Below are 288,358 nucleotides of genomic sequence, written 5' to 3'. Positions count from 1 at the left end.
GGAAGATGAAGAATACATGCTCAAAATAGTTGAAGAAGCAGAAGAAGTAGTTGATGAATACTTGAATTGAAGACTGAAGTGACAGTGACACTAATGAGCTTCCAAGGGACACTATAGTGGCTTTGGTGACCCTTCATATCAAGCATACCTCTTGGAAAGGGTATCCACAACCAAGAGAGGATTATTGAGAGTTGTTCTTTTTTATTCCAATGTCCTATTATGAGAATGCATATGTGAGAGAGAGTGTATGAGAGATAGCCAATTCTCTATAAAAACCATTGTATATACATGAGAAAAAGACTATGAAGATGATCAAATATGAATATTATGTGATGAATTCCATTCAAAGTTGATTATTCCTTTGTGTTCTTTTGGTTCTTTGATGGTTTCTATGAAGAATATGTTGAAGATTTGTTGTAATAAATCCGCGGGAGATTTTCTATGTGATGCTATGTGAAGATTTATGCTCATCTTTCTTCTTATGGTTGATTAAAGTATGAAGAATATGCTTGTTGGTGTGACAAGATAGATTTTCTTGTAGTAGTTTCCCTACTTTCTTGGTTTTCCTCCTGGGGATCCAATAGAGTAGTGAGGGGAGAACAAATAAGAGATAAATACCTCAAATACACATTGCTCCACTTGATGTGACCTACAAATCTCATCACTTCTTGAAATTTTATTGTAGCTTTAGTCTTTGGCATAGAATATATCTTCCTTAGGTCATAATCATTCCCTCTTTTGATAAAATATAACCCAACAATACTCCCCTCTTAGCTACAAAGATTGACTTGAATGGGCTTAAGGACATGCCAAATTTCTTGCACCTCTCAAAACATAGCCTTAAATTTTAGGTGCTCAATCCTGCTTCCAAAGACACAAAAGTCATCGATTAACACTCTCATAAAGGTTGCTAATTATGGATCAAAGGTCTTGTGAGCAGCTTCTTGAGAGTCTGAAGGTTCATTCGTCAATCCAAAATTCATCACAGTATTGACATAAGCTCCCCATTCCATAATAAATACAATCTTATCCATATCATCTAGATGCATATTCTGATCTAGTTATAACTAGAGAACCCATCTAAAAAACTATACATCTCATGTCCTACTACGTCATCAAGAAGGAAATGAGTAGAAATGGCATTGGGAAGGGGTCCCATATTATTGTTGCATTTAAATTTTTGTAGTCAAAACAAACCCTGATCTTCCCATTCTTTTTAGGCACCACCATTATAGGGGACAACCATGTCACCTCCTTTACTAGTTTTATAATACCAAGTCTCGATAGAGTTGATAAATTTCTTTCTTCATCTCCTTAGAATAGTTAGGATGCACTTTTGTATAATCGATTTGGCATCCTTCTTCAAGTTAATCTTGTGCTGACACACTACTCGATCAAAGCCCCTCATATCAATGTAGTTTGAAGCAAATATGTCTTGAAAGTCATTGCACAACTTTACAATATCTTCCTTGAAATCTTCCTATATATAAATGCTTACTTTAATGGGTTTATCCTCTCCAACTTCATTCAAATTGAATTTTTGAACTTCATCCTCCACAACTCTTGTAGACTTTCTCATAGTATATTCATATATTTGCTCAGCCTAAATGATAGTCTTCTATGTTTCTTTATATTGAACATTTGCATTGTCAATATGTTGAAATTCTTCAATATCTTGATCCTAAAGCTTTTCCTACTGCTTAGGATCAAGTTGCATAGATCTTGAATCCTAAACTAATTGATCCACTTTAGTCCTTGCATTTTTTTGAACTTCAAATTGCTCTTGACTTGCCAAAATCCCTTCAACGTACTATCTTGAATTGTCCAAAATTGCAAAAAGAACAAATTGTTGTTTAGAAATAGATTTCTTGCATTACTAAGTTGTTCTTGATACCTTTGGATGATGCTATCCACACTTATTTCAAACAAAAGTACCATTGAAGGGTTTGCCTAAAGAAATAACTCCTCCTCATTGTCTTCAACTTCATCCACTAAGTTGATAGTTTGAGCCACTACAGGTCAAAAAGTATTCTTTAGGATCACTTTATTTATGGTTGACACCTTGATCTCCTTACTACCTAACATTCACGGATTTCCTGCACTTGCAAAGGTTTTCCAACAAGCACCTCCTCTTGTTTTTGCCTAATTTTTAGAACAAATTTTTCTTCTAGGTAATAGCTAATACTAGAGGTTCTTCCCTACAATCTTCAACTTTAATATAATTTAAACCACCATACTAAACTTACAACATTCAAGTTTCCTAAGAAACTTGAAAGGCAGTGTAGTTACATGTGTTTGCTATGGTATGCTATAATAGTGGGTTACATTTACTAACACTATACATGACATACAAATAGTAGGAAGTCCACCTCTGGCTATGTCTTTATCTTTGCTGGAGGTACTATTTCTGGGATGTTCAAGATATAGAAATGCACGGCCTTATCTACTATTGAGGCAAAGTATATTGCAACCATTGAGGCTTGCAAGGAGACCCTATGGTTAGGTCGTTTTGTGCCGATCTTACTATCATTGCTACTCTTATATTGCATTCAGAATCTATGAGTGTTATTTAGTTGACTAAGAATTTGTTCTTTCATACAAAGACAAAGCACATTGAGGTGCAATATCACTTCATTAGCAAAGTAGTAGAGGACAAGTCTATTGAGCTTGTCAAGATCTCGACTAACGAGAATCTTGCAGATCTACTCATTAAAAGTCTCTTAGTGGAATGTTTTACCTTTCTTAGGAAGATGATGGGCGTAAGATAATATGAGCTTATTCCTCATCCTATTTTACTTTATATATATTTTTACTTTGTCACATTTTTGTTATTCTCTCCTCACTCACAACACATTTGCCTTTAAGTGCAAGGTTATTGGGAGTAAAGGTGCATGTGCCTATGTTTCCATGTATTTATTATACACACAGTGATCGCACATATGTACACTACAGGGAGTAGCCACCCATCATTGTCACTTTATTCTTTATTCTTTTAGTGACTATTGAATAAGGAAAGGTTGATTACACATTGTGACTATCGGAGTTCCCACATACTCTCTCTCTCTCTCTCTCTCTCTCTCTCTCTCTCTCTCTCTCTCTCTCTCTCTCTCTCTCTCTCTCTCTCTCTCTCTCTCTCTCTCTCTCTCTCTCTCTCTCTCTCTCTCTCTCTCTCTCCATGCATGATAGCTCTTGCTTTACTCTTGCTTCTAGTTGTGTGCTTTCACTCAGGGGCAATAGAATGCTATGGATGCTCAAGAATTATGGCATACTAATTGGAGATGTGATAGTTGGAAAGGGGATAGAGAAGCGGATGGATGAAACGATGGAGGAGAAGATGAATCATTTTTATATGTTGTACCATGCATCCATGGAGGAGTGGCTGAATAGGTATGAGGTCACTAAAAGATAATGAGGGGCAATCTAATTGGAGTCTCGATGCAATACACATCAATGACTTATTCAATACCCCAAGGTCCTAGAGGACTTACTACGGCGCTCATGCATGCAAGTTGGTTGTATGATACACACAAAGGAAGTCATTGGAGAGGAGTGGGAGTTCTCTAGGAAATGTGGTCCAAAGGTAAACATATGATTTCTTCATTGTTGCAAATGTAAGTAACAACTGACCCAAAAGTTTCAATGTATAGTACAAAATTTTTAATATATAGTACAAAGTCTATAGCGCAATGGTCACATAGGTAACATTTTTTAGTAGAGTGCATTGATAAATTATGCTTGATGATGGATTGTGGTGCCATGGCAAAGTTTGAGTAAGAAAATTAATGGTGAGCCATAGATCTAAATATTATAGTGGATGAGATGGAGTACTTTGGCAACTTGCAAAGTGTGATTTCAATAGATTATCGTAGCTTCTCATTAATCATATTTTATGTGCAATGGTTTAAAGTGGTATTAGAGAAAGTGAGGGCAACTATTTAACAAGGGCTATTTGGGTTCTTGGAGATAGATTCCAAGAAAAGATGGAACAATTTGTGAGACATTTTTGTCTTCTCGAGTCATTGTGAGTAGATACATGGCCTTTTTTCAATTTCAATTAGCAAAATAAAGACCACAAATACTTTTTATTTTGCAACAAGTTCTTAACTAATTTTATATAGGTAATCTTCTATCCTAACCCACAGCAACCTCATTGGTTGTATGTTGTGCTTGTAATGCCTTACATGGCTGGAGTATATGATGGAAGAAATGTTCCTAGTATGGAGGTGGAGAGCATGTAGGTAGAAAGAATGACTTGCAAGAAGTGGAAGATGAGAAGGGCTTGTGCCATGTGGAGGAGATAAGCACAAGGAATCTAGTGGAGGAGACAAGCGTATAGGAATTCTTCAAGAGCAAATTAGACTCTTCTTTTTGCAGAGACCTCTATATAGATCTTTCAATGTATATCGAGCTATGCCAAGATAAAGCTATGGAGCTGTAGAATTAATCATATTTACATGTGCTTATTGACAGTCATTGACTACTTGCTTATGTTGATTGCATTATACATAAGTTGTGCTAGTAGGTTTTTAGACAGAATGTATTGGATCATTAGAAAAATGTACCAAAGAAGAGTAGCAAGGACTCTATAATAGCGTCTTTGCATCACAAATGGTTGGATGTATAGAAGGAAATAAAGAGTGGTGCATCAAAGCTTGAGTGGCTAGATCAGGAGGATTGAAGAAGGCTCAGAGAGGAGACCATGGACTCTCCAAGGCAATGGTGGCGGTATTGAGGCCACGATTGGAGGTAAAAGTTATGCATCACCTTGGGAGAGGTAGCCATAGGACCTACTTGGAGGATTTTGTAAGTTCTCTATTAGTTATATTGACTTTTTTATTTTATGTGTTGCTCTTAGTAATAACCTAATTCCAACAATACTACTTTGTCCTTTTTGTTGTAGCACTCCATTACAAATCATGATCCTATAGGCTTGGAGATACTACATGCAGAAAGACATGGTCTATGATTTCACTTACCAACAAGCTATATACATCTAGTGGTCGTGTATGTCATGTCCATTTAATGCAACAATTTTTTAGTTCTTGTGATGCATTCTCTACTCTAGATTGATCTTTTGATAATATTGCATGCTTATTTTGATGTTCCTTGCATCAACGGGATGAGTTATCAAATGGTGACCATTTGACCTTCATGGAGCACCCTTCTCTTTTTTGGCCTTATATTCCATACCTACTTTTTTTTATTGATTGTATACACATTTGTCCTTCGTTGTATGCATCTCACATTGAGGGACTTTTATAGATAGTTTTTCCTATTGTTATTCTTATTCCCATCATTTGATGTAGTACTATGGATATGATATTATCATTGTACTTGTTCATACATTCAATCAATGGATTCCATGTTTTTGGCAAACCATGATGCATCAGGTATATCAATAGCAATAATGGAAGTATATGGATTCTAGGTTGAAGTGGAAGAACAAGGTGAGTAGAAGAGGGAGGTGCTATAGGAGCTAAATATGCAGACCATGGTTGGGGGGGACGTGATGATAGATGGGTTGTCCTATTGCAAGCAATGGTTTGAGTATACTCCCCAAAATAGGTTGTGAGACCAAGACACCTAGATGTATGCGTAACACATGAGATGCGAGTAGCCATTGGTGGCTAGTTTAGTGTATCCTATGAATAACTTGAGATTGAGACCAAGAAGACAACCCACTTCCCCAATATTTAGTAGATCTGTAAACTATGCAAAAAGGTAGTGGAAAGCAAGGAGCACTATATCTATTGACGTAGACCCTTTTAGCACCTCACACTTGGATGTCTAATGACGATCAACCGTGTACATGATTTTATCTCATGGGCCAATTTTAGCCTCAAAAGACAAGTGGGGATAGATCTCAAGCCGATAAGGTTGTTGTCTTGCAGAGCTAGTTGCCCAATGGGGTCCACACTTCCCTTTTGACGTGGCATCATTATTAGACAAACGGGTTTCATTGTTGAAAGTCCATCAAATCGAGGTTGTTTTATTATAAAATTTAATGTGGGAACATTCAATCACATTGAGAGATGTGGTGTAATGGAACTTCCCTTACCTAAGAGAGCTAAGCTTGTGGGTTTAGAACCAAGAAACTATGGGTCTTAAATAATCTTTTCATTTTATGTCAAACATGGTAACAATTCAAACATATTTAAAAATCTCCTCATTTAACTCTAATCACAACCAATGACAATTTCATATGTAGCATTCCATCAACTTTTATTCCTTTTTTCTTCCTACTCCAATTAGAACTAGTGGCAATTTCATATGTAGTGCTCCATAAATTTTTATTCCATATTTTTAAAAAATTTATACCCCTTTAACAAGATTGATTTAAAAGAATGAGATTGTATATTCAATACATTATGTTACATGGATAGCAGATATTGTTATATCGCATGTAAATACAAGAATTTAAGTTAAGGAAAGTTAAATGAGAATATAAATTTCATGATGACCATTTGTGACAATTGAACCCATGTAGTGGCAATAGAAAAGTAACCAATCTTACCACTATTCCAACACACAATTTGGGATTAGAAAGGGGCACAAAACATTAACATTTTTAAGAACTTTAAGACAAGGGTAAAGCCCGTCTCAAAACATTACAACCTCAATAAGCTGCCCATTTTTTGGACAATGATGCCACATCAAAAGGTAAAGGTGAACCTCATCACATGACCAGCTCCGCAAGACACACTTAGGGCTGAGAGGCGGCAACAAGAAAGCACTACAACCACACACAAGTAACAACTTGTGTGGACCATGCAAATCCAACGATGAGAAATGCTTTATCAAAAGGAGAGAGAGAGAGAGAGAGAGAGAGAGAGAGTGTGTGTGTGTGTGTGTGTGTGTGTGTGTGTGTGATCTTGCTGCCACATCAAAAAACCCACTTGAGATCTATCCCCACCCTCAGAAGACATTAATATGTCTTCCTTTCTTTCTTACAGCGTGCATTCTTTGCCTAGTAGGCCCACTACCTCTCTGTCTCCCCTACATTCATAGCCCTGGCCCTCACGACGGCAATAAGGAGGACGAGGAGAAAATGTGGACTTGTTGGAGATTGGCAGGTGGGCTTACAACAACTACTGACGTGATGTCGAAGAGGTCCATATGATGTTGGGTGCACCAGGCCGAGACAGGAGAAGCGCACGTTGCAGGGGGAAGTGACGAGATCCTTTTCAGTGTCCGTCGGCCGAGGGTGCACGGCGGCAAGGACAAGTAACTCTCGAACGCCAATGGAGGAGTACTGATTCTAGTGACTGCTAGATTGTGAGCTATTGGCTGCCTTCAGCGCAAGCGAGTCACGCCTGCCTAGATGGCGTCGTGGCATTGTCGAAAGAAGAGGACTTCGACCAAGGTCGGGTTGGGGCGTCGTAGAGGGTGACGGGGGCAGGACCGTGGGTTGGAGGGGCTCCCACGTTGTTGATCGAGTGGCAATCCATATAGGCATGGAGGCGGCAAGGGTGCTGACAGTCCGGTCCTTCCTGCCGCATGCCTCCTTGCTCCGTCTTTGGCTTCTTGGACGCAATGCATCTGGTGATTCAGGTCAAGCGGTTCATGCAGAATATCGTTGACAAGCATAGACAAATCCTCGCTACCAAGAGGCTAAACGTGTGGACTGAGTCGGAGAAGCTACGCGATGCGAAGTACCTGCTTGCGATGCCTTGGGTGGGTAGCGTCATGAGGCCCCATCACACTGTATAACAGAGTGCTGATCTTGATACTAATAGCCATCTTACTTTAGCGATAAGTGCGATTCCCTGTCTCACAAGGATGCCAACTTCTAACATCAATGTAGAAAATTATCTTTTGTGGCATGGACACATTGGACATCAAGCCATCCTCATGGAATGAATAGGGTAGGATGGTATTGCACCTAGAGGTAGAGCCCACATGCCACAAGAGATCGAGTCTATGGCTTTCGCTATCACAAAGCTAGACTTGGCCACACTTCATTACTTGTAAGTCACGATCAAGGAGACCTTGCAAATTCACTTGTCAAGTGTGCTACTCTCTAGGGCATGACTAGCAATTGAAGACATATGAGGCATCTAGTGCTCATGGATGACACTAATGATGAACATGCGACAAGGCATCAAGGCAAGAAAGGGTATGGCCTAAAACCACATTGCAATGCAGCTTTAGGCAGCTCTCACAATACACTTCATTAGGGCAGCCCATTGGGACCACTCAATGGACACCACTTGTGACAAAGCACCCCCTCTAAGCCCATGCCATCCAATGTCAACCCTCCACCTAGCTAGCCAATTATTAACAACCACCCACCTTACTAGCTAATCAATATCCACCACCTAGCTAGACTCATAATTAACCAAACCAAGAACACCCTACCATCTCAAAATGTTTCTTCCCCTCATTTGGAAAAATGTGCAAACCAATTTTTTTGCTTGTCCAACCATTTTTTATAGAATCTATTTTCACCTTCTCTCCCTCCTTAAATAATTTCATTTACTCCAAAAAATCCTCTCATAGTATAAATCCTTGCTTCATCTCCTCTCCTCCATGCAAACTTATGGTTCCATGTTATCTCATATCTACTAACTCAAGGAAGATGCATCACGCTTACATGCAAGCTCTAAGACACTATTTTCACCTTCTCTCCCTCTTTAAATCATTTCATTTACTCCAAAAAATCCTCTCATAGTATAAATCCTTGCTTCATCTCCTCTCCTCCATGCAAACTTATGGTTCCATGTTATCTCATATCTACTAACACAAGGAAGATGCATCATGTTTACATGCAAGCTCTAAGACACTATTTTCACCTTCTCTCCCTCTTTAAATCATTTCATTTACTCCAAAAAAATCCTCTCATAGTATAAATCCTTGCTTCATCTCCTCTCCTCCATGCAAAACTTATGGTTCCATGTTCTCTCATATTTGCTGACACAAGGAAGATGCATCATGCTTACATGCAAGCTCTAAGGAATATAGTCACCGCCCTTATTAGGACAATAAAGGCATAAAATGCCAATAAAAGTAAATAAATGCCACATTGTAGTTCCTTAATAAGAGTTTGAGCTAAGTGAATTGTTTACCACCTAATATCATTAGTAATATGAATTCCCACTCATGACAATGTAAGACTATGCACCCTCAAAAACATGGAAGGCAAAATCCCCCAAGATGTCATGCTCCACTGATTTTGTTGCAAGAAAGCTACACTTGAAATTATCTCAACCAACTTTTAATCTCAAGAATCATGTTATGATATTTTCAATTGGATCACATTTGATTCATTGCCAATGTTAGAGAAATATTTGTGAGGGCTCTAACAAAGTGTCTTTATTTATGAAAGAAAACAACTTTGTATGGTGTTACTTCCATATTTTGGAAGAATGAAAATTACATTTGAGATGGCACAAGCAACCCATCATGGTGAAGCCAATCGATAGTATGACTTTTAGATTGTGGCAAAGCATGTATTCTAATCTCCACTTCAATGATAAGGATGTTAATTTCCAATGTGCATTTACCAAATTCACAAACTTATCTTATAATCAAACTAAATTGATAACCAAATTGTAGGATGTCCATGATCACAACAATCCATGCTTTATGATAACTATCTTAAGTTGCAGCTTTCTCTTAAAATGTGCATATTATGTAAGCTCAAGTTTTGATTGAAATCAATTTGTTTGATAAAGAATCAAAGATCTCTTAATAGCTTTAATAGTTTTCTTCTCCAAGTACAAAAATAATACTATTCAATGAGTATATTTATACTAACAAGGAAAGATAGAATGAGATAAGCTATGATACTCTTGAGGACTTACAAAAACTTCTAAAAGCCATTCTGAATAAAATCCTCAATGTAAGAAACCCACCCTACTATTGATATTTCAACTCACACCTCTCCCTTGTCTTGAGCCTACAAATTAATGCTTCCATAGAACTCATAAGACATTGTAACATATTTGAGTGTTCAAAACATTGTAGGGTCAAAACATTGAGTGTTCAGAACATTGAATTCTCATATTTGAATGCTCGCATTGTAACTTAGCCATAACTCATATTGTTAAGATGAATAGGATTCCCTTTGTAACATATTTGAGTGTTCAGATGTCATCTAAGCATTTACACTTAAGTTCATGTATGTCCTACAAATTGCAACAATTCCTTTGGAACAGTTTGTGTAATGTTATTTGTATGTTTTATGTGGGTGAGTTACAAAGATTTATAACATAAGTTTAAACACTTAAATGATTGGGAATATAAGTCCTTTGTATTGTAATGCTAGATATGCATGGGGTGTTAAAACATAACCATTCTTTCAACCTATGCTCTTACGACTTGAAAAGCATGTCTAACTTCATGTCAATCTTTCATTTTCAAAAGTTGATAGTAAAAGCAATAAAGTAGACGACCTTCCTAACTAGAGCGCAACATGCAAAGTACCAATTTTACATATCTTAAATAGCAAAAAAATGTAGTAGTACTAACCATGAGCGCAAAATCGAGGGGCACATGAATTGCAAACTATCCAACATACAAGTATAAACACTTTGGAGCCATTAGACACACCACACAATACAAATCATTTAACATGTACACATTCTAGGCACACACATATCACTTCTTTTTGGGAAACTTCAAGACACCCAAGAACATAAAAACATATGCATGTATCTACCTAAAATTGTATATCTAACCTACACAACAAAGGCTAGAGCATTCTTGAAACTATGAACAAGCAACAAGAAAGAAAATGAATGATAGGGCATGCCTTAATTTGTCAATTATGTTTATATTTCACAAATTTGAGCATCATTACACATCATACACATTGTTTGTTCCACACATATTGTTTGGTACACACTTAGCACATGGGGGAGTCAACTAGTGATAACTTCTCTGCATAAATTATTTTTTTCAAAAAAAATACATTCATTATTCCCTCCATACTTCATCTAGCTTCTACAAGCAAGTCACTCGTATTCACATCAATTTAATCAAACGTCTCATCATATGCAAGATTTAAACACCCAATTGAAAGGCAAAAATTTTGTCTACTCAGAAGTTTTGATAAATCCTTTTCAATAATTACATCTAATGCTTTTGATATATTCTCCCAACTTCTAAAAACAAATCACATTTCATGCATCCAACTAAATTGGCATTATCTTACTTCATTCTTTGATATTAATAAGGGAGACGTTCATGTGGGGATCACTCTCTCTAATAGAAACCCAAATGTCAAACCAAACTTCATCATGAAAAAGGACACAAAACAAGTTGCTTGAAAAGGTGGAAGGATGGAAGCATGTATCACTTCATGGCATCAAACTAAATTGATATTTTCTGATCTCTTCAACATTATAAAGACTAATGTGGAAATCAAATTTCCTCCTGGAGATCCAAATGTAACGCCTTGATACAACCTATGCACAATGAAGACAACCATAGCCAGATGGAACAAGAAGAAGGCAAGGGATGCACTGCGTTGAACATTGTGTAGCAATCCCGGCATCCCAAAGTTCCAATTACAGGGGAAATTGTAAAGTACAGCATGTTTCAGTCTGCCTGCTTCTGAGAAACGACCATTTTAGCCTGTTTTGAGACTTTTGGGTCTTCAGCCTAGGATATCTTATGTGCTTATTTTGCAACATCAATTGGTGTACAATTCATTTTCCTTTTCGTTTCCAGGATATGATATGATGATTAGAGTGTCCTTTTAGAGTCTCTTTGAATACTTCTGGAGTTGTCTTACTTCTGAATTCTAAAAAGTCTCATAACCTTGTAACTATGGTAAGGAAGCACAATCAGCTCTCTATAGACCAGTAATAGACATGCGCGCGCACACGCAAGTGCACACACATATCTTTTACTAAGCCCATATTTGTGATCAAACCTTATTTTATGTCTAGCCTTAACTTTTCAATGAGTTAAGGCATTAGATTTTTAATGTTTAGAAGGGTTATCATTTACCAAAAGTGTAATTTGTTTCTTTCAGCATGAAAGCTAAAGGGGTTTAGTTTTGTAGTATTGTTTATTTCTTAGAAATGTGAAAGCTGAAGGATTAATGCATATTAGCTAGCCAACTTGGAGCACATTAAATGATTTGATGGGCTTACTACATGTGCAGGCTTATCAAACAAAATGCAACGGTATTACCCATGATAGCATGGTTTCCTCATTTGTGCAACTTTTACACCTGTGATTCAGTTAGCAGTTTTCCAAATCCATAAAGCCAATTACTGCAGCCTCCCTACTTCAGCAACTTGACGTCATTCTCATGACAATCTGCTGTAAGGACAACAGCTGGCTAAAACCTAAAGAACAGAAAGTCTGCTTGAACATGCAAGCTGTGTAATAAGGCTTTTCCTCATCAATCAACTGTAGATAACATTTTGCTTCATTCTACAGAATCCACTGTCTGAAAAACAACCAAATAATAGCCTACAAGGTGCCAGAAATCCCAATGCAAGGCATATTACTCCATGATACAATATTTTACCACTCTACAACCTAAGAGATTAGACAATGCAGTTACAGAATGGGTGCAGAGAAATTTGTTCTTCGTTGGAGAACAGAAGTTCAATGCCATCAGGAGCACAGTTCCTGATAACAATGAGACCATGTAGAGACTCCTCTCAAGTGTCTGTGAGACATAGCCCTGCACTATATCAGAGCACCATCTTTTGATACAGATCCAAAGCATCAACCAACTGAATGGCCATTGTCCATGATGTTTGCATCTACTTACCAGGCCAAGTGTTTACTGTAATCCTGGCACCCTGCAAAATTTGTTTCGCCATTTATCATTTTCTCAAGTATCAGCAATACCCTAACATTCTTTTCAAGTCCTCCTCACAGGGCCACTTGGACATGGTTGGGTGGCAATAAGCTAAACAAAGACAGCAAACTGCTCAGTCCATGTATTGCACCCACACCCCCTTCAATAGACACTTCTCAGGCTAAACATTCTATATGACTAGTTGGCAAAACTCAATTTGTACCAGAGCTTCCACCCATTGCTCAAAAGCTCACTTTCAAAAAGTCACGGACATGAAAATGCAAGCAGGTATAATTACACATAACCAACAAAAAAAAAGTACAACTCTCCAAATCAGAAAACAAAACTCTCGAAAGGCCTTCCTCTAATATAATCCCTGTCTGTGGCCTGTATATTGAATTCTGCTAGATACTGGTTAGCCATATGACCATGGCAACGATTCGCACAGAACCATGCTCTAGCTTCACACACCACACCAAGTTGCTGCAATCCTGCTAGCAAAGACAACAATTTCTGTCAAAGCTGGTAAATAGGCGTAAAACCAACAGTTAATAATCACAACTTTGGGATACATATTGTGAATTTACTTCTTCAAGAGTTGAGAGTTTGAAGTCTCCAGCCAAAATTGAGCTTTAGCCCTCTTGCACTATATCCATAAATTTGCTCAATGACTGCAGCAACAAATTTCCAAGTAAGGGCATATGAGATTCTCAAAGTAACTCCCTTTTAAAGAAGTATACAGCTGCAGCATCATTAAGGCCCATGCAATAAGGATACAAATGTCATCCTATCTACAACACTTAAATGGTATCACAACAAGCTCTACAGAAACACAAACCTAGACGAGAACTTCCAATCATAAGTTGTCAGCATGTGACACAATGCAGCCAGGCCAACTTACAACAGAAACAAAACAAAAGACACTCCACAAAATGCTCACAATACCTGGCAATCATCGACGGCCACGAAACATAGCTCGGCACAGACTTTAACAGATGAGTTATGATATGTCACATGTGGCTGTACAATTATCCTTGTTGGGCAGATTCTCTGCCTATTCAGACCCTCAACAGACTGCACGCACTTCTGCCCCCACTTCACGAGAACAACACGAATAATATCCAGGAAACAAGACAGTACACCCACGGTAACACGTTGCTGGATAGCCCACAATAACTTGGACAAACTTCAGAAACCACAGCCACATTAAGCTTGATACAAATCCACATAAACACAGCATTCCTCAACAAGGCTTAATGATAACAAACAAACAACAAAAACTGGAATTTTATAGGACAAATACTTAAAACTGACAAATCGGTACATGACAGGGAAATTTCCGGATGCAAGGTAGCTAAGCAATTAAAAGAACTGGTGATTGCCGCATACATAATTATATGGAAATGCGCCAGCATTTGACATCATCATGTTACCAGTAAAGCACCTAATTGTACATCAAAAGGAGCTACTGCCCCACACCTTCATGGAAGTTGGCATCCACTAATCTGCGATGTCCCTTCTGGAAAACAGGTCATCTAAACTTCCACCAAAGAGGCAGACGGTATCCGATAACAAATTTGGGCATATTCAACCGCAAGATCATCTTTAAAATTCCTCAATACGGTCTGCTTTGCCGACTGTCCTTTTTCAGTTGCACTTTCAACCTCTTCCCACCAAGCTGAGTACCGTTCATTGCATTTATAGCAATTTGAGAAGCTTCGGGAGAATCATAACTCACGAAACCTAAGCAAACACATCATTTTTGACACTCATAAGAATACGCTTCACACCATGTGAGAAGTTAACATCAAGAATCAAATATAAACTTACCAAAACACTTGCTCAAACCAGTATTTTTGTCCACAAAAACCTTGGCACTTATTACATTTCCAAATGGCTGAAATGCAGAGCTCAAATCATGATCCCCAAAATTTGAAGGAAGATGGTAGATAAAAAGATTGGCACCCGGAGGACCTATAAGGCATTAGTTAAAACAGCAGCTTTAAAAAACAAAAGTCAAAGGATGTGTAAGTGTTCCTTGCTTGAGTAAGGTTACCTTCGACCTGTGGTGTTACTGCACTCTTTACTAGAGGAGCCATGCTCGGATTGGACATTGCATTTGTTTGGTATGGTGTAACAGCTCCTTGTGGCAAAAGATTAGGCTGATATACTCCTGCATACTGAGGAGTAGGAATAGTAGGATAGCTGTATCCAGTAGACTGGGGTGTTCCATAGCTTGTAGCTAAAAGAGAACTGCCCCCAGTTGTTAAATCATAGCCAGCTGCTGGTACAGAAACTGTAGGATTTGCAGCACCAACCATCGCTCCAGCTACAACGGACTGACCTGCCAGAGGTGTTGAATACTGAGGCAAACTATAAGGATTTTGAGCCTGAAATAGTCCAAAACAATGCATCAGAAGGGACAGTTATGAGACAAGAAAGAAGCTTGCTTCATACATAACTCGTTCAGTTCCAGACACCTTCAACACTCTACACAGCAAGAATCAACAGCCTCAAAGGTGGCATAAGCTGATGTTCAGAGCTTGAAAAAAAGTCACCGTAAGACAACTACAAAGTTCTGGAAAACTTAACACTAAACATGAATTCAGCACTCATTCAATCAGGTCAGAGTGAGCCAGCCTCAAAGATAGGACATACAGTCATAATGTTTTGCAATTAAATTTCTATTTGAGAAATTTTGAATGAGCCAAGGAAATCAAACTGTAGAATAAAACTGTGCTGCAAAGCAGTATGCTCAAGAGTATTTCAACACAGCCATAAAAGAACAATGGGAGCTTTTAAACACAATTAAGCATATGTTTGCACCCAGTTGCCCTGGGTTGCATTGCCCTACACAAATCCATTTTCTGCCTGAAAATTTCGGTGCAAGCTGACCCTCTTATGAACTAAATCTCACTACCACTTAAACCTAAAGTATTGGATGCAGCAAACACAGCCTGTAACAGTATTATATACTGTAGTGAAGACATTAATAATCTTACTTAACATTCAGGAAATTCGGCATACACAAGCACATTGAATAAGCTCAGTTAATGGCTACAGATACTAGAAGCTGGTACCTGATATCCATATCCATTAACATGACTGCTGACTCCATATGCCAAAGGGAGATTTCCATATGCTGCAGGCTGTTGCTGTTGTGCCTGGAATGATCCAGGGCCACTAGTTTGTGTCTTCTGTTGCCTGCGTGCTTGCCTTTCCTTTTCTGTATCTGCCCATTTCACCACCAAAGCAGTTGCCGAGCCCTACACATTACAAAAACAAGCTTACATGAAATGCCAAAACAGAAATTCACCTCCTAAGAGTAGAAGTGTCTTTGACTTAAATAAATGCACACATAGACTGCACATCTAAATTAAAACAGCCTGCACTTGCACAGCTTAAAAAACCAACTCTCCAACCCTCTCCCAACAAAGATACAAATAAATGAGACTTTCTTCGAGGGATTTCTATATTTCTCGAAAGGAATGTCAAATTTCACAGTTCAAAATGTAGCACCGAGAAGACACAGTTCATGTAGATCCACATGCTTGGAAGAACATACTGAGCATCTGATACAGCTCACCTCCATTTTGTAAGTTCCATTTAAGGCTTTGATAGCTGCTGCTGCTTGATCCTTTGTTTCATATTTGAGAAAGGCACATCCTGTAAACCAAAGATAATCCGACTAGACTATAAATACAGATACTATTTTTCGAAGAACTTTTGGCAGATGTTCACTGTTACCACTACATTCAGAACAATGAGAAGATGATTCCAGATATCAAACTAGCGCTAATGGAGCATTTACAATCTTTGTTCTCCTGCTCCTGCTTAACATAAGCATAGTTGGCTTCAACATTTACACTCAAAGAGATCAACCGGAGTTTAAAAACACGCAACTCAAGATCACCAAATTCTACATTTAAGGATATGCAAGTTTGGACATACACTCAAGTATTGATAAGTGCACAGCATCACTAAATGGGAGGGTGGGATGAGATGAAAGATGTTTATGGTCAACATGAACATTTGGAACTTGAAGGGTTCAAATCTTGGCTACAGTAGATGGCACTGAACATGGTGCATGTGAGGTGAACCTGATTAGTTTGGAAGCTTATTGTCAACCACCAAAGGCATGGTTTGCTGCTGAATGGAGATCAGCTCTTGGTAGGCAACTTGAAGTGGAGACTAACAGCAGCCAGATGATTAAACAAACAATTATGAATTGCCTCCATGTGTGAATGGATCTGTGATTCGAGAAGGAATTCAATTTTTAGTGGCTTCAATCAAGTGATCTCCCAAGATGGCCAGCTATAGAAAAGTGTGGTTGAAAAGACCACCATGTGGATTATATGCAAGTATCTGCTCAGGCTCCAAACTTATTATTTGAAGCAAGGCACTGTGGCCTCAACAAATAGACCACTGGTAGTGACAAATTTGCAAGAACAATAGTTAAATGAAGTTCAATCTTTGGTGACTTTGATGAAGTTATTCCCCAGATGGCAGGCACACAGTTAACTCAACCGCAAAAAAGTGTGCTCCAAAGTGATTCTTTGAAGCAAGGCACTGATCTTAACAAATAGACTAATGGTAGTGACAAATTTGCAAAATACAGTTATATTTAAGTCCTTTGTTGAGAAACTTTATATGATTCCTAGAATGTAGAGAGAAAGGCAGACCTTTGCTTGCTTGTGAGCCTTTAATGATAGTCAGCTCTTTGATAACCCCAAACGGTGAGAAAACAGCTGCGAGTTCAGCTTCTGAGACCAGCTTTGGTAGCATCCCAATAAAAAGTTTATGTTCTGCAATTAGGACACTTGATTCATCAATATGACAAGATGCAAGCATCAAACTTGATGTTGATCATAATGCAGACATGCAAAAGTTTTTGCAGTAGCAAGCCGCCAATGTATAAGCTCAAACTACAAGCTAGTAGCATAGAGCAATTATTTTGCTTCTGAATTAGTCCAACTTCTAGCTTTACATAGGTTGAAATAGAATTCTAGTGACTTGTAATAACTAAAGAAACATAGTACACATATCAGTGAGTCAGAGATGTACAACATGAGCAATGATTAAATATTAAAAATGTCTCAAGTTTAAAAATGGTTGGGCTCACAAGTGGAGCCATATACTAAATGGAAGTAACCTGGGGGGTTACCTGCCTGCATCCTCCACCTGTAAAGAAACAGTATGGCAAACAAAAACACACAAGTGTATGCCAACACAGAGAACACAATCTGATCAACGTGGAATGCTAATCAATGTAGAAGCAATGATAATACAACCGATGGGATCTCAAACCTCCATGTCTCTAGGATTGGGGCAAAGGTGAATGAGTGTGTCATATCGTTGGCTACTCAAAGATCCAAAATGGTCAGCAAGCAGTCTCTCTAACAATCAGCTCCTGAAAACACAGGCCAGTATGGTATCACATTTCCAGATCAGGCTGAGGCAAAGGGCGGCATTTGGGCAGCCTGCTGACTGCAAAAACACATTGTCCAGCAATCAGAACCACATCATGGCTTAGAAACACAAACCCAGCTGATTGGCAACAGCTCCTGAAGGTGAATAGAGGGCTGGCAGCAGAAAATGCAACCAGATCTCATGTGGGTAGGGAGTCAGAACCTCCAGGCAGGCAGGGAGCAGCTGAAACAGGTGAATGTGAACTGTAAAATTGACCAACAGCTCTGGAAAGTATCCAAACAGGCATGTGACAGCTCTAATCAGGTTGCCCAGCAACAGCAAGTCCAAGATCAGCAAGGGGTAGCACTCTGATGTCTCCACGAACTGAGGTATCCATTGGAAGGCACGTAGACAGCAGTGGAAATGAGAAGGGCAGGTGGGCACCAGCTGAATAATGATGAGGGATAGGATGCACAAACACAAAACCCCTATTTATAGAGAATCATGGTGGCTTGAAGTGAAATGTCTAGATCATCATGGTGGTAGTGCATGCAAGTTGGTATCTCAATTTCACCTAACTATGGTAATAAGTGTGTAATCTTTCCTTGTATTTGTTGTTTGTGCATCTTCCGACTTCTAATAGACAACTCAAGACTTAGCATTCAAGCTCTCCCAATCAACCTTTTGTTGCCTTGAACGGGTTACTTAACTACTAATCATGATGAGCATCTCCTCCCAAGGATATGTAAGTTTGCAACCAACAAAAAAAGCATTCCTCTTCCGGGCTTACCACAATGCATCCTAAGAGCACTATTTGTATCGAAAAGAGCTTGTTCCTATGTCGAGCCTTTATCCAAATTAAATTGTATCAGCAACGTCAACAAACAATGTCAGGTTCAAGAAAAGATATAAGAATGATGATGACCTACCAAGTCTCTCTAGTTCACCTTCAGCATACTTCACTTGCATAGGTGTCGAGAGCTGCAAATGAAAAACGTCAGCAAACCAGAATACCTTTATGAATATTTTCAGCACAAAATAACATAAATGACAACATACTGGAGGCAGTTTGCGCTTGTTGTGAAACATTGCTATAGCATTGTCAGCCTCCTGCTTCGTTTGGTAAATCAAAAAGCAGCACCCTGAAAGATGGCCAGGTGTTAGTAAAGCCCTTCCTAGAAAGAGTATAACAGGCAACTAAGAAATGAAAATGCTCTTAACAAATAAGAGCAAATTACAGCTGAGAAACTCTCCTTACAAAGGAGCACATAAAACATTAGTCTCAGCTAGATACGTAAGCACTTATCACCTTCGAAAAACAACTATAAATCATACACCAGAAAGAGAAAATCCTTGATTCATCCAGTTGAATGCTTTTCTTATGCTATAATGCGAGTTTGTTTTCACCCAAGTATAAGAGACTGAGTAACTCACAATTGAGGATGCATGACGCTGACATTGAAGCATCAACCTCAACCAAGATGAGAAACTATATTTATTCATACCATAAACAGAACTTTTCAATAGGGCTGAGTAATTAATTTATAGTAACAAGGTCCTTGACAAGACCCCCAAACACTTCTGTTTTAGATTTTAAAAGTAGTTGTGCAGACTTCAGAATATATTTCATAAATCAAATCTATGGAAAAACAAAGATAAAAGCGATCAAATAATAGCATTGGATTAATGATAAGGAGGATGAAAACACCAAATCTTGCATAATTTTTGAGGATTAAGTCTGAAGGTTCATAATTACATACAAGACCTTGACTGAAGAAGCTAAGACAGACCCTACTTGTGGATATGTCTCACACCAATTCCCATCCATGGTATTCCACTGTAGACAAAATTGAAGATTTGCATGGAACTGAGTCTCAACTTAAAGACTCAGAACAGAAAAGGGTGATAAGGAGGGTCCTAAGAAGAAAAACTCAAAAACCAAAGAAGAGTCAACAAAGAAAAATGAAATTCATCTTATCTGTTGAATACTAAAAAAGAACAGAATCTACAAGTGGATATGTCTCAGACTTATTCCCATCTATGATATTCCACTGGAGACTAAATTAAAGATTTGCACAAAATCAACTCTCAATCCTCAAAACAGAAAATGAAGGTTAACGAGAGTCCTAAGAAGAAAATGAGAAGGGATACAGCTAGGAAACTCTCTAGAAGAATCAATAAAGAAAAATGAAATTTCAGCTTGAATGCTGAATATTTCAGAGAAGGAAAATGTTTCTATGGTAGAAAGTTGAAACCGTCATATGCAACAGTTCATAAGCTTGACCCACCCTCTTCCTTGTTAAGGTCCATTTACAAAGCATGTTGGTCAAGTATAAAACAAGGGTAAATTAAACTGAATGAAGCTCTTTGCTGACAGAAGGTTGAGCCCGAAGCAACAAGTGTGCAATTATCGAAACATAGGGCACATGAAAATATTCAATAAGACAGAAACTTACAAAACTATCACTAAGCAAGCTGAAGCAAGAAACATCAACTTCTAACAAAACAAGGCTACAACAGCCCTGTTGGAGGAGAAATTTTGCCTTGATTTGTGAGACACGTAGAGCAATGAAACTGAGACAATGAAGATGTTGTATACAATGAGTTGAACAAAGGAAGATGATCAAATCAACTCAAGGAATAAAATCCACATACCAAACATGAGAGCATGCATAATCCACACAAGCTGTGGGCACCCAGCCGAGTGCTCTCAAACCTCCTCTCTTTGACATACACCATGCCAAGATGAGACATATGGAGGAGATGAAGCCTATACATAGGCTGCAATGGAGTAATGTGTAAGCAAATCAGCCAACTGAAAAAAAGACAGGTCGACCAAACTAAAAATGGTACCCCATGTAGTGAGAAGTGTGTGTGAAGTTATGCTAGGTTTAGCATGGAGAATACATAGGATGTACAAAAATGACTCAAGAACAATAACTTTAACTAGGTTGACATATGCAGCTCAATAAAGGAGTTTGAAGTTCTACATGCAGTTCTTGCATGTTTGTTATGTAGCAGTTTCACTGATGGTGTTTAGACATGCATCGTGTTTCGAAACGATGTACATTTGTAGATAAGTTTCTACGTTGTTTAAATACATGGAGAATGTCGAAAGGAGAATATGTATGCATACGTAGTTTGAGTCGTGATTTTGAACGTTCACATTTCTTTTGGTTGTAGGCACCATGGCCAAGTGGGAATAAGAATGGAAACATTGCATTTTCCAAGGTGATATCCAAGCAAGGTGAGGTTATTGTAGGCAAGCCGTCCGCCCTAAACATCATTGTTCTTTCATCGAGACGGTTATTATTTTGTAATATGATGCATGCGAACTCATGTTGGTCGGCTCTTTGGAATGCTTGTCATCGACTTGGCTCGACTACATTTTCAAGTAAACCGTAACATCTTTCATTCTCGTGATCTGCTTGGAACATTGGGTCGAATGGAAAGCTTTCACGATTGAGCTCTATAATCCTTTCAATAGATTGCCTGCTAAAGATGCAAAGACCTGTCCTTGGATGTGGATGTTCTACTATAGCCATGTACTTATGGATCAATGGATTATATAGCATGTTGAAAGCAAACACATCCGCAATATCGGATGTAGTCAAGTCACTTCTAGCAGATGGCTGCAAAAGCGATCCATCATTCCAAGAGACTAGAGGGTTATCAAGAATAGATCAACAGTCCAAGGTTCTCGTTGTTGGCATGCAAGGATGAGAATAGTGCTTGACAAAGCGTTGTAACTTGTATTTCTTCTATAGATAGATCGTTCTTTTACAAGTTGATAGCATGAAGTTACATTGTGACTATACCACACGATGCGTACATTGTTAGTCTTCCAATGATGCTTTCACATTCTATCGCCCAAGATGATTCGAATTTTTCTATGTCGTACCAAGTTGTGACAAACAGTTTTAGTGATGTTTTTCTAGAAGCCATAGTTTTTCTTTTTCTAGAAGTCTTGAAGGATACCTTGTGACTTTGTTTCTTTGTAGCATCCATTGATGCTGATGAGAACAATATGTTTTTATATAAAACTACAGTATACTTGTTCACAAAAAAACATGCTATACTTCGTAATTTCTTTTTTTTTTAAGATAGTTTATTTTTTCAAAGTGCAAGGATGATGATTATTTTCTTCTTAATAGTAATTCTAATAAAATCAATAAACAACAACAATACTTCAAAAACTAAGAAAAAACTAAATGAAATGAAAAAACATGCTATATAGTAAATAATTATGGGAGAAGGTGTCATTCCCTCGTCCATTCAAAATATCATGTTTATTGAAATTTTACGTTTTTGTTTTTTTCAATATGTTCAAAAGTTCATTACACTTTCATTTCACCATATGTTCAAAAGATCGTTTTCTTTCATTTTTGTTTCACTACTACTAGTATTTACTAATCCTAAAAAGAACGCATGACAAAGATTTGAATCTAACCTTGATAAACTAAAAAGACGAAGGACAAAATTATTTAAACTAATCCTAAAAAGAACGAATGACAAAGATTTGAATCTAACCTTTTTGCTTGCAAACGCGATGACCAAGGAACTAATGTACGTGTCTCCACACACTTGTGTATGACCTTCCTCTCTCCTCAGATAAGAGACGAATTTCGTAATGAAGAGAATGGCCCGTACCACTTAACTCTCCCCCCTTCATATCAACTTAAGGCTTCCCAACGTTCAAAGCTTTCCTTTAATCTTTTTAAAGCTTTTGTAGTTTACAAACTTGAAAAGCCTAAAAGCTTTCAAACATTTAAGCTTTTCTTAAAAAGCTTTTCTTCAATTTTTGGTGTGCGCTTATGTTTTCCTTCTTTAACCCAAAAAATAACAAAAATATAATTACAAAACGTCACATAGCTGCACCTGTAAAAAAAACACGAAAAGACAAAAACACAAATAAAGAAGAAAGATAACTCTAGAGTAAATGAATGAATGCTGTAAATGAAAGAAAGAGTGTAAAAGATGCTCCAGACAACGTAGCAACTGATCACTCTCATGAAAGCAAAGTGAGGAAGCAGTTGAAGAGTTACATCTACTGGAGACAAATCCCAACGGCTTTAAACATCAGTCGATGATGATGAGGCTAGAAGGATACCAAGCTAGAAACCAAAACGCAGTAGTCTTGAAGGGTAGAAATAGTAAATGCAACAATGTCCCACCTGAAAAGAGTATAGCATGTCACATGCAACAACAAAGAGCTGGGCAACAATTAAGGCAGGTGAACCTGATGTAGAGGTGGTCTGCACTACTGTAAACACAGGCAAACACAGCAGTCTAGGGCTCCAAAATGCATCACCAACTGGTAGCAACCAACAGCTGTAGACAGGTCGTCAACTAATGTGCTAGGCATGGTAGCAATCAATGAAGAGATGGATGACTGCTCGATGACGAGAGTTGATGGATGAAATTTGCAAAATGCTAATGGAGGCAAGTGGCTAGGCAACCTCCTAATTATAGATGTGGACCCTCCCACTGTTTGCATATTTGCATGTGAGACACAAATTTTGGTCTTTTTGAGATTTGGGATTACTTTACTATGCTAATTAAGGTTTCATGAGTAACTTGCCCTTTTAGCTTAACACTCCTCTTAGGCCCAGAACTAAAACCAAAAAGGTACTGAAAGCATAGCTTATCCCATGTTTAACCCCGAGACATCCCACCCCAAAGCAGCCAAGGTATTAGTCAATGGGTGTACATCGATTGCCCAAGAACCTAAAAAGACTACAAAGGCAATGGTTATCTTATCTCAAGAGTCCAAAGGGCCACCCTAGAGAAGCCAAGGCATCGGACAAAGCGTGCTTATAACTTACAAAGACGATGTTAACACAATTTGAACTTTTTTTTTGAATATGGAGTGATTGTGCCCATGGTAGGGGAGGGAAGGAATAAAGGGAACGGTCAAATCCAGTATCACAAAACAAAACTCTCCCAACCACCCATCCAAGTTGTCAGTGACAAAGTAAACTGGTAAAGAGGTATGAAGGTATAGTAGTGACAAAACCATCAATAGAGATAGCTCAAGTTCTGCTCAAGGTGCTCTACACAATGAGACACATAGAGAAATGATCCATGATGAGCAAGCACATGTAGCAAGATGCCACTTAGATAGTGTCCCTCATGGGAGAAATTATTCACTTGCCCAAACAACTATTTACAAAGATCAAGATAATCATGCAAAGAGCGTAAGTACACAGGGAAGGGAGGCTAATGTCAAGATCAAATGTCAAAACCTATAGGTACCAAGTGAAGGGTAGGAATCCCCTCTCAAAAAATGGATGTCAATGCTGAAGGAGGAGAAACCGGATGTTAGTCTTCATGTGGTGCCAAGAACCATGCAGAAGGATGAAGATGAAGTACCCCAATTGGAGAAGGGAGAAGTAATCGCCTTGGGAGCATCAAGAAAGGTCACAAAGATCCATCTCCACAAGGAAAGCCTCCATGCTAGTAGAAGAGTAGTCTCCAATAAAGATGGAACCACACAAGAACAATGAGCTTTCCATGTCTCCAATCCACAAAGGACCAATGCACACCTACATGTTAGTCCTAGACTAAACTACAAAAGATATTAGAGCCTATGCACGAAAGTTTTATAGTGGGATACTCTAGTGCAAAATAATACAAAAGTAAAGCTTACATGCATGGCGAATAGAGTAAAGAAGGTGTGTGAATGTTGGAAAAGACAAAGGAAAAAGAGTCCCACTCGTAGCCTAAGGACAAATTAGCCTATGGGCCAAACTCATTATCTTAAGAACTAAGGTAACTAGAAAAAGCTAGTCTAGCCTAGAGTACTCTAAGGGCGCTAGCCTAATTGTGTGGCCACCACCATGCATATCCATCAACAAGTCTACCATTGGGACTCATGGTGAGGTAGAGGAGTGATGCTAGGTGGGGGTATCGCAATAGACCCCAAAAGGGTGGCTAGAAGTGTCTCTAGTGAAAAATCTAATGAGTGGGTTTAGCAAACCATTCACCCAGGCCTTCAAGAGCCCAATAAGGCTAGGGTAAAAGAGGTTGTCCATATGCCACATATCCAACCAAGCAACTTGAGGTAATTGTGTACTAGAAGGAGCTAGAGTAGGTGGTGCAACAATTGCAAGTGTAACCCCAGGCCCCACTTAACTGTCTAATGGGAGCATCACCCATGGATGCAATCACAACCTGTTGTGATTTCTTAGCTAAAAGACCTTGGACCTCAACACAAGTCAATAGCATGGCCAAGCACTAGTAGTGTATGCAAAACCTACTCTTGTTAGAAATTTGCTACTAAGGAGGTTTAGTTTATTTTGTTTCGTTGGTTTCATCAAAGGAAGGAGTCTTGCCTTTGGATTTCCCCTTTCAAGAATTGGTTACTGGAACCTCTTGAATATGAAAATAGAAAAGAGACCTTTACGTGGACTTGATCATGCAAACTTGCATAACACAAACCTAACATTCAAATTCATAAAAGGTAGACAAACGTGTTAGCAAAATGGTATGCTGCATAAAATGGGAGTATTTAAAAGGTAGCTTGTTTATGAAAAATGTTGTCAGAAGTGGAGCAGCGGTGGAAGCATAAACATGTGCTGAAATAAACTGCTGAAACAGAAGACAAAAAGAGAAAAGAAAAGAACATGATACAGATGAGAACTCAGATGTATGCACGGGAAATGGAATCCATATATCTGAACACGAGACAGTCGCATACAACAGTGAGTCACTGGCTGCGTGGGCACTGGCACTAGCACTGGCTTTGGCTCCTCTCTCCACAGAGTCTGCAGATGGTGAAGATGATGATACTGACTAAGGAGAAGCCACTGAGTATAAATAGGCTGAAAAAGTGGGGAGCAATAATGCTGGTCGGATAGCATTAATGCTGGCCGACTGGTGCATAAAATGCTCCACTGGCATAAAATGCCACACCAAAAAATACCTAAAATACCTAATAAAAATGCCCAACCCAGATCAAGCTCAGACTCACACATGAGCTGACAAATACTCTGCTAACACCCTCTCTCAGATCATGAGTGATCTGATACAATACAATAGTACAATGAAAAGGAATCAGAAACTATACAAGATAGAACCACCAAGTAGAACCATGGATACCCAAGCAGTGGGTGATCAAGCCACCACCAAGGTGTCTCGGAGAGAACCTGATGTCGATGTCGATCATACCAAACACCTGAAAATAGAGAAGTTCATAGCATGTCTCTGTGTCCATCATCAATGTCTCGCAGGAGCATACAAGACCATGCTGTCAAAAATGCCCCTGAACATAGGTGACCATGGATTCCCGCCTTTGGCCAAACCGCCAAAGTGTCCCCTCATGTGAGCTCCAGACGAAAGCCTCCTGCTATCTGTCAGATAACCAGCTCATCATGAATCTGGATGTCAATCCCAGCTCTAGGATTTGATTCCGCCAGACTGAAGTCGATGCGTCAAGGACATCCCTCTCTGGAACCTGTGCACCTGTATAAAAGTATAGATGAGGCGCGGCTGCCCCATCTGAACACCCGCGCACACTCCCTCTCTGGCACAAGAGAGTCGTGAGGGATGACCTCATCACCACCACTAGAAAGCAGCCGAGGAAGGGGCCACCAAGCCCTTCCCACGATCCAAAGAAGAGGATCCCTTCCACGCCTTGGACGTCACCTTGGTCGGAGGATCGGAGTCGAAGTCTGATGAAGGAGAGGACTCATCAGTAGAGTCAACATCCCGCTTCGTCTTCTGCTCCTTCTTCCTGCAAGCCGCTCAATTCTTGCAGTCCCTCCGCAAATGTCCCTTCTTGCCACAGTGGTAACACTAGGCCCTCTATTTCTCTTCTTATCCTCTCCATATGGCTTCTCCGTGCACTTCCACTGATGATAAGTTACATGGACCTGATTATCTCACATGGAGTGATGTCATGAAAGCTTGGTTTGTGCAGAAGCGGTTATGGTACATCGTCTGTGGAGCTATTGCTCGACCTCTCCGCCCTTTTCCTCTTCCTGAAGACTATGAGAACAACCATGAGGAAGCGGTGCTCACATGGGACTCAGACGATGCCCGTGCTTACTCGGCGTTGCTTCGGTGTATTTCTAAAGCGGTCTTACCGGCGTTACCTCCTATAGGACCTCTCCTGAAGTATGGCAGAAGTTGCAGCAGATGTACAGGACCAGCTTCGGCACATGCAATCTGCCCTTTCCGAGGCGCATCTCGTCGGGACGGTCCTATGACACACAATGTTATAGGGCTGACTGAGCGCAGAACCAACCTGAAGAGGAGTTTCTATCGCGACACAAGGTTGCGTTTTCAGCGTTTGAGGGCAGGCAAGAGGGCTGCGCCTCGGAAAAAGGCTAAAGTAAACGTGGTCGCGCACGAAAGGAGTCCAGGTGGTGGATTTGATGCTGTTTACTGCTGTTTGACGAGGAGGAAGTTTGAGTTTTCAGCTTTCAAGTGCAGGTTTTGTTAGCAGAGTATTTGTCAGCTCATATGTGAGTCTGAGCTTGATCTCGGCTGGGCATTTTTATTAGGTATTTTAGGTATTTTTCTGGTGTGGCATTTTATGCCAGTGGAGCATTTTATGCACCAGTCGGCCAGCATTAATGCTGGCCGGCCAGTATTATTGCTCCCCACTTTTTCAGCCTATTTATACTCAGTGGTTCCTCCTCAGTCAGTCACATCATCACCTTTACCATCTGCAGACTCTGTGGAGAGAGGAGCCAGAGCCAGTGCTAGTGCCCACGCAGCCAGTGACTCACTGTTGTATGCGACTGTCTCATGTTCAGATAATTGGATTCCATTTCCCGTGCATACATCTGAGTTCTCATCTGTATCGTGTTCTTTCTTTCTTTTCTTTTTGTCTTGTGTTTCAGCAGTTTATTTCAGCACATGTTTATGCTTCCACCGCTGCTCCACTTCTGACATGGTATCAAATTTCAGGATCTGTGCTTCTGCTGTGTTTTCTTGCTGATTTCAGGACTGTCTTCTACCCCTGCTGATCAGACGACTGCTGTCGCAGCCAGGCGACCTGTTTTGGGGCTGTTTTCAGCCTGCGTTTTTTGCAGTTTTGCCATCGCCTGCTGCCTACGCACCCTCTGCTACCTGCGTTTTTCATCTGCAGCTGCTGGCGACAGTTTTCTACCTGTTTTTCTCCAGTTTACAGCCTGCGTTTTGCTGATTCAGCATCTCTCGTGGCTGGGTGACTGTTACTTCAGGCCGTTTTTGCTGTTTTTGGCAGTTTTTGACTGATTTTTTGACTTTCTGCAGCAGATTTTGTCTTCTATTGATCGGATTTTGGGTTTTATTGCATGTGAACTCTCATTTTCTGCAGTCTGTGCTTGTGTTTTGGCTGTGTTTCCTCTCTACCTTCCATATGGCTCCTCCGTGCACTTCCACTGATGATAAGTTACATGGCCCTGATTATCTCACATGGAGTGCTGTCATGAAAGCTTGGTTTGTACATAAGTGGTTATGGTACATCGTCTGTGGAGCTATTCCTCAACCTCTACGTCCTTTTCCTCTCCCTGAAGACTTTGATGAGGACAACCATGAGGAAGCGGTGCTCACATGGGACTCGGACAATGCCCGTGCTTACTCGGCGTTGCTTCGGTGTATTTCTAAAGCGGTCTTACCGGCGGTTACCTCTTGTAGGAGGTCTCTTGAAGTATGGCAGAAGTTGCAGCAGATGTATGAGGCCCCTTCCACCATGCGGGCAGTCACACTTTATGGCCAGCTCCAGCAGATGAAGTTTGAGCCGAAAGATACTATTCAGTTTTTTCTTCTTCGTGTTACGCAGGTACAAGACCCGCTTCGGCACATGCAATCTGCTCTTCCCGAGGCGCATCTCGTCGGGACGGTCCTCTACAAGCTCCCCTCGGAGTTTGATGGAGTGGCCAATGCTTTGCGGGCGCAGACATCATCGACTCCTGTCAGTTTTACACATATGACCTCGATGCTTCTTGAGCATGGGACATCCTTGAGATTACAGGGGCGGCTTCCGGTACATTATGGAGGCGAGGCTTATGTAGCTTCAGAGAGGGGTGACGGGAAGAAGAAGTCGAAGGCCCAATGTTACCACTGTGGCAAGAAGGGACATTTGCGGAAGGACTGCAAGACGTTAGCGGCTTCCAGGAAGAAGGAGCAGAAGAAGAAGCGGGATGTTGACTCTACCCATGAGTCCTCTCCTTCATCAGACTTCGACTCAAATCCTCCGCCCAAGGTGAAGTCCAAGGCGCGGAAGGGATCCTCTTCTTCGGATCGCGGGAAGGGCTTGGTGGCCCCTTCCTCAACTGCTTTCTAGTAGTGGTGATGAGATCATCCCTCATGACTCTCTTGTGCCAAAGAGGGAGTGTGAGCGGGTGTTCAGATGGGGCAGCCGCGCCTCATCTATACTTTTATACAGGTGCACAGGTTCCCGAGAGGGAGGTCCCTGACGCATCGACTTCAGTCTGGCAGAATCAAATCCTGGAGCTAGGATTGACATCCAGGTTCATGATGAGCTGGTTATCTGACAGAGAGCGGGAGGCTTTCGTCTGGAGCACACACGAGGGGACACTTTGGCGGTCTGGCCAAAGGCGGGGAATCCATGGTCACCTATGTTCAGGGGCATTTTTGACAGGATGGTCTTGTATGCTACTGCGAGATATTGGTGATGGACGCAGTGACATGCTATGATCTTCTCTATTTTCAGGTGTTTGGTACGATCAACATCGACATCAGGTTCTCTCCGAGGCACCTTGGTGGTGGCTTAATCTGGTGTGGCATTTTATGCCAGTGGAGCATTTTATGCACCAGTCGGCCAGCATTAATGCTGGCCGACCAGCATTATTGCTCCCCACTTTTTCAGCCTATTTATACTCAATGGTTCCTCCTCAGTCAGGTGTTTGGTACGATCGACATCGACATCAGGTTCTCTCCGAGGCACCTTGGTGGTCGCTTAATCACCCACTGCTTGGGTATCCATGGTTCTACTTGGTGGTTCTATGTTGTATAGTTTCAGATCCCTTTTCCTTATACTATTGTATTGTATCAGATCACCCATGATCTGAGAGAGGGTGTTAGTAGAGTATTTGTCAGCTCATGTGTGAGTCTGAGCTTGATCTGGGCTGGGTATTTTTATTAGGTATTTTAGGTATTTTTCTGGTGTGGCATTTTATGCCAATGGAGCATTTTATGCACCAGTCAGCCAGCATTAATGCTGGTCGACCAGCATTAATGCTGGTCGACCAGCATTAATGCTGGTCGACCAGCATTAATGCTGGTCGACCAGCATTATTGCTCCCCACTTTTTCAGCCTATTTATACTCAGTGGTTCCTCCTCGGTCAATCACATCATCACCTTCACCATCTGCAAACTCTGTGGAGAGAGGAGCCAGTGCCAGTCCAGCATTATTGCTCCCCACTTTTTCAGCCTATTTATACTCAGTGGTTCCTCCTTGGTCAATCACATCATCACCTTCACCATCTGCAAACTCTGTGGAGAGAGGAGCCAGTGCCAGTGCCCACGCAACCAGTGACTCACTGTTGTATGCGATTGTCTCGTGTTCAGATATATGGATTCCATTTCCCATGCATACATCTGAGTTCTCATCTGTATCGTGTTCTTTCTTTCTTTTCTTTTTGTCTTGTGTTTCAACAGTTTATTTCAGCACATGTTTATGCTTCCACCGCTGCTCCACTTCTGACAGGTTTTGCTTTTTTCATCGCCTCCGGCGGGTGAAGAAGTTTCAGGACGCGGAAGAGCCCTAGCAAGCTGAGTTTTCACAGTAAGAGGGGGCTGCTTTTGCGTTTGTGAAGGCATTACAGGTGAAGATGTCTACAAAGATTGACTTGGAGTTCCAGACGATTATGGACCGGAAGGTGCCTGTCTTACCGGCTCTTCCCGCAGATCAAAAGCTCGATGGCGACAACTACCGCATCTGGCTCGTCATGATGTTGGCCATCCTATGATTTGGCGGAGGTTGTATAGGAGGAGATCGACCGACCCTCGGTAAGAGATGAGTCCAAACTCTCTTCCGATGCTCGTGCGGAGTTGGCCAAGGCTCAGTCTCACTGGGACAAACTGAATGCCAAGATTCGTTCCTTTCTTTTTTTCGTGTACTACAGCCGTGATAGCTCACATCGAGCACTTGACGGTGGCTTGGGAGATATGGCTGGAGCTTGATCAGATGTACAACCGGATGACCCTTATGAAGTGGGTTTCTTTGGAGGTTCAGATGCGGATCTTGTCCGTAAACAAGTCTTCTTCGCTGCGAGACCACATCAACAAGCTAAGACAGCTTCAGATGCAGGTTCAGAATGCGGAGAGCCGATTTCCTCCGAAGACATGGCAATCACACTCTTGTCCCAGTTGCCGCCACGATTCGATACATTCTACTCCACCCTTATTGCTTTGGGGCGGGAGTCTACTCTTCAGTGGGAAGAGTTGGTTCCTATGGTCTTGGACCAAGAGAAACAACTAAAGGGACAGAATGCTTCCAAGTCGGAGGCATTGACAGGTCAAGCCTCTCAGAAGAAGGGGAAGGACCAAAAGAAGAAGAAGGGGGATAACAAGTCAAAGAAGGACAAGGACAAGGACAAAGAATCCACATGCCATATTTGTGGAAAGACTGGCCATTGGAAGAAGGATTGCCCTGACAAAGACAAGGACACCAACAAGAAGGACACGAAGGATTCTGGAGCGGTGGCTGCACCCTCATCAACTGCATTTCTTCATCTAGCTGTCATTGCGGACTCTTCATCGAATGCTTCTGATGCTGCAATGACGGCTCCCCAGGCTCGAGAGTGGATCGTTGATAGTGGTGCCTTCCGACACATGACTCCTTCATCAGATGGTGTTGCCCAATTGCAACCCTCGCGTGGGCAGATTCTCATTGGAGATAGCTCTTCCGTGTCTATTGCAAGACGGGGTAAGATGCAGCTTATTCCAGATGAACGTGGTGGTACCCATACCTCTAAGGTCTTGCATGTACCAGGTTTAGGGTATCATCTCCTGTCAATTCATAAGATTTGCTCCCTTGGACTTTTGGTGGAGTTTGGCAGTAACTCGGTGCGAGTCCTTGATCGTGGGTCAAGGAAGGTTCTATCATCCGGCTATGAGGAGAACCGCATCTATAAATTGAAGTCTTTCACCGCTCTCTCTACTCTTCTTCTTACCTCTCAGACACAGTCAGAGTTATGGCATGCTCGGTTTGGTCACCTCAACTATGATTATCTTCAGAGGGCGTCACGTGGACAACTTATTGGAGGGTTGCCAAATATAGTGGTGAGCCAGCAGCCATGTGTCTCCTGCATTCGTGGGAAGCAGCATAGGGATGCCATTCCCCACACAGCTTTGCGGCGGTCTACTACACCGATGGAGCTTGTATCTACGGATCTATGTGGCCCTATGAGGAACGAGTCCTTGCGTGGGAGCTCCTACTTCATGCTGATCGTAGATGACTACAGCAGGATGACATGGGCCTATTTCTTAGCATTGAAGTCAGAAGCTTTCTCCCACTTCAAGGATTGGCTTCTCTTTGAGGAGAACCGATCAGGCAGAAAATTGAAGACCTTGCGATCCGACAAGGGTGGTGAATTTGTTTCTAATGAGTTTGCTCGTTTTTGTGCAGATAAAGGTATTCACCAGGAGTTTGCTAATACCAACACTCCTCAAGAAAATGGCATTGTTGAACGGAAAAACCGTAATGTGATCGAGATGGCGCGCACTATGATGGAGCACCGATAGACCCCTCAGGTTCTGTGGGCCGAGGCTGTGGCTACTACAATCCACATTCTTAATCGATCCCCCACTTCGGCCGTTGACGGGATGACACCTTTTGAGGCTTACTTTGGGACTAAGCCCGATGTTTCTTACTTTAGGGTCTTTGGGTGTGATGCCTATGTTCACATTCCCAAGGCTCACCGTGATAAATTTGAAGCAACTTCCCGAAGACAGGTATTTGTTGGTAGCTCCCAGTCCCAAGGCTATCGATTGTATGATCCCGTCAAGCGGGATGTGTACACTAGTCTAGGTGCGGTTTGTGGAAGTTCCGGCCATATCAACGGGTACGGAGCATCCCATTCTTGGAGATCCAGGGGAGAGTTGGGCTCCTGCTACAGTTCCATTGGAGCCCGTGCCTCTTGATTATGATTCTGTTTCTGACACAGAGTCTACTGTTCCACCGGTCACCCCTGAGGAGTTACCACCGGTGGATCTTCCAGAGTCTTCCACTGATGGAGAGAGACGAGGGAAGGTTCGGCCTCCTCCTCGATGGGCACATGACACACTCCGTGATTCTGGGATCGAGGGTTTTCCTGAGGATTGGGGACCGCAGGATGGTCCGCTGCGGTCACGGAGACACCAAGCACATTCTACGAAGCTTGTTTGCTCTAACTATTGTTTGATGACCCGTGTTATGCAGGATCGAGAGCCCACCTCCGTGAAGAAGGCTTTACAGTCCGTACCATGGAAGAAAGCTATGGAAGCCGAGTTGGAGGCTATTGAGAGAAATGGCACTTGGTCACTCGTGCCACGCCCCCCGAATAAGAAGGTGATTGGCGTCAAATGGGTCTTCAAGACCAAGTACCTTAGCGATGGTTCTTTGGACAAGCACAAGGCTCGCCTTGTTGCTAAAGGTTTTGCACAGCGCCCAGGGATTGATTGTCATGATACTTTTGCCCCCACTACTCGTATGGCAACTATTCGAGCTGTTCTTGCATTGGCTGGCCATAGGAGATGGCTTGTTTACCAGTTGGATGTCAAGTCGGCCTTCCTCAATGGTGATTTGAAGGAGGAGATCTATGTTGAGCAGCCTCCTGGCTTTGGATCTTCAAATGGGAAAGTCTACAGGTTGAAGAAGGCCTTATATAGCCTCAAGCAGGCTCCGCGTGCATGGAACAAGAAGATTGATTCGTTCCTTCAGTCTCAGTTGGGATATCGGCGTTCTCAGGCCAATCCGCAGCTTTATGTTTACACTTCCGAGGATGGTTGTGTGCTTTTTGTGTTGTATGTAAATGATTTGATTGTCATAGGTGATCATGCACAGCAGGTCCAAGAGACGAAGTCAGCTTTATATCGGACGTTCGAGATGACGGACTTGGGTCTACTCCATTTCTTTTTGGGCCATGAGATTTATCAGTCTCAGAGGGGGATCTTCATCTCTCAGCAGAGATATGTACAGGAGCTCTTGGTGTCTTTTGCGATGGAGGATTGTCGGACCCTTTCTACTCCTATGGATCCGAACTGGAAGGCCACTTCCCATTCAACTTCTCCCATGGCGGATGCTTCCCGCTATCGTCAGTCGATTGGCTCCTTGATTTGGCTTCTCAACACTCGTGTTGATCTTTGTTTTGTTGTTGGGCTCTTGGCAGGGTTTATGAGTGAACCTTAGACGGTGCATTGGCAGGCTGCTCAGAGGATACTTCGGTATTTGAGGGGGACGTCTGATTTAGGGATTCATTATCCCGCAGGGACAGATGGTTCCGATCTTGTACTTGCAGGTTGGAGCGACTCGGATTGGGCCGGTGATGTGGACCACTGGCGGTCTACTACAGGTTACTGTTTTACCTTGGGTGCAGGTGTTATCTCATGGAGTAGCAAGAAGCAGCCCACGATAGCCCTTTCGTCTACTGAGGCGGAGTATCGGGCCGCGTCTTTCACCACATGTGAGGCTGTGTGGCTTCGGAGATTGTTGGAGGAGCTTGGCTGCCCCCAGACTCGTCCTACTTTGCTGCAATGTGACAATGAGAGTTGCATTGTCTTGGCACGGAATCCTGTTTTTCATGCCCGGACGAAGCACATAGAGATCTAGTACCACTTCATCAAAGAGAAGTTTTTGGATGAAACCATCACTGTGGAGTACTGCAAGACGGAGGACAATCTTGCAGATTTGTTTACGAAGGCACTTCCCCAGGCTCTACTTCGGAGACATTCGAGATCCCTCAGGCTTCTGCCCTACCCAGGCTCTGAAAGGGGGTGTTAGAGATCACAGCCTGACCAGGTGCAGTCGGACAGTTTCTGTCCATGTGCAGTCGGACTGCCACGTGGCAGTCCGACCGGTCCGGGCAGTCGGCTGCATTTAAAGCAGCCGACAGGTCTTTTTTTGGCGCCCTGTTTTTCTAGCTATAAATAGCCAAAAATCTGATCAATAGAAGACAAAAGCCGCTGCAGAAAGTCAAAAAATCAGTCGAAAACTACCAAAAACAGCAAAAACAGCATGAATTAACAGTCACCCAGCCACGAGAGACGCTGAATCAGCAAAACGCAGGCTGTAAACTGCAGGAAAACAGGTAGAAAACTGTTGCCAGCAGCTGCAGATGAAAAACGCAGGCAGCAGAGGGTGCATAAGCAGCAGACGATAGCAAAACTGCAAAAAACGCAGGCTGAAAACAGCCCCAAAACAGGTCGCCTGGCTGCTACAGCAGTCATCTGATCAGCAGGGGTACAAAACAGTCCTGAAATCAGCAATAAAACACAGCAAGAACACACATCCTGAAAACTGATACCATGTCAGAAGTGGAGCAACGATGGAAGCATAAACATGTGCTGAAATAAACTGCTGAAACACAAGACAAAAAGAGAAAAGAAAAGAACACAATACAGATGAGAACTCAGATGTATGCACGGGAAATGGAATCCATATATCTGAACACGAGACAGTTGCATACAACAGTGAGTCACTGGCTGCGTGGGCACTGGCACTGGCACTGGCACTGGCACTGGCTCTGGCTCTGGCTCCTCTCTCCACAAAGTCTGCAGATGGTGAAGATGATGATACTGACTGAGGAGGAGCCACTGAGTATAAATAGGCTAAAAAAGTGGGGAGCAATAATGCTGGTCGGACAGCATTAATGCTGGTCGGACAGCATTAATGCTGGCCGACTGGTGCATAAAATGCTCCACTGGCATAAAATGCCACACCAAAAAATACCTAAAATACCTAATAAAAATGCCCAGCCCAGATCAAGCTCAGACTCACACATGAGCCGACAAATACTCTGCTAACAAATGTAGCCCGATCATCATTTGACTTTGTTCCTCTGACATGACTGTCAAATCGTCCCCTCCCTTGTTAGAAAACTCCTACCCTACAACACGAAATTAAGATTAGCACGTTGGGGTTCAATCTCTCCCTGCACAACAATCAAAGAGAGAACTTCAAAAATCTAATGCTAGGGAAAAGTTTGTAACTATGAGTGAAACTCACGAAGTAACCTTAGCATTAACAGGATGGATATCATTGCATTTTAGAGACCGATGGAATTGGTGATACATGTCCAAGGGAAGGGAGGGAAAGTATCTCACACAACCATCCCAAGATACATAGGTGTAATCATTTGCAAACATATGTAAGGTATAATGTTAGTGGGTAGTATCTCCGAAAACATTGCATCAAGGTGTAAAGTGAAATTTACTTGTGGATAGCTACAATGTGGTACTAAAGAAAAAAATGTGCTAGGAAAGAAAACAAATGATCATGATCCTATTGTCCTTGATGCAAATGTGGAATTTAAACCTATACCTACAGATGTGCATCTGCATCAAGAGCCTCCTCTATTGAAGTTAGCATAATGATGTTAGCCTGCTCTATTTCATTCTCAGTCTGTCGTCTCCTGGTTGTGAGCTCCTGTTATAGTCTGGCAAGAGACAGAGGAGCTCTGTCAGTTTATGTGTTGCTGATTTTTGTGTGTATTCCCTTCTCGGGTGGCAGTCAACCTTTATTGGCTGCTTTTTGTGCCAGTCGGCCAGATTAGGGCCAATCGGCCAGATTTTTGGCCAATCGGCCAGTTTTAGGGCTGTCGGCCAGTTTTAGGGCTGGGGGGGCTATTTAAAGCAGCCCCCCCAATCAGTCCTATAGTCTGTCTTTCAGATTCAGCGCACTCTCTCTCCTCTCCCACTCCGGCATCAGTTCTGCCCTTGTTTCCAACCTGATCTGGTGCCCTCACTGACGCTCCGGGCTGCGTGCAGGGACTGATCAGTCCATTTCAGAGTATTCAGCATCCATTTCAGTCAGTGCAGATCTTCTTCCTTCATTCTCTGCTTTCTCTCTGTCTCTCCTCCGTGTTCGTGTTTTCTTCTTCCGTTGCACACTCTCACAAATGAAACCTTTCATGGTCCAAATTGAGCACAACAGACAAAGAAATAGATAAGGGTTTTATTTCATGACTCAAACAAATTGCACAAACCTAACACCAAATTTGGCCGTAATGAAGAAGATGGGTCATTATCATCCCAAATGCAACATGTCTTTCTTGAGTGGAGAGGTAACTAACCTCTCCACTTGATCCTGGTTGATACGCAAGTCTCTCAAGAGGTCTAGATTGTGGCAAGAATATCTAATACACATGAATTTATTGAACTCCACTTCCGTCATGAGACCTACAACTAGCCAAGAAGGTAAATAAGAAGATGATGCATACCCCTCGTTGAGGCCATAATGTTTCCTCAAGGCCTCTAAAAATGGAGAACCAGAAAAAGGCATCATAGCTTCCCAAGAGGAAGGACTTTGAAACATTATGAATTGGTTATGTGTCATTTGTGTTTCTTGCATAAACCAAACCTCCACGATAGCTGCAAGATATTCTTTAAAAGAGCACTCGCTCTGAGACATTGTGGAGACATGCAAGGGTTTACATAGAGAAAACATATAATGTACAAACACGACTAAAACACAATAACTGAGATAAAAACACAAAAATGCAAATAGAGAAGAAAGATACCTCTAAAGTAAACCAATGAATATTGTAAATGAAAGGAGTATACAAGATGCTCAAAGGCAAAGCTGTCCAACAGTGGATGACTCTCATGGAAGCGGGCTAAGATAGTAGTCGAAGAGTGTATTCCACCAAAGATGGATCTCAAGAGCTAGGCAATCGCTGAGGAAGACATCTAAATAGAGGCAGCCTGCACTACAACAAATGGATGCTAAAAACAAGCAAATGCAACAATCTAGGGCTCCAAAGTAAGTCACTATTTAATGTGGGCAGCAGGCAGTAGTTAGAGACAAGTCATTGATTCATGTGGAAGGCACGGCGATTGTAGACAAGTCGCCGATTAATGTGAAAGGTGTGGCAACAAATGGTGAAGAGATAGTTGACTACCTAGTGAGGAGAGGGGCTGAAATCAACATATCAATAACAAAGGAAAGTGGCTCTACAGCCTCCTATTTATAGATATAGATCCTTTCAAAGTTTGGGTATTTCCATATGGGACACACAAACTTTGGTAAATTTTGAGTTTCAAGGCTGTTTTAATGAGTGAGTAAAGGTCCAATGTGTAATGTGTCTTTTTCAACTTAACATTGTGCCAAAAAGTGGCCCCTTGAATACCCATACAATGCAAGAAATGTGCAATACTAGCATTCTCTCTCAAATCATGGTTGACAAGTACAATGAACAAACAATGGTTGCCTAGGTCCAATGGATGGAACCTTTGTGTCCTATCCTATCCAATTAGTCCAATCCCATCCAATCTAGTCCGATAACATCCAATGACCATTGACACCAAGGGATCAAAAAAGTGACTAGTGAAGTAGATGTTTGGGTGACTATTTTAAGTTGCTTGCCAATGGTTTTTGGACCATTTTAGTAACAAGTTGGGGGATTCCTCTCCCACAATACACACACCCTCTCTCCATGCCATAATGCACTCTCTCTCCCCTACAATAGATTCTCTCCTCTTTTCTTAGTTAAAAATCTCAAATGTCAAGCTCTCTCTTTTTTTTTCGTAAAAGGTAATTGTATTAATTACGAAGAAAGTACAAGATTACATGATTACACGAGTACAAGAGGCACGAGGGCCATAGGCCAACGTGCGGGAAATCCCCGGACTAGGGTACTAAAAAGTTACACCAATCATGGCAAGGACCCAGAGGCAATTGCCAAATGCCAGGAATACAAATCCTCCCGAGGGAGCAAGTCAGAGTGCCTGATGAGATCTAGCTGCCAATGCAAGAGCCCTTTAAGCCTTGCAATATGTCGCGGTACATTAGAAGCCGAATCAAAGAGAAAAGCATTTCGGGTGGTCCAAATGTGCCAGCATCCCCAGTATCTGAAAAAATGGAATAAGATCTTCATATGTAACGGTGGTGGTGTGGGATACTTCGGGCGCACAAAAATCCAATCGAAGGGAGTCAGTGAAGACCCCACCACCCCGTGCCAGATTCGTGACAAGAGTGACCAGATATTCTTGGCGAGCGGGCAAGAAAGAAAACGATGTCGGGCCGATTCCGCCGAAGTGGTGCAGAAGAAGCAAGTGCCATTCGAGATTCGACGCTTGGAAAGGGCCGAGGCAAGAGGAAGAACACCAATCATTACCCGCCACAGAAAGACCTTGCATTTGAAAGGTGTCTTGTTCTGCCATCCCTCCATCAGCGTTGCCTGCCACCATGACAGTGATTTCCGCAGGCCCCAAACAGCATTAACTTTCACGCCCAACCATTGGTGATCTTTAATGAGAAGATGATATACCTGATTAGTAGAGGCATTTTCCAGACTCAACCGGCCTGCAAGGTCCCAGTCCTGCCAAGGGCGATCCATAGCCAGGGCAGGAAAGGGTTGCCTACCCTGAAGTTCCAAGGAAAGCTTCCCCCACAAATCACGGTATCCGCGCGGGATCCTGAAAAGTCTCCTAGCAGTCCGAAATGATGCAAGGACATTGCGAGTGGCAAGGGTAGCATCCGCAATCGAAGTCACACCCAAACGGGCCATGCGGTTAAATCTTGGTCTGAGCTGATGTTTATCTTCCCATGAAAGCAATGTGGATACCGCCAACAATTCCAGCTGAAAAGAATTTGTCTGCACGCGGTCCCCTACAGGATGCCAACGGGCCTTTTGGAGCACCACTTTCCAAGAGCCGACCAAATGCACTAACAAAGAGGAAGAGGGACTGGAGAAACGAGTGTCAGCATTAAGGACATGCCACCATGAGGCTCGAAGCTGTGTGTTACCCTGGCGGAGGCCGCTGTCAAGCTCTCTCTCTCTCTCTCTCTCTCTCTCTCTCTCTCTCTCTCTCTCTCTCTCTCTCTCTCTCTCTCTCTCTCTCTCTCTCTCATATTACTGAACACTCAATGCAATAGTCCCCAAGCCCTCAAGAGTGAAGCTCTTTCTCTACCTCAAAACTCTCAAGCTCTCTTCCCTTAACTTCAGGCTCTACTCTCAAGCCCTCTTCTACTTCTTCAAGCACTAAATGTTTGATGTATAGCCTCCAAATGTTTGAAACTTATTGCATTTAAGTCTCAACATTAAGTACGTGCTTCAAAATTAGATGTATACTATATTTGCATTGGATATATATCCAAGATGTTTTAGCTCGACTAGTATTGTGCTAACATTAGGCAATATTAACCAAATGCCATCGAACCTAACAACTGTATCCACCATGGAACATACAACAATGAAAATCAAAGAGGATCATGGATACCCAAGTAATGAGTAATCAAGCAACCAACAAGGTGCCTCAAAAGGAAATTGATGTCAATAAAAATATTTATCATACCAATCCCTAACCACAAAGAGAAAAAAAAGATAAATTTCCATGCTTGTCACGAATCAACCTTGCGGAAAGCACATCGTGAGCATGGATTCCCTTTCATCTAAACCACCAAAGTGTCTCTTCATGTGGGAAGGGATGAGAGGCAAAGACCACTCTCTATCTCACCTCACATTATGAATCTAAAAGGTAAACCAACTCCAAGGTTGGAATTTGCCAAGCTTCATCAATGCATACAAAAAGCCACACTCAAGGTCCACCACACTACATATGAATGAGGCTAGCATGCTACACCTTCACCACTTGCCCAGTGCCCATACACCCTCTAGCACACGAGTCGAGAGGTGATAGCAAGTAAATCCCCCCATCTCACTAACTACTAAGTTGCTCACCATAACAAAGAAATCTATTACAATCTACCCTATGCGTTATGTTCACTCATTCCATTCCTCAATATATAAAGTGATTGTGAGTCAAATTCAAAGCTATCAAGCTTTAACTTTTTGCATTCCATTATTCTTATAATTCATGTTTCACAAACAAATGCATAAACATCATCACTAAAATATTCCATACCATTATTCTTACAATTTATGTATATCACAAACAGCATGAACACCACCAATGCTAGAATATTGCATTTTATTTACAAATGAAAATACAATGCTCTCTTAAACTATGTATATCACTAAATGACTGATTTGAAAAGGTCAAAAAAAAAGATGAAAAACTTAGAATGATTCACTACTAATGTAAAGACTACCGAGTATATGGAGCCCACACTAAAATACCATCAACCTAACAGGCTCAAAAAACCCACCCTCAAAATACTGCTATCCATTTCATGCATGGACCATTATTGTAAAAGTGAGAAGCCATTGGCCTAGTCATGATGTTTTTCATAAATCATACAAATCAAACATCAGCCTAATGGTACCCAACCCAAATAAAATTCACCAACTCCAAGGAAGGCCTTATTACTGTCAATCTATCACAAATCTTTTGCTGATGTCAATGATGGTGATAACCTTTAGTCCGCAAATAGAACAATTCTACATGAACCAGATTCCCAAAAGACCAAAAAATCAGGGCTTCCTATGCAGATCATTAAGAAATTAAGCTCAATGGCCTTCACAACAAGAATCCACAGAAAAAATAGGATGGATCAGCAGTAAAAAGGTCTCGTTTCAGACAGTTTAAAGCATAGCCTCAAATTGCTGCATCTCTTGTATTTACTGTCTTTCTCATTTGAGACCTTACTTAAAAAACAACCAAAAAGATATTGTTGTGCCTCCTAAATCTCCCTTAAAAGAAAGTGACCGTGTGCTTGCATTTACAAAACATGCTATCCTGAACCAACACACGGTGACTTCTTTTTCCCATTGTTATGAGAGACGCAAAAACATGGAAGCAGAAAGAGAAATGAAAACAGAACAAAAACAAAAACGTCAAAAATTGGAGTTTCAATGAAGTTTCTATAACCTTAAGAATGAGAAAGGCAGAAACAGAATGGCATTGAAACAAAAAAGAGTGCAGTTTCGGGGCACTTCCAGTACTTATGCTTTTCCCTTGGAAGCTAGAAAACTCGAACTAAGATAAAGTCCCATGACACCCTAAAATCTCATAAATTGGTAGCTAGAAACGTGACAGTGGTATTTCAAATGTGTCCTATGTATGACCATGTGGCGTGCCATATGTCGCAAGCCTATCATGTACTGCATGCTAGTGTTAGGTACCGGTGATACCCTTTTAAGCTTCTATACCAATTTTCTGCATCTATATCATCCGTAAAGTCTTGCCGTTTCTAAGCATCAGCCTCAGCCATACAGAGGCAAAAGCCAAGGCATGAGACACATTTTGATTCGTACCTTATACAAGATTACTGCCAGAATCAAACTCGGCCGAAATAACACCTACCGCGGCACAAGCAGGGAAACATCATCGCAGGTTGCACGGGGCACAACATGTGGCGCCATTGTGGCTACCGAAACAATTAGAGGCGAAGTAAACAAGACCTTACCTCGAGAAGCTTTAGTAGCTTTGTCTTTAATGATGCTGATTTCGTGGACCGTACCAGCTTCTTGGAAAAGAGGAAGAAGCTGCTCCTCTGTCATGTGGCGTGGAATCTGACCAACAAAAAGCTTGACAGTGTCGAGGCCAGCGACTCCATTGAAACCATCCATGCCTGCGTGCAGAGAAACCCTAGGCCTCGCCAATTTCAAGTTTACTTCTGATCGGCTCTCCCGCTTCGCCAAGAAACAAGCTACTTGCAATTGCAAGGGGGCGCCCGGAAGCTAGGGCCGCAACGTTGTTGTGCAAATTTTATCCAGCTGAGGTGCCAACTTCCAAGACCCCGGTCCCCAACCTCTCCTCCAAAAATACGGGTGAGGGAAAAAAAAATTAAATTTTTATCTATCTAGGTAGTCCTTTGGCCTGCCCCTCACTAAGAAGTTTGAAAACGTTGGAATTTCCATATTGTAAGGAAAAGAGAACTATGTAGTAGTTACAAATGACTAAATTCATAAAGGTTTACAAAAATCTTGACGTTATGTTAAACTTTGTGAGAACAAAGATTTGTACTAATAGAGTAAAGGGGCGAGCTATAAAACACCTAAGGAAAAATATGTATTTATGGGGGGATTTCACATTTTGCATCTTTCTTGATATTTTAATATATATGTGTGAAGAGGACATCAAGAGGAATGGAATGAGTCTAATACTTAATATTTTATTTTAAAATATGCATTTATGGGGGGATTTCACATTTTGCATCTTTCTTGATATTTCAATATATATGTGTGAAGAGGACATCAAGAGGAATGGAATGAGTCTAATATTGAATATTTTATTTTAAAAATATATTACATAATGCAAAAAATATGCTTTTGGGAAGTAGTGGTACATTTGAGAGCTAGTAATGTGACACTTTTTAGCAAATGAATGAGTAACACCTAAGCAAGATTCTCAACATATTCCCTTTTTCTTTGTCCCATTACTAGCCTCAAGGTGGTTGATTTTTAACACCTATTTTACAATTGACCCCTTATCTTAGGGAGGAGGTTATTAACAAAAGGTCCAAGAAAGCTAGTTTCCCAGTTTGGTGAGAATAACTAGATGTTGGGGTGGGAAGTAAGCCATATGGCACACTCGCACATACAGCATCACCCCTTAATATGCCATCCTGTCGACATTGACATCAACGGGGCAACGCCCCAATGTCACAGGTCTTATCCTTGCTTTAGGTCCCAACCATCACCCCCCTGCAACATTGAATACTATTGCTTTCTCGGCCCCTATCATATGTGTGAGTTCTTTGTCTACTCTACATTGATAGTGACTCCCATTTCAAAGTTCCATCCTCCAAATTGCATCTTTTTGGGTGGACTAACTTTGCAATCATATTGGATCTGGAAACCCTAGCTCTCACACAATGTCCTTGACAATGGTGTATCTTCTAGTGCATGTTGGTTAATCGTGTGCTCCACCATGATGTGCTTTCTTGATCTTTCTCCTCTATACGAGGCAATCCTCTCTTCCATCACAGCCCTTTTGCAATACATGGTCTCCCAAATGGAATTGCCTTTGGATCTCTTGCCACACCCACCCCCAAACTATACTGTGACAACTTAGCATCCTGCAATCCGCTGAAGCTACATGCTCAAAGAAAGGAGGCCACTAAAACTAACAAGGTGCCAAAGGAAGGCATGCTAAAGGAGGATAAACAATATGCAATCAAGAATCAACATGCACTTTACCCCCCATAAACCAAGATAACAAAATACCCATTAATGAAGAGGGTGTGTGATCAATCTTTCTATTTGATAAGAGTCTGAAAAAGATGTCTTTAAATTATCATGCATGTGCCTTAATCAAGCTCTATCATGGTGCTCGACCATCGATTGAGATCCTATGAGCATGCATCCATGGACATTAGTTTCCCTTAGTCTACCTCTTTGAACCCAATGATATGGATGTCAATGTATTGGCCTATGGTGAATGGATGTTAAGAAATTCCGCTCTCACATTATTTAAGTGGCATCAGCACTTTAACCCTCACAATCCTAAACCAATGAACGTCCCAATAGCGTGGGTGAAATTCTTGGACTTGCATAATCCTTTCTACCATTTCTTAGGTGCCATAGTTGCCTCGCTCAAGAAGGTACTAGGACAAAGATGGTAGTTAGACTAATCCATGATGACACCCACAAGTGTTGGTAGAATTAGATATTAGCAACAAGCTCAATGACTATATATTGATTATGAATGCTTGAGGCCAATCAATCAATACGCAATAGATAGTTTCTAAAAATTTACCAAATGCATGTTTTAAATGCATGAACCAAGATGTTTTATGAAATATTTCCCCAAATGGAGGATAGTTGACAAAAAAGGAAGAATAGAAATGTAATGGTCCAAAACTATCAAGGATTTCAAAAGGTCCAAAATAAGAAAGCAAAAGCCCAAAAACAGCAAACAATCTAAGGCCCTCGAGCTAGAGGTAAAAATTCCAACATGTATGCAACTTTACTAGTTAATCTTGAAGATAAAGTTTACAATCCATAAAGTAAGAACAAAGTGATATTGATGTTAGTGAGTTTGATGATTTGGAAGAAGAAGAATTCATTAATGATACACAATTTTTCCAAGATACTCAAATGGTACACAATTTGGAAGAATAAGATTTCATTAATGGTACATGATTTTTCTAGGATACTTGAATGAGGGAAGAAGCTTTCAAGAAGGAAGTCAACGATTATGACCTGAATCGACCATTGGAAGAGCCGTATAAGGAGATGAAGGACATGAAAAAGTATTAGGCAAAGGAGGAATCATTGTCAATAGCCACAAACCTACCTTCTCAAATGAAGTTATTGGTCAATTTGTTTTAACTCCCACTTACAAGTAGCAAGCTCTTTAGGAGGTAACAAGAGATAATTGGCCAAAGTTGGTGTAAGTTCTAAAAGCCCTTTAGCCACATGCAAGGGTACAAGAGATAAGAACAACAACTCTAAATCTAGTCAAAAATAATTTTATTTTAAAAAACAATAGAAAAAACTTAGAGATTTTGTCTTACAATATTGACCTTGATAGGCCTAAAGTAATTTGTAATTGGCTCTATCGAGAACCTTTTGTTCTAAATTTATACGTTTGCAAGCAATTAAGGTAGTGGATGCAACCTTAGATAAAACTAAAATCCATCTCTAAATATTTTGAGTGGCAAGCCATAGATCATGAGGGTGGAGGTGAAGGAGCAATAATATGGTAAATAGGAGGCATGCCAACATAATTAGAATATGTAAAAGATCTTGAGCACCATTGGGTGGCCATATTAGTCAAAGATGAGGAAGAGATAGCAGTAATGTTAGTATATGCCCTAAGGTCAAAAGGGAACATGTCAATATGGCATTCCCCTACATTGCTCGATTATCCTTGCATGGGACTTCAACATGGTAGAGAACAAACAAGATTGCCTAGACGGTAGGGGGGTCATACTTTATGGCCAAGAACGAGAGACTTGGTATTTTGCAAAGAGCTTTCCTAAGCTAGTGGATGCTAATACACTTGGATTTCACTTGGTTTGATATCCAAAAACCCTATTGCCTACGTAAAGCAAGGCTAGACAAATGATACGTCTTATCCACTCTACTGGCATCATATGTAGGCCATATGCAAAAAATCTATAATGCTTTTGTCATGTTTGAGTATAAACTTATACTCACCATCCTCCCATAGGACCATAATTCCATCATAAAAGTAGGATGCTTTCATGCTAATCCCGCTTTATTCTGCTTCAATCATGTAGTTGAAGGTAGTAAGTGTAAATGGGATAGGCATTTTTGCCTCAATTGGTAACCTTGTCAAATCAAAGACCACAACAATTAGGGAGTCCCAAAACTTTCTCACACCCTACAAGAATACAATTGGTAACCTTGTAAAATCAAAGATCATGTCAATTAGGGAGTCCCATATCTTTCTCATGTAGTTGAAGGCATTAAGCTTATATGGGATAGGCATTTTCGCCTCAATTGGTAACCTTGTCAAATCAAAGACTAGGGAGTCCCAAATCTTTCTCATATCCTACAAGAATATGACAAAGATAGAAGAGTCAAAGCCTATTGAGATGTGATTTTATCGAAGGCATACATAGATCAAGGCAAGAGCTTTGTTCATGAAAAAATAATTCAAGAACTGACAAAAGCTAAAAACCTCCGACTATACTTTAGGTAGTGGTGGCTTGTTAAGGCAGATAAGCACTCCAAGGAAACCCTCCACCTCCTCAAACAAATGTTGAATAAGAAAAAGGATGGAACTTTAGCTACTTTCCAAGAGAAAAACTTAGCACTTACCCATGAATACCTTTTTGACATCTTCAATGGGGTCAACTTGATTAGTGACTAGCAAACAACGACCAAAGCTAGAGTCTCACAATTCAAGAAAAACGTAGTGCCTATAAAAACAGCTCATCTATTTGGCGTTGATCTCATTAATATGAAACTTGCATACCATAGAATCCTTAGCCAAAAGAAAACCCTCAAAGCTAGATGGGTTTCCAATTGCATTCTTCCAACAATACAATGAGTTCCTTCTCATTCCCCTAGACTCACTTTGGAAAGAAGCAATGCACTTTGGGATTGTCCCCACAATTATCAGTGGGGAATAGTAAAACTAATCCACAAAAATAAAAATAAAAAAATTGGTGGGGGTAAAGGCACCTATGCCTATGCCACCCTATATCTACTTCACACATCGTGATCCCACACCTATACACTGTAGGTGGTGTGCACCTATCACTATTACTTTATTCTTTATTTTTTCAATGACTATTGGATAAGGGAAGGCCGGTCACACATTGTGACTATTTTGGAGTTCCCACATACGATGTCTCTCTCCCTTGCCATCTTGCTCCATCCACCATAGCTCTTGCTTTGCTCATGCTTTTGCTTGTGTGCTTCCACTCAGGCTCTACCTTGCAATTGGTATCAGAGCAGGCATTTGAGGAGCTTCTTCATATTGTGCTTTAGCTCAAATTCAAAGCTTGAGCTTAAGGTTTTATGGCAGCCATTGTTTCTTCCTCCCTAAGGTATGCACTGAGTCTTTCCTTCTCCCAGGTTCTTGTTTTCAACTTGCTCCCGGCTTGTTGAGGAACTTCCTAACACTTAACTGGGCCTTATTGAGTGATTATTGAGTTGAGGAGCAACCATTCTGTCTATTTTGAGTGGATACAGAGCATACTATAGAAGTCATAGACAACTATGGTAGCTTGACAACACATTCATATTTTGGCCATAACTTTTGCATATGACATCGAATTCAGGTGTTCTATAGCTAGAAATGAAGAACCTAACGAGAGTTATAGATATGAGCACTCATATAGTTCATTTTGTGCAGTTTTTCAATTCTTTGTTTCATATAGAACAAAACAATTCTAGTTTGGAAATAAACAATGAGCCTCATTATGCATATTTAATGCCTAGATGATGCTATTTTGATGTCCAAATGTTATGATTATACTTTGGGATGTTAGTTGGATTGGTTAGATCTTGACTAGCTCAGTTTTATAGAATTTGATTGTTATAATAATAGTTTGGGTAGCAAGCTATCAGTATTAACTTTATGCTTATTGAGGCTTGATACTATTTGGGTGTGCCACTTACATGCATTGATGTCTATCATTGATACTTGGACCTGAATATGATTATGGATGTCTTTACCACTTGGAGTTGAGCTACATTGGATGCTTTGGAGCTTCAACTTTATGCTTTAGTTGCTTTAGTCTTTGGCATTACAAGTTTGAAGACTTACTTAGGTTTCATGCTCCCGGATGTATCTTGGATTCCTATTGGTCATGTACTTGATGTCTTAAGCTTGTATCACTTATTTGGCATCCAAATTTGCTTTAGTGGGGGACTACTTTCTATTAGCATTAGAGATTTATGTAGTTGAGCTTGGCTCTTTAAGATAGCGGGTCTCTTGATTCATGTATATGCTCGTGGGTCTCTTGGTTTATGTATATGCTCTTTTGTATGCTATTGGATAGAGTTACCTCTGCTTGTGGATTGATTTTATTTTGTATGATTTGGATACCAACACTTATCTCTATCAATAGTTTGTGAGTGATGTATATGCTTATGGGATGTATGGGTTGCTGACACTTTGAGTTCGTGGTAGTCTTTGGTACCAATGGTCTATGCTTAGTCACTACTAGTTGCATTCTTTTTATCTCAGTTGCTACTTAGATATCCCTAGCAGTGGGAGCTTACTTTCTTAGCTGTTTGCCCATAGTTGGATTGCCATATACTATTATCTTTATTTCAGTATTGTTGTAATTATAGTTTTCAACATTGTTTTGGAGACCAAACTTTATACTTTGGTAGGCTATTGCTTAGAGTTAGTGGGTAGCTCTATACTCTAGTATTCCCTCTTGTTGTGCCCTTGTTTTGGTTGAGTTTTGGGGAGTGATTTGCAATCATTTATAGCTGCCCATTCTCTTGGATTCTACATTGGTATACTATCATTATGGCTAGTTTTTGAATGATAGTGATATATTTAATCTTGAAAAGCTTGATGGTACAAATTTCACACGCCAAAATGAATTGGAGCCAAACTTTGCGTCAAAATGACGAGCTATAAAAAGAAAAAAGGTCGGAGAGAAGGGAAGGATTCACATAAAATTCTTTAAAATTTAATAATTGAGGAACCATTGCTCAAAAGAAAGAGAAAGTGTTAGGTTTGAAGGGACAAATAGCGTTGTTTCGGTGAACATAGGATGTGTTCACATAAAAGAACAATAAAATAAGAAAAATAGCTAAATGGGTAAGGAAAGACCTTGGGGATGGGGTGGACTAGGATGTTTGGGTGGGGAAGAGACCTCAACAAGGCATAACGAAGACATTACATGGTTTAAAGATCATATAGTGGCATGTTCATGAGTGTATGTAGACAAGATGCATAGGGACATGTTCCCACACTTAAAACCTTAATTGATCGGCTTGTCTAATCAACAAGGGCCTAGCACATGACGTACATACATACATACATACATACATACATACATACATACATACATACATACATATATGGCCTGTTCAAATGGTTGCGGTGGACCATCATCAATGCACCGAGTATCAAAGTTGTCTACAGGAGGTACCACAACTTGCCACATCACGTATCTAGCATGGCAAGGACCATGCAATAGCACCCAAGGGGATAGCTTTTTTATGAAGTCCCAATAAGTCGTTGATAATGAAAAATATAGTACTCATGTGGGAATAACCACCCATGTGGGAATAATAGAGCAATCTCTCACCCCATAGCTCATGTCACTAAAAGAGAAATGAAAGGAACTCTTATCTCACACCTCGTTAAGAAATTGAAAGAATGGAGGGGCTCAAAGGGAGTATGCCAATGTGCATAACTGATGGTGTATCAATGCGTCCCAACCCATCTGGCATAGGTATAAGAAGGAAGACATAGAAGCCTTGCAGTGCAGTGCACAAATCAAAGTAATGTGTCCTATGGTGATGGTAAAGACCCACCCCATATGTGCATAGGAAAATGGAAACGTACTTGGCACCAATGTTGTAATGTCTCTCAATCCCCACCTCTCAAATTTGATCGAAGGAAAAACCGGTCACACTCAACCCCCCTTTGTTGCACTGCTCTGTTTGATAGCAATGCACAAAGCAAAGTAATGTGTTCTATGGTGATGGAAGAGGCCCACCTTGTATGTGCATAGGAAAATGGAAACATACTTGGTTCTAGTGTCCTAATGTCTCTCAATCCTCACCTTTCATATTTGTTTTAAGGAAAAATCAGTCACACTTAGTCCCCCCTCTGTTGCACGCTATGCTGATAGATATAGGAAGACAACCCATACTTACATCCTCATCTGGTTAGGATAAAAGCTAGCATTACTAAAAAATTGTCAGTGAAGAGTGGTTTCATCTTGTCAATGATGTCAAATATTATTGGCTGATGAAGAGGCGTACCAAGGAAGGTAGCCAACAAATCACGAACTTGAATTGAATGGAGGAGATTTCGTCTACTATAGGAGTTAGATGCAACTGTTGAAGCATAGGACATAGTGCACTAAGGGAGGTGGCTTTGAAAGTGCATCCTGGGGATTCTAACTGAGAAGTTAGTTGTTTCAGAATGCAGGGTTTTGTCACCTTTTCCATAGTGAACTTCACGTCCAAGGGTGCTTGCCACCTTTTCTTAGAGTGAGGCTTATCATGACATGAAATTTTTTTCTTTTCTTTTATAACAACTTTTTATTTTTTATGTTATATATTTTTTCTCTCTTTTTTATTTTTTTATTTTTTTATTTTTTTATTTCTCTCGAGGATGTTTTCACATTTTCTCGAAGAGCAGGTCGATATGATAGGAACCAAAGTCTTTTTTCCCATGATCCTTTTTTTAAATGTAAATGGTAGAAACACCATATATCAGAAGCATCTACACCACATTTGCTAGATTGAATAGGAAGGTATCAAAACAGCGGTGAGAATGATGAATATTAGCAACATCATGAGTAGTAAGGAGCGATGCCCAAGAGAGAGAGGGATTGTTGGTTGTGAGGGGGAGTGTTGAGATATCAAGCTCCACTCGTGATATGCCAGGGTGACCGTTGTGCATTTATGTCACCGACTTGTTAGCTGCAGATGCGGTTGGTACACCGCCCATGAATAATAGCTAGATGACAGCTATCCTTATCTACTCTAATTCGTGGCTCAGTTAGTATGCCACCTTAGTTAGTTGAGTTTGGTTTGAGACTCCATATATAGGGTTCTTCTATTGCTCTATACTAGACTTCTTTTGGCTTACACAACTAAGGAGAGGAAAATTGTTTTCAACCTCCACCTTTGTGTGTATTCCCCCATTGTGTAAGTGAGAAAGCTACAAGTGAGACTCCTTCCTTCTCTCCCACAATCTTGACATTATGGTCTTTATTTCCGTCGTGTATGCTTGAATGCTCAAGGATCCTGAGGGACAAAATACTTCTTTAGGCGGTAACCATTAATCAAGAAGGGATCATTAGAGGCATCAACGGCTTGCACTTGGACAAAGCCATTAAGGTTGACTGCAAGTACCTTGTAAGGGCCCATCCAGTGTTGTTGGAGCTTCCCTAGGAACTTGCCAAAGAGCGAATCAAAGGTAAGGACTAGGTCACCTTCCTTGAATTCTTTGTGTTTGATGAAGTTGTTATGGTAAATCTTTCGTCAAGCTTGCATGGTTTCTATACTCTATAAGACCACTCTGCGAATCTCATCCAAAAATTCCAAGTGCAATAGGTAGCGCTATAAAGACTCAGCATCTCCTAGTTGCTCTTTGATGGCCACTTGCAAAGAGGATCATCCTAGCTCAACAGGGAAGATGACCTATGTGTTGTACACTAGCTGGAAAGATATCTGTCCTGTAGCAGCCTTATGGGAGGTTCTATACACCTAGAGAGCCTCTATAAGCCGATCATCCTAGTCGTGACAATGTGCAATAATCATCCTCGTCAAGATCAAACAAAGGATGTGATTGATAACTTCGACTTGGCCATTGGCTCTAAGGTAATAGGATATGGACTTGCGATGGCAGATCGTGTAAACCTCTATCAACTCTTCCATGATCTTATTCAGAAAATGAGTGCCTCTATCACTTACTAGCTCCAAGGGACTACCAAAGTGGATGATGATATTCTCGTACAGGTGAGCAAGGCGACATTGTTATCATCATCTCGTTTAAAAGCTTTGGCTTCTCATCACTTTGTAACATAATCAGTATATACTCGAATGTATTTGTTATGTTTCCTTTCGATTAGAGGATTGATGGGGCCAATGAAGTTGATGCCCCACTTCTCGAATGGCTTTAGAGGAAGGATGGGTTGTTGTGGCATGGCACTAGATCTGGTAGCCTTTCCCATTTGTTGACAAGCATTACAATGCTTACAGTAATCATAAGCATCCTTGTGGAGGGTTGGCCACTAGTATTTTGTGAGTAGAGCTCATTATGGCATGCTTTTAGCACTGTTGTGATCTCATCTCCCACAACATATCTTTGTAGCACATCAACGTTACCTTTCTTGTACAAAACGTTGCCTAGCAAAGTTTAGGGGGCTGATTCTAACATAAGCTTCTTCTTCTCTCTCTGCTCGAGATGCCAGGAGCATATTGCTGTGTAGCCAGGAGTTTGGCCATGGCTGCATAGCATGAGGTTACTATTTCAACTATAAATATGAAAGCATCTGGAAGGTCTAGATCACCCTACTCCTCTTCTTCAGTCTGAGGGATTCGTGATAGATGATCAGCCCCAAGACATGGGAGCAACCACGCTTGGTAACCACTTCAAAGTCAAACTCCTAGAATAGGAGTAATCATTGCATCATTCTACCTTTCACATCAGCTTTATTCATTGAAAAGGATAGAGCTTCATGATCCACATAAAACTTGAAGTGCCTCGATAGTAAAGTAGTGTCAAAACTTCTCCAAGGCAAATACCTTTGTAGGCACTCTAACTCAATCAATGTGTAGTTCCTCTCGCGATCATTGACCTTACGACTTGCATAGTAGATGGGCTAATTCAACTTTAAAAAGCCTTTTTGGCATAAGATTATGGCTAAACCTTCTATAGATGCATCAATATGCACATAAGACTCCTTCATTCAACCAGGAGGTTGCAAGATGGATGCTTCAATCAAACACTGCTTTAGAGTGTTGAAAGTTTCTTCACAATCATCTGTCCAAATGAACTCTATATCTTTCCTCAGGAGCTTATACATGCAGACCACATTTGTTGCAAAATGTGCAATGAACTACCTATAATAGTCCACATGGTTGAGGAATTCTCTCAATTGTTTGAGGTTGGATGGTGCAGTTAGAGCTGAAATCTTCTCAATCTTGGCAAGGACTATTACTATCCCCTAAGTAGAGACAATGTGACCCAGAAGAACTCTTGAAGAGACTCCAAAGATGCATTTGTTAGGGTTGAGGGAGATCCTATAGTCTCAAAATTGATCAAAGCATTGCTCTAGGTGTCCATAATGCTTATAAAGCGGATTGAAGACACAAAAATCATCTAAATATACCTCAATGAAATCATGTAGATGATTTTGGAATGCGGTCATCATCACTCTCTGAAATGTAGCAAGGGCATTACATCGCCCAAACAAATCACTCTGTAAGCATAAGTAACTTGTTCTATAGTGAAAGTTATCTTGGATTGGTCCTCTTCTGCTATCTGGACTTGGTTGTACCCATTAAATCCATCCAAGAGAGAGTATAGCTCATGTCCAATCATTGTATCCAATAGTTGGTTTGTGAAAGGGATAGGGAAATGATCCTTCTTTGTCTTGAAATTCAACTTGCAAAAGTCCACACATATTCACAAATTTTCATTTTTCTTGGGTACTGCCACAATGGGTGAGACCCATTCACTGTTGGCCAATGGATAGATGAACTCTACTTCTAATAGCTTCAACAACTTTGCTTTTACCAAGGATGAGTAATTTGGATTCATAAGTCTCTGTCATTGCCTTACCAGGCTTGGCATGAGGCTCTAAGTCAATGTGATATTGACATACAATGGGATCAATCCCCTTTAGGTGTTTATAAGACCATGCAAACATGTCCTAAGTTCTCCTTTAGTAGATCATACATGACCAACTCTTCTTATGGAAGGCTGCTACTCACCTTCACGTGATGTTCAGCGCTATATACATCCACAAAAGCAAATTGCTCTTCACTTTCCACTTCGTGGATAAAGATCCCATGGACTGCTTTTAGGTATAGATCTGACTTCTTTAAGGGAGTGGCCTCCTCATGTGATGCTCCACTGGAGGTAGCTTCTTCCTTCAATGGTGGCTCATTTGGCTCTTTGGGATGCTAAATTGATATTAGGGTTGTTTTTGATTTTGTTTGCGAGTTAGTTACCTCTTGACTTGAGAACTCATCTTCTAAGAACGCATTTAGGAACGACACATAACAAGAATCATCTGAGTTTTGTTCAGGTTGTGAAACTGGTGCTTGTTAGCAAAGTGTATCATCCTTGTCCTTTCTTGTTGAGAAGGGTAAATTAGGGTTACAAGAGTCACTACTAAAGGAAGGCTTATTTTAATTAATCTACTTTTTATAAATGTTTTGCCTATGATGACATCCATTTATCAATCCGAAGGGTACTATAGTCATTCTATCCCACAACATGGGATCTTCAACTTTGAAAGCCTCAAGGACTTCTTCCTCATTTCTATCCTCTTCTCGTTGGATAGATTTCTCCACCTCGTTTTCATAATCTTCATTTTTTACTTTCATCATTGTTCTCTTCAGACTCTGCCTCTTCCTTTAGCACGAGCTTTGTAAGAGAAGAACAAGTTCTCTGCTTCATCTTCTACTTCTGTATCTAGCTCTACTATGGCCATGTAACAAGGAGAGCAGTACATACATGCTTCTATCTCACAGTTAGAGTTAATTTCAGAAGTCATTTCTAGTTTCAGCATAAGGTATTCACCCATTGACAAGGATTTTTCTTCTTTTGGGAGTTAGTCTGTGCCCACTGTCAAGGACTGTGCCTTTATTTTCTTGGAAACGATTTGTTTCATAGCCTCTTTATTTGATAATGTACCATCTATAACTTCATTGGAGGAGTTTGTTAAGACTTTGATAGAGGTGGGTCCATTACCTTTTTGCGAGCCATATAGCTTCACTACCACTTTGTTAAGCCCTCTGCCCCAGGGTCAGGGTTCCCTTGAACCAATCCGTCCATGCTCTTACTTTAAAAATCCATGGTCTTCCTAATAGCAAAGGATATGAGGTCTTGTAGAAATTTGGTTTCACCACCAAATATGTCAACCAATAGTCTCTTCCAACCAGGATTGTCTTCACATATGGGAGAATGCACAAAGGCTTACTTTTGCTTTGGTTTATTAGCTTGATAAGCCATTGTGTAGGATGCATGCCTTGTAGGTCTAGATTCTTCATTATCACATATGTTATTATGTTCACTGATGAGCTCCCAACAATCAATGCATTTACAATAAAACACCCTTCAATCCAAATGCCAATCTTTGGGGTGTCGGGATCTAGGAAGATGTTAGCGACATCCACATCTTTTACTGGCTCTATGACCTTATTGGACTTAGTGGTAGCTATGGGAGTGATCCTTAGGCCACGTCTTCTTTTTAGTATGATTTTACATTTCTTTTGGAAACTAGGGGATAGCATCAACATAACGTCTATCTAAATGTTAGGTTTGGTTTGAAGGTGTCTAGATCTTTGACCAAGTCATACTAATTGATAGGATCCATGGGCTTCTCTAGCCAGCCCTAGGGAATGGGTCAACACTCACTTTCATATTTCCCCTTCCTTCAAGCAAGGGTTGCATCACCACTTCTTCTATCACAAGAGGTACATCCACCTCTTCTGTCTCTTGGACCTCTGGTCCTACTTCTGTAACTGTCTTTGTATCCTTTTGTGGTATTGGACTACTATGTATTTTACTACTCTATGGATTTTTTGGGAGCTTGAACTTCACAGCTTTGGCAAGGGGAATGTTCTCTTTTGGAACTGTTGGTTCTCTTTTACTTGGTGTGCATTACTATAGCAACTTCTAGTTCTACCAGGTTGGAGGTAGGTTCTTGGGCCTTGGTCTATCGACTTTCAGTAGCACTGGCCTTCACACGGGCTGGAATGGGATAGTCTTTTGCATTGTGGCCTTCTCCTTTACATCAACTGCATAAGGGATTGTAGTCCATGTACTGTCTAGGGTTTGGGATAATTTGGTGAGATATGTCCCTTTTCTCCGCATCTGCAAATCTCCACTTTTGATCTCTAGCCATCACCAAGCTATCTTCCTTTATAGATTTGGGAGGGAAACCTCCTTGGGCTAAAATTATGACCAAACTCTCTAGGCTTTGGTCTGATATTTTGGGTTGTCATCTTGGATTCTAGTAGATTGAATCTTGCTTATTCTTCTTTCTTCCTTCTATCATGTATCTTCTTCAAAGAACATATATCTTTAGTATGATTCTTCTGTAGACAATATGAACATAAGTCTCCTGGTATGGTTGACTTTTGGATACATTTAGTGGCTAAATGTCCTACTTAATGGCACTTCCTGCATCATGTGTTTGATCGCATCACATCTCTTTCATCTCCTACAATACTGGATATGCTAGTAGTATTCACCTTCAATGTCTGCAATTGTTTTGTAATCACATCCATTAGCTCTTTCTTGATGATCACAACTAAATTGGACAAATAGTCCTTCAAATTTTCTCCTCTTGGAGTACTCGCAGTAGGGTTTTGGGAAGTCTTTGTAATCGCTACATAGACTGGTTGGGTTGTGGTCCAGAGGGCTCTCTATTTTGATTCTGGTTCAGCTCCCTTGCTCAAGAAGGTTGTAGATCTTCATATGAAGGAAGGAACTACTATGTCTACTCATTTGAATGAGTTTCATTCTATTTGTATAGCTAGCTTATATCACAAAAGATTGTATTTGATGACAATATTAAGTTTATGTTCTTGCTTGTCACTCTTCTTGAGTTATGGGATACATTCCATATTGTCATAAGCATTAATGCTTCTAAGGGGGGGCTTTACATGCTTAGATGTATATGGAGCTTTACTCTCACTGAAGAGGTTAACAATAAGCAGCTGTATCCCACACTTCTCATACTCTTACAACTTGAGGCCGACATGATGCTAGGGGCAGTAATGATTGTCGTGGTAGAGACTCATAACAAAATAGGTCTAAGTCTAGATCTTATGGGTAGGCTCATAGCAAATCCTACAATCTTAAGTCTTCACTTACATGCCATTATTATAGGCAACATGGATACATATGGCCATAGTGCCATAAGATACACTAGGATAGGCGTGATAAAGGCAAAGGGAATATGAATGATAATGCTAGATTGTGGGCATCAGAGACACAACAAGGGACCTTGTCATGGGTGAGGGTGGAGCTATCTATGCACTTCCAACACGACGCAACACCGTGGGATGAGGGAGCTACAAAGAGAGAGAGAGACACAAGATGTGGAAACTCCAATAGTCACAATGTGTGATCGGCCTTCCCTTTATTCCAGTGTCACTGAAAGAATAAATAATGAAGTAATAGTGATAGGCACTCGCCACCTACAATGTACAAGTGTGTAGATATTGTCAGTGTAGTAATACACAGGTGGCTAGGCATAGGCGCCTTTATCCCCAATAGTTTATATGTAATATTTAGTCTTATAATTTTAAGGCATAAGGCTTATAGAGCCTAACTTGAAGAAAAGCGATTGAGATATAGTGGGGCGCCACTAATTTGGCACAAGTCAAGATAATGTGATCAACTCCTTTGATCCGAGGGAAGAAAGATAAGATTTAATCTCTTTTTGCTCTCTGCTACAAATGTAAGTTGTCCCCTTGTTTTAAAGCATCTTGAGCTTGAGTGGACCCCTTGCCTATTTTCAATAAACTTGTGCTTACAAGCAACCTCCTATACACAAGTTGACTCCCCACTTATGAAGAACAAGTTGCCCTTGCTTAAGCAGGCCTTGTGCTTGCATACTTTGAACATATAGAACAAAACCTCTTCTTGAGTATTCCAAAACCAAATTGTTTTGCCTCAAATACCACTATTGAATGTCAAAATGCTTCCAAATCGAGCTAACAACCTCCAAATAGAGCTTTGATGGCTCAAAAAAAGAAACACATATTTGCCTTAAATGGATAGTGAGATTTATATTTCTTTCCAATCCAAATAATGAGCACATATATCACAAATGAAGCTTGAATCATCAACCTCATGATGAAGTTTGACTTTTACGCTCCTTGCTTTAGTGTAACAAGCTCCCATGATTACAACTTTGATACCAATTGAGAGAGGAGTAATGGTGAAATGCTGAGCCAATGCAATGAGAGTGCAAGAGGATGAGAGAGAAATGAAGAATATGAGAGCTTTGCTAGGAATTGTGATACCTTTATTCTTCATTATTTTCACTAATATATGATTGTACAATGTATACTTATACATGGGGTGCTTGCCTAACCTTTGCCCATTGGCCTTTATACCAACAACCTCCTACTTGAAGGCAAATGTGCCTTCAATATAATGAGTGAATATATTATCCAATGCCCATCAACACTTTGTAGAGTGCTCGAAAGATACTCTTTGAGAAGATATGCAAAGTTATGATTTGTATGGACCTCAATAAGCTTTATCCGCTGTCCTCACAAAAATTGAAATCAGATCCTAGCGTTTTTGGATTTTCCATTTCCATTAAACCTTGCCCTAGTTCACCACTTCCTAAACTAGCTGTAGTGGATTTGTAGATGGAAACTAAAGTTTTGGAAAATAGTTCAACATACACTAGAATTAGAAGTGTGATGGAAAGTAGGCTATGCAATTTCTTATTTTCTATGTTAATTATTCAAGAAATCATGATAGTTTGAGAGAGAGTATTCATTGCCTCCTAATGTTAAAGAATTTAAGAATTCCCATGAGACAATGGGTTTTCTGTAGGCACCATTGTAAAGTGAGACTATTGTTGAGATGTCGAGCTCCATATGAGCTAGTATCCATAACATGCCTTGGTAATGTGGTAGGACTTTACTCACTAGTGCATTAGATGATTGACGTGGAGGATATGCCAATGATTCTACAAAGTGATGTGCTCACCATGTTGAAGAGAAAACTCAATTCAACACTTACAATAATGGCACATCCTATTCCACCAAGATGGTAAGGATATCAAGCTTACCAATAAATGCATAAAGCCCCATCATGTCCCACCAATGGAATGAAAGTTGAGGTACTCAAGCCCAACATTGGGAACCACATTTTGTGATTCTAGTAGTTTCATACACTCATTGGCTCACCTATCTCCCTTATAAGTTGTTGAATATCCAAGCTCTTCACTCCCTCTCCTCCACTTCTATCCCAAGAATCCAAGCTAGAAGCTACACAAGTACTCACTAATGCTTATTGTGGAAGGATGGTTTGATAGTCTCTCATCTGTGATCCACACAGTAGCCACCACATATGACCAAGAGGAGAGGACACTCAAAGAGAAAGAGGGGAGAAGCCTCACACCTTCAAGCTTAAGTAGCTCTCACAAGCTCACTTTCTCACCCTCACTCAAGCTCAACCTAGAAGAAAAGAGAAGATCCATACATTAGTTCGCATACACAAGACTAAACTTTTTTTCTCTTTTGGACTTTTATATATAAAGAGTAATCATGGTTTTAACATTCTCACATTAATTGCTTGGTCTATTTCATTGAGTACAATGTTCAGCTCTTGATATTTATCCACAAGATTTGACAAGTTGCACGAGAGAGCAAAATGCTTACAATGGATTCCACTATAGCTCTTTGAGAGTAGAAACTGAAAATTATTTCCAATTGAAATAAATTGACAAAAATTAACCTCCACGTTCCATGCTTGATGCTTGCACTCCAACTTAAGGGTGCGTTCCATGCTTGATGCGTGCGCTCCAACTAAGGGAGGGTTCAGAGTGAGGCAAATGAAGTGTGGAAAATCCATGTCCATTGCTTATGCATTCATGCATGATTGAAATCTTTTATTCGCACATTTTTATTTCAACAACCATGTCTATGCTACTTGGGAAGGTATAATGGTTAGCTTACATGTGATGGGCGTTCAAGGCCCACCAACACAATTTTAATTATGTTGTAAGTGATGCCCAGCCTTCAAATTGTGAACATTTTTCCTTGAACTATCAATAAATTGGTACGCACGTAATGAAACTTGAAGATGGTCGAACTATCAGTAAATTGGTAGCCAGCAGCCAGCAGGCCAATGAGGCAGCAGTGGGTGGATCATGCTGCAGGCCCATCAGCTCCACCAGTCTGACAAACTGCCGAGTTGGCTCATGCAGTAACAGCTCCATTTTCACATGCATTTGCCTGGCCACATAAACCTCGGTCCTCTACCGTCAGTACTATTTAGGACTGATGGTAGAACATATTTGGATCACTAGGCTGTCAGATGATTGATTATTGGTGTAGCAATGCAAACCTAGTCCTCCAGCGTAAGTCTCATTTCAAACTCACGATAGAATTACCAGTGCAAAAGGCACAAATCCTCTCAGTTCTACAATCTAAGGGTTATCAATGTTTCTACGTCATGCGAGAACAAAACATAATATGAGAAGGGTGGGCATGGGGAGTGAAGTGTTGTCATGATTCTGGTTACTTGCCGACTTGGCAACTATGACTACTAGTGCTGCAGCAGAGTGTCGGAACGAGAAATTATGTTGGGCCAAAGAAAAAGCCCAGTCACAGCACCCTGTGATTAAACACGCAAATACAATCTCGTACACTCTTTTTTCCATCTCTATGGGCAAAGGCTGTTCTGTCTGATATGTAACTCTGAAAAAAGAAAGAGCCTCATGATACACTTCCATTTCCCCCCTTGCTGATGATAAACAATGGAAAGCATTAACTTAAATATCCAGCAAGAAAAGAAAACACAATATTTTCAAGTTGGACCAATCCTTTGAGACACTTCTATACACACACACAATTACTGTCACAGCAGTGCGGTTGTAATCATGTTCAGTTTTGCCTCAGCCAGGCAGGATCAACTTTGTTTTGACCATTCAATTGAGTAGTACAGAGAGTTAACTATAAAAGTAGCTGAAACACAATAGGAGGACCAGAAATACCAGTGGACCTGTGTGCTGGAGATGGGTTATGCGCTTGAATCACTCACTAAGGATTTGAATCCAAGGAATGAAAATGGGAAAGCTAGCATTCATAGAAGCGAGGAAAGGGTGTATTTGCAAGTGTTACCAGGGATAATATCTGCTAGATGAATGGTAGAAACCAAATGATGCAATTATGAAGATGCCTTACGATTGTCAATATTTGTCGCTGTGAGAATACAATAATACAAATTTGCCTTTTGATGTGATCGGACATGCTGCCTCATTGATGAAATACAGATCCATTAAGGTGTTGCTCACCATGCCTAGCAGCTGAAACAAGCTCCACACCATCTAACACCACTCTTTTCCCTTCACATATTTGAAATTTGCTTTAGTCAACTTGATGACGAAGTATTATGGTACACACTGGTTTCCGAGGTAAAAAGCACTTCCGATTATGGTATAGTACAGTCCCTTGCATATCTGAGTTGATGCTTCACTGCCTCTTCATCAGTGCATATTCTGGAAATCAGGAGCAAGCATGCATCTGCTGAGTGACAAAAATATCTCAGGTAAAACCTCGTGAGCATTTAAATCCCATGATTTGATCTGTTCAGTTGCCGTTTTCTATATCTCCATGCCACTTGTATACACAAAGCCGCGCGTGTTCTCCAGTAAAGGGATGCATATCTGTGTAGTTACGATGTCATTTGCAAGCATTTACACCTGCAGTATAAAGACTTCTACCGAACAATCTCTTCTGGTATTATAACATACCTTATTGCTCCTTGTACTTTGGGATTTCGCAAAACATGGCTATACAGTCTTGTGACTTCCTGCAAATCTTCTGCACTGAGGGAAAACGCCTCCACATTTCCAAGACAGGTAACTGTTCTGCTGGACAGTGCATGTTGCCCGATGATAGGTCGATTCTTCCCTTCTGCATATGATGCTATCGAAATCAATATAGCACTATAAAATAGCACGTAACAAATCTGAAACCTATCAAAATATTCACTCCATATTACGTAAAGAACGGGTGGGTAAAAGACCTAGTGCATCCATGTTCTCTCACTTTGACATTCAGTTGGGTTGAAACTGAAGAAAAAAAATGACTTGGGAGCAGATGGTCCTAATTATCCACATAAAACTAAAAGTATACATCCAAGATGTCATAATTGTCCAATAAAACTAAAAGTATACATCCAAGACCAGCCAGCTATACACTTAAATTATGGAACTAGCCTTGCAACTACTCCCAAAAGCATCTGAGCTACCAGTGAGAGAAAGTCACAGCACTATGTTAGAACCTTGTCTCTGCGACAGGTTAAACAACATCACAGTACAGATGCACACGGGTCTAGCTTTTGTAGATGCAGATATCGACAGAAAATATGAGGCCACACTTGTTTCTTTTTGGAGGCTAACAGCGGGACATCTAAAGTTACTAAAGGACTCAAACCTTAATATATCTGAGGTTCCAGATTTGCAGAGCTGTGATTCATGCATTCCGTCAATTGAAGCATTTCAAGCATTCACAAGAAACCTTGCAGTTTTCTATTACAGCAACTCAAGTTCCGATTCAAAGCTTTTTGGTCCAATTCTTCATGTTGCATTAATATAAAAAACACAACCAACAAAGGCAAAGAAGCCAGTTATCTCCATAAATCTGGCAAGTATGCTAATGAAGCCAGGCAGACACATTTAGCCTATTCCAAGCATTAGGAACAACACACATTTCTTGCTACTTTGAAATCATTGCATTGGAAAAGCATATTACTTAGCTGTCTGGAGTCATTTTCAAGGCACCAGGTGATAAGTTCATCCCCACAAAAGTCTCCACTTGAGAGTGTTTCAGGAGTTTCATTCTCTCCAATACTGGAAAGTTTTCCTCTGATGAAAAAGTGCATCTTATCGATTGGATAATTTCTTCTCAGGATTACATTTCCTTCAATATACAGTCTTTGGCGCAGGCGTTGACATATGACATCTAAAACCTGTTGTTCCATAAGAGTAAACAGTTGCACCTGGCAAGACACAGTCTTTCTTAAATCAGGATTCACCAATATCTTCAGTTACAGCAGCAAAGTATGGGTGACTAAGAACTGAGTAAGAATGAACAGTCCTGTGCTTTTTTTAAAGTGTTTAGAAAATGGAAACTTCAAACGTATGAAAGCATGTAGGCACACATGCTAAGAGTCTAAAGCTTTATCGAATGTTGGTTGAGCTTGCTTTGCATGAAATCTTTTTTGCAAAACTACAAACGTTGCAACCCAAATGATTCTTAGGTGTGCCAGTGGGCATTTAAACTGTGCCAATACTAAAGGAGACATTTAACTCTATAAAACCGGATCGTGCAGAAGCCTAAAATTTATCTACAGTGAAAGAAACACCCTGCTTAAGAATCTCTTTGTAATTGGCCAGTGCATTGGACAAGATAAGCACATGGTGAATACCTCCTATAAGACTCTAGATGTTTATTTCTATGCCCTTTACTCACGACACCAGATAAGCAAGGCATATGGCTGCTGAATGCTACCATGGGGAAGGCAGTTGTCACAGCATTGGTACTCAAGATTTGGTACTTCTCCATTTTGTGTGCGCTGCCCATGATGGGAGTTTCAATTTATAATGAAGATAAATTAGTTTCCTTTTTGGGTTATATGTTGAATAGGAAAGAAGGATGCTAAAAAATGTCCTCTTGCTTCATAGGGCATGCTTATTATCGTTGAGAGAGAGATGTCAGATATACAAGGAGTCTAGCTTCATCATCCCCTAGGCACTTCCTTGAGGCCTCCATGAGCTCCTCCTTCGAAAAGGGTTCTCATACTCTTTTTGACCACTCTCTTGGTACTCTTCCACACAATCTCTCATCAAGCCCAACAAAGCAATATAAAATTTGTGGCCACTTGTCCAACCTCATGCGGCCCCTCGGCTAGAGATCCATTTGCTCCCCTAAGTCTCCTAACAGCTTGTCTAGAGTGTCTAGGACTTCTAGTGCAAAAAATCCTGGTTCATCTTGTCCCCGACCCTCTTGAGTCTCCTAGCACCTAGTTTGGAGTGTGTAGGACTTGTAGTGCAATTTTTTTTTTGTTCACCCTGTCCCCTATTTGTGTCCAAAAAGAAGCTCTTGCATGGTACTTATACTCTAATCCGGCCTCCTTCAAGTTCTATTCGATCTCCTCATCAAAGCTTTAGGTTTAGACCCTTTCTTTCATGGCAGCTCATGTACATCTCCTTCCATAGGTTCTTTTTCTTTCCCTTAGGCTAGCTCAGATTTGTTTGTTAGTTTTAGGTCAGCTTACACTTCTCACATGAGAACCACCTTATGGTGCTTCATTGCTTGGTGTGCCACCCATGCACCATGTACCTCTCATCTACCTGCAAGTAAATAACACTTCCATGCTTGGTGCTACCATGTTGGGAATCCCACTCATGCAATCTACACCTTACATCTTAGTTGCTCAAATGCAAGGATTTCCATCTAGTGCTTACATTGCACCTCTCTCATATCCTTGGGCTACTCAAGTAATTTTCATACATTTGTAAGTCAACCCCATTACACCACCAATAGATCCACTTAGCATGGTAGGCACTTTGGGGCAAATCCCCATGTTTACTCCACTCCCCTAGCCTATCATTCACACACTAACACTCGAGATGTTGCAATAGCCAAGAATGCTTTTAGTAGTAAGACTTGCTTCGATTGGTTGTAAGTACCTCACAACTTGCTCCAATGTCATGGAACAAGTGCTTTGGTCTCAAGGCCTTTGGGTGGATTTGGGCTTCCATCTCCTCTCAGTCTATGGCCTTACCCAGCGTGGGACATTTGTTGTCTCTATAGAGCAGGTGGTCTATGTAGAGGGTACTACCTCAGAAGCTGTTCTTTGGACAGGTTGTCAAGAGCATAGGCTTCATTGGTTCCATTCCTCTTCTTTTGTGCAAGTTCCTGGCGGGCAGGGCCTAGAATCCACTTAATCTTGCATGATCATGTATCCCAATTTGAGCCATGGAGCTTGTCTTTCTCTAGGAGTTGGGGAAGGATGGGCACTTGAACAAGTGGTGCCATGATGGCCACCCATGGAATGGAGGATGTGTTTGATGAAGAAAAATGGGAATTGTGAAGGGATAGTAGATGGGAGGGAAGGTGGTCATGGGCATCTCAATTTGCATAACGATGTCTCGGGTCTTCATGTTGATCCTCACTACATGATCACGTGCTCGTATTGATCATTGCATACTCATTTGGTCTTTGCGATGATCCTCATGGCCATGACAATCGAAATGTTGGTCTTCAAAGTTCATGGTCTTGGTCATCGCTTTGGTGGCTCTCATGATCTGTTTAGTAGGCTCTCTCCATCTGATCGTCTCCTTCAAAAAACTTGAAAAAAAGCAAGTGAACATGCTGCATTTCGATGGAGACTGCCTCCTAGAATGAATGGCACTCTGCTCCTTGCTGCGTTCGGACTTCAGCAGCCTCAGGGAGACCAAATGACCTGCTGTATGCACCGCATGCTGCATTTTGAGGTCGGCTAGGTAACTTGAATGGAGAAAACCTGTGGTAGGGGATGGATGACATCTGCGCACACCCTCACATGGTATCAGTGCCAAATGAGTGCCAGAGAGCCTATTTTCTACCATGGTTTCCCATTGATATGCTGTGTTTTCGTTCCCTGCACCTAGACGACCTATGGTGGACCCCTCCTCTACTGTCGACAGTCCCACAAAGCAGTTAGTGACATCTAGTACACGCATTATCCATTGTTCATAGGTCGTTTTCATCCTAGTAGTAGTCCTGTCTTTGACACGCAACATTCAGCAGGCTTCTAATACTGATAGAAGGCTGCACAAAATCAGCCTTGGCAGGCTGTGGAGTTGCATTAGTGAGGGTGCTGGACTGATGGCAGGAGATCTGTCTGAGAAAGGAAGATGAGCGAGAATGATATGGCTGGAATGATGATCAAGGAATGATGGCGAAGTATGGATTGGGGCAGCCAATAAATAGGCAATTGAACAAGAACAGGCCGACCTGCTACAAATGCCCATTAATGATGTCTGACCAATGGAAAATGACTGACTACAGGCTGTAGAAAAGGTGCCCATGTGCATGTGGCATAAGTAGCGAATGCAATCCACTGAGATCAATGTGCAATGTAATTGAGCATAAGTAGCGAACGCAATCCACTGAGATCAATCCATAAGTAGGGAATGCCTTCTATGTAATTGAGCATGCACTGCTCTGATGCTCATCCCATCATGGAGTTCGGAATAGGTCATATTTTTGGATGCATTGTTGTCATGCTCATGCATGCAGGAAATTCAGGGCAGCAAGTCTTTATAGAGCTATCTCAGCCCATTCTTCATTAGAATAGCTACCCAAAGAGTACCACTTGCTTGGAGATTACTTGAAGAATGTATACATGCATTGGATTGAAAGAGTATGGCCTCAGCCCTCTATGTATGTTTGGATGTATTGGATCAAGAGAGTATGCACTCAGCCCTCAATGTATTTTTGGATGTATTGCTCTCATGCTCAGTCGATCATGGAGTTGGGAACAGGTCAAAGCTTCCAAGGGTTTGAAGAAGTATTGATAAGGGTTGGATACCTGTGGATTTCGCATGCAGAAAATTCAGGGGCAAAAGCCTTTGAGGGACTATATGCATTCGTTTAGACAGTATGCCCCCAGCCTATATAGATATGTTACAATTTGCAGTTGAGACAAGAAATTGTATGACAAATGATGATAGTGAATGAACTTAGGAACTCAGAATGGAAAAATGATGAATGACTTACAATGATGATACAATGGGAGCCCCAAGAGACTGTGTCTGGGACTAGAGTTGAGGCGAGTCATGGAGTATGGCAAAGATAGAGTGATTTAGATGATTGCAATATCCTAAGGTGTTCAGGCAGCAACACTTGCACAATGTGGAGGGAGTGAAATGCAGCCCTCTTGGCAAGGGGATGTCAAAGAAGATGCTGGATAAAGGTGTATGGCAGTGGAGGGAGCGGCAGTCCTTCATAGCCGTGGCTGATGATGAGGATGGTCTCAAGGGAAAGAAATAGCAAAAATGAAATTGTCTACTTATGGAAGGACCTGTAGCAGCAAAAATGCAAATGTTTGCTGGTATGAAAACCCTTTGGGAAGTTCTCTATGGGAAGTAGCAGAGAAAACAAAATTATCTGCTGATGGAAGAGCTTTTGTGTAGGTAGATGACTGCTCAAGAAGGTAACTGGCAGGCTGCAACAAAAGTAGCAGCAGAGAATGCAGCAGTGGATGAGGTGGGAAGCATGTCACCAAAGATAGGTAGAAGCTGGATGATACCCAATCTGAGATGGCAGCGACTCCAGGATGCACCAAATAGGGCAGCGACAGCTCCATTGTCATAGCATCCACCAAATGCCTACAAGAGGAAGGGGGCAGCACTCAAAGAAGAGGGAGGGCATCTAGGAGAATGAAGAGTAAATAAGAGTGGTCTTAGAGTCAGTGAGATGCCCACGACATGACCCTTTATGGGAGATTTTGGTGCATTTGTCCTACGATGCAAATAAAAACCCTTTAATCATCAATAAAACTTTGGGGGACTGAATTAAGGAGCAGAAGCAGGCATAAATGCATAATGATTGATCTTAACATTGCATCTTAGGCCCAAAAAGGTGCCCAAGATGGAGAGGAGAAAACATGTAAGGCATTAGATATACAACAAGATCCCCTACAAATGAAAGTTATGTGGTAAGGGAGTTGGTAAAGAAGATACTCAATAGCTAAGATGGGAGTAAAACATAGCCCACCTGAGCTGTTTAAGAGAGGAAGACTAAGAAGAAAACATCTGTACCATAGCTAAAAACTTGAAGAAGAACAGGCATGCCTGATCCTTGGCCTTGAGAGAGGACACTATCCTTGTGTCTTTGCACAACAAGGTGAGAAGGCGCAACCACCAAGTCATGGCTGAAACATCCAAGGCTTTGTGTAGATGGATGTTATAGATCTTGAGAGCCGATCTAAAAAATGGTGGAGAAAAGGGTCAAGTTTCATCATCAAGTGTGTGAATGTCCACATGTGGAGAGAGTGAAATGCAGTCCTCCAATACATGTGTTGGGTATTTCACTCACGCCTCACTCACGCCTACGCTCACATCGGAGTGTCGGTGATCAGTGGGACACTGGGGCACTTTTTACTCTCGGTAGGAGAGGTTTTTTTCCCCCAGACTTATGGTATTATGTCGTATGTGCTTATGACACACACTTACGGGCACTTATCGTGTTCGGGTGTGAACACCCCCCTACAACCCTAAGGTTTAAGGGTTGTACCTTGTGCTTTCAGTTTTACACTCTTTTAGTCTATTGCATTGGGTGTCGTGCTTTACTCCCTACTGTCTACTGTTTTCTGTGCTGAGCTTCGATCCTACCTCCACTCTCACATTTGGTATCAGAGCAGCATTGGCTCTGTTTAGCTCAGCTCCGTCAGCATTCGGGACTCTCTGCTCAGGTCCAGCCTCAACCTTCAGGAGACGCCCTGGTCTTCTGCCTGCATCGTCAGTACCCTGCTCGTCATGCCCATCATGAGTGCCCTGCCAGTCTTCAGTTGCCTGTGTCTGTGGTCAGCCCAAACTGCCCCGCCCGTTAACGTCAGTCGTCAACCAGTCAGTCGTCAGACATGTGCCACCAGACAGCTGTTAGCTATTTCGCGTCTGAAGCGTCGCCAGACACCCGCCCGTCGACTGTGCCTCTGTGCTGTTTGTCATGCCACGTCAGCTCGCCTGCGACGCCTCTGTTCAGGCCGCGTTTGATGCCTCCTGTCCGCTGTGTGCTGCTGCGCCATGTCAATGACAGCCCGTCAGACGTCAGGTATTTTTTAAAAATTTTTCTTTATCCTTTCATTCTAGATAAATTTCTGGAAGAGGGGATTCCTACACAGCAGGCACATCATCCAGTAACGTATCTGGGACACATTGAATGCAAATTTCTGGCCAAATTTATCAGACATTTTGGGGCTTTTATGTTTTTTGAGGACATTGGCATATGAACTGCAGCTACAGTCACATAAAGACTGTTTTGAACACATTTGAGGCAAGAAATTTTGGGGATTTTGCTGGTACAGTGTTGCTGAACACTGATTGCATGTTGGACTGCGTGCATAACATACAGTTTTGACAAAGTGCACCTCTCTACACTAATTGTAGAAAGTTATTTCCTGCAATTTCTGGAAATTTTCAGATTTCCAGTGAAGTTCTGCTTCGACATTGCTCTTTTGCATTTTCGGTAATTGAAAAATCATGGCAAATCAGGGAGGAGATGTTTTCACCTATGTATCCAAGGAGGACAGATTGGATGGAAATAACTATTCACTTTGGTCCTTCATGATGAAGAATGTACTTGTGGCAAAAAATCTTTGGGATTATGTCAGTGGAGAATAAGCTCGACCTCGAGTTTTGGCTCCAGCTACTCCTCCTCCAGGAGGACGTGCACCACGGGCACCTCAGCTTGCTCCACTTCAGCCACTTCCCCAAAGAACAGCAGCTCAAAAAGCATGGGATACACGGGATGCACAGGCTTTGTCGCTGATTGCATTGGCAGTTCAGCGGTCAATCATCCCCCACATTCGTTCAGCAGCTTCTTCATGAGAAGCTTGGCTAACTTTGGAGCATATGTTTGCAGGCAAGAATGAGACTCGCATCTCTTTCTTAAAGAAAGAGCTAGAGACATTGAAAATGGATGAAGGTGATTCTATTCAGGATCACTTGAACAAAATTCAGGACTTGCGAGAGCAACTCATGAATGTTGATGAGTACTATTCAGATGCACAAATGATATCCACCACTTTGAACTCATTACCTTCTTCTTACTTGGCTTTTCATACGGCCTTAAACCTCACAATGAGGATTGCCGCGCAGCCAATCACTTTTCTTCAGTTAGTCAGTTTGCTTCTAGAGGAGCAAACACAGAGGAATAGTGGTGTGGATGCTATAGCCTCTAAGCAGGCTTTTATGGCTAGACAGAAGGGCAAAGGCAGCCAAGTGAAGAATGCTCCGCAAAGTTCTAGAACTTCTGGCACATCCCAAGCAAACAAAAAACAAGGGGGTACACAAGCGAAAAATGGTAAATGCCATTACTACAAGAAGCTAAGCCACTACATTACTGAGCGCAGAAAGCGCATTGCCAAAGAGAAGAAAAAGGAATCAGGAATGTCTGTTTCTGATGCTCCTTCCACTGCTACTGAGTCCGCATCCTTTGTTGCAGATAGGGACTATTGTTTTTACACATGCTGTTATGACACCTCTTGGGCAGATTGAGCATTCAACTCTACTGAGGATGCAGGCACTTGGTTTTTTGACAGTGGTGCTTCTAGGCATATTACATCTCGTAGAGATTTATTTGCATCTGTTCATGCAGCTCCAGTTGGCAAGTCTGTACAGTGAGCCAATAATGCATCATACCCTGTTAGAGGTATTGGGAAGATTGTGCTCACAGCCATTGATGGCTCTATTCTCCGCCTACAAGATGCTTTATTTGTGCTAGGCATAAAGAAGAATTTTCTTTCTATCTCTTCTTTGGCACGTTGTGGATTGCAGGTCACATTTGATGATGACCGATGCATGGTGAGAGACAAAGAACACATGACTTTGGTCTTGACAGGCACTTTATGTCATGGGTTATACGAGTTGGATGCTCTTTCAGTTGATCAGTCAGCGTACTTGGCATCCACTCTTACTCCTGTTATGCTACAGGCAGAGTTATGGCATGCTAGGATGGGGCATGTGAACTTTGGCAGCTTGATGCTCTTACAGCGTACGCAGATGCTAGATGGATTACCTCTACTGGAGAGACCTCCTGAGCACTTGTGTGAAGGATGTATTTTGGGAAAAATGCATCGTTTTTCGTTTCCCCGTGATGTTGCTTTTAGAGCAACAGCCAGGTTGTAGTTAGTGCATTCAGATATATGTGGACCTATGCAGACAAAGTCATTGGGAGGATGTTACTATTTTGTGACTTTTATTGATGACTTTACACGATTTTGCTGGGTCTACTCTATGGTCAAAAAGTCAGAAGTGTATGATGCATTCTTGGCTTTTATTGCACTTGTTGAAAACCAGTCTGGTTGTAAAATTAAGACTCTCCGTTCGGACGGAGGGGGGGAATACATGTCCTCTATGCTGAATTCTTTTTTGAAGCAGAAGGGCATTGTCCATCAGTACACTACTGCTTATACTCCATAGCAGAATGGGGTTGCAGAGAGAAAGAACTGGTCACTCATGGAGATGGCCAGATGTATGCTGAAGGCAAAGAGCTTGCCTCACAATTTCTGGATGGAAGCCGTCATGCATGCTTGCCATGTTTTGAACAGATGCCCCACCAAAGCATTGAAGAAAATTACACCTTTTGAGGCTTGGAACAGCCGGAAACCTTCTCTTGGACACTTTCGTACCTTTGGGTGCCTTGCATATGCACATATTCCAAAGGTACTCAGGAAAAAGTTGGATAACAAGGCTGTCAAATGCATTTTTATGGGATATAGCAGTGAGAGCAAAGGCTACAGACTCTATGATCCTGTTTCTAAAAAGGTGTTTGTCAATCGGGATGTACTATTTGATACAGAATTGTCCCTTGCTAGTTTAGATACATATCAGGCTGCCCGTGATGTATTTGAAGGGTTGCTGCCCATTACATTTGGTGATTCAGCTGGAGTTTCAGCAAGTGAACTCAATGTTCAGGCAGCTACTCCTTTGAAAAATGCAGAAAATCAGCCATTGGCTGATCTGAATATTCAGCAAAGTGCTGAAACTGAAATTCAGTAAGAGCTTGTGCACAGTCAGGAGGCAAGACAAATGCCTAGATGGTATTTACAAACTTGAATGATAGTCATTTGGATGCACCCATGGCTGGTCGTACTAGAAGGCAAGCTCGTATGCATGATACTACACATACCATGGATTTCGTTATGGCAGCAAGCACCTTCGATGATGAGGAGCCTGAATGTTTTGAGGATACATGACAGAGTGTGCATTGGATGGCAGCAATGAAAGCTGAATTGGATTCTATCACTAAGAATCAAACATGGGATTTGGTGTCTTTGCCATTTGGGAAAAAAGCAATTGGAACAAAATGGGTCTACAAGCTGAAACGGAATGCAGATGGATCCATTGACAAATACAAGGCAAGGCTTGTAGCTAAAGGCTATGCACAAAAAAAAGGCATTGACTATGAGGAGACATTTGCTCCTACCTCCCGTATGACGACCATCAGGTCTATGGTTGCTTTGGCTGCTCATTATGGATGGACTGTGCATTAGTTGGATATTAAAACTGCATTTTTACATGGGGAACTTCATGAGGAAGTATATGTACAGCAGCCCATTGGTTTTGCAGTTGAGGGCTTGGAACACTTGGTATGCAAGCTGAAAAAAGCTTTGTATGGTTTGAAACAAGCTCCTAGAGCTTGGTATGCAAAGATAGATGCTTTCTTGCTTAGCCAAGGGTTCATAAATAGCTCATCTGAGTCTACCCTTTACGTAAATAAAGAGGGGGGGATCCATGCTGATCATTTGTCTTTATGTTGATGATCTCTTGCTTACAGGGACACATGCTGATCAGATTTCAGCATTTAAACAAAATTTGCAGCCAACTTTTGACATGTCAGACTTGGGGTTTTTGCATTATTACTTGGGTATTCAGTTCATACATGATGCTAGAGGTATTGGGTTATCATAGTCAAGATACATTGGTAAACTTCTTGAGAAGTTTGGCTTACAGGATTGCAAGCCAGTTTGTACACCAATGGAACCTGGACTTAAACTGTCATTACATGATGACAATGATTTGTTTGATATACACACATATGCTCCAGCAGTTGGATGCCTTATTTACTTATGCAACACTAGGCCAGACATACAGTTTGCAGTTTCAGCCCTGAGCAGATACATGCATCAGCCACGCATGTCACATTGGCAAGCTGTTAAGTGTGTCTTCCGTTACTTGCAGGGTACTAGATCTCTTGGATTGCTTTATGCCAAGGGAGGACCACTGCAGTTACATACTTACAGTGATTTTGATTGGGTTGGTGATTATGATTCACGTCACTCCATTAGTGGCAATTGTTTCTTTCTTGGCTCGTCTTGCATATCTTAGCTTAGCAAGAAACAATCCACTGTTGCCACATCGTCATGTGAAGCTGAATACAAGGCAACTTTCACTACCACAGTTGAATGTGTATGGATTAGACGCTTGCTTGCTGATCTGGATGTATCTGTTACGGAGCCTACTCCTTTGTTCACTGACAGTCAGAGTGCCATTGCAGTGGCATGGAACCCAGTGTTTCATGCACGCACGAAACACATTGAGATACATTATCACTTTGTTAGAGAGAGGCTACATGCAGGTGATATCAGCCTTGTCTATTGTCCTACCACCAGTAATGTGACAGACATCTTCACCAAAGCTCTTCCTCGTGACAAATTTGAAGCATTTCGCCATGCTTTAAATTTGATCTCCTTTGGTGGCGGATGATCCTTGTACTCTTGATCACTCTTCACTCCAGGGGGGTTTGTTGGGTATTTCACTTACGCCTCACTTATGCCTACGCTCACATCGGAGTGTCGGTGATCAGTAGGACACTGGGGCACTTTTTACTCTCGGTAGGAGAGGTTTTTTTCCCCCAGACTTATGGTATTATTTCGTATGTGCTTATGACACACACTTACGGGCACTTATTGTATTCGGGTGTGAACACCCCCCTACAACCCTAAGGTTTAAGGGTTGTACCTTGTACTTTCAGTTTTACACTCTTTCAGTCTATTGCATTGGGTGTCGTGCTTCACTCCCTACTATCTATTGTTTTCTGTGCTGAGCTTCGATCCTACCTCCACTCTCACAAAATGATGATGGATGGATGGAGGGAGTGAAGCGTAGTCTTCTTATAAATGATGATATGGAGCGAGTGAAACACAATCCTCTGATTCATGATTAGAATGGTTAGTAACCACCTCTAAAGTCCCTCTGAATAGTCCTCTTAAGGAGATTAGGAATCCAAAGACTCATGGATGATGGCCTTGGTAGAAGAGGGAATATCCACGAAGAGAGTCAAAGAAGTTATCTAGGGTGAGTGCAGTTGTAGAGGGAGTGAAACAAAGTAATCCAAGCAGTACTTGAGGTTAGAAGAGGGATGGGAAGGAGAAGAACCACAAGTGATAGCATCGATGCTTGTTGTGGACCCTTTTCTCAGAGAAATCATACAAGCAGGAGTGTCCAGTTCTTGTGGAGGTGGTGAACAGCCACCACCTTTCTCAATGGAGCACACTACCAAGCTGAGGGTTGTGGAAGCCACTAAACCCCTTCGTAGCTTAGTGCAGTGGTCTCTAGGAGGGCTTATGGCCTCATGAAGTCTTAAGAGCCTCCTACTGCTTGAAGGACATAGAACGTGACATGGGCGTCTTATTTCCCTAAGCATAGGAATCTAATAGTCAATGCACAATGCTTTGTCACCCAAAACCATGAGGTGGCATAAGGAGTGCATGCAGACACATATACTTTGGAGGGGTAGGGAGCAAAGGCCAATGATGACAAGCTTCATTAGAGTGTCCTGACTTGCCACAGGAGGTCCACCAAGTGGTTGATGCTCCATCTTGTGGGGAAGAAGCCATAGCACCAATGTGTCAAACTTATAATGGGAGAGTGGGAGGGAGCAAAATGCAGTCCTCAATGTTGCACCATAATAAAATGAAGGAATTTTAGTTGACGATTGTCTTGTTGCTCCCTGCAATCTCTATGCTTCATGAAGGAGGATCTTTAGCTTTGAAAGCACCGGATTTGCAGTGGAGATGAAAGATCATATGACAAACATTAATAGTGAGTGAACTCATTAAACTCAGAGAATGGAAAAATTATGAATGATATACGATGATGATACAATGGGGGCCCCTAGCCTTTGTCTTTGGGACTAAGGCTGAGGTACGTGTCATGGACTTCGGTGTTAACGGAGTGCCTTGAGATTACTGCACTGCCATCATTGATTAGGCAGCGATACCTATCAAGGAATTTGCATTATGGAGGGAGTGAAATGCACTCTTCCATGCAGGGGGATGTCAAAGAAGACATTGGATAAAGGTAGACAGCACTGAAGGGAGCAAAACACAGACCTCCATAGTCATTGATGATGACGAGGATGATCTCTAGGGCTGTAGCAACAAAAACGAAATTTTCTGCTGATGGAAGGACCTGTCTTAGCCAAACTGGAAATGTTTGCTGGTGGGAAAAGCCTTTGGGATCTCTAGGGGCAAGAACAAAAAAAATGAAATTGTCTACTGATGGAAGAGCCTTCAGAAAGGTAGATGATTGCTCTAGAAGGTAACTTGCAGGATGCAACAAGAGTAGCACCAGAAAGGGCAGCAATGGATGAAGATTGGGGCCTCTGAATGCCGAAGACAGGTGGGCAGTAGCCACCAAAGACTGGCAGAAGCTGGATGACAGGAATCTAAGATGGAAGTAGCTCTAGGATGCACTGAACAAGGCAGAAAGAGCTTCGTTGTGATAGCATCCAACAAGTGCCTATAGGAGGAAGGGGGCAGCACTTGGAGAAGAGGGAGAGTGGCTAGGAGAACAAAGAGTGAATGAGGGTGGTCTTAGAGTCAATGTAATGCCAACAGTATCCCCTTTATAAGGTTTTTTGGTGCATTTGTCCTACTGTGCAAATTAAAGCCTTCTAATCATAAAGTGTTTTGGGGCTGAATCGAGGAGAAAAAATTAGATGTAACTGCATGATAATTAATTATTAATGCTAGGCTTGATTTTGACTGCTGCTCATTTGAGAGAGTATGCACTCAGCCCTTGATGTATTTTTGGATGCAGTGCTCTCATGCTCAGCCCATTGTGGAATCTGGAATAGGTCAAAGATTCCAAGGGTTTGAAGAGGTATTGAGAAGGATTGGATGCCTTTGATTTTTGCATGCAGAAAATTCAGGGGAGCAAGCATTTCTGGAGCTATTTCAGCCTGTTCCTCACTGGAATAGTTACCCAAAGAGTACCACTCACTTGTGATTACTTGAGGAATGTATACATGCATTGGATTGAGAGAGTGTGCTGATACATATGTGCAGGAATCTCTGAACACCCAACAATGCAGAAATTTTAGGACAGCTAGACCTAGAAGATGAAGATACATTTTTATTAGGGGCAACCTCAGCAGGAGTCCAAGGTCTTGTCATGGTTGATACTTCACATTGAGGAATGGTTCCCTTGGAGCTTGCCGTCCGTGCACACTTTCTTTATGTTTGTCCTTTGACATTTTTCTTTTTGATCATTAGGTTGGACTAGCCAATGATGCATCAACATTTGGTTTATGCTGGGTCATTCTCATTGGAGTCCCATTACTCCCATGTCAGTCATCTTTAAGTTCATTAGCACAATGATCAGCACATAGGCATTAGAAAAGCTGCATTTGTAGATACTATCAGTAACTTTCCCTCTAGGCAAAAAGCTCTACTAGGCTGGAAGTACGTGTTGGGTTTCACTCACGCCTACGCTCACAGGAGTGTCGGTGATTTCAGTAGGACACTAGGGCACTTCTTACTCTCTGTACGAGAGGTTTTTCCCCCCAGATTTTTTCTCTTTATTTTAAGTGCCTATGTTACACATTTTCAGGCACTTATTGTGTTGCACACACTTTGAGTATGAGAACACCCTCTTACAACCCTAAGGTTTAAGGGTTGTACCTTGTACTTTCATCTTACACTTTTAGTCTATTGTATTGGGTGTCGTGCTTCCACTCTACACACTGTCTACTCCACTCTCAGCTAAGCTTCGATCCACTCAATCTCTCACATTTGGTATCAGAGCAGAGTACAACTCAGTCAGTACCTTGCAGACTGCGCTGCCAAATCAGCTAGAGCCACTGCTAGAGAAGCCTTGTCTCGTTTCCTTCCTCCAATGGAGCAGTACCAGCTTGATTGCCACCAGTGCAGTAGTGTTCGCCTACACCTGTGCTGCACCACGCTAGCTGCGCGCCAAATAGCCCACCACCAGCCTGACTGCGACGCCCAGCACCACCCCTGCATTTGACAATCTGCCTATGCAGCTTCCCTGCACTGTGCCAGCTTGGGCCGCCTGCCTGTGCCCAGCGTTGTGCCCCAGCCTGAAGCCCAACAATGCTTTGCCTTTGCCTCTACCCTATGCCACACGTTCGTACTCTTGCCCGTACCTGTGGCCAGTGCTGCCCATGCAGCTTCAACACCCAGACCACCAGTCTGCCACCCATCACCGTCACCACCTGCTCAAGCTGCCCACCACCAGCTCGACTTGTTCTTGTGCCAGGTAAAAATTTTTTCAAATAAAAAATTACTTTTTATTCCAGATTCATCTCTAGAAAAGGGGCTTTTGCCTGGGCAGGCACAACAGTCTTGATACGTGTATGGGACATGATTTATACAGAAATTTCTTGGCAAATAAGGCAAGAATTTTTGGGACTTTTGGGTTTCGTGAAGACATTGGTACATGCATAGTAGTTTTTGAGCATTTTGGGATAAGAAATTTTGGGGCTTTTGCTTCTACAGTGTTGCTGAGCATTGAATGCACCTTGGACTGCATGCATTACAGATAGTTTTGACAGAGTGTACTTTAGTTTGCTAATTGCAGCAAGGTATTTGCTGTAATTTCTGGAAATTTTGAGATTTCCACAATGGTCTAGCTAGGACATTGCTCTTTTGATTTTTTTTTTTGGGCATTGTTTATCATGGCAAATCAGGGAGGTGATGTATTTACCTATGTATCGAAGGAGGATAGGTTGGATGGTAACAACTATTCACTCTGGTTCTTCATGATGAAGAATGTGCTGATTGCGAAGAATCTTTGGGACTATGTAAGCGGAGAAGGAGTTAGGCCCGGAGTTGTGGCTCCTGCTACTCTTCCAAGAGGACGTGGACAACAGGCAACTCAACCTGTTCAGCCTAGTCCACTTTAGCCACTTCCCCAAAAATCAGTAATACAAAAGGCATGGGATACACGGGATGCACAAGCTTTGTCACTGATTGCATTGACAGTTCAACGGTCTATTATCCCTCACAATCAATCTGCAGCTTCTTCATGAGAAGCTTGGCTTACCTTGGAGCAGATGTTTGCTAGTAAGAATGAGACCCGCATCTCTTTCTTAAAGAAAGAGCTTGAGACACTGAAGATGGATGAGGGTGATTCTATGCAAGATCACCTAAACAAAATTCACGACTTGCGTGAGTAGCTTATGAATGTTGATGAGTATTACTTTGATGCATAGATGATATCTACTGTCTTACCACCAGTAATGTGGCAGACATCTTCACCAAAACTTTTCCTTGTGACAAATTTGAAGCATTTCACAATGCTTTAAATTTGATCTCCTTTGGTGGCCAATCACCCTTGTATTTTGATCACTCTTCACTCCAAGGGGGTTTGTTGGGTTTCACTCACTCCTACGCTCACACAGGAGTTTTATGATCTCAGTAGGACATTGGGGCACTTTTTACTCTCCGTAAGAGAGGTTTTTTTCCCAAGATTTATTCTCTTTATTTTATGTGCCTATGTTACACATTTTCACGCATTTATTGTGTTGCACACACTTCGGGTGTGAACACCCTCTTACAACCCTAGGGGTTTAAAGGTTGCACCTTGTACTTTCATCTTACACTTTCAGTATTGTATTGGGTGTCGTGCTTCCACTCTACACACTGTCTACTCCACTCTCAGTTGAGCTTTGATCCACTCAATCTCTCACAGTACGCAAAGTATACTCAATAAGACTTAGGTTTGCTGCTCCATATTGCTACATGTGTCTGAGCACGGACATTTGTTAAGGTTTACAAATGCCAAATGGAAGTATGCTAGTTGCACGAACATACACTGATGATTCTTTTTTCTTTTCAAAGGTTGCATGGCCTGATTTGCAGATATTGATGCAAGCATTTCAAATACTTGAAAAGGTGCTGAATTTTTTGTAAATTGTAGGAGTTGTGTCATATTGCCACTTGAAGTAGGTTCGCATTATATGAAGAGGAAGTGTACGTCTATCTCCCTTGGGATAAATGTTTCTAATCATGCTGCCATTGAGTGGGTGAACACTTGGCTTCTTTAAATATGACTAGAAGTAGGACAACTCTATCTTTGTGACCTACATATCTTCTTGTCACTTGTGAAAGGCCATTCTGTTGGACACCTTCTTGGACCGAGGTCAGCATTGGGCCACATGCTAGTGCATGTATCTCTCTCTTTTGAAGTGAACCCTTAGCAAAATTCTTTGGCAGCTCTCTTATGTTTGGTGCTGGAACGTCTTTAATGGTCTGGGCCTTGTTATAACAGCGAGAGATCATTGATATTGAATTACAAGAAGGGAGATGCTATGTTTTCCACAAGCTTGTAGAAAATAAAATTTGGGCTCGCTTTGTACATTTGCTGCTTGATTGTAAAAACAATAGTCACCGTCTGCAAAACAAAGGATGCAGACTCAGTACCAGTGGAAGGTGCATAAAAACCAAACATCCTCGATTCCTCCTCCTTGGCTATGCGCTTTCTATATTTTGTGATGTAGTGTCCTGGCTTCTTGCAATAGTGGCACTTGCTCTTCTTGGCTTGTGTGCCCCCCCTTGTTTCTTGCTACTCTATGAAGCACCTGATGTCCTAGAGCTTTGTGGAGAATTTTTAGCTTGGCTGCCCTTGCTCTTCTGCCTTGCCATAAAAGCCTGCTCAGAGGTTATAACATCCACACCACTGTTCTTTCTTGTTTGCTCTTCCTTTAAGAGCAAATTGACCAACTGTAGGAAAGTAAGTGGTTGTGGGGAAATCCTCACGGTGAGGTTCAAGACCGTATAAAAGGCCAAATACGAGGGCAGCAATGAATTCAAAGTAGTAGATATCAACTGGACATTTGAGTAATACTCATCTACATTCATAAGCTGCTCACGCAAGTCCAGAATTTTATTCAGACAATCTTGCATAGAATCACCCTCATCCATTTTCACAGTCTCAAGCTCTTTCTTCAAGAAAGAGACGTATCTCATTCTTTCCAACAAACATCTACTCTACGGTCAACCATGCTTATCATGAAGAAGTTGCAGACTGAATGTGTGGGATGATGGACCATTGAATTGCCAATGTAATCAACGAGAAAGCCTGCGCATCCCATGTGTTCCATGCCTTTTGTGCTGTTGATCTCTGGGGAAGTGGTTGAGCTAGAGCGGGCTGAATAGGCTAAGTTGGCTGAGTTGCCCACTGTCCACATCCTCCTGGAGGAGCTGAAGCAGGAGCCACAACTCTAAGCCTAACTTCTTCACCACTGACATAATCCCAAAGATTCTTTGCAATCAGCACATTTTTCATCATAAAAGACCATAGAAAATAGTTACTGCTATCCAACCTATCCTCCTTGGAAACATATGTAAATACATCACCTCCCTGATTGGCCATGATAAATATCACTGATCAAGGAGCAAAAGAGCAATACTTCAAGCTAGATCAACAAGGAAATCTTAAAATTTCCAGAAATTATAGCAAGCAATTCACTGTAATTAGCAAATGTAATCACACTCTGTCAAGAAACTGTCTAAAGTACACGCTATCCAAGGTGAAAATAGTGCTTAACAACACTAAAAATACAAAAGCCCAAAAATTTCTTGTCCCAAAATGCACAAAATCTGTCTATTGCAAACTATCATCGATGTTGAGTTGACAACAAAAGCCCCAAATTTCTGACCTGAAATGCACAAAATCTCTGCAAGAAATGTGTCCTAGATACTTGTAAGAGTAGAGAAATGCTGCCCGGACACAAGCTCCTTCCTGAAGATGAAATCTGAATTAAAAAATTGATTTATACCTTCGATTTTGGTGGATGAGGTGGCGGACCTAGTGGTGCAAACAGTAGTTAGGCTTTGTTGGAGGTTGAGCTAGAGTGGTGGGCATAGCTAGAGGTCAAATTGGAGGCGGGCAGCACATAGGACCAGGCGAGCGGCGTTCCAAGTGACGGGCGTTGTTGGAGGTAGCGCTAGGAATTGGTGCAGGAGATGGGAGGGAGCAGGCTAGCGGTACTTGCTAAAGATAGACAGGGGGCAGCAGTGCTGGCATTGGATAGGGGATGGCACTGTTGGCGTTGGACAAGGGGCGGCACAATTGGCATTGGAGTGGTAGGCACAGGTGGTGACTTTGCTTGGCAAGGTGGGTGCAGGAAGATTGATGAGTTGAGTTGTTGATGGGGCTAAATGCCGTATAGGTGGCACCTGGAGTAGAATGCCAAGAAGCTAGGGCTTCGAGTTGAGGATAACTAAGAGATGGTGGCTTAGCTAGCAGTGGCCACAAGCTAAGCTGAGCAGAGGGCTACTCTGATACCAAATGTGAGAGAGGAGAGTGCACAAAGATCGAAGCTCAAGCTCAGCTGCTGCTGAGAGTATAGTTGATAGTGAAGAGAGTGTGAGAGTGATAGCACAACACCCAATGCAATAATCAAAGAGTGTAAGATGCAAGTATAAAGTACAACCCTTAAACGTTAGGGTTGTTAGTGTGTGTTCACATCCGAAAGGTGTAAAACACCATAAGTGCCCAAACTGTGTAACACAAGCACATAAAATAAAAGAGAATAAATCTGGGGGAAAAAACTTTTCATAAGAAGAGTAAAAAGTGCCCTAGTGTCCTACCGATGATCACTAACACTCCTTTGTGAGCGTACGCGTGAGTAAAACCCAACAATGAGGAGCCTTGGGAGAAACTTTCGATGGGGAGGTTACAGGATATGTATTGTGACACCCACACATGGAGGACCATGGCAACCTAGCATTCACTAGATATTTTAGGAGATTAGCACTAGAGATTTAGGGAGGAGCTTTGAGGTCAGATTTGTAGTTGCCATTATTAGAGAATGGAGATCTGTATCTTCAAGGCTTCACCGACTCCCCCTAAATACTATCAAAGGGAAGAGGTGGCAGCCTCTTCTCTTTAATCATTATTAGAGATCAGAGTTAGGCCACACTATTGGACAATGGACACACTTGTCATGGCGGAGATTCTCTATATTATGTACAGGTCACTTTATCAGTGGGTCGGTTTGCATTTCAAAAGTTGCCATAGGAGACTCAAAGGCAAAGATTATATGGTCTTAGAGGAGTCAAGGCTATGATTGAGGTTGTGATGGAGGGAGTTCCACGAGATTGGCACATAGATACAACTACCTCCCATACTTGGATTGGTCTCTTCTCTAGAGGGGATATCCTTTTAGCAATTATTGCATCTAGTAGGAGATAGAACATTCACTTTCATAACTGAGGATGGCTGCCTCTAGCGAGAGGATCTTGATCTTATAGCACTCAATGGTTGATCCAAGCAGAGGATCAGAGTAGTGGCATAGTTCAAGAGGAAGTGGCACATAGACCTAGACCCATCCACTTGTCTTGTAGATGAATGGAGATACCAAGCATACTAGAGGTGGCCTCTATAGAGACTTTAGTGGGATCTAGGAGAGTGGGTATGGAGGGATTCTTCCCTTGTGACAGCCCATGCGACATACCCCTTTTTGGCTACACTCTAGATTGGGGGAAAGGATACAGATGAGCAAGATTGGAGTGGCATAGAGAGGGAATCTCAGATGAGTTCCTACATGACTTTTGGAGGCAACTACATGATAGCTTTAGGCCTAGGAAGATATCTCTCTTTCTATGGTCTCTAGCCCACAGGAGTTTAGCAATTGGCACTCAGCTTGGATATGGCAGGGACCCAATGGCATGTGTGAGATATGGTGAGCTAGAGGAGACATAGACATTGCCTATAGAACTGTCCCAGAGCCCAACAGGTTTGGAGGAGGGCTCTCAAGATAGTATTCCATGGCACAGTAGGGTCCATGGTGGTGACATGGGGGGTTGTGGCTTGGGTGATTAGACAGAGGTCTGGCATGTGGCTATGAGGATGTTTAGGGGGGCACTTCTTTTCTCATCATTAAATAACATCTAAGCACAATCCCTGCCTAGACTACTCACAAACATAGTGGACTCAGGGGCATTGTCATAGATGGGAGCTGATGACGGGGAATCTTTATTGAGGATTTGGATAGAGATAGTCCACACTCTTTGTGGGAGATGGGAGAGGAGTGGTCTGCATTTTAGCCGACTAGATTGCTTGTTCACACAACGGTTGTATTTTTTGATGTACTTAGTCACTCTTCATAGAGTTCCTTGTACTTTGTATTTACCTCACGGGGCCGCGGGGGGGGGGGGGGGGGGGAGATCGGATACTCTCAAAAAGTGAGGTAGGATGCTATGTCTTCCATAACCTTCTAGAAAATGAAAGATGGGATTACTTTGCATACCCACTGCTGTTTGATTCAGATCTAAATGCAATCTTTCCAAATGTGAATGATCCATGACAACATAGGCAAGATTGGATACGAAAAAATAAGGTGAGATGCAGTGTTTTCCACAAGCTTCTAGAAAATAAAAGTTGCTTCCTTTACACACCCATTTGCTGCTCGATTCAGACCTAAATGCAATCCTTTCATAAGTGAATGATCCATGACAAGATAGGTGGCAAGATCGGATACCCTCAAAAAATGAGGTAGGTCTTTCAAGTGAAGTGACTATTCAAATATATGAATAACAAGGGTTTATAGAACCATGGATAGCAGAGCATGCAAACATGATGCAGGACATGCTCCATGAACAAGTCAACAAATACTGGAAGAAATAGTTAAAAAAAATGACAAGGAATCAAGTTGCATTTGAAACATAGAGAGTTTATACAAGGGTACTCCCTTTTATAAAACTTTGGCAACACAAAAGAATAGCAGCAGCAACACTGACTCTAGTACACTTGTTCTACCGAGATATTACAACATCTGTGTTGGATGTGCTTCAACACTACAGATCTTCTACAGAAGTTATGTGCATTTATCTGCCTTAGATTTTTTGGTGTGCATTTCCATATGTACTTCTAGACATGTGGCACGTATATGTTGACTTTGACAAAGTTTTTTGTTTTTCTTTTCAAGGGCAAGATATCAGGCATTATGGTCAACTTATGTTGACCACAATCACAAGGTTCTAAAACCTTTACATTTGACAAAATAATCTTAGGATTAGGGTCAAGGGTCTGCTGACGTAAATATTATGCTTTTGGGAACGGTTGCTAGTGTGATTGCTACTGACTGCAACAAATTGATCAAATGCAATGTGCATCTAGAACTTTTTCCACTAGTTTTGATATTGTTTTATGGAAAGGGTAGTTCACATTGGGAGACCTTTGTTACACACAAGCCATACAGGTAAAGCAGTTATACAACATAACAAGAAAGTACTTTACTACGACACGTGTGTTTGTATTTTCAAATGAGAGACTGGGTATATGGTAGCAATGATAAGAGTGAGAATGGACATGAAAGACAGCTAATATAAGCTAAAGTCCAGGTAATCACTTTACATAATGAGCTGATTTGAGATTCTCCTGAATCTTAATCAAAGGAATCACCTTTCAACCCCTTTGAAGGGTAAGTATACGTATGTATATCGACATACATTTTGATACTAGAGCTCTGCCAGAGATCGTATTCATACAAGTTGACTGCATCTAGGGACTAAAAGGTTTGGATATCTTAGCAATTAGTGCTTTTACTCAGACATTTGTAACCTGCAATGGTCCCCAATCCAGTTGACACTTGCAATAATGATTGTCTATGGAACCTCGATTTTAAATCTGCTTAGTCCAAGAGGTATTTTCCTTTCCAATGGTGTTGGGTCCAGATGTGTACACACCAGACCATAACCCTTGGGCAAGGGCCAATACCCTGTACACTGTTTGCACTGTCCTGTCTTTTAGATGATTCCACAAGATGCAAGGTCTGATATAGTGTGTACAATTGTTTAACAAAGTTACACTGCCAAATATCACCCTATTTTTTATAGACTAAACAAAACTGTGAGCCTTAAAACAAACCTTTTTGATGAGATCTAGACAGAGGGCCTTTCGGATTTCTTTCTCTATATCTTCTGGTAAACTTTGCAATAGGAGTTCTTCATTTACACCTCTATTCGCAGCCCATTTGAACTGTTCTGCTTGTTTGACTTTCCTGGAATGAAAATATTGGCAGTAGATCAAGTTCTTTATCTGTATTACAACCAGTTATTCCTACTTTGTACCTAGTTGAGCATCTAAACATAAACATACCAACAGTTTTTTATATTTTTTGTTATAATTTATTGGTGGAGATGGCAAAACACATTTTGTAATACTTTATATCACTAGTGGGAAACCTCAAAAGAGGTGAAAACTCACAAATCCCTTATAGCAGTTTATAAAGCAGATCAGTCTGAATGTGAGATCATCTTTCACACACACAAAAAGTTCCAATTAGTAGCACATTATCATGGAGGAAACAGGGAGCCAAGTTTGGTGGAGCTAGTGGTTTACTTGGTAGTTGGTTTGGCTATCTACACTTTGTATTTACATATAAAAGAGCCTTCAAATCATGAATAAACAAGCATTCTAGTTCTCTTTATTTTGCTCTCATCTTACTACTATATTATTTTGGTTGTAGGTTGTGAAAGCCCTGAATTTCTAGAGGGCTTCCTAAACCTACCCCCTTTTCCAAACCTCCATTTTTCAATTGAAACCCCCTTCCCTCGTCTCTCTCTCTCTCACGTGTAATCTCTCCTTTTCTCTTCCCCCTCCCATTTTTAATTAAAAGCATGGCCCCCCCACCCCCCTTCCCTTTTTTTTTTTCGTAAAAGGTAATTGTATTAATTACGAAAAAAAGTACAAGATTGCTTGATTACAAGATACATGACGACAATCTAAGCCATCATGTGAAGAGGTTCTAAGTACTACAAGTTACAACGTCATGGCAACGATGCAGAGGAAATTGCCATATGCCAGGGACGTAAGTCCTCCCTAGAGAGCAAATCAGAATGCTGGAGAAGATCCAACTACCAATACAAGAGGCCCTTAAGCCTCGCAATATGCCGCTGAACATTATAGGCGGAGTCAAAAAGAAAAGCATTCCGAATGGTCCAGTTATGCCAACAGCCCCAATATCGAAGAAAATGATACATGAGCTTCATATGTGGCTGTGCAGGAGTGGGGTATTTGGGCTGCCCGAAAACCCAATCAAAGGGGCGCAGGGTGAAACCAACCACTCCTTGCCAAACAGCCGACAAAAATAACCAGACTTTCTTTGCGATGGGGCAAGAAATAAATCGGTGGCGGGCGGATTCCACAGCAGTGGTGCAAAAGAAACAGTTGCCATTGGAGATTCGTCGCTTGGAAAGAGCCGAAGCAAGCGGAAAACCACCAATCATCACTCTCCAAAGAAAGACTTTACATTTGAAGGGTGTCTTGTTCAACCAGCCCTCCATCACAGTTGCCCTCCACCATGACCGGGATTTACGTAATCCCCATAAAGCATTCGCTTTGGTAACTAGCCATTGATGATCTTTAATCAGAATATGATACACTTGGTTAGCAGAAGCTTTGCTTAAAGTCAGCCGGCCTTGTAGGTCCCAATCCTGCCAGGGATGATCCGAAGCAAGGGCAGGAAAGGGTTGTCTGCTCTAGAGCACCCTCAAAAGTTGTTCCCATAAGAGCCTATATCCACGAGGGATCCTGAAAAGCCTCCTAGCTGTACGAAAAGATATAAGCACATTGCGACTGGCAAGGGTGGCATCTGCAACTGAAGACAAGCCCAAACGGGCCATCCGGTTGAATTGTGGTCTAAGCTCATGTTTACCTTCCCATGCAAGTAAACGCGAGATTGCCAGCAATTCCAATTGAAAAGAGTTAGTAGCTAAGCGATCCTCCGCTGGATGCCACTGAGCCTTCTGGAGGACCTGTTTCTAGGAACATACCAAATGAGTAAGCAGCGACGAGGAAGAACTGGAGAACCGCGAATCAGCATTAAGAACATGCCACCAAGAACTCCGGATTTGGGTATTGCCATGCAGAAGCCCATGGCCCTCAAGGAAATAACGGGCTATATCGACCCATGGATGATGATCCGAGCACATGGCGCGGAAAAGAGACCAACGGAGTGCCTGCATGTGAGTTTGGGCATCTAAAATAGCTCCGCCACCCATGCGTTTGGGGGTGCACGCATGCGACCAAGAGATCCAGGAAATACCTGCATGCAATGAGTCCTTCTTCCATAGCATGAAACGAATAGACTGAGTAAGAGCATTCAGAGTCGTAGTAGTCCAGGGCAACAATGGCAAGAAATATGTGAGCATTGGCAACATAATTGTCTGGGCCACTTTGAGGCGAACATGGAAGGGCCAGGCTTGAGATTTCCAATACATAAACTTAGCCACCATTTTCTGAGAAATCCACTGCAGAAGCTGCTTTGGGGAAACATCAACACCCAAAGGGTACCCAAGGTGCCTGACAATGGAGCCATGAGGAACAACCAGACCCTGCCAGTCCAAGGACTGCAAATCCGACTCCGTGCAGCTGAGAATGGCTGATTTGAGCGCATTGATACGAAGGCCGGATGCCTAACCAAAGAGGCCCCAAACATCCAATGCTCTTCAAAGGTTATCCTTGTCCGCACACAAAATCATAAAAGTGTCATCCGCCAGGGATTGGCTAATGAAGTGCTGTCCTGTAGGAAGCGACAGTCCGGCCAACTGAGAAGAGGCTGCCATATGAGATAACATCGAAAGAACTGGATGTGTCGCAAGGGCAAAGAATAGAGGGCTCAAAGGGCACCCTTGTCTGACAGAGCGGGCAAGGACAAATGGCTCAGTAACACCTCCGTTCAGCATGACTCGCGAAGACGCTGCAGCGCTAATGGTGTATATTAGACGAGACATCCGAGGACCAAAGCCCATAGCAGACATAAGTTCAGCAACGAAAGACCAGTCCAGATAGTCAAAAGCCTTTTCCAGGTCCAATTGAATCAGTACTACCTCCTGATTAGAATGCCTTGCATAATCAATTGCCAGCTGAGCATTCAATACATTGTGCAGAATATTTCGGCCCTTAATGAAACCATACTGTAGAGGGTGCACAATGGCCCGGAGATGCTTATGGAGCCGATTCGCCATTACTTTGGAAAAGATTTTGTACATTGAACCCATCAAAGAAATTGGGCGCCACTGTGTCAACTTAGATGGCGAAGGAACTTTTGGAAGCAGTTTAATAAGGCCTTCTTTCCATGAGGAAGGCATGATCCCCGTTTCCCACACCTGCTGAAACAAAGCCTGCAATGGTTTCGCCAGTTGGGTAGCAAAAGCTTCAAAGAACTCATTGGTGAGACCATCCCAACCCGGACTTTTATCCTTGGGCAAGTGTAACAAGACGTCCATAACCTCTGCCTCACAAATATCGGACTCCATAGTAGCTTGCATGTCCTGCGGAAGCTGATTGCGGACCAGGTCATAAAAAGCCGAACGGGCCTGAGTAATTTGGGCTGAAGGTGGAGAAGTGGAACCGAGAAGGTCACGGAAATAATTCCTGCACATATGCACAATAGTCTGCGGATCCAGGATAAGGTGGCCTTCTGCATCCTTGAGTCTGGTCATATTCTCTCGAGCAGGAGAGGCATGGAGAGCTCGAAAGTACTTATGGGTCTGACATGCACTATCTTGCAAAGTCTTCGTCAGATGTTTCAGTTTGGCCTGCTGATATGATTTCAACTGGAATTCTTTAATAAGATCAGCCACCCGCATGGCCAGTGCGAGCAGAAATGCATCATCCGGAGTGTCCACCAGCAGAGAACGAACCAAAACCAGCAGGTCCTCTGCTGCCTTGCGACGCTGCCGACAAAGAGAGGCATGATAGATCCCATACTGCCGAGCAACCCGCTGCACATTAGAGAGCAATCTTTCAAATGACGCAGTGCCCTGAGAAGAGAAGTCCAAGAAGAATTTGTCAATCAATTGCTGCATATAGCCTTGGAAGATTGCATGCTTCAAGTAAGACGAGTTGAAACGCAAAGGGAGTCTCTCCAGAAATTGCTTGAAAGGTGCAATGGGTTGTGCAAGCAGCTTGAGCTGCAGAGGGAAATGGTCCGACAAGGCATATTGCTGCAACACTTTTATTTCGAGCATCTCGGGAAGAAAATCATCATTCTGCATGATATATATACGGTCCAATTGCGACCATGTTGTTGCATATTGGGCAGAATGGAAAGTAAACCCTGTAGAAGACGGGTGTAGCCAGGACCAGAGATCTTGCTTAAGAACAGCAAGAGCCAACTCATGCCACATATGGCTTTCCGGCGCATCCATTACCGAATGCTCCGATGTGGACTGGGAAGAATCAACACACATATTGAAATCCCCCATGAAGAAGCCCCGTCTGCCAAGTGACAAGGAGGTCTGCAAAGTCTGCCAAAGCTCCGACGAGATAACGAATCATTCGGAGCATAGAGGCCAAGTAACCATAAGATTTCCCCTTCGAATAAAATTTCAATCACCAAAAAGCGGCCATGAACATCATTTTTAATAAGAACAGGCTGATATTTGTCATGTACAATCATGAGCACACTTGAATAATGCATGGCCTATGTCCCTGCATAAAACAATCGAAAGCCATGGCAATCCACCACTTTTCCGGCTTCACCGTGACTCTTGTGCTCAACAGCGCACAGGACATCCCACTGATTTTCATGCAATACAGTCCACATGGCATGTTGCTTGTGTCGAGAACAAATTCCTCGCACATTCCACGTGGCTATTTTCATGTGTATTTAAAACAAAATCAGGTACGAGGCACAGCTTGCCTCGATTTGACTTTGTCGGCGAGAATGTCCAGGACTCCCTCGTCCAAGAAATCCGCCAACAGCGCAAAAGAGTTCTGAGGACCAGATTTGGAAGTAGACGGCATATCTGCTGGCTTGGGGTTGGAACGGGGATAACGACGGTCCCATGGGGTAATGACGTTACCTCTGGTATCAAATGCCAGCTTAGCAGGGGGACCCTTTGGACGATCCGAATACATTTTCCTGGCGGGCTGATGACGGGGGGCAGAGGAAACCATAGCAGGAGCAGAGCGCTCGGAAGACAACATTTCCTTTCTGCGCATATATGTACGCATGGAATCTTGTGAGGTAGTAGGCACAGTATTCTCCATGCCAGCAACAACCCTGTTGCCTTTTTTTGCACGTACTTGGGCATCACACACCATATCTTCCATGGGCGGCGCAGCATGGCCAACATCGGAAGTGTGTTGCTGTTCCGGGCATTCGGCCATAAAATGCCCCAACTGTCCACAGGAAAAGCAATGCCCTGCAAAATTGCCCCATTTCAAACGAAAGTGTAACGGATGCATGCCAGAGCAATTGAGGCGTAACCAAGCAGGCCTTTTTCTTGCAGTGTCCCATAGCATACACAAGCGGTTGCGATTCACAGCCCTGAGACTGGGAGGGACTAGAACAGTGCCCACAGCGGCCATAGCATCCTTCAATAGTGGCCAATAAACAGCCGGACAATTTTCCACTTCTACCCACACAGGGCATTCACGTTGCAGCAGACGCTGAAAATCTGCCATTGGGCGCCATGGAACCACATGAACCAACCGGCGTTCAAAAAACAAAGGCAGTTTAGACAGGAGAGCAGCACGGTGCGTCTCCGATTTCAACAGGACCTCAAAAAAACCTCAGGAGCCAACAAAAATCTCTTCAACACATTCCCCTTGTAGCAGACTGTGCAGCCACTGGCGAATACGGGAAAGCAGCGGGATTCGACCAGTGAAGAAGAGTATCACAACACGATCATAAAACACCGAAAAGGAGCGTAGGACAGTTTTTGGGTCCACGGTGGCTTCCAGAACATCGTCAGGTGCAGAGTCAGAAAAGACTTCCTGATTATGTTGAACATAATCGCCAAGCAAAGTGTTGGCAAATTCCAGCAAATGCTCCTAGTCAACATCCTGAGAGTCCACAGAATCCGAAGCAACCTGAGCATAGGAACGATCCTGATGAACACCTATCTCTTCCGAAGTATGCTTGGTACGTTTACCCGCAGGCTGGATGTCGGGACCGGGGGCATCTCTTCGTTGCACGGAACCATATCCTCAGGTTCCTCAGCATCAGAATCCGGGCCAAGTGCTGCCACTGTTTGGTCTATGAAATCCAGATCCAAACCAGCCATCGTATATGACGATTTGATCTCGAAGGAGGACTGACCCTCTCTCTCTCCCGCTCTCTCTCTCTCCCTCTTTTCTGTACAGAGGCGCTGTCCAGGGGTGTACTCTGCAAGGACAGCTAATGAAAGCGGAGCTTTACCTGTCACCGTGCAGGGGCAGAAGGGCGAAACAAAGGCCTGGCGGTCTCAACGGCAGGACGGGACAGGCTGGGGCGCCGGGCAGGGATCCGTCAGCAGCGAAACCCTAACTGACAAGGCGAAGGGGCGAGAGGCAGGCGCAGAGGTCGCAGCTCAGGTGGGTGTGGGGCGCAAGCGATGGACCGTCCAAACGCAGGGCGGGGGACGACCGGCCATTCCTAGGCTAGAGATGAACCTAGCAGGCATACCCAGACCACCAGGGCCCTATGTAACCCATCCACCGAGTGACGCTCCTGTTCACTATGTGAAAGAACCTAGTGAAGAGGAGACCTACGTGAACCCATACATATCCTATGATGAGGAAGACAATCCAGTCCTGATAGACTACCGACCAGTACTGGTGATGGCGCTAGGTAGAGGAAGAGGCAGAGGCTTTGGAGGACCAAGCCAAGATCCAATCTCATGCTGGACTTGTGGTCATCCAGGCCATATTTCATCACGCTGCCCGGAAAGGGAACAGGCAAACAAGGACAAAGCTGACCTTTGATGCACAGAGTGTGGAATCACACACCTATTTCCTGACTATCCTAGACGGAAGCCATCAACTAGTTCTGCCAACGTGCCCTTAGTACCCTTGGGACTGTTTGGTGTGGAGACCTTTGATAGTGAGGATACGCCCATTCCACTACATGTCATGACGCGAGCACAGACAAAACAGGCAAGCATCTTATTGCCTGGGCCAAGTAACTTGGATGTAGCCTCGTTGGGAAAGAAAAGCCGGAGGAGGAGGAAGAGAACAGACACAAAGATTACCCTTAAGACTGAGGGAGCTACAACGCTAGTGACAGGAAAGAGGGTCACTGATGCAGAGGCAGAGACCTCAGCTCCTAAGACGGCAGAACTAGGGAGTGCCAAGGTAGGGGAATACCCCCACCCCAAACGGCAACTCAAGGCTATAGCCAAAGTCAAGGAGTGGGTCGAGGACGCCCAGAAACACCTTAAAGACGTAGAGCCCATACTGGAAGACCAAATTGAAGACCTCTCTAGTGTGAGTACACCCATTTCACCGTCGCGATCTCAACCGGGAAATGCACCCACACCACATGAGATGCCACAGAGGCAAGACCAGGAAGAAGCATGTCAGCAAGCTAACCAAGACATATGGCTAAAGAGTGTTGACCAAGGAGGAAGGCAACCACCCAGCAACCTTCTCACCACTTTAGTAACCATGCCAGTAACCTTGAGCCTTAGAGATCTGCTTCGATAGCACCCTTCCTTATGGCAATAATTAAAGCACTGGGTGGAGGGAAAAGAGGAGCACATTGCCGCTGACTTGTAAGAGCAAGACGCAGTTATGCAGATTCCAAGCTTAACGCTACACTCAGTTCCAAGGTCACTGCACGTCAATGCTTTCTGGGAAGGCACTGAGATGCATGTAGCCTTACCTATCTTAGGCTTGAGGAATGTAACACGAAAAGTAATCGTAGACACAGGTGCCGGTGTCAGTGTCTTGAGCCATGCCGTTCTACAGGCTTGGGGAAACCCACCCGTGGAAATGGCTAGGTTCAATGTCACATTGGCCAATGGAATGAAGGTCAGACCATTCGGGGTCCTAAAGAACTTGCCAGTGAAGGTCGCAGAGGCGCAGTTTTCCGTGAACTTCATTGTCATGAAGGGAGCGGACTACGATATACTGCTAGGCCGACCTTGGATGAGGAACGCTCGAGTTATTGAAGATTGGGGTAACAATCTCATCTTCTTGGGGAATATAACAAAAGCGGTAAGGGTTGAGATGGATACCTGGAAGACTACCCCAGCTGACCTTGATGCTATCTCAACCATGCTAAAAGGTGATGCACAGGCAAGCAAAACCTATGGATCATTGACCAAGTATATCCCTTGCCCTGAGGACGAGCGTGATTGGATGCATGTCTTGGCAACCATTGACCTACTGTTCTCGGACGAGGAAGAGCTATATAGGCAAGCTGCTAAATCCCCAAGCATGCCAGCAAGGGAGCCCATCGTGCCACTCTGCATGATGGCAGGAAGCTCACGTAACCCAGGGAAACCGGTCTCGTTCCATCTCCCCATCAACAAGCTCGAGCTTCAAAAAATCATAGAGTACCTGACCGATAAACTAAAGGGTAACATGGCTGCCAATCTAAAACCACTAAGTGATCTTTTGGCTAAGCCAAAGTGGAAATGGACCAAAATTCATGATCTGAACCTATTATACAATTGGGCTTTAGTCACTGACGAAAAGGAGATTGGAGAGGAAAGCCTGGGGGATGACGAGTAGTCACAGGGGCAAGACTCTGATGATGAGGAGTACGAGGACTGCCACTCTACTGGAGACGAGAGTGAAGAAGAGTTAGACACGATAGAATATGACACTGAGGGGAGAACGATCGAATAGATCAAGGCACACTCTAGGCCTAGAAGGAAAAGGGCAAGCTGGAATGAAAGAGGAGTCATGCAGATGGAGTGCGATAGATCCTAGTTGGAGCACATAGAAGCCATGGATTACGAGCAGACAGGAGTGGCGTAACCATTGGTAGTTCCAATGCTTAAGACGGATACACCTACTGAATTACGACCCCCTGGCGAAACTCCTTCCTCAAGCAAGGGATGTGAGTTTAACTCGGAGTTAGAAGTCAGTACGGAGAGTGATCCCGAAATACCCCAACCCTCTAAGGTCAGACGCACCAAAGGGGACTTGCCAGTCCACCTAAGGCGCAGACGGCTAAAGGAGAAGGCCAGGAAGTGAACTAAGGACTCAGAAGCAGAGAGGCAAAAGAAACCGCAGGATCTCCCCAAATGCTTCACAAAGTTTAAGAAGGGTGATAGAGTGGTGATTTTGCTAGGAGCAAAGAGACAAGGGCAAACCAATAAGCCAATTGAGGGACCCGCCAAGGCCAAGAAAGTCAACTTGACAGGGGAAGGCAAGAAGTCTCGACCTGTGTTCATTGCTGACGACTTGACCAGGGATAAGGAGGCTAAACTTGTTGCTCTCCTACGAGAGTATGTCGACGTGTTTGCTTGGTCCTTGGAGGAACTTAAAGGAGTCGATCCTAGAGTTGTGACCCATAATATCCCAATGGTTCCAAATGTGGTGCCAACAAAGCAACGACCTTACCCTATGAATCCCAAACACGCCTATGCAGTGAAGGAGGAAATCGATAAGCTCATGAAGGCGGGATTTATATATGAGATTGAGCACACGGATTGGGTATAACCTATAGTGATCGCTATGAAAAAGAATGGTAAAATTCGAGTGTGCGTGAATTACAAGAAAGTTAATGTCTCTATGAAGAGGAACAGCTACCCCTTACCGTATACCGAGCACATGCTGGAGAGGGTAGCAGGCAAAGAAGCCTACAACTTCCTGGATGGCTTCTCTGGCTATAATCAAGTGCAAGTGTACCTTGACGACAGGCACAAGACTGCCTTCGCCACGGAGTGGGGTGTATTCGCCCACATCGTTTTGCCCTTTGGGCTAATGAATGCGCCTGTGGCCTTAACGATTAATGTGCACTATCTTCAAGGATATGCTTAGACGCGAGCTAGAGGTGTTCGTAGACGACTTATGCGTACATTCTAGTTGGGCCGAACACTTAGAAAAGTTGAAAGCTGTCTTTGAACGGTGTTGGTTATACAACCTCCCATTGAACCCCTTAAAGTGCCAATTCTGGGTGAAGCATGGATGTATCCTAGGGCACGTTGTGTCAAGGAACGGCATTGCTACTGACTTCTCAAAAGTCAGGGTCATTGTCGACCTACCACCACCCATTAACTACAAGGGCGTTTAGTGTTTCTTAGGCCATACAGGATACTATCGACGCTTTGTACTGAATTACGCACTGATTGCTAGACCATTGTACAAGCTGCTAATCGTATTCGAGTGGACTGAGGAATGCCAACGTGCATATGAAGAGTTGAAGAAGGCTCTCACCACTGCACCAATCTTGCGAGCCCCAGACTCGAGCATAACGTTTCATGTACACATAGATGCCTCTAAGTTTGCTATTGGAGCTGTTCTATGCCAGCCTGGTGAGCATAACCTAGATTACTCCGTGAGTTTTGCCAGCAAGCAGCTCATTGAAACGGAGATGAACTATTCCACTACAGAAAGGGAAGGGTTAGCCATGGTGTTTGCTGTAAAGAAATTTAGGCATTATCTGTTGGCCACCCCCTTCGTCTTTTTCGTTGACTATCAAGCCTTGCTTTATCTTGTGAACAAGCCGTGCGCTACAGGTCGCATAGCTAGATGGTTACTTCTCTTGTTGGAATTCGATTTCTCTATGGTTGTACGTAAGAGAAAGCAACACTACATGGCTGATCACATGTCCCGTATACCCACAGGAGAAGTTGTTGGACAAGGCATACCTGATGACCTACCGGACGCTCATCTCTTTGGCTTGTCTAGCGAAAGAGACTTGTTTAGAGCCGATCTGACGCCATATTGGGCCGATGATGTAGTTTAAGTGCTAGCGAACGGTCTACCTGAGAGACCTATTGAGAAAGCCAAGCTAAGGAGACTTATCTTAAAGATCCAGCCATACCAACTGATCGCCAGTCAACTCTATGGGCTAGGACAAGACAGTTTGTTGCGTAGATGTGTGTGTGAGCACGAGATGCACGATGTATTGAGGGAAGCACATGGTGGGATAGCTGGAGGACACTTTAGTGGGGATACAACAGCCCATAAGGTGCTACAATCCCAACTATGGTGGCCCACCCTATTCGGTGATGCTGCTAAATTTGTAAAACACTGCGATGAGTGCCAGAGGACTAAGGTGCCTGTGCACAAGGATAAGATGGAGTTGACCCCCGTAATAGCACTACAGCTCTTCGAAAAATGGAGCATTGACTTCATTGGACCCATCAGTCCTGCGGCACAGTATTCCCAGGCACGCTACATCATTGTGGTAACTGATTACTTGACGAAGTGGGCAGAGGCAAGAGCCACTAGGAAGAACGATGCTAGAACCACTACGAAGTTTTTGTGGAAGCAGGTCCTTTCACATTTTGGTTGTCCAATTGAACTAGTAAGTGGTCAGGGCACGCACTTCATTAATGAAGTGATATCCCACCTGCTCTCGACCTTCCTAATCATTCATAGAATGTCCTCCTCCTACTACCCTCAAGCAAATGGCTAAGCAGAATCCACGAATAAAATCCTAGTCAACGTGCTTACGAAGGTGGTATCCACATCGCGAAGTGACTGGGATAACAAATTAATGGCGGCCTTGTGGACCTATCGTACAACTTATAAGACGGCTGTAGGACAGACGCCCTTTAGGCTGACTTATGGAACGGAGGCCATTCTACCCTTAGAGTTTTTTGTCCTTAGCTTAAGGATAGCAGCCCAAGAGCGTTGGGAGGGAAGAGAGGCTTGGACCAACCGCTTAGTGGAATTAGAGCGTCTCACGGAGACTCAACTCTTAGCCACCCACGCTCTGATTTGTGAGAAGGCACGAAAAAAGATGTGGTTTGACAAGCATGTCAAACAGCGCAACTTTGATCAGGGGGACCTCGTTCTACTATACTCTGTGAAGGGTCACAAACAGAAAATGAAATTTCGAGGACTAAGACCCTTCCGAGTACGTACAATTAGTAGAACATGCAATGTTGAATTGGAGACGCTCGAAGGTGAAGGAATAGGCTTTTTCAATGGCAGTCATATGAAAAATTACTATCCTCCTTCCTATCCGTTGCACGACCCACCTATGGTTGAAGTCCCTATCAACGTCTGCGTGGCCACTATTACCGAACTGACAGATCAAGACGAAGAAGCAGTGGCACCCGCCTACCTACGAGTCACGATCACTGCAGAACGGACGTTTTCTTTTGATGCCTTGATCGACGAAGGTGCCGACTATAATATCTTGACGCATGACCATTGGACACGCATTGTTCAACCTAAATTACAGCCCACAAACGCTAAACTCAGCCCATTTGGGGGCAACACTTACTCTTAGGAAAATGCGAAGTGGCTGTCTCTATCGAGTCTAAAAGTATACCAGTCTTCTTTTATGTGTTGCCAAACACTAAAGGGGCCGGTAATAAGTCACTACTAGGTCGCACTTTTAAAAAGCAGCCGAACTGCAATGTGGACTATAACCTAGATCTCATTCATCTTGCTATAGGCAAACATAGTGACTACTTTCAGGAAGGGTTATCTTGATCCTTCTACAATTGCAAAGCCACCGCTAGAGACCCCTACGACCGCGCCATTCTCAGAAGACTAATTACCTCGTACCGCAAGCCTGCTCGCTCTGCACCTGAACAAGAACTGGAGGAGCTTACGTAGCTTGCCAGCTCTGATTCTTCGTTCTTACAACTGTGGTATGCCTTGCGACTCCAATGGGGGAAAAAAGGCTGCCGCATCATGACCAATGCTGAGTAAAGAAGGGCAATCAAAACAATTGAACACGACCCTACTTATGTGGCACCTCTTTCGTTTAGGGTTTTGGCCATTACACGCAACATACACTTAGATGACCATGTGTTAGCCCATCCTTACATTGACCAATTCCTTATGGAAGAGGAATTGCACGTTGCTAGCCGCCTCAACTCCGGGGACATCTTTCATGATGTCTTGACTTATATCACCCAAGCTTCCATACGACCATGTGAACTTGATCGTCATGCCTAGCTTGAATATAACCCTAACCTCTATACTTGGCTGTTGGCTAAGTAACTCGCCCCACAAAGTCCATGTGAGTCCGCCTTCTTTCCTTGCTAATCCTAGGAAGGATTCCTTTAAAACTTAAGAAAGGGGGGGGGGGGGAGCAAAGTGAGAGCCAAGTGATGTAGTAAGGTGTAGTGATGGATGAAAATGATCAACTGAACTTAAATAGAAAAGAATGCAAGGAGGAAATAGATGTTGCTTTTGAATTATTTTCAAGTTTCATACCTCCGAAGCAGCACAGAAAATTGTCATACGCATTCTTTCTTGGGTTTTTGTTAGTAATGAGTCAATCCATAACGCTAATATTGGCATGGTGCAATGACAGGCACCTACCATAGCAGGACAAGAAAAGGGGGGTAAACTTCCATTCACTGAAGAGGAGCTGACAAAGTATGGGATCAGTGTTGAGACATGGATTTAGCCAGTTCACGTTCAAACATACCCTGAATCTAGACGATGCCATCCTGGAAGAGCCGGCAGTGAAGGAGTTGGTGGATAAATGCAACCTCCGAAAGTATTTTGAAAAGGTCGGACAGGCTGTAGATTACAGCGTGTGCGCTGACTTTTTAATGAGCTTTGATGAAGGTAGGAGATGTGGCATGATCACAGTAAGGATTGGTGACCAGGAAAGAAGGGTGCAAGTGCCCCTTAATGCAGTTATCGTCGAGAAAGCCTTGGGGCTTGTGTCCAAGAAGGAGAGGCGCCCAAGAAGAGATGTATACACTATGATGGGAGTAAAAAAAGATGACGTGTACACAGTGGATGAATCAGTTTGGCTGATATTCCAGACCTCGCAACAAAGATCCAAGCTAAAATGGTCCACGCCCTTTTCTCAGGACAGAGATACAACGCTTTAATGAACAGAATTGGGGTGCCATTACTAGAGAGCATCGCTGCAGGAGTTCCAGAGGAGGTGGATTGGAACGGTTTTGTGCAGAAAACTATCAAGAGTTTAGCCGCGCTCCTGGCTCCAGCCGCAGCACCAGCTGGTGGGGAGTCTCCTGCTTCTACTTCACGATCCGCAAGGAAAAAGCCTGCCTCAAAAGCCTCCACAATCAGATATGGCAGTGTCCTGATGGCAATCATTGATGAGGCTATTAAGGATGCTGGTGTAAACGAAGAGCAAGCTGTGCACCAAAGCTCACCTCACCGCAAGGAAGAAGGCTCGAGTGAAAAGACAATAAGCGACAAAGGAGAGCCGGAGGTACCACCCACTCAAGCGGCTAAGCCACGGGAGCAAAAAAAGAGTGACAAGAGCTAGAAGAAGAAGAAAGAAAGACTGAGCAAAGAAGAGCGAGCCGAGATGAAGAGGGCTCAAAGAGAGTCAAGAAGGGTGGAGGAGGAACGAAGGAAAAAAGAAGAGGAAGAACTCGAAAAAATTAGAGAAGAATCAAAGAAGGCAGAAGAAGAGAGGTAAAGAAAGGCAAAGGAGAAAGCCGAAGAACTAAAAATGAAAGAACTTGCTGAGTTGGCAGAGGCCACTCGTAGATCTGTCGAAGAAACCCAGGGGGGAGGAGAGATCGATCCTTTGAGTCCCCGCCATGAAGCTGAAGCAAGTGGCAGTGTGGAAACACCCCCAGTAGTTGTAGGCAAGGGCAAGTCCCTGTTGCACCCCCTGCCTTTCTCCTTTGTGCCAATACCAACCGACACCACAACCACAACCACCCCGCAACCCACGCCCTCTCTAGACACGGCCTAATTGATGAACATGATGCAGCTACTTGTCAGTAAAGTGGCTGAAATTGTACCAGAAGCCGGAGCAAAAAGGCCCGCTGCCGTAGATGCGAAGTCTAAGTAGGATCCAAAATGACAGAAGCTAGAGGCATCAACCACTACAGCCCCTACTCCCATGCCATCTAGTGCCGACCATGACGCTTATGTGGCTGAGTTTCTAGCACAATTGGACAAGGCAAAAGAAGAAAAGAAGATAGCCCTGGTGGAGTTAGAGAAAGAAAAGGAAACTTCGGCAGCCTTAGGGCTAGAAGTTTCAAAGCAAGGAGCACACCGAAGAAGGGAAGTGAAAGCGCTACAAGATCAGCTGGAAGCAAAGACCAAGGAAGCCTAGGACAATGAGAGTTGCCTAAGACAAAGGCTGGAAGATGAAGAGCAAAACCTGGTGGCAAAACAATGAAGCTTAAAGTTACTAGTGCAGCAGTATGCTGACTTGGAACAGAGAACTGCCAAACTGGAAAGGTACGGACAGATAGAAGCTCAGGAGAGCGAGCCAAGTGAGCGACAAGAAGATGCCATAGCTTTCCGGCTATGGTATGAACTTGAAGAACAAGACGGATTGGAGAGGGAAATAGAGTTCCTAGAGCAAGAAAGGCCGGGAGTTCCCGCAGCAGAAGCACAAAGGCTGCAGAATGAGGCACAACGACTGCAAGATGCATTGGAGATTACCAAGGGAGACATAGAGGCCCTCATGGCCATGGCCTTCACCCAAAGAAGATTGCACCTTGCAAAGATCCAAAGTTATGAGCAGCTTGTGCAAGAAAAGACGGAGCTATTTGCTGAGGTAGAAAAAATATTCAGCATTGCAAATCAGGCAAAAGAAATTGCTGAAGAAGACCAACATGCTTGATGTAGCCGACCATCTGCCTGTTGATGGCTACCATGACTGAACCAAATCAAGCAGAAGGACAACTCAGTGATGGTCCCACCATTGACATAGATTTTGGAACCTCATATTCTCCAAATGATTAGAGATCCCCATGTTTATCAGCCGTCGCAAAATGGGAGCTACAACTGTGGTAGAAATGCTGAGCATCTTCATGAAGTCTAAAGCACGCCGGAATCTCTCCCAGTCATCGTTAATCAAACTCCATCACCTCTTATTCACAACAGCACCTTTTAATTGTGGTCATCTATCTACCAGTTCCACTTAGCAACTACCCCACTACTCCTCACCACAGTGCCATGGGATTGGCAATCGTCTAAGAGGGGGGTAATGTTAACCGTCAAACGAACAAGGTGGAAAATCTGGAAAAGCTAAAGCAGAAGACAAAGGCCAAGGCAAAGTGAAACGGAGGACGAAGGCACGCCAAGAAAAATCTAGAAACACAAGAAGTGCAGACAAGTCCTAAATAAAGGAAAAAGGCATGCAAGAAAAAGCGCAAGTCAATACTTTCGTAAAAGAGCGCAAGCACATCATGATTTAATTTAAAGAGAGCCGGGCTTTCACCCGTGTAATTTGTAAATGTAGATGAGCGGTGGAAAGAAAGCTAGGAAGATAGAAGGACAATGGGAAAAAGGGCCTAGGCCACAGCCAGCCATGTAAAAAAGGGGATAAGGGGATGACCGCCCAAAAGGGATTTAGGGTTTTGTATATAAAGTTGAAAAGTGAATAAGAAGCTCATTCTTGTGTGTGGCCAAGACTTCTTCTTCTTCTTCTCTTGTTTCTTGCCTTCTTGCTTGTGCTTGAGTGAGGGATTGAGGGAGTGTGAGGGAGTGAGTATGTGAGAGTGAGGGATCGTGGAGAAGAAGCTCCCCATCTTCTCTTCTTCTCTTCTCTTCTCTTTTCTCGCACGGCTATGGAGGATGGAGCTTGACGGAGAGGGCTTGATGTTGCTTGAGCTTGCCGCAAGGATCGTGGAGTTACCGGAGTGTATGAGAGAGGAGGGAACTCGATCGAGCATCAAGGTAAGCTCACTACACCCGTAAGGTAGGCATTGCGCGTCGGCTATGTGAGAGGTAGCCATGGCCGCTCGGCTTGAAACGTTTGATCAATAAGCGGTCCGTAGGTCTCGGGGTAGAGCTCCGTAGATCCCCTTCATGCATGAAATTAGATCAAGTGGTGAAACTTGACCCGTTAAAACGTTTCTTATCCATGAAGGCATTCTTGGCCATTGCAACAGGAGTGGTAGTTCTCGGAGATGGATAGTGTGAAAAAGTGTAGTGGGGGTAGGATGGGGGAGTGGAGTACACTTCGGAGTGGGTCCTGCAAGGTGGATCCATAGGTAGAGATGGGCTGACTAGGTGTAATGAGGACATGCATTTTTGAAATCTCACTTAACATGTGGATTAATTTCTAATCACATGATTAAGTAAATGTTGCATATGTGAGGTGCAACTCGGATTAAAGTAAATTTACGAGCCCGAGATCCGAAAAAATTACGGGATGCCAAAGGCAAAAGTTGATGTAAGTTATGCCACATAAGTACTTGGTGGTATCTGGAACCAGTTGTTGGTCTAGGTCATCCATTTGGCCATAAGTGTCAGTTGTTGGTGACACTAGAGAAGTGGCGTTTAATGATACCTAACGCCAATTTGATGGTCAAAGATAGCGCAGAGACACTCGGGAATGGAAGTTGCCTAGCCAATTTAATTATTGGCTAGTCAGATTATTTTTCAAGGCACCGAAATAATTATTAGATTAATTTTCAGTATTTAAAGACTGAAAATTAATATTTAATTATGAAAAATGTTGAAAAAACCATTTGGGAAGGCTGCTACTTGTCAAAAATGTCCATGCAAGACTGAAAAACGTCTTTAGAGGTTGGAGAGAAGCATTTTTATAAATTCAGCCTGCAAGAGAGAGAGAGGAGAGGCTTCTGGTCTGATTTACAGCCATTGGAGGACCTTCTGAGGATGCCAAGGGCAGGAGAAGACCAATTAACAGCAAGAGGCAGCATCTACAGGCTGTTGAGACAGAGCAACAGCTGTAAATGACTGATTTTCTCCAGTTCTTTGCATCTACAAGCTGTTGTGGCAGGGGGGCGGCTGCATTTGACTGATTTTCATTCATTTTTTGCGACAAAACTCTGAATTTTCTCTCTCTCTATAGCTTTCCCTCTTATCTCCTAGCCATTTCATACCTTGCTCCAAAGATCTCAACATTTAGATCCTTGGAGGTTGAGAAATTGCAAATTTCTTTGTTGTAAACCCTAATTTACAGCAAAAATTAGGGTTTAGCAGCAGCCTTGGGAAGTGTGCCAGAAATTGGAAGCTCCAAGACTTGGATTCAACAAGGCCGAAGGTGAATTTCAGTTGAATTCAGTGGAGGACTAGCCAACCATTGAATTTGGGGCATTTCCATCGTCTATGAAATGGGTGAAGGCCAATTGAGCGCTTGAATCAAGGGGTAAAATAGATTGAAGACTTGCGGGTCACTTTGGATAGCAAGGGGAGCTGAAATATGGAAAGGGATTGGGAGAATCCCATTGTAAATCAACTTTTTCTTCAATAAAGCTAAAGAAATACCAGAAGGGGCACCAATTTTCGGATCAATCAGGTGTGCATTGTCCAAGATCAGTAGGTAAATTTGTATTTTTAGATTTGCATTTATTGTTTGCTGCTGTAATTAAGTTGTAATCCGGGACTTACCACCCATCCACGGAAGGAAGGCTGGTCCCATGGTTCCATTTCCGGGATTCCATCAAATCCTTTGAATTGGTGTGCCCGTGATACTTGATTGCAACTTGGGACTATTGCATTATTGCTGAAATTGTTCTCAGCAATGAATTACAGCAAGCATGTCTTCACATGGTGATACAGGATTAAGTGGAGAGGATGCATCACTCCCTGGTCAATCATATGGTGAAGGGGGAAAATGCAACAACTGATGTTGGGTATGGTTCTCAGCATGGACAGCATGCTGAAAATGTGGGAAATGACCCAAATGTTGGCACTTCAATGCATTAAGAGGCTGATGACCAGCAAGGGGCTGAAGAATTTGACGATAGCTTCAAGGTTGGATAGGCACCGCATACGGGAATGTATGGCACAAATCCCTATGGTATGCAACAACCGATGCATGGCTCACAACACTCAATGTATTCGGGTAATGCAAGTGGAATGCCTAATCCAAGGTTGTCTTCGTACGTAGTACGGACTGATCTGTACGGTACGGTACGGTACGTATCTGTACGATTTAGTACGAAAAAATGGGCACTTTTTCGCCAATCTCCTTTAAGTCTACAACTTTCTTTTTTTCTTTCTCCCTTTTTTTTTCTTCTTTCTTTCTTATTTCTCCCCCAAGCCTCTCTCTCTCTCTCTCTCTCTCTCTCTTTTTTCGTAAAAGGTAATTGTATTAATTATGAAAAAAAAAGTACAAGTTTACATGATTACAAGATACACGGTGGCGCTACGCCATGGTGTGCAAGAACTCTCTCTCTCGCTACAAGAAGTAAGCAACCCAAGAGTTACAAAAAGTCATGGCAAAGACGTAGCGGAAATTGCCATATGCCGGGGAAGTAAGTCCTCCCGAGGGAGCAAGTTAGAGAGCCGAATAAGATCTATCTGCCAGAGTAAGAGACCTTTAAGCCTGGCCATGTGCCCCTAAACATTAGAGGCGGAATAAAAAATAAAAGCATTGCGAATGGTCCAGTTATGCCAACAGCCCCAATATCTAAGAAAGTGAAACAAGATCTTCATATGTGGCTGTGTTGATGTGGGGTATTTGGGCTGCCCAAAAACCCAATCAAACGGGCGTAGCGAGAAACCAACCACCGTGCGCCAAACTGCCGACAAGAAGGACCAGATTTTCTTAGCGAGAGGGCAAGAAATAAATCGATGACGAGCCGATTCCACACTGGTGGTGCAAAAGAAACAATTGCCATTAGAGATGCGACGCTTGGAAAGGGCCGAAGCCAGCGGAAGACCACCAATCATTACCCTCCAAAGAAAGACCTTATATTTGAAAGGTGTCTTGTTCAACCAGGCTTCCATCACCGTTACCCTCCACTAGGACCGAGATTTACGCAATCCCTATAGAGTATTAGCTTTAGTAACCAGCCATTGATGATCTTTAATCAGAAGATGATACACCTGGTTAGCTGAAGCCTTTTTCAAATTCAGCCGGCCTGCAAGGTCCCAGTCCTGCCAGGGACGATCCGAAGCAAGGGAAGGAAAGGGTTGTCTGTTCTGGAGCATCATCAAAAGCTGTCCCTATAAATCCATGTATCCACGAGGGATCCTGAAAAGTCTCCCGGCTGTACGAAACGCTATCAACACATTGCGACTGGCAAGGGTGGCATCTTCGATCGAAGTCAAGCCCAAACGTGCCATGAGGTTAAATTTTGGTCTAAGCTCATGTTTCCCTTCCCAAGAAAGTAACCGCGAGACTGCCAACAATTCCAGTTGGAAGGAGTTAGTAGCTAAGCGGTCCTCCGCTGGATGCCACTGAGCCTTTTGGAGGACCAGTCTCCAGGAACATACCAAATGGGCAAGCAGAGATGATGAAGGACTAGAAAACGGAGCGTTTGCATTAAGAACATGCCACCAAGAACCCCGAATTTGGGTATTACCATGCAGAAGCCCGTGATCCTCAAGAAAATAACGGGCTATAACAACCCACGGGTGATGATCGAAGCACATGGTGTGAAAAAGAGACCAACGGAGTGACAACATATGAGTTTTGGCATCTAAGATAGCCCCACCACCCATGCATTTCGGGGTACATGCATGCGACCAAGAAATCCATGAAATGCCTACATGCAAGGAATCCTTCTTCCATAACATGAAACGAATATACTGCGTAAGAGCATTCAATGTAGTGGTAGTCCAAGGCAGCAATGGCAAGAAATATGTGAGCATTGGCAATATAATTGTCTGAGCCACTTTGAGGCGAACACTTCCAATACAGAAATTTCGCTGCCAGTTTCTGTGAAATCCACTCTAGGAGCTGCTTTGGCGCAACATCAACACCCAAAGGGTACCAAGATTCCTGACAATGGAACCACGAGGAACAACCATTCCCTACCAGTCCAATGACTGCAAATCCGACTCCGTGTAGTTGAGAATAGCTGATTTCAAAGCATTGATGCGAAGACTAGAGGCTTGACCAAAGAGAGCCCAAACATCTAATGCTTTACGAAGATTATCCTTGTCTGCACGCAGAATCATAAAGCTGTCATCAGCCAAGGACTGACCAATGAAGTGCTGTCCAGAAGGAAAAGACAATCTAGCCAACTGCGAAGAAGCTGCCAGATGAGATAACATCGAAAGAACTGGATGAGTCGCAAGGGCAAAAAAGAGAGGACTCAAAAGGCAACCCTGTCTCACAGAGCGGGCAAGGACAAAAGGCTCCGTAACATGCGAAGAAGCCGCAACACTAATGGTGTAGATCAAACGAGACATCCGAGCACCAAAGCCCATAGTAGACATAAGTTTTGCAATGAAAGACTAGTCCAAATAATCAAAAGCCTTTTCCAGGTCCAATTGAATCAGCACCACCTCCTGATTAGAATGCATTGCATAGTCAATAGCCAGTTGCGCATTTAATACATTATGCAGAATGTTGCGGCCCTTAATGAAACCATATTGGAGAGGATGCACCAGGGCAGGAAGATGCTTATGGAGCCGATTCGCCATTAGTTTGGAAAAGATTTTATACATAGAACCCATCAAAGAAATTGGTCGCCAATGTTTCAACATAGACGGCGAAGGAACTTTTGGAAGCAGTTTAATAAGTCATTCTTTCCATGAGGAAGGCATGAACCCCGTTTCCCACACCTGCTGAAACATAGCCGTCAATGGTTTCGCCCGTTGGGTAGCAAAGACCTCAAAGAACTCATTGGTGAGACCATCCCAGCCAGGACTTTTATCCTTCGGCAAGTGTAACAAAACATCCATAACCTCCGCCTCACAAATGTCTGTCTCCAATGTAGCTTGCATGTCCTATATCCTTCGGAGCATAGAGGCCAAGTAACAATAAGATCTCTCCTTCAAATACAATTTCAATCACCACAAAACGACCATGCACATCATTTTTAATAAGAACCGGCTGATATTTTTCATGCACAATCATAAGCACCCCGGAATAATGCATGGCATGTGTCCCCGCATAAAACAAACGAAACCCATGGCAATCCACAACTTTTCCTGCTTCGCCGTGACTTTTGTGCTTAACAGCACACAAGACATCCCACTGATTCTCATGCAATATAGTCCACATGCCATGTTGCTTATGGCGAGAACAAATGCCCTGCACATTCCACGTGGCTATCTTTATGTGTATTCAAAAGGAAAATCAAGTACAAGGCACAGCTTGCCGCGATTTAACCTTTTCTGCTAGAATGTCAAGGACTCCCTCATCCAAAAAATCAGCTAACACAACAAAAGAGTTATGACGGCCAGATTTGGAGGTGGACGGTATATTTGCTGTCTTGGGGATGGGACGGGGATAATGACGATCCCATGGGGTAATCACATTATCTCTAGTATCAAAAGCCAATTTAGCACGTGGACCCTTTGGACCGTCCATATATACTTTCCTGGTAGGCTGATGACGGGGAGCAGAGGAAGCCATAGCAGTAGTGTGCTCTGAAGACAACATTTCTTTCCTGCACATATAAGTGTGCATGGAATGTTGTGAGGCAGTAGGCATAGTATCCGCCATGCCAGCATCAAACCTTTTACCTTTTTTTGTACGTACATCAACCCATTCATTGCCACGGGAATCCAAACCCAAAACCTGTTGTTTACCTTTATCCAAAACTTTAGGTGGCTGGGTTGCATCCTGCAACGGAGCATCAAGCGCCATATCATCCATGGGCAGCACAACATGCTCAGTATCTGAAGTCAGTGGCTTCTCTAGGCATTCAGGCATAAAATGCCCCAAATTTCCACACGAAAAGCAGTGCCCTGCAAAGTTACCCCATTTCAATCGAAACTGCAAAGGATGCATGCTTGAGCAATTAAGACGTAACCAAGCAGGCCTTTTCCTAGCAGTGTCCCATAACATACATAAACGGTTACGATTCATGGCCCTGAGGCTCAGGGGGACCAGAACAGTGCCCACCATGGCCATGGCATCCTTTAATAGGGGCCAATAGACAGCCGGGGAAATTTTCCACTTCAACCCACACCGGGCATTCACGTTGAAGCAGGCGCTAAAAATCTGCCATTGGGCGCTATGGCACAACATGGACCAAACGGCGATCAAAGAACAATGGTAGTTTGAACAGGAGATTAGCACAATGCTTCTCAGATTTCAATAGCACCTCATAAAAACCTCTGGGCGCAACAAAAATCTCTTCAACACACTCCCCTTGTAGCAGACTGTGCAACCACTGATGAATACGGGAAAGCACTGGGATCCTGCCAGTGAAGAAGAGTATAACAGCACGTTCATAAAACACTGAAAATGAGCGCAAGACATTTTTCGGGTCCACAGTGGCTTCGAGAACATCTTCAGTTCCAGAGTCAAAAAACGCTTCTTGATTATGTTGCACATAATCGCCAAGCAGAGTGTTGGCAAACTCCAAGAGATGCTCCTAGTCAACATCCTGAGAGTCCACAGAATCTGAGGCAACCTGCGCATAAGAACGATCCTGATGATCCATTGTCTCATCCGACGTATGCTTGGTGCGTTTGCCCGTGGCTGGAAGTCAGGACTAGGAGGCATCTCCTCTGTGCATGGAACCATATCTTCGGGTTCCTCTGTATCAGAATCTGGACCAAGAGCTGCTACCGTTTGGTCTATAAAAGCCATATCCAGACCAGCCATGTTGTATCACTACGTGTGCTCGAGCGGCAGCTTACGCCGTCTGCACGCCGGTGGGAGCAGTCGACGGATGGCGAAACAAAGCAAGCGGCAAGTCGCGACCACAATCCGCCATCTCTCCCCAATTCTCTCTCTCTCTCACATCACACACACACTCTCTCTCTCTCTCTCAAGCTTCTCACATCCTCTTTTTCTCCCAAGCCTCTCCTCTCTTTCTCTCTCTCAACCTTCTCTCTCTCTCTCTCTCTCTAGCCTCTTCCTCTCTTTCGTTGCACTAGTACCATGTACGAAAGGTTTGATACTATACCATACTTTAGGTACCATACCTTACGTATTAGTACCATAAGGTACCAACTTAATGGATACATCTTTTCCATTCGAACTGCACTCTGGGATGAGCTAAATGCTCCTTATATTAATATGATTCTCCCATGAGATTAGGTTATTTGAGATTCAAACAATTCCTCTCAACCTTCTCTCTCTTAAGCCCACACTTCTCTTATTTGTATGATCATGCATGTATGATGTATCCGCTCCCATCTATGTAGTTATAAGTTGCAGGTAGCAGTGGTGCATGTTGCGCATGCAGCATTAGGTTTTGGTAGTTTACCCTGAACCCTCAAGTACTCATCTTATATACGCTAATAGCATTGCTATTTAGACTTGAAATATCTATTCTATTATCTTTAGTCCAAAATAATCAAGTTATTTTTTTTTCGTACTAATATCGTATCATACCTTATAAAATCTCAAGGTACCATTTAGTACAGTATTTTATCATACCGTATCGTACCGTACCTTTCGTACCTAACAACTATGGCCTAATCCCATGTATGGCAGCATAAGTATGATGCTTGGGGCACAAAGCGGGCCATATTGAATATGTATTAGCGCCCCTAGGGACTGTTGGAGCACAAGGATTTGGTGTTGGTCATGTAGATACTTCAGATAGTGTTGGTTTTCATGCAAATACAGCCAATGTACCCTTTTTGCAGCAGCCCATTTATGATAACTTGACTCCCATAGGTCCGTTAAAAGACTATGATGAAGGTGGCAAAAGTGTGAAGTTTGAGCCTTTCAGTGGTGCACAAGATAGGCTGAAAGCACTTGTTTTTATTCAACAGTTTGATGCAGCCTATTCTGGAGGCAACTTCAGCTCAGTTTTTGATCAGCTTGAGAGCCGTTTATGGTCACTTTTTGGATCAGTTGTGCATCAGTTTTTGCACTGATTGCTGGTTAGTTTTTGCAATGAGTTTGTGACCATTTTGGGGTCATATTTGTAGCAGTTTGTGATCAGTTCTCAGATCAACAAGTTTATGATCAGATTATGCTTGGTTTTCAATGGTTTACATCTAGTTCCATGGACAATAGCATATGTTATGATGCCATTGATGTTTTAGCCATGGTTTATGCTTGGTTATGCTATGCTATGGTTTGGTTTTGCTAGATGAGTTGAGCTCATGAGAAATGGACATGTCACATGATAATCTGGCAATGTTTTTGAGATTCTTTGTGAGTCTTACGTTATGTTATGTTGGCTGGTAGTTTTCAGCATATGTTGGACATATGGAATGGTTGCACAGTAGTGCGCAATGTTGTGTTGACTATGATGCCCTATGGAAAATTCCAGTGTAGTACTTTGCTTTTAATGCATTTGGCAGTGCAATCGAGGACGATTGCAAGGATTTCAAGAGGGAAGGCTATCATGAGGACATGTATTTTTGAAACCTCACTTAACATGTGGATTAATTTCTAATTACATGATTAAGTAAATGTTGCACATGTGAGGTGCAACTGGGGTTAAAGTAAATTTACGAGCCCGGGACTCCAAGAAATCACGGGATGTCAAAGGCAAAAGTTGCTATAAGGTATGCCGCATAGGTACTTGGTGGTATCTGGTGCCACTTGTTGGCCTACGTCACCCATTTGGCCATAAGTGTTAGTTGGTGACACTAGAGAAGTGGCCTTTAATGGTACCTAATGCCAATCTGATGGTCAAAGATGAAGCAGAGACACTCCGGAATGGAAGTTGCCTAGCCAATTTAATTATTGGCTTGCATCTACAAGCTGTTGTGGTAGGACAGCAGCTGCATTTGACTGATTTTCAGCCATTCTTCGCGACAAAACTCTGAATTTTCTCTCTCTATAGCTTTTCCTTTCATCTCCAAGCCATTTCACAACCTTGCTCCGAAGATCTCAGCATTTGGACCCTTGGAGGATGAGAAATTGCAAATTTCTCTGCTGTAAACTTCAATTTACAGTAGAAATTAGGGTTTAGCAGCAACCTTGGGAAGCGTGCCAGAAATTGGAAACTCCAAGACTTGAATTCAACAAGGCTGAAGGTGAATTTCAGCTGAATTCAAGTGGAGGACTAGCCAGCCATTGAATTTGGGGCATTTCCATCATCTATGAAGTGGGTGAAGGTCAATTGAGTGCTTGAATCAAGGGACAAAATAGATTGAAGACTTGTGGGTCACTTTAGATAGCAAGGGGAGCTGAAATACCGAAAGGGTTTGGGAGAATTCTATTGTAAATCAACTTTTTCTTCACTAAAGCTAAAGAAATACCAGAAGGGGCGCCAATTTTCGGGCCAATCGGGTGTGCATTGTCCAAGATCAGTAGGTAAATTGGTATTTTCAAATTTGCATTTATTGTTTGCTTCTGTAATTAAGATGTAATCAGGGACTTACCACCCATCCACGAAAGGAAGGCTGGTTTCACTAGGCATGGGCATGGTAGCCATATGAGGAACCCAAGGAGATGGGATGGGAACACAGGGAGAAAAAGATGGGAATCCCTGCGTAGGTGTAACCCAAGGAGAGTGTGAAGACACACCATAAGCTAAGGATGGAAACCCTTGCGTATAAGTGGTCATGTGAGATGTGAAACTGGGGATAATGAGGGGGATGCCCATCACAGTTGACCGAGGAGTTATGGATGTGCTCATTGGCTGAAAGGTGAGAGGCATTGTGTTAAAGGGTGGCATTCCCCCTAACGAAATACCATGGTGTAAAGAGGTAGAGAATGGGGTGGAAAAGGAAAAGGTGCTAGGAGCAGAGATGGAAGATCCAACCTCTAGGGTGTGTGATGCAGATGTGGAGTGTAATCCAAGGTTTTGGAAAGATGATGAGAGGTGATCAAGGTGTGATATAGAAGAGGGTGGAATGGGAGGGAAGTGAGAAGTGTGTGTGATATACTCAAATGAAACAGAAGCTGTAGATGTACCTGAATTCCATCTGCTTCGTGAGTCCCCCTCTATTGAAGTTCACATACGCAAAGCCATCCGGATCCTGTACCTCAAAAGAAGAAACATGCAAGGGTTTTCATTCATGCAACACAAAAGAATTGTATAAGCCTGACATTGGACCTGGCTGAGATGATGAAGATGGATCACCAGACGTTCTGAATGCCGTATGTCCTCCATGATCGGAGAGGTGGCCAGCCTCACCAATCGGTCCGAATGTGGTAGCAAAACTGGTAGGAGTGTAAACATCACCGTACTTGTTGCAATAGTACTCCTCAAAGTCCTCCTCTGTCATGTTAATGAAATCTGGAATAGGAGTAGAAGAAGGTGATTGGGACATTGTGATTCGGTTACGATTCGTATTGTGTGCCTTGCACAAAGACTAGCTCTCCACAATATCCGTAGGATCCTCTTTACAAGAGCATCGGCTCTGATACCATGTGAAGAAAACTGCTTGGGTTTGCACTGAGGACACACAGAGTGTACGACCAGGGTCCAGGACAAAAACACAAAGAGACAAACATAGACACAGAGGGAAAAACTCAAATCTTAAACGCAAAACTCAAAACTCAAACCCAAGAACTCAAACACAAACAGAAGAAGAGAGAGAGAACACAACTCTGAAGTGAATGAATGCACTCCGTCGATCCCATGAGCTTGCACACAAGTTCATGAGCTCCTTAGCTTGTTCATCCAAGCCAAAACAAGCACACACGCGCGCACGCACACACACACGCACACACACAAGTGCACGTGCACATGCATGCGCACGCGCGCGCACACGCACGCACACCCACACCCACCCCCCCCCCCCCCCCCCCCCCCCCCCACACACACACACACACACACACACACACACACACACACACACACACACACACACACACACAATCTCTCTTAACACCTCTCTCTCTATATCTCTCTCCCCCTCCATAGATAGCAACACATGAAATAAAGTAAGGTGAATGAGAAAATGCAATTGAGACCAAAATCACATCTCAAAATGCAAAGAGATAAAAAGAGCACAAAGAAGTTAGGTGCTCTAAACTAATATGAGGAATTAAATTTAATATTTAGGACCCCCAAATATATATTGTAAATTGATTTTTTAGTGTTGCACTCCTTCATCTCACGTTTGGTATTAGAGCAGCATTGGCTCTGTTCAGCTGAAGCTCAGGTTCTCATCAGCTCCACTCAGCCTTTGGGAGCTTCTGGCTTTGTTCACTCTGCCCTGTCAGATTCGCTATGACTTGCAGCAACTCAAGTTGCTTCTTGCGCCACACGCGAGATTGCCTCCTGTCCGCCCCTATGCTGCACGCCACGTCAGCTGCCCCACCAGTCCATCTGAAGTGCCAGCAGCTCCTCCCGCCAGTTCCGTCTGTTGTGCCACCCGCTAGACGTCACGCCCATTTGTGTCCGCCTGGACCAACGCCCGCCCCTACGTGCTCACTGTTCTCATTTGAAGACGTCAAGCTCGCCCGATTGAAACGCTTGTGCCATGCTCGCCAGCTGAATGTAGATAGATCCATTGAAAAATAAAAGGCAAGGCTTGTAGCTAAAGGCTATGCACAGAAAAAAGGCATTGACTATGAGGAGACATTTGCTCCTACTTCCGGTATGACGACCATCAGGTCTATGGTTGCTTTGGCTGCTCATTATGGATGGATTGTGTATCAGTTGAATATTAAAACTGCATTTTTACATGGGGAACTTCAGGAGGACGTATATGTACAGCAACCCATTGGTTTTGCTGAGGGCTTGGAACACTTCGTATGCAAGCTGAAAAAAGCTTTGTATGGTTTGAAACAAGCTCCTAGAGCTTGGTATGCAAAGATAGATGCTTTCTTGCTTAGCCAAGGGTTCATAAACAACTCATCTGAGTCTACCCTTTACGTATGTAAAGAGGGGGATCCATGCTGATCATTTGTCTTTATGTTGATGATCTCTTGCTTACAGGGATACATACTGATCAGATTTCAGCATTTAAACAAAATTTGAGCAAACTTTTGACATGTCAGACTTGGGGTCTTTGCATTATTACTTGGGCATTCAGTTTATACATGATGCTAGAGGTATTGGGTCATCACAATCAAGAGACATTGGTAAAGTTCTTGAGAAGTTTGGCTTACACGATTGCAAGCCAGTTTGTACACCAATGGAACCTGGACTTAAGTTGTCATTACATGATGACAATGATTTGTTTGATATACACACATATGCTCCAGCAGTTGGATGTCTTATTTACTTATGCAACACTAGGCCAGACATACAGTTTGCAGTTTCAGCCCTGAGCAGATATATATATCAACCACGCATGTCAGATTGGCAAGCTGTTAAGCGTGTCTTTCGTTACTTGCAGGGTACTAGAGCTCTTGGATTGCTTTATGCCAAGGGCAGACCACTGCAGTTACATGCTTACAGTGATTCTGATTGGGCTGGTGATTATGATTCACGTCACTCCACTAGTGGCAATTGTTTCTTTCTTGGCTCGTCTTGTATATCTTGGCTTAGCAAGAAACAGTCCACTGTTGCCACATCGTCATGTGAAGCTGAATACAAGGCAGCTTTCACTACCACAGTTGAATGTGTATGGATTAGACGCTTGCTTGCTGATCTGGATGTATCTGTTACGGAGCCTACTCCTTTGTTCACTGACAGTCAGAGTGCCATTGCAGTGGCACAGAACCCAGTGTTTCATTCACACACGAAACACATTGAGATACATTATAACTTTGTCAGAGAGAGGCTACGTGCATGTGATATCAACCTTGTCTATTGTTCTACCACCAGTAATGTGGCAGACATCTTCACTAAAGCTCTTCCTCATGAAAATTTCAAGCATTTCGCCATGCTTTAAATTTGATCTCCTTTGGTGGCGGATGATCCTTGTACTCTTGCTCACTCTTCACTCTAGGGGGGTTTGTTGGGTATTTTAGTCACGCCTCACTTACGCCTATGCTGAGCACATAGGAGTGTCAAAAATCAATAGGACACTGGGGCACTTTTTACTCTCGGTAGGAGAGGTTTTTTCCCCCAGACTTATGGTATTATCTCGTATGTGCTTATGACACACTTACGAGCACTTACTGTGTTCGGGTGTGAACACCCCCCTACAACCCTAAGGTTTTAAGGGTTGTACCTTGTACTTTGAGTTTATACTCTTTCAGTCTATTGTATTGGGTGTCGTGCTTTAGTGCTTATGACACACACTTACGGATACTTACCGTGTTCGGGTGTGAACACTCCCCTACAACTCTAAGGTTTAAGGATTGTACCTTGTACTTTCAGTTTACACTCTTTCAGTCTATTGCATTGGGTGTCATGCTTCACTCTCATACTGTCTACTGATTTATGTGCTGAGCTTCAATCCTGCCTTCATCTCACACTTAACTCTTTCCTGCGGTGACCAGCTTGTGGGTCAATCTTTGGCAGATGCTTCTTTTATGTTCCTTAAGGCGGATAGCACTAATGTTAATCGAGCAATGGTGGCCTAGAATCTTTTTGCTTTGGCATTGGGTCTTCACATTAATACTTGGAAATCTACCCTTCTCTCTTGTACGGAGAATGATATGTAGGCCTTGGGCTGGAATGGAATTGTGACCCCAAGGGACAATATAACTAGACACTTGGGATATCCTATTGGTGTGGAGGTTGCTCCCCGTGCCTTGCTGGATTGGATGACCTCCCGAATTCATGACATGTTCATGTATTGGAAATCTCAGAGTTGGCCTCTACATGTCAGACTAAAAGTGGCTCAATGCATTATGATCAGTATGATTTCGTTCTTTCTGCCATTGCTTCCTTGGACTAAGAAGTCCCTTTTGGATTTGGTCCAGGCTATCAGATTTATGCTGTGGAAAAAGAAAGGCAAACGTTTGGGTCAGGTCTGGATCTCGTTGGAAGCATGGGACTACTCCGAAAAGGATGGGGGTTTCAGCTTTGTTGGATGTTAATTTGAATATGGCCGCTTTGAGGCTATACCTTTTGTAGAGTCTATGTATTCAGTGTCATCCTTGGTTAGATATTGCTAAATTCTTCATCGAAAAGACTGGCATCTCTCATGGTAGCACGATTAATCATGCTTCTTGGTGGCATGTGCTTAATTCTACAAGGCCTATTAAGGTCTCACAGTCTTTTCTCCTTTCTCATTTGATTGATTCCTGGTAGGAGATGCTTCATTTTGCAGTTTGGTGTCCTTCGAATATTCGTAAGGAGGAAAATTTGCTGCAAGGAGAAGTACTGGCTTCCTCAAGGTTGTTGGATTGGCCACAAAAAGATTTGCAGCGAGACAAGTTTAATCGGATGGCTAGGTTGGGGTTGAAGATAGTCCGTGATGGTGTTATTCCTGGGCAGCCCCGTCTTTATTCTTTCAGGCGTATTCATGAGTACTTTAGGGTGCCTCGTGGATATAGTGACATTTGGTTGTACATACAAGACATTCTTCAGAGGTTCTCTCCTTTGCATGCGTTACAGCCACTAGATCCATGGCATGACTGGATGTTTGTGCTTCTTGATGATTTTGAGAAAAGATCAACCAATCAGATATATCATCAGATGGTGGAAGCTAAGAGATGGGTCACGCGGAAAGTTAATAAGTTATGGCATCTTAGGAATAGCAAAAAGAAGTGGGGGGAAAGATTTATCCAGCTTCGGAAGTCTAAGGTTTTGTATTAGGGTAAAGTGTTCATGTGGAGGCTCCTCATTGGGGGTCTTCTAATGGGAGAAGTACTTCGTGCCTAAAAGATCTTTGCATGTTGTTGTGTTTTCTACACTACATGTGATGAGACATTGCTTCACTTCTTTGTCTCTTGCCATGTTGCGCGATAGATTTGGAATTTCATTTCTCAAGTGTGGTCCTTGGTAACTCAACACCGCATACTAGTTCGTTCGTGGATTATGGGAAATATGTCCTCTATGCCTTCTTTGCATTCAGATTGTTCGTGCCTATTCCATTTCCTCAAATGGACATCCCTATGGTATATATGGAGTACTTGCAATGCCTTTATTTTTTATTCAGCATCAGGCATCCATGGGCATGTGGCCCGTGTGCGTGGATTAGTGTTATGGAAAATCTCTTCTAGACCTGGTTCTTCCGGATATTGCTACTCCATAGCTGGCGATTGACTTCAAAGGTTCTCTCCTTTGCTTGTGCTACAGCCATTGTATCCATGGTGTGACTGGATGTTTGTGCTTCCTGATGATTTCGAGAAGAGGTCTGCTAACCAGATATATCATCAGATGGTGGAGGCTAAGAGATGGGTCACTAGAAAGATTAATAAATTATGGCATATTCAGGATGGCAAAAAGAAGTGGCATGAATGATTTATTCAGTTTTGGAAGTCTAAGGTTCCGTATCAGTATTTCCCGCGTGTGGTTCTCAGCAACTCAGCATCAAATAACAGCCCGTTCATGGATTATGGGAAAGATGCCCTCTGTGTCTTCTTTGCATTCTGATTATTCCTCTCTTTTCCATTTCCTTAGATGGATTGCCTTGAGGCATATTTGGCGTACTTGGAATGCCTTTATTTTTGATTCAGTATCGGGCATCCATGGTCATGTGGCTCGTGTTCGAGGTTTAGTGCTATGGCAGATTTCTTCTACGATGTTAGCTGACCTGGTTCTTCCTGACATTACTACTCCTTGGCTGGCTATTTTTTGCTCTACTCTAGTTGTCCTTTTTGTGCGATTTCTTTGTGTTAAAGTCCTAATAGACTTTCGTTAGTTTCTTTGATGACCTGATGGTCTGATGTAAATATTTACGACTTAATTCAATTATCTTCACGAAAAAAAAAGAGAAGCATGGGAGGAGAAAAAATCAACTGAAATAGAAGCCACAGAGAGAGAGAGAGAGAGAGAGAGAGTATATTAACGTCTCTAAAAGGCCAATGTGGCCTATGAGACCAAAGCAATACATACAATGATGGCGTGTTTCTCATCTGGAACGAGAAAAAGATGAAAAACATGCCTATAAGATCGAAAAAAAACGAAATAGTGTCCTATAAAAGGGAAACATGTCAATGATCTGAAAGTGAAAGTAGAGAAAGGAAAACTCTCCATCAATGATATGTCTGTTCTCTAAGGAGGTGTATCTCTGCATGGCTGAGGTGTCTCGGCAGCTGTCTCCTGTGGCGCTCAATGATGGCTTTAATTTGTCTGTGGTGTGGATGTCTAGGCCTTCGTCCGGGTGGACGTGGGCGCCTAGACCGGCTAAGTGCCACTGCTCTATCCAAAGGGACACCTACTACAGAAGATGAGGTCCAATGATGAGGTACTCTTGTAGGCTGTGTGGCAGTAGTAGTGGTATCTGCCATACTCTGTCGTGTATCAGTGAAAAAGTCAGTGATTGCTCTCTGTCTATGTGAGCTGAGCTGTGGGAGCCTCCTACTCTGTAGAATTGTTGCTCTGCGCCTCTGGAGCTCCAAGAGGAAGAATCCCAAGCATCTTTGACTGCATGATCCGTCTCAGGGGTCCAAAACCCTCTCGAAACAGACAGTGGTATCTACCTCATATGTCATAATATACAGTGCATCGGCAGATGTAGTGTTCCTCTGTCTTTGGCTCTCTGTCGCATAGTGGGCATATGCGTTCTTCTGTCTGTATACACTCCCATCTGCTTGTCTCAATCCTCAGGTGGTGGGATGAGGTGCGGATCTGACCAATAACTGTGCATAGTCCATGAGGCAACTGTGTGTCCATATAATTGGGTCGGGTGATGAAACCATCCTCAGATACCTGAAGGAAGTGGATCTGGTAGTGTGCCATCCTCGTGCCATGGGGGGAGGGGGGTCGGATCCAGGTCTTCTCCATATCTAACTTTAGTATGTCTGCTCTGATCACATGGTTTAGCTCTGATCGGCTTAGGTCAAGTATAGAGCAAGTGTAGGGCAATCCAGGCTATAGTCAAAGGGGGGTAGTCTTTCAATCTGCAGCCCATGTAGACTCATCCATGTACTCATTTGAGCATACCAACAATGTCTGTCACCATCTGCTACTAGTTGTCTAGAAGAGGCCAGGGCTAGACGTGGGTATCTATCTTGGGGGAGCTCCCATAGTCTATGTATGAAAGTCACTGCCTGGACCAAGGCCTTAGCCACCATGGGTGATGCTCCCAACTCAGCTATGATAATCTCATGTGGGGTCCAGCTCTTCGCTCATATCATACGTGAGATCATCATGACCAGTGGTCTTTCCATATGCTCCCACCCGTCATAGTATTCCTTCTCTGGTCCATCCTGGTCTCCCAAAGGATGTCTCCTCGTGTGAAAGAGACTTGGACCCCAAATAGCTGCCCCATATAGGAGTGTGGGTGTAACCAGGGTGTCAAAAAGCCACAGTTTGGTGTGTGGCTCATGAAATTGTATGTGAGCACATTGCCTCTCCAATGCACCTAAGGCTGCATATGCTTTTGCCAAACGAGCCTCTAATGTCTCTCTCCAAGAGAACTGTGGTCCCTTCAATGTGACCCCCAAATAGACATACTACCTATCCATCTCCACTAGCTCTCCATCAAAAGTAAACTGGTGCTCAGCTCTTGTCACCCAAGTAGCTAAAGTGTTAAATACCATAACTTTAGTTTTCCCAAGGTTCACCTTAAGATCTCTATCTCTGCAAAAAGCTGATAATGCATCCAAGTGTCTATTTAGTCCCTCAAGTGAGTCAAATATAAGTACAATATCATCGGTATAAAGCAGTAATGGTATTAGCACTCCAGCTAGGTTGGCTCCGGCCCCACCAGTCCTATCCACATTCTGAAATTTCATCTATATACAGCCCAGATAGAGGAATTGGGGGGGAGGGGGGTGGGGGGGGGGGGGGGGAGGAGAGAGAGGGAGGGAGAAGAAAAAAATTAGAAATAGAGAGGGAAAAGAGAAGAGAGAAAGATGAGAAATGGATTGTTGATCGAAGTTCGAATGGCAACTTCGCTTACCACTTCGGGGTAGCGAAGTTGCCATGAAGTGGTCTAGCGTTCCGGGCGCACGAAGTGCATGTGGAACACTAGTTCTCTCATTATACTTGCATGGTGTGTTCATTTGGATGCATAGATTGAGCTCTACTCCAATTTCCAACATAGTAATGATATCAAGCTTTTAGGTGATATGAAAGTGTGCCCTAAATGCATGACCTACAACAAGAAGTGATGTACCACATGGTCGCAATATCACCACTCTCCAAGCTAAAGAAAATCTCGCACTGCTCCAATAGGGGAGCTTCTATTTGATGCTCAATAAAAGAGGTGCTAACTGCTACTCTAAGGTAATGTTGATCCCCATATGACATCCGGGTTACCTAACTGCATTCCTGTGAGGCACCCAAGCAAAGTCCTGATGAGATCTCTGATCAGTTCATCTAGTGTTACATACCCAAAAACTATAGTACTTCAGCCAAGTGACGAGAGCACCAAAAGCTCTACTAAAGATCTCCATGGTTGCAACAAAGTCCTTGAGGCTGATCTCATCCCATTTTAAATATACTACTTTGTCATTTGCAAACTCTTCATAAGGACAAACTTTGGCATGGTAGTGGAAAAGGACAGGCCAGTTAGGTGAAATGGAATTGGCAAGTAGTGGTTTTGTGGATGGCATTTTACTTGACAATTGGTTGGCTCTTTACACTTTGTGTTTGCCTATATAAGAGGCTTCAACTGATGAATAAACAAGCATTCCAATTCCCTTCACTTTGCTCTTATTCTCTCTTGATTATACTTGCGAGATATGTTTGCCGTCTTGGGGTATGTTCCTAGGCAACGAGCCGTGGAAGAAGTTATTCCTATGGAGGTTACAGTCAATTGCACTTACACTTGGAGGACCATGGCAGCCTGCCATCCATTGGATTTTTCAAGAGATTAGAACAGATTTGGGGAGGAGCTTTGAGGTTAGGATCGCAGCTACCCATCAGACCCTGGAGATCTGTTTCATCTGATCTTCATCAGGTACTAGCCACCACAATTGAAGAGCAGATGAGGTGGCCTCTTCTCTTCAATCATCACTTGAGATCAGAGTTTGGCCACACCCTTGGAGAAAGAACCATCTTTCTTGGGGGAGATCTCCATGCAAATCACCTTCTCCACTCTCTTGGGTCCTAAGTTTGGTGTATGGATAATGCTGAGCTACTGTTCAATGAGAAGGAAAGAGTGGACAGCCTATACATTGTTGTAGCTGCATCCTAGAACTTTGTCTCCCTTGCCCTAACAACTACCCCCCAAAGTCACAATCATAGTATCACTTGAGCTTCATAATACAAATCTGAGATGGGAAATTCCATAAGGAAAGTCTACGTGTCACCTCACTCCACATCTAGCACTTGCCATTGCAAACTTACCATATCTAACCATGTGCCTACTACTAGGCTTGTGTATCACAGCCATAGAAAGAGCAAGATTCTCATGGGCCTGATATTGTCATCTAGTCTCCTCTAGAAGATAGATGGGAAAGGTCAAGAGATGCCCTGTTTGCATAGCAGCAAAGAAACATGTCTCTTTGATTTAGAAACTTCAAATACGTTACCAAAGTAAGAAACATTTCAGAGAGTAGAAAATGTAAGTTTGAAGAAAAAAAAAGCGAAGCCTAATTGTACTCAAAATGTTGCATGATGCTGTGAGACCTTAATCTGGCATTTTTTAAATCTTCCATGCTTCTGTGCTCTTGTCCTTGCTTTGTAAGTGCACAGACAGCAGCCCACTTCTTCTCAGCTCCTCTCCCTCTGAGCTGCAGCCTTCATCTTCCATTCCGCTTTCTCTTCCTTCTTCCCTCTCCTCTAAGTTTACCCCTCTTCTTTCCTCTATTATCTTTCCTCTCCTCTTCCCTCTTCTTCTCTCTCTTCTTCTCTTTCTTCTTTCCTATGCCCTCACTCCAACTTGACCCATTCCACATACCACATGATGTTTTGGAATAAGAATCATGATGTTGCAGCTTGACCCATTCCACATTGCACCTGGGCTATGTAACATGTTTATTTCATTTGTCTTTGTGTGATATATATGAGGTCTGAAGCATAGTATGGCTTGTCTAAAGAATAAACTTTGACATGAGTCAATAATGGATGTGTGATGTGATATGGTCAATCGACTCTCATGTATTATCACTTATGCTCAATTGGCCTTTTTTTGGGTTTAAGAGAAAGATCCATAGTTTAAAACTGTAAAGAATCACTTTTATTAAAAAAACTCGTATTTCTTATTGTACTCCCTCTTGAGAGAAACTCATGAAACATGTTTCTGATGTTTTGTTTCTAAATGTTTCTGGCATTTCTATCTGCTATGCCTATTTGTAGCAATGTGAGCCAGCAATCCGTATCACACTAATCCTACTCATTTGAATCCTCCTCCCCAACTTGGTAGTGTAGCCAAAGAATGAGGCATTGCAAGGTCTCAATAAAGGGACCCCTCCAAACACACTCTCTTGGCTCCCACCCTAGTCTTTGATGGAGCTTCCTCTAGTATACCCAATGTTTCCATCCTTGCATTATACAAGTAGTTAGGTAGCCTCATAAAACTTTGATCTCCTCTCCCATTGAGCTACCAAAGCTGAGCTCTGATGTCATGGCCCATCTCCTCCCTCCCTCAAGCCTCCTTCCCCATTGTGTTTCCTCCTTGCTCATTGTCTTCTTGAACTGCCACTCTTCTCTTTGTTATGACCCTAGTATTTAAACAAGTTGTGAGTCACTCCCCATCCTAAACCTAACTTGGATTCATTGCAACCTCTACCTCGGTACCTCCTGCACTAGGGAGACAATACTAGTTGAGGAAAAGAGATTTAGAGTTACGCTCACTACCAACAAAGAGGGTGCTTAAGAGTTAGCAACAACTTCTCGATATTCTTTGAGAAGCGAGTTTCAAACTTTGCACGACCAACAATTTCTGTAATATTTGGTCACACCCCTCTTTCTAGGGCTTGCAACAGAGTTGCACTACCTAACAGAAGATTCCAACCACCCCTTGATACCATGCTACCAACTTCATTTGTTGAGATAGTGACTAGCCTAAGGGTGCAAGTGGTAGTTTGTGGATATCCTAAGGATTCCTACGGCTATTAGGATTGTGATAAAAAACTATTAGAAGTGGATGCAGCGATGGAAGTGTGAGAATCTACCATAATAGATTACACAATACAAGAGAGGAAGGAAAGGCTGTAAAGAAGACATGAACATTGCAAAAGAACTTAGAAGAAGAATGCTCGGGAGATTGGAATACCCAAGACAAGAGATAGTATAGATGCAATAGTGAGTCACCATCTGTAGGCATTGGCATTGGCTCCCTTTCTTCAACATGATCTGTAAGTAAATGGAATATGCTAACAATGATGTTTGAGAAGGACAGAGCTTGCCTTTACATAGACCAATATCATTAAAAAGTCAGCCAATATTTGAAGGCCCAAAATATATAGTTAGTCAATCAAAAAATGGCCAAGTGGCCACATTCTGGCTCAAATAAACCAATCAATTGCATCACAAATGGAAAGAAATGCCCAGCCTACTAAATACAACTCAATCTCACATATAAACTGACTAATTTGCTAGCATTTTCTCTTAGATATAATATAAAATGATATGACTCATCATAGTAGATACAACAATGACAACTTAGATAGCACCATGGATACTCAAGCAGTGGGTGATCAAGCCACCACCAAGGTACCTCAGAGAGAACTTGATGTCAATGACGATCACACTAGCTTTTGAAAACAAAAATGATATGACTCATCATAGTAGATACAACAATGATAACTTAGATAGCACCATGGATACTCAAGCAGTGGGTGATCAAGCCACCACCAAGGTACCTCAGAGAGAACTTGATATCAATGACGATCACACTAGCTTTTGAAAACAAAAAGTAGTCATAGTAGCTTAACAATGCCTTTGCAATAACATACATAACCATGGATTCCTCACCTTTGGTTAGATCGCCAAAGTATCTCCACATGTGAGCTTGGACTAGGAGCAAATCCCACTCTCTGTCTAGAAACAACTCATCATGCACCTAGATGTTAGTCCTAGCTCCAAGATTTCAAAACCTGTCAAACTTCACTCGATGGATAAGAGAAGACTCTTTTTGGGTTGCACCTGTATGCATGTATAGATGGGGCTCAATTGGCCCACCTCACCATCATCTCACACTCCCTCTCTGGCATTGGAGACTCATGAGGAATGATCGTATCACTAATACTAGAAAGCAGAGGAGGAAGGGGCTACTATGACCTTCCCCTTCTTTGTAGAGGATGAATCCCTCCATGCCTTGGCCTTCCTCTTGGCTGGAGGATTTGAATCCAAGTCGGAGGAGGGTAAGGATGACTACTCATCAAAGGAGTTTGTATCCTACTACTTTTTCTCCTTTTTCTGCATTGTTATTAGTTCCTTACAATCCTTGCGTAGGTGTCCTTCTTGCCATGATGATAGTACCAGGCCTTCGTCTTCTTCTTCCTATCATCCCTCTTTGAAGCTACAAAAGCCCCTTGATGGCCACCATACCAAGATGGAAGCCTTCCCTATAACCTCAAAGATGCCTCACGCTCAAGTAGCATGGAGGACATACAAGCAAAGCTAACTAGTGTCGATGATGCCTAGGCTTATAGAGCATTGGCTACTTCCATCAAATAGGCTTGTAGAGCATTGGCTACTCCATCAACTGATCTTGCACTTGTATAACACAAAGTAGAAAATATTGACTAGTGTCCTTTGACTAGAACTTCATTTGCCAGCGCTGACCATAGAGGCTTATAGCTTGCATGGCTGATGGATCCTTGTACAACATCTGTAACTCTCCCATACACTTGAAGTTGTCTTGCAAGTGTAGTCTCTAGAAGGGCCTCTTTAGATATGCATTGAAGAAGTTTAGAATAAGCACAGGCATCAATTGTATCCCAAGTAAGAATTGCTTTCTCGTAGTTGTTGCGGTCCCAATCACGTGGAAGAGGATTTGGAGTATGAGGACACACAATAGCTCCTGAAACTAGGTACGACAAGTGCTTTTGCACAAACTAACATGATGGCACTTTAGGTGAGATAATTAGGACCATGAAGCTTATCATTAGTGGAACAACATGAAGGTGCCATTTGGAAGAAGTGAAGATTAAGAAAAGAAGAGATATAGAGATCACAGATTGCACTTGGAAAGAGTTCACATGCAGTGAAGAGGACAATTGATCACAAAGCAACTGCTGCAAATACCTAAAAGAACTTTAGATAGGTGAAAATCAATCCAGACCAGCCAAATAAGAATCACATACAACAAAATCAGCCTGAAAATATTGTTTTCTAGCTAGGAGACGATGTACAACCTGAAAATGCAGATGCTGGGAATGAAAACGCAGGTAGTCAATGCATTAGATGCAGTCAATGCAGCCTAGAAACTGGTCGTCTCAGAGAAATGCAAGTACAACTGATCAAAACACACGTTTTTTGGGTAGGTAACAGGCTGAATGGCAGCAAACAAGGGTCACCCAGGCTGGAAACAGTTTTGTAGCAGTCAGGAAAGATCTGCAACATCAGTAGAAGGTGATGGAAGATGATCAGCAATAGAAAGAAGCACCTCAAGGCCTGACACAGACGTCTAATACCATCTCAAAAGTGAAGCAGCAATGGAAGCGTGAAAATTTGTTGTAATTGACTGCACAACACAAGAGACAAGAGAGAGTGTGCAAAGAAAAGATGAACACTGCAAAAGAACTCAGAAGAAGAATGCTTAGGAAATGGAATCCATAGACCAAGACAAGAGACAACACAAATATAGCAGTGAGTCATTGGCTGAGATGGTGCCATTGGCTCCCTCTCTTCATAGGACCTGCAAGTAATGGAGTATGCTGATAATGATGTCTAAGGAGGAGGAAGCCCGGCCTATATACATGCAAAGATCATGAAAACGTTGGTTAGAATCTAGAGGCCCAAAATATACAACTGGCTAGTCAAAAAATGACCATGCAGCCACATTTTGGCCCAAATAAACCACCAAGCAATTGCATCATAACTGGAAAAGAAATGCCCATCCCAATGAATACAACTCAGACTCACACATGAACTAACTAAAATCTACTAACACAAACATGGTCTACTAGAAGGTGATTGCCCCTAGGCAACCCAATCAATGCTTGTATTGCTACAAGTTTGGCTATTAGGCAATGGAGTGCACCTAGTTTGGGCAGAGGCCTGCTGAGCAGAAGACCATTTGACAAACAAAGCCTATACACATGAGATTCACCAAAGCTTGGCATTGTCAGGGCAAGGGAAACATAGTGATTGATGGAGATCCACTCCATGATATAGGGGGCAAATATTGCTCCCCTCCTAAGGGAAATGTCACCCTCCAAACCCATAGTAATGCTGCCGTGGGTCACGTAACTCACCCTCTTCCTCATCTTTGTTCATCTGAGCAAGAACCTATTCGGTTGCTCATAATCATTATCACCATTACTCATTTGCAACTTGGAACATCAATAGCCTTCACTTTAGTCAAGTGTGAGCACATAGGAAGTTGATAGTCTAGCACAATTTTTAGCTAACCCATATAGGATGTAATAACAATAAATTCAATAGGAACACAAGCTCTTGCCCACGAGGTGCATTAGGGAAATATTCCCATGTGAATCATTTACCTAAAGCAAGTGCTTGATTGGCCCCATTGTTGGACTTCAGGGGATGTGTACCTTTGTTGGACCAAGATTCATTTCTTGTTTGAGAGACCATGGGACTATCATAGGTGGGTGTGGGAGCTTTCGCTCAACCGCCAAGACCCACGGACCGCTTATTGTTTCAAGCGTTTCAAGCCGAGCACTAATGGCTACCTCTCACATAGCCGATGTGCCATCCATATCTACGGGTGTAGTGAGCTTACCTTGATGCCGAAATGAGTTGCCTCCTCTCTTGCGCACTCCGGTAGCTCCACGATCCAAGTGCAAGCTTCAAGCAAGCTCCATCCTCAAGCTCCACACTCCACGCTCCATAGCCGCGAGCAAGAGAAGAGAAGAGAAGAGAAGAGAAGAGAAGAAAAGAGGGCAAGATGGAGAGCTTCTCCTCCCCGGTCCCTCGTCCTCACACACTCACTCCCTCACACTCTCACACTCCCTCTCTCAAGCACAAGCTCAAGCAAGCAAGAAGAAGAAGAAGAAGAAGAAGAAGAAGAAGAAGAAGAAGAGAGCCACTTTTGGCCACACACAAGAATGAGCTTCTCATTCACTTTTCAACTTTATATACAAAACCCTAAATCCCTTTTGGGCGGTCATCCCCTTATCCCCTTTTTTACATGATTGGCCGTGGCCTAGGCTGTTTTTCCCATTGTTATTCTATCTTCCTAGCTTCCTTTCCACCGCCCGTCTACATTTACAAATTGCACGGGTGAGAGCCCAGCGCTCTTTAAATTAAATCATGATGCACTTGCGCTCTTTTACAAAAGTATTGACTTGTGCTTTTCCTTGTGCGTCTTTTTCCCTTATTTAGGACTTTTCTGCGCTTCTTGTGTTTCTAGATTTTTCTTGGCACGCCTTCGTCTTCCGTTTCACTTTGCCTTGGCCTTTGTCTTCTGCTTTAGCTTTTCTACATTTTTCACCTTGTTCGTCTAACGGTTAACAGTGGGCTTTATGGGTCATGTTTCATATGGGAGCTCCTTCATTGGATGCATTGAATGAGGTTAGAGTGCATGCTCCTTTTTTATTGCAAGTGGTAATAGGCTTGCCACATGTTGATTCTTTGATTGTTGGAGGTAACTTCAACAATCTAGTGACATTGAAGGACTGGTACCACATAAAAAGTTTTAGAGTATTGCAAATGGGAAGTAGGAGGCCTTTCTTTTCGTATTGGTGCAAAATAAATTGGAGCTTGGAAGGGCTCACCCTCCCAATAAGAGGCATCAATCTTTGGAGTACTCTCCACGCTATTGATGTTTGAGAAGTAGTCTCCTAGAATGCCTTGATAGGTTTTATGTGGGTGATAGGCGTAGTTTATGAGGTGGGCATATTGGACATTTAGCGCACACAACTCTTTGAGACCATGGTCCTATCCTTGTGCTTGATGCCCCCACACCTACATTGGACCCTCGATTTTTCCAAATTTCTGATTCAATTATGAGCACCATGTGGTGTAGACAAATGTGAAAGCTTTGGACCAGAGATTGGTATACATCCCTTGTTGAAAATGAAAATCTCATTGAACCATGCAAGACCTTACAGTCTTCTCAATACAGTCTACCTTGACCTTGCCCTTTGCGTAGCTCAATGCTCTGATCAGTATATAAAAATAATGGTATTGGGATTTTGGCTGTAGAAATCCCAGGTGTTGCTTGGTAACATAAAAGACCAGATACATCTCATGCTTATTCTGTTCAATGGTCAAGCATAATCTTAGTACATACATCATATATGTATGAAAATTTTGGATTAAAATCGAGTTTCAGGATTGATGAGCAATAAATGCAACCTGAGAAAATATTTAATTTAGAACTTTATTAGCAGCATGCCGTCCTATACTTGCTAGGATATCTGGTTAAAGTTTCTTTGATGTCAATTGGCTATATTCTTTCAGTAGTCTTTCCCATCTAATGGAAGCGTCATCTTGGCAACAACTATACCTTTCAATATCTTCTGCTTCAAGTGGCTAGAGTAATTGTGCTAAAGCATAATGGTTGCGTTTATAGTCATTAACCTGACAGAAGATTCTGAACATAAAAAATATACATTAAAATAAGAGTTCTGTACCGACGAATGTCAAGGGGCAAACGCCGGCGAGCCATCCATGCTTCTACATCACGTCTTTTCAGCTGCATGTCCATATTCCTGTTTCCAGATGAGTGCTTGTCAAAATTAAGAAAGGAAAAACTTGTAATTTTCAGGCTTCAATCTCTTGCATAGTGAAAGAGCATAAAAATTCTGTATTGTAATAGAACATTTTTAACTTTTTTCAGAGAAAGGAGATATTTATTAATAAGCAATTAGGAAATAAACTTTCCATCCAAAATACAGACCCAAAGTGGCCCTGTAAAGGACTCCCATGATACATAGAAAATAAACAAAAGAAGTCTATCTAGTTCCATTGTACTTTTGGTCATATGGTACCTTTGTACTCTTGGTTATGCTGTAACTTTGAGATTATGTTTTGGTAATTAATATGATTACCACTTATCCAAAAAAAAAAAAGTCTAATACAAGCATGGGCTGAGAGCCACTCAGGTGGTCTTGAATGTCAAACTATGTGTGACTCAAGACATGAGAAGGTGCTCAGATCCAAGATGCTCAGAAAAGTCTCTTCCTCATATGCTCAGAGTCACCTAGTGATCTCTCCCATCTACTGCGGAGTGTGAATAATCTGGCCAAATCTTGGAGAGAGTCTACACAGTAGACGTGTCTTGTACATCCATGGCATGACTGCATCTTGCAGTCCAAATATACCAATCAATAACATTGACAATTAGCTCCTGTATGTGGGACTGCCCATTTAACCACTTTGACTACTAACATTTGGCATGGGTATTATGTTCAAGAGTAGTCCAAAATAACAAAGGATAGGCACCCCTAATAATCATCATATCCACATGCAAGGCCTCTACCTGTGACCCGAGCTACTACCCCAAAGTCACTACCTAGTCTAATTTGTTAGCACATGCTGTTGGGTTTGACTCACGCCTACGCTCACTGAGGAGTGTTGGTGATCCTTAGTAGGATACTGGGGAGCTTTTTACTGTCCTTATGAGAGGTTTTTTACCCCAGATTTATTTCCTTTCATTTTATGTGCCTATGTTACATAGTTTGGGCACTTATCGTGTTTTACACCTTTCGGGTGTGAACATCCTCTTACAACCCTAAGGTTTAAGGGTTGTACTTGTACTTGCACCTTACACTTTTTTGATTATTGCATTGGGTGTCGTGCTATCACACTTACATACTCCCTTCATTGTCAACGGTACTTGCAATTGAGCTCGAGCTTTGATCTCTATGCATTCTCTCCACTCTCACATTTGGTATTAGAGCAGCATTGCTCAGCTCAACTCCTGGCCACCACTAGCTATGCTGCCAACTCGCAGCTTCAGCTTCTTGGCATTCAGCCCTAGGTGCCACCAGCTCATCCACAAGTCTCCCTTGCCTTGCTGGCCAGCGCCGGCTAGCCTGGCCTTGTCCGCCACCAGCACAGCCAATCGGCCTCCAGCGCTTCCAACTGTAGTGGCCACCAGCTATTCACCTGACCAGGCCACCCTCTGCAATCAGCGCTTGGCTGCGCTGCCCCTCTGGCTAAGTCTGCCTCTGCAGCACTCCAGTCTGCCAGAAAACACTAGCTCCTTGCACCACCAGAGCAAGTGGCGCCTTTGCCTCTAGCACCCTTGCATACTATGCCTCGCCTCTCCAGCTCGCCTGCCCCTTGGCCCTTCTCACCCACCAGGTCCACCATTTTGCAAGCAGCACTTCTGCCTCTAGCTCCTGGTCTGGCCGCCGTCACCACCAGTGCCGCTTGGTCCTAACCACCATCTGTACAGCCTGCCCGTCTCCAGCACCTGTCTCTAGCTCAAGCACATAGGTAAACAATAAAAAAACCTTCAAATTTTTAAATTTTTTATTTAGAGTTCATCTCCTAGAAGGGGCTTGTGCCCAAGCAGCATCTCTCTGCTTCAGCAAGTGTCTGGGACACATTTAATGCAGAGTTTTTGTGCAAATTTGGATCAAAATTTTGGGGCTTTTGTTGCCATCTTAGAGATTGGCAAATGCACACTAGTGACAATCTGAAATAGAGTGATTTTGTGCATTTTGGGAAAGAAATTTCAGGGCTTTTGCATTCTCAGTGCTGCTGAGCACAGTTTGCACCTTGGATAGCGTGCGTTTCAGACAGCTTTTTGACAGAGTGCAATTAAACTTGCTAATTACAGCAAAGTGCTTGCTGTAATTTCTGGAAATTCTGAGATTTCCAGGTTGGTCCAACTTGAAATATTGCTCTTTTGCTCATTGATCAGTGACATAGCAAATCAAGGAGGTGATGTATTTACATGTGTCCAAGGAGGATAGGTTGGATGGCAACAACTATTCCTTGTGGTCTTTTATGATGAAGAATGTGTTGATTGCAAAGAATATTTGGGATTATGTCAGCGGTGAAGAAATTAGGCCTGGAGTTGTGGCTCTTGCTTCACTGCCAGGAGGATGTGGACAATGGGCAACTCAATCCACTTAGCCTGTTCAGCTTGCTCCAGCTCACAGCCACTTCCCTAGAGATCAGCAACACAAAAGACATGGAACACATAGGATGTATAGGCTCTATCGCTAATCACATTGGTAGTTCAGTCATCTATCATCCCCTACATTCGGTCTGCAGCTTCTTCATGAGAAGCATGACTAACCTTAGAGTAGATGTTTACTGGAAAGAATGAGACACGCATCTCTTTCTTGAAGAAAGAGCTTGAGACTGTGAATATGAATGAGGGTGATTCTATGCAGGGTCATCTAAATAAAATTCAAGACTTGCATAGGCAGCTTATGAATGTAGATGAGTATTACTGAGATGCACAGTTGATTTCCACTACCTTGAATTCACTGCCACTCTCATATTTGGCCTTTCATACGGCCTTGAACGTCACCATGAGGATATCCCCACAGCCACTTTCTTTCCTTCATTTGGTGAGTTTGCTCTTAGAGGAAGAGTAGATAAGAAAGAATAGTGGACTGGACGTTATAGCCTCTAAGCAGGCTTTTATGGCAAGGGCAGCCAAGCTAAAAATGCTCCGTAGAGCTTTGGGACTTTAGGAAGAATTGGTTAGTCATTGGAGATGGCTAGATGTATGCTGAAAGCAAAGAGTTTGCCACACAATTTTTGGATGGAAGCAATTGTGTGTGCTTCATAGTTACCTGGAACGGGGAACAAGACCCCCTAGAACAGGGGGAACGTCCAAGGTGGGGGAACGGCACATGACTTAAGTGCCCCAAATATGCCAGTTGCACCAAAGAATGTCCCTCTAATTGCCCCAATACCCCTCAATGCTCCAAATTGACCCAAATGTCCCAAAATTGACTCGATTACCCCCATAGCTCCAAATTGCTCTGAATTGCCCCAATTATCCCAGTTTCCCTTGAAATTAGACAATATAATTGGGCTGAAATTTGATTGTGATTTGCAAGAGTTCATAATGCATCAAATTTGGACTTTTCATGGACTCTTGATTGGCTTGTGGGTTGTCTTGACACTTTGAATCTTCAATGAGAAAGAAAGAAAGAAAGTTATATTAACGTCTACAATAGGCCAAGTTGGCCTATGAGACCAAAATGTTGCATACAAAATGTCTGGGAGGTTTCAAAAGTCCCAGTGAAGCTAACGTTTATGCTATGTTGAACTAAATTGAGTAGATACAAAATGATATCTAGACTAGATACAATCTAGAGGTACTCCCAGTGCGGTGTGGAACTGCTCTTGGGGTGTTCATCCTAGGATGTCTCGCATGGGTCGGTCTAGCATGGAGAGACTAAAGCGGCGGGGCACGGCCCTCCGATTGGCGGTGTAGTATCCCTTGTATCTTCGACATGTGTCTTCTGCGGGGACAGGGGCCGGTGGGGCGTGGGCGCCAGGCTTTGCCTCTCGTTGTGGCTATTTCTAAGGTGGTCCCCGGGGGTCGGGAGGCCATTAGGCGATGGAGATGGGTGAACCGAAAAAATCATGTGTCCAAGGCTGACATTGGGGGGTCAAGTGTCAGGAGAACCGGGCAGTGATCAAACAGAGTGGTACTGGCCAATTGCCCTACCAAGCCTCCGCGAGAACACCCCCACTCTCCCAAATGAAACCTGTCCAGCCGCTCCAGCAAAACTTAGCCGCCTATATCCCCAAAGAAAAGTCCAGTGACCTCTCCCTCCTCTGGAAAGCTGGGTCCCTCCAAGCATCGCGTGCTCCTACTGTGAGGATGAAGACCTCCCATGACTCTTGCTCCTCCCCTGCCATACCCTGGTAGTTTCTGTCTCTACCCTGCTAGTCCTCTAGGGTCTCCAGGTTGTTGAAGTCTCCTTCAATAATCCAAGAGTCCACGTCTGGGAGTCCTGCTGCGATCTCCACCCAAAACCTGTTGCGTGCCCTAACCTCCATAGGGGCATAGACATTGAGGACTCCGAGGCACGAGTCCCCAATATCCAACCTGATCCATAGAACCCTCCCTGCCACAATCGCCCCATGATCCCATATACAAGTGGTAAGGCCCTGGCCAATAGAGGTGCATACGGCTCCACTCTTGCTGTGTGCACCGATGGCGTACTCCTAGTAAGTGTGTGACCTGCCTGGGAGAACCTTCCCTACCCAATGGGCCTGGGTAGGGGTGAGCTTGTGCTCCTGTAGAAGTAGGATGTCTATCCATCCAACAAGGGCCGGCTGCAACTCCTGCCGAACAATCAACTTCCTGGAACCATGTGCCCCACTGTAATGGAGACTATTCACATTCCAAGATGCAAGATGTAAGCTCACGGGGAAACGTGTGATTGACCGAACGAGTGTCTCTTCGGTGTGGAAGCTATTGATGAAGAGGAAGAACTATGGGGCATGTGAATACACTTTGCCGTAGGCTTGGACGGCGAACTCTAGTCCCCCATGGTGGCTCTCGAGCGGGGACCATGGGGGTGATAGATGCTCCATGTGAAACCACCAAGGCATCTATCAGCCACGCTGAGAGTCGTGACTCTATACCTGTGCTAGGGGCCACTTGATCACATCCATCGGAGCTCTCCACTGTGGAGGGTCTTGAAAGATAATGCTCAAGTATGGGACCTCGGCATCAGCCCACCAGTTAATGTCCATCATGCAACCTGGCCATTGTTGTGCAAACAGTGCTAGTCCTCCTTCTCCCATCCAATGGGAGATGTGGTCCGCCACTTGACTCTTCATCTCCTCTATCTGTCATCATCTAGCCCCCCAAGTGAGAGGACTGAAGGAAGAAGGCAGAGTTTGGTCCATCCGGTGGTGCTAGTAGATGGACCTTGCCACTCCTTGACTTGCGTACCACGAAGCTCCCCACCTCTAGAGGTAGTGGGAACTCTCGGTACTCTGCAACTCTTAGGTAGAACCACGGGCCATTACCCAAAAACCCTTGTGGTAACAGTTGCACCTGTCTCGCGAAAGTGTGACGCACGATAGGGACAGATAAGCTGGTGGTTGTGTGGGGGGGGGAGCAAGATTGCTAGTGAGAGGAGAATGTAGGCGTGTGTGGCTCATCACCTCCTGTGGGAAGGGGGGGGGGGGGGGGGGGTTGTTGTGGGGTTGGGGGCTAGGGTCAATGGGGGATCCATGGGAAGGGGGGACTAAGGGATCTTAGGTGAGATAGCCTGTGGTGTGGGTGGTGGATGTAGGGGACTGCGGTCTTGCCGGGTGGGGCGGGCAGGGTGGGCTGCATGGTGCTTTGCCAGGGGGCTGTTGCTCGCCCTCCTGCTCCCTACTGCCGTGGTTGTGTCTGATGGGGCTGATTGTAGCCCCCCCTACCGTCTTCCTCTCTGTCGTCTCTGGACCCGTGTAGAACTGTTAGCATCCACTTGCAAGCTTGTTGACGGTGCCGCCTTCGCTCCGAAACACATGCAATCTGCTGCCTAATGCCCAAAGGCATGGCAACGCAGGCACTGCCCTAGTAGCCCAGTAACAATGACCTGCTGCCTAAAGGAGTGACCTCCTGCCTCAATCTCTAGGAACTTTGGTAAACTCTTTGTGTCTTTCACGGCCACTCGTACCTTTGGGACTCTTGCAGTTGTCACTGCATCCGCAAAGAAGGCAAGAAGAATTGTGCCGAAGAGCTCTCCAAAGTCCTCCACTAACTGGCGGTACTCTACTGTCAATCCAGGGAAAAGTAAAGTGACTAGATGTCTGAGAAACCTGTTATGGAGTGCAAACATCTCCATTGTGAAGCCGCTGTACCAAGGAACCAGGAAAATGACCCCCTTCGTGGAGGCATAGGGTGAGCTATCCACTAACTCATGAGCTGCGTCCGCAGAGGTGAGTCGAACCATGAAGATCCCTTGGCTCATGAGGACTGCCTCCATGATCTACGTTGTGCCAATGCGCAACGTGGAGTGGAGCCAATCCTGAAGCAGGGCCCTTGATGGAGAATGTCCAATGACCTGACCAAAGATTGTTGTTTCTTTCAACTCCAGCTCTCTGGCACGGACGACTAAGAGTTCTTCCTCAGAGAGGATGATGAGCAAGGTGTTTGACTGGGGGACACTCGCAGAATGCATCAGCGTCTGACCAAAGGTTTCCATTGTGCGTTTCTGATGAGAACCTACCTGTCGTGTTGCTTTGCTACCGGTGGGGGGGAAAAGTTGTTGCAGAGGAAGGAAGCAATAGGGGGGAAGGGGGGGAGGGTGGTGCGGGTGGTGGATCTGCCAGACGGGGACCGTGGGCTGAAGGGCGGAGGCGGCAAGGGCAGCGCAGGGGGTCACGGTGGGGGGGGGGGGGGTGGGTGGGTTTGGCAAGGCAAGCATACAATTGATCCGTAGGTAGGGGGGTTTGGCAAGGCAAGCGCGCCACTGAGCCACTCAGCTTTGGTTGCAATCTCTCTTTGCCCTTCATCTTTTTTAGCATTGCCTTTTCAAAATGTAGCAATATATAATCGCCCTCTACAAACTACAAAGCACGTCTATGACAATCAGCTATCTTCTTTTGCTTATCTTGTGATCTTTGAAGTGCATACTCAATCTTCTCATAAGCTACATCCATGCTCTCCACATAGTGATCATCCTCAAAGATCTTATCCTTTGTGTGCAAAATAGGGGATACTTTCTTTCCACCCTCTACCATCTCAAAACGAGCCTTACTAGTGGAACTATGCATCATATTATTGTAATTTGTATGCAAACTCAACCAATGGTAAATACTGTTCTCATTGTGCATTGTAAACTGATACATAGTATTTCAAAAGATCCAAAACTGTGGAGTTAACCTCCTCAAATTGACCATCATTTTGTGGATGGAAGGATGAAGAGAATTTTAGCATAGTGCTTATGTTCTCAAGCAACCCCTTCCAAAACAAACTGGTTATCTATGTGTCTCGATCACTGATGATTAACTTTGGCATGCCATGGTATTCAAACATGTGTTGCATAAAAAGACGTGCCACATGATCAATCCTTATCTTTTTTCTCACTAGAATAAAATGGACTTGCTTACTGAACCTACAAATTGTAGTCCATATCCCATCATTCCCTATTGATGTATCAGGAAGCTCAAATATAAAATCCATAGCAATACTCTACCAAGGCCTCTCTAGAATAGGCAAGGGCTAGAGTAAACCCGACATCTTTTGCCTATTATATTTTACTTTTTGGCGCACAATGCATATCCTAACAAATTGCTCAACATCATGCCTCAAAGCTAGCCAATAAAAGAAGTTCTCCACTACCTTAACTATGGCATCAATACCTCTATGCTCTACATAAGGAGGAGCATGACTCTCAATCATCAACTTGGCCCTCAATTGCTTTGTGATACACAGTCGTCCATGCATCATTAGAAAGCCCTCTCTAAGTATAAATTGCTCATACCTCTAGCCATTGCAAAGCTAATCATATACATTTTCAAAGTCTGATCGATAGCATATTGATCTTTCATGGTGTCCAACTCAACGTAATATGCCTTTGTAGCACATCTAACTCCATGTCGGTGAACTCTACCCCTTCAAGTAGGTCTTTTACACAATCATGGTGCAAGGCTTCAAAGGTAGATCTCAAAGGTAAATCAAGTTATAGATCTTGGGTTGTAGCTTTGAAGCAGGAGCAGGTCATGTAGGTAGATCTTATCAATCAAAGGGGAAAGGGAGCAATTCACAGCAAAAGGAGGAGAAGGAGGCCCAAGGTTAGGGATTCCCCCCCAATCTCTAACATGGAAACTTTTGTTCCTTCCCTCCCCCCTCTTTTTCTTCCCTCTTTTTTTGTAGAAATGTTAAGATGTATTAAAGATAGAAAATTTACAAAATTGGACTTAAAAGCAAGAGTCACCCTTTAGTAGTATGAAACATAACATTTTAGCAATAAAGACTACTATCCATGTTGACAACCGATAATTGAGGCTTATGTGATAATGCATCAGCCACTGCATTCTTTTTCCCATCAATGTGTACAATCTAAAAATGAAACATAAGGAGAGAGTTTGCCCATCTCATATGCTTCCTTGACAACTTCATCGGCATCAGAAATAATCTCAATGTTTGATGATCTATCGTCACTATAAAATCATTCCCTGACAAATACTGTTTTCATGTAGATAGTGTATGAATTACAACCAAGAGCTCATTTTCATAGACTTACAAATTCCTATTTGCACCATGGAGAAAACAACTTTCATAAGCAAATACATAACCGTCCTGCATTAAAATAGCCCAATGTTGTTTCCACATGCATCACATTGCACAACAAATGACTTCTTGAGATTAGGCAACACAAGCACACAATCTAGTCATTTTGTCTTTCAACATATCAAATCCTGAAATTTCCACTGCTGTCCATCTAAAAGGCACATTCTTCTTCTACAAAGCATGCAATGAAGAAGCAATTTCAGCAAAGTTCCATATATACTTTCTGCAGTATGAACAAAGTTTCATAAAGCTACAAATCTCATGAACATTCCTGAGATGTGCCACAAACGAATTAATCACATAAACTGAAATGTACATTTCACCACTTTACTCTTAGACAATGGACAGCTTGTTGGCTCCAAAACTGGCACCCCTTGTAGTATTTCTTTATCTTCAATTGCAAATCAATGGAGTACAACTAAGATTCTCTAATCTCCTTAGCTAGTCCAAGTGCCACTTGTTGTCACAAATGACCAACAAATCTTCAAATCAATTTGCCCCTGGGTTTGATTGGGGATTAGCTTTCACCTTGCTCCTTGCGAGAGAAATTTAGTACCAAACTTGAGATTGGTTGACTAGCCTCTTGAATCTTCTTGAAATTCTTCATTTTCACTTGTTGGAATTTAAGTTCTAGGCCCTCAATTCTAAGTACATATCTCGAGGTAGCTATCAAACCCTAATTTTTATTGTAAATTAGGATTTAAAATGGAGATTGATCAAAATTTCCATCTTGAATGGCTCAAATGACTAGATATTACTAAGATAACTTGAGAGATGGTTGGAGGATCAGAGAGAATATTGTAGTTGGCTAGCCTCTTGAATCTTCTTAAAATTCTTCATTTTCACTTGTTGGAATTTAAGTCCTAGGCCCTCAATTCTAAGTACATATCCCGAGGTAGCTATCAAACCCCAATTTTTATTGTAAATTAGGATTTACAATGGAGATTGATCAAAATTTCCATCTTGAATGGCTCAAATGACTGGATATTACTAAGATAACTTGAGAGATGATTGGAGGATCAGAGAGAATGTTGTAGAGAGAGAAACATTAGAGTTTCGTCACATGTAAAGGCTGAAAATCTGCTAGTGCCCTGCTCAATCAGCCATGGAAGCTGTCGCCTATAGTCTATGACCACCAAAAATACTGCTGCCCCCTCCTGTATATTGCCCCTTGCACCAAAAGGGCCTTGGGCTGCTATCGCTTGCACCTTGAGGGCTCCAAACTATTGTTGCATGCTGTAGGATTGGTTCCTAGTGGCTGCAAATCACATCAATAGCATCTCCTTTTTGTCTAATAGCCTCCTTTCTCACAATGGCCAGGATAGTCTTATACCATTCTCCAACAATCCTCTCCTCACTTGTATGGGAAAGTTTTGCCAAGTGAGTCTTCTAATCCCATTTTTTAGCATTATTCCGCTTATTAATTAAATATCAAAATATTAATTTTGAACATTGAATTAATAAATATTTTAGTGTCCACAAAAGTAATATCACCAACCAATAATTAAATTGGCTAGACCAATCTGTCCCTAAGTAGTTATTAGCCCTTAGAATGGCAATAATTAATTAATTAATCAATTAATGCCTATTCTCTAAATGTCACCATTAACATTAATGGCCAATAAATGTTTAGGCCAAAATTTGACACTAAGTATCACCTAGTACTTGTTAGGCATAACTTATTACAACTTTTAACTTTGGCACCAGCTGATATCTCACGGTCTTGGGTCCCACATTGTAAAATGATTAAGTTGCATCTCATATGTGCAAGTCACATTTGCACATTTGATTAACTTTTAATCAAATGCTAAGCAAAGTATTAAAATTTCACATCCTTGGGATACTAGAAAAGCATGGAGGCCATCACATGAAACAATAGTGCTAAAGTGGGGGGGAGTAGAAGCCAAGGCTAGTATAGCAAGAGATGGTTGGTTGGGCAGTGGGCAAGGGTATGGGTTGTTAGGCAGGTGGCTGCAACAAAACTATAGGAGTGGGAGGTATCTTGGCAACCATGTAGGTGAGGGAAGGGACTATTGAACAAGAGGCTATGGGCCAATTAGACAATGGGAATGGTTGTAGGGCAAGAGGTAGAGCCCAAGTGGAGTTGGAGCACAAGGTGAGGGCAAAGATAGGAGAGGCAAGAGAGGTGAAGCTAGAGGATGGGTGGAGTGGTGGGGCAGCCCATAAGCCTGTCGAGCAGGAATAGGGTGGTAGACAGGTCAATAGTGGGCAGGATAAGGGAGATGGCTGGCAAAGAAGTGAGGCATGAGCAAGAGGAGGGGAGGCAATGGGCAGCACAGACACACATGCAGTGATCATGTCAGGCTGATACACAACCAAAGTGAGTTCAATTGTACTTTCTGATGTACCTAGATGGACAAAGTGAGGATGTCAACCCACATGTATCATCAACTTGGAGGAAGAGTGACTTGCCAAATTTCCCTCGGGCAAGGAACGTTGTGATGACTCTAATGCCAAAAGAAGAACACCTATCAGAAATTTCTGACTTGGCTGAACCAGACTTTGTCCTTTTCTAGATTGCCCAACCAGAAATGGCCTCCTTGTACTATTTTGGTTTCTCATTATGTAGTGCTTTTCATCAGCTAATGCGATGAGTTTCCTCTTTTGAAAAAAATGCTATGCTTCACAGACATGCTTTTGAATGTCTCCTCTGCTAAGTAGATCGTCCAAAACAAGCTATTAATAACAACAACATAAGTCTTTCTCCATTGCCTCTCTTAAATAAGAAACTTCTGCAAAATGTGCAATGAAAAAACTATTCTAGGATTTTGTTCCTAGGGAGCAAAATGCCAACTGCAAGAAATATGAAATACCTGCGACCAAGTGATTGCAGAAAAACTTGCATATTTCCGATCAGCAGAACTGTTAGCAATAGACCTAATATTATTATGCCAAGTACAAAGAGAACCTCTCCTATGAACATACTGGGCATAAGATTGCCAGCTAAAGTACTGATTTGCTGCAAAAGTAACCAGGAACATTGACTGTATATCAGAAGTACAGCATAGACTTTTCAGCTTAAAAACTGTTGGAAATGAAAAGTCTTGGGTAAATTAAGAAGAAAACATTGTTTTCATACCTGAAATCCCCAAAACAAAGAGAAAATGTATTTATCAGCAAAATTTGTTTCAGAGGTTATATTGACTGCATAGTTGTAGATTCCATAAGTGAACACCGCACTATTAAAGCTAAAGCAGCTGCTTGCATTTTCATTGCTTGTCCAGTTGTTCCAAAGATTGAGGTCTATCTCTGCCATCCTGTCTGTAACATTCCCACCCAGTCCACAATCTAGGAATCCTCGTCTACACAATGCTGTTGTTGCATTTACACAGGCATCATGCAAACATTGATTGACTCTCTGCAAAACGTGGACTGTCAATGGTAGTAAGTTGTTTATGCTATATTAAACATCATGGGAGAAAACAATGCCATGTACTTGCAAGGGGCATGAACAAGAAAACAATCATGGACTTGCAAGGACCCAGTTCCAAGGGAAAACAAAATTTCTATGAGAACAAGATGAAATAATAACTTTCAGTGATTGCAAGAGCAAATTTTCAGACCAGAGACCAGTTCTGCTACAGTCAGCATTATAGTTGAGGGAAACTCCAAACAAGAACAAAAACAGGAATGGGAACGGAAACAGGAACAGGAACAGGAACAGGAACGGCAATATTTTAGAAGAGGGAAATGGAAACACAACGTCATTAAGGAGTGAGAGAGAAGAGGTGAAGAGGGAAAATGTGTATAGAGAATGAGACAGGACATTTCTGAGGGAGGAAGAGTATGGGTGTCTTAAACGGATAGAAAGTATAAGCATATCATTGCCTAAGCCCACGTTCATTTCCACAAATTTGCCCCTTGGCATTCCAAATCCCAGTTGACGAGGGAAACATTAGGGGAAATGCTTTGGATCCAAGGGGGAACGCCACTTGGTGCCATTTCAGACAAGGGAAAATGTTTCACCTGGGGAAATACATTTCGGGTTTTTGGAGTTTTGGCACCTCTAATATGCGTTTCAGGGCATTTCCTGCTTCTATGGTCAGCATTATCACAAGGATTATACACTCACTCTGGTCTCAAGGGTAATTCAACAACTTGCACAATCCTTCTATAGCTTGCACTATTTGACCTAGGTTGACATATGCAAAAAGGCGATCTTGAAGTTGCACTTGAGCTACAGTTATAGTGCTGCTATAATGGTATTAGGAAAAAGTAATATTCTATGGACTACTTTTGGGTACTGAGCCTTTGAACCAATCTCAGCTATTCTAACACCATTCAATACAGGGCCAAGTTAAAACATGAGGAGCCTCTATCATTTCTTAATTGCAAACACATGGGTGAATGTGTAGCTGATCGAAAGTCATCAATTTTGAAAATGGGTAAAATGTTGCTTTAAAATAGTTTTCTCAGTGGAAAAACATCAAAAGTTTTGAATGTACAAGTTAAATTTTTAGTTTTTCTGATACTTTGTTATAGGAATGCCATCCATACACAGCCTACTACCGACAAGTGTGCACAGTTCTCTATCCTAGGATGGCTGTATTGGGTACCCCCCTGACTCCCCTTGGACATCTACCCATAGCCACTTAGACGTAGGGATATCGATCCTTTGCTTATGATGCGCCTTTGCTCATCCCATGGGCCACTCTGATGCAGGAATATCCATCCTTTCCTTATACTCCGTCCATCCATCCACCCTAGGGTACTCATACAAAAACCATGCCTATGCCTACACCTATGCCTACTCATACATATGGATCAATGGTGGGCACTTTGGGGCACATCTCCAAGTGTACTTCAATCTCTTATCCTACCCTCCCTATTCACCAATCAAGATGCAAACTCCAATTGTCTTGCCTCCTGACTATGCACAAGCTCTTGCTGAATTTCAATCTCACCACTTTGCTGAATATTAAGATCAGCCAATGATTGATTTTCTTTATTTTCCAACGGACCAGCTAGCTGAACATTAAGTTCACTTGCTAAAACTCTAGCTGAATCACCAAATGAAATGGGCAGCAACCCTTCAAATACATAACGGGCAGCCTGATATATGTCAAAACTAGCAAGGGACAATTCTGATTTTTCATCAAATAGTACATCCCTACTAACAAACACCATTTTAGAGAGAGGATCATAGAGTCTATAGCCTTTGCTCTCACTACTACATCCCACAAAAATGCATTTGACAACCTTGTTATCCAACTTTTTTCTGAGTCCCTAGGGAATGTGTGCATATGCAAGACACCCAAAGGTACGAAAGTGCCCAACAGAAGGTCTCTAGCTCTTTCAAGCCTCAAAAGGCGTGGCAAGCTCTTTGCTTTTACATCTGACCATCTCCATGAGTGACCAATTATTCCTCTCTCCAACCCCATTCTATTGTGGAGTATAAGCAGTAGTGAACTAATGAACAATGCCCTTCTACTTCAAAAGAGAATTCAGCATAGAGGACATATATTCCCCCCCTCGGTCTGAACGGAGAGTCTTTATTTTACAGCCAGATTGGTTCTCAACAAGTGCTACAAAAGCCAAGAATGCATCATACACTTCTGACTTTTTCACCAAAGAATAGTCCCAGCAGAAGCGAGTAAAGTTATCAATAAAAGTCACAAAATAGTAACATCCACCCAATGACTTTGTCTGCATAGGCCCACATACATCTGAATGCACTAATTGTAACCTGGCTATGGCTCTAAAAGCAACATCACAGGGAAACGAAAACCGATGCATTTTCCCCAAAATACATCCTTCGCACAAGTGCTCACGAGGTCTCTCCAGAAGAGGTAATCCATCTTGCATCTATGTACGTTGTAAGAGCATCAAGCTACCATAGTTCACATGCCCTATCTGAGCATGCCATAACTCTACTTGTATCATAGCGGGAGCAAGAGTGGATGCCAAGTATGCTGATTGATCAACGGAAAGAGCATCCAACTCATATAACCCATGACATAAGGTGCCAATCAAGACCAAACTTATGTGCTTCTTATCTCTCACTATGCATCTGTCATTATCAAAGGTGACCTATAATCCACAACGTGCCAAAGAAGAAATGAGAGCAAATTTTTATTTATGCCTAGCACAAACAAAGCATCCTGTAGGCGGAGAATAGAGCCATCAATGGCTGTGAGCACAATCTCCCCAATACCTCAAATAGGGTATCATGCATTGTTGGCACACTTTACAGACTTGCCAATTGGAGCTGCACCAACAAAAGCAAATAAATCTTTGCGAGATGTGATGTGCCTAAGCACCACTGTCAAAAAACCAAGTGCCTGCATCCTCAATAGAGCTAAATGCTCTATCAGCCCAAGAAGAGTCATAACTGCATGTGTAAAAGCAATAGTCCCTGTCTGTAACAAAGGACACTGACTCAGTAGCAGTGGAAGGAGCATCAGAAACGGACATCCTTGACTCCTTTTTCTTCTCCTTGGCGATGCGCTTTCTACACTCAGTGATATAGTGGCTTGGCTTCTTGCAATAATGACATTCCCTTCTTGGCTTGCGTACCCCCTTGGTTTTTATTACCCTGTGAAGTGCCTGAAGTCCCAAAGCTTTGCGGAGCATTCTTTACTTAGCTGCCTTTGCCCTTCTGTCTAACCATAAAAGCCTGCTTAGAGGCTATGACATCCACACCACTATTTCTTCTTGTTTGCTCCTCCTCTAGAAGCAAACTAACTAACTGAAGAAAGAAAACAGGCTATGGGGCAATCCTCATGGTGAGACTTAGGGCCGTATGAAAAGCCAAGTATGAAGGAGGTAATGTGTTAATGTAGTAGATATCAGCTATACATCTGAATAGTATACATTGACATTAATAAGTTGCTCACGCAAGTCTTGAATTTTATTCAAGTGATCCTGCATAGAATCACCCTCATCTATTTTCAATGTTTCAAGCTCTTTCTTTAAGAAAGAGATGCAAGTCTCATTCTTACCAGCGAACATCTACTCCAAAGTTAGCCAAGATTCTCGTGAAGAAGCTATAGACCGAATGTGAAGGATGATAGACCGTTGAACTGCCAATGCAATCAGCGCGACAAAGCCTGTGCATCCCGTGTATCCCATGCTTTTTGAGCTGTTGATCTTTGGGGAAGTGGTTGAAGTGGAGCAGGTTGAGGTGCCCATTGTCCATGTCCTCCTGGATGAGGAGTAGCAGGAGCCACAACTCCAAGCCTAACTTCTTCTCCACTGAGGTAGTCCCAAAGATTTTTCGCAACAAGCACATTCTTCATCATGAAGGACCAAAGTGAGTAGTTGTTACCATCCAATTTGTCCTCCTTGGATACATAGGTAAATACATCTCCTCCCTGATTTGCCATGATAATCAATACCAAGAGAAGGCAATAGAACAATGTTCAAGCTGGAATAAACTAGAAATCTCTGAAATTTCCAGAAATTACAGCAAATGAGGTACACTCTATCAAAACTGTTTGTAATGCACATAGTCCAAGGTGCATTCAATGTTCAGCAACACTGTAGAAGCAAAAACCCTAAAATTTCTTGCCCCAAAATTGTCCAAAACAGCCTATCTCAGATGAAGACTACAGTACATGTGCCAATGTCTTCAAAAACCTTAAAAGCCCCAAAATTTCACAAAATCTCTACATTTTTTTGCAAATAAGGTGTGGCTAATTATATTACTTCAGAAAAAAATCGGAATAAAAAGAAGTGCTCATGCTCAACAAACCAAGCTGGAGTTGGTGAAAGTCACAGATACATCATATATACAAGCCCCTCAAGGGGGTCTCAGGGGGATAGGGGCAAGAAGCCATGGAGGGGGGGTGTATCGCCATCTGGGGCTGCATGCCTGCATCAGGAAGAACAGGTCCTGACCGCCCCAAGTGCGCGTGAAATGACCTCGGAGCTCCTGACAAGCCTTGGACTCGCCCTGCACCTGATCCCATCGGCCTCGAAGGGAGTGGATGATGAAGGTCCAGAGCTCCACTAGCGTCGCTTGTACAGAAAGTCTCTCTCCGTCGAAAGCCACCTGACACCGTGCCTTCCAAATATGCCAACCAGTAAGACTCCCTATTATTTCCCATACCTCAGAGCGGTCTGCTGTAGGCTCCAATACCTGGTGGATGGGTAGAGCTTCTAAACCCACCACTGCGCACGACCCTACCTTGATCATGAATATCGTGTCCTACATCCCGGCCTCATACAGAAGGTGACGGCCCTGGCTGACCGCTTGCCAACAGAAAGCACCCCAAGAGATACATCCACGGCTCAGTGCTATGCAGCGCAAGATGCGGCATACTCCTCTCCACACGAGCTGTGCCGCCTCACACGATCAAAAGCAGTGCTTTGGGGTTTCCATCGACTGCTGTGTGCAGCACTTACAAACTCCCTCCTTCTGCATCTGGGCAAGCTAGCTTCCCACCGCCAAGCCTCCATTTGCCACCAGCCATAAAAACTACGATACCCTCCTCGGCCTCCCGCTGTCCCATAGGCGGCGCAATAAGGTCCGTTGGAACGGCTCCGTGATGTTGTGCTCCGCCCAGTGCCTGCTACGTGACGGCGGCCAATTCATGTCCTCTTGCATTAGTACGTGACTGCCAATCCTCGCAATGTACTCCAAGAACCTCGATGGCTTCTTGGCGACCGCAGTGGCCGGCCAAAGCCACTCTCCCGAATCCCACGCTAGCTCCTCAAGTGGCCTTCCTTCCCAGATCCAGAGACGCCACTCCTTGAGCTCTTGCCAAAAGATCAAAGGGTCCAGCCGCCATGTCTTCCCCTAAAGGCCAACCACCTGGATCCTCTTCCACAAAAGGACAGCTATTCCCTCATCCTGCTGCCCTCTGTCAAGAGCCAAACGCCCCCCCTTGCACTGTGAAAACGGTCCCAAGTGGAGTGCCACCCACTCTTCCTGCCACGTATAGGGGGATGCCTGCTGGTGAAAACCTAGCAGCCCATACCTCCCCGGGCTCTATCGGCTTTCAAATTGGGGAAGCAAGCCACTCCTGAGGTATCGTTGCATCTATCTCCCTTGTCCTCAGCTCCACTTCTCACTGGCAGCCAGATGCTTGCTTCAGCACCTCGTCTGCCATGCTATACACCTCCCGCCATGTCCTGATGGTACGAGCCGGGCCAGCCTCCCAACCAACCCATTGGATGTGGGTGCGCTCGCCAATCTGTGCCCCTTCCCGATCCCTCACCTCGGGGTTCCAAATCACCGACTGACGGTCTATCTCCTCCTAGCAGCCTGGGCGGCTCTGGATAAGGGCCTTATGGAGGCCCTGCCACATACGAAGCAAGCTACGTACGAAGGGTGATCTGAGGGGGGTGATCTGGGCTGACGTGAAGATCCATCTCAGGGACGGCCTTCACTCACCACCAAGCCTCGATCTACAGTCCTGAAGACCCTCTTGCAATAGGACCTTTCAAGTCTGCCCTCTCGGTGTGACGCTGCGGACAACTAGCTTACCCAGGAGGGCTGTACTGTGATACTGTGGGTCTATGATCCCAAGCCCTCCCTCTGACCAATGTCGTATAATGGTCACCCATGCCACCTTGGCTCTAGAATCCCTAGAGCCGTCTGACCCGGACAAAAGGAAATTCCGCACTAGGCGGCGAACCTGCATTACGCGGGAGAAGCACCAACATGAGGCAATGTACCAGGCCGTCGCTAGGAGGACTTGGTTAACTACCAAGGCTCGGTCGGCTAGTGAGAGGCGAGCCGTGCTCCAGTAGGTCAGCCTCCTCCGAATAGAATCGAGGACTGGAAGAAACTGCTCGGCGGGAGTGATGTCAAGTCCCACCTAGAACCCTAGGTACCGGACGATCTATCCTCTACTCACCCATCTAAATCCCAGGTGGACGCCCCACTCCGTGCTAGAGTCCGGGTATGTGAGGAAACCAACCAACTTTCGCCAGTTGATTTTCACTCTCGCTGCAGAACATAACACCTCAACAGCCAACCTCACTCTTTCCAGCATCAACTCGTCATCCTCTATGTAAAGTGTTGTATCATCTGCATACTCTGAGTCTAACAACTCAGTCTCCTCTCTTGCTGGAAGTCGGAGGCCACATAAACCGCTCACACGTGACTTGAGGAAGTGAGGCATCGCCTCTGCAAAGAGAAGGAACAAGTATAGGGCCAGGGGGCAGCCCTGTGGGATCGATCTCTCCAGCCGAAACTCTTCCCCTCGCCTCCCTCCTATGAGAACCTTGCTGGTGGCCCATCTGTAAAGTGCGGAGACCTCGGAAATCCAAGCCTAAGGGGAAACCCAACCTCACCATGTTGCCCTCTAGGAAATCCCAGTCCACCCTGTCATAGGCTTTCTCAAAATCCAAGAGTAGTACGGCCAGTCTCTGCCCACTGTACTAGGCCCACTCTATCGCCTCAAAGATGGTGAATACATTGTCTAGGATGCTCCTATCCTAGACAAAGCCTGTCTATGTGTCATGGATGATGTCTGGAAGCAAGGGGCCTCTCCACTAGGAAAGCTCCAACCGGTCTCCTCCTTTGGGGAGAAGACTGATAAGGCTTGCCAATAGACTCCCTGGCATCTGTCCTGAAGTGAAAATCTCCAAAAAGGCCAACAGTAGGGGGTCCTTCACCACTTCCCAAAAGGCAGTGAAGAATGCCTTAGAGAGGCCATCCTCTCCTGAGCATTTCTGCCCGTCCTGTGTATGAAAAGCCTTCTCTAATTCCTTCTTTGTGAAGGGGGCTAGGAGGGAGCGTCCCATCTCCTCTGTGACAAGGGACGGGATATTATCCTAGACCTGGTGTCTACATTGTTGTCCTCTAGCTGAGGCTGTCTCCTATTGGAAGAGGCGACGATAGTAGTCGGTGGCAATCTCCATCACCTCGTCTAGGCTAGAACGAATCCTCCAATACTGATCTCGGAGGCTACGTATCTACTCTCCTGAGGTGCGAGGCTGGTGCACCTGAAAAAACTCCCTACACATCGTGTCCCCCTTCCGCACCTAGAAAGCTGCTAAGGTGCAGAAAGAAAACTCAGAGCGTCTGTCCTCTAGGCCAGCAATGGCTGCTCGCGCACACACCTCCTGTGCGTGGAGAGTGGGATCCTCTAGTGCCACATGTAATAATCTCTGTGTGGCTGCAAGGTCTCGCCGGAGTGGTCCTCCTCCCAGCTCTCCTGCCTGGCCTATATGGGTGCCTCTTGACAAATCCCACTCGACCCAGCTAGGGCCTTTGTGACCTCCTCTGCGATCTGGCCCCTCCTGCCCCACTCTCTAGTCCAAATCTGCTCTATCTGTCTCGTCACCTCCTCCCTCCTGTAGATCGAGTCAGGGATCCGACAAGAACGTGAATCTAGGGCAGATGCTGGGGGATCTAGTGTCAGGAGAACCAGGCAATGATCGGACAACGTGGTGCCCGCCAACTACCCAATCTGGCCTCCCCGAGAGCCTCCCCACTCTCCCACATAAAACCTGTCCAACCGCTCCAGCAGGGCTCCACCTAGCCGCCTGTATCCCCAAGAGAAGTCCAGCGACCTCTCCCTCCTGTGGAAGGCAGGGTCTCTCTAGGCATCGCGTGCTCCTATTGCCATTAGAAACACCTCCCATGCCTCCTACTCCTCCCCGGCCATGCCTTGGTAGTTTCTCCCTCTGCCCCAAAATCTCTACATGAAATGTGTCCCGGACATGTGCAAATGCAGAGATGTGCTGCCCAGGCACAATGCTTTCCTACAAATAATATCTGAAATAAAAAAATGATAAAAATTTTCTTTTACCTTGATTAGCTGGACTGTCAGACAGTGCGATGCACACTAAGCCAGGTGGTGCTGCAGGCGTGTGATGCAGAGAACCAAGTGGATGCAGCGTCTGGAATCGAGGGGCAGCACAGTCTATACAAGAGCAGACTTGACGAGCTGGAGACAGGCGTGAGAGGTGGGCTTGGTCAGAGGGGGCCACGCGGCTGCATGCGTTATCAAAGGTGGGCGTGAGGGGCACTGACCAAGGGCGGCACAGCCAACGTAGGTAGGCGGGAGCATAGACGGGTTGTAGGGGCAATGGCGGGCAATGCAAGGCACAGGGGAGCTGCACTTGTTGAAGGTTCAGACGGGTGGCTCAGGCACAAGCGGGCTCAGCGTCGTTGGGCACAGGCAGGTTGCACTGGTCAAGGGCAGCAATTAGGTGCAATTGGCGGGGCAGCTGGCGCTGGCGCTAGTACAGGCTGCAAGTCACTGGCTGTTCCAGGTGACAGATACACCTTGAGTGGGTGACCACCTCTAAGACAGGCTACTGGTTATTGAGCAAAGGAAGTGCAGTCTGAGCTGAACACAGAGAGCATACTGAGTTGTACTCTGCTTTGATAGCAAATGTGAGAGGGTGAGAGGATCGAAGCTCAGCTGAGAGTGCAATAGATAGTGTGGAGAGTGAAGTACAATACCCAATGCAATAGACTAAAAGAGTGTAAGCTGAAAGTACAAAGTACAACCCTTAAACCTTAGGATTGTAGGGGGTTGTTCACACCCGAACACAATAAGTGCCCGTAAGTGTGTGACATAAGCACATACAAAAGAAGACAATAAGTCTAGGGGAAAAAAGCTCTCATACTAAGAGTAAAAAGTGCCCCAGTGTCCTACTAATCACCGACACTCCTCTGTGAGCGTAGGCGTGAGTGAAACCCAATACATTCATGGATAAAAGTGGCAAAGACAATACAGAAGCAGATAGAAGACGCTAGCCCATAGATTGAGGTAGTAAAAAAGAATAAGGCAACATCAGTAAACAAGATTGAAGTAATGAATGCTACTTTGGAAGAAGAGGCTAGGAGACAAGCTAGGGTTTTGCATGTACAGGTAGTTGGATGGGAGGAGAAGAGCAGCCCACAACAAGATGCTAAGACACTTACAGACAAAATTGGGGCTTCAGATATACCCATAGTCAGTGCTTGGAGTGTGGGGAAAGAGCACTCTAAGTCCAAGGTTCTAATTCTTTGCTTTGGGGACATAGAGAAGAAAAAGGCCTTCCTCTCTAAGAGGAGAGGCCTTAAAGGTGAAAAGATTTATTTGGATGAGGACCTTACCCCAACACAAATAGCACATTGCAGAGAGCACATGCCCAAGGTATTGGAGGCTCGCAAAGAGGGAAAATGGGCTGTTTATAGGGGTGGACGAGTCATCATTTTTGGGAATAAAGGCCCTCGTGCCTTTTTTAATGTGCTCGGGTGTGAACACACCCTTATCACTTGTACTTACACATATATATCTATCTAAAAACCTAAAGGTACTCTTGTCATTGTACCTAAAAATGTGCTCACTCTCAACTCTGCTCTATCTCACTCTCTCTGTCTCTCGCTGCTCATATCTACTAATTGTCTCAATCTTCGTGCCTAACCTGTCACTACAAACTAGTATCAGAGTCATCAAATTTTACACACTTCTCGAGACATCAAGCGTGAGCTGGATGAGGAGGCAACTGCCAAGGTGACAGTTCCAGGTCGCGAGCAAGTAGGTGAGACAAGTCGAAGGCAAGCTTGTGTGCAGGAGAGGCAGGCGACACGCTCAGCAAGAAGGAACAGTGCTGACGGGACAGTTGCTGTTACGCGACAGTCAACTGAGTGTAGGCGACACGATGGTGACTGGATACAGGCGACAACCTACGTGATGGGGCTGCACGAAGAACATTGAGGACGGGAAACTGCAGCCAGGCATCAAACAACGACCAGCGGGCGACTTCAGCCAAGTGCGCAACGGACGGGATCAGCAGGGCTCACGTGCACCACTGACGGGTCAATGGACCCGTCATCCATTTTTTTTCTCTTCTTCTTTTTTTTTGAAATTCCTCTCCTATCGAGGGTTCACGCATGGAGGCATAGCTTCCAATTTTTGTGCAATCTTGGCCCAGAAATTTGGGGCTTCTCCAGACAAAGTATTGTTCATGCAAAATTGAGGCATCTGCGTCAAAATTTGCAAACATTGTGCACATTTGAATTGGGAATTTTGCCCAATTATTGAAATTTTGCTCATCTGAGTGAAATTTCTCAACATTGGACCTATAAATTTTGGGCTTTTCCCAGATTTGGGGAATTTGATGCAGGACAAGCAAATCTATCTCAAAAATTGCAAGAATTTGTGACATTTTGTCCCTGGCATTTAGGGCTTTTACCAAGAAGGGTCGGAACCCCCTCTCAACCTAGAGGTAGATGCCAAAGAAGGAAGAGGAGCCTGATGTCGGTCTTCATATGGTGCCAAGAACCATAAGGAATGAAAGAAGATGAAGTGGATGAAGTGGATGAAGCACCCCGCTAGAAGAGCAAGGTAGAAGTCACCGCCATGATAGCATCCAAAGAGATATTGCACGATCCGCCTCAGAAGGGGAAACCGCCATGCTGAAAGAAGAGCAAACTCTCCTAGGATGATGAAACCACGAAAGCAACAGTGTGCATCCCCACCTCTCTAGTCCAAGGAGGACCAAAGCAATCTGCAAGTTAGCCCTACACTAAAAGGCAAAACCCTGCACAAGAGATGAGAATATGCAAACACAGAGGTTAGTGGTGAGATGCTCCAAAGCAAAACAGAACAAAAAGAAAATCTAACTCAAAGTAAATGCAATGAATGTGTATGTGTGTGAATAAATGCAGTGGAAGACAAAAAAATGGAAAAACTAAGGATAATGAATCCTATGGGCCCGATTCTAAGAGTGCGAAAAATGAATGCTAGACTGACCTAGGGTATTTAAAAGGACCTAGAGACATGCTAGTCTAAGAAGGTGACTACCATCGCGTATGTCCAGTAGCACGGCTCTGCCAAGGGAACGCCAGACAAGGTGGAGAGGAAGGTGAGATGGATGCATGTAGTGCAACGAGATCGGAACCTGCAAAGACCAATCAGCCAATCCCTCAGGGATAGTGAAAGAGAGGGGTTGTTGAGGCTGTACTCGAGTCACATATCCAACAGCAACAACGGGTGCTGAAGGAGCAAATGAAGCAGGAGCAGAGGGCGTAGCCCCACTAGACTGTGCAATCGCAGCGGTCTGCGGAGGCTTTTCAGGTGAAAGACCTTGGGCCTTGAAGCGACACTCCTCGTCCACATGGCCTACTCTCTCGCAATGTGTGCAAAACTGGTTTTTCTTAGGGAGTTGCTGCCAGATATGTCTAGATTCTTTGGTTCTATCTAAGGAAGAGGAGTCACCCTTTGATTGGCTTGCCTTCACATCTAGCAAGTTCTTGCCAACAGTGGTTGTCCCTCCCGAAGAAGAGACAACCAACCCCCTCTGCTCTGAATAAGGCTATGATGACGATTGTTTGTGGACTTGATTATACAGCCTCGTGTAATGCAAGAACTGGTACTCAAACTCGTAGAAGGTTGGCAATCTAGGTTCGGAGATGATATATTGAATGAAATTGAAGTACTTGTCGGGCAACTTATTCAAGAAGAATGTAACCTAACCGTCATTTGACTTTGGAGAGCTAGTAGTGGCGAACTCGGCAAGTAACCGCCTGTATTCAGCCAGCTTGACTTTCAGATCATCCCCTTCCTTAATAGAGAACTCTTGAAGCTCAAAGTCGAGATTGATGCGCCGAGTACGATCATGAGCCGCATAGCAGTCAAGAAGGTGACTCCAACGCTCTGACGCGAGCGGGAAGTGCTGCAACTGAGAGTGAAACCCAGGAAGCAATCCCTGCATCAGCTGCATTGCGGGCTCTCCATTGATGGATGTAATCAAGGCGAGCTAGCCGACATAGACTCTAGACCAATGACGAGGTCCCAAAGACCCTGAGACTCAAGCACTTGTTACATGAAATTAGACTACTTGGTGAAATTTGACCCATTAAAACATGTCTTATCCGTGAAGGCATTCTTGGCCGTTGCAACAGGAGTGGTAGAGCTCAGAGATGGATAGTGTGAAAACGTGTAGTGTGGATAGGATGGGGGAGTGAAGTACACTTGGAAATGGGCCCCAGAGTGCCCACCAGGCATGCGTGTAGTGTGCAAAAGGTGGATCCATAGGTAGGGATAGGTTGACTAGGCATGGACATGGTAGCCACATGAGAAACCCAAGGTGGGACCAGAACACGGTAAGCAGAAGATGGGAATCCCTACGTAGGTGTAACCCAAGGAGAGTGTGAAGACGCACCATAAGCTGAGGATGGAAACCCCTACGTATGAGTGGTCATGGGAGATGTGAAGCTGAGGATAGTGAGGGGGATGCCCATCACAGTCATCCCAAGAGTTATGGGTGTGCTCATGTGCTGAAAGGTGAGAGGCATTGTGTTATAAAGGGTAGCATTCCCCCTAACGAAGTACCATGGTGCAAAGAGGTAGAGAATGGGGAGAAGAAGGAAAAGGTGCTAGGAGCGGAGATGGTGTCAGATGGGAGAGGAGTTATAAGGGGCTGTTCACACCCGAACACAGTAAGTGCCCGTAAGTGTGCACCACAAGCACATACAAAATAGTACACATAATCTGGGGGAAAAAACCTCTCCTACTGAGAGTAAAAAGTGCCCCAGTGTCCTAGTGATCACCCGCACACTCCCATATGAGCGTAGGCGTAAGTAAGGCGTGTGAGATACCCAACAAACCCCCCTGGAGTGAAGAGTGATCAAGTGTACAAGGATCATCCGCCACCAAAGGGCGTCAAATTCAAAGCATCGTGAAATGCTTCAAATTTGTCTCGTGGAAGAGCTTTGGTGAAGATGTCTGCCACATTGCTGGTGGTAGGACAGTAGACAAGGCTGATATCACCTGCATGTAGCCTCTCTCTGACAAAGTGGTAGTGAATCTCTATGTGTTTCGTGCGAGCATGAAACACAGGGTTCCGTGCCACTGCAATGGCACTCTGACTGTCAGTATATAAAGGAGTAGGCTCCGTAACAGATACATCCAAATCAGCAAGTAAGCGTCTAAGCCATACGCACTCAACTGCAGTAGTGAAGGCTGCCTTGTACTCAGCTTCACATGACGACGTGGCAACAGTGGATTGTTTCTTGCTAAGCCAAGAAATGCATGACGAGCCAAGAAAGAAACAATTGCCACTAGTGGAGTGACGAGTATCAAAATCACCAGCCCAATCAGAGTCACTGTAAGCATGTAACTGCAGTGGTCCCCCCTTGGCATAAAGCAATCCAAGAGCTCTAGTACCCTGCAAGTAACGAAACACACGCTTCACAGCTTGCCAATGCGACATACGAGGCTGATGCATGTACCTGCTCAAAACTGAAACGGCAAACTGTATGTCTGGCCGAGTGTGGCATAGATAGATGAGACATCCCACTGCTGGAGCATAAGTATGGATATCAAACAAATCACTGTCATCATGTAATGACAGTTTGAGCCCAGGTTCCATGGGTGTACAAACTGGCTTGCAATCCTGTAAGCCAAACTTCTCAAGAAGTTGCCCAATGTACCTTGACTGACATAATCCAATGCCTCTAGCATCATGTACAAACTGGATGCCCAAGTAATAGTGCAAAATACCCAAGTTAGACATGTCAAAAGTTTGCTGTAAATTATTTTTGAATGCTGAAATCTGATCAGCACGTGTTCCAGTGAGCAAAAGGTCGTCTACATATAGACACAAAATCAGCATGGATCCCCCCTCTTTATGTACATAAAGGGTAGACTCAGATGGGCTGTTTACAAACCCCTGACTAAGCAAGAAGGCATCTATCTTTGCGTACCAAGCTCGTGGAGCTTGTTTCAAACCATATAGAGCTTTTTTCAGCTTGCATACTAAATTTTCTGAGCCTTCAACTGCAAAACCAATGGGCTGCTGTACATACACTTCTTCCTGAAGTTCCCCATGTAAGAATGCAGTCTTTATATCCAGCTGATGCACTTTCCAACCAAAATGTGCAGCCAAGGCAATCATAGACCGAATGGTCGTCATACGGGAGGTAGGAGCAAAGGTCTCCTCATAGTCAATGCCCTTTTTCTGTGCGTAGCCTTTAGCTACCAGCCGTGCCTTGTACTTATCTATGGATCCATCTGCATTCCTTTTCAATTTGTAGACCCATTTCGTACCAATGGCACGCTTGCCAACTGGCAAAGACACCAAATCCCAAGTATGATTCTTATGAATAGAATCCAATTCAGCTTGCATGGCTGCCATCCAATGCACACTATGTCGTGCATCCTCAAAACATTCAGGCTCCTCATTATCATGAGTACATGCTGCCATAACAAACTCCATGGAATGTGCTGAATCATGCAGTCGAGTTTGCCTTCGAGTACGGCCAGCCAAGGGTGTATCCAAATGACTATCTCTCATAGTCTGCGTGTACCATCTAGGCACCTGTCTTGCTTCCTGACTGTGTACAAGTTCCTGCTGAATTTCAGTTTCAGCAATGTGCTGATTTACTGCATGTTCCATAGGAGCAGCTGGCTGAACATTAGGTTCATTTGCTGAAGTACCAGCTGAATCACCAAATGTGATGGGCAGCAGCCCTTCAAAGACATCACGGGCAGCCTGATATGTATCAAAACCAGCCAAGGATAATTCTGATTTTTCATCAAATACAACATCCCTGCTGACAAAAACCTTCTTGGTCACGGGATCATAGAGTCTGTAGCCTTTGCTTTCGCTGCTATATCCCATAAAGATGCATTTTACAGCCTTGTTGTCCAACTTCTTTCGAAGTACCTGTGGAATATGGGCATATGCAAGACACCCAAAAGTACGGAAGTGGCCAACAGAAGGTTTGCGGCTGTGCCAAGCCTCAAAAGGTGTGACGGTTTTCAAGGCCTTGGTAGGGCATCTGTTCAAAATGTGGCAAGCGCACATGACGGCTTCCATCCAAAAACTATGAGGCAAACTCTTTGCCTTCAGCATACATCTGGCCATCTCCATGAGTGACCGATTTTTCCTCTCTGCTACCCCATTCTGCTGTGGAGTATATGCAGTAGTGTACTGATGGATAATGCCCTTCTGCTGCAAATAAGAATTCAGCATAGAGGACATGTATTCCCCCCCTCGGTCCGAACGGAGAGTCTTAATCTTGCAACCAGACTGAGTTTCCACAAGTGCACTGAAAGCCAAAAATGCATCATACACTTCTGACTTCTTTTTCAAGCAGTAGACCCAGCACAAACGTGTAAAGTCATCAATAAATGTTACAAAATAGTAACAACCACCCAATGACTGTGTCTGCATGGGCCCACAAACATCCGAATGCACAAGCTGCAATCTGGCTGTTGCTCTAAAAGCAACATCACGGGGAAAAGAGAAACGATGCATTTTCCCCAAAATGCAACCTTCGCATAAATGCTCAGGAGGTCTCTCCAAGAGAGGTAATCCATCCAACATCTGAGTACGCTGTAATAGCATCAAGCTGCCATAGTTTACATGCCCCAAACGAGCATGCCATAACTCTGCCTCTAACATAGCAGGAGTAAGAGTGGATGTCAAATATGCAGACTGATCTACCGAAAGAGCATCCAACTCATATAACCCATGACACAGAGAACCTGTCAAGACCAATGTCATGTGTTCCTTGTCACGGACCATGCAACGGTCATCATCAAAGGTGACCTGCAAACCACAACGTGCCATAGAAGAAATGGAAAGCAGATTCTTCTTAATGCCAAGCACATACAAAGCATCCTGTAGGCGGAGAATAGAGCCATCAATGGCTGTAAGCTGAATCTCCCCAATACCACAAACAGGGTATGATGCATTATTAGCACACTGAACAGACTTCCCAACGGGAGGTGCACCAAGAGAAGCAAACAAATCTCTACGAGATGTGATATGCCGTGAAGCACCACTGTCAAAGAACCAAGTGTCAGCATCTTCTGTAGAGCTAAATGCTCTATCAGCCCAAGAGACATCATAACTGCAAGTGTAAAAACAATAGTCCCTGTCTGCAACAAAGGACGCGGACTCACTAGCAGTGGAAGGAGCTGCAGAAACAGACATCCCTGACTCCTTCTTCTCTTTGGCGATGCGCTTCCTGCACTCAGTGATGTAGTGGCCAGGCTTCTTACAGTAATGGCATTTTCCTTTCTTGGCTTGCGTGCCCCCCTGTTTCTGACTTGTCTGTGAAGTGTTACTACTACCAGAACTCTGCGAAGCATTTTTCCCTTGGCTGTTTTTACCCTTCTGCCTTGACATAAAAGCCTGCTCAGAGGCTATACCATCCACACCATTGTTCCGTCTAGTTTGCTCCTCCTCTAGAAGCAAACTGACAAGCTGAATGAAAGTGATGGGCTCTTTCGAAATCCTCATAGTGAGGTTCAAGGCAGTATGAAAAGCCAAGTAAGAGGGAGGCAGTGAATTCAATGTCGTAGAAATCAGCTGCGCATCTGAGTAGTACTCATCCACATTCATGAGTTGCTCCCGCAAGTCCTGAATTTTGTTGAGATGATCCTGCATAGAATCACCCTCATTCATCTTTAGAGTCTCTAGCTCTTTCTTCAAGAAAGAGATGCGAGTCTCATTCTTTCCTGCAAACATCTGCTCCAATATCAACCAAGCTTCTTGTGAAGAAGCTGCTGAACGAATATGAGGAATGATAGAACGCTGAACTGCCAATGCAATCAGCGACATAGCCTATGCATCCCGTGTATCCCAAGTTTTCTGAGTTGCAGTTCTTGGGGGAAGTGGCTGAGCGGGCTGAGGTGGAGGGGGCTGAGGTTGCCCTCTTGCACGTCCTCCTGGAGGAGGAGTAGCGGGAGCCACAACTCCCGGTCGTGCTTCCTCTCCACTGACATAATCCCACAAATTTTTTGCCACTAATACATTCTTCATCATGAAAGACCAAAGGGAATAATTGTTCCCATCCAATCGGTCTTCCTTGGACACATAGGTGAATACATCTCCTCCCTGATTTGCCATTATTTCCCAAAAGGCAATTGAGCAATGTCAATGCAGTACGGGCTGGAAATCTGCAAATTTCCAGAAATTGCAGCAAACACAAGTCTGCAATTAATGTGCAAAGGGTACTCTGTCACAAAAACTGTCACTGATGCACGCTTTCCAAGGTGCAATTAGTGCTCAGCAGCACTAAAACATCAAAAGCCCCAAAATTTTCTGCCCAAAATTTCTGTCACAAATGTCTGTTACAAAAGCCCCAAAATGTGCATTCAATGTGTCACAGACAGACACAGCACGTTTCCCAATGCTGAACCTGAACCTGTTGCACGAACTCCTGTGTAACAGAAAAGTGCAGAATGTTACCTCTGCGTGTTAACGACGGGCACGATTCCTGAGGTAATGACTGCTGGGTACAGTCGGGCTGACGCACAGGTACAGGCGTGCAGGATGGCGCGTCAGGACACAGGCGGCACGTCAGGGCACTGGTGGCGTGTCACGAGACAGGTGGCGGGACAGGGTACCAGTGGCGGGACAGGGCGTCAGATGGCGGGCAGACGGGAGCAACTCGTCAGACGGGCGGGATGAGCAGTCACGAGCTGCTGACGCGAGCAGGCGGCCAGGCGAGCTATGCGTGGTCAAAAACGGCGTCTGCAGACAGGTGGCACGCTGGGACAGGTGGCGCTGGGGGCGTCTGCAATCAGCGCGCTAGGCAGAGAAGGCTGCGCCTGGACTGAAGACGTCTGCAGATGGCGCGCTGCAACTGGCGGGTGGAGCTGTGCGCTGGCGGCTGGAGCTGACTGACAAAGGTACAGGCTGCACGTGCTGTACCAGACAGGTACTGACGAGCTGTCAGTGCTGACGCAAGTCCTCGGGAACCGAACAGAGCTGCTGACCAGCTCTGATACCAAATGTCAGATGGGAGAGGATCGAGGTGCAGCTGAAGTGCAGTAGACAGTGTGAGAGTGAGAGACAGAGTTGAGCACGACACCCAATGCAATAGTACTGAATAGAGTGTAAGCTGAAAGTACAAATGATAACCCTTATACCTTAGAGTTATAAGGGGCTGTTCACATCCGAACACAGTAAGTGCCCGTAAGTGTGCACCACAAGCACATACAAAATAGTACACATAATCTGGGGGAAAAAACCTCTCCTACCGAGAGTAAAAAGTGCCCCAGTGTCCTAGTGATCACCCGCACACTCCCATATGAGCGTAGGCGTAAGTAAGGCGTGTGAGATACCCAACAGATGGAAGATCCAAACCCTAGGGTGTGTGATGCAAATATGGAGTGTAATCCAAGGTTTTGGAAAGACGATAAGAGGTGTGATATAAAAGAGGGTGGGATGGGAGGAAAGTGATAAGTGTGTGTGATATGCTCAAATCAAACAGAAGCTGTAGATGTACCTGAATTTCACCTGCTTCATGAGCCCCCTCTATTGAAGTTCACATACGCAAAGCCATCCGGATCTTGTACCTTAAAAGAAGAAACAAGCGAGGGTTTTGATTCATGCAACACAAAATAATTATACAAACCTGACATTGGACCTGGCAGAGATGATGAAGATGGATCGCCAGACGTTTCGAATGCCGTATGTCCTCCATGATCGGAGAGGTGGCCAGCCTCACCAACCGGTCCGGATGTGGTTGCAAAACTGGTAGGAGGGGTGTAAACATCACCATACTTGTTACGATAGTACTCCTCAAAGTCCTCTGTCATGTTAGTGAAATCTGGGAAGGTGGAGTGTCGTCCTCCTCACCGAGTTCATAATGCCGTCTCAGGGTCTCCAATGATGGAGAAGCCTGGTAAGACATCATAGGAACTGGAGAAGAAGGTGTCTGGGACATTGCGATTTGGTTACGAGTCGTATTGTGTGCCTCGCACAAAGACTAGCTCTCCACAATATCCATAGGATACTCTTTACAAGAGCACCGACTCTGATATCATGTAAAGGAAACTGTTAGGGTTTGCACTGAGGACACACAGAGTGTACGACCACGACAGAAACACAAAGAGACAGACACAGACACAGAGAGAAAAACTCAAACCCTAAACGCAAAACTCAAAAGCTCAAACCCTAAATGTAAAACTCAAAACTCAAACACAAAAAGTCAAACACAAATAGAAGAAGGAAGAGAGAGAACACAACTCTGAAATGAATGAATGCTGTAAAAGAATGTAAGAGTGTACAGTGTGCTCAAGGGCAGAGCAATGTTAGAGTGTGACGTCCACCGAAGACGGATCCCAAGTCTGTGACCACCAGTCGGAGTGTAGGAGTGCTGAATAGTGAATGGCAGCAAGCTGGTCACCCAAACGCAGTAGTCTGGAGGCTGTAAACTGGAAAACGTAGCACTGTACCACTGATCAGAGGCTGGAAACTGTGCATAGTCTGCTGTAAACAGCAGCCTGAAACAGTGTCTGAGAGTGTCAGGGCCTACAATGCTGAAAACACAAGCTGGCTAACCCTGGAGATGATGGACAGCAAGCTGAACAGTAGTCTAGGACAGTCTAGAGCAGTCGCCAGCAGCTAAGAGCTGTTGCCTACAGCAATGGACAGGGTGAAGATAATGTGGCTGCAGTCAATGATGGCTAGACAGCAAATGGAGGCGGGCTGCATGCTGGAAATTGGGCACCAATAGCAGCAAAGGGTGTGTGGGTTGGTGTAACCTGCAAACAAGGATGATGACTAAATGGGGACAGCCTGTCTATTTATAGATGTGGAAGGGTGCCCCAAAAATTAGGGTTTCCACTAAACTCTCACGAACCGCTCCTCATTTTAGGGCTTTACTCTAAAAGAGCATTTTTAGTGTGTTTTGGGGCTGTTTAAGAGGCTAATCAGCAAGTAATACATATTTTAGCTGAACACTTTGTACTTGCATCTTACACTCTTTGATTATTGCATTGGATGTTGTGTTATCATACTCTCACACTCTCTTCACTGTCAACTGTACTCTCAGTTGAGCTTTGATCTATCCTTCTTCTCACAGGCACAAGGTGTGTGGGAATGCATACATGGCTGATCCATGTATGGCCTCTGCTAAATCCTTTGTACATTCTTCCAACGATCTACTCAAGTCCAATGTATGTAAACTGGTTTGCAGAGAACCAAGGTAGATGTGTGAGGTGTCTTCTTCTATGAAGTAGTATTTGGGAGGTATAGGGAGGCATGGTGTTTCATGTTTCAAATGTCCACAAGGGAGCGTGAATGTCAAAATAACATGATCTGCTGCTATGCTGATTGGTCTCTTAGATACCTTAAAGTTTTGGATATTTGGTATCAATGCTAGTGAGCCTATTAAGTAGTCCACAATACTTGCCTCTCCTTTGTGATTCCAACATGTCAAATTGTTAGATCTTGGCCATTGTGGCAAACCATTAAATATGGCTAGTCTATATGCACTTCCCAAATCCAATAGGTATGTCCCATAGGTACTCACTTCTTTATCCTGGGCTCTCCTACTATTTCATCTATGTCGATCTCTTTGAACGTGGCATTATCATGCATATAAAAGTCACTTTGTCTATCTTCAGTGTATGTATTGAAATCTCCTACTAATAATATATCCCCAATGCTAGAATATCTCATGATATCCTCGTAAAGTACATCAAAGGGAGATCCATCGTGTGTGGCATAGGTAGAGTTTGCATGAGGAAAGTAGCATATTGCAATGAATATATCATGTGGTCTTCTTGCATGTATCCTAATCCATAAGTATCGGGCATCATCATCTCTCTTCATTACTTGCACTATCCCTTTGAGGTCTTCCCGGTATAGTATAGCCACATCTCCAGAACCCCTAGTGCTTCCTAGTTTTCTAGCTGCTGGACAAAATGCACTTGCCTACTTGTATCCTTGCACATCTGGTAATTGGCTACCTTTACATTGGTGTGTTTTTGTGTACATTGCTATATCTATGTTTTGAAACCTATCTTCAAGTAGTCAGCATCCAAGCATAGTCACCCTTGGGAGACGGCAATGCAGTCTAAGTTTGACTCGTTACAGAAGAATCATACACAGGATTTTATTCTATTTCCTAGTGGAACACATGCATTGTTGTGTAAGTGGATGTACAAGTTGAAAAGCACTCTTAGTCACTCTAAACCAGCATGTAAGGCCTGTTTGGTTGCTAAGTGTTTTCAACAGAAAAAGGTAGTTGATTTTGATAAGATATTCTCCCCTATGGTCAATATGACTACCCTTCGCTTGGTTTTGGCCTTGGTTATGCAGATGGATCTGGACTTGTATCAGATGAATGTGAAAATGGATTTTCTACATGGGGACCTGCATGAGAATATCTATATGCAATAGCCTAAGGGCTTTGTGAAAAAGGGAAGGAAATACCTAGTGTGCAAGTTGAGGAAGAGTCTTCATGGACTTGAGCAAGTACCTAGGGAGTGGTATCATAAGTTTGATGCCTTTATGCATTCACATAGTTATTTTCGCAGTGATATGGATTAGTGTCTTTACATAAAGAAAACCCATGATAATAGCCTTATCATTTTGGTACTATATATTGATGACATACTGATTGTTGGGAGTACTTGTGCTGAAATAGATGCTTTGTAGACTGGACTCAAAAAGAGCTTTGAGATGAAGGATATGGGACATGCTTCTCATATACTTGGTATATGTATTACACTCAATCACTCTAAGAGACTCCTCTACTTGTCACAAAGGGAGTACATTCATAAAGGACTTGAGCGTTTCCATCTGTAGGATAGTAAGCTGATTGGCACCTCTTTACATTCTCATGTGAAGATTAGTTAGGCTGATTGGTAAGATGACGACAGGGCCAAGATGGCCAAGATCCCATATGAATCCTAAGTGCACAACTTGATGTATGCCATGATAGCCACTAGACCTGACATAGCATTTGTAGTGGGAGTTGTGGCTCCTTATACGGCGGCACTTGGCATGCAACATTGGGACTCCGTGAAGGGTATCATGAGATACCTTGAGGGTACTACAAACTTGTGCCTTTGCTATGGTAGCCATCACATTGGAGTCATGGGTGTCACAAACCTAGATTATGTAAGATATGCAAATAATAGAAAGTCTATCTCTGGCTACGTCTTAATCTTTGTTGGAGGTGTTGTTTCTTGGATGTCTAGGATGCAAAAATGCATTGCCTTGTCTACTACCGAGGTTGAGTACATTGCAGCCACTGAGACTTGCAAGGAAGCCCTACGGTTAGGCCACTTGGTTGCAGACCTTAGTATCTATATTGCATTCAAACTCTATGAGTGCCATCTAGTTGGTACGTAATCCGGTCTTTCATGTGAAGACCAAGCATATTGAGGCCCATTACTACTTTTCCAAAGAGGTGGTTGAGGATGAGCAAATAGAGCTTGTCAAGATCTCTATATATGAGAATCATGTTGATCTACTCATTAAAAGTTTCCTAGTAAAATGTTATGCCTTCCTTAGGCAGATGAGGGACATAGGATGAGATGACGTCTACTTCTCACTCTACTATACTTATATGTACACGTTATACTATGTCACTTTTTCTTGTTTCCTCCTCACTTAAGTCCATTTGCCTTTGAGTAGGAGGTTATTAGAGATTAAAGACTACCTGTACCTAGCCATTCACATTTACTCTATAATAAGTACCTACACACTTGTACATTGTAGGTGTTAGCTGCCCATCACTGTCACTTTATTCTTTATTCTTTTTGTGACAACAAAATAAGAGAAGATAAGTCACGCATTGTGACTGTTGGAGTTTTCACATACGGTCTTGCTCTAATCTCCATAGCTCTTGCTTTCTTCTTCTGCTTGTGCTCTCATTCTTGCTCAACCCTTCCACCTTTCAATTTTTCACTTCAAGGGGGGACTCTAGTATCCTCTTCCTCAAAGATAAAATCTAGAGATGGCAAGAACTCTCAAGAAGGGAAGGGAATTCCTAACAAGGGAAACACCCCTTCTTCAAATGGATACAAGGAACCTAATCCTATTTGCAACAACTCCCTAAAACAAGTAGATTTTACATTCATTGCCAATGCTTGGGTCATGTAGACAAGAAGTGTCATAGCAAGGAGGCCTAGGTTTTTCCAACTACATTTGCTCCACATTAGACTACGACTACACCCATGACAAGTACTCTCCTTGGGCAAACGAGAGATAATGTCAAAGAATTTGCCCCTTTTATCCTTCAAGGCCTCTACCATAATTAAAATTTCCACCTACTATCTGGTGATCAATAGCAGCTACAAACTGGGTGAAGGGGTGGTCCAAACTTGTCCTCTCTCATTGTCCATTAGGGGCATTGATAACCAACAGTCAAATGAGCACCCTACTGCTATCACAGATACCCAAAGGGCCTTTCCTTAGACTAGGATATCCCAATCCTAAATTGCATGCAACCAATACTCACCAATATCATATACAAACCTCTATCTAAATCTATAAGGCACCCATAGAGAGAGCTTGATAGGTGAAACTTTGTCATGGCAATAACTTCCCATTGCATTGGAAATCCTCTCTTCTGAGAGATGGTGCTCTCGTAGCATAAGGATATCCATGACCCTCCAACCAATGATCTATGAAGATCCAATCTCATGAGGCTCCATCATTGGCTGAACAATTGTCCGCCAAAGCCCCAAATGTTCCGTGAGAACATCCTCATGAGGAGCATCTAAGTCTCTTGAAATGGTACATTCAACGACCCATGCTTGTCTCTTGCACCACATGGTATAAAATCTATCATGTCTCATCTTTGCAACCTCATAAAGAGAGGGGAACTCAAGGGAGTATAAATAACCATCTGAATTTATATCCAACTTATACTCACTCCCTCCCACCCTCTAATGGGTAGTTGGGATTTGAGAAACCAAATCCTCCACCTCTCTCTCCTTGAGAGAAACCTCTTCTTCTCGCTAAGTGCCACAAACCTAAGAGAGTAGATCGGTGGAGGCCTTGACTGTGCCAAGGACCTAAGAAAGTAGATCAGTGGAGGCCTTTACTGGGGGAAACACAAGAGCCAAGTTTGCAAATGACAGAATGTTTCATCTAGCTAGGGATGAGTGTAACTTTAGATCCTTTTTTGTGGTCATGGAGAGTTTTAGCAAGGCTTGAGATGCTATCATGAATTGGCATAAATCATATGGATGTTGGTTATGTGATACTAGGCAACTAAATTGGAGACTACACGATGCCTTTACTTGGTTATGTGTGGATTTGCAATAAGGTATCTTGGATGTCATGTGGGGATTGATATTACCTCAAAGCAGTAGTTGGCACCTCCACTCTTGAGCATCATGTAGAAGCTTCTCTATTGGAATACCACGAGACTTCCTTTAGCCGAGAGTAATAGTTGCTAGCCACATCCTGCTTGCAACAATGTAGCACCATCACTTCCTATTGGGCATTCTTCAGCTTACGCATTTGCGAGGTGAAATATCTTGTTAGAAATTTTATTTGGTCGTGAGAAGATGGGAGCCTAGCTTGGGCAAAGCTGGCTTGGGATGTGGGTCAGCCTAGATCTAGAGGTGTTTGGGGGATTATCAACACAACTAGTCAAACCAGGGCCTTATTGGTTAAGCTCATTGTCACGGGTTTTCTTCTGAATGAGGATCATTGGAAGTATAGATAGTGACAAAGGGACTCCTCCCTCGTTGCGACTAGCAAAGACAAAATCTTCACCTTCATGGTAGAGGATGACAACCAGCAGCTCTTGAGAGAAGACTTGGATAAGATAAGAGTTCTTTGGCTGCTTCTGACACGGTATCAGCATGGTGGCACCATGTGATAGGAGATGATACATAGACCCAAACAGAACTTCTTGCTTGATGGAGGAATGGAAACACTAGGCATACCAGAGAAGGGCAATACAGATGCTACAGTGGGACCCACAAGAGTGGATTTGGGCCGAGGCATTTCTTGATAGACCTAGCAATCTAGCCCTTTTTGGATATACAACCAAGTTAGGGAGAAGGGTTTAGACGAGCTAGATCAGAGCTGAGCCAATAGCCACTCAGCATTGACATAGGAAAGATATATCTATATGCCTTTCTTGATTGAATTTTCAAGCAGATTATATGATAGCTTCAAATCTATAAAGATCTCTCTATTCTTGTGGCTCTTGCCCATAGAAATTTGGCAGTTGTCACTTGGCTCGATTATGGTAGGGACCCCATAACATGTGTGAGATATGGAGAAATGGACAAGACTCAAAGACGTTATTTATGGGATTATCTTAGAGCCCAAGAGGTGTGGAGGAGAGCCTTTAGGATGATCTGGCACATCTGACATTATTGTAGCGACTTGGGGACCAATAATTGGGTCATAGACAGAAACCCAGCATGTGGTTATGAGTATGTTTGAGAGAGCCACTCATTTCTCATTTTTAGTCAACATTTGTGTAGTATCCCAACTCCAGATTACTCAAAAATATAGTGGACTCCAGAGTACTATCACAGATGGGAGATGATTTCTAGCATCGTTGTTTGGTTGATTTGGATCGCAAGATGTAGTTACACCACCAAACTTTAGAATATCTCCATTGCATTGGCTCTCTCTAGTATCTGGACAAAGATTATTCATACTCTTTGTGGGCAAGGGGAGAGATTACAGGGCGGCTCCAAGAGGATGAGGATGAGGAGAAGAAATGCTTTTATGCAGACATGAGACTCCGCTTCCTTCTCTCAGTTAGAGCGTCACATGCTCTAGCAATACAGCCCACCAAGTTGGTTGTTCACTCAAACATTATACTTACACTATGGGGTGCTAACTGTGCAACGATAATCAAATAAACTACACTTTTCCATCTCCAATTGAAGGACTAGTCTGATCTAGCATCCAAGAGTAAAATAGTTTTGTGTTGACAAACAGTTATATTAACAGTAGCACTCCTTATGCTTGTACACGTAAAGTCAATGATTATGGGACAGCATATAAACCAACCAGTTATTTCTTCCTCAAAATTGACACTATGAGTTCATGCTCCCTACGACAGTGAAAACTTTGAGGAATCTTCCGGCTGAAAATAAACAATGACAGCCTACTTACCTGCAGCCCAAACAGGTACCAGAGGGAGCCCACAACATGAGCTGCTAAGAGAAACAAAAATAGATTGATGAAAAAGTTTGCCCATGCTGTCTCAAAAATGAAGCCAGTTGAAGAGTTTCCAGCTAGCAGTCCAAAAAAACGGATCATTCTTGGAACATTTTGTAGCAAAACAGTAACTCTCAGAATATCCTTTGTAAATTTGGCTCCATAAGTTGACTTATCAATTTTTGGTACAATCAACCACATCATGATCTGGCATTTCAAATTTCAGATGAGAGTCTCAGCATAAGCAAAATGCTAGGCACATTTTGTTTAACCAAAGCTATAAAACAAGTAATCTACTGTTATCAGTTGATACCTCTGCGTAACCAAGACAAACATCTGTGTAACCAGATTACATCCATTGTAGTAACACATTTGCAGATGAGGCCTTTATGTTAAAAATGATAGTGATGAAAAGTGCAAAATATTGTAGAAGCACTGTGAATTCTAGTATGTATGGTGACTCCACTTTTCCAAATAGCAGTTTTACAAAAGCCTTCATAAAGCAAGGAAGAGCTCTACACCACTAGAAGAGGAAATCAGAGCTCTACCTGTGTGCACAGTGGGATGGAAAGAGGATAAAGATCCAACAAAAGCTGTGGTATCACTATGGATATCAAGAACATAGCATGAGTGCATGGAGAATTCGGAAACACACTGCAAACAAGAGGGCACTCATCATCAAATTTGAAGACTCGGACAAGAGCAAAACTTTCCTTCCCATTAGCAGCCCTCAAATATACAGATAGCAAAGTCATTATCACAGGGAGATGCACACAACGATGGTGTGGAACTACGAAGTTTTTGGATCTGACTAGAGATAGCAGCATGCTATGAACCACAATGATGGATGCATGGCTCTTCAGGAGACATTTAGGAGATGTGACATCATACTTTACACAAGGATGTACTAGCACTAGGGCAGGAAATCGATAGAGGTGGAGGATATAGATAGGAGTTGCTGTACCAGCTCTAGCCATGTATAGCAGGAGGCAGGAGGGGGCTAGAGGAGCTACCATATTATACAAAAAGAAGCTAAAGCATGTGATTTTAGTGTTCAAAATGAATGAGGAGACATACTTTATATGGATCAAGTTTTGGACAACAAGATCACGGAACATCTACTTAGCAACATGTTGATTTGCATCAACCACTTCTGTTGGGTTTCCACTCACGCCTACGCTCACAGAGGAGTGTCAGTGATCAGTAGGACACTGGGGCACTTTTTACTCTCGGTACGAGAGGTTTTTTCCCCCAGACTTACTGTCTTATTTCGTTTGCACATTACCATGCCCTATCAAATGGACCTAATTTTAATGAAAGTAACTAATATTGCTTCTTTTTTTAACTATATGCTTATGTCACACACTTACAGGCACTTATCATGTTCGGGTGTGAACACCCCCTACAACCCTAAGGTTTAAGGGTTTTACTTTGTACTTTCAGATCACACTCTTTCAGTCTATTGAATTGGGTGTTGTGCTTCACTCTCCACACTGTCTACTACACTCTGAGCTGAGCTTCGATCCTCTCTCCATCTTACATTTGGTATCAGAGCTGAGTCCAGCTCTGCTCTGGTCTCATCCTCCAAGAGTGCCCGCGAGCTACTTAGCACTGTAGCTGGTTCAAGAGATCTACAGCTCGACCTGCTCCACCCCGAGCACCTGCAGAGCAGTCTGAGTACTACTGCAACCAGTGCAGTAGTGGTCGCCAGCACCTGTGCTACGCCCTGCCAGCTACGCCAGACAGCCCACCACCAGCCTGGCGGTGATGCCCCTGAGCCTGTCCCTCAGCGCCTGCAGTGCTGCCTCCTGCACCCGCAGCACTGCCTCCAGCACCCGCCTGGAACACCTGCGTTCTCTACACAGTGCCCCCCTACAACCAGGATGCCGCCCTCTGCGCCCAAACAGGATGACGCTCCCTGTGCCCGCTTGCGCTGCCTGATTGAGCAGCCCGCCACCTGGTCTGTGCCATCCCCTGCCTGCGACGCCCCTGGTCTGCGCCCCCAATGCTGCCCTCTGACACCCCCGCCTGAGCTCCTGCAGCCTGCACCTGCTGCCATCAGCTCAACTGGTTTCTGAGGTAATTTTATTTTTTTTAATTACTTTTTTATTCCAGATTTATCTCTAGAAAAGGGGGCTTCTGCCCGGGCAGGCATAGAATTCTGAGAACGTGTCTGGGACACGGTTGATGCAAATTTCTTGTGAAATTTATCAGAAATTTTGGGGCTTTTAAGGTTTTTGAAGACATTGGCACATGTACTGCAGTCTCAGTCAGTGATAGACTGTTTTGGACAATTTTGGGGCAAGAAATTTTGGAGTTTTTGCTCATACAATGTTGCTGAACACTGAATGCACCTTGAACTGCGTGCATTACAAAGTTTTGACAAAGTGTACCTAAGTGTACTAATTGCAGCAAGCTATTTGCTGTAATTTCTGAAAATTTTGAGATTTCCAAGTTGGTCTAGCTTGGACATTGCCCTTTTGCTTCTTTTGGCCTTGATTATTATGGCAAATCAGGGAGGTGATGTCTTTACCTATGTATCCAAGGAGGATAGATTGGATGGTAACAACTACTTACTTTGGTCCTTCATGATGAAGAATGTGCTTGTGGTGAAAAATCTTTGGGATTATGTCAGTGGAGAAGAAGTTAGGCCCGGAGTTGTGGCTCCAACTACTCCTCCTCCAAGAGGACGTGGACAACAAGCACCTCAACCTGTTCAGCCTGCTCCACTTCAGCCACTTCCCCAAAGATCTGTAGCTCAAAAAGCATGGGATACACCGGATGCACAAGCTTTGTCCTCGCTGATGCATTGGTAGTTCAACGGTCCATCATCCCTCACATTCATTCGGCAGCTTCTTCACGAGAAGCTTAGCTAACTTTGGAACAGATGTTTGCTGGTAAGAATGAGACACGCATCTCTTTCTTAAAGAAAGAGCTAGAGACATTGAAGATGGATGAGGGTGATTCTATGCAGGATCACTTAAACAAAATTCAGGATCTACCTGAGCAACTTATGAATGTCGATGAGTACTATTCACATGCACAGATGATATCTACTACATTGAACTCATTACCTCCTTTGTACTTAGCTTTTCATATAGCCTTAAACCTCACCATGAGGATTGCCACACAGCTGATTACTTTTCTTCGGTTAGTCAATTTGCTTCTAGAAGAGGAGCAAACAAGAAAAAATAGTGGTGTGGATGTCATAGCCTCTAAGCAGGCTTTTATGGCTAGACAGAAGGGCAAAGGCAACCAAGTAAAGAATGCTTCGCAAAGCTCTGGGATTTCAGGCACCACACAGGGAAGTAAAAAACAAGGGGGCATACAAGCCAAAAAGGTCAAATGTCATTATTGCAAGAAGCCAGGCTACTATATCACTGAGTGTAGAAAGTGCATCACCAAGGAGAAAAAGGAGTCAGCAATGTCTATTTCTAACGCTCTTTCCACTGCTACTGAGTCCGCATCCTTTGTTGTAGACAGGTACTTGCTTTTACACATGTAGTTATGACACTTCTTGGGCTGATCGAGCATTTAGCTCTACTGAGGATGCAAGCACTTCGTTTTTTGACAGTGGTGCTTCTAGGCACATCACATCTCGCAAATATCTATTTACTTATGTTGGTGCAACTCTAGTTGGCAAGTCTGTACAATGTGCCAACAATGCATCTTACCCTGTTAGAGATATTGGGGAGATTGTGCTCACAGCCATTGGTGGCTCTATTCTTCGCCTACACGATGTTTTGTTTGTGCCTAGTATAAAGAAGAATCCGCTCTCTATTTCTTCTTTGGCATGTTGTGGATTGCAAGTCACATTTGATGATGAGAGATGGATGGTGAGAGACAAAGAACACATGACTTTGGTCTTGACTGGCACTTTATGTCATGGGCTATATGAGTTGGATGCTCTTTTAGTTGATCAATCAGCGTACTTGGCATCCACTCTTACTCCTGCTATGATACAGGTAGAATTATGGCATGCTCGCATGGGGCATGTAAACTTTGGTAGTTTGATGCTCTTACAGCGTACACAGATGCTAGATAGATTACCTCTTTTAAAGAAACCTCCTAAGCACTTGTGCGAGGATGTATTTTGGGGAAAATGCATCGGTTTTCGTTTACTCGTGATATTGCTTTCAGAGCCACAGCCAAGTTACAGTTAGTGCATTCAGATGTATGTGGACCTATGCAAACAAAGTCACTGGGACAATGTTACTATTTTGTGACTTTTATAGATGACTTTACTCGATTCTGTTGGGTCTATTCTTTGGTAAAAAAGTCAGAAGTGTATGATGCTTTCTTGGATTTTGTTGCACTTGTTGAAAACCAATCTGGCTGTAAAATAAAGACTCTCCATTTTGACCGAGGGGGGCAATATATGTCCTCTATGCTGAATTTTCTTTTGAAGCAAAAGGGCATTGTTCATCAATTCACTACTGCTTATACTCCACAGCAGAATGGGGTTGCAGAGAGGAAGAATCAATCACTCATGGAGATGGCCAAATGTATGCTAAAAGCAAAGAGCTTGCCACACAGTTTTTGGATGGAAGCCGTTATGTGTGCTTGCTATGTTTTGAACAGATGCCCCCCAAAGCATTAAAGAAATTTACACCTTTTAAGACTAGGAACAGCCGGAAACCTTCTATTGGACACTTTCGTACCTTTGGGTGTCTTGCATATGCACACATTCCCCAAGTACTTAGGAAAAAGTTGGATAACAAGGTTGTCAAATGCATTTTTGTGGGACATAGTAGTGAGAGCAAAAGCTACACACTCTATGATCCTATCTCTAAAAAGTATTTGTCAATAGGGATGTACTATTTGATGAAAAATCTGAATTGTCCCTTGCTGGTTTTGACACAAATCAGGCTGCCCGTGATGTATTTGAAGGGCTGCTGCCCATTACATTTGGTGATTCAGCTAGAGTTTCAGCAAGTGAACTCAATGTTCAGCCAACTGCTCCATTAGAAAATGCAGAAAATCAGCCATTGGCTGATCTAAATAATCAGCAAAGTGCCAGCAAAGTGCTGAAACTGAAATTCAGCAAGAGCTTATGCACAGTCAGGAGGCAAGACAAATGCCTAGATGGTACTTACACACTTTGAAAGATAGTCATTTGGATGCACCCATGGCTGGTCGTACTAGAAGGCAAGCTCGTATGCATGATACTGCACATACCATGGACTTTGTTATGGCAACAAGCACAGTTGATGATGAGGAGCCTGAATATTTTGAGGATGCACAACAAAGTGTGCATTGGATGGCAGCAATGCAAGCTAAATTGGATTCTATCACTAAGAATCAAACATGGGATTTAGTGTCTTTGCCCTTTGGGAAGAAAGCCATTGGAACAAAATGGATCTACAAGCTGAAACAGAATGCAGATGGATCCATTGACAAATATAAGGCAAGGCTTGTAGCTAAAGGCTATGCACAGAAGAAAGGCATTGACTATGAGGAGATAGTTGCTCCTACATCCCGAATGACGACCATTAGGTCTATGGTTGCTTTGGCTGCCCATTATGGATGGCCTGTGCATCAATTGGATATTAAAACTTCATTTTTACATGGGGGAACTTCATGAGGAAGTATATGTATAGCAGCCCATTGGTTTTGCAGTTGAGGGATCCGAACACTTGGTTTGCAAGCTAAAAAAGGCTTTATATGGTTTGAAACAAGCTCCTAGAGCTTGGAGTGCAAAGATAGATGCCTTTTTGCTCAGCCAAGGTTTTATAAACAGCTCATCTGAGTCTACCCTTTACATATGTAAAGAGGGGGGATCCATGCTGATCATTTGTCTATATGTTGATGACCTTTTGCCTACAGGAACACATGCTGATCAAATTTCAACATTCAAACAAAACTTGCAGCAAACTTTTGACATGTCAGACTTGGGGTCTTTGCATTATTACAGTTCATACATGATGCTAGAGGTATTGGTTTATCACAGTCAAGATACACTGGTAAACTTCTTGAGAAGTTTGGCTTATAGGATTGCAAGCCAGTCTGTACACCAATGGAACTTGGACTAAAGTTGTCATTACATGATGACTAGTTTGTTTGATATACACACATATGCTCCAGTAGTTGGATGTCTTATTTACCTATGCAACACTAGGCCGGACATACAGTTTGCAATTTCAGCCCTGAGCAGATATATGCATCAGCCACACATGTCGCATTGGCAAGCTGTTAAGTGTGTCTTTCATTACTTGCAGGGTACTAGATCTCTTGGATTGCTTTATGCCAAGGGCAGACCACTGCAGTTACATGCTTACAATGATTTTGATTGGGCTGGTGATTATGATTCACGTCACTCCACTAGTGGCAATTGTTTCTTTCTTGGCTTATCTTGTGTATCTTGGCTTAGCAAGAAACAATCCACTTTTGTCACATCGTCATGTGAAGTTGAATACAAGGCAGCTTTCACTACCACAGTTGAATGCGTATGAATTAGACGCTTGCTAGCTGATCTAGATGTATCTATTACGGAGCCTACTTCTTTGTTCACTGACAATTAGAGTGCCATTGCAGTGGCACGGAACCTAGTGTTTCATGCACGCACGAAACACATTTAGATACATTATCACTTTGTTAGAGAGAGGCTACATGCAAGTGATATCAGCCTTGTCTATTGTCCTACCACCAGTAATGTGGCAGACATCTTGAGCAAAGCTCTTCCTTGTGACAAATTTGAAGCATTTCGCAATGTTTTAAATTTGATCTCCTTTGGTGGCGGATGATCCTTATACTTTTGATCACTCTTCACTCCAGGGGGGTTTGTTGGGTTTCCACTCACGCTTATACTCACAAAGAAGTGTCAATGATTAGTAGGACACTGGGGCACTTTTTATTCTCAGTACGAGAGGTTTTTTCCCCTAGATTTATTGTCTTATTTCATATGTGCTTATGTCACACACTTACGAGCACTTATCGTGTTCAGGTGTAAACACCCCCTACAACCCTTAAGATTTAAGGGTTGCACTTTATACTTTCAAATCATACTCTTTTAGTCTATTGCATTGGGTATCGTGCTTCACTCTCCACACTGTCTACTGCACTCTTGATCCTCTCTCCATCTCACAACTTCATGGTATGCGACAGAAGGTACTCACTATACATGCCTTTAACATAGAAATCATGAGGTTCTCTAGCCTTGGACTCCTCTCTCTTGCAAGGACTTCAAAATGTCCGTACATGTGACATGTAGGTATTCCTCTATGACAAGCATGACCCTATGTAGCGGGAGGTTGATATTGAGGGTATGAAACTCATGAGTGCCCTTTCTTTTACAAGATTCTTCCATCTCGTACTGGACGTGCGAAAAGCTACTAGCTGACCACCAAGCAGGTGTGTTTCCATAGTATAGTTGGTACGACCATATATGTCATGAAACTTGGGGTCACTTTCAGGAAAAGACAACCTCAAAAGCACACACTCATGAGTATCTTGGCTCCAAGAGGTGCATATGGACTAGCCATTCTTAATGGCCTAACTAGATGGCCAGGATTAAGTGCTCTCACATACTTTCCACATAAGCATGCATCTAGTCAGCCAAGAGGAAGCCCCTTAATAGCACCTATACAAGGCTAGGAGAGAGACTGTGGATTACTTGTGAGGATTCTTACCTCTCATACTAGATATATAGTCTTTTACTATCTCCCCAAGTCCCATTGCAATAGCTGCAGGTCATGCATACCTCCATTTCAGCATCACTTGCCAATATGATTCAACCTCACCCTAGGGATGCCTCAGTAATACGCCAAGTACCATTGTACAAAAGAGGTTGCAAGTGATTATTCTGTCTACTTGTATTGGGCCTTGCAAGACATGGATCCATACTAACCATTGGAGGAGTTTGTAACACAACTCGCTTCAACACTCCATACCTCACCTACCATGTATTTTCCTCACATCCAACCTCCTCTTACCCCATCAAGCAAGAAAGTCCCATAGAACAACTAGCACAATAATGAATTCTGAAAAACTTGAGCTCACCACCAACAAGTGGAAGCACGAGGGAATTATACACCTAGGAAGCATGCATGGCCATTTGCCACTTATTATGGAGGAAAGAGAGGGCTTAGTTGGCCCAAGTTAGAGCATGAGTTGTATTAACTATTCTTGGGGCAAGATATCAAGGTGCCATGGAAGAATTCTACGAGTCTGGAGTCCATACCCTATTACCTCTCTGTGCACAAATGCACCAACATTGAGCATGTGAACATGAAGGGTTCAAGAGAGGATACTCTACTCTTGACCGCATCTTAACACTCGAGCTATCATCAATGGATGGGCAAGACAATAAGGTGGCATGGAAGGATTCTAGAAGCCTAGAGTCCATAATCCTATTACCTCTCTAGAGATTGTATCCTCACACTCAAGCTATCATCAAGGGGACGCCATGATAGCAAGGTGGCATGGAAGGATTCTAGAGCCTAGAGATCCAAACTCCTATTACCTCTCTAAAGACATGACACACATATGCTACCTCACTCAACCAAGCACCTAGACAACCTCCCCCTCAATCACCAAAAAGAAGACCCTTTAATAACTCCATCTTCTTTAGCATGGTCATGGTTCAAGATGCCATCAACAAACTCTAGAATGGTCCAACACAAGACCATGACCACACTAGTAGCAAAGCATCTCTCACACACAAGGGACGTGTCATCACTCCTAGCCCACCTCTTTAATTGTCACTAGAATGAGAAATGAACTTATTAATTTGATTAAACTTTATGAAGACTTTTAATTAAAATAAACTTTAAATATAGTACCCCTAGCTCTTGGCATGGTGAGCATTGCATCAACAGTGAAGGATTTAACGCGAGGCATGACGTGGACAAGTATACATACTATGTGATACAAGAACAAGGGAAAATAACAAGGTGCAATGTGAATCTTTCATTAAATTGAAAGTTTGTACCTTAGATTAAGTTCGTCGAAAGTTTCGCCCAATGAGCAGCACACTTAGGGCACTTTGTCAAGAAATGATTGTTGTGCAAACGAGAGAGACATGGGGTTTGCGGGGAGAAACACAGAGTGTGTATAGCAAACACTGAGAGAGAAGAGAAACTCACAAAACATAGAAGATGATAATGATGAAGCATTGAATCATGCTAAGTAAACAAAGCTACTACAACGAAGTTGAAGCTCTGAAGATAATTGCACTGTTCTATTTGAATCAAGTGGTAGCACCTACAGAGAATCTACACAGTGAAGGGAGTGAAACCCAATTCTCTAGGAAGTGGGATGTCAAAGTAATCTAACGATAAAGGACAGTTGTTGAGGAAGCAAAACACAATCCTCAGATACCGGTTGAGAGAAGGAAGATGATCACCAGTAGCAAAAATCAAAATCCGGAGTGTGCCAAATAGTAAGGCGCCTAATAGCAAGTGTTAACACAGCCAGTAGAGGCCCAATAGCTACAAAACGTAGCCTCCAAAAGGGTGCGAAGTATCTGCCGTAGCTAAACTAAAGCTGGGAAGAGTGCCAACTGCAAAACACAGCCAACAAACAAATGCCAAGTGGGAAGATGCCATCGCCAAGTAGAGGAGAAAGGCCCAAGGTGAAAAACACAGATGCCTGTAGCTAGAATAATGACGCCAAACTGTAGACGATGGTCGCCAAGTAGAGGAAAGTTATCACCAAGTAATGGATGCTAACACCAGCAAGAGCTGCCATCAAAATGCAAGCCAGGAGCTAATGAAGACAAGGTGCCTAATGTTAGATGGGTAGAAGAAGAAAGTGGGAGCCAACCATGAACCACAATGTCCTCCAGAGGGGTGTGAGCAGCAAGTGGAGAGGTTGGAGAGAGATGATGGAGAGAGAAAGTCTGAAGGAAAGAGTGTGGCGATGTTAATCAATGGGTAGAGCCAATATTGTATATATAGCCATAGACTATCTAGAGTGTGGCCCACTAAAGTCTCTTGGGTGGCGCTCTGACTCTCTCGCAAGGTGCCCAAAAATCTTTTTTGATGCTATAATGGAAACCAAAGATAAAAATGGATGGAAACGGTACTAAATGATATGGTTTCTCAATACACTTGAGTTACAAAGCAAGCCTAACCTTAAGTCTGGTCCAGTGAGTCGATCACTTATGATTAATGATTAGCCCATGTAATAAAAAAACAAGATCTAATTAAGGAGTAGATGGTTACTCATTTGGAAAGCTTATCTTGGCTATCTAGCGCTCCTCCTCTTCTCATTTTAAGCAACCTAAGTTTAGAGCACAACCATTTTTCTCTTCTTTGCTATAGAAATTACAAGTTTTAGCCATAGAATATAAGCTGACAGCATAGATGAAATGTGGACAGTAACCAATCTTCTCCTCTTGGCATGGGAAATCCATTGGGCAGCTTTGAAACTCCATTTACATCAAGGTAGTGTTGCAATTTTTTATATACATATCAAATAAACAAGTTATCACAGAACTATGAGCTAAGATCCTCTCTTCTTCTTTGATATTGCAAGCCTAGTACACTTTTCTGGGAAACTTTTGATATACATATCAAATAAACAAGTTATCACAGAACTATGAGCTAATATCCTCTCTTCTTTGATATTGCAAGCCTAGTACACATTCTAGGAAACTTTTGTCATGAAGAAAGTGATATTCTCCAAATTTCATTACGAGAAATCCCTCTCTTTGTGAGAGAAATAGTGTGGAATTCAATGGGAATTATACACGACAGTCATCTAGGCGAATGCTCTGCAAAATTAGGTTCAAAAGATGGTTGTTAGTTTTAGGGTTTGGCAGGCTGTTAGTTTTAGGTATCATGTGTGGTGCAATAGCACTATAGCTCCAATTGTGTGTCAATTTTTCTTGCTGAATTTACTGTTTATCTGAATTAAGTGTTTGCTAAAATGAGATTTTTGGGCTTTGAGCGCTACTCTCATTAGCAAAGCCCATTGTGAGGGTTTCCATGCCAACTCATGTGAAGAGTCAGACCTAGTCTAGTTTCTCTTAGCCTCATCTTCAACTTCAGTACATACATTTTCTTTTAGTCAAATTTAGTTGGACTGAGTCATATTTGCTTTTCAGATGTAGATTAGATTTTAAATGACACTTTGTAACTTTCATATTTATATGCAGCTCATCTATTACGTACTTCATGATAAGATGCTATCTGTAAATGTTCTATAAAGTCAAGTCACATAGGAGTCTATAGCCTTTCACAGACCTTAATATACTTTTCTTTTCTTGTTCTTTCTTCTCACAACACAGAAATAAGTCTAAGTTCCAATAGAAAGAGCTTCCTCAGTCCAAGGAAAAATACCATGCAGGTTACTTGAGATACTGACAAAAGTAACTTTCCATCTCATCCAAAAGACACATGAATGGGATAATCTTTGATTTTATATTCTGTTCTTCATGCTCTCTTTGACCATAGCTATATTACATGGATTGAAGGGCTATCCAAAAATCAACATAGTTCGCCTCAATAAAAGTAAGTTGTTTGGTTAAGAAAGTTTGAAATATGTCAATTTCAAACATAGAATGAAGCCTAGCCAGTGCTCTGTCCATATGTGCCCATAAGTAGCATCTGTAAGCCACCACTGTGGTGTACAGTAGATCCATCATGGAATGGTGTCAGTGCTGCTCTATCTCATTTATGCTCAGATATATGGTTGGAAAACCCCTGTGCGGAACAATTCTGATTAAGTAGTTAAGCAAGCAGTGAGCATGTCTCCCTGGGGACTATGGCTGTCTCGCATGGCATAGGGCAGTGGCTCGTTGTATGGTAACTGATCTTTGGGATGGTCAATCTTAGCTAGGAAAGATGGTTGTGATAACAAAACCATCACCTAAACTAGAATAGCCTTACCCTGGTCCACTAATCAAAGAGGCCACTATTGTGCAAATGTTCAGCAAACTCTAACGACCTGTTATGCCTGCCTGAGCTGATGAACTGAACTCTACATACCCCTTTCTCACAGGGTATCTAAAAGAATTTTGGCAGAGCATCCAAGTAGAACAACCTGCAGTGCATCCCCAAGTAGTCAGGTAGGTTGGAGTTTCCCTGCAAGCTAAAGAGGACCCATCGAGAGAGGATCATCATCCCTAAAAGGTCACGGTTGCCCTAAAAGCTAAAGAGGAATTGTCGAGACAGGAGACTAAAAGAAGCTCAGTCTCTAGAAAGGACTTCACATGTGGGGGCTTATCAACCAGTATGCAAGTAGAGGCTGCCCTCAAGTCTCCTAGGGGTGGAAACTGGATATCTCTGGCATATGAATCTCCTTCTACCTGATACTTCTCTAGTGTCAAAGCTCGGAGGGCTTATTCCACTATAGGGGGTTTTGGAGACTCCCTAATAAGAGGATGGTGTCCCCCATGGGTTGAGAAGATCCTGTTGAGCTAAAAATGCATTAGCCTGACTTAAACAGCCCCAGAACATGCTTAATTGATGAAGAAAACCTCTTATTTTAAAAAGAAATGTGATCCTAGAGAGTTATTGTCCCACATGCAAAACTCTAATTTGGGTGCCCCAAACTTTCTATAAATAGGTATGCAGCCCACCACTCTCCAAAATCTCATTCTTGCAGGTTTCAGGAGCCGTATCTCTACTACCCACACCCTGTTCACGGAGGACATTGCAGTAAAAGCTTCCACTAACCACTTGCTACCATCTGGCGCCTGATTCCATCCTTCCTTGCATGTTTGTTGCTGTCGCCAAGTTCCAAGAGCTGTCGCCTACAGTTGGGTGCTGTCACTTACAGTTGGATGTTGTCACCATCATCTTCTCTCTCCTCTAAATGCTGCGTTTTGGTTTTCTAGCTGCCGACTTGACATTCTCTGACCACTGTTTGTTGTGTTTGCACCTAACAATTGTTGTGCAAATTTTCTCTCCCCTCAAGTGCTTGCGTTTTTTGTCTTTCTCTCTCTTGCACTGCCGATTGCATCAAATCTAACCTTCCTTGGCTATGTTTGCTAGTGTTCAACACTTGGAGGCTACCTTTGCTACGATTTGGGATCCATTCGAAGTATGACACACTCTATAGCTCATAACCTCTGCCTTGATCCTAGACATATGAGAGTTCGAGGTTTGGTATTCACTACATAGTGTGTTTGCTACATGAGCACTATGTACTCATTATTCATTCGCTTTATTATTCATTGTGTTCACTGTCTCTGAGTTACTCTAACCCTAACCCTAACCGAGTTCTAAGTTAATCAGTCTGTGCTTTATCATACGACTGATTTTGTGTTTTTTTTGCATTTAGAGCATTTCTTCACATGGTATCAAAACTAGGTACTCTCTAACAAACCTTGGCCTTTGATCGGAAAGCTCATCTATGAAAGCAAGAACAACAAGATTCCGAAGGTCCTACAAGATCATTAATTATGTGCATTGAACTTAAAGGAGAAAACTCCAGGCCTACATTCAACCTCCTACTGAGCCCTATACATAAGGATGAGATTATACTCAACGGTAGAACTTTGATATGGTCTATGGACTCTATGATAGTCTGATGGTTCTCTGCCCATGTCACATCAAGCAGTCGCAACCTGGGAGCCCCACTCTTGATCGTTTCTATAAATCTTTGGCCGTGGAGATTGGAGGGGTGTTGTGAATGTGTTCAAAGTCATTTTCAAATTCTATGCCAACTGATTTTGTATTTTCTATTGGATCAAGAGATGCTAATCAAGAAGGGACTCTTCAAAACAAGCCTTGGTTTGTGAGTAATGAGGAAAACATGTATTTCTTCATGAACTCAAAACTAGGTAAGAAGCTAAAAGAAGAAGTTGTAAACATTCCTACCCTTCCCTTTCCTTCAAATGATTTTATTTCTCATAGTCCATATGGAGTAGGTGCATCTTCATCTAGTGCATTTAATGGACAAAAGGAACCTACGATGTTTCCCACAACATCTATCACAAATCCACCATCCCTCCCTCATCTTCTGCTACACATTCCTTCCAGCCTCCACTAAGTGCACTTATGTCTCCATAGCACACCACACCAGGGGGTCCTCTAGTAGGCACAGTCTTTAGGACTCCTTTCTCTTATTTGGGTAGTGTCCCTTTGATGGAAGTTCATCCTCTCACACACACACTTTCGAGTTTTCCCCCTTCAAAGCATTCTTTGAGTATGGATCGTTTGGTATCACAATTTGCCTCTATGGCATTACCTAAGGGACCATCCGATTATTTTGTAGTGCCCCAGCCGACATTTAGACAAGACTATCATATCCTAGTGCCTCCACCTACACCTATGGTATCATATGGAACTGTGCCCGTTTCGGTACCTCCACAGCAATCAGCACTCATTGGACATCAGCAGCCTATTACTACCTATCCATCTTTACCCCCTCCTACTTATTATCCCCCACCACCACCACCACCATATTATCCTCCATCTTATTCCATCTATCCATCTTCACAAACACCTCACGGTTCTAGTTTATCATCCACCAAGCATGCATTTAATGACAAGACTTGTTTCAACGTATCCAACTACACCACTTAGTCAAATTTGATGAGGCATGTCCTAGACTCTCAGAACCTATGGAATTTAGTGTAGGGGTTGAATCCCCAACCTCATCCCGCACTTGTTCCATACGAGATTGTCCACTCATGGAAGACTCATAACGCCTCCGCTATTGTCAAGCTTATGTAGGGCTTGTGACCTGAGTTTCACTCTAAGCTTAAGCATTTCGACTTAGCACCCGAGCATTGGGCACACTTGACTAACCGCTATGTGGCTCGAAATCGGACCCGTCGTATCAATTTGGATCATAAGCTCCAAAATTTCAAAATCATAGACAAGGATGACTTGAAAGTCAAGTTGGCTGAGTATCGGCATCTCCTCGACAAGTTCCCAACCACTAGGACTCCCAAGTCCTCTCATGATCAAGTTACCCTATTCCTTGACAAGCTGCCAAGAAAATATTTTCATTGTATGCAATAGGTGATATCACAATCTCACATATCTAATTTTATGAGTTTAAGTGTCAGTTGTTGCATTACACACGGTTGTTTGATCAATTTCATAACACATTCTTGATAGAGGGGCTCTTGTTGCATCTTCTCAGAGGGGGCAACAGGGCAAGGGCATACAAAATTCAAATCAAAATCAAAATAGAGCTAGTGAATCCCAAGGTAACAATCAATCCACACTTAAACACGATGATAGAATGTACCTAAAAAGAATAGGTATTTTCAACATTATTAAAAGGCTAGCTATTATGATGACAAGTGTTCATCTAAGGCAAGAGACACACAGCCCGAATCCAAGAATCAAACCCTCACACCTCAGTTAAGTAACGCCCAACAAGAAAAGCAAGGTGGTGGCAACCCTCGGCAGGGGTAGTGGAGAGACCAACCCCACACTGCCACCGGTCTGTCATCATAGTTGGCGAACTACTCAACTCCAAAGAGTTTGTCTAATTGATCTACAGAGGCCCACATTGTCTCCTTAGAGACATCAAATGTGAGTCTCGTTCACATCTGCGAGTTGCCCCTGGTGAGATGCCTGCAAAGGCCTACTTGCGTTACAATTGAGCACATCAATACCTATTTGGCTTGCGCATAACAATGGAGCTACCCATCATATGGCTCCTAGAGCAGATATTTTTATTTCCGAAGCCCCTATAGCCGGGAGTGTCTACACAGAAAATAACTCCTCGAGGCCTAGGGTCGCATCAATTTTCCCACTTACCTAGGTCCAAGCAGATGATTTCTATCATGTCTCCCATCTTGGGGTGAACTTATTTTCCATTCAGCAGCTTTGCTAGTTGGGGCAAGCAGTTTTCTTCAAAACGACCACAGTCGAGGTTATAGACTCCCACATTGGTTTAGTGATTGCTTGAGGCACGGCACAGCCTAATGGCCTTTACCATATGACACACTTTCTTACCAAGCCGACTGTTAATGATTCTGAGTTCCATCACTTCCAGGCTTTGGCCACTACATGAGAGCCTACGACCTCTGTGTGTTTTTGGCATTTTCACTTAGGTCATCTTGGCTACGACTCTCTCTATGAGCTGTCACTTCAAGGGATGGTTGAGGGCCTTCCATGCCTAAAACTATCTCGAGAGGTCTGTAGAGCACATCAGCTAGGTAAGCAACGTCGTACACCCTTTCCTCAGCACTCTATTACTCAAGTTGCAGAACCCCTTAGGCTCATTCATGTTCATCTTTGTGGTCCCACATCCACTGCCGCCTTAAATGGTGCACTATACTTACTTTTTATAGTGGATGATTTCTTCATCTTCCCTTTGCTCACATCATTTGAGATCATGCCTACTGAGACGGGTCTACTGCTAGCTCTTGACCTTCTTGCAAATAGTTCAACTCCCAACCTCCACAAGACCCGACCATATGGGATTCGGGGATCCTTCTTTCGAATCTCACTCCTAAGGGTAGAAGGTCTACTCGGCTTGCCCCTCATGCTTCATATGCATCGTTGTTTACAGTTGATTATACTACACATTTTGAGCCGAATATTGGCAGGCAGCTCTCCACGACCCTCTATGGCATGAGGCCATGGAAAAGGAATTGGACAATATTGACCGAAACGAGACTTGGACCTTGGTGGATCGTCCTAGTCACAAGAAGGTCATCTAGACAAAGTGGATCTTTAGGACCAAGCTAAAGGCTAATGTTACTTTACACAAATACAAGGCTCGTCTTAATAATGCAAGGTTTCAGGCAAAAGCACAGCATTGACTATGAAGAAACCTTCACACCTACCACTCGGTTGACATCATTTCATCTGTTGGTTGCACTCACCGCTCACCACAATTGGCCGATCTAACAGATGGATGCCAAAAGGGCCTTTTTGAATGTTTATTTCCCGGAGGAAGTCTATGTGGAGTAGTCTCCAACTTTTTTTTTGCTAACCGACCTGACAAGGTATTTCACTTGCAAAAAGCTCTTTATGGGCTAAAGCAAGTGCCACGGTCTTAATTCCACAGGATGAACAAGTTCTTGTGGACTCATGGATACCATTCTACCCCGTATGATCCAAATCTCTACGTGCCCACCATTAGTGCGGAGATCAGCTATATCTCACTTTATCTTGTTGATATATTACTCACTGGCTCAAATTCTGCGGCTCTAGCAAAAATTAAGATACAGCTTTGCACTACCTTCCAAATAACAAACTTAGGATTGTTGTCTTATTTCTTAGGGATGGAGATTGTTGGATCCAAAGGAAATATGTTTCTATCATAGCAGAAGTATGCCCTACACCGAGTGGAACAATATTGCGCTAATCAAACATGCCTAGTGGCCACACCTCTAGATCGCATTGCCCATCTACACAAGGATACTTTGGGTCCATCGCCTTCGCCTTTTAATGGTCATACCTATCATTCTGTTGTAGGTAAATTACTTTGGCTGATTCATACCAAGAGAAAGCCATACAGGAAAGGCAGCAAAGCTGGGAGGAGGAGAGAGCACTCCGGCGGGACCTTGCAGCCACACAAAGATTATTACAAGTGGCACCAGGGGATGCCACTTTCCACACACAGGAGGTGCGTGCGCGAGCAGCCATTGCTGGCCTAGAGGACAAGCGCTCTGAGTTCTCTTTCCGCACCATAGCAGCTTTCTGGGCGCAGGACACGATGTGCAGGGAGTTTTTTCAGGTGCACCAGCCTTGCACCTCAAGAGAGCAGATACGCAGCCTCCGAGATCAGTATGGAAGGATCCATTCTAGCCCAGACGAGGTGATGGAGATTGCCACCGACTACTATAGTCGCCTCTTCCAGTAGGAGACAGCCTCAGCTAGAGGACATCGATGTAGACAACAGGTTTGGGATAACATCCCTTCCCTCATCACAGAGGAGATGGGACGCTCCCTCCTAGCCCCCTTCACAGAGAAGAAACTAAAGGAGACTTTCCATACACAAGACGGGCAGAAATGCCCGGGAGAGGATGGCCTATCTAAGCTTTCTTCACTACCTTGTAGGAAGTGGTGAAGGACCCCCTACTGTTGGTCTTTCAGGAGATTTTCACTTCAAGACAGATGCCAGGGAGTCTATCGGCAAGTCTTATCAATCTTCTCCCCAAAGGGGGAGACCAGTTGGAGCTTTCCCAGTGGAGACCAATCACCTTACTGTCAGTGGCCTGTAAGGCACTGGCAAAGATGATTGGTAGGCGACTACGCCCCTTGCTTCCAAACATCATCCATGACACACAAACAAGCTTTGTCTAGGATAGGAGCATCCTGGACAATGTATTCACCTTCTTTGAGTTGACAGAGTGGGCCCAGTACAGTGGGTAGAGACTGGTCGTACTACTCTTGGATTTTGAGAAAGCCTATGACAGGGTGGACTAGGATTTCCTAGAGGGCACCATGGTGAGGTTGGGATTCCCCCAAGCTTGGATTTCTAGGATCTCCGCACTTTACAGATCGGCCACCAGCAGGGTTCTCATAGGAGGGAGGCGAGGGAGGAGTTTCGGTTGGAGAGATCGGTCCGACAAGGCTGCCCCTTGGCCCCGTACCTGTTCCTTCTCTTTGCAGAGGCGATGTCTCACTTTCTCAGGTCACGTGTGAGCGGTTTGCGTGGCCTCCGACTTCCACTAAGAGAGGAGACTGAGTTGTTAGACTCAGAGTATGCAGATGATACAGCACTCTACATAGAGGACGACGAGTTGATGCTGGAGAGACTGAGGTTGGCTCTTGAAATGTTATGTTCTGCAGTAGGAGCGAAAATCAACTGGTGAAAGTCAGTTGGTTTCCTCGCACACCTGGACTCTAGCATGGAGTGGGGCGTCCACCTGGGATTTAGATGGGTGAGCAGAGGACAGAGCGTCCGATACCTAGGGTTCCAGGTGGGACTCGACATCACTCCCGCCTAGCAGTTTCTTCCAGTCCTCGATTCTATTCGGAGGAAGCTGACCTTCTGGAGCACGGCTCACCTCTCACTAACCGGTCGAGCCCTAGTAGTTAGCTAGGTCCTCCTAGCGATAACGTGGTACATCGCCTCGTGTTGGTGCTTCTTCTCGTCCTGCATAATGCAGCTTCGCCGCCTAGTGCGGAATTTCCTTTGGTCCGGGTCAGACAGCTCCAAGGATTCCAGGGCCAAGGTGGCGTGGGCAACCATTATACGACATCGGTCAGAGGGAGGGCTTGGGATCATAGACCCAGAGTATCAGAGTATGGCCCTCCTGGGCAAGCTAGTTGTCCGCGGCCTCACACCGGGAGGGCAAACCTGGAAGGTCCTATTGCAAGAGGGTCTTCAGGACTGTAGATCCAGGATTGGCGGTGAGTGAAGGCTGCCCTGATATGGATCTTCACGTCAGGCCAGATCACCCTTCCTACGCAACTTTCTCTATGTGGCAGGGCCTCCATAAGGCCCTTATCCAGAGCTGCCCAGGCTGCCAGGAGGAGATAGACCGTCAACCGGTGATTTGAAACCCCCAGGTCAGGAACCGGGAAGGGGCACAGATTGGCGAGCGCCCCGACATTCAGTGGGCTGGTTGGGAGGTTGGCCTGGCTCGTACCATTAGGACATGGTGAGAGGTGTACAGGATGGCGGACGAGGAGGTGCTGAAGCAAGCATCAGGCTGCCAGCGAGGAGTGGAGCTGAGGAGAAGGGAGATAGACGCAGCGATACCTCAGGAGTGACTTGCTCCCCTGATCCGAGAGCCGATAGAGCCCGTGGAGGTATGGGCCGCTAGGTTTTCGCCAGCAGGCATCCCCCTACAGGTGGCAAGTAGAGTGGGTGGCGCTCCACCTAAGACCTTTTTCACAGTGCAAGATGGGGGGCGTCTGGCTCTTGACAAAGGGCACCAGGATGAGGGGATAGTTGTCCTTTCCTGGAAGAGGATCTGGGTGGTTGGCCTTCAAGGGAAGACATGGTGGCTGGACCCTTTGGTCTTTTGGCAGGAGCTCAGGGAGTGGCGCCTCTGGATCTGGGAAGGAAGGCCACTTGAGGAGCTGGAGTGGGATCCGGGAGAGTGGCTTTGGCCGGCCACAGCGGTTGCCAAGAAGCCACCGAGGTTCCTGGAGTACACCGCCAGGATTGGCAGATATGTACTGATGCGGGAGGACATGGATTGGGCGCCGTCACGTAGCAGGCACTAAGCGGAGCACAGCATCACGAAGCCGTTTCGACGGACCTTCTGGCGCCGCCTATGGGACAGCTGGAGGCCGAGAAGGATATCGTACTTTTTATGGATGGTGGCACATGGAGGCTTGGCGGTGGGAAGTTGGCTTGCCCAGATGCAGAAGGAGGAAGTTTGTAAGCACTACACACAACAGTCGATGGAATCCCCAAAGCATTGCCTTTGGCCGTGTGAGGCGGCACAACTCGTGTGGAGAGGAGCATGCCGCATCTTGCGCCGCATAGCACCCAGTCTTGGATGTATCTCTTGGGGAGCTTTCTGCTGGCAGGCGGTCAGCCAGGGCCGTCACCTTCTGTATGAGGCCAGGATGCAAGACACGATATTCATGATCAAGGTAGGGTCATGCGTAGTGGTGGGTTTAGAGGCTCTACCCATCCGCCAGGTACTGGAGCCTACAGCAAACCGCTCTGAGGTATGGGAAATCATAGGGAGTCTTACTGATTGGCATATCTGGAAGGCGCGGTGTCAGGTGGCTTTCGGCGAAGAGAGACTTTCAGTACAGGCGACCCTAGCGGAGCTCTGGACCTCCATCATCCACACCCTTTTAGGCCAATGGGATTAGGTGCAAGGTGAGTCCAGGGCTCGTCAGGAGCTCCGAGGTCATTTCATGCGCACTTGGGGCGGCGAGGACCTGTTCTTCGTGATGCAGGCAGGCAGCCCTAGATGGCGATACACCCCCCCCCCCCCCCCCCCCCTCCATGGCTTCTTGCCCCTATCCCCCTATAGATTGGGCAAGTCCCTGAGCATTTGGAAATTGATTAGCAAAAGCCTCATCGCCAAGCTTCCAAAAGATTATGACATGAGGGGATATGCCAAAGAGACTTTCCAAGGGATTGATTCACCTCATTCCAAGGGAAGTGAAGACAAACTAGACATCGCCCAATGGAGATAGATTACTTTGCTTGGAACTTCCTAAACGATCCTAGCAAAGGCAATCTATCTCATACTAGCCCCATTGTTGCTAGATATTATCTACCCAACCTACAAAGGCTTTATTTGAGACCATAGCATGTTGGACAACATCTTCACCTTTTGGGAGTCTATGGCTCTTGCTTGTTCCAAGAACTGTGTTGCTCCTTAACTTTGAGAAGGAATATGACTGTGTGAAATGGGAGTTCCTATAGGCCACGATGTTAAGGATGGGATTCCTAGAGTAATAGTTCAAGGAAGACATAGCTGTTTACTAAGCACATAGTCAAGTTCTCATTGGAGGGGCCAGAGGAGAGAGATTTGACATCTAGAGATTAGTGAGACAAGACTTTCCACTAGCCCCCTTCTTATTTCTATCAGTAGCGAAGGCCAAGAGTGCTTTCTTGACAAACAGATCCATTGGAATTAAAGAAATCAAGTCATCCACTCCTAAACTCGAGCAGCTCCTTCATGTGGAGTTTGCAAATGGTACAACGATTTATCTAGATGGGGATGAGAGTAGCTTTAGGAACATAGTGGCCATGGAGAAACTCTACAAGGTATCAAGCGCCTTAATTAATTGGCATGAATTCTATGGACTTAATGTGACAAATTCTATAAATTTTAAGTATGTGACACTAGGCAGCCAAAATGTAGACCACAAGACGATTTCACATGGGTCCATTGAGGGCCTGCGGTAACATATCTTGTATGCCATGTAGGGCTCATCATTACTTTAGAGCAACAATTGACACCTATTCTTTGAACATTAGACAGTAGCTCCTCTATTGGAGCTTGGCAAGGCTTTCACTAGTAGGAAGAGTGGTGATCACCAACCAGATTCTTCTCGTGACCATGTGGTACATCACTCCTAGTTGGGCATTCTCCAAGTCCTTCATAGGCCAAGTAAAGTGCCTCATTAGGAACCTTATTGAGTCATGAGGAGATAGCAGCCCATGGTTAGAGCGAAGTTGGCTAGGAATGTTATTGTACAGCATAGATCTAGAGGACATTTAGTTATGAGGAGATGGAAGCCCAACTAGAGAAAAGGTGGCTTGGGATGTTATCATACATCTCGAATCTAGAGGACAGTAGACCAATGTTCACTAGATCTTCTAGGAGATCAAGACCAAAGACTTTGAGAGAAGTTTTGAGGTGAGATTTGAACATAGCAGCCAGAAACATCAGAAACGTTTAGAAACGAAACATCAAAAACGTGTTTCGTAAGTTTCTTTCAAGAGGGGGTAAAATAAGAAATGCGGGTTTTTTTATACAGGGATTTTTAATAGTTTTGACTAGGGAAAGAAGTTCTAAACCTCTATGGAACTCTCTTTTAAACAAAGAATGGCCAATTGAGCTTGAGTGATAATAGAGTCAATTGAGAATAATACATTACATATCCAAGATACATTATTGACTTGTCACTTATGTCAAAGTTAAAGCTATACTATGGTTTGGAACTCAAACATTATGATTCATATATATCATACAAAGAAAATTGAAATTAACATGTAAATAGCCTATCTACAATATGGACCGAGTCAAGTTGCAACATCATGATTCTCATTTCAAAACAAACTGACAAAATGTCAAAATCGAGAATGAATCATAATATATCATAAATAACTCATAAATGAGACTTAAGTCCTATAATATTCAACTCTCAAGACAAGAATAGATACTAGATTGACCAAGTCCAATAACTAAACAAAATCACAAAAAAATCAATCTCTCGTCCAAAATCTTGAGCCCTCACGAGTCATTATACATCATCATCATCATGTTTAACATTGCCCAATAGTTTTTGTCAAAAAAAACCATGTTTTGGGTTCCAACTCACCCAAAAAAAAAAAATGCCCTAGTTTTTTACTCTCAGAAATGTTTCGTACTTTAAGAAACGTTTCGTAAGTTTCAAATTCATAGAAACGTGTTTCTTAGCTGCTATGGATTTGAAGCTATTATCATCAACACATGGATATCCATTTCCTTTGGCCTCCACCAATCACCACCAGTTTAGTTGAGGAGAGGAGGATGCAGCCCCTTTTCTTGAATTACTACTTGTAAGTCAAAGGCCATACTCTTGAATAGAGAACTTACTTATCTTGGGGGAGGTTCTCTATATAGATCGCTAGCTCAGTGGGAGATTGGTTTGCATTTTAAAAAGGTACCATAGGAAATCCAAAGGTAGAGACTATAGGGTCTCAAGTGTGCTAGAGCTATGATTAAGGTTGTGAGAGAGGGAGTACCTCTTGATTGGAGAATGGATATAGATACTTCTCAAACTTGGATAGGTCTCTTATCCAAAGGGAATATCTCCTCACAGTCACTATGACTTGCAAAGACAATGTTTACTTTCATGTTTGAGGAGAATGGCCATCTTCAATGTGAGGACTTGGACCAAACAAAGTTCACATGATGTTCTAGACACAAGATCAAAGTGGTGGCAAGAGTAGCCATTCCTCAATAGGCCAGGTGACATGGCCTTCTTTGATTACACTACCAAGATAGCAAGAAGGATCCAAGTGAGCAAGATCAGAGTATAGCCAACAACCACCTCTCACTAGCTCATATAGGGCATCTCAGATCATTTTCCATCAAACTTTTGGAGGAGACTAGATGACATCTTTTGGCCTAAGAGGATATCCCTCCTCCTACGGCTATTACCTCATGGGGGAGGAACACAGAGACTACCTATGGGATTGTCCCAATGCCTAGGTGGTATGGAGGAGAGCCCATAGGATAATCTTTCATAGAACAGCAGAGACCATGGTTGCAACTTGGGGGACTATAGCTTGGGTTAGAGACAAAGGCCTAGCATGTGGATATGAGGATGTTCAAGGGAGCCTCTCATTTCTCATCATTAGACAGCACATAAGTAGGATTCAAACTCTAGAGATTACTCACATGCACAATGGCCCAAGGATACTACCAAAGATGGGAGTTGGTTCATCTAGACCATGAGGTGCAAACATGTTACAGACCTTTAGGATAAATGCACAATAGAGACTCTTTTGAGGATTTGGACAAAGATTATCCACGCTCTCCATGAGACATGCCTGAGGATACAAGGCAACTCTAAGTGGATGAGGAGGAGAGATGCCTTCTTCCAAACATGGGACTCTTGGAACCTTTCTTCACTCAACCCCTCAAATAGTTTGGCACTATAGCCCACAACATTGGTTGTTGCACAACCATTGTATTTGTGATGTATTTAGCTACTCTATATAGAGTTCTTTGTACTTTCTATCTTACCTCAGAAATTTTCTCCAAGGTGGTATAAGTAGAATACTCTCTTTTATTTGAAAAAAATCAATAGTTTCACATGGTAGCAATGAGAATAAAGTAAAGAACCACCAACTATTCATGCTTATCAGTGCAACAGTGTCTTTCCTGTTGCTGGCAATAGTGTATCATGGCCTTGCAATGGCAGCTCCCTAGGCCCCAATCATCAGCACCACGGAAGAAACCTACACAAAAAAATTACCACATACCACATCAAGCATGACTATCAAACAAGAGACATACTTTGTCATACCCACCACTTGCAACATCTCCCCCCCTCCCCCCTCCCCCTCCCCCACATGCCCCTCTCTCTAGTAGTGTCCCATACCACCTTATATGAGATAAATGTGTACTTGTCAAGGGTGGACCATCACGGTCCCATGAGCAAACAGTGGTTTTGTGCACAATGGACCTATATCCCACACAAGATAGCAAGTTGATGCTTTGATACCAATGAAGCATCACACTAGTATCCAACCTACACAAGTGACATAACACAAGCCATAGCCACAGCAAAGAACATAAAGGGAACAGACATCAAACTCACCTCCTAGCAATAGAGGCAAAGAGTGGTGATCCAAGAATGGTGATCACACAATGATCCGCACAATGCCTTCAATCCTATAAATAGGACTCAACTACTCTAATCCTTAAGTGCCCCTAGTGCATTCATAATGGGTCACTTTATGACCACTAAGGCCCATACTACTAGCTCCCATCCACATGTCCAAGGATGTAACAAAAAGATTCATGACAACCTTTGGAATATAGAGGACACTCTAGATGTACTTGTGAACATGTCCGAAACAGAAACGTTCAGCCCCAAAACAAGCTCATGAGAGAGTCTTTATTTTGCCTTCCTACATGCAGATTTTGCCCTAGTTCATTCGCTCTCCACCCTCTTTCTCAGCTCATCACTCTCCCTACTTGCTGTTTGCTTCCCCCCTTTAACATCTACTGCTGGCTACAGCCTTGAAACCCTACATTCCTCATCCCTCAATTGCCCAATCCTTTTCCTTTCCTGTTCACACTATTTGCAACAGTTTTCCCTCACATTTGGAGCTTTTTTTCAGTATTTAAAGCTACCAATCCCTCTCCTCTCTTTGTCCTTCGCTGTCCACATTGGTTCGAGCTGGTTTTCCCCAACTTTGCCGATGGTTTCCTCTATTTCCAAGAAGAAACAACCATCATGAAGGATACATTTTGAAGCCACACACACATCATTAGCAACTATGGAGCTAGCAATGGCTCAAAACAGTGGGAATGCAACTATTGCCATGTCACACACACGGGAATTGTTCACAAGTGAAGGATCATCTTGCTCATGTTAGTGATAAGGATGTTGATAATTACCTGTGCATAATGATGCGTTCGCTAGTTTAGAGCATTGGAGACAGGAACGCCTTGTGGCCAGTGAGGCGAATAGGGATGACACTCCATGACAAATGCACATCCTATAGTAACATAGTTGTACTTATTTCTTATGCACTATTTACCAAGTACCCTATTTTTTGAGTCTATATGACATAATATGATTCTATGACTATTCACTATTGAGTCTTCAATCTTGACAAATGTCATCATCATTCATGGGCCATGGCATACTCCAATCTTTTATATTAGGTTCTAACTTCTAAATCTTGATCTTGAAAGTTTTTTAAACTCATGGATTACGATTTTGCAATCTTACTATCTTAAATCTTTGGTAAAATCATGTATACTCGTCGAATCTCTTCTAAAGCTACATATATACTCTAAATTGTTGAGGAATTAAGTGGTTTGGTGTAGATGTTCAACATACAAATGGTATTACCCTTGTATATATGTGTAATATTAAAATATTCCTAGAAATTGATGTAAAATCTGTTTCCTCGTTTCGCCATTTCGGCTTCGGGCCAAATCTCCATTTTGCAACTCCAAAACGCGTTTCTATTGCGCCTTTCCAAAACTCCGTGCAACTATGCATAGGAATTATGTATGCAGGTTTGTTGAAATTGCATCTCCATTGCATGCCTTGCAAAAGAAGGATGTATCATTTAAATGGACTGCAATGGAAATTTCAGCATTTGAAAATTTGAAGGAAAAGATGACTTCAAATCTTGTGCTTGTATTGCCCAATCTAAGGAAGTCATTCATAGTTCAATGTAATGCATGTGGTAACAGCATTGGGGCTATTCTTATGTAGAACGACCGAGCTGTGGCTTATGAGAGCTAAATTCTCTAGGGTGCAAAAAAAAATTTGCAGGTCTATGAGAATGAGCTCTTGGTTGTAATTCATGCACTGTTCACAAGGACACATTATTTGTTGGGGGCTGCTTTTACAGTGCAAAAAAACCATCAAACTTTGAGGTTCTTTCTGACACAGACAAAGTTGCTAGAGAAGCATTTGATATGTACAAATATTCTCTCTATGTTTCATTTTCAAATTGTACATATTGATGGTAAAAAGAATGTTGTAGCTGATGCACTTTCACATGAGCCAAAAATTTTAGCCGTCAGCATGGTTTATCACACTGACTTGGATGCCATGAAAGAGCAACATGTTGTTGATTCGGACTTTGTTGATGCACTGTCACATGAGCTACAAATTTTAGCCATCAGCATGGTTTATCACACTAAGTTGGATGCCATGAAAGAGCAATATGTTGTTGATTCAAACTTTGTTTATGATCAACTTTGCAATGGCCAAAGGCATGAACACTTTGTGCTAAGAGATGGATTTCTGATGATGCATGGACAATTGTGTGTCACAAAGCAGTTAAGGCCTAGAGTTATCGCTGAAAGTCATGCTCCTCCATATCAGGACACAGAGGTATTGATGCCACGGTCAAGGCAATGGAGTATTTCTTTTATTGGCCATCTTTGAGGCATAACATAGAACAGTTTGTTAAGACATGCATCGTATGCCAGAAGGTAAAGCATGATAGGCAAAAGATTTCGGGTTTGTTGTAGCCCTTGCCTATTCCAGATAGGCCCTCCTTCTAAGTGTTGGAGAAGATCAGCGATGTGGTATATTGGCTAAAATTACCTCCACATTGGCTGATACACAATGCCTTTCATGTCAGTTTGTTGAGGTCTTTTCACGGCGATGTGCCAGAGAATGTCTGTTGAAATTCAACATGAGGTTGAGGAGCTAGATGAGATTTTGGTACCCGAGCAAATTTTAGCACATAAGGAAAGAAAGATCAAAGATAAGGTTTCCAAGAGATACTTGGTGAAATTTCAGAATTATTCACTAATGGATGCCAAATGGATGAAAAAGAATGACTTGGCAAACCATCCTCAACTATTGCAACTTTACCTAGATGCCTTTCAGTTAGAGCCCAGGCTCCATCGGGTTCAGTAGAGCTCCATCAAGTTCAATAGAGCAAGGGTTCGAAGTATTGCTTGATGCTCAAGGGGGAGGTAGCACTTCCACTCATCCAATTATGGACAGCTCTCGTATGTAGTGGATCTCAGATGTATTCAACATGCATCCAAGGTACTACACTGACAGTATGTTTGCCATGAGGTCACTACTTAGTGTACTAGTCACTGTGAGATGTATGCACATGAGTATGAGTTTCACCCGAGCTCAGTTTCAGCTGTCATACTCATGTGCACTATGAGATGTATGCACAAAACTTCTAATCAGTTTCAGCTCAGTTTTTGATTAGCTTAAGAACTATTTATGGTAACTTTTGGGATCAGTTTTGTGTCACTTTTTGCATTGACTGTTGGTTAGTTTTTGCAATGAGTTTGTGATCGGTTTGGGGTTATATTTGCAGCAGTTTGTGATCATTTCTCAGATCAACAAGTGATTAGTTTATGATCAGTTTATGCTTGGTTTTCAATGGTTTACATCTGGTTCCATGAATAACAGTATATGTTATGTTGCCATTGATGTTTTAGCCATGGTTTATGCTTGGTTATGCTATGCTATCAATTAGCCAACAAATAGCAGTCCCCAATAGCCCCCACACTTTGCAACTCAACGCAATGTGCCATAAGTTGCTACGATATGATTTCTCCATCTAACTCAAAGGATAGATCCACATATATCACTGTTTGACTATCCAATCACATAGACCTCATCAAACATACAAGTCAGGACCACCAAGCTCACACATAGTTTTTCATCATAATGGGGGCCTTAACAACTTTGAGCACCATGGACATTGGTGGCACCTTACAAAAGTGGGGCATTGAGCATTTCTAACACTAGAATGCTGGCTTTGCCAAGAAGATACTGCAATATGCTTCTTGTTCCCATGCATGATCTTGCCATTTGCAAAGTCATGGTGCCAAGTAACAATGGTGCTTGCACGTATGGCAGGTAGCACCACTATCAGCCACCCAATCATCAACAAGTAGATTCTACATGGGCCTGGTATTATACACTCTTTCTATGGGCAAGTATTGGAAATTTATCTCTGACATTGTCATGATTGATGCAAAGATAGGGATGCTCCAAAGAAGTATCTCATTCTGTCCACTAGCAATGATCTTGTCTGAAAGATTATTCACCATTTCTAAAGCCTAGCTGCCTTATTACAACAGCCATATTGACAGGTTCCCCTTCTTTAGGTGGGGGTTGTCATCATCCTTGTTGAAATCATCCTTTGCTACTAAGCCTCTCAATGACACAAGGGCATGTTCATTTTTCAAAGGGATATGGGCAACAATCTCCTCCTACAACATAATGGAAAACTTGGCAAGGGTGGGAAGATTGTCTTGGACATCAACACTGGTTTTGAGAGCATTTAAAGAATCTGGAAGTTTTTGTGTGTATAAAGTTGATCTAGCAAAGCAATAAGCTTCTGCGCTTGATTAACTAAGTTAGGCCCTTCAACAGTAAAATGCACAAGCTATTCCTCCAATTGGTAACAACAAAGATTATTTCATCTTATCCATCCTGGCAACATAAGTCCAAATAGATTGGGAAATTGTGTAACTACATGCTGAATCCAAGACTTATCACTGAAATGATGGTAATGAGGGCAGCTAGAGCTGCTTGAGCTGCATCTCCCACTTTGGGGGACTTTATCTTTGATCATGTCCCAATTTTGGTGCATCTTCAGGTGGGCATTGACAAATCAATTTAAATTTGAATAGTTTTCATTGTCAGTCTGATGCTGAGAATAAACAGGCAGACTATCTGTGCCAGAGAACTGCTGGATGGCAGTAAAAAGCCTTAAAAATGAGGGAAAACTGCAGGATAAAGGTTGGCTTAGAGAAACCGTGTAGACAAGAGAGACACCCATGCAATGAACAGAGAACCAAACTGAAAAAATACTACCTGCTGGCTGATACAAAAACATAGCGGTCCTCTGCCTTGGATTGTGTGTAGTTGACCTTGAACAGGCTAGAGAGATCATGAGACACAATGATCTGTACAGAGGGGGCAGGCTGTAGACTGCAAAGTTGCAGCAGATTGCTGCCACAAGGATGTTCAGTAAGTGCATAATCTTGCAGCAGCAAATACAATCAGCTGAAAAGTCGTCGTCACAAGAACTGCAAGCTCAAACTACAACACTCCCACAAACAGCAATCATTTAGCTTCTGGATAAGCATCAATGGTGAGGGTAGGGTCCTAAAGCAGAGACCATAAAAGGAGACATGAAAATCCCCAAAAAACCCCAAATATGGAGCTGGATAAAATCTCTCAACAGACAATATGCCAGCCACTTGAAAAGAAGGGTTGGTAATATAAATTCCATGAAGGGTTTGCTTCATCAAATGAGCTTGGAAGAAAAACATCACGATTGTTTGCTGCCTGCAGATCCCCAGTAGACATCTTGATGAAATTGTGGCTGTGAAATTTAGCAGTGTCATTATGTAGGCCACAGTAGCAGGACCGGTCAGCCATCCATCAGCGTGCATAGCCTATACAATACAATAACATCCTCAATACAATATCGATCAGACCAGTCAGCCAACCCAGTCACCTGGCCATTCAAACAGGGGAAGTGATATGCTGGGAGTTTTATGCACATGCTCATGCTCATCAAGGAACACCCAAGACAGCAGTGGACCTTTCCTCATCACTCACTCCTACTCAGCACTCTAATTAGCACTAGTGAAGTTCTGTTTAGATTTTTCCCATCACACATTGAAAGTCCTAACCTCAGAAGTATGCATAATCATTTCAAAACTGCAGTTTTTCCTGCTATCTTGTTGCATGCCTTGCATCTTCCCTACTTCAGTAAGTGTGCACACAATCAGGCCCAGAAACCTATACATGTTAATCTTACATCAAGTAAAAGTACAAACATAGAAGAACTTGATTACACACCCAAATGCTTCAAGAACAACCAGACACCCACAAGAAGAGAGAATAACTAAATACATGGTGTTGTTTGGAAAAATAAAGAGCTTACTAAACAACATAATCAATACAAGGAGCTCATCTAAAGTATCATTCTGTTTGAGCTCAACCTAACATTGATACAAAACCAGTGAAATTGCTTGCATCACAATTCGAAAGTACCTGAGGCAGTGGAAGCACCACTATCAGATCTATAAAAAACCATCCATTTAGATAATGCCATGCAATCCTTTTAGGATTATCTTCAAGTGTGCCAGATCCAACATGCGGTCCTATATATGCAAGTCGAAACTGCGAAACCAACACCATTTAGCACATTAGAATACAGTATTCAGACTAGCTAGCCTGCATGCAACAGGCAAAATCCAATCTTTAAGCATTGGAGGAGCTAAATAATCATAAAGAAGACAGGAAGTACAAAATTTTAGAAGTCCTGAAAAATGATGCATATTCTGAGAATAAATCTGTTAAGAAGTGTGCATTGTAAACAGAGAACTGCCAGCATTTTCAACTGCAATCAGGCCCTCCCCTTGTGCAAGTTTTATACTCGATTCACCATCACATCTGCCAGTGCATTGAAAGCACAATTATCTTTGTCCACAACTAGTCAATTCCAAATTTTTTGTTAATCTCACTTATTTAAATCCAACCTATATTGATAAACCCTCATTGGATAATTTCTCCTAAGAGAATTTATTACTAGAATCATTCTTTTCTCTGGAGAAGATACATATATGCTTTTTGCAGAAAGCACAGTAGTACATAACACACGAAGAAAAATGTATATGTATCTGGAAAATTCCAACAGCCAAATGAGGAGCCTAGCTTGTCGAGATATCAAGTTGCTGAATGAATGCACTGCCTGTCAATCATTGTTGTGGCCATAGAATGCAAGAGAACATTGTGGAAGATTGAGAACAGCAGAAACCTTGGACTAACATCATAGCTTTGATACTCTGGAAAATTTGGGTTACTAGACATGATCTTATTTTTGGAATGACCTACTGAGTTCTTTTGAGTGTCTAAGAGTGTCCAAAGAGACATCTGAAAAGCTGTGTCTCTATAAGGATACAAAGGGTTTGCTGAACTGCTCACCAATGCTGGGCTGAATAGCCAACACCACCTACCTCCTTCCAGCCTTCCTGTGACAAATGCTATCTGATCCTCCTAGCCCTCACGACAGAGTGCTGTTTTTAACGAAGTGCAGGCATTATTGCATGTAAATCCATCCATGAACCTGCCTGGTTTTCTTTTTCAGACAAAAGAAAATTGTACTATGACACCCCAAAGAAAATCCCCCTTGGGTCAAAAATGCATAGCAAGGGACCCTCTAAAGAGCAACTGAATACATTGTAAGTGCAATGGTTGTGTGAACAACCAATACGGTGAGATATGGCCTGGACCATATGAGGCGCTATGTGAAAGAATGTGCAAGAACCCCATGTCTGCATGAAAGCATCCCTCCTCCTCATCTCCTCAAAATCACCCTGCAGTGTCTACCATCTTTCACAGAAAGTATGGATGATCACTATCCAAATCCTAGAGAGAATCTTTGCAGTGGAAATATCCTAAAGTTCAATAGCATGGTTACATCTCATAGTCCAAATGAATCGAGCAATGATAATAGCAATCACCTCCCATTTATGATAGTGTCCATGAGTCCACTGTGCTTCTGAGTAAAATAGAGGGGGCATCTTGCTTGAATGCTGGCCAATGATGAGAAAAGAATGGCTCCACTAAAAAACTCCTCATATCCACATGTTGGGCTTGTGTCCTAGACCCAAGTGACTACCCCCCAAGCCACTAGTATAGTCTTTGTCATGTCATAAAAGACCATCTAAACACCCTCCTCCACAACTCCTAAGCTCTCACACAACCCCATAGATAGTGCCTTTGAGTCTCCTCTAACTCTTCACATCTTGCACATGTCACTAAGATCCTACCATAACCAAGCCATGTACCTACTACCAAACTCCCATGTGTTGGGTTCAACAATATGAGAGAGAGATAGACAAACAAAGAGAGAGAGAGAGAAAGCGACACTGACGCCTGAAGACTACTTGCGCGCCTCACGACTGCCTGACGACTGCCTGCGCGCCTGAAGACCCACCCGCCTGATGACTGCCTGCGCGTTTGACGACGCCTGAAGACCCGCCTGTATTCGTTTGTGGCTGCCTGCTCCGCCTGTGCCTGCCTGCTCGCCTGATGCCTACCGTCTGAAGCCTGTGGTCGCAGAGCAAGCCGAAACAGGTCTGCTTCGTCCCTGTCTTTTGCTGCCATTGAGTCGTCTGCGGTGGCCATCAGTCACCGGGATCTGCGCCCGCAGCTACTCGCCTGCCTTCACACGCCCTGTTCGTCAAGGGTTCATCTGCACGCGTGTGTCCTGTTCTCCACAGGAGCCCCGTTGCAGTCCTATTGCTGCAGCCGGGTGGTTCCCTGATTTTGCAGGTCTGCCGGACCTGCAGAGCGAGCGAGAGAGAGAGACAGCGAGAGAGAGAGAGAGAGAGAGAGACGCTCAGTTCCAGACCTGCTCCTTCACCTTTGTCGTAGTCCCGCCTCAGCTCAGAGAGAAGCATGGCTGGCCCGGATATGGCTTTTATTGACCAAATGGTGGCCGCCCTTGGTCTGGATTCTGATACGGAGGAACCGGAGGATATGGTTCCTTGCACAGAGGAGATGCCTCCTGCTCCTGACTTTCAACCTGCGGGCAAACGCTCCAAGCATACGCCCGAAGAGACAATCGGTCATCAGGATCGTTCTTATGCTCAGGTGGCCTCTGATTCTGTGCACTCGCAGGAGATTGACTGGGAGCATTTGCTGGAGTTTGCCAATACGTTGCTTGGTGACTATGTCTAGCATAACCATGAAGCTTTTTCTAACGCGGGAACTAAAGAGGTTCTGGAGGCAACGGTGGATCCAAAAACTATCCTGCGCTCTTTTTCCGTGTTTTATGACCGTGCAGTTATACTCTTCTTCACTGGTAGGATCCCAGTGCTTTCCCATATTCGCCAGTGGCTGCACCATTTACTAGAAGGGGAGTGTGTTGAGGAGATTTTTGTTGGGCCTCCAGGCTTTTATGAGATGCTGCTGAAATCTGAGAAGCATCGGGCTGAGCTCCTGTCCAAACTACCTTTGTTCTTCGATCGCCGTTTGGTTCATGTTGTGCCATGGCGCCCTATGGCAGACTTTCAGCGCCTGCTTCAACGTGAATGCCCGGTGTGGGTTGAGGTGGAAACTTGCCCGGCTGTCTATTGGCCATTGTTAAAGGATGCCATGGCCGTTGTGGGAACGGTACTGGTCCCCCCCAAGCCTAAGGGCAATGAATAGAAATCGTTTGTGTATGTTATGGGACACTGCCAGGAAAAGGCCTGCGTGGCTGCGCCTTAATTGCTCTGGCATGCATCCTTTGCATTTTCGCTTGAAATGGGGCAACTTTGCAGGACACTGCTTTTCGTGTGGTAAATTGGGGCACTTTATGGCCGAATGCCCAGAGAGGCAATCGTCTTTAGAGAATGTGCATGTTGTGCCGCTCATGGATGACATGGTGCTTGATGCTCCATCATAGGAGAAACCCCAGCCAACCTGTGTTTTGGATAAAGGTAAACAACAGGTTTTGGGTTTGGATTCCCGTAGCAATGACTGGAGAGAAGCACGTCCAAAAAAAGGTAAAAAGTTGGATGATGGCCTATCGGATTCTGGGCCTACTGTGTCACAGGATTCCATGCGCACGTATATGCACAGGAAAGAAATGTTCTCTTCACAGCATGCTGCGCGTACTATGGTTCCTTCTGCTCCCCGTAATCAGTCTATGAGGAAAGCATATACAGACAGTCCCAAGGGCCCACCTGCTAAGTTGGCATTTGATTCTAGAGGCAATGTGATTACACCCTAGGATCGTCGTTATCCCCGTGCCATCCCCAAGACAGTGGATATCCCATCTACCTCTAAAGCGGACTGGCAGAATTCTTTTGCAGTGTTAGCTGATTTTCTGGATGACGGTGTCCTTGACATTCTGGCAGACAAGGTTAAATCGAGGCAAGTGGTGCCTCGTTCCTGATTTTCTTTTACACATATATGAAGATAGCCACGTGGAATGTGCGAGGCATTTGTTCTCGCCATAAGCAACATGCCATGTGGACTGTCTTGCATGAGAATCAGTGGGATGTCTTGTATGCAGTGGAGCACAAGAGTCACGGTGAAGCAGAAAAAGTTGTAGATTGCCATGGGTATCGCTTGTTTTATGCAGGGACACACGCTGTGCATTATTCTGGTGTGCTTATGATTGTCCATGAGAAATATCAGCCTGTTCTTATTAAAAATGATGTACAAGGCCGCTTTGTGGTAATTGAAATTTTATTTGAAGGGGAGATCTTATGGTTGCTGGGCCTCTATGCTCCGAATGACCCTTTATCTCACCGGGATCTTTGGAAGACTTTGTAGAGCTCCATGTCACTTGGCAGAAGGGGTTTCTTGATGGGGAATTTCAATATGTGTGTTGACTCTTCACAGTCCACCTCAGGGCATTCGGTGATGGATGCTCCGGAAAGTCGGGCGTGGAATGCCTTTGCTCTTGCGGCACTTAAGCAAGATCTATGGTCTTGGTTACAGCCTTCATCTGCAGGGTTTACTTTCCATTCCGCACAGTATGCATCTACATGGTCGCGGTTGGACCGAAAGTACATTATGCAGGATGATGATTTTCTTCCTGAGATGCTGGAAATGCAAGTCTTGCAACAATATGCCTTGTCCCTCTCCAGCTTGAGATACTGGCACAACCCATTGCACCTTTTCTGCAGTTGCTGGATAGTCTCCCTTTACGTTTCAACTCGTCTTATTTGAAGCATTCAATCTTTCAGGGCTATATGCAGCAATTGATTGAGAGATTTTTATTGGACTTTGCCTCTGAGGACACAGTTTCTTTTGAACGACTGCTCTCTAATGTGCAACGGGTTGCTCGCCAATATGGGATCCATCATGCCTCTCTTTGTCGGCGGCGCCGACATGCAGCGGACTTACTGGCTTTGGTTTGTTCGCTATTGGTGGACACCCTAGATGATGAATTTCTGTTGTCCCTGGCGCAGCGTTTAGCAGATCTTATTAAAGAATTTCAGTTGAAATCCTATCAGCAGGCCAAATTGCACAATTTGACTGACAATTTGCAAGATAGTGCTTGTCAGACTCATAAGTTCTTTCGCGCCTTGCATGCTTCTCCTACGCGCGAAAATATGACCAGACTCCAGGATTCAGAAGGTCGCATGGTCACTGATCCGCACGCCATTGTCAATATGTGCAGGAACTATTTTCTGGATCTTCTTGGTTCTTCTCCGCCGCCTTCTGACCAGGTCACGCATGCACGTTCAGTCTTCTATGATCTGGTCCGCCATCAGGTTCCATTTGATATGCAAGCTACTTTGGAGGCAGATATTTGTGAGGAGAAGGTTATGGATGTTTTGTTACACCTGCCGAAGGATAAGAGCCCTAGCTGGGATGGTCTCACCAATGAATTCTTTGAGAGCTCAGCTACCCAACTGGTGAATCCATTGGCGGCTATGTTTCAGCAGGTTTGGCAAACAGGGGTCATGCCTTCCTCTTGGAAAGAAGGCCTTATCAAACTGCTTCCAAAGGTTCCTTCGCCGTCAATGTTGCAACAGTGGAGACCAATTTCTTTGATGGGCTCGATGTATAAACTCTTTTCTCAAGTGCTGGCGAATCGCCTCTACAAGCACCTTCTAGCTATTGTGCATCCTCTTCAATATGGTTTTATTAAGGGCCGCAACATTCTGCATAATATTTTAAATGTGCAAATGGGCATTGACTATGCAAGGCACTCTAGTCAGGAAGTGGTATTGATTCAATTGGATCTGGAGAAGGCTTTTGACTATTTAGACTGGTCTTTCATTGCAGAACTTATGTCTGCTATGGGTTTTGGTACTCGAATGTCCCGATTGATCTACACCATTAGTGCTGCGGCTTCTTCGCACGTTATGCTCAATGGCGGGGTTACAGAGCCATTTGTCCTTACACGCTCGGTGAGACAGGGTTGCCCTTTGAGTCCTCTCTTCTTTGCCTTGGCAACCCACCCGGTTCTTTCAATATTATCTTCAATGGCAGCTTCTGCTCAGCTGGCCGGATTGTCTCTTCCTTTGGGACAGCACTTCATTAGCGAATCTTTGGCTGATGATAGCTTCATGATTTTGCGTGCAGACAAGGACAACATTCGCAAGGCATTAGATGTTTGGACGCTCTTTGGTCATGCTTCGGGTCTTCGCATCAATGCCTTCAAATCAGCCATTCTCAGTTGCACGGAGTCTAATTTACAGTCATTGGGCTGGCAGGGTCAAGTTGTTCCCCGTGGCTCCATTGTCAGGCATCTTGGGTACTTGTTGGGTGTTGATGTGCGGCCAAAGCAACTACTGGAGTGGATTTCACAGAAATTGGCAACTAAGTTTATGTATTGGAAGTCGCAAGCGTGGCCCTTCCATGTCCGCCTCAAAGTGGCCCAGACAATTATACTGCCAATGCTCACATATTTCTTGCCATTGCTGCCGTGGACTCCTACTACTTTGAAGGCTCTCACTCGCCCCATTCGTTTCATGTTATGGAATAAGGATTCATTGCACGCAGGTATTTCATGGATTTCGTGGACACATACATGTACCCCCAAACGCCTGGGTGGTGGAGCTATTTTGGATGCTGAAACTCATATGCTAGCTCTTCGTTGGTCTCTTTTTCGCGCTATGTGCGTGGATCATCACCCGTGGACCATTATAGCCCGTTATTTTCTTGAGGACAACGGGCTTCGGCATGGTAATACACAACTTCGGGGCTCCTGGTGGCATGTCCTTAATGCAGACTCTCGGTTTTCCAGTCCCTCCTCCTCTCTGTTACTGCATTTGGTCGGCTCCTGGAAAGTGGTGCTCCAAAAGGCGCGTTGGCATCCAGCGGAGGACCGCTTGCATACTAACTCCTTTCAATTGGAATTGTTGGCAGTCTCGAGATTACTTTCATGGGAAGACAAACATGAGCTCAAACCAAAATTTAACCGCATGGCCCGTTTGGGTGTGACTTCAATTGCGGATGCCACCCTTGCCAGTCGTAATGTCTTTGCATCGTTTCGTACTGCCAGGAGACTTTTCAGAATCCTGCATGGATACCATGATTTATGGGCACAGCTTTTGTTAGTGCTTCGGGGCAGGCAACCCTTTTCTGACCTTGCTGTGGATCGTCCTTGGCAGGACTGGGATCTTGCAGGCCGGTTTAGTCTGGAAAAGGCCTCTGCTAATCAGGTATATCATCTTCTGATTAAAGATCATCAATGGCTGGGTGTTAAAGCTAATACTGTATAGGGATTGCGGAAATCTCAATCATGGTGGAAGGCAACTGTGATGGAGGGCTGGTTGAATAAGACACCTTTCAAATGTAAGGTCTTTCTTTGGCAGGTGATGATTGGTGGTCTTCCTCTTGCCTCGGCCCTTTCCAAGCGTCGAATCTCAAACGGCAATTGTTTCTTCTGTACCACTACTGTGGAATTGGCCCAACATCGATTTATTTCTTGCCCGCTCGCCAAGAAGATCTGGTCGCTCTTGTCACAGGTTTGGCGTGCAATGGTGGGATCCTCTCTAACCCCTTTCGATTGGGTTTTCGTACGGCCAAAATACCCCACACCGCCACAGTTGCATATGAAGATCTTATTCCACTTTTTCAGATACTGGGGATGCTGGCACAATTGGACCATTCGGAATGCCTTTCTTTTTGATTCGGCCTCTAATGTACCGAGACACATTGCCCGGCTTAAAGGTCTCTTGCTTTGGCAGATAGATCTCATTCGGCACTCGGACTTGCTCCCCCGGAGGACTTGCTTCCCTGGCATATGGCAATTTCCTCTGGGTCTTTGCCATGACTTGTGTAACTTTTTTGTGGCTTAGTACTGGGATTTTACACACGTTGGCTTAGAGCCCTCCTGTATCTTGTAATCATGTAAACTTGTACCTTTTTTCTGTAATTAATACAATTACCTTTTACGAAAAAAAAAGAGAGAGAGAGAGAGAGAGCGCTAAGGTGAATGCAGCTCCATGAGAGAGAGAGACAGAGAGAATTCTTGCAAGTACACAACAAGCTGAATAGATTGATGTGATAGATGTTGATGAAAGTACAATGGTTAGGGCCTCATTAAATAGGCCTAGGGTTTCCCCCAAACCTTTGACCCTTATTAAATGCTAGGAAGTGTAAAAGGCATTTACACACACTTACACACCTAAGGTGCGTTCACACATGGGGGCATTCATAAAACAAACAAACCCCCCTTCAGGTCATGGGTGGCTGAACCCATGACACAAAATACATATAGAAATGAAAAATGGAAGGTCTTACGTCAAAGAGGCAGTGTCTAGTCCCATACAATGATTCTCAAAAAGGAAATACATAAGTGAGAGAGGTGCAACGTGGGGATGACATGGTTTACCGAGAAGCTCAAGGACCCTAAGTGAGACATGGTTCAGAGGTGTGTGTGCATGGCTTAGAGGCATTGAGCACATGACCAGAGGCTAGATAAATGGGTATGGCTTTCGGGATCAAACTCAGAGGTAATGCATACAGTGGTTATAAAACCTCCTCCCCCCCCCCCCTTGTTAGAGATCAGTGCCTAACCGGGACTGCACAGTCCAGTCGGACTGTACAGTCGGATTGCCATGTGGCAGTCCGACCTGCCCTGATTTTCGCCCTGTTTTCTGGCTATAAATAGCCGAGGACTTCAGCAGTCTCCTACACTTCTCTGCTCGCACATTACAGACTGGTGGCACGCACAGATTCCGTCTCTATTCGCAGATTTCAGATAGGAGACAGTGCAGACTGCAGCGGACTTCGAGGTGAACAGCAGGTTGCATCGTCGAGGTGGAGACATGCAGTCCAGCGCACTGCGCCCGTGTATATATCTGCATATCTTTGTATTCAGCACACTTTATACAGCAGATCTTCATCTTCCACTGTCTCTTTCTTTCTCTTCTCTCTCTGCATTCTCTCTCTCTCAGTCCTACGCTTCCGCACCGCTGCACTCTGACATGGTATCAGAGCAGTGTTGAAGGGCTGACTGAGCGCAGAACCAACCTGAAGAGGAGTTTCTATCGCAACACAAGGTTGCATTTTCAGCTTTTGAGGGCGGGCAGGAGGGCTGCGCCTCGGAACAAGGCTGAAGCTAGCGTGGGTGCGCAGGAAAGGAGTCCAGGTGGTGGATTTGCTGCTGTTTACTGCTGTTTGACGAGGAGGAAGTTTGAGTTTTCAGCTTTCAAGTGCAGGTTTTGCTTTTTCATTGCCTCCGGCGAGTGAAGAAGTTTCAGGACACGGAAGAGCCTTAGCAGGCTGAGTTTTCACAGTCAAAGGGGGCTGCTTTTGCGTTTGTGAAGGCATTACAGGTGAAGATGTCTACAGAGATTGACTTGGAGTTCCAGGCGATTATGAACCAGAAGGTGCCTGTCTTACCGGCTCTTCCCGCAGATCAGAAGCTCGATGGCGACAACTACCGCATCTGGCGCGTCATGATGTTGGCCATCCTTGAATCCTATGATTTGGCGGAGCTTGTACAGGAGGAGATCGACCGGCCCTCGATAAGAGATGAGTCCAAACTCTCTTCCGAGGCTCGTGCAGAGTTGGCCAAGGCTCAGTCTCACTGGGACAAACTGAATGCCAAGATTCGTTCCTTTCTTTTTCTATCTTGTACTACAGCCGTGATAGCTCACATCTTGAAGGTGGCTCGGGAGATATGGCTGGAGCTTGATCAGATGTACAACCGGATGACCCTTATGAAGCGGGTTTCTTTGGAGGTTCAGATGCGGACCTTGTCCGTAAATAAGTCTTCTTCGCTACGGGAGCACATCAACAAGCTAAGACAACTTCAGATGCAGGTTCAGAATGAGGGGAAGCCGATTTCCTCCCAAGACATGGCGATCACACTCTTGTCCCAGTTGCCGCCACGATTCGGTACATTCTACTCTGCCCTTATTGCTTCGGGGCGAGAGTCTACTCTTCGTTGGGAAGAGTTGGTTCCTATGGTCTTGGACCAAGAGGAACAGCTCAAGGGACAGAATGCTTCCAAGTCGGAGGCGCTGACAGGTCAAGCCTCTCAGAAGAAGGGGAAGGACCAAAAGAAGAAGAAGGGGGATAACAAGTCAAAGAAGGACAAGGACAAGGACAAGAACAAAGAATCCACATGTCATATTTGTGGAAAGACTGACCATTGGAAGAAGGATTGCCCTGACAAAGACAAGAAGGACATCAACAAGAAGGACACAAAGGATTCTAGAGCAGTGGCTGCACCCTCATCAGCTGCATTTCTTCATCTAGCTGTCATTGAGGACTCTTCACCGAATGCTTCTGATGCTGCGATGACGGCTCCCCAGACTCGAGAGTGGATCATTGATAGTGGTGCCTCCCGGCACATGACTCCTTCATCAGATGGTGTTGCCCAGTTGCGACCCTCGCGTAGGCAGATTCTCATTGAAGATAGCTCTTCCGTGTCTATTGCAGGACAGGGTAAGATGCAGCTTATTCCAGATGGACGTGGTGGTACCCATACCTCAGAGGTCTTGCATGTACCAGGTTTAGGGTATCATCTCCTGTCAGTTCATAAGATTTTCTCCCTTGGACTTTTGGTGGAGTTTGGCAGTAACTCGGTGCGAGTCCTTGATCGTGGGTCAAGGAAGGTTCTATCATCCGGATATGAGGAGAATGGCATCTATAAATTGAAGTCTTCCACCGCCCTCTCTACTCTTCTTCTTACCTCTCAAACACAGTCAGAGTTATGGCATGCTCGGTTTGGTCACCTCAACTATGATTATCTTCGAAGGGCGTCACGTGGACAGCTTGTTCGAGGGTAAAAGATACTATTCAGTCTTTTCTTCTTCGTGTTACGCAGGTACAGGACCAGCTTCGGCACATGCAATCTGCTCTTCCCGAGGCGCATCTCGTCGGGACGGTCCTCTACAAGCTCCCCCCGGAGTTTGATGGAGTGGCCAATGCTTTGCGGGCGCAGACATCATCAACTCCTATCAGTTTTACACATATGACCTCGATGCTTCTTGAGCATGAGACATCCTTGAGATTGATTTGATTGTCACAGGTGATCATGCACAGCAGGTCCGAGAGACGAAGTCAGCTTTACATCGGACGTTCGAGATGACGGACTTGGGTCTACTCCATTTCTTTTTGGGCCATGAGATTTATCAGTCTCAGAGGGGGATCTTTATCTCTCAGCAGAGATATGTACAGGAGCTCTTGGTTTCTTTTGCGATGGAGGATTGTCGGCCCCTTTCTACTCCTATGGATCCGAACTGGAAGGCCACTTCCCATTCAGCTTCTCCTATGGCGGATGCTTCCCGCTATCGTCAGTTGATTGGATCCTTGATTTGGCTCCTCAACACTCGTGTTGATCTATGTTTTGCTGTTGGGCTCTTGGCAGGGTTTATGAGTGAACCTCAGACGGTGCATTGGCAGGCTGCTCAGAGGATACTTCGGTATTTGAGGGGGACGTCTGATTTAGGGATTCATTATCCCGCAGGGACAGATGGTTCAGATCTTGTACTTGCAGGTTGGAGCAACTCGGATTGGGCCGGTGATGTGGACCACAGGCGGTCTACTACAGGTTACTGTTTTACCTTGGGTGCAAGTGTTATCTCATGGAGTAGCAAGAAGCAGCCCACGGTAGCCCTTTCGTCTACTGAGGCGGAGTATCAGGCCGCGTCTTCCACCACATGTGAGGCTATGTGGCTTTGGAGATTATTGGAGGAGCTTGGCTGCCCCCAGACTCGTCCTATTTTGCTGCAATGTGACAATGAGAGTTGCATTGCCTTGGCACGGAATCCTGTTTTTCATGCCCGGACGAAGCACATAGAGATCCAGTACCACTTCATCAGAGAGAAGCTTCTGGATGAGACCATCAATGTGGAGTACAACAAAGCGGAGGACAATCTTGCAGATTTGTTTACGAAGGCACTTCCCCAGGCTCTACTTCGGAGACATTCCAGATCCCTCAGGCTTCTGCCCCGCCCAGGCTCTGAGAGGGGGTGTTAGAGATCAGTGCCTGACCGGGACTGCACAGTCCATACTGTACAGTCGGACTGCCACGTGGCAGTCCGACTGCCTACAGTCCAATCGGCTACAGACCTGCCCTGATTTTCGCCCTATTTTCTGGCTATAAATAGCCGAGGACTTCAGCAGTCTCCTACACTTCTCTGCTCGCAGATTACAGACTGGTGGCACGCGCAGATTCCGTCTCTGTTCGCAGATTTCAGACAGGAGACAGTGCAGACTGCAGCGGACTTCAAGGTGAACAGCAGGTTGCATCATCGAGGTGGAGACACGCAGTCCAGCGCACTGCGCCCGTGTATATATCTGCATATCTTTGTATTCAGCACACTTTATACAGCAAATCTTCATCTTCCACTGTCTCTTTCTTTTTCTTTTCTTTTTCGTAAAAGGTAATTGTATTAATTACAAAAAAAATACAAGATTGCTTGATTACAAGATACACGATGACACTAAGCCATCATGTGAAGAGGTTCTCTCTGTCTCTCTCTCTCTCTCTCTGCTTACAAGAGACACGAGGGCCCTAGGCCAACGTGTGGGAAATCCTCGTAGTAATGCACTAAAAAGGTTACACCAATCATGGCAACGACCCAGAGGCAATTGCCATATGCCAAGGATGCAAATCCTCCCGAGGGAGCAAGTCGGAGTGTCGGATGAGATCTAGCTGCCAATGCAAGAGCCCTTTAAGCCTGGCAATATGTCTCGGTACATTAGAGGCCGAATCAAAGAGAAAAGCATTGCGCGTGGTCCAAATGTGCCAGCATCCCCAGTATCTGAAAAAGTGAAATAAGATCTTCATATGCAACTGTGGCGGTGTGGGATACTTCGGGCGCACAAAAACCCAGTCGAAAGGAGTTAGTGAGGACCCCACCACAGCGCGCCAAATTTGCGACAAGAGTGACCAGATGTTCTTGGCCAGCGAGCAAGAAAGAAAACGATGTCGAGCCGATTCCGCCGTAGTGGTGCAGAAGAAACAATTGCCATGCGAGATTCGACGCTTGGCAAGGGCCGAGGCAAGAGGAAGACCACCAATCATTACCCGCCAAAGAAAGACCTTGCATTTGAAAGGTGCCTTATTCAGCCAGCCCTCCATCAGCGTTGTCTGCCACCATGACAGCGATTTCCACAGTCCCCAAACAGTATTAGCTTTCTTAGCCAGCCATTGGTGATCTTGAATGAGAAGATGATACACCTAATTAGTAGAGGCCTTTTCCAGACTCAACCGGCCTACAAGGTCCCAGTCCTGCCAAGGGCGATCCACAGCCAGGGCAAGAAAGGGTTGCCTACCCTGAAGCTCCGACGAAAGCTTTCCCCATAAATCACGGTATCCGCGCGGGATCTTGAAAAGTCTCCTAGCAGTCCGAAACGATACGAGGACATTGCGAGTGGCAAGGGTAGCATCCGCAACCGACGTCACACCTAAACGGGCCATGCGGTTAAATCTCGGGCGGAGCTGATGTTTATCTTCCCATGAAAGCAATCTCGATACTGCCAACAATTCCAGCTGAAAGGAGTTAGTCTGCAAGCGGTCCCCTACTGGGTGCCAACGGGCCTTTTGGAGCACCACTTTCCAAGAGCCGACCAAGTGCAGTAAGAAAGAGGAAGAGGGACTGGAAAATCGAGAGTCAGCATTAAGGACATGCCACCAGGAGGCCCGAAGCCGTGTGTTACCATGGCGGAGCCCGCTGTCCTCAAGAAAATAACGGGCTATGATGGTCCACGAGTGATGATCCACACACATGGCACGAAAAAGGGACCAACGGAGAGCTAGCATATGAGTTTCTGCATCCAAAATAGCTCCACCACCCATGCGCTTAGGGGTACATGTATGTGACCAGGAAATCCACGAAATGCCTGCCTGCAGTGAATCCTTCTTCCATAGCATGAAACGAATGGGATGAGTGAGAGCCTTCAAAGTAGTAGGCGTCCATGGCAACAATGGCAGGAAATACGTTAGCATTGGTAGCATAATTGTCTGAGCCACTTTGAGGCAGACATGGAATGGCCACGCTTGCGACTTCCAATACATAAACTTCGCCGCCAGTTTTTGTGAAATCCACTCTAGCAGGTCCTTTGGCCGTACATCCACCCCCAATAGGTATCCAAGATGCCTAACAATGGAGCCACGGGAAATCACCTGGCCTTGCCAGCCTAATGACTGTAAATCAGGCTCCGTGCAACTGAGAATGGCTGACTTAAAGGCATTGATGCGAAGACCAGAGGCCTGACCAAAGAGCGTCCAAACATCTAATGCCTTTCGAATGTTGTCTCTATCCGCCTGCAAAATCATAAAGGTGTCATCAGCCAAAGATTGGCTAATGAAGTGCTGCCCCAAAGGAAGAGATAACCCTGCCAGCTGAGCAGAAGCCGCCATGGAGGATAACATCGAAAGGACCGGGTGAGTCGCCAGGGCAAAGAAGAGAGGACTCAAAGGACAACCCTGTCAAAGCGAGCGTGCAAGGACAAATGGCTCTGTAACCCCACCATTGAGCATAACTCTGGAGGAAGCCGCAGCACTAATGGTGTAGATCAATCGGGACATCCGGGTACCAAAGCCCATAGCAGACATGAGATCTGCAATGAAAGACCAGTCCACATAATCAAACGCCTTTTCCAAGTCCAATTGAATCAATACCACTTCCTGACCGGAGTGCCGCGCATAGTCAATAGCCATTTGCACATTTACGATGTTATGCAGAATGTTGTGGCCCTTAATGAAACCATATTGGAGAGGATGCACAATAGCTGGAAGGTGCTTGTGAAGCCGATTCGCCAAGACTTTGGAGTAGATTTTATACATCGAGCCCATCAAAGAGATTGGTCTCCAGTGTTGCAGCTTTGACGGCGAAGGGACCTTTGGAATCAGTTTGATAAGGCCTTCTTTCCACGAGGAGGGCATGACCCCTGTTTCCCAAACCTGCTGAAACATGACCACCAATGGCTTCACCAACTGCGTGGCCGAGTTCTGAAAGAATTCATTAGTGAGACCATCCCAGCCAGGACTTTTATCCTTAGGGAGGTGCAACAAAACATCCATAACCTCCTCCTCACAAATATCCGCCTCCAAAGTGGCTTGCATATCAAATGGAACCTGCTGGCTGACCAGATGATAGAAGACCGAGCGGGCATGCGTAACCTGGCTAGAAGGTGAGGGAGAAGAACCAAGAAGTTCCATAAAATAATTTCTGCACATATTGACAATGGTCTGCGGATCAGTGACCATGCAACCTTCCGAATCCTGGAGTCTGGTCATATTTTCGCGACCCGGAGACGCATGCAAGGCGCGAAAGAACTTATGAGACTGGCAGGCACTATCTTGCAATGTGTCAGTCAAGTTATGCAGCTTGGCCTGCTGATAAGATTTCAACTGAAACACTTGAATAAGATGGGCCAAACGCCTCTCCAGTGACAGCAGAAAATCATCATCTGCGGAATCCAGGAGCAAGGAACGGACCAAAGCCAGTAAGTCCTCTGCTGCATGTCGACGTCGGCGACAAAGCGAGGCATGATGGATCCCATACTGCCATGCAACCCGCTGCACATTAGAGAGCAACCGTGCAAATGAAGGCAAGCCCTCAAAGGCGAAGTCCAATAAGAACCTCTCAATCAATTGCTGCATATAACCCTGAAAAATTGAATGCTTCAAATAAGAGGAGTTGAAACGTAGAGGGAGCCTATCCAGCAACTGCATAAAAGGTGCAATAGATTGTGCCCGCATCTCAAGCTGGAGGGGGAAATGGTCCGACAACGCATATTGCTGCAAGACCTTCATTTCCAGCATCTCGGGAAGAAAATCATCCCCCTGCATGGTATACATTCTGTCCAGCCGCGACCAAGTAGTAGCATATTGTGCGGAATGAAAAGTGAACCTTGAAAAAGAAGGGTGAAGCCACGACCAAAGATCTTGCTTAAGTACGTGCAAAGCAAAGGAATTCCACACCCTACTTTCCGGCGTATCCATTACCGAATGCCCTGAAGTGGACTGAGAAGAGTCAACACACATATTGAAATCTCCCATCAAAAACCCCCTTCGGCCAAGTGACATGGAGCCCTGCAAAGTGGACCAAAGATCCCGTCGGGATGCGGGATCATTCGGAGCATAGAGGCCCAACAACCATAAAATCTCTCCTTCAAATAAGACTTTGATTACCAGAAAGCGGCCCTGCACATCATTTTTAACAAGGACAGGCTGGTATTTCTCATGGACAATCATCAGCACGCCCGAATAGTGCGTAGCATGGGTCCCTGCATAAAACAGACGGAATCCATGACAATCCACAACTTTTCCTGCTTCACCATGACTTTTGTGCTCAACTGCACACAATACATCCCACTGGTTCTCATGCAAGACAGTCCACATGGCATGTTGCTTATGGCGAGAGCAAATGCCTCGCACATTCCACGTGGCTATCTTCATATATCTTCAAAAAAGGAAGTCAGGAACGAGGCGCCTGTTGCCTCGATTTCACCCTTTCCGCGAGAGCATCCAGGACACCCTCGTCCAGAAAATCAGTCAAAATTGCAAACGAATTCTGGTGACCTGCTTTAGAGGTAGAAGGGAAATCCACTGCCTTGGGAGTGGGGCGGGGATAACACCGATCCCAGGGTGTGATCACATTACCTTTTGTATCAAACGCCAGCTTAGCAGGTGGGCCTTTGGGGCCATCGGTATAGACTTTCCTTGGAGATTGATTACGGGGGGCAGACGGGGCCATAGTACGCGCAGCCTGCTGTGAAGTGACCATTTCTTTCCTGCGCGTATACGTGCGCACGGAATCCTGGGAAGCATTAGACCCAGGAGCCGCCAGGCCTGCATCCAACTTTTTACCTTTTTTGTGACGTGCCTCAATCCAATCAGTGCTACGGGAATCCAAACCTAGGACCTGTTGTTTGCCTTTATCCATGACATGAGGTGACTGAAGGGCCTCCTGGGGCGGGGCATCAAGCACCATGTCATCCTTGGGCAGCACAACCTGCGCATCCTCCGAAGACGGTTGCCTGTCAGGGCATTCGGCCATGAAATGCCCCAATTTGCCACATGAAAAGCAGTGTCCCGCAAAGTTGCCCCATTTCAGGCGAAAATGCAAAGGATGCATGCCTGAACAATTGAGGCGAAGCCACGCGGGCCTTTTCCTGACCGTGTCCCATAACATGCATAAACGGTTTCGGTTCATCGCCCTGAGGCTTGGGGGAACCAGCACTGTTCCCACAACCACCATCGCATCCTTCAACATTGGCCAATAGACCGCCGGGCAATTTTCCACTTCCACCCACACCGGGCATTCGCGTTGAAGCAGACGCTGGAAGTCGGCCATGGGGCGCCATGGTACAACATGGACCAAGCGGCGATCAAAGAATAGTGGCAACTTGGACAGGAGCTCAGAGATCGATGCGTTTCCGATTTCAACAGCACCTCATAAAAGCCGCAAGGTCCAAGGAAGATCTTCTCAACACACTCCCCTTGCAATAAATGGTGCATCCACTGGCGAATATGCGAAAGCACTGGGATCCTGCCAGTGAAGAAAAGTATAACTGCACGGTCATAAAACACCGAGAAGGACCGCAAGACTGATTTGGGGTCCACCGTGGCTTCCAGCACATCATCCGTTCCCGCATCAGAAAAAGATTCATTATTATGCTGGACATAATCGCCAAGTAGAGTATTGGCAAAGTCCAGCAAATGCTCCCAGTCAATTTCCTGCGAAACCACAGGATCAGAGGCAACTTGCGCATAGGAACGTTCCTGAGGACCCATTGGCTCATCAGAAGTATGCTTGGAGCGTTTGCCGGCAGGCGGCAGTTCAGAACCCGGAGGCAGCTCCTCCCTGCATGGCACCATATCCTCCGGCTCCTCTGCATCGAAATCAGGGCCAAGGGCTGCCACTGTCTGGTCGAGAAAATCCATATCCAGGCCAGCCATACTGCTGTCTTCTCTGTGAAGAAGCAAGTAGGAGCAGGCTACGGCTAAGCCTGTGCTCTGTGACCACAGGCTTTAGACGGCAGGCGTCAGGCGAGCAGACAGGCACAGGCAGAGCAGGTGGCCACGGACAAATACAGGCGGGTGGGTCTTCAGGCACGCGGGCAGTTGTCACTCGCTCTCTCTCTCTCTGTGGCTGTGTAAAGGTAAGGCGGCTCTGTCTCCGTGCGCAGGTCTAGGGCGAGCACAACAGCGACTAACTGGCGGGAGCGGCGTCTGACAGGCAAGGGCGGCGGCTGACAGACGAGCGTGGCGGCTGATAGGCGTGGGCTGCGTCTGAGAGGCGATGGCGGCGGCTGGCAGGCGAGGGCTGCGTCAGACAGGCAAAGGCGAAGAGGTCTGGCAAGGCGATGGTGGACAGGGCGAGCAGGCAAGGGCGGATAGGGTGAGCAGGCGAGGTCGATGTGCAGGAGTGGTGGCAGGTCCCGCGACGGGCCGAACGGGTCAGACGGGCCAGTAGATCAACGCACAGGCTAGCAGGCGAGGACGACGTGCAGGTCTGGCAGCAGGTCCCGCGACGGGCCGAACAGGAGACGGGCCAATAGGTCAAGACGCAGCAACCGGCGAGGCAGTTCGCGGCAGCAGAAGGGTCGCCGTCTGTCTCCCCGCCATCGCACGCTCTCTCTCCCCGACCTTCGCTACCATCTCTCTCTCTCTCTTCTCTCTCTGCGTTCTCTCTCTCTCAGTCCTGCGCTTCCGCACCGCTGCACTCTGACACACCCCCCCCCCCCCCCCCCCCCCGAAAAAAAAGGAACTCCTAATAGAATCACAAAAGGAAAGTACAAATCTTTTTTAATAAAAACCCGAGTAGAGTACCCCATACAGCAAACAGATGTGTTTGGAAAGGTCTCAACACATGCATTTGCATGGTCAGTGTCTAATTCCAATACACTTACCTTATTTATTAATGATTTAATCCAAAATGCATATTGATAGGGTTCATCATTGCCAAGAGACAATGACTTAATAGATACATTAAGAGCCTTCTCAGAAGTAGTAGGTGGCTCATTAGGGTCACTATCAAATAAGGTATTACATGGTGCTTGTCTTTGTTCTTGTAGCATTTGTCAACAGTGTGACCAATACCCTTGCAATATCAACACTTGGGCGGTTGTTTCTTGGTGTAGAAGGCTACGAGGACTTGGTCAACATAGGACTTCTTGCAGCATTTCAAAATATCATGGCATCCAGGGATCTGCCAGAGAACATAGGACTTCTTGCAGCATTTCAAAAGATCATGGCATCAAGATATATGCTAGAGTGGTAAAGGATCGATTCACCTCATCTTGAAAGGCAACAAAGACAGATTGGAGATTACTCAATCGAGACCTATCACTTTGCTTGGAATGGCATACTCTCTCTCTCGCTCTCTCTCGCGCTTTGTGGCGTCGACGGGGTCAACAAAAGCGATCAATCTCTCTCTCTTCTTACGCCAAAATTCATCCATCCTATCCAAACAAGTCTTGTTCAAGAGCATAGAATCCATGATCCTGGACAATATTTTTACCTTCTAGGAATCCACAGCTCTTGCACGACCCAAGAGGTAGGACCTTAGTGTGCTACTTCATGATTTTGAGGAGGCTTACCATAGAGTTAATTGGTAGTTTCTTGATGGCACCGTGTTGAGGATGGCTTTTCCACAGCAGTGGGTCAGAGGCATAGTGGCTCTTTATTCCTTTGCCCATAGCCAAGTTCTTATTGGCAGTTCTATAGATGACAGCTGTAGCATACAGAGGTTGGTGAGAAAGAGATGCCTCCCTGCACCTCTACTTTTGTTTCATTTGTAGCAGAGGCCATGAACTGTTTTCTAAGAGATAGATCTACATATATCCATGGCATTAGATTACCCATCCCAAGGTTTAAAGAGTTGTTGGATGTAGAGTTTGCAAATGACCCTTCCTCTACTGCAAGCCACCCTTCATCACTCTTTAGCTCCAATTATGCACAATCATTTTGCTTCAATTCTAGAAGCCTTCTACCCTTTGGCACCTGTTTTCAAGTACATTCTTTGTGAAAAATACATAATTCCAAATGCCAGCTTTAGAAAAGAATTTATGTCAACTATAAATGCTAGGAACAAAAGCACAATTATGTAAACTAGAAACTGTTATAAATTTAGTCCCAAGCATTCAAACAAACAAACGCAGTCAGATCTGGAATTAAATGCAGCTTACTTGTAAAAGCATGTGAAAAACATAGACCAAGTCTGTGATGCTCCGCAGAATTGTTATAACTTTTGCCAAGGTCAGATTGAAATATATGCAATTGTAATTCTGCAAATAAGCATTTAAAAGCCTGTGAGAGCAAATAGTTGAATCAGACAGTATTCTATTACTGAAAACTGCAACTATAAGCTGTGAATTCTAACAAAGCCAACTGTTGAGACAAAACAATAAAAGAACATTTGTATCAACACCACCAGAAGTCAATAGGCAATCCACACTATGACTAATATGCAAAACATAAAGCTTGTTTCAATAAATGGAAAGTCATGTTTTCCAAGACTCTAATCAAGCCAAACATAATGTCAGATGAGGAACAGGTACAACATGAGGGCACATACTCCTGAAGGCTCAAACCATTTGTGACTGGCTTACTCCAAGCCATAATTATCTTCAGAAAGCAAGAGTGTAACGCTTGATAATATCTCATCAACTGCAGGAATAGATTCATGAATGGCCACTCTAAGAATATATATTCTCTGAAGTTCCAGATAGAAATGCTGTGTGTGTCATTGCTCCCCTGTCTACCTCACCACCTGCCCAGCATATGCAACCAGCTCCCTTCCTGGCACCTCTTGTCTGCCCATGCCCCTACCCCCAAAAGACCTCCCCTTCATGCTGCTGCTACAACCCCCTTGATGCTGCATTGGCAGGAAAGGCCACTGCCTTATCCCCTTCCCACCTCCTTCCTCATTTCAAAGACCCAAGATGTAATAACAAAGTCAAAGCTAGGTCTTCCAAAGCACCATTTTTACCTAGGGATCCAAGCTTATCATGTATCTCCTCCATCTTTGTGATGTGATCCTTAACAGTCAGGAAATTTGCAACCAACTCTTGCAAATTCATCTTGAGAGAGATTGTGTGGGCGAAGGTCTTGACCTAGTAAAGAAAACACAACCAAGTATAGACCTCTAAGGCATAGAAAATGTGAAGAATGTGAACAAGTACAGAATCATGGCAGCTGATGAGAGAAACAACATTGCAGGCCACTTGAGTCTCGAACCTTCCTCAATTAATCAGATTTACCACCTCATGATCAAAGATCATTCATGGTTGTCCATTAAAGCTAATGCGCTTTGGGGACTGTGCAAGTCTAAAGCCTAGTGGAAGCTAACAATGATGGAAGGATGGCATAACAAGACGTTGTTCAAATGCAAGGTATTCATTTGGCACATGTTGGTGGGTGGTCTTCCCCTTGATTTGGCTATTTGCCACCAAGGTATTTCCAATGGGTACTGTTTCTTCTGTACTATTGCAATGGAGTCTTCCCGTCCACCAATTTCTCTTGTCCTTTTGCCTGGAAATTTTGGCTTCTCCTTTTTTACATTTGGCATGTTGTGGTGGGCACCAAGATGCGTCCTTTTGATTGGGTTTTCAATAAGCCTAAACATCATGGTTCACTACAACCTCATGTGAAGATTATATTTCACTTTCTTAGATTCTAGGGCTTTTGGCATATTCGGGTCACGCCGCGCAATGCATTCCTTTTTAATGCTGCCTTAGGTATTCAGAATTATGTTGCCAAGCTTAAAGGGTTTCTTCAATGGCAACTTGATCTTATTTAGCATGCTAACACTTTGTCTACAAAGGATTTAGTACCTTGGCATCGAGTAGTCTCTTCAATTATTTGCCCTAATTGTTGTACTCCTCCTTTCTCATGTTGCTTGTAGAAGAGAGTTGAGTCTATGCATGATAACCTAGAGCCATCCAACATCTTCCAATCATGTAATCTTGTACTTTTTTCGTAATTAATAAACTACCTATTTTGAAAAAAAAACAACCTTGCTCAAGATTTGAGATGGCCCCATAAAGCTACCAAATCCAGTATAGATCCAGTCATCAAATCCACTCAAGAATGTGGAGTATGGGGGAGTGACAAAGGTCCTAAAAATCAAAAGTATCCAGAATACACTCAATCTTGCATGATCATAGGACCCAATTTAACCTATCAAGCTTAACTTTCACCGGGAGTTAGGGAAGGACCGGAGCTATGCCTTGATGGCCATCCATGAAATAAAAGATGCAAATGATGAAGAAAGATGGGAGCGATAAAGGGATGGTGGATGGAATAGTTGATCACATCTTGCATCTTAATCCTTGTCACAATCTCTGTGATCTTTGTATCCATCCTCCTGGTCTACATGATCATGGTCTCTACACCGATTCTCCCGATCTCAGTGGACTTGCAACAATCCTCACAGTCAAGGTGCTTGAAACATCACTCTTCACCATCTCAATCATCTATTTATGCAGTCCTCACGGTCTCTTTGAACACGTTCTCCATCTAATCTTGCAAATCATAGCAGTCCACCATGTATATCATTCAAATAACCTACAAAAAAACAAGAAAATGTGTTGTGTTCTAATAGGGATTGCCTTCTAGAAGGGATGATACTCTATTCCTGTTGAGAAATCCTTCACCCGCAGTTTGCGTTTAGGGTTTGCAGCCCCAAAAAGAGGCGCCATCCTAGACTGACTCTGTCTATTTATAGACAGCTCTCTCATTCATTCCTTACGGCTGATTCATTTAGTCCATCACCGCTTCTCTCCAGCCTCTCCACTGCCCTCACACCCCTTCAGGAGGACATTGTGGTTCGTGGTTCGTGACTGTCTTCATCGTTTCCTTGTGCTACGGCACCCTTGTTCCCTTGTATCACATTCACTCCATGATTCAGATCTTCATCATTCCATTCATCAGAGTTTCTTCTCTCTTCTCTTCTCTTCTCCATGTTTGCTGAGTTCACTCCGCGTTCCTCCCCACAAACCCTATTGTCTCACTGGTACGTCATCTTTTGACAATTCCCTCCTGTGTTTTCGTTACAACAACCTCCGAAGCTAAAAATTGTGAGTGTGAATAGCAAAAAAAACAAGGACATGGTGAGAAGAGAAGACGGAAACGAGATGAACACATTAAAGTCGAAAACTGAACACGAAGGTACAAGGCTGCAACTATCAACCCCTTCACACATGTCTAAGTGTTGGTGAGGGCACCCAATGGAGGCAAGAGATGATGACAAAAATGAGGGAATGGTGGAGTGAATGGAATATGGTGATGCATGGTGTAGTGGTGTTGAGAATAAATGATCCAAGGCCTAGAAAACTAGCCAGATTGCATTTAATGCAAGTCGAAGGACCAATCACATACTATCACCTGATCTAAATGAGGCTTCCTAGGTCTACGTGCCCATGCTAAAGGTGTCCGCCCTACCTACTTAGGGTTGCTGCCCATATTGGACATGCATACAAATTGAGAGCGCACTACTAGCAAGAAGAACCTCCACCTAAAATGCCTAGGGGAGAATAAGTGACCAACAAAGACTACGTTAGAGCTCCAAATGTCCTCATCTCACTTAAACCGCGGCTCATAGGTAGATGTCACGGCAACGTGAAAGTTTTAGATGCTTTGCTTACGCTAAGACATTTGATTAATTTAATAATTAAATGTACAATGTTGAGATGTATGTGATGCACATAGCAAATATTGTAACATTTCAAGGACCCCAAGGAAACAGTGGGTGTCAAAGGTAAAAGTTATAATAAGTTATGCCAATTGGGTTTTGGGTGACAATTGGAGTTTGTTTGGCCCTAGGACAATTAATCGGCCAATAAGTATCAGTGATGACACTAGGGACTAGGCATCATTAAATTGTGGATGGGCACATCTAATTTTGGGCAGGGTCAAAAGGGCTGAAATTAATTATCCAAATTAATTAGTTCTAAAGTTTATTTAAATGATTAGAAATTGTTAGAGAATGGAAAAACAAGGCTGCCCCTGGGCAAAAATTCCCATGCAAAGGGGAAAAGGCTGTTTGGGGCTGGTGGAGGCTCATTCAATGCATTCACATTATGGGAGAGAGAGAAGACAGGCTATTGATCAGTTCTTGTTGCAATGGAGACCTTTTGCATACCGCTAACTACAGCAAGAGACCCAACAAGATAGCCGACAACATTTATGGTTCTACAAGAGCTTGCAACAGCATTTAATACAGGCACCGGCAGTTTGTGGTTCCTCAAGCAACAAGCAACAGCTTCTAGGCTGATGAGGGCAGGGTGGCAGCCATTTTCCAAGGTTTCCGCGTGGAAATTCAGAAATTTCTCTCTCTACAGCATTCTCTCACCTTCTCCAACCTATTCTCTGATAACTCCAGCAAATCTCAACCATTTGAAGCATATCTCAGCCAATTTTGGTGGACAACAAAGGGATTTCTGCTGTAAACCCTAATCTACATCAAAAATTAGGGTTTAGCAGCCACATTGGGACCCGTGCCAACTATTAGAGGCATTGAAGACTGAAATCGACAGCTGGAATTCAAGGAATTTCCACAAATTTCAGATGCCAGTCCATCCTAATTGAGTTGGGGCAGCATTTGACAAGTCCCTGGTAAAGATCAAGAGGCAAATTACCCAAAAGGGCTCACTGATCATTTGTGACAGCAAGGGGTATATGGATCAACAAAGGAGACTAAGGAATCTTAGTTGTACTCCATCCAATTTCGATATAAGTTAAATAAATACCAAAAGGGGCACCAATTTTAGGGCCAACAAGGTGTCCAATGTCCAAGATTGTATGGTAAAGAGTGCATTTCAATTTTTTGTGAATTTGCTAATTGCTATAATTAAGTGTTTAATCAAGTTTTAAGTACCTTCTCCAAGAAGGAAGGTTGGTTTTCAATAGATGACCGTACAAAAACAAAAGACATGAACACATGCCTATTAACAAAAAAAAAACATATAGGAATGTGAAAATGGCATGCTATTTTGCTCCTCATTAGTGTGCATTTTGAACAAACTCAAGTGGATTGGTACATTCTAATCTCCACCTGACTTGCTCGAAATGAAGATGACTAACACACAAGAATAAATGATAGACTAAGACAATGACAAACTTCCCAAAGTCATCATTTGACTTAGAGTGAGGCTCAAAAACAAAAGTTGTACGCAGAAGAAGACAACATACAACATGACTGCTAACAAAGTGATCTTGAAGAACCAAGGATGGCAGAAGTTGGGGAGGGAGGGGGAATTAACAGACGAGGAGGGGATGGTGCAAAGGGAATAGGAAGATGAAGAGGTAACCTTGAAGGAAGGCTAATACTAAGAGTAGGGTGCAATGGGGGTAGCTGAATTAGATCCAATTGTAGGTACACCATTTTCTTCTTCGCCATTTTCTTTTTGTTTGTTTAAAAAACTGCATTTTTTGTTCGCCCATCCTTGCAAGGTAGGTGATGACACCATTTGGGCGTGCACAATGGAAGCAAATCATGAACACACAAAGAGAAAGGAAGAGAGAGACAAAGAGAACAACTAAAGAAGGAACAAAACTGAGATGATCTTAAGCCGAATACAAGGCTGCTACAGTCAGCCCCTGCACATTGCTAGATTGCAACAATGAGGACTCCAGAATGTGGCACAAGAGACAAAGAATGTAGGCGATGAGGAGTATGGAGGCGACTGAAACTGGCAATGATATGCAGCAAAAACAGTAGTGGCTTTATATAGATGATGCCCTCTAAATCTGTTTGACCTGCTGCCGTAAGTGGCAGAAATGCCTGTCTGACCTGTAGCAAAAAATGGTGAAAATAATGGTCTGCCTGGGTGCCACGTGGCAAGCTGGACATACAGCTGACATTTGGGCAGAAAATGACCACAACTGGCTGGAAATTCATGTAAATGCCGAGCAGGAAAAATGCACACAACAGAACAAAGTCAGAGCTCCTCCATCTCCATCAAACTTTGATGGAGCTCACAACCAGAAGGTGACAGCACAATACACTAAATGCTAACAGAGGGAAGATGATGGAGAGCTTTGGAGTAGTTTGGATGTGATAATGAAAGAACAAAGATAACTTTTTTTAGGGTCTTTTGTGGAGCTAAATTAAGACTACATGCAAGAAAATTTTGTGTTCAGGCTGTCCTTTAATGTCGGTAGCTCAACAGCATGTGCTGCAGGTTGAGCCACAATGGCACCAGCAATACCTGCCTCTCCAATCATATTAACCATGCTCCTAATGATTGTGTCCATTTTGAATCCAACATTAGCAACTACAAATCTCATCACAAGTGATGGCAGTTCCAGCCTTGACTTTCCCTCCAAAAGGAGTTCTTGGGACATACACCATATTCTTGTCAACATAGCGAGTATGAGAGACATCATCTAGATAGAACATCATCATCTGTGCCTTTGGGCCACCTTTTCCAGGAATTTGTCTAAGGGTTGGTTGACATCTTGAAGTTGAGCAACTTATCCCGAAGTCTTCCTTGGCCTGGAAACTAGCTACCATTGTAAGAAAAAGTAAATATTTGTTTCTTCAGAAGTAGCAATGCATTGTACTTGCCTCCGGCCAGCATGGAAGTTGTCTTCTCTAATTTAAAAACTCTTTTTGGTGTGCAATGCAACACAAAACTTAGCTACTATGTGTGCACTTTAAAATGTTGGATCGCAATAGTGGATCTTAACTTGGTTCTCAACCTATGGCAGCTCATCATCGAAGAAGTTGTTCAGCTCACAATCCCTGATTTCCATGGCATCACTGCTTGACCCTCTCGCAAAAGGGTCAGCTCATCTGCACTTCAGAAAGCCCTATATTTTGATCCACTCCTAACACATTCGAGACCACATTCGTCACCTTCAATATCATTGCCCTCAATGTTCCCAGCTGCACTACATGTATGCACTTTCCTATGTGGAACATCAACCACACTATTGGCCCAAGCACCCTTTTAGAATCATAATCATCCAGATAAAGCGGATAATGATACAAAGTACAAAAATAATCTTGCTGAACCAAAAATAATTAAAGTGGACTCCGACATGCTTTGTCTTCAGCTTGATGATGGGGTTACAAGCTAGTGCAATGGTACTCTAGTTGTCGCGAAAGACCACTGTTGGAATGTCACATGGAAACTGAAGTGCCGCCAACCTGTTCGCCTGTCCTGGACCAGCCGGTCAGCTCCTGGGTATAGGCAGTCCGCCCATATTATGGGCAGGATGGACATTATAGTGCAGTCGGCCAGTTTTGGGCCAGGTCGGCCAGTTTGGAGGCTGGGGGGCTATATATAGCAGTCCCCCCCCATCAGTCCCACATACTGTTTTGTAGATTTCAGCACACTCTCCCTCCTCTCCCACTCCGGCATTGGTGCTGCCATTGTTTCCAGCCTGATCTGGTGCCCTCACTAATGCTTTGGGTTGCGTGGAGGGACTGATCAGTCCACACCTTTGTATTTAGCATTCATTTCAGTCAGTGCAACTTTTTTTTTTTTTCATAATGGATGTTATTTTTATAAAGTACTAAACAACAAAAGAGTTACAAGTCATGGCAAAGACACAGAGGAAATTGCCATATGTCAGGGAAGTAAGTCCTCCCGAGGGAGTAAGTCAGAGTGCCGAATGAGATCTATCTGCCAATGCAAGAGACATTTAAGCCTAGCAATATGTTCTTGAACATTAGAGGCCGAATCAAAAAGAAAAGCATTCCGAATGGTCCAATTGTGCCAACAACCCCAGTATCTAAGAAAGTGAAACAAGATCTTCATATGCGACTGTGCCGGTGTGGGGTATTTGGGCCGCACAAAAACCCAATCAAAAGGGCTTAGCGAGAAACCAACCACTGCTCGCCAAACTGCTAACAAGAGTGACCAGATTTTCTTAGCGAGAGGGCAAGAAATAAATCGATGATGGACCGATTCCACACTGGTGGTGCAAAAGAAACAATTGCCGTTGGAGATTCGACGCTTGGAAAGGGCTGAAGCAAGAGGAAGACCACCAATCATCACCCTCCAAAGAAAGACCTTGCATTTGAAAGGTGCCTTGTTCAACCAGCCCTCCATCACGGTTACCTTCCACCATGAAGTCAGTGCAGATTTTCTTCCTTCATTTTTTTCTTTCTCTCTCTTCCTCTGTGTTCGTGTTTCTTCTTCCATTGCGCACTCTCACATGGTATCATCGCCTAACTGAGAGCACGGAGGAGCTTCCATTGACAGAGAGACACCATTCCCTTCCTTGCTGCTGCCATATCTTCTCCAACAGCCAAGGCGGCTCATTCTGGTAGTCCACACGCTTGCATTTGCTGCACGCGGCAGTTTCTAAGGCTGCCACGTCATCACCTCACTCCTCCGGCGCATTTTCTGCAAGGCGGCCTTCCCCACAGCTGGGCGACACTCCTGCTGGCGTTTTGCTATTTCGCAGGTTTTCTCACCCTCTGTCGGCCCTCCTCTTGCTGGCGACCTCATCCTAGGCTGCATTTTGGTGTTTAGTGGCTTCTGCTTCAATGATCTACATCATCCATACTTGCGTTTTGCAGCTCCAGGTATTGGGTGACCTCAAAACCCCGCGCTTTGGTGGTCTGCTTGGTGGTTGGTGACCCCTCTGGTTGTGATCATTCGGCATTGATGTGTTTGGTGTTTGCAAATGTGGAAGATATCTTACCAGTTTTCAGGCTTTGATGACTCAAAGGATGAGCTCCTTTCTCATCATTTCTCTGAGCGGAGATGGGATTATCAGGAGTTTCGTGATCGACGAGAGGAGACTCCTCGCACCCGTCCTTCTTCAATCCATGCATCTCAGAGGGTTCCATCTACACCGAAGGTTCCATCGATGAAGACTGCTTCAGATGTTCGGATGCCTTCCTTGTTTCCCTCGATACAGGTGCCCATACTCCCTTCCTTTCTGAAGGAAGACAAGTTGGATGGTTCCAACTCTCCCTTTGGTCGTGCAAGGTGGAGTGCATCCTCGATACATTCGACCTATGGGAGCTTGTTTCTTCACCCATCGACCGTCCCCCCGTGGATCCGTCAAATGGAGCTTCTATGGACCGTGCAGCTTTGTGAGATAGGCTCAACTCTCGAGCCCGTTCCTTTCTCTTTATGAGTCTTTACGACTCTGTTCTTGTTCATGTTCATAGGTTAAAGACCGCGGCGGAAGTGTGGAAGAAGCTTGCATCTTTGTACCAGCATAAGACGTTCACCCACAAGATTTCTTTGGAGAAGAAGTTGTGGATGCTCAGTCTTGATGATTCTTCTTCTATGAAGGAGCACATCACGAAGATGGAGGACATGCGAGGCGAGCTAGCCTCTCTTGGTCGGGTGATTTCGTCCGAGGATATGGCGATGATTCTCTTGACTCAGCTGCCCTCACCTCCATATGGTGTCTTCTATACCAGCCTCATCACCTCAAGGACCCGCGAGAAACTCCTATGGGAGGAACTTTCCCCGCTTGTCTTGGAGCATGACGAGCGTCTCAGAGAGGTGGGTGCCAGTGGCTCCATCAAGGCTTTTACTGCAGGTACCGGTGGCGGCAAGAAAAAAAAGCAACAGAAGGAGAAGGCCAAGGACAAGAAGGAGGAGGACAAGAAGGATGCGACGAAGAAGAAGCCCAAGTGCCCACATTGTGGGAAGGGCACTCATCCCGAGGAGAAATGTTGGCAGAAGTACCCCCATCTGAAGCCCAAGGAGAAGGACTCGAAGGCGGCCCCAGCCACGACAGAGTCTGCTTTTGTGCATGTCTTTGTTGAGGAGGATACGGCCCTAACTTCTACCACTCAGGAGAAGCCTTGGCTTGTGGACAGCGGAGCATCTTCTCACATGACCTTTACACAGGATTGGCTTCAGGATCTTCGTTCGAGAGGGGGCACCGTCACCATTGGTGACAACTCTACAGTTCCTGTTCGAGGAGTGGGAACTTTACCTATGTTTTCTGACAGGCGGCCTTCTTCTGCCAAAGTTCTTTATGTACCTGATTTGGGATTTAACCTTTTGTCTGTGCATGGTCTTACTCAACTAGATACCAGAGTCATTTTTTACCCAGGATGCTGTCACAGTGGAGGATGCTTCTATAGGTGATGCTCTTTGGATAGGTACACAAGAGGGTGGGTTGTACAAGCTCACAACCTTGGCTGCGAGGGCTTCCCATGAGCTTGGGCTGCTTTGGCATGCTCATTATGGGCATCTGAACCTTGATTCGATTCGGCGGGCTTCTCGGAGGAAGATGGTAGAGGGACTTCCAAATTTCTCTCCTCTTCACACTTTATGCCCCAGCTGCTTGAGGGGCAAGCAGCATAGGCAGCCTCACCTACAGGTTGCTTCCAGGAGGGCTTCTTCACCACTTGAGTTGGTTCACACCGACCTTTACGGACCTATGGGCACGGCCTCCCTTGGGAAGGCCAAGTATCTGATGCTGATTGTGGACGACTTCAGTCGTTATGTGTGGCCTTACTTCTTGGAGTACAAGAGCAAGGCGTACTCCCGTTTCTGCAAAAAAGTGGCAGGTGTTTGTGGAGACACAAACTACTTCCAAAGTTCGTGGTGTTCGAGCTGATCACGGTGGCGAGTTTGCTTCTCACCTTTTCTCTCAGTTTTGCAGGGATCACGGCATTCAGGTGGAGTATTTCCATCCGAACACACCATCCGAGAATGGTGTGGTGGAGCGTGCGAATTGGACCATGGTGGAGATGGCCCGATCCATGCTGGAGCATAGGAGTCTTCCTCACTCCCTTTGGGGTGAGACGGTGGCTACGGTGGTGCATATTCGCAACTGCTCTCCGACTTCGGCATTGCAGGACATGACTCCTTTTGAGGCTTTCTTTGGGAGGAAGCCTTCCGTATCCCACTTTCGCATCTTTGGATGTGATGCTTTTGTCCATGTGGACAAGAAGAAGAGGAAGCTCGACTCTAAGTCGAGACAGCTTATCTTCATGGGCTATAGCATGACCACAAAGGGATATCGGCTCTACGACCCGACGAAACGGAAGATTGAGGTCAGCAGGGATATGATCTTGGATGAGGCTTCAGCCTCTGAGGATCCGATTGATGGTTCTATTACAGGTGCTTCTACATCATCGATGGACCCTCTCCCACCTTCTTTCCCTACTCTTCCTTGCAGGATGCCTCTTAGCTCCTCTCTTTCTTCTTCGGTTCCTCCCCCTCCTATTCCTCCTTCTTCTTCGAGTACTTCCACCCCTTCAGCCTCCCCTCCGGAGTCTTCTAGGGATCCACAGCCATCCGATGGGGAGCCTTCTTCAGATGAGGAGGATCTACTTTCCCTTGGTGAGGGGCCGTCCCTTTCAGAGACAGGTGCTTTGCAGGTTCCGAAGGCTACTCGGTCTCCCTTGCAACAGCAAGAGTCTCTTAGGATTCCTTTGTGGTATCGCCAGCTTATGCAAGATTCATATGTTACTCACTTTCCTGCTTCTTCTACAGGCCCACACAGATCAGCCTGATTACAAGCTTAGCGGGATAGTTCACTTTGTGTGAACTATGCTCTTATGTCTCAGATTCTTCAGGATTCCGAGCCTTCCACAGTGGAGGAGGCTTTTGCACAAGATGTTTGGAGACAGGCTATGCAGGCCGAGCTCGGATTCCATCGAGCGCAATCATACTTGGGAGCTTGTACTACGTCCCAAGAAACGGAAGGTGATAGGTGTCAAATGGGTCTTTAAGACCAAGTACCTTGCCGATGGCTCCAAGTTGGACAAGCACAAAGCTCGGCTTGTTGCCAAGGGTTTTGCACAACGGGCGGGTTTGGATAACTTTGAGACTTTTGCTCCTACATCTCAGATGTCCACCATTCGAGTTCTTTTGGCTCTTGCAGCTCACTACCGTTGGCCTGCTTACCAAATGGATGTCAAGTCAGTCTTTCTGAATGGCATACTTGAGGAGGAGATCTATGTTTCTCAGCCTCCCGGTTTTCTTGTGCAGGGGAAGGAGGATCACGTCTACAGGCTGCGGAAGGCCCTTTATGGCCTGAAGCAAGCTCCTCGTGCTTGGTGCCAGCGGATTGACTGCTTCTTTCTACAGTGTGGTTTACAGCACTCCGATCATAACCCCAACCTCTACTTTAGGGTTGCGGATGATCTTTGTGTTTTGCTTATCTTGTATGTAGATGATCTTATTATTACAGGGAGCGACACTCAGCAGGTGGAGCACACTCGGTCTATTCTTCGGCAGGAGTTTGACATGACGGATCTAGGGATCCTTCACTTCTTTCTAGGTCTAGAGATCTATCAGTTGACACAGGGCATCTTTATCTCGCAAAACAGGTACATCTTCGAGCTTCTTTCAGAGTTTGGTATAGCCGAGTGTCGGCCTATTTCATGCCCCATGGACCTTGAGTCCAAGATTTTGGCAGATGGCATTCCCCTTTCTGATGCCACCCGTTACAGGTGCCTTGTTGGCTCGCTTATCTGGCTTATTCACACCCGGCTGGATATCTCTTTTGTGGTGGCTTTGTTGTCTTCTTTCTTGAAAACTCCTACACAAGATCACTGGAGGGCAGCCTTGCGTGTTCTTCAGTATTTGCAGGGGACTCGATCCTATGGGATCCTGTATGGAGACGGGACTACTCTTTCTGGATGGAGTGATTCTAATTAGGCAGGTGATGTGGATTCGAGACAATCCACTACAGGTTATGCTTTCACCCTTGGATCTAGTGTTGTCTCTTGGAGCAGCAAGAAGCAGCCTACTGTGGCACTTTCTTCTACAGAGGCTGAGTATCGGGCCTTATGTTCGACCACTATGGAGGCAATTTGGCTCCGTCGCTTGATGATTGGGCAGGTGATGTGGATTTGAGACGATCCACTACAGGTTATACTTTCACCCTTGGATTCGGTGATGTCTCTTGGAGCAACAAGAAGCAGCCTACTGTGGCACTTTCTTCTACAGAGGCTGAGTATCGGGCCTTATGTTCGACCGCTATGGAGGCAGTTCACTCCATCGCTTGATGGAGGAGATTGGCTTTTCCCATATGGGACCTACAGAGCTGCGTATGGACAACCAGAGTGCCCTTGCTCTGGCAAAGAACCCGGTGTTTCATGCTCGCACGAAGCACATTGAGGTTCGGTACCACTATGTTCGAGAGCGGATCATGGATTCGGAGCTGGCGGTGGCCTATTGTCCCACGGCGGACAATGCGGCTGATCTCATCACGAAGCCTTTGTCTCAAGCTTCTTTGCTTCATCACATGCCGAGGTCTTCAGACCCTCCTAGGATCTGAGAGGGGGTGTTAGCCTATCCTAGGCCAGTCGGTCAGCTCCTGGGTATAGGTAGTCGGCCCATATTATGGGCAGGATGGACATTATAGTGCAGTCGGCTAGTTTTGGGTCAGGTCGGCCAGTTTGGAGGCTGGGGGGCTATATATAGCAGCCCCCCCCAATCAGTCCCACATACTATTTTGTAGATTTCAGCACACTCTCCCTCCTCTCCCACTCCGGCATTGGTGCTGCCATTGTTTCCAGCTTGATCTGGTGCCCTCACTGATGCTTCAGGCTGCGTGCAGGGACTGATCAGTCCACACCTTTGTATTCAGCATTCATTTCAGTCAGTGCAGATTTTCTTCCTTCATTTTCTGCTTTCGCTCTCTTCCTCTATGTTCTTGTTTCTTCTTCCGTTGCACACTCTCACACAACCAACCCCTCAGACGGCCTCTGTGGTGCCATTAAAGATAACCCTATACTCAGCCTCATCAATGGAAGCAGCCATCATCTCCTATACCTAGGGAAAAGATGAAACCACCAAGTGAATACCCGGTGTCAAGATCTCCTACCCAGTCAAAATCTATCTATCTCTACAAAATCAAACCACAACCATAGTGTAAACCATAAGAATAAGTACACTAAACATACCTCAATACACAAACAAGAAATCCAATGTGACATTTTTGGAGCATTGTAATATTGACTAAGCAAAGAAACAAGTAAGCTAAAGCTGACTTAGTATGAATCAATCAAAGAAGCTTCCCTAGCATAGACCAATAGGTGTGTGCATCGAAGGATTGACCATGAAGATCCTTAGACAACTTCACAATAAGATCAAGAAGCCTGGCCACATGCTGTGTCTAATCAATACAATACTGCTCCACTAACTAAAGGGCATATTTTTTACATCATACATGCATGATCATACAAATAATAGAAGTGTGGGCTTGAGAGAGAGAAGGTTGAGAGAAATTGTTTGAATCTCAAATAACCTAATCTCATGGGAGAATCATATTAATATAAGGAGCATTTAGCTCATCCCAAAGTGCAGTTCCAATGGGAAAGATGTATCCATTAAGTTGGTATCTTATGATACTAATACGTAAGGTACGGTCCCTAAAGTATGGTATAGTATGAAACCTTTCGTACGTGGTACTAGTGCAACTATGTTCTTACCACTATTGGTTTTTTCTCCCAAAGAAGAGGAAACCAACCGTCACCCCTCTGAATAGATGTAAGTAGAGAACTTCTTGCGGACTTGATCATGTAGCCTCGCATAACGCAAGAACTAACACTCGAATTCATAGGTCGGAAATCTAGGCAATAAGATAATGTGCTGGATAAAATGGAAGTATTTGTCGGGCAACTTGTTCAAGAAAATGTAACCCAATCATCATCTAACTTCGGAGAGCCAGTAGCAACAAACTCGTCTAGTAACCTCTGATATTCTGCCAACTTAACTTTCAGATCATCCCCTTCATTAATGCAAAACTCCTAAAGCTCAAGATTGATGTTTATACGACGAGTACGATCTCAGGCCGCATAGCAATCAATAAGATGACTCCAATATTCCGATGCAAGAGGGAAGTGATGTAACTAAGAGTGAAACTTAGGAAGCAAACCCTGCATCAACTCGACATTGGTTGTGGCATTGCGATTTCTCCATAGACGCATGTTATTAGGATGGGCTAGGTGAGGCATAGGCTCAAGACCAACAACAAGGTCCCAAAGACCCTGAGATTCAGCACTTGCTATATATAAGTGGTGGAAAGGATTACACTTGAAAATAGGCCTCATGTGCCCACCAAACATTGGAGAAGTGTGCACGATGGATCAAAATGTGTGCATGGGATGACTAGGCATGGGCATTGTCGTCGCATGAAGACCCCATGGTGGAGGGATAGGGGCAGGTGGAGCAAAGGATGGAAATCCCTCCACAGGAGTGACCCATGGAAAGTGTAATGACACACCATAAGCAGAGGATGGAAATCCCTGCATCTAAGATGTCATGGTACGTGTGAGTAGCTCGCAGGGGTAGTGAGGGAGATGCCCATCACAACTGTCCTAGGTGAAAAAGATGTGCCTACATGAGAAAAGGTAAAGGAAACTATGTTAGAGGGTGGCATTCCCTATAACGAAGTCCCATAGTGCGGAATGGCTCGTGGGAAAGGGTAGCTGACAATGTTAAGAGGTGGAATGTCCCCTAACAAGGCACTGTGATGTGAATATGAAATAGAGAATGAGAATGTGCTAGGAGCGGAGACAGAGGGTCCAGCAGTGGCATTTCCCATTTTTCTTTGCCTTTTCTATGTCATGGGCAGCCTTGCTAGATGGCTTTTCCATATCAACTTTGGGCTGAATTTTTACATACTACTTTGCTTTACCCTTGCCTTTGTATTAGAGAGTGTCGCTACATCACTTGAAAGTATAGCAATATTTTTCCAAGTATGTTCCTCTTGTAACAAGAGGGCTTTCAACTCCACAAATGTAAGGGGTTGCTGCCTCTCCTCCCCCCTTCAAAGATAAATTCAATGAGGTCTGGAACCCAACATAAGACTCTAGAAGTGAATTCAAAGTGATATTCACCATTTTTGCATCCAAAATAACTTCATCAATATTCAACAATTGCTCATGTATGTCATGCAAGTGTGTAAGGTGATCAACCATGCTATCACCCTCATCCATATGTGCATTAGCCAAGTCTATTTGCACATAAGAGATCCTGGCTTCATTCCTAGCTGCAAACATGCTTTCCAAGACATCCCAAGTTGCTTTAGAGGTCCTACACAACAAAGCCTATGCATCCTTCGAATCCCATCTCCTCTAAACTACTATAGGAGGAGCGGAGGCAGCAGGAGGAGCGATCGGCTGTCCTCTAGCACCATGCTGAGGTGTTTAAGGTGCAAGCTCCCCCAATATCTACAAATCACCAGTGACATTGTCCCAAAGATCCTTCACAATAAGTAGATTGTGCACTATAAAACTCTGCAAGGGATAGTTGGTGCCATCCAACTTATCCTCCTGAGTGAGGACTCCCAAAATGTTGTTGTGATCCCTGGTGTCCTGATTTGACATTGCTGCAAATTAATGCACAAATTCAGCAGCAAAACACTTCCAAACTGTGTAAAATGTACTCTTTCCAGTACCAAAATCCCAACAAGAGATATTAATACAAGTACAAATTGTCCAACTCCTTGAAAAGAGTGCCCATTTTGCACAAATCAGCACCCAATCTGCAATTTACAGCAATTCATTACTACACCACTGTATGTGTTAGAATATCAAGCTCCCATTACTCTTCACTTAGTCTATCTTTATGTGTGTGACCGACATTAGCTGGATACAGCTATACACGTGTGTGATATTCAATAGGTCAGTGTAGTCAATGACTTAACCACAGTTAGTCTTGGTTAGTCATACCTATGTGTGTAAGTCTTTTTCAATTAGTATGATGGAAGAATAATGAAAGAAGAACAACAAAGAGCTGAGGCTCATCTTCTGCTCCACTCTTTTTTTTCGTAAAAGGTAATTGTTTTAATTACGAAAAAAGGTACAAGTTTGCATGATTACAAGATACACGATGGCTCTACCCCATCATGTGTACACACTGACTCTCTACAAGAACCAAAGAACCAAAGAGTTACAAAGTCATGGCAAAGACACAGAGGAAATTGCCATATGCCAGGGACGTAAGTCCTCCCGAGGGAGCATGTCAGAGTGCCGAAGAAGATCTATCTGCCAATACAAGAGACCTTTAAGCCGCGCAATATGCTGCCGAACATTAAAGGCGGAATCAAAAAGAAAAGCATTCCGAATGGTCCAGTTATGCCAACATCCCCAATATCGAAGAAAGTGAAACAAGATCTTCATATGAAGCTGTGTCAGTGTGGGATATTTGGCCTGCGCAAAAACCCAATCAAATGGGCGTAGCGAGAAACCAACCACCGCTCGCCAAATGGCCGACAAGAATGACTAGATTTTCTGAGAGATGGGGCAAGAAATAAAACGATGACGAGCAGATTCCACAGTGGTGGTGCAAAAGAAACAGTTGCCATTGGAGATTCGACGCTTGGAAAGGGCTGAAGACCACCAATGGTTTTTGGAGTCATCAAAGGAGTCTGTGCCTGGAAAGACCTTATATTTGAAGAGTGTCTTGTTCAACCAGCCCTCCATCACAGTTACCCTCCACCATGACCTGGATTTATGCAATCATCACCCTCCAAAGGTCATGGTGGAGGGTAACTGTCATGGTGCATAAATCCAGGTCATGGTGGAGGGTAACTGTGATGGAGGGTAACCAATCATCACCCCCAAAGAAAGACCTTATATTTGAAGAGTGTCTTGTTCAACCAGCCCTCCATCACAGTTACCCTCCACCATGACCTGGATTTATGCAATCCCATAGAGTATTAGCTTTAGTAACCAGCCATTGATGATCTTTAATCAGAAGATGATACATCTGGTTAGCTGAAGCCTTTTCTAAATTCAGCCGGCCTGCAAAGTCCCGGTCTTGCCAGGGACGATCCGTAGCAAGGGCAGGAAAGGGTTGTCTGCTCTGGAGCACCATCAAAAGCTGTTCCCATAAATACCTGTATCCATGAGGGATCCTGAAAAGCCTCCTAGCTGTACGAAACGATATCAACACATTGCGACTGGCAAGGGTGGCATCCGCTACCGAAGTTAAGCCCAAATGTGCCATGCGGTTGAATTTAGGTCGAAGTACCTTCCCACGAAATTAACCGCGAGACTGCCAACAATTCCAATTGAAAAGAATTAGTAGCTAAGCGACTTCCGCTCCACTCTGTCTCTCTCCCTCTCTTCAACATAGTATCAGAGCTTGAACGCCTGAAGCCTGAAGAAAACGTCATCAAAGGAGTCTGTGCCTGCAGCCCGTTTTTTTGCAGAAGCTATATCTTGCTACAGAAATGGTTTTTGGAGAAACGACCTGCAATTTTTTGACCGTTTCGACGTGGTCTACAACTTTGCACAAGAAAGTTTTTTCAAATTTCTCACAGATTTTGACATATTCACCACAGACCTGTGCAGACTGTCTGTTTACTGCAGTAAACAACAGGTGATTCCAAGGCACTAGTGGCTTTCATCGTAAGAATGTATCTGCCCTTACTATCATGCATTTAAGCATGATATTGGAGTTTAAATGCTCAATTTTGGAGCTTATTTGCAAGCTGGAAACAATGAACTGGTTGTTATCCTAAATTTGGAAATAACATACCTACAGGGTTGAAGTATCTCTGATGCTTATTTGCTAGTGACAAATGCTTGGATCATACCACTTGAGTGATAGATGTTTTTTGGGATATTGTGAGTGCTGAAAGTCCAAAGTTTGAATTGATTTGTTGTTGGTTATACCAGGGTATTGACTGGTTATTGTCTGCAAGAAGGATACCTATCATCTTCACTTGATATACATGCAATATATTCTGACCGGTTGGACATGTATTAACTCCTACATAGAGTGGCAACTGAATGAGATGTTTTGGGGCTGTTTTGAGGTCTGAATACTCTTGTTTTAACAGATAAAATATTGCTAGTTATAGCAGTGGGCTTTTGGTACTGCTACTTGCATACATTATAAACATTGATACTTGTATGGATATAGTTTGTTGCTAGGATGTTTTGCCACTACCATAGAATGTTTTGAACTGATTTGAGCTTGGTTTATGCTCAATTAACTGTGTTTTTTCATTGTTGGAATACAATTTACAGCAAGCAGGTTGTCAGGAAAACTATCCTGAATTACAGGAAATTGTCCTGAATAGCAAGAAATTGGTCCTGAACTGTAGAAAAATGAGTCAGATACTTACAGGTTGTATACATCACTGAATACCTAAGCTACAACTATGGCAAATGCTCAAGGCACTGATAATATCACTCAAATTCTGGAAGAAAAGCTGGACAACAAAAATTTTGCTTTATGGAAGTTCCGTATGAAGAATTTTTTGGTTGGCAGAGGTTATTGGGACTTATGTACAAGTGATGAGGCTGAACCTGAAATACATCAAAAGAATCCGACAAATGATCAGAAAAGGGCTCATAAGCTATGGACTGAGGAAGCATACAAGGTGTTACATTGGTTTTCCTTATGTATATCAGATGCTATGGTTATATAGATTACTAGATGCAGTTTCCCAAAGGATGCATGGAAAATACTCATGAAGAATTATGGAAATGTAACACATGCAAGAAAGATTCAGCTAAAGCAATAGTTCAATAACATGTCTAGAAATGGCAGAAGCATTTAGGCCTACACTGCAAAGATCAAGAACATAGCGGATCAGCTTGCACCATTGGATCTTCCGTGTCTGAGGATGATATGATTGCAGTGACATTGAATGGACTTGGCAAAGAGTATAAAGCATTTGATACATCTATTTCTGTGAGAGCTGAATCCCCTCATTGGGATGAGCTGATTGCTTTGCTGCTGCATGAGGAAATCAAGCTTGGGCTGAATACAAGTTCTAGTACATCTCAAAGCAAAGACATTGTTCTTTACTCTAACCAGCGTGGTAGAGACAGTAGAGATAGTGGCTCTTTTCAGGGTCGAGGAGACACTCGCAATGCTTATGGACAGCATCAACAGAATGCGTGGCATGGCACAAATACACAGGGCCAACGTGGATCTGGTAGCTTTAGAGGCAAGGGGAGATCACCCCATGGTAGAGGTGGTGGATATGGTTCATGGCAATCGAATGATCAGTCAAATAGAGATAAGGACTGTAATTACTGTAGCAGATATGGATACATTGCAAAGGATTGTTACAAGAAGCAGAGAGATATGAAGGCAAAGGGCAAACAACATGGGCACTATGCATCTTCTAGTGGTGCTCATGATGAGCAGGTTGACAAATTGTTTGTCATGCAGCATGTGTCTAAGAATGCATCTAGGCCAAACAAAGATGAGAGATGGTACATTGATTCAGGGGCTTCGAATCATATGACATCCCATGGAGAACGATTTGATGAGATGGTTGTAGGTTCACATAGACATGTTTATACTGGTGAGGACACCCACCATACTATTGAGCATAAAGGAGTTGTACCTTTGTTGATGCTTAATGGCAAGAAAAAGAGCCTGCATGATGTACTACATGTACGTACAATAACTAAGAATCTTTTGTCAATTGAACAAATGGCAAAACAGAATCTGCAAGTGAGATTTAATAGAGATGGATGCTTTGTTGAAGAATATGGTAATGGCTGAAAATTAATTGCTAGAGGCCGAAGAGATGGCAGAATGTTTACTCAATTCCAAAATTAAAAGCAATCATGTTTGCACATGATGATGGTGCTATACGGGATGTTGAGATATGGCATAAGAGGATTGGCCATGTGAATGTACAAAAGCTGAAATCTATGCAGCAGAAAGAGATTGTGCTTGGACTACCTAAGTTCAAGCATCATGACTTTAGACATATATGTGATGCATATCAGTTTGGAAAGCAAGTACGGTTTCCATTTATGAGACATGTACAGAATAGCTCACGACCCTTGCAATTGGTGCATTCAAATGTATAGGGTCCATCTCATAATGCTTCATTTGGTGGTGCTTGTTACTATGTATCCTTCATTGATGATTTCAGCAAGTATACTTGGCTTTATATACTGAAACATAAGGATGATGTGTTTGATGCATTCAAGGACTTCAAGCAGCATGTTGAAAATGAGTTGAGCTGTAAAATTTCATGTCTTAGATCAGATGGAGGTGGAAAATATGTCTCTACGTACTTTAACAGGTACCTTGCTAAACATGGGATCAGAAGACAATTAACTTACAGCTATACACTCCAGCAAAATGGTATAGCACAAAGGAAAAATAGGGTACTAATGGAATCGCCAAGAGCTATGTTGAATGATAAGAGTTTGTCAAATGGTTATTGGACTGAAGCAGTAGTGACTGTTGTTTATGTGTTGAATAGAACCCCTACAGCAGGGATTCATGATGTAACTCCATATGAGAGGTTGTATGGTCATAAAGCTGACATTTTACACTTGAAGGTATTTAGCGGCATTGCATATGTGCATGTTCCTGGTGAAAAAATAAAGAAATTGGATCCTAAAGCTGTCAAGAGTGTGTTCCTTGGTTATGCACAAGACCGGAAAGCTTACAAGTGTTATGTATTGTCTACACATGACACATTGATTAGCAAAGATGTTATTTTTTATGAGCTGGCATCGTGGTATGGTAATCCTATTGCAGTGGCTATTGATGGATCAGTCACACTAGTAATGCTAAAATACACCTACAGTGAGTACATCTATGAGTGGTCCTACAAGTGATGGGTCACCTATAGTAAGTCCTTGATCAGGACGCTTGCAGAGTCATACTCCTACGTCCACTGACACGAATATGTCAATGAGGGGCAGATTGGATAATGGAAAAGAAAATATGCTTGAGAATGTGACAGGTCCACTTACAGCAGATTATGAGTCATCTAACAGCAACAGTTTGGATATTGAGTTGGGCATTCCGTCTATTATGACGCCTGGAGCAAGGCAAAGTTGTTATGTACCGCCTCATGAGAGGCAAGCTCAAAGTGAGCCACAGTTACGAAGATCTAAGAGAGTTAGAAAACCAGTTGACAGATTTACATACACTAGTTATTCAACCCGTCATTATGCATATATGGCTAGTGTGACAGGTTACAAAGAACCTAAAAAGTTTGATGATGCAGTTACAGATGATAACTGGTGTGCTGCCATGGATGAGGAATATGCAGCCCTAGCTGAAAATGAAACATGGAAATTGGTTAAGTTGCCTGAAGGCAAAGTCCCCATTGGCTGCAAATGGGTGTACAAGGTTAAGTGCAAGTCAGATGGTTCATTAGAATGCTATAAGGCCAGGCTGGTTGCAAAAGGGTATGCACAGCAATATGGCCTTGACTATGAGGAGACTTTTAGTCCGGTGGCTAAAATGGCAATAGTTAGAACTGTCATTGCTTTGGCAGCATGCAAAGGCTGGAAATTATGGCAAATGGACGTCAATAATGCTTTCTTAAATGGTGGTTTGGTTCAAGTAGTATATATGGAGCAATCTGAAGGCTATGTTCACCTGGACTTTCCTACACATGTATGTAAGATGAAAAAGGCTTTATATGGACTCAAACAGGCACCTAGAGCATGGAATGCTCAAATCAGCAGTTATTTACAGCAACATGGATTTAGATTGGGTGATGCAAATCACAGTCTATTCACGAAGAAGACAGATCATGGATATGTGTTTCTAGTGGTTTATATAGATGATCTTATCATCACTAGAGGTGATGAAGAGGGCATTGCTGAAATTAAATCATGTTTACAGGCTGAATTCAGAGTCAAAGACCGTGGTGAACTAAAGTATTTTTCTTGGGATTGAGGTAGTCTCTACGCCTCAAGATATATAGCTGCTACAGAAGCAATATACTCATGACATGTTACAAAAGTATGGTATGGCTGAATGCAAGCCTATGGAGACACCTCTTGATCAGAATGTCAAGCTGCAGATTGATATTGGGAATGGCATAGAGAATGTGACGATGTATCGACAGATGGTGGGCAGCTTGACATACTTGACTATCATCCGTCCTAACTTATGTTATGCAATGGGACTGATTAGTCAGTTCATGAAAAAGCCTCGCAAGCCACATTTAGATGCAGTCAGGAGGATCATGAGATATGTAAAGGGTATTACAGATTATGACTTGTTTTATCCATATGGAAAATCTCTTGACTTGACAGGATTTTCTAATGCTGATTGGGTTGGTTATGCCTATGACAGGAGGTCAACTAGTGGTTATGCATTTGGATTGGGCAGCAGTATGATTAGTTGGCAGAATAAGAAACAGCCTACTGTTCAATTGTCTAGTACAGAAGCTGAGTACAGAGGAGCTACCTTAGCGGCTTGCGAAGCAGTTTCATTAATGAAACTGCTGAAAAACTTGGAAATACAGTTGGAAAGCAAAGTGAGATTGCATTGTGATAACCTCAGTAGTGTTATGTTGGCTAGCAATCCTGTCTACCATGCTAAGTCCAAACATATTGAGATTCACTACCATTTCATCAGAGAAATGGTTCTTACAGGGCAGATTGACTTGATTCAAGTGAAGATTGAAGACTAGGTAGCAGACATATTTACCAAGTCTCTTGGTAAAGAAAAGTTCATATACTTCGGACAACTACTTGGAGTTTATCAAATGGTTTGAGCTTGAGGAGAAGTGTTAGAATATCAAGTTCCCATTACTCTTCGGTTAGTCTATCTTTATGTGTGTGACCGACATTAGCTGGATACAGCTGTACACGTGTGTGACATTCAATAAGTCGTTGGTCAATGACTTAACCACAATTAGTCTTGGTTAGTCATACCTATGTGTATAAGTCTTTTTCAGTTAGTATGATGGAAGAATAATGAAAGAACAACAACAATGAGTTGAGGCTCATCTTCTACTGCACTCTGTCTCTCTCCCTCTCTTCAACATGTGCCTCGAAATGTGTGCCAAATATTAATTTCAGCAACTTCCTACTGAAAATCCCCAAATTTTACTACAATTTGCTAAATTTGTACAAATTTCTCTGCCCAATTTGACACGAACAGCAAGATAATGCTGTTGTAGCACATATTTCCTGTCTCCAGATGTGTGGCAAGCAAAAGCCCCAGATTTCTCCAACAAAACTTCAAGAAATTGAAGAAATTTTAAACTTACAGCCTGAGAATCTCATGAAATGTCACCTCGAGATGCACCCAAATAGTAATCAACAACTTCAATACACATTCGGATGCAAGCCAAATGCAAAATCATGAAAGCCCCAAATCTTTAGTGCAAATATCAAATAAATTGCACAATTTTGACAATTTTGATGAAGATTCTGCAAAGGAGCTTGAATCGGGCAAAAGCCCCAAATTTTGAGTGACATGATTGCTTCGGGAAGCATGCCAAACATGTGGAGAACTTCCGTGATGGCCGAGGTTTTTAGGACCAAAGAGGCGAACTAGTGAGGCAGATGCAGCTACTGGCAGTGCTGGCAAGCGGTGATGTTCAGCTGGCAGGCAATGCTATGACAAGGCAAGTGCAGGCGACCAGGGCAGGTGGCACTAGGCACAAGCAACAAGGCTAGCGGTACAGGTGGCGAGGCAGTGCAAGAACAGAGGGTGGCGGACCTTGCAGGCACTGGTCAACAGACAGCACTAGGGAGGTAGCAAGATCTTGAGCAAGTGGCGCCAATTGAAAGTGGCTAAACGGAACCCACACATGCATACTACTCTGATACCAAATGTGATAAAATGCACCAGCTGTGGAGAGAGAAATGAGAGAGTGTGCAGTAGACAATGTGAGCTGAAAAATAATCAAGTGTACTTGCTGAACTGAAAGTGATAAAATGAGAGTCCAACCTTAGGTCTAAGGTAGACCCTAACCCTAACCCAATTGAAGTCAACTAACTCTACTACTGACTCTAAATGTGGTGACACAACTTATTGATTTAGTTGTGTTCACACTGCAAACTAACTGACTAGACCATTGAGCACTGCCCATAGAATTGGCAAATTCTAACATATGGATCTGTATATTGGGAAAATTATTGTATGGCATATTACAAGCACGAATTGTCTCAACAATAACAAGATTAGCCACACTCAAAATACTCTGTTCAAATCACCTTTTTACAAATTATCCATGTTTGTTCTGCTGTTTCAAAATTCTTTGGATACCAAAAAGAAAATTAACTACATGAGGAGTAGAAATGCATACTTGATTTACAGACAGGATGAAGAAAAACAATGGATCCACAAATACAGCAAGAAGGCAAGAGATAAGAAAAACTTTATTCCACTGCTGAACCCTCTTAGTATGGGGATTCATCACTCCACACACAAGAGGCATACCCCAACTCTGAGCATCAGTAAAGAACTTTCTTGCTCTTCCGAGCATGTTGGTATGCACCTGAAAGGCAATGAAACAAGAGGTCTACAGTGTCAAAACAAGCTTAAAGCCAAGAGACAAGTTAAGACTTAACCGATAAAATGAACCCTAGTCACTCTTTATGAACCTTTTTTGCAAAACTTTAGCATTCTAAGCATGAGCATTTTTAAGTGCAAGTGATACATCAAGTGTGAGTGTGTGCGCATGTGGGGTTGTGCATCATGCACATGCATGCACATATCTCTCAGTGTGCCAGTGGCTTGTATGTGCACAAGTGGCGAGCGCTGACTGCCTTGGAGCTGTTCAGTCCTCAAACCCTTGACTTCAGTCCATGCAACGCAAGCTCCTCCCTGCTGCTCTCAGGCCAGTATGCTACTACAGGGCCTTTCCCTGCTCTTTCAGCTGCTTCTTCAGGAATATTTCTGCTTTGGGCAGCAAGATATTGTACTCACCGTGAGATTCCGAGGACCATTTCAGCCTTTCTATCATCAGGTAAATATTATTGTGACGTTTGGATAATCTTAGGCCATGCCTAGGCACACAATGGTGGATGTGTTTGAATATTCATGGTGGACCATAAATATTATTTTGATAGAATATAGGAGAAGCAAGGTCTTTCTGCATGATGCTCTGGTTAAGATAATATGTCAAGCACTCAGTAGTGTATGCAATATGATGTGTGTAGTAGTAGCCATCTTTGCTTCAATGTGATGACTAGTTGGCTTCTGCACTGACTAGTCCAATAGTACAAAATGCTAAATGAAATTTTTCCACCTATGTTGCATCTTTGGTTATGGTGGCATATTATCAGATTACACTCTCCTCATTTGTTCTTCTCGGATCTGCTTTTTCACCAACTCTTCTCCTGCAATCTCCATTTTCATTCTGGACAGCAACCCTGTCCCATTCACAAGTCTGAGACCTGCTTCAATGTCTACTTCTAAACACACTATAAACCTACTAAAGGTGGAACAATTCAGGAAAGTCAAAGGCAAATTGAAGGTCCAGGTATTGCATAAATGGAAAACTTGGATGCTTACATTGTTTTTGATGTCTTGAATAAGGAATTTCAACGGAGTCAACAAGCATGGAACAAGCCAATTGCTAGTGTGAAATATAAGATAAAAATCCTCCACTGGTGCATCACAACCTTATAGGTTTAACCCAAAAGAGGAGGATGAGATTGTCGAGCTAAAATATCATTAGTCTTCATTAAACAGCCCCAAAACTTAAGTTAAATAATGAATTTTAACCCTTTTTTTTTAAGCAGATACAGTTGGAGGGTCTTAATGTCCCACACGTAAACCCTAATTTGGGAGGCCCCAAACTTTCTGCAAATAGACAGCCTACCCTCACACTTAATCTAGTCTCGTTTTTGCAGTTTGCAGGTGTCAAAGCCTTGTTGCCCACACACCATTTACGGAGGACATCTCAACCAAAGTTTCCCATCACTATCTACCACATTTTGGCGCTTGTTTCTAGCCATCTTCTTGTTGTTCTCTCCTCAAGTAGTCATTGCCAGTTGATCCAGCTTCTTCCTTTGCTATGTTTTTTGCCTGGCAACTCCACACCGACTTTGTTTGTTGATCAACGACTCTACTTGCACTTGGCATGTTGAGCTGAATTACTATAAGCCTCCATTAAACAGCCCCAAAACTCAAGTTAATTAATTAATTTTAACCATTCTTTTAAACTGGGAGTGAGCTTGTAGATAGGCTGTGAGGCTGAAAGGCAGCCTTTGAAGAAGATGACAATAGCTGGCGGCAACAAACAAAGGGTGTAGGCAATGTAGGAGGGCTAGAAATAGGTGCCAGATGGATGGAGACAATTTTGGGCAGCCTTGGTTGAGATATCCTTCACGAACAGGGTGTGGGCAATGAAGCTAGATCACATGAAATTTGCAAACATGAGATTAGGATGAATGGGAGGGCAGGTTGTCTATTTATTAAAAGTTTGGGGCTTCCCAAATTAGGGTTTATGTGTGGGACATTGAAACTCTCTCAATGTTGCTGCAACTGCTGCCATACAAACCACTACATCCACATTTAATGCTAATTGTTGCCACATACCCTTATATGACCATGGAAAGGCTACATTTACCTCTTGTTGCTGCCGCCAAGTACTCCTACACCCTCGATAGGCTGCGTTTTGCAGTTTTCCCTCTCCTCACTGCTCCGTCTAACCGGAACCAGTATCTATTGTTGCATTTACTCCTACCAAATGTCTTTGGAGGCTGCCTTGCTCTATTTCGAGATCCATCAAGACACACACTCTCCAGCTCATTACCTCTACCTCAATCCTTGAGACACGAGTTCAAGGTACAATATTCCTTCACTGCTTAGTGTGTTTGGTTCATGAGCATTGTATTATATTGATTCATTCATTTTTAATCTTCGTTGTGTTCATTGTCTCTGTGTTACTCTAAGCCTAATTGTGTTGTGTTCAATTTATACTTTGTCCTATTATTGTATTTGTGTTTCTGTATTAGGGTATTTCTTTACATGGTATCAAAGCTAGGATCTCTTCAAAGAAACCAAGGCCTTTTATCTAAAATCCCTTCACAAGAAGCAAGAGTAAAAAGAGGGCAAGATAACTTCGAACACAATATCACTACTTCATTCTTCGGAGCCAAATCCATCAATAAATGAGTAGAAGTGGGCCACATAACTTGCTTCGCCATCGTCCAACATGGCTAGTGAAACTTCACACTACCATGGAGTCCATAGACCATATGAGATTTCAAGAGCCAAATACGACCTCGTCCTCATGTATCAAGCTCAACAACAAATTGAAGGTAAATCTAAGTTTTTTTTCCCTTAGATTTGGTACATCAGTCTAATGATTTTGCAAGAGGAACTGAAGCTCCACAAAGGACTAGCCATCCTGACGTGTAAACTAGCACAAAGTACAAACCCTTCATCTCTTTATCACTTTTATCTCGCTCTCTACCTCTTTCATCTATTCCATTTACATCTCCACCTTTGTTCACTTCTATGTCAGGTATACAAAACGACACTATTCCATCTTTTGAGTTTACTTCCTCTTTTCAACAAGATATAGGTGACTCTCATGAGCAAGGGACTACGCAAACACATTATTTGTTCCTAAGTCCAAAAAAAGATAGATTTTATTTTGGAACACAAAGGAAGGTGATGTTGAGTACAAAAGATTAACTCAAACATCTATAAGTTCTCTCCCTTCTTTTCCTTCAATTTTCCCTTCTCAAGGTCATTTTGAAGTAAGTGAAGTATCTTCATTATCATTCAATGCTTTAATGGGAAAAAGGAACCAAAATTGTTTTCAACAACTGCATCAAGCAATCCAGTTAATCTCCTACCCATCCCACTCTCTACTTCCACTGCACCCTCCTTTTTGTCTCCATTAAGTGCACCTCACATGTCATCACACATCACACCCTAGGGATCCTTCATCCTTGTGCACACCCTTTAGGACCTTGTTTTTTCCTCAATCGGGGGTGTATCCATGATGGAGACTTGTCCTCCCTTCCCCACATTTTCGAGAATTTCATGGCCTATGAATACCACTGTTGTATGCTTGGCTAAGAATGCCATGTTTCATGCACGTACCAAGCATATTGATGTGCGGTATCATTTTATCAAACAGGTTCTCGATAATGGTCTAGTTACATTGACTATGATCAAATCACAGGATAACCTTGCAAATATTCTCACTAAAAGTCTTGCAAAGGCTCAATATGAGCATTGTATTCGACTAGTGGGAGTTGGTTAAAGATTGGCTTAGGACCTTTAAGTGGGAGGTTGTTGGGTGTAAAGGCCCTTATGCTACTCCCGTGTGTATATTACTTTACGCATATGAATACACCCTTGCGGGTTAAGTGTACCGTACCTTAATTATAGATACATTCCTTTATTTTTTGTGTGTACCACACTAGTACACACCTATCTGTCAACTCTCTCATTCATTGCTCACTCAACTGCTACTGCACCTCGATCGACGTGCATATTCTGATTGCTTCCTCTCGCACTCTTTAAGCCTAATCTCGTTTTTGCAAGTTTCAAGTAATCTAGATTCGCTGCCCACACCCCGTTCACGAAAACATCTCAGCCAAGGCTACTTGACATTGTCCCCATCCATCTGGCACCTATTTCCAACCCTCCAATGCTACCTACACCCTCCAGTGGCTTGTCTATCGGTTGTGTTTCAGCTTGGTGACCTGTCTGTAGGGTGGGTTTGCTGCAGCTGCTGCCATACGAACTGCTACATCTACGTTTGATGCCAATTGCTACCACTTTCCCCTGTACAACCACCAAAAGGCTACATTTACCTCTTGATGCCACCACCAAGCAGTCCTACACCCTCAACAAGCTACATTTTACATGTCTCTCTCCTCATTGCTCCCTCTAACTCAAATCCGGCATCTACTACTGTATTTGATATTGTTAGACATCTTGGAGACTACCTTGTTGCATTTCACTCCTTAGTGTGTTTGGTACCGGAGCATTGTATTATATTGATTCATTCATTTATGATCTTCACTGTGTTCATTGTCTCTATGCTACCCTAACCCTAACTGTGTTCTATTCAATTTATGCTTTGTTGTACGCTTGTATTTGTATTTCTGCGTTCTTTGCATGGCGACCATCTCTGTGGCCACATTTGGGCTTACTAGTTGCCGTCTGGCACTCCTTAACCCTCAAAAGATTGTGTCTTGTCCCTACAACTGCCACCAAGCTATCGCCATCACTTCAAAATTTGTGTTTGCTGTTTTTTTTCTCTCCTCCACTTGTCCCTAACACAAATCCGGTATCCACATTGTTGTGTTTGCTACTGCCAAACATCTTCAAAGGATGCCTTGCTACATTTAAGGATCCATCAGAGTATGACACACTCTCTAGCTCATTATCTCTGTCCTTGAGACATAAGAGTTCGAGGTTTAGTATTCATTCACCACGTAATGTGTTTGCTACATTGAGCATTGTATGCTCAAATTCATTCATTTCAAACTATTCATTGTGTTCATTATCTCTCAGTTACCTTGACCCTAACTATATTCTATTATCAATCTGTGCTTTGTCATACAATTTGTATTTTTGTTTCTGTGTTAGAGTATTTATTTACATGGCATCAAAGCTAGATATTCTCTAAAGAAACCTAGGCCTTTGATCTAAAAGCTCTCTACAAAAGTAGGAATAACAAGTGTCAAAAAATGATGTACCAGTGAGATAGTAGGGTTGGCGGGGAGAAACATGGAGTGAACTCGGCAAACATGGAGAAGAGAAGAGAAGAGAGAAGAAACTCTAATGAATGGAATGATGAAGTTCTGAATCATGGAGTGAATGTGATACAAGGGAACAAGGGTGCCATAGCACAAGGAAGATGATGAAGACAGCCACGAACCACGAACCACGAACCACAATGTCCTCCTGAAGGGGTGTGAGGATAGTGGAGAGGCTGGAGAGAAGAGGTGACGGACTGAATGAATCAGCCGTAAGGAATGAATGAGAGAGTGGTCTATAAACGCAAAACTCAACACCCCCTCTCAGGCCCAAAAAGGGGAACAAGAGAAGAGTGAGGTGGAGATGCAATGCTACATGCTGAAGAATGCTCATGCAGCAGGTGCCACTTGGACAGTGTCCCTCGTGGGAAAATTGTTCACTTTTCCAAGCGCCCTAGTACAAAGATGATGAATACATGCAATGTATAGAGGAATGTCGGACTTTGTGTGGTGCCGAGAACCATAAGGATATTCCTGTACTCGATCTCGGGAGGTGGCTCCATGCTAACCAAGTGACCAAGGCAAGAAGAGAAGAGGAGGAAGAAGATGTAGAGGATCCCTAAGATCCAAGATTTCCACCGAAAAGGGAACCTACAGTAAAGACCAGTAGACAGAGTGAACTAGAGAACCCGAAACTCAACCTCGGGAGAGAAGCCACTAGCTCCATGCATCCATGCGGGAAGGAATACGAAGGCCTCGTCACCAAGTCACGGCTAAACCTCTGAGGTCTCGATCTGGGTGGTACCTGAAGATGCTGGGTATCAGTAGAAGAGATGACTAGTCGAAGACAGCCACCCTAAGAAAGTAGAGAATGGATGAAGAACTTTATGTGGAGTAGGTTCCCCCTCTAAGGTGGGAGGTGGAGGGGCCCCCGTTGAAGTCGTAGAAGAAGTAGATGCCCCGTCTGAGGGCAAAGAAATAACATCCCCCTCTGAATCCCCCTCTGAAGTAGATAGGGAATCCAAAAACTCATGGATCACGGAATCTGAAATGTCTAATGACAAAGAAAGTGCCGTCGGTCATACCGAAGAAGATATCTGGGGTGCCGAAGAGCTCTCAGAAGTGGCCTCTCAACCTTGAGTAGTAGAGGGTAGGGAAGGATGAGGCTCAGAATGAGTAACAGGTGGGCAACAATCGCTATCTCTCAGTGGAGCGGATTGGGTAGCCGAAGAAGAGGAAGGAGTCGAACATCCATTAGCTCTCGAAGAAGCAAATTGACAAGGAGACTGTACCAAACAATCACTGTCTCTCAATGGAGCGAACTGCAGAACCACGGGCCGTGGTAGCCACTGTACCCGAAAATAGGTAGGAGAAGATTGCCGCTGGCATTGCGACGATCTCCAGGAGGTCGAAGCACCAATTGATCCGCCATGTACTGAAAAGGACTTAGTGCGCATCGGATGCGTCTTATTGCCTTGAGCATAGTACTCTGATAGCCGATGCAGAACGATCTCTATGGCTCAAAAAGGAGAGGTGGAACAAGGAGTGCTTGGTCGAAGACACATATACTCTGGAGGGGTGGGAAGCAAAGGTCGAAGTCGGCAAGCATCGGTGATGTGTCCGATGATGCCACAGTAGAAGCACCCAGTAGTCTAATCATCTAAACCGCAATGCCCGCCTCAAGGGGTGTGAGGGCAGTGTGAAGCACGAACCGCAATGTCCGTCTCAAGGGGTGGGAGGGTAGTGGAAGGGCTGGAAGTGAGCTGCCAATGGAATAGCAGTCCTAACTGTGCATTTAGCCTCACTAAATTACTGTGCCGAAACTGTATACATTTCAAATGGCACTTGCCACAAGCACATGGATAAGGCTTATAAAACGAGAAAATATAGATGGCAGAGTCATGAAGGTGTACAGTGATATTACATCTAAAGTTGCTTGCATGCTACATGTAATCAGTATGCTAGCAATCTTATTTCTGAAAACAATAGTTGGTTGCAGGGACAATTTTAGTGGCTAATATTTGCCACTTTGCTATTTTCTAAGAATCAAAAAATGCTTCAACGCTCGACTAGAATGAGTAATAAATTTTTTAAGATGATTTGTCACACTTTGATATTTCTTAAGAAAATTTACACAAGATTCACAACAAACTCTAAGATTATTCCCTGTCTATAGTATAATTTGGGCAACATTTCTAAGTAGATATATCTTCTATACTTTTTTTCAAGAATCAACAAGGATTGGCCACAAAATGTGTAAATCCAAAATAAATGAATTTCTGAGAGTTGTCCCTAGTTGGTTGATTAAGTAACAAGTTAGAGGGCTGTGTGTGGTTGAGATGATATGAGCAATTCTGAAGAAAGATAGCATGCAAAAAGACCAGAATATCTAAGTGGTACATCCCTCTTGAGCTCCAAGCAATGCTCTAGATCTACACTCTACTACACCCTATGTTGGACCTTACCAAGGTTGACTTTACTTGGAATGCCTCTAGGTAAAGCTGCAAAAACTTAGGAAAATCTGCTAAATCACCCTCCTCCAACCATGTTATATCCATTGATAAATAATTCTGAAACTTCACTGGATAGCAACTTGAAACTGTACCTCTTATCCTCCCTTGCTCATGTGCAAATATTTGTTTAAGAACCAAGATCTCATCAAGCATACCCTTTGGCACATCTCCATGGAAAAGTCAAAGAAGACTTACATGGAACTCATTATGAATCTTCCATTGATCCAATGGCTTTAACCTGTAAGCTACATCACTGATCTTATCTGTCACTTGAAGAGGCCCATAGTACCACATGCTTAACTTAGAGAACAAGCATTCTTTTCCCTTCATCTTCTTAAACCTCTTGCCTCTATGTCTCAAGGATTAAGTGAAGAATGATATTAAAGAGTGTCATACTCATCCTGGACCTAAAAACATAGTGGTAGACACAATCCACTAATGATAACAATGATGATGCTACTCTTGAGATATTGTATCTTTGCTGTTTTCTTCCAGAGCTAGTACACTCTGAGGATCGGCCCACCATTATCTACTCCAATAGCAAAGTCCTATTCCAGTTCAGGGTAGTCAAAAGTTTTAGAAATGGCAGTTTCGTACTGGTTCAAACACAGGAAATGGTTTCAAAAAACTTTGGAAATAGCAAGAAACAAGTTTCATACACACACAATATATATGTAGTATACCTAAGTAATACATTAAGCAAAAATATGCAAATAAAGCATGATCAATCTTTAACAAATGGATGACCTTTTTAAGAACCTGAAAAATACAATTGCACTTTAATTAGGAAACATTGACCTTAAATCAGATTCCAAAAATATCGGATAGTAACTTGTAAGGTTTATGAATCATAAGATTGTCATATCTAAACTGGCCTTCAAAAATAATCTAAAGGGTAGTGCATATAAGCTAACTTGCACACATGAAATAAATCAGAAAATAAAGTAAAAGACTCACTAAACAAATGAGTTGGAATGCTCTAGTATGGTAGATGGCCACGATAGGCCCCAAAGGTCGGCACCCCTTGACGGCATTTTTAAAGCACTATTCAAAGCTTGAACAAACTATGCAGCACTCTTGTAATGCCAATGATTCCCATGTGCCTTGCACTTGAATCAATCCAAAGTTGTCTTCAACACATTGTCCTTGTTGCTCTCACCAACCTCAATCAAATGCACGATAAATCTATCCATTCACACTCTAACAAGTGTAATGCATACAAATACACATTGTTCTAAATTTAATTGGCATGCATAATGACATTGGAGGTTACATAAGTAACATTGGAAATGCAAATTTGATTCCACACAACTACACACTGCAAACAATATGTAATCCATGCAAATCTCAGCTCCAAACTAATCTAATTTACTCTACAAAGACTCAATCCTAATCATGCATTAATCCCAATGCTTTGTCCTAACCTTTGCACACCCAATCACTATAAAACTAAGTAAAATCAAATTTGCACTACTGCCATAAAAAGCCAATATTCAATTCATGCCCAAAACCAATCGGCAATTGCTTTGATCCTTGTAGTATGCATTTCAATATGCCTGCCTTGAATTTTCCTAATTTTTCCATGTGTTTCGCACAAAAAATGGGCTAAGATTTGCCTTTTATATGTTCCAAGCTATATTTTCAGTGATTTCTTGAGACACAACTAATCCACAAATGCACATTGTCCTTGTCACCTTCAACTTTGGTCTCCAACCAGCTTTAAAGTATTTGTAAATATGCATGAACACTTAACTTGACAAACCAAAAAAATAACAACCAACATTTGATCCCAATTTTATAGAACATTCACCTTGACAACTATCTTGCATAGTCCCCATCCAATCCCACACAATTTCTCTCACAAATAGAAAGATTTCTTGCAATGAGATTGTGAGAAATCACTTTCTTCATGACAAAGTTGTCTAGAAAGTACATCATAAGGCTCAAGATCTCAACGGAGAAAAAAGAATATCAATATGTGGTCCTTCAAATAACCTATTTTTAAAATATGTTTAGATCAATAATAGCAATAGCTATTGTAAATGGATTCCCCATGTAGAGAGAAGAAGATAAGCTACTATCTTGACTCTATATATCTGGTAAGCTCATGCTCCATGGCTGAAACCTTCAATTTCTACAACAATGGAGAAGAATGGTCATCTCCAAACTTGGTTGCTCAAATGCGAAAGAGACCCCAGATAGCCAAATCAACTTTCTAAATGAGTCACCAACTTCTCATCAATCAAAATTCGAATTTAATTGATGGATAATTAATCAATGGCTAATTACTCATGATTGAGCTGCTCACTAGATGAAACTTAAGCATCGGGCCTACTTTACAACTTGAGCTGCTTAGAGTTGCAAACTTTGAATTTAATAAAAGTTTCACATTGTACCTTGTTCCTTTGCTATGTCTTTCTACCCATAGCCTATACACTTATCCATTGCATGGCCGGTGTCAAATGCTTCACTTATCAAAACAATGGTCACCGTGCCAAGTGCTAGGGATGCCAAAATTAAAGCTCAGTTTAATTTTTAAAAATTAGTTAAGGTTAATTAAATCATCAAGTTGATTTCTCATTCTAGTGACAATATCCATCATAATCACGAATAATCAACAAATCAAGATTTGTAACCAAGCCATGTACATTATCCATTAAACATTTTAAATGGCAAATAACTACTTATAAATCCACAACATATATAGACCAAGTAGGCTATAAGTTCCACAATATACGTGGAAAAAAATGTTTTTCAAAAGTTTACTAGATATCCTATGTGAACTACATTTCTACCCACAACTATTGTGTCTTTACCAACTGCTTCCATTCAACGATCAAGCACATTAGACCTATTATCATCTTATTTTGGAGCAAATTGAGTTGCTAAGCCTTAGAATGGAGTATATCCCTACACAAGATAGCAAATGTCTTCACTAAGGCATTACTTCTCAATAGCCTTGGGAGTATTTTGTATTGTGTCCAAGTTGAACCACCAAGATTGTAATTTTCTCAATTTAAAGAGAAACCATGTTTTTACCCCTAATCCATTATACAAGTGTTTAATACCCCTCCACTCATTCTAGTTCTTATTCTCTGTAGAAGAGCGTGTTGAGTTTGCATGTGCAACTCCATATATAGGCATTGTATTCTCAAGTCTTTTAGAATGGCCATAACTGCAACCAACAAATCGATAAATTTTTTGTCACCTATTCATAGGCCACACAACTTGTAAATACCATAGTTCTCTTTAGTACTTCTTTCTACCTAGGATGATAGTCAAGAAGCCCCTCTTCGTTGTCCATATGGCACATTCCTCTATATTCTTGTTACCATCATTTTGAACAACACGTAACTTGTTATGTATCACATCACATTATTTCATTTCATTCATATGTATTACCACACAATGGTCTTCACAAAAAATACAAGTGAGTCATCATGTATTTCATATTGAAACTTCTTTATATGACCCATCGTATTAAGTTAGTATCAGGTTTCGTAGGGTTAGGGTTATTTAATTAAAGGAAAGTAATGCATTAATCATATGTACCCTTTGATTGCATTGTAACCCTAAGAGGTCTAAGAAGACTCTTTCCTTGTTCAATGGCCTTTGCATCTAAGATTGAGAATTATACAATATGATTCAATTGCACCATACTTTTTGTTTTTGCAATTAAACCAGACACAAACTAGGTTGCATAACTCTATTTTCAAATAAGACCAGTTCTCTACAACTCCTTCTCAATGATAATCACACTAAGATAAAACACCTAAGTATAAAAAAAAGCCTCTATGTAAAGGAAAGATCAAAATTTTTAATCACATGATTAAGTAAATATTGCACCTACGGCATAACTAGAGTTAGAGTAAATTTACGAGCCCAAGACCCGAGAAAATCATAGGATGTCAAAGGCAAAAGTTCCTATAAGTTATGCTCCATAGATACTTAGTGATATCTGATGCCAATTGTTGGCCTAGGTCATTCATTTGGCCATAAGTGTCAGTTGATGACATTAGAGAAGTGGCGTTTAATGGTACCTAACCCCAATCTAATAGTTAAAGATGTCAGAGAGATACTCAGAAATGGAAGTTGCCTAGCCAATTTAATTACTGGCTAGTTAAATTATTTTTCTGGATACCAAAATTTTAATAGACAAATTTGTAATATTTAAATATTGAAAATTAATATTTAATTATACATAATGCTGAAAAAACCATTTGGGAAGGCTGCCACTTGTAAAGAATGCCTATGCAAGACTGAAAAACGTCTTTAGAGGCTAGAGAGAGACATTTTTAGTGCATTCAACTTGCAAGAGAGAGGGAGAAGATGATGCTAATTAGAGGATCTTCTGAGGCAGCCAAGGGTAGGAGAAGACAAATCAACAACACGTGGCAATATCTACAAGCTGTTAAGACAAGGCAATTGCAATAAATGATTGATTTTTTTTTCTTCTTCACAAAAAAGTTTGAATTTTCTCTCTCCTCAATATTCTCTCTCCTAACCTTGCTCCAAAAGATTACAACATTGAGATCACCAAAGGATGAGAAATTTTAGATTTCTCTCCTGTAAACCCTAATCTACAACAGAAATTAGGATTTAGCAATAACCTTAAGCAACGTGCCAAAAATTGGAAGTTCCAAGACTTGGATTCAACAAGGTTGAAGTTGTTTTTAGTCAAATTCAGGTGGAGGGACCAACAAATCAATGAAATTAGGGCATTTTTCATCTCCATCAAAGCGGATAAAGGCCAATTGCCTACCTAAATCAAGGGGCAAATTAGATTGAAGACTTACTAATCATTTTGGACACCAAGGGGAGTTAGAATACTAAAAGAGATGTGGAAAAACCCTGTACATCAAGTTCTTCAATTAAGTTAAAGAAATACCAAAAGAGATGCCAATTTTGGAGCCAATAAGGAACCCATTGCCCAAGATTGTAAGTTAACTTGCATTTCTTAATTTTGTAATAAATGTTGCTCCTATAACTAGGTTGTAATCAAGAAATTACCACCCCCATGGAAGGAAGGCTGGTTTCACTAAGCCTCAATTGACCCTTTGTTATCCACCAAATTTGGCTGAGATCTACTCCAAATGATTGAGAAATGCTGAGATCTCTTGAGAATTATTAGAGACGGTGAGAGAATGCAAAAGAAAAGAGAATTTCCTAGTCTCCAAGCAAGAAATGGCTGAAATTGATTGGTGCTTAATCTAATTGGCCCAAATTCCCATCGCCTACTACTAGGGGAAGTGCCCAGCTGCTGTTACCATCAGCTCCTAGTGCCAGAATTGCTATCCCCTATTGTTTCTAACCTTCCGGCTACTGCCTACTACCTCCAATGGTTGAGAACACATTTGAAAATTCTAACCAATAGCACCTTCTCTAACTCTCTCTAGGCTGAAAATTGATTGAATGGCTAACCCCTCAAAAACATTTTCTTAGTTTGCATGGGTATTTTTACCAAGTGGCCATCTTCTAAACCCATTTTTCAATATTATCCAACCATTTAATTAATTTTTAAAATTAAATAAATCTGAAAATTAATTTCAACTCTTCTGACCCTACGCAAATTTAAATATACCCATCCACAATTAAATTGGCTAAGCCATTTGCAACCTTGAGTGATCTCCAACCTCTGTTTACCCTTAGACTAGCATTATTTAATTATTCAATGCTAGTCCCTAGTGTCATCACTAACACTTACTAGCCAAACAACTGTCCTAGGGTCAAAATTAAAAACAATTGACCACCAAAATCCAACTGGCATAACTTATCACAACTTTTGCTTTTTGGCACCCACTGCATCCCCAAGGTCCTTGGCCTATTACCATGAAATAACTGCCATGTGCATCACATGTGCTAAACAACCATGCATATTTGACATATAACTTAATCAAATGTTATTGGAAAGATTTTTACATCTTAAAATTTCACATCTCCAAGATAGACAATGTCTATTACGTTCCCTGACTTAGGGTGACTTTGTTGATTGTAACAAGCAGTCTTCTTTATAGCAACCACAATTGAGGTGAAACCAACCTTCCTTCTCGGATAGGGTGATTTAACCTGATTCAGCACTTAATTACAGCAATTAGCAAATGAACATAAACTGAAATGCTCACTTTACCTTCATAAACTTGGACAGTCGACACCCTGTTGGCCCCAAAACTGACGCCCCTTTTGGTATTTCTTTAATTTCAATTGTTGATGGATAAATTACAAGCCGAGATTTCACGATCTCCTTGGCTGATTCAAAAGCCCCTTGCTGTTCCAATAATCAACAAAGCATTCAGGCAAATTGCCCCTTGATTTTCACCTAGGACTTGCTCTAATGGAACCCCAACTGGTCAAATGCTGCCCCAAATTCACAATAGATGGGCTGGCATCTGAAATCCTCACAATTCCACGCATTTCCAGTGCTGATTTCAGTGTACAATGCCTTTGACTGATGGCACGGGTCCCAACGTGGCTGCTAAACCCTAATTACTGCTGTAATTTAGGGTTTACAGCAGTAAACTCTCTACTGTCCACCAAATTTGGCTGTACTCTACTACCCATAGCTGAGAATTGTTGAGGATACTTGAGCATAGACTGGAGGAGATGAGAGAATGCTATAGAAAGAGAGAAAATCAGCTGAAATGTATCTTCTAATTCGTAGCTCTGATGACAAATCTGATGGCACCAACTGCTTCAAAAGGGGGGTAAAACACCAACTCAATCGGCGATCCCTCCTCTCCTACTGCCGCCTCTCTTGAGGCGGAACAGAAAACCTACTGCACCCTATCCTGTCACGGCGCGCGATCAATTGTCGTCTTCTCTCAGACCCAAATCTAATCACCTCCTCTCCCTCCACCAAGCTCCGAATGGCTACCATTCAGCTTTCACCACCCTCCAACAGCCTTCTCCCTAGTTGCATGGGAAAGTTTTGCCAAGTGGCAACCTTCCTAATGCATTTTCAACCATTAAATTAATTTTTCAGAATTAATTAATTCTGAAAATTAATTTCAGTCCTTTTGACCCTACTCAAAATTAAACATGCCCATTTGGAATGAAATTAGCTAGGCCATTTGCAACTTGGAGTGGTTCCCAACCTCTGTTGACCCTTAGACTAGCATTAATTAATTAATTAATGCTAGTCCCTAGTGTTGCCACTGACACTTAATGGCCAAACAATTGTCCTAGGGTCCAACCTGGCACCGACTGACCACCAAAACCCAGTTGGCATAACTTAACACAACTTTTGCCTTTAACACCTGCTGCATCGTCAGGGTCCTTGGCCCGTTCCCATGAAATAACTGCCATGTGCATCACGTGCTAAACAACCTTGCACATTTGATTAGTAACTTAATCAAATGTTACTAGCAAGATTAAAGCATCTCAAAATTTCACGTCCCCGTGACACACCTCCCCCTTGAAAACCTTCCAATCGTCCTCAATTGCCATGCATTGGGCCAAAGCAAAAGTATATTGCACTGGAATTTCAATTTGGCATGACAGTCACCACAACATTGGCCACTGTTGTCAAACCGTTAAATACGCGCAAAACTTATTGAAAATTTCCAGCCAACAAAACATAATAGAAAATTGAAAAATAGTCCAAAGCTATTGCTAGAAACCATTGGATGCATCCATAACTCATGTTTCTCAACCGTTCCGACTTCAAAACCACAGTAAAGCATATTCTCAGCATAAACCATGGCTGAAATTGTCAATGGCATTCGTTTACATGCGGCTGTCCATGGAATCAGCTGTAAACCATTAAAAATTGAGCATAACCTGATCATAAACAGATCATGGACTGATATGAGAACTAATCACAAATGGCTGCAAATGTGACTCCAAACTGATCACAAGCTGATGGTTTTAAAAAAACTGATCAAAAACTGATGCAAAACTGATCCCAAAGTGATCATAAACGGTTCTCAAACTGTTCAAAAACTGAGCTGAAACTAATCAAAAATTGATCTCAAAACTGAGGCAAAAACTCATGCCAAACTCGTCCAAAAACTCATGCATAAGTATAGTCTCAAAGCCGTGGTGACAACCATACTCATATACATGTATCTCACAGTGACTAGTACACTGAGTAGTGACCTCATGGCAGACATACTGTCAGCACAGTATCTTGGATCCACGCTGAATACATCCGAGATCCACTACATACGAGAGTTGTTCAAAATCGGTGGAGTGGAAGTGCTACCTCCCCCTTGAGCATCAGGCAATGCTCCGAACGCCCGCTCTGCTGAACCTGAGTAAGCCCGATCCAAAGTCGGCTCTAAATGAAAGGCATCGAGATAAAGTTACAACAACTGAGGATGGTTTGGCAAGTCATCCTCTTCCATCCATTTTGCATCCATTGGTGAATAATTTTGAAACTTCACCAAATATCTTCTGGAAACTTTACCTCTGACCTTCCTTTTCCTATGTGCCAAAATCTGCTCGGGTATCAAAATCTCATCTAGTTCCTCAACCTCTGGCTGAATTTCAGCAAATACATCTTCTGGCACATCACCACGAAAAGGTCTCAACAAACTGACATGAAAGGCATTGTGTATCTGCCAATGTGGAGGTAATTTCAGTCAATATGCAACATCACTGACCTTTTCCAACACTTGAAAGGGCCCATAGTATCTCATGCTTAACTTCGGATACAACCCCTCTCTTCCCTTCATCTTTTTCAGCCTTGCCTTTTCGAAACGCAGCAATATATAATCGCCCTCTGCAAACTACAAAGCACGTCTATGGCGATCAACTGCCCGCTTTTGCTTATCCAGTGATCTCTGAAGTGCATACTTTATCTTTGCATAGGCTATATCCAAGCTTTCCACAAAGCGATCAACCTCAAAGATCTTATCCTTAGTGTGCAAAATAGGTGGAACCTTCTTGCCACCCTCAACCACCTCAAATGGAGCCTTACCAATGAAACTATGCACCGTATTATTGTATGCAAACCATAGTGACAGGAAACGGCCGGAACGGCCCCCCGGCACGTGGAATCGTCATCCCCGGAATGTATCCGTCATGGACCGCGTTTCCAAATGATGGAACGTTCCCTGTCTCGTTTCAGACAAGGCCCTGTCTGAAACGGGACAGGGAACGCCACGTGGCAGGCAAAACTTACCTACGCCCGGTCGCCCGCATTCTGCTTCCGCCTGCGCTTCGCGTTCTACTCCCGCCTGCATCCTGCTCCAGGGACCCACCTGCATCCTGCCCCCAGCGGCCAGCCACCTTCATTCTCTTCCTTCTTCTTCTTTCTTCTCTTCCTTCTCTTCCCTCTCTTCCTTCTTCTTCTTTCTCTTCTTTCTCCTCCCACCTCCAACCTCTTCCTTCTCTTCCTTCTTCTTCTTTCTCTTCTTTCTCTTTCTTCTCTTCCTTCTCTTCTTCCTTCTACCTTCTCTTCACTTCTCCCTTCTCTTCTTCCTTCTTCCTTGAAGCTTCTTCCTTCTCTTCCTTCTTCTCCTTGAACCTTGAGTCTTCCTTCTAAGTTCTTTTCCAAGTTCCAAGTTCTCCTCTTTTCTTCTTCTTCTCCCTTCTCTCCATTTCCCTTCTCTCTGGACTCTTGAGTGAGTCTTGACTCTTGAGCCTTCTCCCTTCTCTCGAGCCTTCAATTTTCAGCCTTCAGTTTTTTCCTTCTCTCAACTCTTGAACCTTCAATTTTCAGCCTGAAATCATAAATGGCTTCATCTTTCCTCCCCGCTCGTCGGGTTGGTGGTCGAGGAAGAAGGTCTGATGATTGGTCATGGTGGGAAGAAGTAAATGCTAACCGCCCTTTAAGTCGTGGAGGATCTCGACCATGGACTTGCAAGCTTTGCCCATACAAGCGAACTAGTGGAGCAAACTAGGTAATCCATTGAGCCGAGCATTTGTATTTCAAATTTTTATTGATTTTAATTTTTCAAAGTTACTTACATATTAGAATATGGACTACCAATTGCCACTTGTTCCATTTTAATATTTATGCATAATCAGGTCCGAGCTCATCTCCTACATGAGCCAAATTCAGAGGTGCAGTTTTGTCCAAATGTGACCTTGGAGAAGTAAAGGGAGCTTCGTGACCGTGTAGCAGGTCAACAAGCTTATCTTGCATCTAAACCATGACGTGTTGCAGTTGACCCTGCAACTTTTGTGACACCATTCCCATCAGATGTATCTAGAGCAGGGTCAGTATCAGGAAGTGCTACCTCCACACCTGCTGCAGGCATTGCATCGGCCATGGCATCAACAACGCCACATGTTGCACGTAGACAAAGCACACTTGATGCTAGTTGGGATCCCAAGAAAAAGGAAGAGGTGGATACATCAGTGGCACGCTTTTTTTATCATGACCACATTCAATTTCGTGCAGCCAGGTCAAAGTATTTTAAATTGATGTGCAAGAAGATTTGTGAGTATGGCCCTTCATATGTACCTCCATCATCAGAGACCTTACGTACCACTTTGCTCGACAAAGGAAAAACGCCTTGTTGAGCAAGCAGCAATGACTAGAAAGAGCATGTGGGCTAAAAATGTAGTTTCTTTGATTACTGATGGTTGGAGTGATACACGCAAGCGATCCATTCATGGTATGGTTGCTTATTCTCGTGGAGAAATGTATTTCATATCTTCACATGATGCATCGGGGACAGGAAAGTCAACAGATGTACTTGCAGCAGAGTGGGTTACAAGTGTTGAGCTTATTAGCCCAGAGCATATTGTGGGATTTGTTGCAGATGGAGAGTCTGCAAATACGGCGGCATTATTATCCGCATATCACAGTTTCATATTGTATGGCTCATTGCTTGAACAACCTACTAAAGGATATTGGTAACCTGTCATGGATTGCATCTGTCATAGAGCAAGGAGCTCAAATGGTTAGCTTTGTTTTGAATCACCAATTTCTTCGCCATCACTTCTCTTTACGGTCGAAGAAGACACTTTTAAAATACTCTGATACCAGATTTGCCTTTAACTTCTTGATGCTAGGCAGGTTAAGAGAATGCAGTGGTGCCTTGAGGCAGTTATTTCTTAGTGATGAGTTTACCTCATCAACATTGGCAGATACTCCTACAGGTATCTTATGCTTGGAGAAAGCAAATAACTCCACTTTTTGGGATGATGTAAAGCGGATAGATGCTATGGTATCACCCATTGTACATTTATTGAGGTTTATGGATGCTATGCAACCTTGCATTGGCAAGTTATATGAGGCTATGGACAGGCTAAATGAAAAGTTGCAGGAGTTGGCACCAAATGATGAGGCATATGAGGAAATACACCATTTAGTTGTGACGAGGTGGAACTCCTATAGCTCACCCATGCATGCAGCTGCATTTGTTGTGGATTCTGAGTTCCAGGGCAAGGATCAAGAGAATGACACTGAGGTTATGGATGCATGGAGACTTATATTGTCTCGTCTAGTGCCTAATCATGGCACTACACGAAAGATCAGAGATCAGCTTTCATGTTATAGGACCTTTCGAGGTTCTTTTGGTTGTGGGGATGCATAGAAGGATCGCTGTAAGATTGGGGCAGCTTTGTGGTGGGAGAACTATGGTTCGGATGGTCTTGAGTTGCAGCAACTAGCCATCCGTATTTTGAGTCAATCAGTTAGCTCCTCTTGTTTGGAGCAATTGTGGAGTATCTACGCTCACATTGCTTCAAAGAAGAGGAACCGTCTTGGGGTGGAGGGGACAAACGATCTAGTATTCGTTAGTGCTAATTTGAGGATGTTATGTAACAGTATGACAACAAAGTCTGATCCATTCACAGAGTGGGAGATGCAACAAGAAGAGAAGACACATGCTAATGTTGAGGAAGATGCAGCAATTCATGGTACACATGATGATGAGGCTGGCACTTCAGGAGTGGCTAGAGCAGCCTCAGATCATGATCATGATCTTTAATTTAGCTTACTTATCACGAGTCTCATGATACATGAGTCATGACACATTTACATTATATATGATATTATGATCATTGATGACACTGTGACACTTGGGCTGTTGACAGTTGTGCCATGCCGATATTATATTTGTACTTGAGTCTTGCAATCTTGCAGTTGCCCTTTGGGCTATTTTGGTATGCCGCATTTTGCTTCAGTCTAGAGATTAGACTTTATATTTGTAGTCTTTTTTGGGGCAATGAGCATGTTCTTTCAAAGATTAGACTTCAATTTCATATTTGTAATCTTTTAAGTTTTTTGGCAGCAATGGTACCATAGGCATATTCTTTTACTATTTAGCTTAGACTTTAAAGTTTAGTTCATTGTTCATTGTTTTATCATTTATGATTTTTGCCATATGTATTATGGATTTTATTATTTATAATTGAATAGCTTACCTCTTGAGCCTTGTAAGTTGCAATTCAATTTCTAATGAATAGTTTTAGAATAATGCATGATATCTTAAAGTTAAAACTTAAAATGATTTGTCCTTGTGGATTATATACCTTGGTTTTAAGTTTTAACACTCCAGAGTCCACATGGATTATAAGTGAAATATTAAATTTTTTTCATGAATTTTGATTTTTTAAATGCCGTTCCCGTTCCCACGTCTCCGTTCCCTAGGTTTGGAGTTCCCGTCCCCGTCCCCGTCCCCGTTCCCCCTTTCATGTTTCTATGATGCAAACTCAACCAATGGCAAATACTGCTCCCACTGTGTCTTGTGGTCTGAAACATAGCACCTCAAAAGATCCAACACTGTGGAATTTGCTTCCTCCAACTGACCACCTATCTGTGGATGGAATGATGATGAGAATTTCAGCGTCGTACCCATACTTTCAAACAACCCCTTCCAGAATACTTGAAAATGTGATGCATAAATAATCATGCCATATGATCAACCTTTGTCTTCTTCCTCACCGGAATGAAATGGACTTGTTTGCTAAATGTAATATATTAAATATATAAAAGAAGAAAATTATCGCCCCACGGCGGCGTATCGAGCTGGTGTGTGTGAGGGGGGATGGAGAAGCCAGCAAGCTCCTCGCTGGAGCTTGCTCGGCTCCCTCACCATGCATGCTGACAGGTAAGGGGAAAAGGATTCCCTCCCCTCCCCTATTTAATGAGGGAGGGCCGCACGGATAACGAGGAAAAGGAGGAGGAGAACAACATACTCGCCGCCCTGCCCGATTTCTGCCGCCTGAACACTGCCACTGGAGAGGAGGAGGCATCGTGTCGCTGCCAAAGGTCGTAGAAGATCTGTCGAGCCACCGCCACCGCTGCCACCCTCGTAGCCGTCGGATGGCTGGCTATCTTCCCCCCCCCCCCCTCCCCCCCAACGTCAGTGAAGCTTCTCTAGAAAGCTTTCTAAGGGCGGGGCTAATTAAGTCCCCCTTTCACCCCCCTTATGTCCCTTTTAACCTTTTCACCCCCCCCATACTCTTTTTTACACAACCCCCCTAAGCCTTTTTTTTATCCCCCATGTCCCCATTATTTCTTTCTTTTTTCCCCTCTCATTCCCACCTAGACCCCAAATCCAAACCATCATGGGCCCCGGATGTTGTCCCGTGAAGAGTAGAGAGGAATAGGGTGGAAGAAGATAAAGAAGAGAAAGAAAGGAGTGAAGGAGGAAGAGTAGAGTAAAATAGGGTGGGAGAAGATAAAGAAGAGAAAGTGAGGAGTGAAGGAGGAAGAGTAGAGTGGAAGAGAGGAGTGAAGGAGAAAGAGTAGGGTGAAGGAAGAAATAGGGTGGGAAAGGATAAAGAAGAGTAAGAGAGGAGTAAAAGAGGAAGAGTAGAGAAGGAATAGAGGGAGGTAGAAGAGAAAAAAAAAGAGGGAAAAAGAGAAGTGAAGGAGGAAGAGTAGGGAAGGAGAAGGAAAAAGGTAGAGGAAGTGCAAGAAAAGAGAATAATTTCCTTCTATACCTTTTACCCCAAGCCCTAAGTTCTCCAAAGGTTCATGTGGTTACAAAATCACACTCACCCATAAACTCTTTGCCAAGTATATACCCTGTAGGGCCTTCTTAGGCTTTATAAATCTTTTCCTCTCCGATGAAGCTAAGAACCTAAGGTCCTATTATTCCTTCTCGTGATCAACCATTTAAACGGCACCTTGCCTCGAAAGAGAGACGGTGGAAATTCGGAAGAAAGAGTAAAAGCTACCTTCACGTTCGAACTGCGATGCCGCCTAAGAAAGTCCAAGGAGTAGCTACGGGAGGGTCATCTCCCAGTATCCATGTGGATATCTCACCCCAAAACCAGGTTTTTCCTTCTTGGCTTTAAATCGGTTTTAAGTCAATCATGCAAAGAGAAATTGTTACGGATAGGATATATTTTTCCGAGTTATTTACAATGAAGGAGTTTAGTTTAATTGAACAAATGATAATGTATAGAACATAGTTTCCTTCGAATAGCATCATGCATTATAACGAATTACAAGAACCTGCAACCAGTAGGAAAACGCAGGTGAGGAGAGAGAAATACTAAAAACGCAGGCAGCAGGTGAGAGAAAGACTAAAAACACAGGCAAGACAGCCTGCAGGAGAGAGAAAGACCAAAAACGCAAGCAGGACAGCTTGCAGGAGAGAGAAATACTAAAAACGTAGGCAGAGGATGTAGGGCAGCAGGTCTACACAGGAACAATAGTCGCCTGGCTACAATCAGCTCAAAACTACGTAAAGAGGGCTGGAAATCAGGTGCCAACTGATGGAGATAGCAATGGACAGCTTTGGCTGAGATGTCCTCTGCGAAACGAGGTGTGGGCAGCAAGCTGAAACACCTGAAATCTACAAAACCGAGATTTTGATGCAGCGGAAGAAGAAGAGAAGTGGATGCCAAACCCGCCACCTGTCTTTGCCTTCACTGGAGTGGAGGATCTTTGCAGCTAGGTGAGCAAATCAAGCTCTGATACCATATCAAAAGATGACGTACCAGCAAGACAGTAGGGTTGGCGAGGAGAAACACGGAGTGAACTTGACAAACATGGAGAAGAGAAGAGAAGAGAGAAGAAACTCTAATGAATGGAATGATGAAGTTCTAAATCATGGAGTGAATGTGATACAAGGGAACAAGGGTGCCGTAGCACAGGGAAGATGATGAAGATAGCCACAAACCACGAACCACATGAAGGGGTGTGAGGGTAGTGGAGAGGCTAGAGAGAAGAGGTGACGGACTGATGAATCAGCCGTAAGGAATGAATGAGAGAGTAGCCTGTAAATAGACACGGTCAGTCTAGGATGGTGCCCCTTTTGGGGCTACAAACCCTAAACGCAAAACACAAAAACGCAAACTGCGGGTGAAGGGTGAAGGGTTTCTCAACAACAAGAGGGCAACATGACTTCAAATACTACATCATCTCTTTATTCTCCCAAGCCAAATCCATCCAAAAACAAGTAGGAGTGGGTCTGATAGCTTGCTCCACAAGTTTCCAATATGGCTAGAGAGACATCAAACTACCATGGAGTCCAAAGCTAGGTACTCTCTAAAGAAACCTAGGCCTTTGATCTAAAAGCTCTCTGCAAAAATAGGAACAATAGGTGGGCAAGATGACTTCAAACACTATATCACCACTTCATTCTATGAGAGGGTGCAATGGAAAGATGAAAGTGAACACGAAGAGAAGGAGACAATGAGAGAACACATGTGAAAGAAGGAACAATGTGACTGCAATGGTTGAATCTACAAGGCTACAATAGTCAACCCCAACACGCAGCTCTATGCGTCAGTGTGTGGCCCTCGGTCAAGATTCAAGCTCACAATTGCGCTAATTTTACCACTAGCCAAGGCCCAAATCTAGCTACGCTAGACGATGTATACTATGTCCCCCAGCTTGGGGTGAAGTTGTTATCCATTCAACAACTTTGCCAGTTGGGATGAGCAATTTTCTTTACAATGACCACAATCAAGGTCCTTGACTCTCAACCCGGTTTAGTAACTACTCGCAGCAAGGCACAACCTAGTGGCCTATACCACATGACCCAGTTCCTTTTTGAGCCGATCGTCAAGGGATCAGAGTTCCATCACTTCCAAGCTTTAGCCGCTATACAGGAGCCCATGAACAATGAGTGTCTTTGGCATTTCCACTTGGGACATCTGGAATACGGCTCTCTTTATGCATTGTCACATCAATAGATGGTTGAAGGCCTTCCATGCCTCAACCTATCTCGAGATGTTTGTAAAGCTGGTCAACTCGAGAAGTAGCACAATACCCCATTTCCTCAATAGTCCCCATATAAAGTTGAGGTGCCTCTTACAATGTTTTGTGTTGACCTTTGTGGGCTGACATCCACCGTCCCATTAAATGGTGTGTTGTACTTCTTTTTTATAGTGGATGATCATTCTAGATACATGTGGGCATTTACATATTTCTCTGCTTGGGTGCTACCCGTTCATTACCAAGCTAGTAATCATTTAGGATGTATGCGGAATGATAGTGGTGGCGAGTTTACCTCCCACGAATTTTCCGAGTTTCTACTAGAGCATGGCATCTCGCGCCAACTTACGTCTCCCCCTCTCAAAAAAGAGTCGTAGAGGTATCTATTGCCAAAAAGCCAGTAAACAAACCAATCTTCTGCAAAATTCCAAATGCTCTAAGACCTTAACTCCCCAAAAAGCTGGTGATAAAAGAAGATTCATTCAAATCTACCTCTCAAACAGAGTAAGAGGAACATATACACAAAATCTCTTGGTCTAAAAGGATCACATACTAGCACTTTCAGCATTCTGAAGCTAACATGAGACAGAGAATCCATTGACTCTTCTACCCTCAGGACATGAAGAAACACCATACAGTTAATCAGACCCCTGTGAGAATCAAGGGCTGTTGAGAGAAAAGAGGTGGTTGACAGCTGCATGAAAATGCATTGATCAGCCTGCATACTAGGGTTTTCATGCGGGCACAATTTAGATTCAAGAACTTCTTTGTCTACTATTGCCTCTATTGGTCTCCAATTTGACTGTTGAACAATCATTCAACTTCATGTGACTGCCTGCTTCTGCTGCAGCTTCATTCTCTGCCTCTGCTATGAAATCTTCTGCTGCAGCCTCATTTACTGCCTTTGTTACAACTTCCTTAACCACATCAGCTGTGAACAATCTGCCTGCTGTCAATTTCAGCCACAGGTCTTAGAGTCAATCCTGTACAGTTGCATGTGTGCATGTGTGCATGTGTGAGTATGTACAAGGCTCTCTCTTTAGCCTACAGAGCTACAGGTTCAAAATTTTAGATGTATGGTTATCAAGATAAAGTGGTAAGGAGTTGACAGCATGTTGTGTCGAGTAATAATCAGAAAATGTCTTCTAAGCAAGATTGTGATTATAGAGTCAAAATGGCCAACACTTGTGATACCGTTAAAAAATGTTCTGAAAAGAGTGATTGATATTTTCTTCTCAAAAAAAATGTCATGCACCTCTGCTTGTGAGATGTAGCCTAATCGGGTCAATCCATTGCAGGTGGTTTGTTTGTTGAAGGGTTGCATATAATTATATATAATTATAAATATATCCAGAACAAATGACATTTCCAGCACACAGGGAAAGGCAGTCAAACCTTTTGTTCCAGGAGCGGGAGGTCATAATCCTGCACATCATTGTCAAAATAAACGGGGCAAGTGGTGCAGAAGGGGTCATTGCACTTGCCAAGTGGCCCTGATCGGAGGAGATGTTCGTAATGGCTGTGTTGTTGAGACCGCCGCCTGACAGGATTGGATAACGACGGCATGGTACTGAGGAAGGCATCGTTGTTGCTAGGGCGGCTGTCGGCTGTATTGGCACTGTTCTCGATCCTGAAGGGGCCACTGAAGAAACGCTTGTCCATGGAAGATCTTCCTATCGGCATAGGGCCACTGAAGCAGCTACTGCCGATGGGAAGCCGCCTCCGGGGATGCCATGTGGGGCTTCTGACGCCGGCTAGAGCGGCGAGCATGGAGACGTCGTCGGGCTCGTCTGCCGCCATGAATTCCTGTTACTCTGTGGAGCCGGGGGAAGAGCCCTAGCGCGGGAGACTGTGTGAGGATGAGGAGGAAGAGGTCTGGTGGCCGATCAAGACTGAATTGTTTTGGTCGTTGAGGCTCGAGAGAGCGCAGGCTCGCACGGCACGGCGTCGAGACTGGGGAGTCGGGAGTCAAGAGGAGTGTCGCTCTTTTCTGTCTGGATGGTTGACTTGGACAAGATGACGTCGACTCTTTGACCGGTTGGCCTGGCCGGGATTTCAGCCACGCGGGCCGCCATGAAAACGGATGTACTAGTAAATCTTTCCAGGAGACCTTTAAAATTTCAGTGCCTAGAAATGGAATCCGAAGGACACCAGCCCCCCTTCTTTTCAATTTTCAATTGGAAGGGTGCATTACTTTTGTTATTGTAAGTTTTAGTGTTCTTGTGCACAAAATGTCAGATCGCTTCTCAGCAGCGCAAGCAATTTCATGTGGCAACTCTGTTTGCCCTCACTTCCTTACCACACATTACTAGGCACTCCGCGCCTACACTCGCGATTTTTGCCGGGGGGCGGGTGCTGGTGGACGCGTGGCACCCGCCCCCGCGTTCTCTTTCTTTTTTGTGGGGGAGGTGGGGGGCTGCCATGTGGCACCCGCCCCCCACCTCTCTTTAACTAATAGTATAGATATTTTGGCTTCATCCTCTCTCTCTCTCTCTCTCTCTCTCTCTCTCTCTCTCTCTCTCTCTCTCTCTCTCCACTACTTTCTATTGCCTGCCAACTTCGCTTACGTCACATTGTTTTACGTAAGTTCAAAGAGAGAGAGAGAGCGTGTGTGTGTGTGTGTGTGTGTGTGTGCATGCGTGTGTTCGTGCATGGATGGCATGCTACATACAGAGAGAAAGAGAGGGAGGGAGGGAGAGTGAGAGATTTAAAAAGAGAACACCACATTGTGCTAGCAAAGCAATGAAGATATGTGAGGTTATATTTCTCTCTTAGTTCTCTCTCTCTCTCTCTCTCTCTCTCTCTCTCTCTCTCTCTCTCTCTCTCTCTCTCTCTCTCTCATAGCTCTCTCTCTTACACATTCTTCTAACGATTTTAAATATACCATAATACTCTTGTAAAATTATACACATACCAAATAAATGCTTTAAAAAAAAGAATGTATATCTTTATGACACTCTAAAAGCATAATATGTGCGAGTAGGATGGGAGTATTAGATCGTTACCACAAAGACTTTTGGCCTATGCAAATCCACCTTTGTTTATTCAAGCTATTTAAAGCATGCATCAATGCCATGAAAGAAAGATAAAACGAGACAATTTATAGATTTTGTAATATAAAAGGCTAAACACACATTTGCATTTAGATGTATATAGACTTGTATATACATGTAATGCATTTTGTGTATCAAACTTGTAAACTTGTATCCTCATTACAAAATTGTAACATATACACGTATCCTTTGTTTCAATCATTGAGTGTAAGAAATCACATGCTTGCTTTGTGTGATATCTAAAAGTAGCTCTTATATATTCAAAGGTAATACACACAAGTGAAGTAGAGCTCGAGACTATAGTTTGCTATGGACATTGTGCTGAAAACTTTACACCATAAAGTTAGATATAAAACATTTTAGTATAAGCGAACCGTGAAGTTAGATATAAGATGTTCCACTCTTTGTCTATGCCTATCCAATTGTATCGAAGCATTACAAAAAGGGCCTTAATGTCAACAAAAATAAGAAGTTCTCCAAGAGGCCTAACCAAAATGGAACTTTTTTTTCAAGGAATCATTAAAAAAAGTGTCATCCTCCAATACAACATGAACAAGTAAAGCATGTCCTAGCGCTATTATCTGTCCTAGTGATGGCATAGGGGACGTGATGGCCTTTTCTCTTTTTCTTGCACCTAAATTTGTAGAAAATCACAATGTAAATATAGATATATCTAACAATTGATGAAGATAATTTCATTCCAAAAAAACAATAGTTGGTGGCTTACTATCTATGATTTTGAGATCATCAAAATGTCTTATTCTAATCAGCCTCACCCATGTGTACTCAAAAATACAAAGTATATCGTAGTGTACGACCTCCATAAAAACTAGAAACATGATCTCTATATTAACATATGTCTTGCTTTTATAATATCATGCTTTGTTACTGCACATAAGATGCATTATAGTTTCTTTTTATATTCAAAAGCTGGATAACCACCCCAATCTTAGTATAGGCCTTTACAAAAGTTGAGTAGATTAAGTATGTGCTCGCCAAAAATGGCACAAAGAGCCTTTCACATATGTCCAAGGCAGTGACCTTACAGAGTGTCAAATTTCAACAAATTTATCTCTACCAAAATGTAATATATATCATTTCACATTCTAAACTATATCCTTGCACACATCTTTGCAAAAAAAAAAAGCATATCATTGCACCTTCTGAAGTACATCCTTGTATATAATGTTTATCATGATATTCATATCTCTTCATTTTCATCTAGTAAGACTTGCACATTGCATGAGGATTTCACCCTTGAAAATACATGTAATTGTCCATGTGTGAATATGGGTGCTTTTAAATAATACCCAACAACAATCTAGCATTGTGACTTATTGATCGTCGTAGCAAATGCAAGTTCAATAGGAATTTGTATTTGCTTCATAATAAATGGAAATTGCAAAGCGATTTTAGGGGTGAAAACTTATTTTCTTTACTCGTTCTTATTATTATCTCAATGTCTATCAAAAGGCTTACATATTAATCACATGCCATTACACAAACATTTCCTAGATTTAAGTTTTCAAGAAGAAGAATAAGTGCATTCGTCTTTAGCAATAATAAATGAGGAGAAAATCCACCTTCAAGATCTAGTATGTTTAAGTACTCTACAAAGTACAAATTTAAGTTATCATCTGTCTTTGCAATTAAATTCATACTATAGTACTGGATAACCTCTCTTGGCATCAATTGTAATGCATGATAATTCAAAGCAGCCACCTCTGTATTTCGTAATGCAAGTATAGCACATTCACTAAAATATGCTCCAAACTCATTCATAGTGGACACTTCATTGTAGACACTATCACCAAAGTTCTAACAGAATGTCTCTTTTAACACCATACTATATGGAATACATAACTTAATCACAATTTTTTGTAATGCCCACTTCATCCCCTATTCCTTGAATCTAGCTAATGAACCCATTATCTATCACGTTACCAACCATTGACATTTGCATATTCTCAGACAACCTTAACATCCTAAATACTACCACAAATGAGAGTAACATAGTGCAACATTAGCAATATTCTCATGGAAGCCATTCATCACAATTAGTAAGGTTTGTCTAAAATCACCTCCAAGTAAAGTGATATTTTCACCAAATGATTTATCACAATTGATAATATTCCTCAAAGTTATATTAATTGCTTTAAATACATATTGGTGCATCATGGGAGCCCCATCCCATAAAATAAGACTCGATTGCCTAAGCAATTGAGTAAGATCGCTCTAAACATAAATATTACAAGTGGATCAATTACCTAGTTCTAATGGAATATAATTGAACTATAAGACCACCTAGTAAAAGCAAGGTAGCAATGCTAGATGATGTTGTTGCTAATGCTATATGATGAGCACTATGTAACTTAGCAGGTAAACACTTATAAAGAAACAGCTTCCAATGTTGACCAAGCTCATAAAAGACCAAAATTGCAACAAACAAATTACAAAGTTGAGCATCAGTTTGCATAGAGACAACTTCTTCTAAGCACATAATATACTCATTATCACTCCCTAACATGCATTTTGTGATGCAAGCTTCTTTACAAGTATTGTATATTTCATTGTCAACAATGCGCAAATCCTCAAAAGACGTACATTCTTGAGACATTGTTAGATGTATTCATAAGTAACAACGCTCACCGCATGTAGATGCCACAAAGTATATTTGACTGCACGTATTTCCATGCATTTTATTGGTCTACATTTTTCATTATGCATTCCACACCTAATATGTTGGAAAGTCTTGATAGCGAATAGTTCAAGTCACTAGATAAATATGATTACATACAAAGCATTCTCTAATATCTTCATTTTGCATAACATCTAATATATTATCTATATCTTGGAACACCACACAATTTTCATCTCACACAAGTGCAACTACGCGTGTTGTATATTAGACTTCTCGTTATGTAGTACACAATCATATATTTGCCAACATGCCTCCAAAGCAAAAACATATCATGCATCTAAATTACATTAGATCTCATTTGCTTTATAATGCTCATACCATTCAATGTTGAATCCCCAACAAAGAATTTGATGATTGCACGGTCATGCCTCTTGTATGCATATTTGCAAAAATACTCAATACTTGCCATTATTGAGCATACCCATTTATATGTGCATTATATTTTCTACTTAAGTAAGGATGTTATGAAACAACTCATCAATTATCAATAATATTACCCTTTATCGTGAACATGTTTCCATCGTCTTGTCTTCCATAGATGAGATAGCCATAGCTATCAATGGTTGTCATATCCACAATATTTTAGGAATATTTTTAGTACATTGACTATCATCCATGCAATGACTCTTGGGGTTCAATGCGTCGCAAGGGCCATGAGCATTGCAACCTAAAATTATTTTAAATAAATTTAAAAACATTAATTTATTGGAAAACTTAACACAAATAAAGATGTCATAATGGCACATTTCAAAGGATGCTTCAAATTAGTAAAGTATGGGAATGTGGTAGCTCTCACATTTGAAACTCAATCACGCTAGCATAACCTACAACATTTCCAAACATGATTTTTTTCAATAATATATGCGTCATATCAATATGTTTTTTATGAGACACTCGAGTAGTTAAATCAAGATAGTCATAAGCACTCTATCAAGGTGAAAAAGTATCGGTTATATTTGACCACTCAAGGTTACATGTCTTTGTTATAAAAAGATCAAGTTTTCCTTGCTCCACACTATAGCCATGGCATCCTACTACAACTAATACATGTGACTTAGTCCACTCGTAAAAGAAGATGGTAAAACCACCATTTTGCTAATAGAGGTACCAATAATTTGTGCTAGCCTATTATCCATCGATCACATCATGTTTGCTAAGCCTTTATAAACTTGTGAGTGTAAAATTGATCTATTTTGACGATATCAAGCCAACCTTATTGCTTTATACTGCAATAAGCATCAACAATAAATTATTATAATAGTCAACTACTATGCAACATACACACTTTAGTATCTTCACACACTTCAACTTGAATTGCATAAAATCGCATTTGAGTAACATAAATCCTTATTGGGCAGTTCATGTATATTAATTGGAATATTAATAATACTATAAGGAACCTATATGTACAAGTCATTATCACCCACAGGGAGAAAAAGGACAAATAGCATTAGTATATATTCATTATGTAAGTTTGAAATAGTAATACAATGTCTATCTTGACTACAAACATGAATGTCTCAACAATCAAGAGTATTTTCATCACCTTGGCCTAGCATGATAGCTACAACCTCAATTGCTACTAGAGTTGAGTAGTATCTATTAGTTTATTGAAATAAAAAATAGTCATTCTTAAATAATGCAAGGGATTATTTTACAATAGCATATCCACACACCTAAAATCTTGTGCATATAGATTGTATTGATGCATCATAGATTGAAGCTCCCCAAGTAAATTTGATAGCAAATCAAGCATAACCCCCAATGAAGCAAATAACCCATGCCCAGTATCATAAACATGAATTTGTGGAAATGTTGGCCTTTTTTGTTATTGCATATTAGGAAGTAGACAATCTATACAATGACAAATGGAGATGTGCACTCTAAAGGTGCAAGCATTTAGAGCAATAGATAAAAGCTCATCAACATTGGCACCATGTGACACAAATGCAAGAGCACTATTATATGTGTGTAAATTATTTTTCAATACTCTACTTTGAGGATGCATATTATGCAACAATTATGCAATGGTTGTGGTGGACATTACAATGATGGCTCACTACATTTCCATTCTGATAACAATGTTTACAAAACAAAACTAATCCTTCCACTTGAGTTTGGCATCGCTATAATTTAGCTAAACGTTGCTCACATATCTCAAAAAGACTTCCCATAGAATCAACAACCAAGTCTTGAAAAAGTAATATTGTAGTTGTAGAATGAACACCCATTGCAAGTAAAGTACACAAATTTGAGCAAAATCCTCCATTTTAACATGTGTCTTATTAATCATAGGATTTTCTAAATTCTAGTGATTTCTAGTGCCATAGTTCTTGTTGAAGATAGAGACATGGTCAATGTGTATCATAGTCAAATTCACAACAAATTGCCTTTGAGTTGGTTCATTATTCCCATTCAAAATTTCCACATGAGGAGGCATGTTTTGAATGGTGTGCATCAAAATATTAACTCCCATATGAATGGAGCTATCATGATTTAAACCTCCTCTTTGTGAAATGTTTTGGCACCCGATTGGTATACCTATAACTTTAGGCTTCTTAGCATTTACTCAAACCTTTATTTATCTTGAAACAATTGGAGATCCTCAAAGCTTTTGTCAATATCAACGGCTTTCTTGGATGTTATTGATGGGTGTCATTAAGTTCTACAATCACATAATCTAAACATTGAGAGAGAGAGAGAGAGAGAGAGAGAGAGAGAACCAAACTAGTGCATATGCATTTAACATTAAATTATCTTGATATTTCAAATAGAGGCTCATTGGAGATTAGAGAATTACCTTTGTCACAATGAAAATGATAATATAGTATAGATATTTATGTATGCATAACTAAATATTAAATATTAAACCATAGTGTAAGCATCATCAATTGTTTTTAACTTTAAGTAGTGTTAAGACTATCTTTTTACACATATACAATGCTTTATATAAGACATACAAAGAGAGAGACAAATAGAGATTTTGTCTAATCACCAAAGTGATCCCTCAAAACCTATCACTCAAACCTACCAAGTAAATATGCCACACTTGAATATGTGTGCATGGTATGCCTATAACTTTAGGCTTCTTAGCATTTACTCAAACCTTTACTTAGATTGAAACAAATAGAGATCTAAATGATTCTCAAAACTTTTTCCAATATCAGTTACTTTCTTCAATGTTATGGGTAGGTATCATTAAGTTCTATAACCATTAAGATGCTTGGATCAAGGTCGCATGTTCTTGAATATTATGGATAGGGCATCAAAAAGTTTGTTACATCAAAAGTGTGGCATATTTTCTTAGCAGATTGAATGAAGTTCATAAAAACAAAGCTAGTAACACACACACACACACACACACACACACACACACACACACACACGCACGCACGCACGCACGCACGCACGCACGCACGCACGCACGCACACACACACACACACACACACACACACACACACACACACACACACACACAATACAAATTTCTCGAATGTTATGGATGGGTGTCATTAAGTTCTATAACCACTAAGGTGCTCAGGTCAAGGTTGCATGTCCTTCAATATTATGGATAGGGCATCAAAAAGTTTGTTGCATCAAAAGTGTGGCATATTTTCTTAGCACATTAAACGAAATCCATAAAAACAAAGCTAGTAACATAACACCAAGAGAGAGAGAGAGAGAGAGAGAGAGAGAGAGAGAGAGAGAGAGAGAGAGAGAATAAAATATAGAATTTTAAATATCTGAACATAAATCTCTAAGTATAAATTATTATTATTTAGAAATTTGTCCATAGTTTCAAACATCATACCTTCTTAGATTATATATAACTCTATAAGTCAACGAGAGACATAGACATATGTACACAAAGAAAGAGAGAGAGATGGAGATGGAGAGAGATATAAATATAAATCTCTAAGCATAAATCATTGATATTTACATATTATCAAATTATCCATACTTTGAAACATTTCTTAGATAATACCTTTATAAGTCAAAGAGAGACACACATGTATATACATAAAGAGAGATAGGGAGATGAAGAGTATGCCTATATGTGTTATGTGTGTGTGCGTGTGCGTGCGCGCGCGCCCGTGCGCATGCACATGTGCTCCAAACTAAATGTGTAATATCAAAAGTATTACTTCAAGGGGGTGTGTGTGTGTGTGTGTGTGTGTGTGTGTGTGTGTGTGTGTGTGTGTGTGTGTGTGTGTGTGTGTGTGTGTGTGTGTGTGTGTGTGTGTGTGTGTGTGTGTGTGTGTGTGTGTGTGTGTGTGTGTGGCTTTGGCATGTGTGTGCCAAACTAATATAGATGATCGACAATGTCGATATATATGCAATACAATAAAATTTTATTTATAGATTGCAAAGAGATAATATTTCTTTCTATATTTAAACTTCAAGAAAGAGCAACATCATATTATAATATGTAAAATACATTTAGGTTGGTTTAAGTGTATTATATCAAAGGTGCTGCCTACTTGGTTAGCATAGGAAATATAAGTCCATAATATAAAGTATACAACATCACAAAAAGCATTGATCTAAGCACTTTAAAATATATCATAAAAGAAAGTTATGATTTCTATGTAGAGCAAGTGTTTCTCCTCAATAGATTCATTTGTTGATGCAACGATTCAATTGTTGCACCAAGGCACTAGACCTATTAACACTCATTTGCAAGTGCTGAAATGGCAATCATCAACCCCTTTGGCAAATCATAGGTTCGTAGTCATCCCAATGCTCCAAAATGATGTACACATATCATTCACAAACGGATTTGTTAATCTTCTTGTCTCATAAACAATTGTCAAAAGTGCATTTACCTCATTCTAGCTGTGCTTTGTCTCACACAAAATGTTGTACAAACATTTGCCCTGTTCGTTGAACTTTGCTAATAAAAAATCAAGTACATGGTGAACACATGTGCACAATCACATTTGCAAATCTATCAACTCTTTTATCTTATTCTCAAGATATTTAAAGCTCAAGGAATTCGGAATAGTCTTCATATTTCTTCTAAATCTTAAGGTTCTTGTATGTTTAGCAATATAAATTCCCTATCTCCTTGTCGCTTCCACTTTCACTCTATTAGAGTCCACATTTGGGATGCAACAAAATAGAGAGATAATTGTCTTTAAAATTTAATGCAACACTTACACGTAGGCTTGGTTAAAACCGAGAATCTTTCATAGCTATGCAAATGCAAATGGCACCAAGCAAGCAAGCATCAAAGAGATAATGTCATGGATATCTTTTGTAATTCTACTACCTCCATTTTACTTAGTGGAATTGAAAGTAATCCAAAACATCTTCCATGACTTTGCTCCATTCCATTGCTATATACAAATTTCAAGGGAATATAAAAATTCTAATAGAGAAAATCCAAAGTTCTTCAAGATAAGTGATAAAAACATCCCCTAATGTCCAAAGGATACACCTTATCTAGCTAACATTTGGAGGGGCAATAGCAAGAGAGCATGGAGGTGAGAGCTATGGTAGATGGAGCAAGAGCAAGAAAGAGAGAGACTTCAAATGTGGGAACTCCAATAGTCACAATGTGTGACCAGTCTTCCCTTTATTCAAATGTCACTGAAAGAATAAAGAATGAAGTGATAATGATGGGCGCACGTCGCCTGTAGTGTGCAGGTGCGGATACTATCAATGTAGTAATACATGAGCGGCTAGGCGGAGGCACCTTTACCCCCAACAACCTCCCACTTAAAGGTGCATTTGCCTTAGTGAAGAGTGAGAAGAGAAAAGAAAAAAGAAAGTACAACATGTGCATAGATACAAGAGGATGACGAAAGACATCATCCCAACGCCCATCAACTTCCTAAGGAAGGCAAAGCGCCCTGTAGAGAAACTTTTTGTGAGCAAGTCTACAAGATTCTGGTCAGTCGAGATCTTGACAAGGTCAACAGACTTGTCCTCAATGACCCCATGAATGAAGTGATATCTCACCTCAATGTGTTTTGTCTTCGCATGGAAGACCAGATTCTTGGCTAATTGGATAGCACCCATAGAGTTTGAATGCAGTGTAGGGATAGTATCTGTAATACCAAGATCAGCCTAGACATCCATGAAACAACACCTCCAGCAAGTGAACACATAGCCAGATGTGGACTTCCTACTATCAACATGTTCTGCATAGTCAAAGTCGGTGCATCCTACAACTCCTGTATCCTGGCTGCCATAATATATGCACATATGAGTGGTGCCCTTCAGGTACCTCATGATACCCTTCACGGCATCTTAATGCATCTTTCCACCTGTAGCCATATAACGTGCCACAACACCAACTGCAAAAGCAATATCTGGATGGGTGGCTATCATGGCATATATAAGATTGCCCACTGCAGATGCATAGGAAATCTTGGCCATCTTGGCTCTCTGCTCATCTGTCTACGAATAATCAACATGTGATACCTTCACATGAGAAGGCAATGAATAGGCAATAGGCTTTATATCCTGCATACGCAAGCACTCAAGGACTTTATGAATGTACTCTCTCAATGATAGATAGAGTAGTCCTTGATGCTTATCATGCATAATGTGCATACCAAGAATATGAGAGGCATGTCCCATATCTTTCATCTCAAAGCTCTTCTTGAGCTGAGCCTTAAGAGCATTTGGTTCATAATGAGCTTTCCCTGCCAAAAGCATGTCATCCACATAGAGTACCAAAATCAATAAAGATCCATCACGAGCTTTCTTCGTGTACAAGCACGGATCCATAGCACTATGACTTTAGCCTTATGACTGCATAAATGCATCGAACTTATGATACCATTCCCTAGGTGCCTGCTTCAAGCCATAAAGACTTTTCCTCAATTTGCACACTAGGTATTCCTTGCCAGGCTCTGCAAAGCCCTTAAGCTTCTCCATGTAAATCTCATCATGCAAGTCCCCATGTAAAAAAGTCATCTTGACATCCAACTAATACAAGTCCAAGTCAAGCTATGCAACGAAAGGCAAGACAAAGTGTAGGGTGGTCATTTTAACCGCAGGAGAGAAGACCTCATAAAAGTCAACACCATGCTCTTGCTTAAAACCCTTTGCTACCAATCTGGCCTTGAATGCGGGCCTTGGGTGTCCAGGGATACTTTTCAACTTGTACACCAACTTGCAAGGCAAAGCCCTCTTGCCACTAGGTAAGGAAACCAAATCCCACATACGATTCTTATGTAACGAGTCAATCTCAGATTGCATAGCCCTCTCCTAGGAGTGATTGTCACCCCTATGCATAGCTTCATCATAGGTGAGAGGCACTCCTACATCTATAACCAAGACATAATTTATGGAGGGATCATAGCGGTCAGGAGGTTGCCTATCTCTAGTAGAACACCTTAATGTAGGCTGTGTTTCCTGTCCAATATCCTGTCTCACATCTTGTATAACATCATGGCCATGAGGATTAGCTGGCGCAAGTTGTTTAGCTAGTTGTGCGGGAGCAGGGAGCTCCTCTTGAAAGATAACCTAGCATATCTCAGAAACTTTCTCAGGCTGCATATGCATTTTGTCTTGGACACAACATCATGGCTATGGATCACTTTCTTGTCAAGATTGTGGGAGAGAAGGAAGGAGTCTCGCTTGAAGCTTTCTTGCTTGCACAATGGGGGAAGACACACAAGGGTGGAGGCTGAAAACAGTTTTCCTCTTCTTAGTTGTGTAAGCCAAAAGAACTCTAGTACAAAGACATAGAAGAACCCTATGTATGGGTCTCAAACCAAACTCAACTAACTAAGGTGGCATACTAACTGAGCCACAAACTAGAGTAGATAAGGATAGCTATCATGTAGCTATTATTCATCGGCGGTGTACCAACCGCGTCTGCAACTGACAAGTCGGTGACATAAGTACTCAACGGTCACCCTGGCGTATCACGAGTGGAGCTCGATATCTCAACACTCCCCCTCGAGCTCAATCCCAATTCCTGCACACCAAGCAGGTCTCTGAACTTGCGCAGCTTCTCTGCGCCCAATGCCTTCGTGAATATGTCAGCTACCTGATCCTCTGTGCTGACATAAACTAGATCAATAAGACCTAGTAAAACCCTCTCTTGCACATAGTGATAATGCACCTCAATGTGCTTTGTTCTAGCATGATAGACTGGGTTATTTGCCAAGTGTATACTACTCATGTTGTCACAATAAATGACAACTGGCCCATCTGTAGACTGATGCATATCATAAAGTAGCTTATGCAACCAAGCTACCTCACATGCAGCCATTGCTGCACCCCTGTACTCCGCCTCAGTGCTCGACAAGGCAACTGTAGGCTGTTTCTTGCTGCTCCAAGTGACTGCAGCACTCCCGAAAGAGAACACATATCCACTGGTAGATCGTCTATCAGAAATGCTACCAGCCCAATCAGCATCAGTGTATCCATGCAACTGTATCTGAACCCCAGTCTCATAAAATAGTCCATACTGCAATGTGGACTTCACATACCTGAGTATGCGTCTAGCCGCATCCAAATGCGGTTTCCTTGGAGCCTGCATAAACTGACTTACCAATCCAACAACATAGCTCAAATCTGGCCTGGTAATAGTCATATAAATCAAACTTCCTACTATGCGTCTGTACATAGTAGGGTCTTCTAGAAGCTCACCTGCATCTATGCTCAGCTTCACATTCTGCTCCAAAGGAACTGAAATAGGCTTACAGCCTGTCATCCCATATTTGGACAGCATGTCCAATCCATACTGCCTCTGCAAGAGCTGTACCCCACTTGGTGATCTAATCACCTCAATGCCCAAGAAATAACGCAGCTCTCCCAAATCCTTCATCTCAAACTTCTGCTTCAATAGCATTTTCACATGAAGGATGTCTTCATCACTGTCACCTGTCATAATCAAATCATCAACATAAATGACAAGTAGCATAATACCTTTCTCTGTTTTTCTCACATAAAGTGAGAAATCTGCCTTGGAAATCTGAAAGCCAATAGTGACAAGATACTGTCCTATCTTGTCAGACCATGCTCTAGGTGCTTGCTTCAAGCCATACAAGGCTTTCTTCAATCTGCAAACAAACTCAGGATGAACAGCATGCACATAACCTGGTGGCTGCTCCATATAGACCTCTTCTTGCAAATCACCATGCAAGAAGGCATTCTTTACATCCATCTGATGTAAAGACCATCCCTTTGATGCAGCCATAGCAATGACTGCTCTTACGGTTGCCATCCTTGCAACCGGACTGAATGTTTCTTCATAGTCAATGCCATATGTTTGTGCATACCCGTTGACTACTAATCTTGCCTTGTATCTATTCACAGAACCATCTGCATTGTGCTTCACCTTATAAACCCACTTACAGCCAATTGCATTTTTACCTTTAGGCAAAGGTACCAATTCCCATGTAGCATTTGCTTCCAAGGCATCCATTTCTTCATCCATGGCTTTCTCCCATTTTTCTTTTCCCATGGCTTCCTCAAAAGAAGTGGGTTCTTCTCCCATTTTTCTTTTCCCATGGCTTCCTCAAAAGAAGTGGGTTCTGGTTCCTGTATCACTTTAACCATATATGCATAGTGAATGGCTGTAAATCCACCATATTTCAGCCTATCCACAGGATACCTAGCTCTCGTAGACCTGCGCAAAGTAGGTTCACTCCTAGATGCTCTCAAAACATCCCTGGTCTTCCTTACTCCAGGTGTAACAATATAAGGAATACCCAACTCATCATCAATGCTCTGTTCTGAGCCACTGGATTCACCATCCACATAAGAGTGACCTGCATTCACATCAAACATGGGCTGATCAACCTTCTCTTTTCCTTTTCGTGATACCTGCATACCACTATATGCATTACTTTGAGAAGATTCTCCTGATCTCAATCTGCCTGTCCATGGCGTAGAATGTGAACCACTACTAGAGGACGCTCCAGGTCCACTAATATTTTGTGACTGCTGCTGTGAATTTTGTGCAGCATTACCATTTTGTGCATCTACATCATCAATCACATTTACTGGTTTATACCAGCTACTCATCTCATCAAAAACAACATCTCTGCTCACTGTAAACTTACGAGTAGAAGGGTTATAGCATCTATACCCTTTTTGCTGCAGAGAGTAACCAATAAAGATGCACTTCTCAGCTTTTGGATCCAACTTGGATCTCAACTCATCTGGCACATGTACATAGGCAATGCAACCAAAAATTTTCAAATGAGAAATATCTGGTTTCCTACCAGTATACCTCTCCTCTGGAGTCATTCCATGTATTGCTGCAGTGGGAGTCCTGTTCATTATGTAGACTGCTGTAGCAACTGCTTCAGCCCAATAAAAATCTGGCAGGTCTTTTTCATTAAGCATGGCACGAGATACCTCTCCAATATGCCTGTTTTTTCTTTCTGCAATTCCATTTTGCTGTGGGGTATGACTGCATGAATATTGCTGCTTTATGCCATGCTCTTGCAGGAACCTTGCAAACTCATTTGAGAGGTACTCTCCCCCTCCATCTGACCTTAGGCATTTTATCTGCAGGCCTGTTTCTTTTTCAACCATCGCTTTAAGAGTTTTGAAATGCCCAAAAACTTCACTTTTCTTTTTCATAAAATACACCCAAACTTTTCTGCTATAGTCATCAATAAAACTGACAAAATAATGACAGCCTCCAAGAGATGCAGCTTTAGTTGTCCACACATCAGAGTGGATTAATTCCAATGGCTTCTTACTCTCTTGAACATGTCTAGGAAATGGTTTCCTTGCCTGTTTTCCAAACTGACAGGCTTCACATACCTTATGCATTTCTGCAACCTTGAATTTTGGCAATCCTGCAACAATATTTTGGGCCTGCATTGATTTAAGTCACTGTACATTAACATGACCAATGCGTTTATGCCAGATATCAATATCAGCAACTACACCGGTCCCATGTGCAAACATTGCTGCACTCAATTCAGACATGTCTGCATCCAACGTAAACATTCTGCCCTTCTTCTTTCCTTTTGCTATCAAGCGACCTTTATTTTTCATATCCTCAACAAAGCATCCATGAGGATTAAATCTGACCTGCAAGCCCTGCTCAACCATTTGACCAACAGAAACCAGATTCTTGGTGATATTCGGGACATGAAATACATCGGACAGATATTTCTTTTTCCCATCCTGCATAGACAAGGGAATTTTTCCAATCTGCACAATAGGATGTGCAGTATCATCACCAGTCTCCACAAATCCTGGTTTTTCCATTTTCCTTGCATCCTCCATCCATTCTGCATGACCTGTCATGTGGTTTGATGCACCTGAGTCAACATACCATACATCATTGCTTTCTTCTGCACTTGTCACAGAATTGTTCATGTGCTGCACCATGAACAAATGCTCATTTCTGTCATCACCCTGTCTGCTAGAAGATGCATAATTCCCTTGTTGCAGTTTTCCATTCATGATGTCATTCTGCTTTTTATAGCAGTCTTTAGCCATATGACCCATTTTACCACAGTAGTAGCATTCAACATTACTGTTTGCATTTTGACCTCTTTGCCATCCTCCACGACCTCTTTGGCTCCCCCTGCCTCTAGAGTTACCACGTCCTCCTCCATAGGACTGGTTTTCTTGAGTCTGCTGCATATTCTGATTTCTACCACGGCCTCCAAATCGGCCTCCTCTACCTCTGCCTCTACCTCTTCCAGCATTTGAGTAGAAGACAGCTTCTTTTGAAGTTCCTCCTGAAGAAGATGCACCACCATTTCTCTGCTCCTCAGAAATTAGAAGAGCAATCAACTCCTCAAAGTCAGGGAATCTTTCACGAACGGAAATGGATGTTCGAAACTGTGCATAATCCTTTCCTAGACCATTCAAGGTCACAGAAACTAAATCATCATCTTCCACTGGCGACCCAATGGAAGCAAGTGCATCTGCAATCTTCTTCACCTTCATGTGGTAGTCATTGATGCTCATATTTTCTCTTTGCACATTATGCAACTCTTGCTTGAGCTGCATTTTCCTGGCTTGCGTATTTGTGCTATACATTTTTGACAAAGTATCCCATACCTCCTTTGGCGTACTTGCATCCTGAATATGCACAATCATAGAGTCTGAAATACTGATAGACAGCCAGTACATAACTTTCTTGGCTCTCTCATGCCATGCTTTGAATGCCTGCATCTGCTGTTGATTGGGAACATCAGGAAGAACTGGTTCTTCTTCATTTCCTGCAACAAACTCCCAATATCCTTTTCCCATAAGGAAATTCGTCATTCTAAACTTCCATGCTTGGAAGTTGTTCTTGTCAAGCTTTTCAGTGACAATCTGTGAAAGAGAATCAGACGCCATTACAGAATACTGCAAGAAATTCTGTTACTGCAAAAAACACAGCTTCACCCTCACAAGGGCAAATTTGCAAAACTGGCGAAAGTGGTATTTGACCACACAGTCACTTCCTAGTGACGATTTTGCATAAACAGGAACCAAGGATGATTCTGAAACTCCCAATGTCTCTGCGCACAAGCATACGATGCAATTTTTACAGTAACTTTTCACCGACCTGTAGAACAGTGGCTGCACAGCATAAAACTGAGCCTTTTCCTGAGTGCGTGCAGAAAACTTCCGTCTGCAAAACAGGCCCCGAAATGGCCTCAAATAAAAAAAACAAGGTCGCCGAGGGCTAAAGCCCTTTCCCGCAGCATATACTGCCCTCTTGCTTCACTGTGAAGGGCGTCTCAACCTGAGACAATGCACTCCTGCAATTTCCGGCTGTGCTACCTGCAGAGATCTGCTCCCAAAACAGAAAATGAAAGCAACACTGCTCCTCTTACCAGACCACCGCGAGCTTGGCTTGCTTTCTTGAGCTCCTTACCACGAACAAGGCTCTGATACCATGTCAAGATTGTGGGAGAGAAGGAAGGAGTCTCGCTTGAAGCTTTCTTGCTTGCACAATGGGGGAAGACACACAAGGGTGGAGGCTGAAAACAGTTTTCCTCTTCTTAGTTGTGTAAGCCAAAAGAACTCTAGTACAAAGAAATAGAAGAACCCTATGTATGGGTCTCAAACCAAACTCAACTAACTAAGGTGGCATACTAACTGAGCCACGAACTAGAGTAGATAAGGATAGCTATCATGTAGCTATTATTCATCGGCGGTGTACCAACCGCGTCTGCAACTGACAAGTCGGTGACATAAGTACTCAATGGTCACCCTGGCGTATCACGAGTGGAGCTCGATATCTCAACATTTCTGCGCCTGCAGATCCCAAAGACGATATTCCATGTGGGAGCTTTCGCTCAACCGCCAAGACCCACGGACCACTTATTGCTTCAAGCATTTCAAGCCGAGCACTAATGGCTACCTCTCACATAGTCAACACGCCATCCATATCTACGGGTGTAGTGAGCTTACCTCCATGCCGATCGAGTTACCTCCTCTCCCGCGCACTCCGGTAGCTCCACGATCCAAGTGCAAGCCTCAAGCAAGCTCCATCCTCAAGCTCCACGCTCCAAGCTCCATTGCCGCGAGCAAGACAAGAGAGGAGAAGAAGAGAAGAAGAGAGGAGAAGATGGAGAGCTTCTTCTCCCCGATCCCTCACCCTCACACACTCACTCCCTCACACTCTCACACTTCCTCTCTCAAGCACAAGCTCAAGCAAGCAAGAATAAGAAGAAGAAGAAGAAGAAGAAGAGGAGAGCCACTTTTGGCCACACACAAGAATGAACTTCTCATTCACTTTTCAACTTTATATACAAAACCCTAAATCCCTTTTGGGCGGTCATCCCCTTATCCCCTTTTTTACATGGCCGACCGTGGCCTAGGCCCTTTTTCCCATTGCCCTTCTATCCTCCTAGCTTCCTTCCTACCGCCCATCTACCTTTACAAATTGCACGGGTGAGAGCCCGGTGCTCTTTAAATTAAACCATGATGCGCTTGCGCTCTTTTACAAAAGTATTGATTTGCGCCTTTTCTTGTGCGCCCTTTTCCTTTATTTAGGACTTTTCTGCATTTCTTGTGCTTCCATATTTTTCTTGGTGCGCCTTTGTCTTCCGTTTCACTTTTGCCTTGGCCTTTGTCTTCTGCTTTAGCTTTTATAGATTTTTCACCGTATTCGTTTGACGGTTAACATTACCCCCTCCTAGATGAGTGCCAGTCCCATGGCACTCACCGTCATAGGTAGCAAGGAGAATGTAGTACATATGTTGGTATCACTACTAAACCGGTCATCTCAAGAGTGATTAGAATATGTAGTGGTATTACTCTCCACCCCTATTGCAGAGGTTGATGCTAATGAGTAGACCATGGTAACTCTTGCACACCTCCATTGGTTAAGCAGCGGACATGGAATCCATTGGAAGGACAATTAGCATGGAAAATTATGTGGGTGGCAAGGACATTGGTGGTTGCCGTGGAGGAGTGTTGGTGGTGGTGTGGAGGAAGGTCGTTGGGGGCACGTTGGTATTCTGATTGGCTGGCGATATGATTGTTGTATGTGGCGATAGGGCTACTCTTTGTTGGGAATGGTCACTCACAGTGTTGGGATAAAGGCGTCTCCGCCGTGCCGCCCCGTGTATTACTACACTAACAGTACCCGCCACTGCACATTGTAGGTGGCGGGCGCCCATCACGTCACTTTATTCTTTACATTCATTTTTTAGTGACTAGTAAATAAAGGAAGCCCCGGTCACACATTGTGACTGTTGGAGTTCCCATTTCTTGTCTCTCTCTTTCTTGCTCTTGCTCTCCCGCCATAGCTCGTGTGCAAGCTTCGATCCTTCTCACCTTTCAACTGGTATCAGAGCTTGGCTTCCTCTTGCTCGAGCTCGACTCGGTGCTTCTCTACCTTCGCATCGACTCCCTTCACGCATTGGATGTCCATCCCGACCGCCATATCCGATCTCCCCGAGCTCCCGTCACTCCCCGGCTTCCCGAGCACCTTCCCGGCCTATTAAGGTATTTGATCATTCTTTCAGGGTTTTATTTCAGTCTACAGGTTGCAAACAGCAAGGACAGCCATGGCTTCAAACCCTTGAAGCTTATTCTCCTCATATTGTGCCTTACACCTATCAAGGCTCAAAGAGGCTTGTCATAGGCCTTTGATAGGCCCTTCTTGAGCCCCCCATTACCCCCTTTTCAGCCCATGTGGAGCAGCAGCAAGTTCAACACCAACAGGGTAGATTGCACCATTTTTTTCCAGGCTGTTAGCACTCGTCTACTTCAGCTCCACACTTGGCCATTGCTTCTTGCTCTCTACCTTGATCAAGAGGGCTATAGACTTCATGTTTGATGTCATTCAAGCTTTGGGCATTGGTCTTGATCATTCGGGGCTGATTTCTTTAGATTTGGGACCATCATAAACTGTCATAACAGGCTGAAAACAGGGCAGCACCATTGGCATTAGCATTTGTTGCTTATACTCCATTCCGGTTGTGCTATTTGATGCCCGTAAGCGGTCTACATGATGCCTAATGTCTTGGGAATGTATGCATTCGATTTGCCCATGATTTGGCATTGTTTTTGGGCTGGAAATTGACAGTTTTGGACTATTTAGAGCTGCTGTACATGACCGGGCTGAAGCTCATTTGTCACATGTATTGCTTCTCTATCGATACCGGATGTATGCTATGGGTTATGCCATGATGTATTACACTTTGGGGATCGACTTCGAACTCATGATCGTGATTCCGGAATGCTTTTGAGCATCGCATTTGCTCCATTGTTATTGGTTTGTCATTGGCAGTTTGGTCGACTTGATTGGCATTTGGGCCGCTTATGCCTATTGTCTGTACTTGACGGATAAGCTCTATGCATTACATGCTTTGGTCCGTGGTTGATGCCTCTTAGTTCATCCATACTTGACAGATATTTTGGAGCTCCGATTTGGATGTTTTGAGCACTTCTGACTCACAGGGATATTGACTTTGGCTTGCTACTGGATGTATTGACTTGACAGAGATCTTGCCATTGGGATTATGTCTTGCTTAGTGGTTGCTACATCAGTTGCTTCATGTATGTCATGCTCTTGGGAAGCGTATGACGCATTGACTTGGTCACTTGTCACTGGTACTTTGTCTTGGGTTGCTTGAGCCCTTAACTCGATTGTACGCCTTTTGTGCCAGTGGGAGCATCTTGTATGCTTACTTGACCTTGAGCAGGGATTACATGCTATTGGAGCAGTCTATGTCATTGAGCAGTTATGGATGTATTGAGACTTTGGGATTATACTCCGACAATTGGATGTTGCACTG

At 43.2% G+C, this 288,358-nt stretch overlaps 2 protein-coding genes and 1 pseudogene across 9 annotated transcripts; 1 reads left to right on the top strand and 2 right to left on the bottom strand.

Moving 5' to 3' along the window:
* Positions 1-12,965: 12,965 nt before the first annotated feature.
* LOC148038874 (RNA-binding protein BRN2-like) lies at positions 12,966-42,940 on the bottom strand. 6 transcript variants are annotated; one of them, XM_087674766.1, is made up of 11 exons: positions 42,637-42,940; positions 19,232-19,314; positions 19,102-19,153; positions 17,446-17,568; positions 16,350-16,429; positions 15,844-16,029; positions 14,820-15,153; positions 14,594-14,660; positions 13,709-14,506; positions 13,351-13,434; positions 12,966-13,254 (listed from the first exon to the last, which is right to left on the bottom strand). In XM_087674766.1, the coding sequence occupies exons 1-9, from the start codon at positions 42,797-42,799 to the stop codon at positions 14,491-14,493; spliced, it is 1,104 nt and encodes a 367-aa protein (XP_087530892.1). In that variant the 5' UTR covers positions 42,800-42,940; the 3' UTR covers positions 12,966-13,254; positions 13,351-13,434; positions 13,709-14,490. The 6 variants fall into 6 exon arrangements, with proteins under 6 accessions (XP_087530892.1, XP_087530888.1, XP_087530887.1 ...); XM_087674762.1 differs by having other exon boundaries at positions 12,966-13,257; positions 14,594-14,737; positions 42,637-42,936; XM_087674761.1 differs by having other exon boundaries at positions 14,594-14,737; positions 42,637-42,936.
* Positions 42,941-61,017: 18,077 nt separating this feature from the next.
* LOC148038872 (putative cyclic nucleotide-gated ion channel 20, chloroplastic) lies at positions 61,018-268,426 on the bottom strand. Of its 3 annotated transcripts, none has more exons than XM_087674758.1 (12): positions 267,818-268,425; positions 242,473-242,664; positions 217,719-217,817; positions 197,655-197,783; positions 166,870-167,121; positions 140,207-140,485; positions 139,941-140,086; positions 128,519-128,596; positions 85,177-85,309; positions 63,038-63,284; positions 62,035-62,197; positions 61,018-61,947 (listed from the first exon to the last, which is right to left on the bottom strand). In XM_087674758.1, the coding sequence occupies exons 1-12, from the start codon at positions 268,220-268,222 to the stop codon at positions 61,848-61,850; spliced, it is 2,223 nt and encodes a 740-aa protein (XP_087530884.1). In that variant the 5' UTR covers positions 268,223-268,425; the 3' UTR covers positions 61,018-61,847. The 3 variants fall into 3 exon arrangements, with proteins under 3 accessions (XP_087530884.1, XP_087530885.1, XP_087530886.1); XM_087674760.1 differs by having other exon boundaries at positions 61,019-61,947; positions 242,607-242,664; positions 267,818-268,152; XM_087674759.1 differs by lacking the exon at positions 166,870-167,121 and having other exon boundaries at positions 267,818-268,426.
* Positions 261,120-267,397, top strand: LOC148038873 (uncharacterized; annotated as a pseudogene).
* Positions 268,427-288,358: the final 19,932 nt, after the last annotated feature.

The sequence above is a fragment of the Lygodium microphyllum genome, chromosome 3 (assembly GCF_053477565.2).
Source record: "Lygodium microphyllum isolate KBCC chromosome 3, Lygodium_microphyllum_v1.1.10, whole genome shotgun sequence".
Taxonomy (NCBI): Eukaryota; Viridiplantae; Streptophyta; class Polypodiopsida; order Schizaeales; family Lygodiaceae; genus Lygodium; species Lygodium microphyllum.
This window is presented reverse-complemented; position numbering and strand designations above follow the sequence as displayed.

Coding starts and splice junctions, on each gene's coding strand:
- LOC148038872 (XM_087674758.1), bottom strand. CDS start 268,222: ATGGCGGCAGACGAGCCCGACGACGTCTCCATGCTCGCCGCTCTAGCC. Junction 167,122..197,654: donor TGGTGCTTCCACTGCCTCAG/GTACTTTCGAAT, acceptor TTGAAATGCCAG/ATCATGATGTGGTTGATTGT. Junction 62,198..63,037: donor AAATGACTCCAGACAGCTAA/GTAATATGCTTT, acceptor CATCATATGCAG/AAGGGAAGAATCGACCTATC.
- LOC148038874 (XM_087674762.1), bottom strand. CDS start 42,799: ATGGATGGTTTCAATGGAGTCGCTGGCCTCGACACTGTCAAGCTTTTT. Junction 17,569..19,101: donor AGGTGAACTAGAGAGACTTG/GTAGGTCATCAT, acceptor TCCTAATTGCAG/AACATAAACTTTTTATTGGG. Junction 15,154..15,843: donor TTAATGGATATGGATATCAG/GTACCAGCTTCT, acceptor GGACTATTTCAG/GCTCAAAATCCTTATAGTTT.